Raw genomic sequence first — 288,358 nt, forward strand, 5'->3', positions numbered from 1 at the left:
CTTATTGATTTGCTCAACAGTATACGCATTGGTTCAACCGATGATGATCACATTGAGTTACTTAAATCACGGTCAGTAGAAAACCTAGCAATACCGGACGATGCAGTGTATTTATTTGCTGAAAATGCACCGAAAGATGAAGTCAATCAACAAAAGTTGGATCTTCTCCCATCTTTAGAAATAACAATAATAGCACATGACAAACTTCCTAACCATGTTTCTGAAGATAATATTGACAGAGCACTCAATTGTTCCACAAGCGAAGCTGGTGGGTTGTCAAGGTATTTGAAGGTGAAAAGTCATGCCAGAGTAATGTTAACAATTAACATTGATATAGAAGATCGTCTTATCAACGGTCAAATTGGAATGATTGTTGATTTCAAATACTCTACCGCCAATAACGTTGACATAATATTTGTTAAATTTGATGATCCTTTAGCAGGACTGAAAAAAAGACGCAAAAATGTTTTTGCTCTACAGAATGGTTTAGTACCCATTATTAGAACTGAAGCAAAAATTCCAATTAATAAAAACTTTTCAAGTTGTATACTCCGCTCACAATTTCCATTAACTTTGGCTTATAGCTGTACCATTCACAAAGTCCAGGGTTTGACTTTACCAAATATTGTATTCTCCTTCCAGTTGCATAAGCAAAGATCGTTCAATAAAGGCCAAGTATATGTTGCTCTCAGTCGCGTCCGCAAGCTGGACAATATTTTCCTAACCGGAACAATTTCACAAAATGCAATCAAGACTGATCTCACCACATTAGCAGAATATGAACGTCTTCGCACGGACGCCAACTTTTTTACAAAATGTGTCTTCACCAATAAATTATATAATATACAAATCTCCGTTCTTAATGTTAGATCATTGCGAAAACATTCTAAAGATATTGCCCAGGATCCCTGTCTTTCATCATCTGATGTCATTTGCTTGACAGAGACACAACTTACTTCTGATGACTCTCTTTGTCCAATCCAACAAACGTTTCCTCAATACTCTCTCACAGTTTGCAATTCTGAACACAAATGTTCCAGTCTAGCGATGCTTTTCAAGTCATATACGATCAAAATGACCTCTGAATTTAAGTTAGATGGTTTTCATTTTACAGAAATTAACAAACCCGCCTTGAATTTGTCACTGACAATACCTTTAGTGTATAAAAAAGTCTCCCAGCCTATCAATGGTTTTCTGAGAGCTATTACTTATTTGATTCAGTCTCGTAAACCAGATATAATCAGTGGAGACTTCAATATTAATATTCTTGAAGATGGAAACAGTTATTTCCTTGAACAGTTGGCCAATCTTGGATATACTCAACAAATAACAAATCCAACACACATTTGTGGGTCATTGCTTGACCATCTCTATATCAAAAAACAATTTCTTGATGAAAGAATGATTGATTTACATATTTATAGTCTGAACTTTTCTGATCATGATGCTATTGTTTTACAATTTTGATGAAAACTTTTTTTATAGCACACTGAGCAATGAATAATCCAGGACCATCAACGCCAAGTAAGTAAATTTATGCGCAACTTATCCTTATAAGTGAGTATGTTCAATTGATGCAAAAGAAAACGTTATCTTTGTCCTTTCGTTATTTTTATACTCAAAATAAATATTGTATTTCACAATGATAGTTGCTTCAAGTACACGTGTACACGTGTGCACATAAAAAAGAACATTTTGGATTCTGAAGAACAAATTCTCCACAAACAAAAACATTTTCACCAGCGTATTGCTGGACTAACACTTCTAGGGTGTCCACGTGTCCTTCGAATCAGTACTTGGAAAGAAATTATTTCTGAAAAATATAAAATTTGTTGTATAATATGTATTTAACTTATATTTCATGTTTTGGTTATTGTAGAGAAGTTTAAACAACATCAACCTTATGAAGGTTAGTTTGTTTGTTTTGTTTGTTTTTTGTGAAAGTAGCAGAATGCACAAAAAAAATTATGGACATGTAATAGCAAACTTCGTCATCAATTTGTACGCTTCATGTAATTTGTCTAAAAAGCTGCAAAATCCATTACATTATATCTGTTGGAATAATTATTTTTTAGACACATCCTTGAATGCATTTGTGGTGTCATTATCGCCGTTAAAAGAATAAAAAAAACATGTCCCATACTTTGACATGGAGCTGCAGTCTGATGCTGGTTCTGAGCGTGCTGTGTGTTTTACAAAAGCAAGATATGATTTATTCAAACGTTTAAACAAATCAGATAATGAAGGTGTTACCCTGAAACGATTCAAAAAGTCGAATAACGATATCCTGATAACAGACTACAGTCAAGTGAAAAAGATCGCAATGAACAGACAAAGACCTGAAGAATCAATACAGATATCTGAAATTGCAACATCATTAGCAGAATGTGCATTATTTCAACGTATTAACATAAAAGGAATAATAACAGCAATTTCTGAAGTTAAAACTAGTCAAAAAGATGATGGCAATGCTATACAATTCAAAACAGCTATCGTATCCGATAGCTCTGGACATGCTAATATTACAATATTCGGAGATTTAGTGAACCAGGTCTAAAATGATGAAGCTGCCTTGCTAACGCATATACAAATTTCCCGGTTTAAGCAGGACAGACTGCTTAAGACGACAGATTTAACGAAACTGAAAAAAGTGACAATTGAAGAAAATATCGACACTACAATAACTAATCCATGCCAGTCGTTCCAATGTAAATTTGTTACAATGAATATGTCATCCTTGGATACAAAAACAATCTGTCCGTCCTGTTCCACAGAAATACAATCATATGAAGAAATTGTGTTATGCAACAATTGTTCTAACATGTCCTCTATTGACGAATGTCAAAAAAAGAATTCTAATGTTTTAACAGTGTTGAAAAATACATCTACTGGCGCAAAATATAATGTTTCGATCCCATTGAATATGCTCAAGATAATAGATGTTCCTGTAAGTGACAAAGTTATGTTTGTTAAGAAGCTTCTGTCTGAAACCTTCACAATAACGTTGAATATGGACAACATGACACCACAGGACTTGGAACTGTTCACCGAAAACTTGGAAGCCAGTGATACAAAAGATGAATAGGTTGACTTCCCATCTTTAATCTTTATGTATATATTTTTGAATAGTTTATGAACTGTCTGAAGCTATCACTACTTTTGTTCATTTTGATCATTTAGTTCACAATTTTGTTATTTTTCACGATTAGATAGATATATTTTATCATACGTCCAACATCGTTATACTACTGAAAGTTTCACAAACTTCAAAATCCACGTTGCTTCGGTATTTTCACACAAGCTGGTCCAGAGTTGAAAAGTTATTTCTTATCCTTTCTAGCACGTAGCTAATTTTTGGCAGCTATTGTATATATAATTCCTGTGTTCGTTCAGCTTTTGTAAATAAGACGGCTGGCCTGTCACTCTTCTATTACATTATATGTTTGCATCACAACTGACTTTCTTTCCTCTGAGTCAATTCTTCATTTAAACGATAGCTATTACCCTATTTTCGTTTAAATTTGTTACACAAAAGATCACGTGACAAATCAATTTTGACCGCTAAGCAGCCATTTTTGTTTGAGTGGAAGAATACCAGCTCGTGTAACAGTCTTGTGCACGTGTAGTGTTTATTTGCTGACGAAAAACGTCAGCGAATCTGCCGTGTAGCAGTATCGCACCAAGAAATGACGTAATGTGGCTAAATCTACGGCAACGAATCAGCTAAATACACATTCCTTAACCAACTCTCCTTGCAAATTTGAACGTAGCCTATTTCATCGACCCCGAACCTGGTTGTATTCTCTTTCGTCGAATTTTCTGAGATCTCGCAAACCTTACAGCTGCTTAGCATGCGCTTTAGTAAGCCTTGGTCTGAATGACCCAGCGTTGGTTGTTGTTCCCTGTGTCAGCCCCGGTCCGCGCTACCCTTTACTACCAAAGTTGATAGACCATGAGACCGCAAAGAAATTGTCTATGGAAAGACTAGGCTAACTACGCTTGAGACTGGTGAAAATTGAGGGCTTTGACCAGCGTTTCCCGCTTCGCGTCAGGTTTGAGGCTTCTTCCACTACTCCGCCCCGACCGTTTTGAAAAGTAACTTCGTAATATCTCCCAGTCTAATGCCGAGCGGCTTCTTGTTTATATTCATGTGTAGCATTAAATTTTATGAAAAGATATTTATTTAATTTCATCTTTTAACTTTTATTTTATGACCAAGCTTCATTGGTAGAAGCTTTTTCACTTGATTATTGTGTTTTTCAATTGTGGCCGGCTTTCTATGAATTAAATTAATCGATGTAATATACTGTACGATCAAATGTTTGGTGAAAATAACAGGCGTGGCGCCACTAGAGGGGCTGTGGGGGGGACTTCAGCCACACCCCCCCCCCCCCACACACTTTTTTGCTAAGTAATAATATTTTTATTTCTGCCAATAAGTGTCTCTATCACTGCATGAAAATTGATGTTACCCTACCAGAGAACCTGCAGGCAGAACATGCGATCAAGATATTAAAAAATTTCTGGATTTGCGATAAAGACATCACCACTTCTCTTACAACAGCTTTGTTAATCCAGATGATGTAACTTGGCTGACTGTACACAGTTCAGGCCATTTTAATAGCACTTCTGGACTTTTGCCAGGGCCAACAAATATTGAGTATAAGTCTGACTTCATAATATAACTAGTATTTCGTATCTTAATTGACCATCTTTTATGACTGGATAAGTATGAAATGGTTGTTAATAACGACAGTGCAAAATATCCTACATTAGTGCCAATAGATTTGGCGCTTAATTCGAAGAAGTGATTTAACTGATCTCCAAAGATGTATTTGTATGATAATTCATTTTCAATTAATCTTTTGTGTAGCTGAGTCCATGTTTCTTCACATTGATTTTTGACGATGCGTTTTTTAAAATAATTAGCAGTGATATTAAAAGATGCGTTCGTTGTTTCTGCGTGAATGTTAATTTCGGTGTTTTTCTGAGAGTGTACCAAATTTTATTTTTGGAGTACCTTTTGTTTAAGACTGCTTTTCTAAATCACTTTTTATCATTGCTACTTCAAATTTTAATGCAAAATAGAAAAAAAAGATGAAATATTCCAAATCTTTTTGTCCGGTTTCTATTGGGTGAGTGAATCAGTCGCAATTTAAGTGTAAAGTTAGGAGTAATTTAGGATAAAAGCTTTTTTAGTTGTCTAGGGATGAAAAATTTCAAAGTGAATTACTTCCGATCTATAAGAGATACCGTTTTGAAATTTCACTCACTGATTATAATATCTCTAAACTTTGAGAAGATGTAAAAAAATGTTGAAATGAATAAAATAGGATGAATTATTCTAAAAATAGAGTGAAAAATTGATTGCAAAGTGGAATGTATTATAAACTCAGAGGAGGTGCTATTGACTAAAAAGATGAATTTATCGAATGATATTTGTCTAATCTTAAGAAATATAGCAAAAGGTTTTAATAAAGAGTGATAGAGGATGGATTATTCCACTTTTAAGTTGGCCACTACACAAATCGTGTGATGTTTTTCAATATTATTGATAGTTGAAAAATGGTTTTCTTCAGTGTTTTATAGAAATTTTCCGAGTCACATAGGTTTTAAAATAATCTCAACTTGCCAATTCAACTAAACTGAAGTGAAAATATCGCGAAAGGAGTGATTTTGGATGAAAAATTCCATTTTTTAGAGATTTTACATTACACTATTGATACTTTATTAAAGAGAACAAGATTAACTTTACGCTAATAATTTTATTTTTTTATTGTTACTGACAGTTAGTTCCACAACATAAAATTTAAATGTAATAGTCTAAGTCTTTCAGGATGAAATATTCCACACGTAAAAATCGTGATAAACTGAAATAATATTGTCAATATTTGCACTCAGTTAAGTTGAATTGGCAATGTTCTGTTCTTACACTATGTCTTTGTTATAAGGTGGCATTCGTTAATAATTATTTAAGTATCAATACCCTTCAATACCAATAAATAAGAGGAGTAATAAGGAGTATTACTGGATGAAAAATTCCAATTTCCTGAAATTTTTATTCCGTATATTCCTTCACCCCACTTGCGTTAAAGTCTTTTATGTGTTGAAGGTTTGGCCGTAACTACAAGAAGATTCAAACGGTTTGAAACCTTTGCATCGCACTGTTTTGATTCGACGGGCAAGTTTTTATTTGGACTTGTCTGGGCATGTTTTTGTTGTAGGGCATTCCCACGATTTAATGATTTGATTTGATTTGATAAGTTTGTGGATTTAAGCTGCTTTGGTAATGGTTTTTCATTGTCGTGGTGAGAATTGCACAAAGTCTTTCAGTACAAAATCCAACCAAAAGAAACATGAAAAGAACAAAGGTCATGGACCAACACTTGCATCTCAACCAAGTATTGTATGTATTGAAAATATTTATTATTGTCCAACGGATGTATGTTCCACCACATCAAAATACAAAGCCAACATTCTTAAACATCTAAAATTATGCGAAAAGGTGAACGACAAACGTAAAACCAATAAAACATGCTCATTTTGCGAAAAGGTATTTCTCAGAAATCGCAAGAGACACGTTCAGAATACGCATAGACAGAGGAGAAAATGATGATTTGATTACCGAAGATGAAACTAACGAGATAGGGATACCATCTATGACGTTCGATCGTGATGCAGAAATCAGTAATGAATCCGATATGGACCTTGGTGATGATCAAACAATGGTAGTATCTGCTGAAGAGGAGTCCTCCATGGCTATTATTGATACTAATGTTGATGTTAATGATCATGCTGACCCACTACCTGAGAATTCTCCACCTTTCAATGAAAAAGAAATTGAACTTAATGAAATCAAAAGCGAGAGAAAACATTCAAGATAGGAAAAAGCTACCAATAACTAGATTACACAATAAACGTTTCGGAAAATGTAGTGGAAAAAGAACAAAAATGAAGCCTTGAAATTCATTCACGAATATTTTAGTGATATGCTTGATGATGATGGATTCATTGGATGGTTAGCTAATGGTGTTGGATATAAGGTGTGTCGTTTAAAGCAACTACTAAAGGAATAGCAAGTTTATCAATGAGACCCTACCAGCAAATCTACGAGTTCTGGATCCAACAATCCATAAATTTGATTGTTGGATCCAGAAGTCATCCATTAACATAAAGCACATCAGTAAACAAAACTTTTACAAACAGTTTTCGAATATCGTTGATCTTAACTTTCAACTAACTAATTTTCGAGCCGCCCAAGAAGATTTACACCGAGTCAATCCGAAAACTTCACTCGTCTTTTAATGAGAAGTATACGCCAGTGTCATTGATATTGTTTTTTCAGGTAGAAGCCTTATTATTGCCTCAGAACAACAGAAAAGAAAAGTCAAGCTGTCGTTGCATCAATTGCTTCAACCCTCATCTCTTTCTCCAGTAAATAAATATATACAGGAAGTCTAAAGCCCTACCATCACACAGCTCCCTAACCGATTATATTAACTGCATAAAAACGGAGAGGAGTTTGCCAAAACCAATGACAATAAACTTTGTAAATTTTATTTTTATCAGCGGATTACGGAAAGTTACATTGGTAAACAAGGGACACCTGTCGAGTATACAAGGACAACTAAAGTGGGTGAGACGAAACCAGTTTGCTACATTGTCAACCTTATCAAAGATGGAAGTACCAATTACTTGAAACATCGGACATATGTTGACAACTGCTCGAATATTTTTCCATTAATGAGAGATGCCTACGATGGTAAATTTATAGAGCTGGATTTCTCGCAAAATCTCGATCTTCGTCCCAAATGTGAAGTTCAGTCAGCTCATTTTTCAAATAAACAGTACACCCTTCATTTTGCAATTGTCAAACCATTTGAAAAGAAATACCACTACCATCTAAGTGATGACACCAAACACGATGGCATTTTTGTTGATCATGTTCTGAGGGATCTTATTTCTCACTATGGTATAGAAAATGAAGATCTCTGGATACACAGTGATAATGCACCGTCTCAGTACAAAAAGAAACATTCCTTCGCCTTGCTGCAATCACTCTCCGATGAATTCAACTTACGAATCATACGTACCTATGGTGCTGCTGGGAATGGCAAAGGAGCCATCGATGCTATGTCTAGCTTTGGCGTGAAGAATGTTTTGAGGAAGGATATTGTCACGTATGATGTATTTCTTAATAACTCGAATGATATGGTTGAGTACCTCAAGTCAAAAAATCCTCAACATTATTACAACATTATGCCTGCTAAGAAAATAATTTACAAAGAGGTGGCAAGCCACCGCAATGATGAACTCAACCTGTTAGGTCTTTGGAAACAAGCTAGAGGTTGTACTCCTCTAGAGAATATGCCTCTAAAAGCACAATTCTCCCTTTTTACAAGGAATTAAAAAAAATATAAAAATAAAAATAAAAAGGACACAACACATTTGAAAAGATCAACAGAACTTTAACCAAGGGCAGGTAGGTTTCGACCCATATTTCTGAACCTAAGTACCCTGGATTTCTAGCTGGGTCACCTCGAAGAGGTCCGCGGACGGTCATCAGCAGAAACTAGACATCCCTATCTTCCTAAAATTAACTTTGACCCCTTTCTGTTCAACTGTGCTATTCTTTGTTTTTAACTCAGATAATAAGTGGAGTCATCACTCTCCAAAGACAAGACCTAGTATGATCAAACCCCCTTGCTAACTTAATTTTTATTTGATTTTGTTTTTAATATAAACAATTATGCATTTTTACTTATGTTTTCACTTGATATGTTTTTTTGTTTTATTTTGCCTCATCTTTCTAAAGTTTTGATTTTTGGGCTGTGTTCTATTTTTCAAAACGTAAAATTTCACGCTAGAGATAAGCTTTTGGCTTGACATTTTCAGGATATCTTCATTAAAATATTGTTATTCATTTAACAGATGGAATTTTGGTATAACCCACATCATACCATTTTATTATAAATTTCCAAATGAAATAATGACAAAAAAGTGAGATATTTGAACAGGATTCAAAAATACTAATACATTTTAAAATATTTAGTTTTAGCTAAAACGTATCTGTTAAATGAATATCCTTAGGATAGTATACAAACCTTGAAAATTTCATTTGGAATGGTGAAAGTGAAAATGCTGTATTGTATATCAAAGTTTATCCTTTTCGGACATTTTTTTGAATTTCACTTGATTTTGAGATAACAAGACAGCAAGCTGTGATGATGGAACTGGTCTAACGACCCTTGAAGTTAAAATTGTAGAGGTTACACCCTCTAAAGATCAAAACGCAATGCAAGATCTCCCCTTTTGCAAGGATAATCTGTAGATTCAAGGTAATTGAACCAAACAACCCTCTGTACACAATACAATACGTACAACTAACGGTCGGTACACAAAAACTGACAACATGAAAACAGAAGACAGACATAACGACAACAATACAACAAAGAATTTACTATAAAAATAAATAAATAAATATAAATATGAGTAGACAACCACCCGAGCGCTAGGACTTGTGAACCTGGCAGTAGCTTTCCACATGTGTTACGGGATTCCAACACTCAGCCTTACACGGGTAGTCGTCGCTTTGGACCGGCCATTTGCTTCGGACCAGCCGTAAGTCAGGACCAGCCTGAAGACAGTGGAGTAATGAACGTGGATGTAAAGTCACGGAAAAAAAGAAAGATAGAAATGAAAACCCCTTATATAGCTTCTTCGTAACATCAGGTATAGCAGGATCGTTAACCCTGTAGACTAAGTGAGCCAACTTAGCCTCCCTACAGAACTGGCGTTATAAGTGGGGTCCTTACACCCAAAGACAAGGTAATTGCCAAGCCCCCTTGCTAAGCTTCTTATAATTGCTTTCTAGGAAAGCGGCGAGTGAGCGAACTCGTAAATAACGGTAAACTGTATGTAAAACACACAGCAGGGGTAATTTTAAACCGCTAGGAAAAAGAGATCCCTCCCCCTTTTGATATAATGTACTCCCGTTTTAGTGCGAATTCACACTATTTTAACACATACACTGTGGAGTTATCTAGATCAGATGGCTTGACACTAATCACTGCCCTATCATCACATTTTAACCATGTATTAACACCCTGATCTCTTATGAAAGCCCAGTAGTGACCAGCCGCCAGTGTGCCTGAATGATTAATAGTGGCGGTTAATTTATATTGGTTTGTGAATGATATATCCTCCGCAAGATGGGAATAAACTTTTAGGGTGTCGTGACCTTGGGCGAGGCAAGAAACAAATTTATTATTTTTCACAGATCTTCCTTGGATACAGTTAAACCTTTTCAGTTGGATGATCAGTATATCTCCACACTGGGTGAAGACAGTTTCCCGGGTACTGTCTTGAAGGGAAGAGCACTGTGGGCACATCCATCTGTCATTTCCAGACATATATTCTGGTTGCAAAAAAGCTTTAACGGAGCCTGTTATGTTGTTTGAAACAGGGAGTGGCAGAATGGACATACTTTCCTCTCTACTGGAAGACAAGAGGCATGAATTACAAGATATTGTTGTAGTTACTTTGTTGGTAATAATATTGTTAGCGATAACTGATGGCCCTGTCAACTCGTTTAATACATGAGGTAGAATCTCAGGAACATCCTGCTGTGTGTTAATATTGAATGGGTTGTTCCTAGCATTGGACATCTTACGTTGTAACGCTCGGAGAAAGGCGGAAGGGTCTACAACTGATGTGGATTTAGACAACAGAGACATAGTCAGCAAGACGGACTTGGCCAGGGGGGAAACAAAAGAGGACTCCGATGCACTTTGTGAGCAAAGTGCAGGAGTTACAGATAATGCTTGCAGGATAGAATTAGCATAGCATGTATTCCCTTTATTAATCAGACCAGCATGAGTTGGTTTTGCTGGAGTGCTGTTGGTAGGCGGTTCTGGGTCCGGGCGTGAGTGGCTTTTATCCACAGTTGGCTTTCGTTGTTGATGCTGTTGTTGTTGCTGCGGGCTTGTAACCTTTGGCAATAGAGGGGTAGGCACAGATGTTGAGCCTGGCACAAGATTGCAGCTGCCTTGGTTCCACGTAATTGAGTTCCTGGCTAGCCAAATGCAGAAGGATGCTTTCATACAAATGTCGCCTAATTTCCGGACGGCTTGGAAAGCTTCTTTGTTTGAGAAACCCAATCTTTTTAAACAAATTGCAACTGACCGAGAGCAATATCCACGTGCACCCACTTCAATCGCGAACAGATTTACGTGCCATCCATTATGCTCGATGATATTTATCAAAGGGATGTATTTAGAGAGCTTTTTGGAGTGCCAGGTTTCCATGTTTGCCTCACAAGGGCATGTAAGTTCAATTAAAATAACACGTTTGCTGTTGTTGGAATACAGGACAAGATCTGGTCTAAGCGATGTTATGGCAATATGACCAGGAAAAATAAGTTCACCATTTAAATCTCAAAAGAAATAACCAGTCAGTGGCAAGATGCAAAAGGCCTACCGGTCTTGATTTTTTGCTAGATGAGTGACTACCTGCTTTAACAAATTTTACATTATTTAGGTGCTTTACAGGAGAGGAAATAGATTTGGAAAACGTGGTGATCAACTGTGAAAGTTCGCGCAAGACAGAGTCGTGACGAAACGTAAATCTACCCTGTGTTAAAGCCGTTTTGCAGGCCCCTAAAATGTGAGCTGTAGTGCAGACTTGTTTTCCACACAAGAAACAGAAGGATTCGGTACATATACGCCAACGCCTTAAATTACTCGGAGAAGGAAGAACATCATAGGTGGAGCTTAAACAGAACGACAACAGGTTTGGTGGCATGGCAAGCAAGGACTTCCAGGAGAGGTCGTTCTTAATGTAGTTGTCCCATCTGTTCCGACTTCCTTGTACCTGTAGTTGAAAAGCTCTGCTTATATCCTTTTCACCATCAATTTCTTTTGCAGTCACCGATACTAATTTCCTGTAAGAATGGGACTGTCTAAGAGAAGTTCCCTTAGGTTTAGGACAGAGACCTAAACCGCCCTTACCGAAATGGGGTGAACCCATAATTTCTTTAATCTTTAATTCTGCTTCAGCAATTCTGACTGAATTGGACACGCTCCATCTACCGGCCTTTAATGTTGGTACAGCTGCCGAAACCAATGGATCTTTAGAATCCCTTAGCAGCAAGTGTCCACTGATCTTAGCGGACTAGAGTATGGAAGTTAGGCTTTTTATCGGTAGAGAGCAAGGTGAGCTGGAAGCATAAAGACATAAATTAGTGGTAGAATGGTGAAGATTGAGCCATTTCCTTATAAATACTGACACCTTCCGTTCAAGGGTGCCGACACAAGACATTGAGACTTCGTATATCAGCAGTGGCCACTGAATGCGCGGGATTAATAGATGTTGTAAAATCCACAGCTTCTGAGGGCCTTTATAAAACGACTTGTCAATAATAGAGACCCCTGCAGATAACTTCTCATCAAGTTCGTCAATAGCCTTCCTATCGGAGATAGAACCACCCATAATACGGCCTAGAAATCGCACAGGCATGGAATGGATAGAAGGAATGTAGGAAGAGAAGTCTGTGGGGTCAGCAGGCTTTTGGAGAGCAAAAGGAGTTGAATTGAGGGACTTACCTTTTATGATCACGATGCTGCGTGATTTGTTGGCACGGAAATCCATGCCAGCCCATTTAAGTGCTGCAGTACACCTGGACAAAAGCGTTTGGGTACCAGACACTGATGAAGACATCAGGTTGATATCGTCCATAAAGGCTCTAATCAAGGGGAGTGACACTTTGCTTGATGTGATAAACCTGGGAGCGGAAGCCAGTAATGTATACTTAAGAATAATATTGATGCCTGCAAGAAAAAGGATGGATGGATAGTGTACAGCCTGCAAAAATTCCCCGAAATGTTTATGCCAATTACTTGGTGCAAGGGGAGAGAATGATTTGCTGTAGATGCCAATGTAATAATTTCTAATAAAAGAAATCCACTGTGGAGGAACACCATAGCGCTTAAGGGCAAAAAAGATAAGTCGATGAGGAATTGAAGGGTAAGCACTTGCTATATCTAGCCAGATGGTAGCTAGATCCGACTTAGAAGAGCGGGCATCTTTAAGTGCTGACCAAACCATCGACATGTGTTCCCAGCAGCCTGGAACCTTTTCTATACATCCCTTCTGAACGGATGTATTGATAAATTTGTTATTTGTTATCATATGAGTTTCTAAACGCCTTGATACAAGGCTGAAAAGAAGCTTACCTTCGACAATTAGAAGTGCAATTGGTCAAAAGTCTTTTATGTTTGACTCCATAGGAGTTTTGGTTTTTGGAATATAAATTTCACGAGCATTACGCCATTGAAAAGGGACGACACAATTTTTTATACACGATTTAAAAACATTGAACAAGAGGGTATTTATTTTGGGACACTTTTTATAAACTTTATAGGGAATAGCGTTTAAACCAGGAGATGACGCATTCCTTCTGGTTGCTAAAAGAGTTAAAAAGTCTTTGTATTTAAGAGAATGTGAGGGAAAAATTTTCGTAATAGAAGGGGCAGCAGGAAGACCTTCTAGATTACACAAGGGAACGTCATACAATTCATCCTTGACAACCAAAGATTTATAATTGTCTAATGTCTGTTGATCGACACGCAGTGTGGCTGCACACTTGGGGTCAAGCAAGGCTTTACCAGCTGCAAACGGGTTTGTCCTGAAAGCAGACTGTGTCTTCTTGAACCTAACCTTCTTCCTTAGACGTCTCTCTGCCCGACGTATTACCTTGATTTTTTCCCTTGTTTCGGCAAGCAGCTGCTGCAAAGCTAACTTTTGAGCAACCTCTACAGCAAATAAAACTTGAGTTTTTTCTTGTCTTCGTGTCTTCGTGTCTTCCATCAGTTTGACTTTAGTTGAAAGAGAGTCACATAGACTTAGACTGTTGGATAACTTGGTAGCAACAGCCCTGTCCAGGGTCGACCAAAGAGGATCGTTCATCTTGCCCCATTCTATTGGTGTCTAAATATGCAGGTCTTTCAGATATTTCCCATCAATGTGACAGGAGTAATTCGTGTGGTTCTTGTCCAGAAATACACTTGCTGTCTGAAACTTTTCAGCACCACGTTCAGAGAAAATATCATTGAGAACGACACTGCACTTTTTTAGGGGAGGAAAATGATCTGAGTGACAAGGATAAGCTGTCTCGCTTACCTCAAAATCAACATCTTTGTCACTGTAGTAGTTTTGAGGGTTTGGGTTATTGGAATTCAGTACTACAGTGAATTAATATGCACAGGACAAAAGACCACCCTGCGTTGCCTGGCGCACAGGGCAAGGCTATAATTTTCACAGCTTCGCCACGACAGTGAGGATTCGCTAGTGACTAATTAACCCATTAGCCATTTATCTATTGACACCTACCGTAGATTAGGGTCCGGAGTAGTAAAAATCGTATTCATAAAGAGTTGTCAAAAACGGTCAGGGTAGATACCAAGTCGTACAGAACTAGTCTTTCCCAGTGTCACAAGTCTTTCCCAGTGTCACTAGTCTTTCCTAGAGTCAACTAGTCTTTCCTAGCAGTCATGAAACCGTTACAGTGAACAGGTTATGATTTTGAGATAACAAGACAGCAAGCTGTGATGATGGAACTGGTCTAACGACCTTTGAAGTTAAAATTGTAGAGGTTACACCCTCTAAAGATCAAAACGCAATGCAAGATCTCCCTTTTTGCAAGGATAATCTGTAGATTCAAGGTAATTGAACCAAACAACCCTCTCTACACAATACAATACGTACAACTAACGGTCGGTACACAAAAACTGACAACATGAAAACAGAAGACAGACATAACGACAACAATACAACAAAGAATTTACTATAAAAATAAATAAATAAATATAAATATGAGTAGACAACCACCCGAGCGCTAGGACTTGTGAACCTGGCAGTAGCTTTCCACATGTGTTACGGGATTCCAACACTCAGCCTTACACGGGTAGTCGTCGCTTTGGACCGGCCATTTGCTTCGGACCAGCCGTAAGTCAGGACCAGCCTGAAGACAGTGGAGTAATGAACGTGGATGTAAAGTCACGGAAACAAGAAAGATAGAAATGAAAACCCCTTATATAGCTTCTTCGTAACATCAGGTATAGCAGGATCGTTAACCCGAACATGCTTAACTACAACCCCTGATTCTTGATGAACCCATCGAGCTCCCGTAGATGGGAAGTTTGATAACATCCACCGTTGTATTTGGGTGATTTCCCGTTGCGTAAAGCACAAGCGTTCCCATTCGCGCGCCATTGTGTTTTTCTGGATCATTATAGCTTTTGCAATGTGGGCTTCCAGCATTGGAGCCACAACGTCATCGGCCACCTTTTTCGCGTACGTTTGGACCACTTGTCTTAAGTTGTCGTAAAAATGTGTCTTAACCCGCGTGTCACGTAAAACCAGGCCATTGTCTAATTGTATAGTGCCTTGCTGTTTAAATTCTTGTTGAACCGCGCCACCAGCATGGAGTGAGGGAATTAAAAGGAATTCTCCCTGTCGTTTAACCTCGTGGATTCAGAGAGAGCGCATTTCCGTGGTGTCATGATAAGGGTTGGGCCACACTATAACCTGTTTTGGCTGAGACGCTGGGATACATACGCCGATGTCTAATTCAGGGTCGATTTCCGAGGAACATTTTGTGGTAGTGAGATGCTGCTCAATATACTTTGCACGTCCTATAATTTGCGCGAGATAACGTCGTACTTCTATAGCGGTATAGGTAACTGTAGTCCGGTCACCGAAATTACAACGAAACGAAGAAGCATTTGTTTTCCAATAACCTTACTGAGGTTCTTCGAGTCATCCGTTTTGGTTCCATTAATCACGAAAGAAATACACTTCTTCGGGCTAACCACATCTTTTCGTACGGATCGACTCTTCTTTGGAGAAGACAGGAAATTGTTATAGTTACAATCTAGTGTAACTGTTTCCTTAGAGCAATGATATATAAAGAAGGACGTTACGTTAGGCGCGTATCTGAAAACCTTCGCGGAGTACGTGGTGACGGGATCCGCGATTTTGTGCATATTGTGTCCGCAATCCTTAAGTGGTGGAAATTGGAAAATTCCTAGCGGCGTAGTTTTGGCACAGTCATATAAGGTTCCTAAATCCGGTCCTATTTGATTACTTACGACCTGGCTAATGCCTACAAGTAGCATTACCAGTAACCACATTAGAAAAGACGGCATTTGGAAGACCGACCACATCTACAGAGGTGCTTTAACATTGGCACGGGAGACAGAGTTGGTAGAGATTCCTTGGGCAAGAAAATGTTCCATCAGTAGGGGGTCTACGTTCCTTTCCGGCTCCCACGTGTTCTCGTCTTCGTCGAAATCCTTCCATTTGATCAAAAAGAACCGTTTCTTGTACTTGGTTTTCATCTGTCGTATGCACTCCACTAGATACATATCTGGCCCTAATCCTCCTTCAGTCTCGAGGGTAGTGTTGTTGGTTGCGGCGTTGTCATCCAACTCACTGTTCTTTCGAATTTCGCCGTTATCCAGCATAATATCTGGGTCCCTTGCAGGAACGTCAGTTTGGTCGGCTGGCATCACATCCTGGTCCACCAATTCACGCAGTTCTACTTCGGCATTAGCCTCATCCTCACTATCCGGTAAGAACTGTTCTTCCGTGGCTTCCTCAGTTTCCAGGGGTACTTCCGTAGTGTCCATCGGATCAATCTCAAAGTCAAGGGTTGCAGTGGGTCGCATGTCAGGAGTATAGTACTTCTTCATGCGAGAGACATGGACTGTCCCTTTTAACGTTTTCCCAACTGCGTTGGTGACTCGGAAAGAAACTGGGGTTACACGTTCTATAAGTCGAAACGGACCGTGCCATAAACAAATAAGCTTCTTCACCAAACCCGTTTTTACAGCAGGGTTATAGATCCAAACCTTTTGTCCCACCATAAAAGAATGATCATTAGCTGTTGTGTCATACTTTAATTTCATTTTTACCTGTGCTCGTTGTATATGTTGTTTCGCTAAATCGCGAGCCGTGCGGAGTAGCGAAATAAACCTCTGGCGATGAACATCAACCGAAATTGACAAATCTTTCTGCGGCAATAATGCCACGTTTGGAATTAATTGTGGCTCACGACCATATGTGAGAAAAAAGGGGCTTTCACCAGTCGTTTCGGACACGCTGCTATTATAAGCATAAATAGCCGCAGGGAGGTGTACATCCCAATCTTTTTGCATTGAGCTAACATACATAGACAATGTTTGGCTAATGATGCCGTTCACGCGCTCGACAAACCCATTACATTGAGGATGATAGCTCGATGTGCAGACCTTCGTTACATTAATGAGTCGGCAGACTTCCTGCATCAGTTTGGATGTAAAATTTGTGCCTCGATCAGACAAGAATCTTCGCGGGGGTCCGTGCCTGAAAATCACGTTATCGATAAACACTTGCGCTGTAACTGCCGTATCGATCGTTGCTACTGCTACAGCCTCAACATATTTTGTGAACAAATCACCCATCAGGATAATGTACCTATTTCCAAGAAGAGAAGGTGGGAAAGGTCCTAGGCAATCCGCTGCCACAACTTCCCACGGTCCAGAAACTGGTATAGGTAAAAGCGGTGCGTGAGTGGGATGAGTAGGATTCTTTCGTTGCGCACAAGCTACGCAAGACTTGACCCATCGCTCAGTGTCCGCGAACATACCACGCCAGAAGTAGAAACCACGTAACCGTTCATACGTTTTCTGTGTGCCCAAATGACCCGAACTTGGATGATCGTGACACCATGCAAGCAAGTCATGACGAAATGAAGTAGGCACTACGAGCTGGCCAACCTCTTCACCTCGACGTAAACCAATATGATATAAAATGCCTTCTGAATCCAGATAATATTGGGATTCTTTCTTACACCACTCGCATTCTGCATCAGCCGGTAGTTCTCCTGTGTCCAGATAGGTAGTGAGATCAATTAAGTCCGTTTCTTTTTTCTGTGCTTCCTTGACGTTCGGTAAAGAAAGTGCGGGTTTTACTGCGGCCACTGTGCCATAGACCCTGCGGGACAGTGCATCTGCATTACCATGATTCTTACCCGGTCTATAGTCAATGGAAAAGTCGTACGACTGCAAAAGCAATGCCCATCGTGCTAGCCTGCCTGTAGGCTCCTTAATTTCCATCAGCCATCGCAAGGATTGGTGATCCGTCACAATTTGGAATTTTGTTCCCAAAAGGTATGGTCGGCACTTAGTAATTGCTACCACGACTGCTAATGCTTCCCTTTCGGTGGTGCTATACCTACGTTCGGTGTCTGAAAAATCCCGTCCACCATATAGGATGACGCGTTCCGACCCTTCTTGTTCTTGTGACAACGTGAAACTGCATCCTTCGTTACTGGCATCACTCGGCGATGTTAAGGCGGGGTCTGCAAAATACACACTTTTTTTAAATTGATTTTTTGCTGACTTTGAAGCTTTGTTGTGTTGTTTCAACAAACCGCTGTACCCAACTCGAATTATATTTGGTCAGTAGAACTCTTCGATCTTCAAAAAATGTAGGTACATGAGAGTAATGTGGGATTCCTTTTGTGAAATACGAGAAAGTTTAAAGGGTACAAAATGAGGTATATTTTTGCTTGGGGCTGGCTGAATTTTTATGGACAGACAATGAAAATATGTTTTTGTATTGCCTATGGATATGTATTTACAACTTCTTTCGTGAGATATGTCCAGCATATAGAAGAAATTCCTAAATTTTAAAGTTTTTTCTTTCAAAATTTGGTTATTTTTAATGTTGTGACTGCTTTCGTGCTGATAAACGGTATATTATTTACTATTTTAGTTGCGACATATGTCATGTAAGAAATGTTAAAAGTAATGTTTTTGCTAAGTATTTCAACAACATACAGGGTGAGCAGTATATAGATTTTTTCCTTTAAGAAAATGTTTTGTAAAGCTCGGTTCCCACTGTGGTTTAAGTGTGTTTTAAGTATGTTTAAAATAAGATTTTTAAGTTAAAGCATAATGTGAACGTGTTCGTGTTTTAAAATTTTCGGCATAAAACCTGTTTAAACCACAGATAAAATAAAACCTTAGATCAAAAAATTTTGATATTGTGGTTTAAAGTTCAAAGGCGCCGACAAATGCCGAAGGAGTTTTCAACGATTTTAGGGCACATTTTGCGCATTTTCACGTTAAAGACAGAAAAGAGAATAAAAAATGGCAGAAAAAAAACTAAGTTTAGTACAGGAAGAGAATCTTAGCGAACTTATTCGCAAATATCCAGTGATTTTTTGATAAATCACAAAGGCTACAAAGAGAGAAATGCTACATGTTTTTGATTTTAAAACAGTGGGAATGCTCAGGTTTTATTTTAATTTTTAAAGCACACTTAAAACCTTTTAGGTTTTATATTTAAACCCAAGTTAAACCACAGTGGGAACCAAGCTTAAATGTGTTCCGCTCATTTTAGTGCGAAAATTTGTTATTTTTTTACAGTATGCTGCAGATATTTTATATCAAAGTACAATTCTTGTAGAACTGCAACAATTACCTTTCTGAAAATTTCTGCTTTTTAAAGGATGTATTTTTAACATGCTTGATGCTGGTTCAAATCCAGTTCCTTTACATAAAAGGATAGCTCAATGGTAGAGCAAAGCATTATTAATTATTATTTTTACTGTTATTTTATTATTAATAACAATTATTTATGCTTGGCGCAGGTTTAAATCCAGTTAGCTAATCTGTACGAAATAAAAGTAGCCTAATGATAAGTGCAATGCATGGTGTGCTTCTAAATTTTACTTTATAGTTAGTATATGAAAGAATTATGAAAGAATTTAGCACATTTTTTTACGGTGTAAGGATGAAGACCTATCAGGACAAAGCGCTTTTTTGATGTAAATTGCTAAATGTTTAGGCAACTTATTTTCAAGTTTTAGTTAATTTTTTTTTACCTAATGATCTCCTAGCTTTATTTTTAGGCTATTAGGCTAATCACGTTTTTATTAAATAAATAAATAAATTATTTGTTAACTTAAAGTTGTACTGCACTTTTAATTTTCTTATGTTGTTTTATTACCAAGATTTGAATTGTTTTTAGCAGCCATTTTCAAAGGTTGCACAGGGACGAAGTAGCTTTAATGTAGCCAATGCACATTTTGATTGAATGTATGTTGCGAAAAAATAAACGCAGACATAAAATCGCCGGACAACGAATAAGAATCGGCTATTCCACCCAATAAGGTTTCAGTAATATCAGGGGCAGCAAAAAATAAATAATTTGGTAAAGGCGGGAAAATAAACACGGCGGTGCACAAGCGTTTTGGTGGCGTTCACTATAAAATGTCTGTCGTTGATCCGCTCTGCTGTGGCTTTGTTAAAATAGGAGCGTATGTTATTTTGACAAAAGACACAAAAAAGGTATATAACGGACGTGTATTCAAACACAAGTTCAACGAACTAAAAGAAAAATATAGTGAATTGGTGAGCGGAGTGGACTACAACACATTTACACGCAACTTCCCTAAAATCGTTGAAAATGTACGAGGGTTAGTGAAACGTCATACTGCTTTAAGAGATAAGTTGCTAGAATGCTTCTCGCTTAAAGCTTGGCTGAATTTATCAGTGGAGAAGAGAAAGACACACAGCCTTCAGAACTGTCTTGGTTGTCAAGAAAGTATTAAACAGTTTTTGGCGTTATTTCCCGCGAAAAAAAACTCGTTTAAAATAAAAGCAGACAGGAGCGGCTTATTCAGGGAAAAGGAAATGAAGGTTTGGCTGTTATATTTTATTTTTTAAGTAGACGTTTCGTATATATAATCTATACAAATTTACAAAGTATTTAAATAAATATATGTGAATTATTTGCTTTACGCGTAGAATCGAATGACAGAAGCTGTAAACGGACTTAATGACGAATTTGCATCAAGATTCGAGAGTTCGTTTACATCCCAGTTTGAAACAATGTTGCTGGAGAAAAAGGAGAGCGATAAACGATGTCTTTTGCGCACAGCGAAAAAAGATATTGAGCATCAGTGGGCGGAAACATCTGTTGAACGGTATGAAGTTTGTTGTTAATTTAGACCAAAATCAATAAGTACATAACAGTCGGCATACTTAATCTAAAATATAAATTAAGCAACATTAAAAAGTTTGTTTTTTGCTTGTTCTTTAGTGCTTATGGAGTACCTATCTCGTTACGAAACAGAGATAAACTGCGGTTGCATTTAAGCTTTGAAAGCAAAATCGATGCTGTAAAACGGACAAATGACAATGTCGCAAAAATTACACAGGTAAAGAATGCTGTTTCAATTGTCGGAATGATATTGTTCAGGTAATGATAATACCAATATCAATAAATTTATTTAATTTTCAAGGGCCTGAAAAGACCTCATAGCCACACCGGACAGCTGGAAAACTTCGAGTGGAGCAAAAGCGAATGTTTGGAAGAAATCAACAATTATCCAGAAGGACATCAGATTAATTTTAGCGATTTAGCAAGACGACATAAATTAGTTAATAGTAATGGTCAGTCTCCCTTCGATTTTTTATTATTTTATAAAACTTGAGGTGGTCTTCCATGTTCTTATACAAAAACGTGGTTATCTATTTCCTTTTCAATAAATTGGTCTTGATAGCAGACATGAAAATTTGTGGTTTGTAACTCCACGTTTTTGAACGTCATGCTTGTAAGATCTTTTTATCAATTTAGTATCTATATTCAGGTATTCAACCACAAAACTGTGGGCAAGTTTTAAAAGAACTGCTAATTAACAATGGATGCAATTTGACCAGGTTTCGAAACTGTGTAACAGCAAACCAACTTAGCACTGAATTTACTAAAGTGAGAAGAAAAAAACGGAAGTTAGTATTATTATACATCGGAATCACACATTTTTAGAAACTGCTAAAATCAATAATTCTAGTTCTTGTGTAGTCTTTTTTTTAATCTAGCAGGTTTGCACAGCAACAATTTATTTAAAAGTGACACAATTTTTTTAGACTGGACATCCCTAACTTTAAGAACATGTCCTTTCCCGTGGAAACAACAAACAAAGAAGTTAATGAAAAACTAAAACATAAAAAAACCACAGGGGAATACTCACTTGGAGATCTGATTGTGCCACAGTCATTCACCAAAGCAATTTTAAAAGAAGACAAGATAATACATGAAACTGTTGAGGTCAGCGGACGGAAAATGCCTTTAACAGAAATAAGAAAGGACATGTTGGAAAAGCATTTGCCATTTATGCGACTAAGATCTGATAAGGATTATAAAAACATGACACAAGAAGAATTGATTCTTAACTTAAAAAGAATTAACGAGTTCAGTGAACAAATGCCTTCAGAAGAGTATGTACATACCTACCTTGAAGTGTCTTGAAAGGAGGCGTCATTTGATGTTTTGGCATGATGGGTCATCTATAGCTAGCCACAGCCATGTCCTCATGCTTGTTGCATGTATGTACGACCCTGCTTTATTTCTCACAGATGACGAGTATATGGAAAATACTAAAACAAAAATAAATGTGCAAGCTGTGATTGAAAAGCCGGAGTTTTACATTTTGGCCAGATGTCCTGCAACTGACCAGCAGCTTTTATATTCAAATGAACGCTGCAAAGATATCATAGAAATGAGGAAAAGTGTTGGACATGGTATAACTGATGTAATGAGATTTTTCAAGGGTGACAGTCCCGCAGCGGCATTTGAAGCTGGGCAGCAAAAAGGTGGCAATTTTTTTTGCCATTCATGCTCTGTACACGCTGATTGTGTTAGCAGTCTTGTACATACTTTTAAACAACAACATCTGTCCTTGCAAGATCGGGTCGGTCATGCTTTATCTTCTGTCGAATCATGTAATAAACTAAAAGTGGAGCAGTAAAGTTACACAATGGATTGAAGAAGCATGAGCTGATAAATGAACTTCATCAACGAAAAATAAAGTTCTCCTGTGATCTCCCTACAAAGGGGTTAAACAACTTGCTTCAAGAGGAAATGCATGGAATTCAAAGGTTGCCAGCCCTCATGTTTGGGAAGTCCCATAGATCTTTGAGTGAGCTCAACCTTGAGGGATACGAGATATTAAATAATGAACCTTTGCATGATGTGTCAAACTACATTAAAAATATCTACTGTGAGCTTCCACATCATGTAGGTGCAAAGAAGAAGACTTTATTAGAAATAATTGAGGCTTCGTTTAATAACAAGAAATCAAAAAATGCCTCTGATTACAGAAGAAGCCTGCTGATCGTAACAAATTGAGCATTAAAAAATTTAGAAGGTAAATATTTACTATATTTCTAAATTAGGGCTACAGTATTATTATCTGAAGATTTAGTTGCACCTGAATATGGGACCAAAATAAACATAACAAATATAACTTACACCAATGTATAAACTAGTCTTTTCTTGTTATTAGGCCACTTTGCATTGAAACTGCTGATCTCACTTTCAAAGATCCAGGAAATATTGTACTTGCCAGCAAATAGAAGAAGTATGCCAAGTATTCTGCATTTGATAATTGCAACACACCACCACGCCATGTTGATAAAACTCCATATCCGTGGTAAATTAACATCACTGACACAGAGGAAATTTTTTGGTGTGTATTACTATTCAATTATCAGACATTCTGGCACACAGCTACGTCTTGTTTCTGGTCTTACAGCCAACACTGAAAAAGAAGAGGCTAGTTTTAATCCCATCAAGACCGTAACTAAACTTACATCAAATAACCATCCAGAAAACATCATATGTAATGCCCTGATCAGAATGCAAGCCGCAATAAAATTAGGTGCAGGCCAAAATGCAGTGAGCAAAGATAAATCATTTGAGGAACTTTCCCAAAGAATACAGAGACATTCAACAGGTAGGTTCTATATTTTACCCAATGTGCTATCGATATTTTGCGTTTTGACTTTATACTTTGTTTTTTGATTTGATATATAAAAAAGATTATGTTATTTGTGCTCTGGTTACATAGAACAGAACGTCCTTTCAATCAACTAATCAACTGCCATGAAATGATGGTGAAATTAAAATTGACGTCGCCCTAATTTTTAGATTGCTATGGCTGAAGTATTTACATTAATGAAGAAAACAGCAATAGTTCTATCATTTAAAAAAAATATAAAATGCGTTTCTTTGCTTAATATTATTGTGTAGTATTTTTATAACAGGGACCGTGATACCATTCTTTTGGATAGAGAAATATCCAAATGATCATGAATGCTTTTTAAAAAGAATAGCTGACTTTCTATTGGATTCACATAAATGGTGGGAAGAAACCAGTGATGGAATTATATTTAAAAGTGTTGATTCTCTACCTGGTGACAGTTCCTTGATTCTTCATCATTATCAATCGTCAACACTAAAAGAGGAAGAACAATACCTTCAACGGTATTGACATTTAGCCCTTCCTTGCAGTACCTGCAAGCAATTTGAAATAATAAAACATTTTAAAACTTCAAGTGTCTTAATTTTACTATTTGGTGCTAAATTATATTATCAACAATTTTTATAATACTTTGACATTGTTTAACCTTTCAGAAAAATTTACAAAGTTTATTAACTGTCATTTTCCTTTGTATATATACCTATTTTGATTATTACAAATCTGATGTCAAAATATTTCGCTTACAATACTTTCTTTATTTGCGTACAAAAACTAGATGTAAGGTACATATATGAAAACTTTTTGAAAATAATGAATAAGAAATTACCATGAACGAAGAATCATGGTAATTTCTGCACACCCTTACCATTGTGCATATAATGGCTGAGAATGTATGTATATTTTATATGTGTAACTGTTATACCTTTGGATTGTGGGAAAAATGCTTAGTTAATAAGCATTGTGTACTTGCGTTGAAAGTAACTGGAAAAGATGACAAAAAGATGGTACTGAAAAGTTTAAAAAGATTTAAAGAAAAAATTTCGTAGAAAGTCCAATCACAACTCCAAAAGCTAACAAACACAATACTACCACTACTAGTACTGAAAACAACTTAACACCAACCTCCTTATTTCCGCCACAAGTTGCTTCAACACCACATGCTGTTTCTGCAACCAATTTAAATACTCCCCTGCATCAATTATCACCAATTTATAAGAATGCTACCAATATCTCATCACCTGAAACACAAAAAAAACAAGGAAACATTACAGGTTTTAAATTCCAACCACCTCTATGTCCCACCTCATCATCCACTTCTGAGCTGTCAAGAACTTCTCTCATGATGAAAGCTGTTATTGGGGACATTCCACTAATATACCAGTACAATAAAACCAGAAAGGAAATGAAGGCTAATCCATGTCAATTAGCAAAAGAAAAATACCTACAAATTATAGCAGAAGTTGAGGTGAAGTTAAAATTGGCAGAGGAAAATATAAAAAAGAAATTAAAGAACTTGGAGTTGAGCTGCATTGGCACAAACAGCACAGCATTGTCAATGATCCCAAAAAGTGAGAATGAGTTGGCAAAATACAAAATATTTTAACATTATTAAAATATTGTGCTGCTTTAAAAAAGGAACTTGATTTATAAAACAAATCATAACAGAGTCAATTTTTGCCCAGTAGAAATTTTTTTTTTAAGAATTGTTGCGTTGTTGCAAATTATATTATATTAAATTATATTATATATATGAGCATATAATCTTTAATTTACAGTGGAGAGACGTTTTGAACAAAATGTAGCGCAGTTACATACAGGAAAAATTTGAATAATTGACAGGCAGTAAAAAGTCACACCTTTCTATTCTTGCGGTCGGATTCGCGTCATAATACTGGTTGAACCAATCATGGGCCAGTATTCGCATTAAGCAGCCATTATGAAATGGTGTACAAATACCGTAATCGTAATGTTTTTGTGGCAAAACCTTTATAAATACAATACTGGATTTTTCCAGGAATTCTTTTTTTTTAGTCAAATCTTTAATACTAGTCGGTGGCCGTTGGAAAAATCCACGGGTTTGCCCGTCCTTTTTATACAGCATTGCACGCGTGTCGCTACTTGCGGTACCATGTTGCGTGACAGACAGGCGTATACGTGTATTATAATATAGATGTTTTAGATACTGCTTAATTTTTGCCATTTCGTGACATTTTAACGCCGTTTTGCTTGTAAATTCTGTTTACTTAAGATTTCTATTGTGAAGGTTTGACTGTGAAAAGCCCAATTTGTACCCCATCGGAGAGCAACGAAGGAGAACGTTCCGACCGCAAGAATATATTTAACTTTTGTCTGCAAACAAAAAAATAAAATATATATAATTATAGTTATAATTTGTTTACTTGTCCACTTGAAAGAGAAAAGTGGCGTAAAGGTTGAAATAATTTTTTTAGCATTAATAGATATAGCTAGAGACTCAAAATAATATTTTGAAAAGGCTGGTCAACAGCTTATACAAAATGGCCCATTTTACATTTCTTATATAATACCTAGCTAGCTACTATCCATTGAATTTTTACCTTAAATCCACATCTTCCTGGATAATCAAGGGGATAATCAAGACATTAAAATACCAGTCTTAGAATGCTGTCTTAGAACAAAAATCTTCACAATGAGGAAAAGCCAATATCAGCAAATAAAAATCATTTTGCTAGCTAGGTAGCTATATACTCAATAAAACTGTAATATTCCAAAAGTTTATTTATCAATAATATTAATAAAGAACTGACTTACCATTTATTTGTTTGTATAACTCTTTTCCCCTCTTTAAATCTTTAAATGTGAACCAACAATCAACAATGATGACTGTCAGGGCAAAGCTTTATATCAAATTCAAAAATGCCAGGAGGCCGCGCAACATGACTATTTTAGTTGAAAAACGCGGACCAGATAGCGCGTAACAACATTACTAGCCATAGTGTAAAATTGTAGCAGGCGAGTTCAAAATACCGTGGCATTCAGAATGCACCTTAACGTCGCCGAGCAGTAAATAAGACAAAAGATTTTGTGAAATCGGGGAATGCCAAAATAGGTGCACTGGTCAATTTTGTCTTCAGTTCATCAAAGCATTTTTGTTGTTGTTCTCCCCACATGGAATTTATATCCTGTTTTAGCAAATAATGTAGTGGTTTTGCCAGCTTTGAAAAATTGTCGACAAACTTCCTATAGTATAGGCATAAGCCCAAAAACGCGCGAACGCCCTTCGTTCTCTTAGGTACAGGATATGTGGCAACTGCTTTGATGTTTCTTGGATCCAGGCCAACGCCTTCGGCAGAAAGAGTATATCCTACATATTCGACGTGTGTAGAGGCAAACTTGCACTTTTTTAATTTCAACCGCAATTTCGCTCGTCGTAATGCATCAAACACTATCTGTAAATGACGTAGATGCTCATCAAAATTCCGCGAGAACATTACTATGTCGTCGATATAAACAAAACAAATCTTCCCGATAAGGTCGCGTAATACGTGTTGAACTAAACGTTGAAAAGAACCCGGCGCGTTCGTAAGACCAAATGGTAGCACGCAAAACTGGTATAAGCCGCGGTGAGTAGCAAAAGCCGTTTTTTCCTTTGAGCCTTCTTCTAGTTCAATTTGCCAATAGCCTTTAAATAAATCTAAAGTCGAGAATACTTTTGCACAGTGCAGAGAATCAATAACTTCATCGATCCTTGGCAGGGGGAACTATCTTTTACAGTCTTTTTATTTAACTTTCGGAAGTCAACACATAGCCTTACAGAGCCGTCCTTCTTCGGTACCATAATACACAAGCTACTCCATGGGGACACACTCTCCTCAATAATCCCATTGTACAACATGTCATCTAACTCGTGATCAAGAGTCTCTTTTTGTGACATAGTCAACCTACAAGGCCGTTGCCTCATAGGAGCCGAGTCTCCAACGTCAATATAATGCTGAACGCTTGTTGTGATACTCAAATCTGCCGTGGTCTGTCCGAACAGATCCCTATTCGCCTCTAAGAGCCGCTTTAACTGGAGAAGCTGATGCGGAGACCACTTGTCGCCTAGGACATGTTCATCAAATTGTATGTTGGTTTCTGTGCTAGGAAGGTTAGGGCTGCACACCCTGGGAAGAGACTCCGCTTGACCTATTACTGCTCGAGCTGGTAGAATCACTCTGTCTTTCGTGGGGTTTACCACGTGTAGATAGACTCCTTTCTGGCCTTTTTGCGACAATGTAGGTGTTGTCAAGAGCTGATTGTCCTCTATCGTCTCCGATGGACTAAAGATTACCTCCGAGAATGGTACCTCGCAGGAAATCTTCTGTACTGACTCTGACAATTGTTCCAAGATGATGTCCTGGGTACAAACTATAGAGACGGGCAACAGCACGTCGCAATACTCCGGTATATTTCTTTGCTTAACCGGTGCGCGTTGGTCAGCGTGGGAGATTTTTGTGGACTAGCTGATGACCTAGTCTGTAAAGGGGGCGCTTTACCGCCTCGGCCTGATGTCTTTTTAAAGGCTTCCTTCCCAAAAGGGGAATAAAGACTTTTTCTTCCTCCTTTGCCATTGCTACCTCCCATCGTCCCAGGTCAATCCTCGCCTCCATTTTCCTGAGCATATCCGTGCCCAGAATGACCCTAGTGCTAGGGTCTTCCACCAAGGTCACACTGTGGGTACAGGGTATTTCCCCCCAGGTTAAAGTCAACAAGTACATTGTCGTGAACCGATAGTGGAGATCCGTTAGCACTTATCAACGCGGATCCCACGTAACAAGTGACCTTCCATTGTGGAAAGCCATTGTTTCGATAAAAATCCAAGTATTTCAATTTCTTTTTTTGATTTTTCTATTCTATTAGACTCCTTTTAGTCAGAAACATTAATCTTTGTTTAACTAAAGTAGTACTAAGCCTAATGTGAAAACAATGTTTGATATTTCGTATTTCCCAAAATGTGATATTTGTTTGGATTGTGTTACCAGTTCTTTTCTTTTGCTAGTTTGTTAAGATGTTTGAAATAATTAATCCCCTGTTACTCTCGAGGATACGTGTAGGGTTTCTTGTTGCGCATGTGCAAGGTAAAGAAGTTTTTTATGTTTAGGTAACTGCGCAGCCATGCAGCCAGGTAATTTAAGTTTTCGATTATTGAAAAGTCAATTGTAAAATTTAGCCAGCTTTTCTATTAAGGTTCCCCTGCCTTACCAGCACTGACCTTGCCTTTGCCTACCCTTCCTATGCCTTTTGTGGTGCCTGCCTACTATGCCCTTGCCTGTGCCTCCCATGCCTTGCTGATTCCTCTTCCTGTCCTGTTTTCTTGCCTGCCTTTGCCGTGCCCTTTTCTTGCCGTGCTTAATGCCTGTGGTTTAGCAGTCTCTCTACACCACATTCTATATTGATTGTATTCATAAGTAATATAAAATAAGTAACTAACAAACTAAGATGTGTATACAGGTATTGTGAGGATAATTGACGGGGACGGTGTTCTGTATGTTCTCCGTTTTCGACGATATTAGTTTTGCTACACGAATATGTCTATTACTGAATCCTAAAAAACGCCATAGCAATCAATAGAATGGGTTGCCGAGGTACGTAAGAATATCTTTCACATTAACTTGGGCAGTATTTAAGTCACTGGTGCAACAGCCCAATGCCGGGACTTTAGGTCGGATTTTTGAGAACTTAAACAAACTTCCGGCGGAAAAAACGCTGTAACGTCGCTAAAATTTTGTATAATTTGAATAATATAAAGTACGTGCTCAGCAACTTGAGTTACATTTCCCTGAGAGTACGCGCGAATTGATATACAACAGTTCGAGATATCCGGAATACGAGTAAAGCAGTATATAGTATAAACTTTTGCAAATATCAATAGGTTCAATTTTTCTTGCAAACTAATTTTGTTAATTCGACAGGACTTCGCCTAAAAATTTTAAATGCAGGGGCATTAGAAAAAGAGAACAAAATGAAAGACATTTGGGTAACTTAACAGAGACCATTTATATGTCCTTGTTTTTTATGTAAAATCACAAAATAATTGTCAAACTTCACCTGTGAAGTTTGTTTGTTACAATAAAGTTTTCCATATACACGTAGTGTAAAAAAGCTTGTTCATAATAAATAAAGATAAATGTAATAAGGAAGCGTGTGAAAATAGTTTATAAAAAAAGTTTAGAAAAGTACGCAAACTAATGTTTAAAGTGGGTAAAATTAAATATGTAAAGTGTTACAAAGCATATTAATTGCTCGTAAATATTATTACACGCCTGAAATATCATGCCTGAGACATGGACTACAGTTGAACAGCAATACTGCAATGAAATCTGGCAATATGAGGACTTGTCAAAACCTCTTAGTACCAATCAGAAAAAAACAAACGAAACAAGTAAGGCTATGCAGTTACAAGTTCAAGGGTACCGGACCAGATGGGAGAATTACATTAAAAACGATCTCTCCTAGAAATCCTTGCAGGGCATGGCTCCATACTTGCTTGCTTTTTGTTTAGGCTCCACTTACGATGTTCTTCCATCACAAAGTAAATTGAAAAAGCAGCGTTTGTGCACTTAATCCGCATGTTTCTTATGCGGTAAGCAAGTGTGCACCGCAGCCCACATCTTAGGTGGCTGCAAAACTGCCCTTACACAGGATCGGTTTACATTTCGCCACGATTCTGTTGTGCGTCTACTTTTAGAGCTCCTTACTGAGTTTACTTCTATCTTTTCCCTAGTAAAGCAACTAAATAACATCAAATTTGTTAAAAGAGATATATATATACTTGTATGTTCTGGCGCAACCTATGTTAACGATATCCTCCAAGGGTATTTAGTGTTGATTCCCTGCCCCCTCGCCCTCGTTTGATGATTGTTTTAGTCTGTTAACAAGCATAAACGATATCCTCCAGGGTTTTCTGGTGTGTCACGTGTCAGCAGATCTGCGGGGTTGTGCTTAGTATTCATGTAGCGGAATTCTACTTCATCCTTTTCAGTATTTTCTTGTATGCGGTTTCGAACAAACACATCGCTGTTTTCCTTTTGTTGTAGGCACTTCAGCACGCACTGTGAATCTATTCAGACTATCTTCTCAGTGTTCTCTAACCTCAGTTCCTTTGATATGAATCGCAGGCATCTTACCCCAATCAGTGTTGACATCAGTTCCAGTCTGGGAATCGTCAATTGCTTCTTTGGTGCATTTCTTGCTTTGGAAAATATGAGGTTGACGTTCACTTTTCCATCAATAACTGTGTGTAAGTAGATCGCTGTGCATATACCTGATGCGTCACAGAATCCAATCAGCTGACTCTCTTCGCTTCCGACATACCGTGGCAGTTGAATGGTTGATAACGCCTGCAAGTGCTTTGTCAATTCTTTCCAGTTTTCTTGGTCCTTTGGCTCTAAAACATTGTCCCAACCAATATTTTTCTCCCATAGTTCTTGAAGAAATATCTTCATTTGATCGTACCAGGCGTCAGCATTCCCAAGGGATAGTATACCGACGCTATTGTAGCCAATACTTCGCGTTTTGTTGTTCCAGGTTTGTCTGGATTGATTCTTTTTGTTGAGATCGACAATTCATCAGTGTTTGTGTTCCAAACTAAGCCAAGAACCTTCGTTATCTTTGATTTGACTTGGTCCTCAGGATCAATTTTCTTGTTCACTTCGTCTGAGTTTGTCAACCATTCCCTCAAGTTCATCGATGCATCTTTAAATAAGGCCTTTGCATTTCGGTACCAGTCAATGGCTTCCTTTTCGTTGTCTGTGCCGAAAATCATATTGTCAACGTAAATACTGTCCTTTATTTCTTCTGCTACTGGCTCATCTGTGTTCGCGATATGATGTTGAATAGTAGCACCCAGTAGGAATAGACTCGAAATTATTCCGAAAGGCAATCTTACAAATCTCTGCGTCTCCAAGTTATCATTAGAAACCGGTTTCTTGACGTCCTTTAACCAAAGAAATCGATTTACATCACGATCATTTTCTTGAATTGCGATTTGTAGAAAATCTTTCTTGATATCTGCGATTATTCCAATCTTCTTTGTCCTAAACCGAAGTAGCAATCCACACAAATCTTCCATGATGACAGGTCCTCGGTGTAAGCACTTGTTCAAGCTCTTGTTGCCTTTCTTTATTTTTGCGGATGCATTGTAAACAATCCTCAACTTCGTTGTTGCACTTTTAGCTTTGATAACACTGTGATGTAGAATGTAATGCTTCTTTGTCTGGTTGTTCACCTCTGAAGGATCAACCCTTTCCAGTACACCCTTTTCAACTTGCGATCGAATCATCTCATCATAAAGGTGAAGTAATTTAGGATCTTTTTACAGATATTTCATCAGGGACTTCAATCTCCCAAGGGACAATTCGTAGTTCTCTGGGAGAACAGAATCTTCGTTTCTCTACGGCCAGCTTACAAAATATCTTTTTCCATCCCTCTTCACTGTATTCTTGAACATTTCCATCACAGCTTTGTCTGAATCCCGTTCTTCGTGTTGGTTAATGCCAATTGTTTCCATCTTCCACATATCTTCCAGGCTTGGTTCAAACAGTGATGGCACGTCTTCACTCAGCATTCTTCTGTTCGTTGACGATTGACTTTCTGTTGAGAGCGCAAACAGAGCGTTTACTTCTCGATGCCAATTTTCTCTTCCATTTTTCCCAGAGATGATCCACCCAACCTTCGACTTCAATTGGTATAGGTGATCTTGTATCTTCACCTTTTCGTGAATGATGTCGTCATAGTAATCATTCCCAATAAGAAGAACAAGGCTGTACGTCTCCATATTCGATGGTATGGTGTCTGCAAGTTCATATTGTTTTGCAATCTTTCTTTTATCATTCAAAGCCAAGGGCATTCTCTGTAGTGGTCCAATTATTTCTTTCGTCACAGTTGCTTTGATCTTCATGTCTGCTCCAAACTTTGTCTTCAGTGTCAGCTGTACTAATGGCAGACATTTCTGACTGCGCTCCGCATTCCCAAACGTGTTGACATAAAAATTCTGCATTTCTTTTGGCTCTAATCTTAATTGATTCGCAAGTTCTTCGGTGATGAGCTTCCATTGTCAAAGAATATTCGTGACTTCATTCTTGTGTTTTCTCCTTGAAGTGTAACAATCGCTGTCTTCATAATGACTGTTTCTCCCACTGCTACCATTCCGCTCTCTGTTTCCGGTTTCTTTTTGTGATCGTTTATTTGCTGGAATTTCGTAGGGCAAAGTGTACGAAGATGCTTGTCTTTTTCTCCACAGTGTACGCAAATCTTCCCAGTCAACTTGCAGTCCCTTATTTTGTGGTTTCTTTTCATGCACCTGAGGCATTGGTCTTTAATCTGTCGTTTTCTCGATTGAATGTCCGGATATCTTTTACATTCGTCGCTTCGATGTTAACCATTGCAGAATAAACATTGTCGGCCATATTTCATTTTGCGAGTTTCATTGGACAGTAGCGATTCTCCTGTAAAGTTTCCGCTGTAGCTTGGCGATGGCGACTTGTAGGCTTCTGATTGGACTCTTTTCAATCTTTGCGTGGATTGATTTCATATTGGTTGTCTGCTACTTCTTGTGCTGTGATGTATCTCTTTAAAACTTTCCTCAATGTTTCCACTGTCCATTCCTCTTCTTCTCCCCTTTTCTGTTCTAGCCGTGCAATCACCACCCTCGGTAGTTTCATACGAATTAGGGATATTGTTGATCTTGTGTTGGTATCTTCTCCTAACGAGTTTAGCGATCGTAAATGTTTTTCTATCTTGTCGTACGTTGCTCGTAATGAGGTCGTCTTGTTGGAGGCCGGCTGCGAATCCATTAGTTGCGTGTAGTGGTTATTGATTATCAACTGCTTGTTTCCAAATCGTTCGTGTAGGATACCAAGTGCCACCTCGTAATTCGCATTGGTCAGTTCCAGGCCGTCAATTACCCTTAACGCTTCGTTCTCCAGCTCTGCTCTCAAATAGTTGAACTTGTCGATGGGCTGGAGAGAGGGATTTTTATGAACTGTTGCTTCGAACACATCTCAGAAGCCCTGCCATTTCAATACTTGACCTCCAAATCTTTGAAGTTCCAGCTTGGGTAGACGAACCGTAGGTACCTTTGGTGTTGGATAAAAATCATGTTCTGGCAACGTCATTTTATATGATTGCTGGTTCTCCATATCTTTCAAATTAACTACGGCTTGTGCCTTCTCGGAATCCCTTTCCATTTCCAATTTCATCTGCAACATCCTTTCTTCACTTCGCAATTTTTCTTTCTCCATTTCCAACTTGTATATCCGTTCCCTTTCACGCTCATCAGCTTCCCATCTTTTCTCCTCAGCAACAACTTCGCACTCGAGTCTTTTCTCCTCTGCTTCACGTACCAGTCTTTTCGCCTCGGCTTCACGTTCCAGTCTTTTATACTCGGCTGCACGTTCCAGTCGTTTCTCCTCGGCTGCACGTTCCAGTCGTTTCTTCTCGGCATCACGCTGCAGTCGTTTCTCTTCAGCTTCACGTTCTAGTCTTTTCTCTTCAGCTTCACGTTCTAGTCTTTTCTCCTCTGCTTCACGCTTCAATCTTTTCTCCTCGGCTGCACGTTTCAGTCGTTTCTCCTCAGCTGCACGTTCCATTCGTTTCTCCTCAGCTGCACGTTCCAGTCGTTTCTCTGCGACTTCACGTTCCAGTCGTTTCTCTTCGGCTTCACGCTGCAGTCGTTTCTCTTCGGCTTCACGCTCCTTTTTACGCTCAAGCTGTCGTTGTTTCTTCACGCCGATGAGATGCTCCACGTCTTCCAAGATGTCTTCTGCTTCGAGCATCATATTCCGTTTTTTTACAGATTTTTCTTCTGTCTCCTCCACAGCCGTTTCGAAATTAGCAATGTCCTTCTCGAATTGAGCGTGTCTTTTTTCTAGATGCTTCTTCAATCTTTTAAGTTCATCAATGTCACATTCCTGTTCATCTTGAAGGTATTTTGTTATTTCGTTAATCTTTTCGCGTAATCTCTGTCTGGAATGTTTTATTCTTTTTCCTTCCATGTCTTCTGTTTACTATTTATTCGCACTTCTAGAATCTTCTTTGATCACAGTTCTTTGAGTTGATGATCGTTGTGAATGATTAATTGCACGTCGTGATTTGATCCCAAGTTTGAGATTCTCGTAAATAATTAATGAATTGTATCGTTCACGTTGTGTTGATGTAAATGTTTTTTGTTATGATTCTTCGTCCTTTCGAGTGTCTATGATAACGTAATTTCCAATTCGTGATTCGTATCTCGTTCCTTCCTATTCGTTCTCCTTTTCGTCTTTCTCTGCTAACTCTCTATCTTCTAACTACCCTCTGCTACCAAATGTTACGACAGATCAACGAGTTAGGCTTGATTTTATAACTTCTTATATTTCGTTCTTCATAATACAACCCTTTTAACTTAACTTGACAAATGCCGTTTTCTGTCTATATATATATTAAAAATAATGTTCTAGAATGTTATTTCCGAAGGTTCCTATTATAAACAAAACAAAGGTCTATTGTTCAGTAGAGTTCGAATATCATGCGCTAAATCATTCTTCGAATGTTCTAGTTAGTTTGTTACGTCTACTCAGCACTTTAAATGTTTTAAAATAATCTCGCAATCGCGACAGTTATGTGGAAAACGATCTTTCGTGGAGCACCCTTTTGACTCTGCCACAATGTCTAATTTCATTCTTCAGGCTGGTCCTGACCAAGGCTGGTCCTATGCATCAATCACCTCTGTAAGGCTGAGTGTTGGGATCCCGTAACACGTGTAAAGCTACAACCAGGTTCACAAGTGCTGGCGCATAGGTAGATTTAAGAATGTGACGTACCATTTCTACTTTCTTCAGTAACAGCAGTAGGTGCGCTTGGAGCTTCTGTCTCGTCAACTTCACTTAACATATTTTCTAAAGAAAGAAAATAACTGATTTAAAAACTGTGACAGACTAGCGATAAAAAAGCATATTTGACGAGTTGGAGGTTGTTTAATAAATATTTTAAAAAAATTAATAAAACTTTCTGTGCGGGAATTCTCTTCAGACAGAGCATTATCATTGATCCGTGCAGACAGTTTATATTTAATTAGTTTTGCAGCCAAATAGTACCATAAAATTCTGACGAGCAATTAAAAAAGATATTTATGTCCAAAGCCATGTTAACAACGTCATTCCCCTTATCGGTTCCATAACTATAAGGTGACGCAGCATTTGTGGACGTTAACGTTAAGAAGATAACCATCATACCATTCACATTTGTTGAGGGATTTTCAAGTTCTTGTGATTCTATGTCTGATGCTTCTGCGCCTAAAAAGTAAGGAATATTTAACTCTTTCATGTACATTGTACAAAGAGATCCTGCAGCTCTATCCTACAAAGATGATGCTTAAAACCGTGTTTCACTTCAAATAGAAGTGCAGCTATACTAATACGGATAACGTTTTTGACTGTGTTGTGTTTACTAATGACAAACACGATGCTACAGGTAGGGTAGGGTTTGTGATACCAGTACTGTGTAAGTAAAAAAAAAATGATGCTAAATCGAGCTAAGCAACTTGAGGGACAAAAAAACTCTCTCACCTTATCAACTTAAGGCCTGGTGTCTTTGGAGAGTGACGACTCCACTTATTACCCCAGTCAAAATGAAAGCGAAAAACAAAAAAAAATTACGCCAACAAGGGGGTTTGACTGTACCAGGTCCTATCTTAGGAGAGTGACGACTCCACTTATTACCCCAGTCAAAAAGAAAAAAACAAAGAACAAAAAAAAATTATGTCAGCAAGGGGGTTTGACTGCACTGGTCTTATCTTTGAAGAGTGACGACTCCACTTCTTACACCAGTCACACAAGATTGTACAAAGTAGGACAGATGAAAAGTTATGGATGAAAAAAATGTCTAGTTTCTGCTGAAGACTGTTCGCATACCTTTTTTGAGGTGACTCAGCTAGACATTTTCGGTACCTTGGTTAAGGAATATGAGTCGAAACCCTTGTACCCCTTACAGAAGTCCTGTCCTACTCTCTCTGTCTATTTGTTTGTTCAATTTTTGTGCCAATTATCTCCTTGGAAAAAGGAAGAATTGTGTTCCTTTATATGAGCATATTCTTTAGAGGAGCAAAACCTCTAGAATTTAAATTTTAAGACTTAACTGGTCGAGTTTATCATTGTGCGTGCACTTTGTAATTTTCGTTCTGAGTTGATAATAAAGTCTTTTTCTCTTAATAAACTTACCGAGATCTTTCATTCGTTTATTTTTAAAGTTTACTCCTTTATCCTTAGCCATTAGTAGAGTGACAACTTTTGTCAACTCGATGGTGGACACCTTCTGCCGATACCACGTCTTCTGAACATCTGCTGTGTGCCCAAGATGTTCAGTTACACATTCTAATTCATCAGGTGTCATGTCCAAAAGTTGCAGAACAGTAGCCATCTGTTTTCGAATTTTGGTGGAGGTTATAAGCTTTGGGTTTTTTAAGTGAGCCTTTGCTGCGATACTGTTGACCACATCCCACCCACGCACGTGATTTTCGGATTTTTTGAATACCCAAGGAAACAAGTATTGATTGGTATCACCTATTCCAACTTGCGAACGTGCCATTACCAATACATTAATGCATTCCTGAACCACTAGCGTAAATAATGTGAGTACTCTTTTCTTTCTCTTACCTTTTGTGTACACAACCTTCAATCTCTCGGCAAGTACTTTCTCTGTTGCATTTTCAAGATTGTCAATGTCTTCTTGACGCTTCCATTTATCTCTATTGATCCAGTGATCAAGTGTTAACTTCGTTGGCTTTCCTCCACGACGTGCGTTGAACGTTAGTATTTGAACAAGTACTAATTTTTGCAAATAACTGTACTCATTACGAGTAATGAGAAAGTTATTTACTTCTTGTTGTTGTGTAACGCTCTCCATTACTGTCTGCATTTCTGTAATTACAAAAGAGTCTTACTTTTTTTATGTCTTCTGTAAGGGGTAAGAGCTCTGGAGATTTGTCCTTTTTAGCGGAAAAGGTAGCTTGGGCATGGTTGGCATAAATATGCCATTCCTCGGAGTGCAACTCAAGAAAATCTCTAGCATCTTTGACCATCTCACTGTCTCGTGTTTTTATACCAACTGCCCTCTTTGCTGAAGCAAGAGCACTTAGCGATCGACCAACCCGCAAAAGTAGACTAGGGATCCCAACTACGTCGGTACCACCATGTTTGGCCATTTCTTTGACAGTTGTAATAATTTTATTCTAATATTGTGGGTCGATAAGGTTACTGACTGACAATGAATCAAGCTTGTGTTTTGCTCTAAAAGCTTGAACTAACCTTGCCACACTCCTTACTTTATTTGGATTTTCTGTAAACTTCTCTCTTCCTCCTTTTTCATACATGGTTCGTCGTTCTTGATTATATTTGTTATTTCGTCCTCTGCCATCCTGGAAATTACTTGGCCAGACAACTCTCGATATTTATCATCTGATGCCAATACACTAGCCAACACCATTCTAGACTCGCGCAATCAAAAACACTTCGCTTCACTGTTAGTATTTGTTTTACATTAAGCAGTGCGCTTTGAAATGCCACGTTGACTAAAAAAACCACGACAAATTACGCACATGGTGTATTTGTCAGCACCAGCCTTTCCTTTCCGAATAACTGTTAAATTAAAATTTCGGTCCTTTGATTTTATGACATTGCTGAGGTAATCTCCCTCTCTTCGCAGTTGCGCAAATGCCAAACTCTTTTGCTTATTTGATACTCTTTAAAATTTCTTTAACTTTTTCCTTATTTTTGTGTCTTCTCATTACATGCCGGAGAATTCGATAGTACCAAGACTTGCAAAAAATGCAACAATGTATTTTTCTGCCATCTTTAAGAGGCGAACGATCTAAGACGAAATTTTACCTTATATTTGGTTCTTTATATTAAAACTTTATTTTTAAACAGGAAATTTGTTCCAAGCTGACAATTGTTTATATAAATTTTCGTAAATTAGCTACTTATTTGTTACTTTATAATGTTTTTTACTTTTAATAGCAAGTTGTAGTGAAATTACCTTTTCTTAAATAGAAACTGATTTAGTAAATGAGCATTGCTTTTAGTTTAATTTCTATAACGCCAAACAGTGAATTTAAACGAGAGCACAGAAATTGGGTTATATGAAATATAAACTATTAAAATAAAATTTTGGTATATATTTTAATTTATCATTTTAGTCTAACTGCAAACAATTTCCGGAGAGCATCAAATAAAATACCTGAACAGTTTCGAAGGAAGGTTCAATACCACCATCTTCAACGTCTCCTGGACTTTTAACAAGTCTGTTTGATTCATTATCTGTCTCTTTCCTGTAAAGTGAAAGAAAAATGTTATCATACATTTTTTGTTACAGCACTAGCTGAAGAGATTATTTCGATTATAAGTAACATTGCACAAGAGAGAAAATGCTGAATGAATAACCACCTAAGAAGTGCAATCACTCCGATAGAACAATTAGAAACATATAAAAAAAGAACATTATATACTGAAGGTAACGAATGGAAAGACTAGACAAATTCTTCAGAAGTATCTGATAACACGTTAGTCTAAGATCAAATATACTAACATTATAAATAATTTATTTCAAACAAAATAAAATTTCAATTGATTTTAGGAGTACTGGAGTAACGGGAGTATCACATTCAACTTCACTATTCCATTGATATTCAGCGTTTAAACAAAAATACACATATTTGACACGGCAAATTGATGAGAAACCAAAAACAATTTAAAAAGAAAAGAACGATTACGTTACCTCTGCGCTGGCGTTATTCACAATGCATTCATCATCCATGCTTAACCTTTCGAAATTTCAAGATGAAACCGCTCTTTTAATATAAAATAGCAATCAAACAAATGGTGCCCCCAAATATACGTTTTCACAACAGTAACAAAAATTCCAAAAAAATCTTAGCAAACACAAATTTATAACAACTCAAAAAGATATGAGGAAATAAAGACTAAATAGCTTTACATCCACGCTATCCAATTTCTCTTTGCTGGCTGGATTTGCGTTTGGTATTTTGACATTCTAAGACAGATGCAATACTTTTAAAAGAAAATTCAATAGAACAAACTGGTGCCGCTAAACACACGTTTTTACAACGGTAACAAAAATATCTTAGCAACACTATTTTTAAGAACTCAATAAGATATCAGGAAAAAAGGACTAAATACTTTTACATCCAAGCTATCCGACTTCTCTTGGCTGGTGAGATTCGCGTTTTGTGTTTTGACATTTTAAGATGGATACAACACTTTGAAAAGAAAATTCCATGAAACAAAGTGGTGCCGCTAAACACACGTTTTTACAACAGTAACAAATATTTCCGAAAAGACTTAGCAACACGAACTAAAAAAGATTTCAGGAAGAAAGGACGAAATACCTTTACATCTATGCTATCCGCATTTCCTTGGCTCGTGAGATTTGCGTTTGATATTTTGACTTTCTAGAATAGATACATGTCTTTTATTAGAAAATTGAAAGAAACAAAATGGTGCCACTAAACACACCTTTTTACAACAGTAACAAAACTATCTTAGCAACACAATGTATAAGAACTTAAAAAAGTATCAGGTAAAAAGGACTAAATACCTTTACATCCATGCTATCCAATTTCTCTTTACTGGCTGGATTTGCGCTTGGTATTGTGACATTCTAAGACAGATGCAATACTTTTAAAAGAAAATTCAATGGAACAAACTGGTGCCGCTAAACACACGTTTTTACAACAGTAACAAAAATTTCCGAAAAGACTTAGTAACACAAATTTATAAGAACTAAAAAGATGTCAGGAAGAAAGAACTATTACCTTTACATCCATGCTATCTAATTTTCTTGGCTCGTGAGATTTGCGTTTCGTATTTTGACTTTCTGGAATAGACACATCTCTTTTATCAGAAAATTGAATTGAACAAACTGGTGCCGCCATACACACGTTTTTAGAACAGTAAAAAAAATTCCAAAAAAAGTCCTAGTAACTTAAACTTTTTAAGAACTCAAAAAGGTATCAGGAAAAAAGGACTAAATACCGTGGCATCCATGCTATCTGATTTTTCTTGGCTGGTGAGATTTGCGTTTGGTATTTTGACATTCTAGAATAGATACATGTCTTTTATTAGAAAATTGAAAGGAACAAACTGGTGCCGCTAAACACACGCTTTTACAACAGTAACAAAAGTATCTTACCAACACAATTTATAAGAACTCAAAAAGCTATTACGAAAAAAGTATTAAATACTTTTGCATTCATGCTATCCAATTTTTCTTTGCTGGTGAGATTTGCGTTTGGTATTTTGACTTTCTAGAATAGATACATCACGTTTAAAATAAAATAGAAATTACACAAGCTGGTGCCGCTAAACACACGTTTTTGCAACAGTAACAAAAATAAAGAGATGAAAGAAGAAATTGGTCAAATTTTGGTTAGCAATAGCTCGCCAATTTGTCTTTTGTTATCAGTGCTTGAATATTTGCCTTTCTAAGGTGGAAGGTAGAACATTTAAAATATACTTACCGCCGGTAAACACGCGTATTAGAACTTATATTTGCTGCCACTTTTCATGGATACTCCGAAAATAAACTCTTTGCTTAAATCTAACCAATGATTCAGAAAGAAAAAGATTTTTAATACCTTTGCGTCCGCGCCAGGATTATTAACTTTTCTTTTATCACCTGTGTTTGAAATTTCGAACTTCTATGATTAATTTAAGGACTTGGTTTAGGATTATAATTTTACTGCTTTTGGGTATCACATATCCTAAAGAAGTAAATTTCGAACTTAAACTCTGTTGATGAAATTTAGTGGAGATATAGAATATTATAAAAGAAAACAGCTGTCAGAATTAAAATATTGCTGACCTGAGAGCTAGTGCTTTTACCGCTTAGCATTATGAGTTGATAAGATTGGCTTTTATAATTTGATAATTTGATAATTTAAACTTTATAATATTACTATATGGCACAATGCTAAAAAAGAGACTTTTTCTCTGATCGCATTAAGCGGTAGGGGTATAATAATATTCCTTTATTGATTTTTATTGATTTACTTCTAAGAACGAAGGCATTTGCTATAGCTGCGTGGTACAGAAGGGAACAGAATTGTTAAGATTTCAAAAAATAATATGCCTTCAAAAGAACGGAATTACCTGAAGATTCACCACAAAGTCCACTTCAAGTCAGCGGGAACTAAAAATAGAAAGGAACAAATAGACGGATACGGCCTTAGAATTAACTTGATGAGATAAAATGGAATTTTTTGCAACATTTGGCATAAGTAGTCTATTCTGTAATAAGATTGGATAAGTTGTAAATGTACCTTCACTTTCAGAATGTTAATCTTTTACTGTCGCTACCTCTTGCTTTATTTCCTAAATTGTAAAAATTATGAACTGAAAAAAATAGTATGAAAACTATTTAAAACAGTTATATCCTATTGCAAACTGATATTATTGGAACATTGCTGCAATATAGTGAAACCATTTATATACCATATATTTCTTGTTGAGGAGGGAACATTCTAATGCATTTTCCTTTTGTGGGGTGGGTGGATAAATCTAAACCGGAATGTGCGGTAAATGATGGTTTTGTGTAATCTACGCTACTGTGCGCTTGCAAATATAAATAGGAGAAATGCACGCTTTGTTAATTTAATTATTTCGAAATGCTTACGCTTTTCGGTACAGCCTCCTTTGGCATTTCTTCGTCCGCCATCAACTCCGTAATCTGTTAAAGCATAGTTATTGATTTTGTGTAAATCTTAGCGTAAATGTTCTTATCAATTAGGTTTTAAAAAAAATGTTTAGACCACAAAACAAAGAAACATTAAAAAAATAAATAAATAAACACATAAAATTGTAGATTTTGTTACAGGACAGGAAAAGATTTTGTAATGCCGCAAAAATAAAGCAAAAGCAATAACTTTACCCGTTTAATCTTAATAAACCTGAATATTGTAGACTTGCTTGAAGAATTTGATATGATATAATAGAAAAAAACGTTTTTGTTACCTGTTTCTGATTTAGTCGAATTGGACTTCTAAAATCTTTATTCTAAAATACACTATGACACGTAAATGTTTCTGTGGTAGGAATTATTAGGACTTAATTATAAATGTCCCTACCTTCCTCCATTCTAAACCTCCAACACCATAATCATACCGAAGCTCTTCATAAGGCGAAATTTCTCTAATGGAGAACAGACACAAATGCGGTCTTCCATCCACCTCCACAACTTCCATTTTACAATTAGACTTATTAAATGGAGAGTCATTTACCAGTCTTGCTAAACAATCGCTATTTGTAGCATCAATGCTATAATGATCAATTGATTTTAATATTCAAGAATAATTAGTAGTGACGAGTGCAATAACAAATGTGCACTTACCTTAACATTTGTTTCTTATGCTTAAAAAAAGTATACGTAGGATCCATAATTATTCAAATGATGTTGGTTTAACATATCTTCTCCTAAGCTTGCGTCTAGCAATTCTCCTCTATATTCAAGAAGAAATATTTTTTTGGAATTTCTTTTAAAGCGATAACACCATATCCTAAGGCAATAATGAAGGTAACTAATTAAACAAAAAATGTACCATAACAAAGCAATATTTTGTTTTTGTAAATAACCAAAATACTAATAATAGAATACTAACCCTATAATAACTGTTTATGAGGGCAATACTGGAGAATATTGACCGACGTCAAAGTATTGCCCGAGCTTGTGAGGGCAATACGTGGCAGAGGTCAATATTCGAAGGTATTGCCCGAAATAAACAGTTATTATATGGATTATTATCCGCGTACTGCATTTTAAGACCAAAAATATAACATTATAAGCAGGATGTAGAAACTTTGTCTTTATAGAAACTGTTCCCATATGGAACGTACATTCGAACTAACTAATATGTTTTTTTAAAATCGAATATCGTGTAAACATCACAGGTTTTTATTGTAGCTGCAACATAGAATTCTTGAAAATATAAAAGTAAGTTTCACTTATTTTTCGCGTTTTGTTTACTTTTTTTCGTGTTTAAAGTTTAAATATGTTGGCATTAAATGTATTTACATTTAATGCCACCATATTTAAACGTAAAACACGGTTGCTGTGGTAGCGGGTAATACCGTGGAATATTGCCCGCTATGACGTAAGTTCTAACCAATCAAATCGCGCGATAATCAGAAATATTGATGCCGCCCTATTACCCGGGTAATAACATTCATTTAAATACATATTTGCTCAATAATACTAGAAGAATTGCAAAATTGCATGTTCTACATTGTTAAGCAGCTACATTGTACATAGTGTTTAAAAACAACAAAGACGCAAGGTGGTCTGTTTTAAGTTTTTAAAATTTTTAGAAGATAAGATTGCTAGAACTTACTTCCGTTTTCACGTGACTTTTGTGTGCTGCAGTTTTTCACATTCTGTTGAAAGAAAAACCCATATTATTCACTAGCATCATAGAGATTTGGGAAACACAAAGACAAACTTGGCTTGTGAAGAGCATGTGTAAAGTTGATTTATCTTCCGCCTTCATTACATCATAATATTCTTTCAATTACAGAAATCCTACCGTTACTAGAACACGCAAGAGAGGTATCCACGCTTGGCCGTTGTATGTCCACGCATCCACTTGCAACCTGACATAAAGGAGACCATGGTTTGTCAAACTAGCCTTACATTTTCTATGAATCTTAATCTGAAAGAAACTTATGAGTTTTTTTTCAAATTTGAAGAATTCAGTTTCCTGGTATTTTTTTTATTAATTGTAGTATTAAAACACAAGACAGGTTTTATAAGATAGAATAATCAACTCACAGAAGGGTTTCTTTCCAATTCTGAGATAACCTGAATGTAAAAAGTCGTTTACACATAATAAAGACAAGGAGATATAAAAATATATAGAAATGAATAGCATATATTTTGCATGAATGACAATCGGCATCCATACATAATTTTGCAGATAATTGGCATTTAATAATCTACTGTTAGAAGAGTACTTTTTCGAAATCCAATTTTGTAGTACCACTTCAGATATTACTTAAAATATAAACCTGAGTTTATCTACCTCTGTTATTGACGGTCTAAGGATTGAGTTTTGGTGCCAACACTTTTGTATTATGTTTCTAACGGCGGTTGTATCATCTTCGTAAAGGTCTTCTACGAGCTTCAGACTTGGTCGTATGCCTTATTCAATCGCGTCCTTGATCAAAGCATCTGAGCAAATTGGAACTGTGTTCTCCCAAGGTGTACCCAAGTTGCTGAGTATTTCATACAGAGTTATTCCAACACTGTATACATCTGTGGCTTGTGAAAAAGTGACTGTTTTAGCACTAACAATTTCAGGTGGAACGTACGCCAACGTCGTCCCTAAAACAAACTCCTTAAAATGTAAGATTTGTAAAAGTTTTTATACATACCATTCTTTAAATAACCAACTAACCGATAACTCTTTCAGCTCAGCTTAACTTTAGCGAGAATAAAAGACTTAAAAGTGTTTTTTTAGCTGGATGTGCTTATTTTTTTTATAAAATGGTAGCTGAAGTTGTTCTAATTGTTTTTGTAAGAACCTAGTTTATAAGAACGATTTTAAGACAGAGTTTTTTTTATTAAGAATACACTTTTTGAATTAATTTTCTTTGATTTGCTGCCGCTTTCTTAACTTTTTTTTAGGAAAATTGGATCTGATATTTAAAACCTTACTTAGAACTTGATAAAATTATATAGCAAACAAACAAACTGCTACAGCAAGTTTTAAATTCACCGAGGCTTATTAGTAACAGACGAAATTAGGAAGGCTCAAGCTGCAATAATAATGGTAACACAACTTCAACTTTAGTGATTCCGTGAATGATTTTTAAATCAAAAAATCAAAATTCCTTGAGAATTGAGAGCATATTAAGAACTATCCAGCCTGGATAGCTTTAAGAATTATAAGAAAAAAATAATGTCAGTCTACAATTATTAACAAACAATCTTTTTAGAACAGTTATGTTAATAATATTAATCATCATCCGCACATCAAACAAATCACAATATTTAACATGATGCAAAACTCTAATTACTGAGATACAATTATTTTAGAATAGTTCTTTATTCCTTTTTTTAGATTTACGTTTATGTTTTTACAACTTTAACATCATCTATTTCTTCCAAACTGGAAAATATTTGCCAATTGTAAATTTTACCACATATTTTCCTAATTTGATGGGGCACCGAATAAGAACATTTAAAGCTAAAATATAGTGTTAAAAAAAAGCATTTTCATTTTCTACTAAGATTTAAGTGTTCTTATAAAAAAAACATGTAATAGCTAGTAAAAAGGGAAGTAAAATTGTTTGGGAATATATACTCGTGGTAACCCCAGACTCAGATTATTTTCTGATATTCAGGCTGAGTATGTTATTATTGTGTTCTAAGTTTTTGCCAAAATCTTATTGGTTTATAAACAAGGTATTTTTAAAAAAGCTGTAAATACAGACTGACGATGAAGCAATTCAAAAACTCTATCCAATTAATTTTTTTTTTTACCAAATATGTATACTCTAAGAGAAAATGAAACCCACCTTTAAGAGAATTGTTCGTAATGTTGCTTGTGCATGTATCTTTGAATGCAGAGACTTCGTTAAAATCTGCAACTTTGACGACAATATCACTCAATTGACCATCAACAAGCATGTTTGTTGCCTTGATGTCTTTATGGATAATACCTTTTTGATGTAAATAAAGAATACCTTGACATGCTTGAGCAGCGTAATTGGTCCTCTCTCGTAGTACCATATATTCATGGTCATTAAAAACAGTAAGCAGCTCCTTCAAGTTGTGTACCACTTCATCTTGGCAAAGTACTTCACAGTATTCAAAAGCCAGTGTCGATGGTCTGACAGAGTAACTGCGAAATCTTACGACGTATGGGTGAAGTTGTCGCAAGGAACAAGCAGCCTTTAGTAACTGTTTCTTTGAAAGGATTTGTTTAAATTTCTTTACAGCAGCAATTTTGTCTCTTATTTTGTGTTTAAACACAATTGCAGAAGAACCTTCACCTATAATCATGTCCTCTGAAATATTCAGCGGGATGTTAGGTATCTCTAAATGTTTAACTTTTTCTTCCATTTGAGTAATACTCTTGGATGACGAGAACGAAAACCCAGCCATTTTATTTACTTTAAAGAAGATAATACATATGTTTTACCACGAAAGGCTTGTTGTCGAATGTCAAAAAACGTGGAAAAAATTTTGCTTATAATTTATCATTTCACAATATCATTTGTAGTTCGGCATGTTCTTCCTTTGAAACTTTGAATTTTTTTAATAATCGTAGCAGGTTATTTTATGACATCATCATAAGACGCCGACCTTCTTTGGCATATGACTCACACCTTTTATCAACATAGGTAAAGTTAATTTTTTTCTTTTAGGGGAGGGGGCGGGGATGGAAAGGTTTTGTATAAAACGGTTATGTGCTTCTCAAGTACAAGAAAATAGGAGAATTATCTCAGCCTCAAATACTTGTAAAATATTCTTACCATGGCTACAGCCGGAAAGCATTTAATTACCCTTAATATGCCTAAAGATAGTTAAAAAACAGTGGAAAGTAATTAAACAAATTGTAAACGATAGGTGAGCTGACAAGAAAATAAACATGCAGTATAAGAAATTAAACTTTTAATTAAAATTTGTGCATCACACAAATTTTCATATCTAAAACAAAAGATCGAGCCTACGTATATCCTTAGGATATTCCTAATTTTTAACCCATTTCTCAGCCTCGATATTCTTATATAAAGAACCGTGTAGTTCCTTTTTTTCAAACAAAGAAAGTTTTTAAACACGAGCAAACTTTTTTTGCTATTTTTAAAACGTGTCTCTATTCTAAATTGTAACAGACACACTTAAAAACAAAACATTTGATAATCATTCGAAATACACTTTCGAAATGAACTTTTAAAATTAGATATACTGTAATTCCCCTTTTTTAGCTCCCTCCCTTTACTTAGCCCGCCCTTCTAAGAAACCCCCGCCCCCAGCGATTCAAAAAGTTATTTAGCCCCCTCCCTTTATTTAACCCTTTATTTTAAAAAAATAAAAAAAATAAATAAAATAAAAATAAAAACAAAATAAAAAAGTAAAGGTAGTCAAAGAAATTCGATATTATTCGTTGATTTACAACGATATCCATATGCTGCAGCTTTAATTTTTTCTCCCAAAGTTTTTTTTGCAAAATATCTATGGTTTTTTTTTACAACGGGCTGTATGTTCCAGGCACTAAAAGTTCATAATTCTTCTGTTAGATGAAGATGATGATGAAACAGATGAAGTTAACATTATGTATTAATTTGAAAAATAGATATTGTGTTTAAAATTCTATTATTTATTTAGCCCCCTCCTTTTAATTAGCCCCCCACCCCTTCTATTAAGCCCCCCGTCTAAAACCTCCAGAATTTAATAAGCTCACTGGGGGCTAAAAATAGGAATTACGGTAAGCATGTTCAATTGCAAAAATAATCGAAATAAAAAGCTTGCTCGCTAATGTTGATTTGTACTGTCAATAAAAGTAAAAATTAAGAACATTCAGAACGTACTCAACCTGAATTTTTTATAGATTATAGGAACATAACGATGCAAAACTCTTATTACTAAGAAACAATTATTTTAGAACAGTTCTTTATTCTTTTTACCAGATTTGCGTTTATGTTTTTACAATAAGATAACTTTAACATCATCTATTTCTTCCAAACTGGAAAATGCTCATCATCATCGGTAAATCTTAACATATACTGCACTATTTTTCAGAATAACGGTAAGAAAAACATTTAAGGCTAAAAAGCATTAAAAATAAAAACAAATCCAGCCTCCGCTAAATTTTATGCTTTGTTATAATAAAAACCGTCCTTTTGTATCTTTTCCCTTTTATTTCATAGTGAAACAGGGCAACTTTTTCCACACAAATAATGAAATAATACACTGTCAAACAAAAGATAGTTCCAATCACATATTCCATATATGTTTCATTAAGCAGAAGAAAAAAATAATTATAATTACGGGCCAAGTTTGGAAGATAGTGTAGTGTGCGGAAACATGAAATAATTCCCAATTTTCACCCAAAACGGTATTTGGGTGTCACCAAGTCAACGTTTTGATCAGTCTTGTCTCCAGAACTGGGGACGAGAATGATCTTGATGTCACCGTCATGTTCTGGTGATAAAAACAAACCCATGTCCGCCAGTTAGTTTTAGAAGTCCGAATCATTTTTAACAAAGCCTTTTAGAACTTCTTGGTATTGACAAGCCTTAACCTTTTCTAACGTTTTGGACCCATTAAGCCTAAGTTCTTGTATACTAACGGGAAGCCATGGTGATTCACATTATGATTACTTTTTTCTCGATAACGATGAGTTAACCATAGTGTGCAATTATACGATTTTGTGCACGTGTACAAAAATATTCAATGGAATTTCAAACTTTTATGCTTCACATAATGTTGATAAAAAAATTATGGAGAACTTTCCTCGTATTGAAAGAGGACTTTTTAAATCAATATTTCCTCATGATGTTGCTGATGAATTTACAGGAAATAAAAACTGAGATAGAATATCATGTGTTATCAAGGAAGCCATTTTTAATCCCAAAAACACAAGATTCTGCTCTTTAATGGATATGCTTGCTCTTGCAATAGTTATTGGGAAAAATATTGAAACCGTATACCCTCATGATATAGATGATATCCATGGAAGTTATGATAATGGGTTGATTACCCCAAGAACAAGTACAGAATATACGAGCGAATGAATCACCATTAGTAGTCAAGAATGGGTGAGGTGAGAAAAATGCCATTTGGGTTATTTGAGCCAAACCCTTTTGTATATATCTCCTACCACCATGAAAAAAGACAAAACGTCAGCAACAATGAATTTAATTGACAAAGGTTTAAAGGCCCGTAATCACCCTGTAGGCAACTTTTTTTAGGAGTGCCTATTTTATTGTACAAAATGAAAGATATACATAAGAAAACATTATCCTGAAGATTTTATTGAAAACAGACAACCAGAACATGTTCAAATGTTTCATAGAAATAAACCCAAATTTCTCTTCGCCTACAGAACCGCCATTGCATTTCATTGCACGAATCATGCGATAATAAACGTACGGCAAAATCTATAACATGGTTGCTGGATTTATGACATTACAGAAAAAATAATGCATGAGGGAGTGTCTCCGTAGCTGTGTTTCCATCGTAATGCTTTTATAAATGTATCCACAAAGTTCCGAACATAATAAATCAGATAAATCAATCGAAGTTTCTGTGTTATTCTTTATTATTTAAACGTTCTAAATTACTGAAATCAGACTTCTTTGCAACACTGACCACCTCTTGTTGCTGTTTCCGAGGACAGCTTCGCCTCGCTAGCTGTCTTACCTTTTGATTATTTTCCTTTGTTCAAACAGTTAGTCGTTTTCTTATGGAGACAGTCAGATCCAGACAATTAGAATACATAAATTTTCAGAATTTCCCCTTTCATGCTCTAAATTTAATTATCTCCATAGTGCTTCAACTATCTTTAACTATCACAATGAGCATTCTCCCCCGTTGGGTATTTTGGCTTATAATATGCAGTAATCCTGGTCATGATAATAAAAAAAGAGAGAGCGTTATAAGCATTAATTATCATAATTAATAACTACGAGGCAATGCTGTGATTTCTTCTTTCTGTTTTGTCTTGTCTGGTCTCCAAAAACAATGACGAATAGAATAGAAGAAAATTAAATCTGAGTGGAGAAAGTGATACGGATGTTTTAACGCGCGGCCACTTTTTTAAACAGAATTAAAATTTCTTTCCACTTTTTGATGCCATGTTTTGCAAAGATAAAACAAGCCATAAAGAACAGCATTGTGATTCGCAGCCTACCATATTGCGATTTTATCGAACTCCATCTCAGAGCTCATTTAAAGTTAAGGCCGTTTGGTTACCTACGGTTTCACACGAACATTTTGTGACAGCCCGCTTATTAGACAAGAATAAGAGATCAACAAAATCGTTAAATATGGCGGCTGAAAAAAACAACAATAAAACTAAGATATTGAAGTACCATTATTTCCATTTCTAATACGTTTTACATCCTCAAATTTTCAGGAAAGCCATAACTCCGTCTGAACTTTGAAATAAATAAATAAAATGTATATGTTCATTTTTTTTCGATAAGGGTGATTACGTGCCTTTAAGAGGTAGCTAAGAAGTAATTTATTGCTTGTGTTTTTAAAAGAAAAAGTTCTGAACATTGCAAGTAAACATTCAGCTTTATTTCTTAGAAATAATTAATAATGCATTAGCTGCACATATTTTTATGTTGTACCCAAATATCTTCAAGATTTTACATATTCTTGCTGTAGTGCCAGTAACGACAGGTTCTTGGGTGAGAGATCTATATCATCGTTACGACGAGTAAAGACATATTTAAGAAGCTCGATGGCCCAGGTATGTTTCTACAATATAACATTGCGTAGTAAGGAGAATGCAACATTTTTAATCTTGTCGTGTATCTTAATTTATTGAGTTATCTGTTTTGATTGTGAAACACCACATTAAGTTCATTTAATTATAATTTTAAAACTTGTGTTCAGGGTCGATTTAATGGCTTGGTGTTGCTAAATATCCACAACAAGATGAAAATAAATTTAGATGACGTAATCGATATGCTGGCAATAAAATATCTAAAAAGACTTAAAATGTTATCCTGAACGATGATTAAAAGTGTAGCAGTCTTGATAAAAATATAAATCTTGTATATTATTATCTGTTGTTTAAATGTCGCCGTACATAAATTCCCTAAAAGTAATAACGCATGACATCAAATTTTTTTAAAAAAAAGAATTAAATTACTCAAGTTGTACAAAAAACATTCCAAAATAGTCAGCTAAAAAACTAAAAAACCCACCTTACACCTACTTAGCAAAGATGAGTCTGAGAGATGATTTTAAGCTATTTCAGCCGTTTAAGGGCGTTAAAGGCCGTTGGCTTCCAGGGCGCCGCACTGAATTCGTTTAAGGCTCACAACGCCCCTAAACCCCCAGTTGTCAGGCGGTGATGCCTATTCGAAGTTTTTTTACACAAGTCAAAAAAAGCCCTGTACGCTAGTCATGTCGCAAATAATGCACTAAGAATTTTCTATCACCCCACCAGGGGACATATTATGAAAAAAGAAGTCCATATTCGACGGCACTACCAGCGTTCAACAAAACTTACTGTGCCATGTTGATACTGCATTTCTAAATGATGTCATTAAAACTTAACATTATTGTTATACATTGGAAGGTATTGTGAATTTGATTCTTTTGAGGTTGAGATTGTGATTTTTGTTTGACCTTTTATATTTCCAAAATGCAGAGTTTGTTGTTATAGACAATTTAATTTGCTTTTATGTCTAATATTAATAATTAAATAGTTTTGTAAAAAAAGAACTTATGATATAATGACTATCTGAATATGTTTTTGAACAATTACGGTGTCTTTAAGTCAATTTTCCTATTAAAACTCTAAAGTTCTTCGACCTAAGCTAGATTGTTTTTTTCTTAAAAAAATTTCTTGTAGCTCAACCTTCTGAGTGGCCTGGTGATTAAACAATTATATTAAGTATGTGAAAGGATGGAGAGTGACATTAATGACGGAGATCTTACTTGAGCTGTTTCGTATCCTTTTAATCGGTCCCTATTTTTGGCAAGATTTAAAACCTAATGTTCCTACATAATTGGTTCTCATATATAAGATAATGTGTCTTGTACAACTACTGTTTTTTTGTGACAACCAGAAAATTATAGCTAAACAGCTTTGCCTTGATTAACATACCGTTATGTTTCGCAACCCAATGAAAAAAAATATAGTTGCTATCAGTTGTTGGATTTTTCGCAAATCTTATTAACAGTTTGTAGAAAAGAGGAAATGCAGTTAAAGTTAAGGTTACGTCGGCACTTTTGCAATGACGTCATTAGCAAATTATTATTCGACCAGAATAATCATGTCTACATTTTAGGTATCGCTCTTTTTCTTAAATTAATTTCGGGTCTGGTTAGTTCATTTATATTTGGTTCTAAGACAAGTTCTTAAGATTTTGTTCACGCATAAAGGTATTTGAAGTTTATATCTTCGAAATTTTTGAATAAAGTAACTGGAAAGAAGTTTACTCAAGTTTTGAAAGTAAATCGAAACACCGAAATCATAACATTTGCAAAACATATATTATTAAGAGACAAACAAAAAGATCTCTGTCTCTCCTATATATCTTAATGCACCAGCCAGGGTTAAACAAGACAAAAAAGTGTTAAACAAGACAAAACAGGATTAAACAAGAGAGAACAGGGTTAAACAATACAAAAGTTGAAGAGGCTTTTGAAACTTTTACTTTCAGATTCTTAGGTTATTATTGCAAGGAATTTTACAAAATAAACACCCTATAATGTATTTTTCAAACAATCTGACAGATGTATTTAGAAGTTTGAGTGTTCATATTGAATGACAACTAAATGCGTCACTGTTTCTAATAACAACTTGATTTTAATGAGACTTCCAATTAAAGCTAAGGGACGTTAACTTGAAGGCAGCATATTTTTTCATACTAATTTCAGTGTGATTCTGGCTAATAAAGCTTTTCAAAGTGTTTACCTTTGTACAACTTAAAAAACGGATCTTTTATGCGCTGGTTTCCTAGATTTATTGAGATTAGACACATTTTAAATGTTTGTCTAAATTTGACAGCTAAGACCATTTCAAAATACATGGAATGTAAACATATATGTTGTGTTTACAATTGTGACGTTTGTTTCGGTCTTGTTGCGTTAAATTAATTATATGAATACAAATGTGAATGACGATTCAGGTTTTTTAAAAACAAAACAGAATTTTGAAAATGAATTTCCAATGATTTAAAAAGTGTTTTTCCTCTATAAGAAGTTGAAAGAAGAGGACAATGAAGTCTGTCTATAAATCCGTCAATATTAATAATTAATTTTTCTTTTTCTTTCATTTAAACATATTTTCTGCTTCCATTTCCCTCTGCTCAACTACACTCACTGGTCACGTTAGTTAGCACAGAGACTGATACTAATCTGTTTTTTATGGTTTTTTATTGCTGTCATGGTTTCACATGTAGATACTGAATTGAAAAATGGGCAAAAAAATTAAGCAGATAATAAGAAATGCCAAATAAGAAACGGCAAAAACATTGGTTGCCTAGCAAACATGTAGTCACTTTTTAACCACCTTTCTTTATCGATAAGGTAAGTTAACAAAGGTTATGATAACGGATAATGTACCATGGTAATCTTAATCATAGCAGAGCTAAAAAATGCTGCAATCATGTGATCTCTGTTTACAATAATATACGGATACCGTAAATATGAAAATGGATTTGATTGGTTATCACATTCACAATAGGTTTTGTATTACGTTACTAGGGAATGTTTTTATAGCATTGCGAACAAAGAGATGGCTCTTTATGAAACCAATCATAGAACTCGTGACAATCAATAAAATTAGACGGGCTTGGTCATTGTTAGAAAAAAACTTTACCTTTCAGTGAGGAAAGCCATACAGATTTTTGAAATAAAAGACAAGTCATAAGGCAAGTTTACCAATTTATTATTTTTATTTTTATTTCTTTTTCTCTTCGTTTATTTGTTTTTTTGTCTTTAGTCGTGACTGTACTTAAGCCTGAATATAATTTTTGATACTTTCCAGTCTTACAAGTTTGTTCTTAAGTTTTAAAAACTTAAGAACATCTGATGTCTTAAATAATTTTTTGAGCTATGGATATCCAACAAGAAAGTTTAAGCGATTTTCCTGTGTTTTTAAAACTCCCAAAGCAATAGAAAAGTGAATTATTTTCATCTTTCGATTTATAGCATTGTTTTGCAGCGATGTCCAGTTTGTGTATTCTCAGGTTTTTGTAGAAGTATACAAGAATACGGTTAATGAAGCTAATTAAGCAGCAACAATGATCTTAAAATTGTTTCAAGAGTTCTGTAGACTATCATTATCTGGAACTTGTTAAGAAACAAAACATTGTTTGGCACAGGTAAAAGGTTTAAATAGTAAAAAAGTATATTATATTTCTTACGTATTTAAAGCTAGCAAAAAAAGTATTTTATAACAAAGAGAGCATCTCATCGTACTACACCGGTGAAACAAACTTTCAATTTTACTAAAATTGGATCATAGCTGGTTTTACTGCGAAACAAAAGTTCATTATTTTGATATGATTCAACATTTTGACGGATAACTTACTCTAACCGTCTCTTATCATATAAATTAAGCTTTTCTCGCAACTTGATTGGCTAATCTGCACGAAATATATGCTGTATTTTGTTTTTCAACCGAGAAAAGAGTGCAGTTTTTACTTATATAAAGTGCAAAAAGCTTATATTCTTCCTTTCATTGGCTGATTTAGCGTGCAAAAAGCTTATATGTTTTCCTTGATTGGTTGAAAATTCGTAGGAAAAGCCTATTATGTTCTTAAAAACGAAAACGGTCGGTGAATCGGTGAATTTATTTTCACAAATATTCATTTTATGTTTCGCAAATTTTGTTTTGTTTCAATAGTCATTAAATAGTCATTAATCATAGAGCACGCGCTCCCCACCGGTTATGAAAAAAAACAATTGAATTATATTCAACTATTATAGTCAACTTAAAAGAGTAATATTATAGCACGACGATGGAGTTCTGTGTTATTTGGCTTAAGAATAATAATTTATTCTTTTAAAAATTAATAGTTTTTATTTCCATTCAGCGTGACATGAACATAATTTGTTATAATGATCTAAAACGCGCGTGACTTCATAAATTCAAATAAATTCATGAACACAAATTAAATAAATTATCTTGCAGTGATTTTAGTGGCCCCCATAAAAATGCTTGTTAATATCGCGAACATAATTAAGCAGTGTGCAACCGACTATGTGAAATTAACATCATATAAGACCGAGTACATGATAAACAAGTTATCGCACATGCCCTCAAAAAGTATCAGCTGATATTTTTTTCATTTTTTAGTTCTCGTATATTTCACTCGCCTAAAGGCTCATGAAATATGTAACAAGAACATAAAAACACTCAAAAAATATTGCCGATACTTTTCTCGGCACTGTGCCGTAACTAGTACATATACCTTTTTGAACTAAACAATGAAGTATTAAAGCATGTCCATTATGCAGAATTGTAAAATAACGTTATGAAAAATATTCGCCCATACAAATTTCAAACTTAGTTCGTGAGAAGAGTACCAGGTACAAAGTACAATAACTGCGTTGTCATTATCTCGTGACAAATGTTACGTAAGAAAGCAAATCAACATTTATATATGTTTACATTCCAGACAACTTCTTTTATTTGTATTGAATTTTGTTCTATTTTGTTTATGCTTAGTCTGTTTGGTCTAAGTTGACGTTGAAAATAAAAGAAAAGTACAAACTTATTGTCATTGTTGTTGTCATGACGGGTTATAGAAACTGTAATTATAGGATATTGGAAAATGAAATGGCAAGTTTCAATAAAATAGCGAAAGTTCGGTCAAGTATAGATTTTGATAAGAGAAATCGATACAGAAAGTACAAGAACTGACTCATGCCATCTTATGAAAAGCTGTGTGCAATTAAACAAATAAACACTTAAATAGATATAAATTTCAAACAAAAAGTCGCCCTATTTATTGCTTAGCAAAAACGGAGTACCAAAAAACCTTTTTAACCCTCTCAGAGTGGTATGTATTGACTATTACTCAAAAATACCCCTTATATTTAAAAGAAATTCTTATCTTAAAAACATTAAACTCTTAACACAACTATATTTCGTCAAGGGGATTAATTTTGTTTTGTATTTATTAACCCGACTTCTCGATTTTTTCGGATTTTCTTCGAAAATTAAAAAAGAAAAAATATTTTAAATAACGAGTTTGCCTATCATTAAAAATTAAAGGAATTAAGTTTAAAGCAGGTACCACTGCATCCATTTTGTATCAAGTTTAGTCGCACTTGGAAAAGCCTATTAAAAGTTATGGAGGGGAGCAGAGTTAAAACACTGGTACTGTATTTTCACACACGTTCCAAAAAAAATTAGTTGATGACAAAAACGTTGTGTAAGATAGTGTGAAAAATTAAAAAATGATGAATCATTGTCATCTTATGACAATGATTATGACAAGATGTGTAACTAAATAAATAAACACTTGAACATATTTGCATTCCAAACTTCTCCTTTCTTAGCATATACGAAGAAAGAGCACGTACTTCTATTGAAAATTGAAAATTTGTATTATATCATTAACGTATATTATTTAATATTATTTTTTATCCCATGTATCAAAAAAATTAAAAAAGCTTGAAACCGTAAATGTTTAAATGGCTGGTGTCATTGTGATCAAAAAAACATTTGATCACAATGCGTATAATGAATATACGTCATTATATGGTCAAGTAGACGAAAGTGATAGCAATAAGTTGTCAGGGTAACCGAAAAAAACTAATAGTGATAGATTGTTTTTTTTTAATTACAGAGATTGGGGACTTGGATTCAATCGTGAAGAAGCCTAAATAATAGAAGCGAGCGTTCAATGAAAACAATAAGGTAAGTTTTCTGACAGATAAATACAAAATAGGTGTGTACTAAAAAAGATAAAAATTATTTACTAAAAACAAAACATATTCAATTACAGCCATTATGGGCTTTTACGTAAGTAAAGCGATATGAACTTTAAACATATCATGTGGTCAGGTAGACGAAAGTTATATTATATAAAACATAAATAGTTATTATATAAAACAAATAATTAAGCTAACGACCCATCCCAAGCACACTCGTCGGTATGATAATTGTTTATAGGAACATTCGTCTCAAAAGTTAATTTCACAGCACCTAACCTCTCCCATGTTCTGGTTTTATTTAACTTGCATGGGTGCGCACTCTTCTCGCAGTATTCTCTGTGACGATGAAGGTCGGACTGACTTGTAGCATGGTTCCAAATGGTCTGCCGTCTTTCGTTTGTAGATAGATAGTCAAGAAGAAACAAGTGAGGAACAGTTTAGGATTAGCAAAATTTTTGGGTTGTTTATAAAACTAAAAGTTAGACACAAAATACACGCTTCAGGAATATTTGTTTTGCTTTTCATAAACAAAAAAAGATAATATTTTAATAAGAAGGTTGTATTAAAACACTTTGAGATAAAGATTGTGTCAAAAATAAAGAACATGTTAAGGAAATTCTTAGTCAGAATTTCTTCATAGATAATAAAAACAAAATAACGTAGTATAGAACTAACAATAACTTTGAAAATGAGTTTCGCAACTGGCATTAAATTATGAAAATGGATTTTGCAATTTTTTCTGAAGAACACAACAAGACATTGAAGGCAGAAATAGTATAAAATAAAGTACATCCCTCACAAAAAAAAAGTGTAGGCGAACTGCCAATTAATTTGCTCCTGCTATGAATGTAGGAATTCTCATCTTTTTCTCGTGACGCATTCTTGTTAAGTCTAAGATTAGTTTAAAAACAGGATCGATATTTCACTGTTTTTTCCATGTACCAAATTGAAAGCAAAGTTTTGTTTTAAACTGATTCTCAAAATGTAGAAAAGAATTCTCGTCCCTAGGGTCTGTTGCCTATGTCATAGCCGCTAGCGCTTACTTAACGGTCTGGATATTAAACCAGAAAAACCCCCTAAGGACGAAGTTGGTAGAAAAGTAAAGTTAAATTAACTGGAATGTGGCGGGAAAACATCTTAGCTTACTTAACACATGACATAGATGCCTATTTTGTCGGATTTATTTCCACCCTTCAACTGTTGAATTAATCTTCATAAATCCTGGGACAAACGACAGGGCAAATTTCAAAACAGCGCATTTTACGTCCAACTTTGATTTGTTATCTAAAAAATGATATTGAAATACATCATGATAATTACACTCCAAGATCCATTTTCTTACTGTCATTTAGTTTCTTCTGATTAAGTAAGCCTGTAGAGCTTCCAGAAGTAATAAAAAAAAATGCAAACAATAATTTATACTAAGATTCTTATCTTTTTATATATTTAATGAAACTATATGACTATTGATAATCGTTAGGTAGATGAGAATTGCCCACCGCATTTAATTCGTGATTATGCGTGAATTTCTATGACTTCTTAAAATTGTCCAGATTCATCTACTCGCTAAGGAAGTGAAAACTTGCAGTCTTGCTTTATAGTACTAAAAAAAATATAAAAGTTCAGTTAGTAGAACAAAGTAATAAAAAAGTTCTGGAAACGAGGTTGGCAATTAATAAAAATAAAACATATACTAAACAGCTCGTTGTCAAGAACCTCTTCTTTTGAGTTTTCTTCCACCGTGAACACAAGAATATTTTAATTCGTAGTACTAAATCTCCGGTTTCATAATTTTCGTTAATCCTTTTTGTGGAGTTGTAATAACAGTTTGACTATCTCTAACCATAGCACTCTAACATAGACATCAACAAAATTATTTATTTGTATGTATCTAATTTTGTTTTCAATATCAACATAGCAACCACTTTTGTTTCTTTTCTTGTAAATACAATCCACAAAGTTTGTTGCTTTAGCAATCAATTGAGCAAAAATAAATATATATAATGAAAAAATAAGTTTTGAAACAACAATTGGAAAAAGGTATAAACATAACGGAATTGATGCTTGTTTGTTATTGTTTAGATGGAGTTTAAAACTCTAAATTTGGAAAATTAATAAACAAACGGAAAAGAATAGTAACACGACTATCTCATCATTGTGAGCGTAATATACAGGCAACCTGCAGGATCAATTGATAATTTTAAAACGTTAATTGAACCTATTATATTGATCAATAAAAACACCAGCAAAGCAGTATACCTCGTGGGGGATCTTAACCTCAATACACTTGATTACGAAACAAACAAAAACATCCAGTGTTTCTTTAACTTTATATTTCAAAGTGGGTATATTCCTCTCATAAATAAACCAACCCGGGTAACTAAACAAAACGCTACAGTAATTGATCACATCATAACAAATTCATTTTGCGACAAAGAACTACATTCGGGTATTATCAAAACAGACATCTCTGATCATTTTCCCATCTTTATCACGTCCAATACAAACTTTGATAAACAGTCAAACCATGTAAAAATAAAAAAGCGAAAAATAAATGAAAATACAATAACATTATTTAAGTATTTATTGGCTAAGGTAAAATGGGACGACGTGGTAAAAGGGAAGGATGCAAATGACGCATATGATAGCTTTCTGAAAATTTTTTTGGAAGCTTATGATGCGGCATTTCCAGAAGAAATTAAGTTTATTAAGACCAAAACATTCTTTAATCCCTGGATGACTAGGGGCCTCCAAAAATCTTCCCGAAGAAAACAAAAACTATATGAAAAGTATTTAAGAAAGAAAACCTACGGGAATGAAACACTGTACAAAAATTATAAAAACCTTTTTGAATTGATAAAAAAGCGTGCTAAGAATTTTTACTTCAATGAACAAATTAATAAATACAAACATAATGCAAGAAAAACATGGAATATCATCAAGGAAGTGATTGGTAAAATAAAAATTAGAAGTAATAATTTTCCTTTAAAACTTGTAAACGACGAAAATGAAATTGAAGAACCATCTTTGATAGCTGAAGAATTTAACAATTTTTTCACTAAAGTGGGGCCGACCCTGGCGTCGAAAATAGGTCACAGTACAAAATCCTTTAAATCGTATTTGTCATATTATGATAATGAAATAGAGAAAAAAGAGCTAAGTGAGGAGGAACTAGAAGCAGCATTTCATTCTTTGCAAATCAACAAAAGTCCTGGCTTTGATCAAATCAGCAGCAATGTCTTAAAGAACTGTTTCAATGAACTAAAATCTCCACTACTGCATATATTTAATTCATCTCTAATTACAGGCATTGTTCCTAAAAAGTTAAAAATAGCTAGAGTTGCCCCAGTCTTTAAAGCAGGAGAGGTTTGTAAAGTATCTAACTACAGACCAATTTCAATACTCCCTTGCTTCTCGAAGATTTTAGAGAGAATCATGTACAACAGGGTTTATTCTTTCTTGAACAATAACGATATTTTGTATAATAAGCAATTTGGATTTCAAGCAGGTCATTCAACTGATCACGCAATCATTCAGTTGAGTCAGGAAATATTTCAAGCCTTTGATGAGAATAAATTTACAATTGGGGTCTTTATTGATCTCAGTAAAGCATTCGATACAGTCAACCATGAGATTCTATTAGAAAAACTAAAAAATTATGGCATAAGAAATACATATCTCACATGGTTCAATAACTACCTCTTCGAAAGAAAACAATATATTTCTTATGACGAAGGAAATACTAACTACAGGATTATAACATGTGGAGTACCTCAAGGGTCAATTTTAGGGCCACTGTTGTTTCTTATTTATATCAATGATATATTTAGAGCATCTAGTGTCTTAAATTCAATTTTATTTGCTGATGATACAAATTTATTCTTTACTCATAAAGATATAAACGTACTTTTTGAAACCACTAACCTAGAATTGGCTAAATTGGCTGATTGGTTTAAAGCGAATAAATTATCCCTTAACACTTCAAAAACTAGATATACCTTTTTTCACAAACTTAGTAAAAAAGATAAAATACCTCTTAGGTTACCTGGATTAGTTATTGGTCATGTAAACATAAGAAGAGAATATTCAATGAAATTTCTTGGAGTTCTCCTAGACGAAAATTTAACTTGGAGAGAACATATTAAATTAGTGGAAAACAAAGTTTCCAAAAGCTTAGGAATCTCATATAAAGCCAGTTTCGCTTTGAATAAGAACTGCTTAAGAAGCATATATTTTTCCTTTATACACTGCTATTTAAACTATGCAAACATTGCATGGGGTAGCACTAATATAACAAAATTAAAAAAACTGCACATTCAGCAAAAACATGCCAGTAGGATTATATTACGACAGAACAAATGTTCCCATTCTAGACCATTGCTAAAAGAACTGGGTATTCTTAATGTATGTCAGCTAAACATTTTTCAAGTCCTTATTTTCATGTATAAGATTAAAAATTTAATAGCACCAAATATATTCATTACATTATTTAAGAAAGTTCAACAAAAATATCCAACTAGATTTTCAGGTAATAATTTCCTTCGGCCAAAAATCATATCTAATGTAACAAAATTTTCAATATCAAACCGAGGCCCAAAACTCTGGAGCATGCTTCTAAACGATGAGATAAAAAGCATTCCATCTACAAAACAATTTAAAATTGCACTAAGAAATCAGCTGTTACGAAGTAATAACGAACAAGTCTTCTTCTGAAACAACACTACGTGTGATAATTAAACGCTTTCTTTTATTTAACATAACATTTAATATTTTATTAAGTTTTTAATTATCAATTTTTATTTGACGCTCTTTTTAATGACGGCTATGTAAGGTGTGAGATGATAAGACTGCATAGTCTTCTACTTACTCCTGCCATTTTATTCTACGTACGTGATACAGTTATGTATATATATATGTATATATATATATATCCTAATGTAGAAATTTATGCCTGTACTTATGTGTATGTAGAACTTGTATCTGTTATTTTGAAATAGTTGTATGTAAATTTCTTTTGGCGAAAAAAAAAAAAAAAAAAAAAAATCTCCGTTTTTTCTCGTCAAGAAAATGAAAAAGCAGTTCCATCGTACATTTTCTTTTGCGAATATTTTACTAACCTCGCAAAAAAGAAATTAAGCCCTTGTTTAGTCAATAGAACAGTATTTAAGTGCACCTTTGAGGTAAAAACCGGCGTCACCTACCCGCAGTCTATATATTCCTGAAAAGAATCTTGGCATTGCTTTTACTCTAACCTACCGCTTTGACACATCTATGTTTACTGCCATGCTCAGTGATTAATGTCTACTATATAATGACAACATATGCTACAATCAATTACTTTTAGTCATGTTTTCACTTGTACACATAGACGAGTATAGTCCCATGACACCCATCGGACATACTTGACTGCCAAATGTGTGCGTAACATTACTACATCGTTTTCTTTTGCTACTTGCAAACGACATACGAGATCGTTCTCTACTAATACTAGCGAGATTTTATACAAATAAGCAATTGCTACCTTATTTATTAACTTACCAGAACTGTTCATTGCAGCACTTCTTTTATTTACAACTGGGTCAAAATGAGCTACTCCCATGGATTATTAACAGAACAAGGGCAGTAAGCATCAGTGACTGCTACCTGCTGGTATATTTTCCTGTTCACGGGCATACAAACACCTTTCGCCGTGTTTCTCGCCCCGAGACATTCACGTAAACAGACGCGTCGCTCGGATCATAGTTCAGTCCTGTAGGACGCAGTTAAAGTCTGTTGTGTTCTACTTAAAGAATAGCATGAGAAAGATTTTCTTGTAAAAGTTCTAAGCAACTTAGTAGTCATGTGATTAGATTTACGTCGTTTAGAGAAAAAAAACGCTTACGTAAACACGAAAAGAAATATGATTGGTTATTATAATTACAATACCTTTTATATTACACCATGACTATATAAATAATTTGTTTTATGTTGAACAAAAGAATAATTATATATGTAATCAATGTTGCATGACGATTACCAATAAGACAACATAATATATTTTAGGGTTGGTTTGTCATAAACTTTTAGATTTCAGCGAAGAAAGTTCAACAGCTTTTAACGTCAGCACATTTTTTAAAAAAAGATAAATATATACTTATATACAAATATTTATATATAAAATCTGTTTCACGGGTGAGTTTAGTCAGTTGTTTTCCATCTATTTTGATTAAATCTTATTGACTGATAATTTCGATGTTAAGTCTCCTTGTTTCTTCAAAGTTTCTTTTATTTTTCAGCCGAACAGCATTTAACGTTGAAAGAATATCAGGACAGGACATATAATTACATATATATAAAAGAAATCTGTTACACTGGTGAGTTTAGTCACTTCTTCATCTTTTTTAGTAATTTTTTTTTTGAAATATTATTGAAGTGATATTTTCGATTTTATACTGCTGTTGTCTGTTTTTCATGTTGTGTTTTTTTGGTTTCCTTATTTCCTTGTCTTTTTATTTTGCTTTCTTGCATTAAGTTTGTTCACTTGCATTTTTGTCATCTATAAAACAGATAGAATGTTGATGTAAAAATTGTCAGTCTGACTCAGGTTTTTCTTAACCTTTTATTTTAAAATTAATCACAGCGATCTAGTAGCAAATGTTCTTAATTTTTTTAATACAGAGACTCATATGTGAGTTTCCTATAAACATGTTTCATATAAAATAAATGCTAATTGAGTAAAATTAACCTCATCCGACAATATTTCTTCTTCTCATAGTCAGGGACAGCAATTAGAGGCCCTTGAACGAGGTTGACGGTGATGGCTACTAAAAATATAGCTTGCAAAAAAATTTAGAAATGTAACCTTAAATGAGCAATAAAAGTGGAGTTGATGACAAAAACTTTGGTGAAGTATAGAACTTGGCAAGAGAGTGTAAAAAAGTAAAAAATGATGACTCATGTTCTTCTCATGACAAGTTGTGTGTAATTAAATAAATAAATACTTGAAAATGTTTGCATTCCAAAATACACTTTTGTAACAAAAACTCTCCTTCGTTGACGTTTTTCGTACTAATACTTTTAGTACTAATATAAAGGAATTTAATACATATACTACAATGCTTTAAAAACGCTCGGCTGTGTATCTTTAGGGGCGTCCAATTTAGAACTGGAGATGAAGGTTTAAGAAAGAAACTTTTGATAAAATTTTACAATTTTAATTTATCTCTATCATTATATTAAAAGTTAGTGCAGCATTTATCATATCTTATTTCTTCCTTATGTTTAAAGTGGGCTTCTGAAAATATCATTATTAAACAGCCCCAAACTCGTCCCCAGTGCCTTTTGTGTCTTTTTTTTAATGAACAGACAAAAGTTGCTGGGACGAGTTTGAAACAGCTCTTAAAGAAAAAGGTGGTGGTCTTATTAGATGAGCGTTTATTAAAAGAAAATACTGAAAGGACAAAACAATAAATTGAGAAAGAGTTTAAATAAACGTTGCGAGCGTTTATCGAAAGCATTAAAGTAGGTTTCTCACAAAAAATTAAAAATAGGGGTGTACTAAAACGATAATTTTTTTAATAATATGGAGGAGTGTGTTTGTGCTAGAAAATATTACATATAAACAATTTCGTGGTCAGATAGACGAAAGTAAAAAGAAGATAATTTTAATTAAAACCATGGATTTTGTTGTTTACGAAAGTAGAGCGATATGAACTTTGGACATATCATCTGAGGTAGACGAAAGTGATAGCGATAGGAGAATGAGAGTAATTAAATAAAAATGGACGTGTATTGATTTATTGACGTCAAATGTTAAAATGGAAATAAATAAAAGACATTAAAATACAATCGTGCATTTCGGCCTTTATGTAAGTTAAGCCAGTTCGACTTCCTAACCTCCTGACTAGGAGCAACCTCGTCCCCAGGGCATCTTGTATCTTTCTGACATCACTTTTTATTGTTTACTGAAACCTTCTTCGGTGAAGAGACTATTTAAAGCTAGTCCACGGATTTGTTTGCCCTTTTTACACCGCATTGCGTGTGTCTTGCTACTTGCCGTACTATTTTGCGTAACAGACAGACGTAGACGGGTATTAATAATATAGATTAGTCGTGGATGAAGCTATATATTCCATAAATTTAAGTTTGTAATTATGTCTATGCAGAACGACCTTATTTGTAACTAGATATAATCATTAATAATATATAATTGCATGTTATTTTTGTATGTAAGAATATTTCTTTTACAAAAGCGACTATAAAAACATCCCCTAAAAACTTCCATTTACATTCTTGATTGGTTAGAACAAATCACGTTACAAAATTAAAGTCATTTCACTTGCTAGGAATTTCATTGTCTGCCAATTTAATCTTACTGGCGGGTTGTGTAACTACAATGAATGTAAATACTTTGTCACAAATTTATGTTGGGACATATTCACGTTGCCTATTTTGTTTAAATCTTTTTCATTGAATTAACAAACGTTTTATGATAAGAAACAACAAATTAAAAAAAATTTCTGCACGTGGTTTCTTCCACGGGTTTAAAAATTAGTACATTACTACGCTAGTTCTAGTCTGTCTGTAACAAGCAAAGTAGATGTGTTGTTTTTGATTAAAAAAATAGCCGTAGCAACATTTCACATTTGCCAATTTATATTGTTTAAATAACACTTGGGGCATGAAGAAAAAAATCCGGTAAATACGGACTTGCTATGGATTCCAATTGTTTTGTCAAATGAAGAAATTATCTACAATTAAATCCATGATAAAACGTCTGTTCCGCCTGTAAGTGCAGTTTTGCAGACTTGATTCATCCGTGCTTTGTCGGATTTCTTGTGTAAGACCTGGTTACCAACGACGAAGGGGTCAGGCAAAAGAGATTCATGTCTACGTAGTTCTTTTAACTAAGTCAGGAGTCGGTGAATTAGCTAGGATGGTCAGGTTGGCTATGAATAGGCTTGCTGATGGATAAAAAGTGTTCGACCAAGACGGAAATCTATCGACGTTTTGTCCGATGAACGTTCTAAACGAGCTAAGGACATCTCCGAACAAACTGGAAATGTGGCGGGCATTTTGTCTGACGAGTCTCCAAAAATTATTTCAAAGGGTGCCATCGCACGTGTTTTACGCGTGTGCCAAGGCATGTGCGTGCGATCGCACGCCTCTTCTGAAAAAGCCTGTTATTTTTAATTTACAATCAAATATTCTTGTCGTCAACTTGATTTGTGTGAGAAAAATCAATTTCAGGTATTTATTCACTTTCTTTGAAGCCAGTATACACCACCATTCGGACCTGGATATTCTCTACGTATCCTAGACACGACACAAGATGGTATCACCCGACGAACACCTTTTCCCAAGTGGTTATGAACAAACCAATAAAATTGGCGGTATGCCGCATATCGATAAGATCTAAAAATATCATCTTCAAAAAAGATTGGAAGCAAGAGTGCTAGCGACCTATTTGTTAGAAACTTCGTCCTTTTTTTAAGTCTACGGCTTTCCTAATTGTGAAGAGCGACTATCGCTGTCCACAAAGTGTTGTTTAAAATCACAACAGCGTTGAAATCTTCGTGCTCTGTTATACATTTCTTATCAAAAACACAACAGAAACCTTATGCCCAGGCGCTCATTTATAATACAACCAAAAGAAAAATGTGAGGTCAAATTTTATAGGTAGCGTAGCTGGAAGTAATTTATAGTGTCCACCTCGTTACAGCATAAACAGTCAACAGCTATAGGCATCCTTTCGCACTTTTGCACATAGGCACCACTCACTGATCTGGTGTGTCTGCTTCATTGTCATTATAAGACGGAATTTGTTGTTTGTTATTGAGTCGTTCTGGCTCAAACTGAAATTCAATTATGTTTACATTTCTGTTTGTGAACATGATTGATAATTGTAAAAAAGTTCTATTGGAAATATCATTAACATTTTTTCGTTATTTCTCTAACTGCATGCGCCAATCTCTACACGGGGTAAATCAATGAATACGTCATTGCATAAATTGCGCATATTAATGTTTTTACCCAGTCCTTTTCCGCTTTCGAAGTTCAGTAAAGATGAGGATTGAGAATTGAGGATTACGTAAGGGCGCGTAGCGCCCGCAAGGTAATCCCGATTTCATGAATGAAATCGAAGCACGAGCTAATACTGGATATCCCCCATCTCGCAATAAATCTAGAGGTCATAGCCGAAACACATCCGCTTTAACATGTTCCCGCGAGGGCGTTCCGAATGATTTTAAAATAAAACGTTTTGTAGCATAACCGTGAACATGTTGACAAATCCTGGGGAAAATGCTAACACACGGGACGCCTTGGTAGGGAAAATATAATGACAAAAGACATGTAGAGCCAAAAGTTTTATTTTAAAAGAAAAAAGAAGCAATACATATTAGTGGTCACGATAGCCGTAATTGCCACGATATCCTCCTCGACTGTATCCTAAACGAAAGAAAAATATGTGAAAATACGGGATGGGAGGGAGGGCAGTATTAGATCGTGCTTCGATTTCATTCATGAAATCGGAATTACCTTGCGGGCGCTACGCGCCCTTACGTAATCCTCAATTTCATTTCATGAAATCTCCGCCGAGCTAATACCGGATATCCCCCATCTCGCAATAAATCTAGAGGTCATAGCCTCAACCACCTCTCTTCAAAGCCCACCAGAGAGCAGTGCTTTCTGAAACGTATGACTGGGGTCCTCTACCTGCTTATGATAGAACCTTTGGAATGTGGATTCGCAAGACCAATGCGCCTGCTTGAGAATATCGGATAGAGAGATGCCGATTGCTTTTGCTTTTGAAGTCGCTGCGGATCTTGTGGAATGAGCCTTAAATTTGTCCACATCAATGTTCCCGAGCTGAAGCATTTGTCTTAGCCATCCCGAGACTGTTGAAGTGGAGACCCGTTTATGTGGCTTTATATAGCTTACAAGAAGTTGAGAATCGGTGACTTTCCACTTTTCTCTTCTACTTAAGTAGTCCTCCAGGGTGACACATACACACAGTTTTTCATCGTTCCTAAACCTGTAGAATTTCAGTGGCGGCCTTTTCTTCCCTGGGCGGCAAACCTTAGTTAGTTGCTTGAATTGGAACATATAAAAGTCTTCATGTTTTATGAGAGTATCAGTGCTCAAAAAATTTATTTCAGAAACCCTACTAGCAGCTGTTAAAGACAGTAGCATTGCCACTTTTAAACTTAACTGCTTGTCTGATAAACAGACGTTGTCTGGCATATTCCTTAAATATTTAAGAATCTGTTCAATATCCCAAATGAGAACAGATTTTGGGTGCGGAGTTCTTTTATTAGAGACACCTGCCATGAGAGATGACACTCTAGGGTGTTCGCCGATGGGTTTCCCATCAATAGGTTTATGAAAGGCTGATATTGCAGACCTATGTGACCCTATGGTGCTATACTGTAACCCTTCCTAAAAAAGATGTGCCAAAAAATCCAATATATATTCTATAGGACATCTAGTGGGACAAACTTGTTTTTCACCACACCAGCTATGCCATTTTCTCCAAGACGAGTTGTAATGGCTGACAGTTCCTGGCCTTCTGGCAGCCGTGATAAGAGTGGCAGCCCTTCCTGGATGGCACTCTCCCCTCGGGTTCTTTAACAGATCTATTCTCCCTGGAAGGATCAGAGGGTGCCTTACTGACATTTCTAGGACTGTTGGAAACCATGCTTGTGTTTGCCAAGCTGGAGTTATTAGGATCATGTCTACCTGTTCTACTTGAACTTTTTTGAGAACCCTGCCTATCAGAACAAAAGGGGGGAAAGCGTATGCGTAATGGTGTTTCCACTTGATCTGAAAAGCATCCCTCCCCTTGCTGAATGGGTCTAGTTTCCAGGACATGTAGCTCTGAAGTTGATGCGACACCCTTGAGGCGAATAAGTCTATGTCCGGTGTTCCCCATATCTGGCATACCTTTTGGAATACTGTTGGAAGCAGTTTCCATTCGCTGGAGTCTGAGAGATTGTGCCTGGATTCCCGGTCTGCCTCTACATTCAGGTAGCCTGGTATGTAACCTGCAGTAATCGTGATCTCTTTCTCCATTATATATTGCCAAATTTCTTTTGCTATTTTTACCAGAGTCTCGTTCTTGGTTCCCCCCATTTTTACTAAATATGATAGGGCTGTCATATTGTCCGTCTCTACATGGACTGCTACCCCTTTCTTTTCCATATATGTAAAGGTTCTTAAAGCAAGGTTGATAGCCTTCAACTCCAGTATGTTGATGTAAAGATCCCTTTCCTTTCGAGTCCATGGGCCACCCGTTTTTTGTCCCTGGCAAAATGCTCCCCACCCCATCTTGGAAGCATCTGAGCTTATTTTCTGAATTACTAGTGGGGTTGGTGTTAATAGGGATTTGCCATTGTACAATTCTAGATTGTTCAGCCACCAATGAAGCTCCCCCTTGGCTAGATCTGACAAAGTTATCTGAGCATCGAAGTTGTGTTTTGTCAACAACCCTTTTATCTGTTGTTGTTGAAGGAACCTGTATTGTAAGGGGGCTGGAAATACTGCTACTGCTGATGAGGAAAGTTTTCCTATGAGTTTGGACAGTTCTCTTATTATGACCCACTCCTGCTTTAACAATTTCTGGCATTGTACTTTCAATGTTGTAACTTTCGCCATTGGCAGTTGTCATTGTCAGAGAATTTATTGTCACCCCCAAAAAATTGAGGCATTGGGTTGGTTCGAAAACTGACTTGTTGCTGTTGATTAGAAACCCTAAATTCTGAATGAAAAATATCAGAGTATCCCTGATTGGGATCTTTAGGAGTTTTGTGAAAATCCACGGGGCTTTTGAGAGCCCGAAACATAGGCACAGAAACTCGTAGAGCTGTCCTTCCCAAAGAAACCGAACAAACTTCCTCGAATTTTTTGACAATGGGACTGCAAAATAAGCGTCTTTTAAGTCCAGTTTGCACATAAAATCCCCTGGACATAGCATTTCCTTTAAGAGATGTAATCCCTCCATTTTGAAATGAACATAAGGAATGTTTTGGTTCAGTTTCTTTAAGTTTATTACTGGCCGATGACCACCCTCTTTTTTGTCCACAAGAAAAATTGTACTGATAAATTCCCCCCGTACATGAGTTGCCCTTTTGATGGCACCTTTTCTCAGCATACTTTGGACCTCCTTGTTCACAAGGGATTTCTCCTCTTGACTGATATGAATAGGGGGTGGAACAATTCTCTGTTTTGGTGGGGAAAGAAAGGGTATCTCGTATCCCTGTACGATCTTTAACATTGTCTGATCGTTTGTCAGCTTTTTCCAATTCACCACAAAGTATTGAGTCCTTCCTGCAGGAGGCAGGTGGGGAATAGGTATTGGAAATAACCTTTTTATCAAAGGATGTACATTTGGGAAGTCCCTTATGTCCAAAATCTCTGATAAGCTGAGAAAAGGCACCTCTAATATTGAATTGAAACATACCTCTGCTTCCTCTGTTTCCTCTCCGGTTAGATCCACGGTTGTTGTAGTTTTTACCAGCTGCGGTGAAGAAACCTCGTCCCCTACCTCTGGTCTGAAATAGAGGGCCTCTTGAAAAGGGTCGGCTGGCAGAATGTGATCCTCTGCTACTATTCTTTTTGAATGAAGTAAATAGTTCTTTCGATTTGTTCTTTGACGAAAGAAATTTTGACACCATGTCTTCATATTTAGGACCAAACAAAGCTGGCTCAGTTTTCTCAGAGGGCACAAAACTTGATGACATTTCCTTTAACATACTCCCTACTTTCTTTTTATCTGGTATGAAAGACATCAGCACATTGAACCTTCTCAAATAGGAGCAAGAATTGTATGCCTGTCCTAGAAGTAGGATAGTTTGATCAAATAATTGAGACATCATGTTAATACTTTCAAGTTGATATTGGTCGACGTCTGGCGAGCTTGATAAGGAAGTCTTCTCCTCCTCCATGAGTGACCAAAGGCGACACAGTAGCCCCATAGTAAAGCTTATTCGCTGTTGAATGTTTGTGACCATGCGGTCTTGATTAAGCGTTATCTTCTTATCTTGCTCGAGAAGAAGTTCTTTTAAGTGCACATCAAGAAACTTTTTCGTTCTGAACATTTCCCGGTACTGAGTTGTCAAATAAAATCCCTTCCTCGAGGGCTACATTTGGTTGAAAAATATCCATGTATTTATTTGCATAGTCAGCTAAGTCTTGCTGAATTTGCCAACTATTTTGTGGCACAACATCAACTCAAATCTTGCCTTCTTGGAGGGTGGCTCACAGTTCTCCTCTGTGTCTGTTAACAGTTCGTGTACTGTCTCCTCTTGTGGAAGCTCGTTTGTAGGCACACTCTGTTGGGTGGCTTGTGTATTGACCGTATCGACTTGTGCATGCGATTCGGTCTCCGCCATTCTACGAGAAAGACGAGAAAACATGGCTTATTTAGTGTCTCCTCTTGTGGGAGCTCGTTCAATACATACTGTTTAGTGGTTTGTTTGTCTTGGTAGTATCACCATCTTTAGAAAGAAATTCATAAACACGAAAATAAACTCTTATCAAAACACTATCACACTGAAGGAGAAACACTTATTAACATTGTTTGTACTATTGTTTTAATAAATCGTTGGGTGATAAACCCAGATTCTTATTTTTAAAATACTCACTTATTTGTTTGCACGTCTTGACCTTTTTAGCGAGATCGGAATAAGAGGGGGAGGTGGTTGAGGCTATGACCTCTAGATTTATTGCGAGATGGGGGATATCCAGTATTAGCTCGGCGGAGATTTCATGAAATGAAATGGCATGGTCAAGTAAACAAATTCAGTTTAAACTTAAGCTGGATTTCCATCAGTGCGAGTTCTCTTATCGCTCTGGCTTTTTTGACCCATTGATTATTTTTCGCACTGGTAGAAATTCCAGAGCGACACTTTTTTTGCTCTTATCGCCCAATTTCAGTGCGATAGTTAGAGCGACAATTATCACAAAGTTTTAATATTTATCGCTCTGAGTTTTCGCCCGAAAGTGCAACTTCAACGAAATATCGAATGTCCTTTTAAAGAAATTGAATAGATCCTATTGAAGTGTAACTTCAGCACATGCTTACACGTGTTGAGCACAAGAAATAGTTTCATATGTGTTATGAAGCGAGCAGTGTTGTAAAACAAGTTTTTATTAAATGGGAAAAACAAATAGGTGCAACTGGAAGATGAGTACTTAGCAGAGGCTGTTCGAAATTTTATTATGTCTATACGACAAAAGTTGCAAAGGAGTATCGAGAAAAAAGATCGAGTGGCAAATGCTTGGAGGAAAGTTAAGGATGAATTAGGATGCGAAGAGGGTAAAGTTTATCCTTTTTCGTCGGTTCAATGCGCTATATTTTTGCGCTGTTAAACCTTGAGCGTATTCAGCTTCTTCTATTACTTAATTAGAAAAAATGTTTTTAAATTCAACTGTTTTAAGGTTAAGCTTTTCAAAGATGGGACAACTTAAAAAAAGATACAGCAAGAAAAGGAATAACCTAAGAAGGAAATTTGCATCGGGATCAGGTTTGGCTGACGTTGAATCGTGTGTCAAATTTTAAAGGAATACTCTTTTTTGTCTTGGCTTGATAAGTAATCAAATATAACGGCTCCGGAGGATGAGGAGGATATTGATTCTTATTCGGAGGCGGCGGTTGAAATTATTTAAATAACAAGAATGACCCTACAACAAAATCACCAAGTTTGGCCAAGATGACAACTATTGCCCTCATTGTGCAATTTCACTTCTTAAAGCAGTTGATTATGCACTACTTTCAATTCTCTTTCTCTATAAATTTGACGAACACGAGAAAATGGCGATTTTCTTCGTCTCTTTTTTTTACTATTAAGGCCACAGCTTCTTCTTTTTTCTGAACTGTCTGCCATCTTGAAATGCAGTGTGTTCACATAAGAAAATTTCGCACAAATAATAATTTGAATAATAATTTGAAACTCATTTACAGCGTAGAACTCCTGTCGCACTAAAATTTTGTGTAATTTTAGAGCTATAGGAAGATTCGCTCTAATGGAAACCCACCTTTATGAAAGACAATTTTGGTTGTATTTAAATACTTTTTTCTTTACTTTTCCATGTAACTAATATCAAGTTCTGATTTTTTACTGGGCAGTACCTTTATAACGCGTAAAAGCTTTTTTGAAAAATTTTGCGCAACTTCGGTTTAACCCTATTCGGTCCGGGGGGGGGGGGCGGATTCCGCCCTCCCCTGACGGTTTTTTTTTAATAACTCCTGATTGCTTTCTTATATGGCTATGATACTTACTGAGTTTCACCATTTATCTATTAGACACCTGCATGCTAAATTTTTAGGTCCCATACCTTTCAGAGGTTTTGATATTGGCCATTACTCGAAACTACCCCTAAAATCTCTATGAAATCCTTATAATGGGGAAAATATAATAACTCCTGTTAGGATTATCCTTAGAACTTGAAACTTGCAACACTACTTTGTTTCATCAAGAAGAATCATTTTGAATAATTTTGACACGTGAATATTCCGATTTCCCGATTTTGTCGGATTTTACCCGAAAATCGGAAAAAAACGGATTTTCGGGCAATTTTTGGCAATTTCTTATTTGATCCATTTTATTTAGCTTTCAGAAACTTGAAACACAATGTAAAAATTCGCTCTAGAACAAAAGTAATTATATTTTAAGCAGATAGTGGCATTTTTAACAACTTTCAAGCCTCTGATGACGTCACAGAAAATGTGCTGACGCAAGCAAAAATTTTTTGCCACTATTTTGTTCCTTTTATGACGTACTATAAGTGTGCCAAGTTTGATTCAATTTGAACAATCTTATGAAAAGTTATTAAGGGGGGCGGAATCCGCCCCCCCCCGGTCATAGTATGTTCGAAAAACCCCGGACCGAATAGGGTTAAATAAGTCTAGGTTTGAATTTATTTTCCTTTATGATCATTTTTATCATTTACCAGTCAGCTATTTCAGGTTAACTGTCTATAAGTTTTTTTTATCACAAATATTTATATGTGGTTTACTTGCGAAGGTTTATTTTAATCACATGCGTCATCTGTAAAGAGTACTCACCAGATCACAGACATTTATGTCAACATTCTTTGATCTCTTTAATAAAAGCCGTATTCTATTTGTCTGCTTGCGCGCGAGAAAAAAAGTCGTGTTGCGGAAACACAAAATGCGAACAGTATAATAACTATTAAATAGTATTATTGTAGTTTTATTTATTTTTCGAATTTTTATTAGACACCTTTTGAATTTTCATCAAATTTTGTGTTGGACGTGATAAAAAAGGGAAAGTGAACAGAGATGTCTGCTTTTTGTCGCAAACAGCGCTGGTTAATTAATCAAGTTTTGAATGTAGGTAATCCCCAGTTGCCTAGGGTGGAGCAGCTGATGCCAGTTGCGTCTAAAAGATTTCCCTTTTTAGCCTCACACTCAAAAGTGCAATGCAATGGCTTCGCTAATTTCATAACGGATTGACGGCAGTCTAAAAGGCTTTAACGTCGTGACGTAACGTCGATAAAGTTAACAAATTAGACATAACGGTTTTAGCGGCTTCAAAAGAAAATGAAAACAACCCATTCTTCTTATACGCTGTCACCATATTATGATAAAGGATTAAATAAGTAAATTAGTTCTCTCGAAGTGTGCTTATTACTACAAACTAGTCGTTATCCCGTGAAAAAATTCACAAGAATTCATCTGCCAGGAATAACAACGAAAATATTCCCGTCACCATTTGCTGCTACCATTTGACAGAGTGAGGATCATAATATAGACTAGTCGTTAACCCATAAAAAACACACGAGGTGTCCCGTCTTTAAATTACACGTTACTTTGTGTGCCCGTAACACGATATGTTTTTTGTGACATGCACGCAGAATATGGCTGTTGTTAATTACACTTGTTGGCATTCCGTGGAAAAATCCAAGAACCACCGGCGATTCAATATAACGCCAAATATATTAATCATGTATTTAAAGATGTTATCCACATAAGAAGATTAAATTGGCTGGGGCACTTGGAAAGAATGGAGGAGGATAATTGGGTAAGAAAGTGTAGAGATTTGATAGTTCCTGGGGCAAAGCCCAGAGGCAGACCGAGAAAGACTTGGCAGGAGGTTATAAGGACAGACTTGATAGAGAGGAAGTTGAGTTTAGATCTAACACAGTCTAGATCAGATTGGAAGAGGGTCATTAATATACCCCGTCCAACCCATGCTAGCATGGAAAACAGACGTTAAGCCGAGAATGATGATGATGATGATTATGATGCCATAATAATAGAATTTTATGACTAACTGTATCGAATGCTGTGCTGAGATCAATGAGGTTTGAAATATCTCTTGACTTAACTGAATGATTGCATGATCAGTTGACTGGCCTGCTTGATAGCCAAATGTCTTATTATACTCGTACTATGTCGAAATTTAAGTTTATGTATATTTTTAAAAGCCTTGGGCTGTTTTCCTTACTGATAGCGTTGCGTAAATAGACTGTGGTAACACATGGGTGTTAAAGCACAAGCTGGAGTGTTTCCATTCAGACTGAAGAAGTAAAGAGGGGTAGAGTGGAGCAAAATTCGAAAACGTACTTCAAATTCCAATCTTATCTTTTGTTTTTTCATACCAATCAAAAATCAGTTATACAAAACTTTAACCCGCAAAATTATATCTTAAAAACAAATTAGGACACTGTGAAGTCTTAAGTTGTAAAGAATTCGTTATATAGTCTCCCTTTCTCTAATATTATTGTAAGAGAAAGTAAAAAAATGTGATCTCACATTTCAGATCTCACAAACAAATAAAACAATACAGTAAAATTAAAAATAGCCATTTTGCAAATTGTTTATCGGTATACTACAACCTATATACTGAATAACTAAGTGAGTAGTATTAAAACTATGATTTTTTTCGTAGAAACAACGAACAAACGCACTAATAAACATTATATGTAGAAACAGAAAAAACGTTCTGTTAAGAGCATTTTTGAAGAAAGAACGTCAACGCGGGTGTGTTGTTGTTCTTTTAATTAATTTATCTAATGTTGCTACAGGACACAAAATAACAAATGCAATGTATCTCTATCGACTTTGTTGCGATAGGCGAATTTCTATGAACTTCTAGTAATTTTCTTGATAAGCAGTATGAAAAACTTTTATTGATATTTCTTGAATTGAAATTGAAATTATCTTATATATATTATAGTCATGGCAACAGCAGTACCTCCAACAGCATCTTCTCACCACGCATTGATCGCAAACAATGAATATCAAATTAAATTGGTCACGCTTCTCAATGAATGTTGTGACCACTTACGTGAAATTTTACATGATCCTGCCCGTGGCAACATGCCAAGGGATAAGAAACAATTATATTTGTCATTGAAAAAATATAAGAAACATTTAAACCATCTGAAAAGAGATCAGTTGGAAATCGTTTTTCCGCAAGATAAGGAAACAGATTCGGAATTGTTTGACATCACTATTTTATGTGACGTTCTAATTAATTGTTGTCACGGTATACAAGCACCAATTGGTGGGTGGAGGATAAGAAAACCGCAACCAAATGATTTCAGTGTCGGTGCTGACATCATTCGAATCAGAAATGAGCGCAATAATGTTATGCATGGAAGAGCAATGAGTTCAGCACAATATAATCAGCTATGGAATGCCATAGAAGGTATATTAAGAAGACTCGGATACGACATAACGAAAATTAAAGATTTGAAATCTGGTTGCTTGAATGACTTAGACTTATTTAAGATCGAAATTATGAAAGCAGATACTGAAATTTTAAATTTCAATGTTAACAAAAATAAAGACAGTATTCAGCAAAACGAAGATGGTATTAAACAAAATCAAGATGACATCAAAGCAAATGAAGACAATATTCTGCAAAACGAGGATGGTATTAAACAAAATCAAGATGACATCAAAGCAAATAAAGACAGTATTCAGCAAAACGAAGATGGTATTAAACAAAATCAAGGTGACATCAAAGCAAATAAAGACAATATTCTGCAAAACGAAGATGGTATAAAACAAAATCAAGATAACATCAAAGCAAATAAAGACAATATTCAACAAAACGAAGATGGTATTAAACAAAATCAAGGTGACATTAAAGCAATTAAAGACAGTATTCAGCAAAACGAAGATGGTATTACACAAAATCAAGATGACATCAAAGCAAATAAAGACAATATTCAGAAAAACAAAGGTGGTATTAAAGAGAATAAAGATAATTATAATCGATTAGCAGCTGAAGTGGAAATAGTAAAGCAAACTATCTCTTCATCATCATGTGATCAGAAGAGTTCTCAGTTGGAAGAAACTATAAAAGAACAACCAAGGTGTGTAATTCTTTTTCTATATTGTTCCATCATTAAATTGATTCTGTCAACTTAACATAAAAGGCAAATATGGTAAAGTAAATAAATTTTCATTCAATTAAATTCCACTTTATCTTGGTGTAACTAAATCACTTTTCTGTAATGATTTCAATGCATAAGAGAGTCATAAGCGATAAGAGTACAGCAGATTGAAATTATGACAGCACTGATTGAAATAAATACTAAAATGTAAAGTAAATAAAAACAAAGACAACATTAAGTAAAATCTAAATAACTTAAAGAATGGACTTATATATATTCAAGTTGATGTAAAAAAAACCCAAAACGGAGTTAGGAACATTCAAAACGATTATGAAAGATTGAAAGACGGAATGGGAACAGTAAAGTCCTTTGTTGTCATCGTGTCGTTCAAAAACTTGTCATTTAAAACGGCCTAGAAAGAAGATACCTTTCTTTCAAAAAATAAGATTTTATCGTTTTTTAGGACAATATTTCATACAGTTACTTATTATTCTAATTTATATTTTAATGTTTATTTCAGTTATATACTATTAAAAAATTTCCGGGGAGATTTTCTAATACAATTTGAAGATGGCTGCTCGCAGTGGTCTATGAAAAGTGTACAAGTCATCATTACTGAAAATTTTGCGATACAATCAATAGAACTTCATGTCGACAACGATTACATTGTGGAAAAAGAAGAAGGGAAACTAATCCTGATTATTTACAATCACATTGCCGAATCTATTAATGGGTTATCAGTTACGTTAGTTGACAGTGAAAGTAAAACTCAATTGATTCCAATTAAAGGTGAGTAAATTTAGATAATGTATTCTATCCAGAAAGACTTCACAGTGCTCTTTTTTACGGAAAAAATGAATAAGGAGTTGGAACAATAAAAACAAAACAGAACAAAAAAATGCATTACTAACTAATGTAGATGTGCATGAGGGCAGAGCAAAAGTAAAACAAGTTGGGAAAGCTATATTTACAAGTAGAACAAATTTAATCTTAAGGGTTTACTTAAAATATTATTCGAACCATAAAAAAACAATGTCAAGATTTTGTTAGAATAGCAATCATTTCAACGATGCAAGCCACTTACCTCGACAAAAGTTTTACTTTGGCTATGCGAACGCAGAAATATATAAAAATTATTGCAAAGATTCTTGAAAAATAACGTTTAGTATTCTACACAAAAAATTTAACGTCTCTAGCGCGTTGTTTTGTACAGCACTTTAGATTACAATTGTTTAAGTAGAAATGTTGCAAAGTAAAATAATTTTGTTAATTAGATATTGCACTGGTCCGAGCACATATGTGTACAACTAGCTATTTTGATGTTAGAACCCACAACAGTGGAAGAATATCTGAACAGATAAAATGCATTGTAGGAGCAGAAAGAGAAGAAACAAATATTGAATTTATATGTGGTGGTAGCCTGCAAACAATGGAACCTGAGGAGTACGAAGCATTTGAAAGAGATTACATCCAGCGTTATTTCACCGTCAATGGTAAATGCATGGAAGAACCACTCCAAATTCCACCCCCAATGCCAAACGTCACACATTCCTTATTCGCACAAAAGATAAAGGATGTTATAATCGAATTACAACATCATTTGTTTACAATATTTACTCATTATAGCACGAAGGAACATATTCAATTTCTAAAACTGGATAAAGAATTTTCTTTGAGTTTGGAAAGCACAATTACTGATAACAAAAGAATTCTACTTGTGTTGCCAAATTATATCGTCAACATTAGATATACAGAAACAACCGACGCAGTAATAATACAAGATGAAGTCAAAGCGGGCGAAGAAGACTTGAAGGAGCTATCTATCATCACTAAAAAATATCTTAAAAATGGTCACCTGACAATGGTAAATATTGTAGCTGCACCACATTTCGCAGATATCGAAAATATCCACCTTTGTGTTGACTGCAACTTACTCTCCAAAACAACTTTGGCTGAGGATAAAAATATGACGAAGTTCTTTTCAAATATTTTGCAAAGCTCACAAGTACAAAATAATGTTCAGGACAACAAGGAACGGTATATCAACATAGTTGGTAAAGTCATGTGTTTTATGGCTACAAGAAAAGCACTCTATTCTGTTCCTTCACTCAGTAACAACGTCCACGAACAAATAAGCTCGTTAATACTTTCTCCACAGCAACTCCGTCATTTATACAACAAGTCTTTAAAAAAAATTATAATCGGTCCTCTAGGCAGTGGTAAGACAGTGCTAGCTTTAGCACATTTGGAAATAGCTTACGAGCGCTCTGAGAATAGATCGATCATATACTATGTTATTTGGGACGGCAACACATTGCTGAAACGGGATATTGTCAATCATACTAAAAGATTTAATTACAAAGCCGCTGTCAAAGTTGTTGTAAAGGATACTGTCGAGTTAGCTAAGGATTTGAAAATGAATGAAGTGCCAACACCATACCAGCTATTAGAGTCATTGGTTAAGAAACATGTTGACCAAAACCTGCATCTAATAATTGATGAATTAAATGGAGAGTTCTTTAACAAGGAAGAATCATCTTTGCTTAAACACTATCTGGAAACTGAAGACAAATTAAATAACTCCTTCATCATTTTTTTCCCACAATCCATTGAGAAACATAGAACATTAATTTCACACCAAAGAGTCACAATACATGACAAGTACAAGTATGAAGAAACAGGAATGAAAGTATTAAAACTTAACAGAGCAATGAGAACAACCCGGATAATCTTTCAGTTTTTAAAGGCTTTTGAAAATGAAGTAGAACAAGACAAGGTAACAATGAAGCTTCCCGATCAGCAATCAAAAGGTGGAATGTCCACCCAAACAAATATCGAAAAAATACTGAATTTCTTTTACAAAATTTGGAAAAAACAACCACAACAGCGGCAAGAGCCACAACGGCGACAACAACAGCAGCAGCAGCAGCAGCAACCACCACCACCACCACCACCACCACCACCACCACCACCACCACCACAACAACAACAACAACAACAACAACAAGGACAAACTACCAGTAGCAATGTCACGCCGATAATAAAAGGAGAAGAAGAAGTATTTGAAACACCGGTTGATATTGATGTCGTTGCAGCTTCCATACAAGATGGGGATCTTTCGGGTAATGTTAGAATTGACACTTCATTGAAATTTAATACAGCTCATTCAATCGGTCATTATATTGAAGGAACAAAACCGTTATTGATACATCCGGCAAATACTCCAACAACAGACAAAGAGTTTATACCAATGTTAGCACTTGTTTTACAAGATGTATGTTTGCATCGTGCAACTAAACGTTTGTTCATCTATAACACAATACCTCAAAAAGCTATTTTTCATAGATTACTAAGACTATTAAAGATTGATTTTCTTCACTACGACAAGTACACTGACTGGAAAGTTTTAAATTGTGATGATATCATAGTTAAAAATCCCTTGCAGAGTCAAAATTATAACATGCTCACTACTATTGAGGGAATTCGTGGAGTTGAAGCAGCCGAATGCATCTGTATAATTGAAAGCAATGATTGCAAGTTAAAACATTTGACGTTAGAAGCAATGTCCAGAGCGACACAAAAACTGGTCCTTGTTTCAGCGTCCAACGTCTACCAATCGGATACAGTAAAATCATCAACTGGTCATATCATCAGTAGACTGTTAACTGAACATCTGGTTGAATACAATGTAGAAGTCTCAAACGATGAAGATACAGAAATACCGTTCACAAAGTCTATGGAAAGTAACAATAAAATAGTTTTTAACATAAAACCACAATATTGGAAATTCAAAGAAATGATAAAAGATTTGGAACATATTGGTTTTCAGGTAACGGATGAACGCCTAAATGCGCATGAGATCGTTAGGAAAAAGTAAGTAAAATTTTTAAACAATAGAGAACAAACTCTCTTTTGAATAGTTCTTAAAAAAATTTAAATTCAGTGATTCATATTAAAGAATTGGATGGTAAGGGTTGTGTTATATTAAAATAAAAAACCCCCACGAGATGACCAAAGTGTGATCATTCACAATCCTCTGTCCTTTCTTTTGTGAAATTTGTTCTAGAGAGGCAAAAAAAATCACGACATATGTGTCAGGGCCTATTCTGTACTTAATAAAACATTGTAAGAGCTTTCTGATGTTAAAAATGTTAACCTGCTGCTAAGCATGAAAATAAAAAAAATTTATTAGACAAAATTTTGATCATCTTATAATTAATTTTATTACGTAAAGTCATTAGTTTTGTTAAATAATATGATATAAATGCAATATTAATAATTTTAGCCTTTATCCACCTGGAAAAGTGAGCAATATAATTTGCTCATATTTGTCACTTCAATCATGCATATTGAGATGGCAAAAGGACGCTAATAAATACACCGTTAGTAGACAAGAAAGTAAAAATTCAACCTGGAATAACTTAGCAACTGACATTTCTTGCAATCAATACATCGTTGATGACATGGAAATTGGTGAATCGTGCAAGTTTTGTGTAGTTGCTAAAAATCATCTTGGTGTATCTGATGACAGCATTGTGTCTTATCGTCACGAGTAAGATTATATTCAAGTACTATTCAAAACATTTTATAGCCATGTGTTAAAAAGTATGTCAGGCTTGAGGAATATTAACATGTGCTCAATTTTTTTAGACTCTCAATCGTCAAGGGTGTCCAATTTGAAGGTAAGAGAAATAGTTATCGTTTTATCAGCATAATTTTAAGTAAGAAAATCACCACAACACTCTTTGTCACAAAATAGGCATAAAAAAATTAGCGTGACAAAATAGACAGAAATAAGTGTTGACTAATTGTGTGATTTAAAAAAATTAACATTTATTAAAAAATTTTCTTGTTTATGTTGTTATTTACCTGTTACAAAAAGAATGCGAAATATTTAAATATTTGCTTTCTTCGTTACCCATATTACAACAAACAAATTATTCTAATTATTTGTTAAACATTTAATTTATTACTGTACTTATACCATGGGACACGCAAAGTCAATTTAATGACACTATTGTCTGAAACGAATTTAGTCCTAGAACCTTTTAAGAATTTTTTTTCATCTAGTGTTGATTTTAAAACAGATCTTTACTAAAAACGTAAGAGGTTATTAGACGTTTTTGTTTTCCTTTTGTAAAATTTCGACAATGTTTTCTTTCTCGGTCATATGAAATTAATTAAGAGAAACTAAGTGTTATCAAGTAAAAATAAAGCTACTCTGCACATTGGTAATATATATCCTAAAAGGAGGCTTCGGAGTAACAAAACATCAAAGGCAAAAGTACTTCCGCTAAAATGTAGTGTGCTGATGTTGCTGTTGTGTCAATAAAAGTGATACAAAACTTCTCACTTGGTATTAATAAAGTTTTCAAGCTTTGTCAAAAGAAAACATTTTGTTCAAATATTGCCATTAATTTTATTACTATCTCGTGGTTGATCGATTTATTCAAATCATTTGTTTAGCATAGATTATTAATAATTTAAAAGTAATACATATTTTCTGCATTATTTCTGGTGTAGCCTAGTTAGCTAAGTTTTTTTCTCGGATATCTAATTCAGTTTTTCTCAAACGAAAGTTTAGACGCAAACAAATGTCAGAGCAAATCCCTAATATTTAAATTCAAACCACGCATTATTTATGGCTATATCGTACTTTGCTGAGTTAAAGAAGATAAACTGCTCAACAAGTGTATGCAAAGTGAGAACGTCCTTTTGAGACCTACATTTACCTGCAAAAGGGGGATTTTTACGAAGCGAATTGGGAATAGCAAATTCGGCGGCTAATTACCAGCGAAATATCTATTTGATTTTCACGGGAAACAAAAAAAATATGTGACCAATTTAACATTCTGAGTGTAAGCATTTTTTTCTGGTATTAAAAACCGGATAGTTATTTTAAATTCTAAATAAACAGTTTTCTTATTGGTTAAAAGATATTTTATAAAATATTTCTACCTTTCGGGGAAGCGAATTTTTCAAAGCAAAATAAAAACAAACAAAACTTTGCATGCTCAGATATATTTAGTTGGCGAACTCGTTTAGCAATACAAACAATGAGGCTGGGGAAAAGAAAACAAAATAAGAACATCGGCAAGACTAAAACACCAATTTTCTCTCTACTCCCGAGAGAAATACATTTGACAAAAAGAAATTTTAGCAGAATCAATCGCAAATGTTTTTATGAATCTTTGAAATGAATAACAAAAAAAAAACTACTTTTACCGGTACATGTTATAATAAGGAACATTTCAGGCTGTAACGAATATAAGCGTATATTTTGTAAATGTTCCTTCAAGCTTCAAGTTTACTCCAATACAACCACTAAAACTTGCTGACATACCAAATTTCACACCAAGTTTAAAAAAACTATACCCTTTTGCCTTTCCTTTTTGAACCCGTAGCTAGCTTTCGGTCATACTTAAATTTCGCATAATAATTTGAAAGTTGATCCCTTTGTTGTATGATGCGAATTCTCCCTGTAAGTCGATTGGTGCACTATTTACAGTAAAACTCTTATAACGACTACAGCCTCGTTTCTATGTTATATGGACTTTGCAGAGGGAAAAGCCTGTTATTCAAGTTAGTAATGAAAAGCCTTGTTTTCAAGTTACCCACATTTGAAAAATATTGCTAATAGTAACCACCCAGTGAGAAAAAACAAACAATCATAAGCAAATCAAATCATTTCGTCGTAAAATTTAGACTGATTTTTTCTTTCCTTGTTCTGATTAGAACGAACAAACTCCCCAAATTTATAGTGTAGCGTGTGAGTCTGAGTTAGTGTTAGGCAGTTGATTTTGATATTTAAAGCGCATATTTTGTAAATATACATCATAGATTCAATTTTACTCCAACACAAAATCTAAAGCTGGCTTAACATACCGAATTTTGCACCAAGTTCGGAAACACTATTTACATATACCTTTCGTTTTTAAACACGTGGCTATCGGCCATACTTAAATTTTGCTGAATACTTTTCAAGCAAGATGCCTCGTACCACTTTACTGTTCCATACAAAGTGGCTTTCCTGAAGTTGATCACTTTGTACAAAGTTGGTCAATGTTATATAGTGCGATTTCCCACTGTAACTCGCATGGCGTACTATTAACAGCAAAACTCTTATAACGACTACAGCCTCGTTTCTATGTGATTTGATTTTTGTAAAAATTACATTAGAAATTTGCAGAGGGAAAGCCTGTTTTTCAAGTTAGTTACAATATAGTAATGAATAACCTCGTTTTCAAGTTTCTGACATTTTTTAAAAATTATTGCTAATACAAACCATCCGGCGGGAAAAAAAAATCATAAGCAAATCAAAAGTGATTTCATCGTAAAATTTAGACTCGGTTGGTTTTTTGTTTTAACAATAATTTTTTCCTAAAGCTGTTGAGTTTGAATTTTTGCAATATCTAAGGCTCGTGCTCTTTTTTGTTCTTATAAAGAAACCCGCACAGTTTTTAACCGATCGCGTGTCAGAGAAACATATTTGAAATATTCGTGCAGACGAAATCGAATATATTGAGTACAGTAGTTCTATTTTTATCACTATATCATACTCAACCAAAACGAATATGTTTCATTCAGCAAATAATTTTGATAAAATCTGATCGTGTGAGGTAAGAGAAAATTTAATTTTGATAAAAGCAGTAGCTAGTTTTTATTATACATTATTTTTTTTCATGAAAAACCCGTTTACAATTAACGGAGTATTTACTAAGAGCTGTGTACCTAAGTCTCGTGTTCTTTAGAACTTGTTCTTATAAAAAAACGATCGCGTGTCAGAGAAACATCTTTGAAATATTCGTGCAGACGAAATCGAATATATTGAGTACAGTCGTTCTATTTTTATCACTATATCATACTCAAGCAAAATGAATATGTTTCATTCAGCAAATAATGTTGATAGAAACTGGTCGTTTGAGGTGAGAGAAAATTTAATTTTGATAAAAGCAGTAGCTGGTTCTTATTTACATTTTTTTCATAAGACACCCGTTTACAAGTAACGGATTATTTACTAAGAGCTGTGTAATTTAATTTTTTTTTTAGAATTTTAACTGAAAAAACTAACAAACTCTTTTTGCGTGCTTGGGATTATGCTCTGTCTTGTTCCTGCAATTTTCTCCATACAATCTGAAAAAGCGTTATTTGTTCAATATTAATATTTAGTGAAGTTTTTTCTTTGCTCGTAAGAAACAAAATGAAGTCATAGAATAAGCATACTAGCCAGCCTCGGTTTTAGGATTTATCGCCGTCTTCCCACATGCCATATAGATAAAAAATCCCTAGGGACAAGAGTGCTAGATTAGACAATACTAATATTTGGTAAAATTTTTCCTTTGTTTTAAAAAGCTAATTGAAGATTCATGAAATAAGCAGACTATCCAGCCTCGTTTCCAGATCTAGCCCAGATTTATCTTTTTGTTATTTTCCCGCATAAGAAATAGATAAAAAATAAATTCCTGGGGTGGAAAGTGCTAGACTAGGTTGGTTTCTTTTATAAAAACGCATTATGATATCGTAGTAATTGTAGGAATAGCTATATTTACTTCCGAGATTTTTATTAAAAATTTTAGGGTCTCGACTTTAACTGAAACATTTCCGTGGTTCATGCAAGTAGAATATTTTCTCCTGATGCAAATTATCCTATACATGATGACGTCAACATAATATTAACTTGAATAAAAATAAATTATTACTATACTTTTTGTTTCTGCGTTTTTACAATTCTTTTTTTTGTTTAATACATAAAAAATACATATAAAATGTTTTCCAATAAAAAAAGTATTTAATGATGTCATAAGTTTTTCGTTATCATGTTTCATTAATTTATAAATTTATAATTTTTTATTCATTTATTATTTTATTTTTAGATATCGTGAAAATTATTGAATCTAACGATATCGAGAAACTGAAAAAATTACTATCCATTCATCCAAACATCGTTCACATGAGAGGTGAAGATGATTACACACCATTGATGTGGACAGTATGGAACACCGACAATACATCAATGGTGGAAATACTCATCTCATATGGGAGTGATGTTTGGGCGGAAGATGGATTGAAAGAAAACAGTTATCATTTCGCTGCAATTAATGGTCGTCACATAATATTAGATATGTTATGTCGACATGATGTAACAAACATCAACCGTGTAGATGTTAACAACTGGACACCATTACATTATGCTGCAATTTATGGTTACATCTCATGTGTTGATGTTTTGTTACGTCATGACAATATTAATGTGATGATCGAAGATAAATATGGAAAAACAGCTTATGATTGTGCTGGATGTATGAATGGACAAAACCGGGAAATAATAAGACGAAAAATAAAAGAATACGAAGTAAGTTATTAAGTTTATTTAATAAATTAGAAAGAAGAATAAATTTGTATTTTATTTTAATTTGAAAATAATAAGGATTAAATAAATGTTTAAATAAATATTTAGGTATGGAATGTTTTTATTTTTTTAAATTTTGGTGCGAAGAAATTAAAAGTTAATAAATTAGAAAGAAGAATGATTTTTTATTTCTTTTAATTTGATAATAATGATGATAAATGAAAGTTAAAAAACGAATGAAATGATTCGCAATAATAAAAGGATGGATGATTTTTATTTGAGTGGAGTAAACTAATTAACAAATTGAAGGATATAATGAATCCAAATTTAAGAAACTTAAGAATAAAATGTTGAATGTCAAAAATATTTTTTTATAACAAATTGGATAAAATGAATAAAATACTTAAGAATAAAATGTTGAGGTTGTCAAGTAGATTTTTGTGACAGTCCAAAAGAGAAAGTATTTTTAATAAAAAATAGTGAATAATTATAGCTGTTAACAATTCTGACAGCATTAATTTTTATGTATGTAAAAATAATGAGAGGAGATACTGAAAGAGATAAGTATATATTATACCGAAATTAAAAATAATAAATTTTATAAGAGAAAAAGAAGAAGTAAAAATACAATTTCGTACCCAGACTGTTTTATATTTTACATCTTCTGAAATTGAATGTTATTATTGTTAGCATGAATTAAATATTATAGATGTGAAAATATTTAAAATAAAAGATATTTAAAACATTTAAAATAAGAATGCCATGATGTTAAACTTTTTTTTCGTAATCCAAAATTATTTTGTTCTTTGCATAGCGATTGTACAAATTTCGCGTTATAAAAGGATTTTATGAACAAATTGACAGATTGTCTCTCATTTAGAAGACATGGCCATGACGATGGCTGTTCTAATACTTAAGTAGCTATACTTTGAAATAACAAATCTTTTTATCTTTCAGGACAGGACGAAGTAGATATTTCAAATGATTTTGTTTTGAAAAACAACAATCAGTTTGTAAGGTGAGACGGTAATTTATACAATTGGATATATTTCTCTTTTGTTATTTCTATTTTTAACTTTCTCTCATGAAATTTATTTATTTTTTAGATGAGGAACGAGTCCATTTTTTAGTTTTATTTTATATTGTAATAAATTTATTTGTAGTAAAACGTACTGAAACATTTTTCTGTTCGATTTTTATCAAGCCTTGTTTCGTTTATATTTCATTCAGGAAGCGACACATGTCCAAGGTCACGTGTTTTTTTAACTGTCTGAAACTTGCCGCATGGTGCAATGTAGAGTGAATCTTATTTATTACAAACATCAACTGATATACTTTCTCAACCTCGTCCCCAAGTCTTGTTAGACCTTTTATATTTTGAAGGCCTGAACAAGGCCCTGGCCCTGGCTGGTCACGTGACGACAGAATACCCACGTATAGTGGGTATTTGGGTATTTGTCTCGCTCTTCCAAAATATACACAAGCAGTCGAGAAAAAAATAAAAGAACTGACACAATTATTTAGAATGGTTAAAATAATATTAATAAGAAAAAAATTATAGATATTTTTATATAAATATTTTTATATAAATATTTTTATATAAATATTTTTATATAAATATTTTTATATAAATATTTTTATATAAATATTTTTATATTGTAAAAAATATTTTTATTTATTTATAATAACATTATTTAATGTATAAAAGAACTGTTAATAAATATTGTATAATATATTAAACATTCACACTTGCGTACCTGTTTTTAATTTCCAGTACTTCTCCCCTTTTTTTAAAACTTCTTCCCATTTTAAAAAAGTTCATCTTATCCTGATTATACTGAAGAACAGCAATTTAACATTTATTAAGTAAAATTCGAAATAATCAAGCAAATATAAAGACACATTTTTTGTGTTTACATGATACTCGTCAAAAGCCTCCATTATGTGGTAATTTTTTTTGTAGGATGAAACCCAGTTTGACGTCATTTCCTAGATGGTAAAAGAAAGCCCATGAAAATGTTGCCACAGAACTCATAAAACATTCTTGTGAATAATTATAAAACTAATGTCTAAGTAAAATAGAAGTAGTGCCAGAAAGCACTCTTTCTTTTCAGTCTCCCAACAGGTCAGAATCAACGAGCTGCGTGAACCATCCCCGTCCCCAGAATTTGTTACCTGATAAGTCAAAGCCGCTAGCGCTCAGGCTACATCTCAAAAAGTCAAGAACCCCTGGAGACGAGGTTGTTGACAGAGTAGATACTTTTTCAAAACGAGTATAATAAAAGATGAACACTTTTCATCGGATGTTTTGATCAACGCTGTCAAAAAGCCTGTGGTAAATTTTAATCATAGTAAATGGAGTCCTGCGCAAATTTCAGCACAGATTCAGCGCAAATTTCAATACGCACTTGTCTTTTACGTTGCACCTAGGGCTTCCCTTATTATAATACAGGAATTTACGGACTTCTATTATGATCTATTATAATTTTGCTTGCCGGAACCTTAGCCCGTTTGCGTGAATTCCATCCTCGATCACAGGACATGTCGTGATGATCAACGCTTTCTGAATCAAAAACGCTTGCTGAGTTAAACTGTGTAAACAACAAAAACTCTGTCCATGTGGGCATTGCTATACATTTTCTACACTTTTGCGGACTTTTCCGAGAGGGAAGTAGCAAAATAAGTTATTTCTCATCTCCAGTACCTGTTACAATCTCATCTTCAAACAAAACAAAACAACCGTATGATATATATAAAACCGCTAATCCATGTGGGTATGGTGACATGATCCATCGATTTGAGAGATCCGTTCTAGAACTAAGTATGATTTCAAACTTCGTGTAAATTTGATTTATCAGCATTTTAAGTACAAATTGCGCGACCTCAATCAAAATTGGTTAGCTTTAATAAAGTTCAGAGAGTATGCTGATGCCGTTCATGAGTAAAATTCTGCAGGGGACTTGTTGACGGAACTATCTAACTACCCAAAAGACGTCAACAGGCTATATACAATGGCAATAAACAGGTCTATTCTTTTAAATTTTAAAGCGTTGTTGCACCAAACGGTTTAATTTGAGTTTGTATGGACCTACGGAGGGTAGGAGACGCGATTGTGCTCTTTTGAATACTTCCTGATTACTTCAAAGTTTACAACATTCACATTCTCCTAATGAACAGTTATTGTACATTTATGGTTATCCTGCATACCTCATTCGTCCACAAATATTATGACCCTTTAAGGGTGCGAATATACTACTAATCAAAGACCGTTAAATGAGGCCATGAGCAAAGTGAGAATATCTGTGCAATGTAGAAAATTTTGTACCATATTCGTTTAAAATCTTTGCAACGTTAGTGCAAAAATAACTTTTATATTCCATGCAAAGAACACGATTTCATGTAAAGTATTCACAAACTTTCTTTTGTGTAAATTCTTTGAAATATCACGATACAATGTAAGAACTACGTTTATATTTCACACACAGAACACAAGTTCGTGTAAAGTATTCACAAACTTTTTTTGTGTAAATTATTTGAAATATCACGATACAATGTAAGAACTACGCTTATATTTTACACACAGAACACGAGTTCGTGTAAAGTATTCACAAACTTTCTTTTGTGGGAATTTTTTGAAGTATAACGATACAATGTAAGAACTACGTTTATATTTTACACACAGAACACGAGTTCGTGTAAAGTATTCACAAACTTTCTTTTGTGGAAATTTTTTGAAATATAACGATACATTGTAAGAACTACGTTTATATTTTACACACAGAACACGAGTTCGTGTAAAGTATTCACGAACTTTTTTTGTGTAAATTATTTGAAATATCACGATACAATGTAAGAACTACGCTTATATTTTACACACAGAACACGAGTTCGTGTAAAGTATTCACAAACTTTCTTTTGTGGGAATTTTTTGAAATATAACGATACAATGTAAGAACTACGTTTATATTTTACACACAGAACACGAGTTCGTGTAAAGTATTCACAAACTTTCTTTTGTGGAAATTTTTTGAAATATAACGATACAATGTAAGAACTACGTTTATATTTTACACACAGAACACGAGTTCGTGTAAAGTATTCACAAACTTTCTTTTTTCTTTAACTTTTGTGATGATTCGTCACTTGATTCTTTATATTTCGACTTTTTCGCTTCGCTCTTTTTCTCTACCAAAAATAAGTAAAATACATTACAAAGTCAATCTTTAACAGAGAGTCTGTTTAGAATTTTGAGGTCGACAGAACAGGCCCTGTTTAAAATATCTCTGCCCTAGAACTGTCATTTCTAGAAGACAAGGAAGTAGCAAAAACATATCATAACTTATGTTTATTAATATCAAAAATAAATATGTGTTTCTAAATAACTATTTAGTGACAGTATACAAATGTCGTCCACAGAACATTGTTTTTTTTGTTTCAGTAGTATAGATAAATTGCAGCTGGTGCTGTCACCTAGCTTACTTTATATACACAACATCGGGTACTATAGAAATACAAACATCGTTCGAAGTTAACCTTTACCCAAAACGTCATTTGTTTAAGCGAATAAAGACAAAACGGTTTTGTGTGATGACACAATTACACAGTTCTTTGTGTGCTGTGAAATTCTATTTGTTGTGATTTTCAATTTGTTTCCACAAACCAGTTAGTACCTGATTTTAACATATTGCAGGATAAAGAAATTCACTTATGGAACTAAAAACCCCGCAAAATTTACTACGCTTAAGGCGGTATATAACTTTTGTAAATCTGTTGCAAAAGTTTATTCTCTTAAAATGGCATATACTCATAGCTTTGGTAAATCTGTTATTCTTTTAAAATGATATATACTCATAGCTTTGGTAAATCTGTTGCAAAAGTTTATTCTCTTAAAATGGTATATACTCACAGCTTTGGTAAATCTGTTATTCTTTTAAAATGGTATATACTGATAGCTTTGGTAAATCTGTTGCAAAAGTTTATTCTCTTAAAATGGTATATACTCATAGCTTTGGTAAATCTGTTATTCTTTTAAAATGGTATACACTCATAGCTTTGGTAAATCTGTTACAGAAGTTACCTAGCCTTAGGTGGAAATGCCCAAAGCTTTGGTTAAAGTTGGTCTAGATACATTTCGAAATATTATGTTAAAGAAAGAAAATAGATTTACTTGAGAAAGAAAAAAAACTCCTAAATGGCGACTTGGAAATAACTTTTTGTGTGAACCAGTACTTTCTAAGGTATTTTCCAGAATATAAAAAAACATTTTGAGGGGGTGTATACAAACTCACAAATTCTAGATGAATAAATTTGTAATACCTTCTTCAAACGTGTAGATTTTTGCGAGTAGGCTGTTTAGCTCTAAATAACAACAAAAACAACAACATATTACTTCCTACAAAAACAAATTAGCGATTTTCATCTCTGATATGATTACAATCTATCCTGCACATTAATACGCGCCATTTGAAATGGAAAGCATTTACTATGCACGTGTTAAGTACCCAGGATATATGAAACACGCATTACCCAAATTGATGTAAAATAAAACTATGTAAGATAAATTTGTTATCGAATAGTATTTCGACTTACCGACTCTCAAGGCTCAGAAGAACAAACAGAAAAACCACAACCTTCACAATCTCTGCAGTAATAAGGTCTAGTTCCGAATTTGTACCAAAAAGGTTTTTACTTTTCTTGTCTGTTGTATGAGAACAATTTCATTTTAAAGCACAGTTATTATTTACCCAGGATAGCCTTTTCAGTTTCTAATAATGCTAAATGTGCTATTTTGCTTTTAAAGCTCTAATTTGAGCTATGAAAAACATTTAAGCACAATAGCTGCTTGTTTAACCCTATTCGGTCCGGGTTTTTTTTAATAACTCTTTAATGTTATGTTGAATGGCTAGAATACTTATTGAGTTTCCATATTTATCTATTAGACACCTGCATGCAAATTTTGTCATGGTAATTTGATATTCTATCTGAATATCTTTATTTGAAAAGCATAGAACTATTATAAAATTTTGAATAACGTCATAATTATTACAAACTAGTCGATAAGGCCCGTGGAAAAATCCACTGAGGCAGGATAAAAATTTTGATGACGTCAGCAACCTACCATTAATAATTTAGAAGTTTTGTTTTCACGTTGCATCTATCGTGTAGAGATTAAAGCTCTGATCAAGAAAAGGTATATGATCATGTGCTTTTGATATGAGCAGTTAATGAGATATAAGGAGAGTTTTAAAAATTTAAATCAGCAATGGCCTCATCAAGATCGAAAAATTTTTTTTATAAATTTGTATACCTATTGCCTTCATCGTATAGATCTTGAAACGCTGATCAAAAAAATGTATAGGATTATGTACTTTTGACAAACGGTTGCAGAGATATCAAGGTTTAAAGGTTTTTTGATGACGTCATCAACCCGTCCGGATTCGGGGACCCAGGTTTGGAAAACTCACACAAATTGGTCCTAGGTTTTCTCTAGTTACCTACTCAGTGAAAACTCATTGACGTCACCACCTCGCTTCCAAGTTATTTGGCCTCTAAGTTTTAGGTGCACTGTAATGACTTCATTAATTTAATATAGGATATTGACGTTAAAGTAGTGTTATTGACGTCGCGCCGTAACGTCAGAAAATTTAACATATTAGACATAAGTTTTTCGGCAACATCAAAGGAAAATGAAGACATCCACTTTGCCTGTTACAAACAGAGACAGTCTCTGTATTATTATAAGAGACTAGCTACGCCTTTTCTTTTTTCCTTATATCAGAATATAAGATAAAGCTAGCTAGCTTTCATCAGTCAAAAATGTACAAAATAGTACATAAAGCTATACACCGTTTATTAGCTTGGTATTAAAGAGCATGTCATGAAAAAAACAAGCTGTTTATTGATTACGAGTCGATAAGGCCCGTGGAAAAATCCACTTAGGCAGAAGGACAATGGAAAAATAGGTTGTTTTAGATTTTTTGCTGACGTCAGCAGTGCAATTACGAAAATTTTTGGCGAAATTTAGTTTATTCGTTGCCTGTACTGTGCAGAGGTATAAACGCTGACTAAGAAAATGTATATGATCATGTCTTTTTGATAAGCGGTTAATGAGATATAACGGTTTTCAAATTTTGCTGACGTCAACAATGGCCAGTCAAACCCCCCAAAATTTTTTTTAAAAAAATTGTATACCTGCTGCTTTTATTATATACGTCTTGAAACGCTGATCAAGAAAATGTATAGGATCGCGTATTTTTGACAAACGGTTGCAGAGATATTAGGGTTTGAAGGTTTTTTGGCGACGTCATCAACCCGTCCATTCCGAAACGGATTCGGGGACCTAAAAACTTACCCAAAGTGGTCCCTAGTTACCTACGCAGGAGATGACGTCAGTTATTTCCACTCGTTTCCAAGTTATTTAGCCTTAATTTAAAAGTGCAATGCAGTGGCTTCACTAATCTTAATATACTTTCCTTTGGCGTCAATATTGCTATAACGTCAAAGTTTGCTAATTTACAGAACAAATTTATAGACGATGTCTTATAGACTTTATTAAAGAAATTTTATCCACTTTGCAAAAGTCACAGACAGACAGACAGACAGACAGACAGACAGACAGACAGACAGACAGACAGACAGACAGACAGACAGAACTGGCGTATTGTTATATAGATTATAAAATTCAGGAAAGGTGTTTTAGCCGTTTTATTTCAAGAGATACTTCCTCTTAATTTGCGAGCGTGGCAATCGACTAATTTGAAAAAATAATTTTTTATATGAAAAGTATATTAAAGTTGAGGACGGACTCGTTACATTTTCGGACTCAAAATAATAATAATAAAAGTAACAAAATGATAAGAATAAAATTAAGGAAAAAAGTAACGAAAAATTGCTCATTTTCTTTTAAAGCAGTACTTGTGCCGTGTAAAGCATTAGACACCAGCATGCAAAATGTTTAGGTCCCATATCTTTCAGAGGCTTTGATATTGGCTATTACTCGAAACTACCCCTAAAAGTCTCTTTGAAACCCTTTTAATGGGGAAAATATAATAACTCTTGTTAGGATTTTGTTTAGAACTTGAAACTTACAACACAACTCTGTTTTATCAAGAAGAAACATTTTGCATGTTTTAGTCACGTAGGTAATCCGATTTATCCATTTTTTCGGGTAAAATTTTAAATTTTTACCCGAAAATCGGAAAAATCGGATTGTCGGGCAACATTTGGCAATTTTTCATACGATCTATGTAAAAACCGGAAAATATGTTAGATAACTTTCATTTAGCTTTCAGAAACTTCAAACTGAATGTAAAAATTCGCTCTAGAACTAAAGTAATTGAATTTTAAGCAGATAGTGGTATTTTGAACAAATTTCAAGCTTTTGATTACGTCACAGAAAAAGTGCTAATGCAAGCAAAAATTTATTGCTGCCATTTTGTTCCTTTTGACATACTATAAGTGTGCCAATTTAGACAATCCTATGAAAGGTTATTGAGGGGGAGGGGAAGAGGGAATCCCACCCGGTCATAATATGTTCGAAAACCCCGGACCGAATAGGGTTAAGCTTCGTTTTCAATGGTGACTAATGCGAAATAACATAATTAATTTTTGAACATAATTTCTTAGTTCAAAGTGGAGACATGTTTAGTTTGTGTTATTTCAAACTCAAAACTTCAAGTTTCATGAAACAACGTGAACTTGACATCTAAATTTTTTGGTACTGTTCCTCTTTACTTCATGAAATAAAGAAACATCAAAGGAATACTGATATTTTATGCAAATATGAGTTGCAAAACATACAGTGTAAGAATTTTCGAGATAAATACGCTTTAGAAACACGTACTTAAGGTTTAAAAAAGAACATTTTATAATAAAAGTGAATTTGTTTTTTTCCTTGGTGGAACGTTTGCAGAAAGGATCGAATTACACTTTTATAGCCCCTGACATGACTCGATCATCGATTGAATCCACAATCTTCCGCACTGGAGGCGAATGCTCTACCACAAACCCACCATTTTATGGTGAACGCTCTGCCTCAAGGACACCAGTCGTTAAGGGTTAAGCATGTTTAATATTTTATTTATAACTTCGTTTACTTTTAATCCCCAAACATACTAAGGTATACCAGGTAACAATGCTTTTGAGATATCAAGATTTAATTTTTTTGAAAAAAGGTTCCATTTATTTTCTCATTTTTTATCTGTTGTAGGAGTTACAAGCTCTATAAGTTTTTCAAGAATACAAAAATAAAAAATATGACAAAAATGGTCATTTTGATTCTTTATTGATTCTTAGTACAAGTTTGATTGTATTTACTTCCAGCATACCACAATGACCGATTAAGCACCAAGTGTTTAATTAACCGCTCAATCTGAAGAAACACCGCTTTAACTTAGTGTCGAAAAGCACCTAATGCCCAAGTATGAATTCACTCTAATTGAGTGTCCATGGTCTTTGACTGTGGGGCTATTTAAGCTAGTGGGTAAGCTGTGAATTAATACAACAAGTAAATAGTCAAGTAATTCCAAGATGTTTCGAACACATTTCCAAAGAACGTGTAGTCTCAAAATGAGAATATTTATCAAATTCTGCATTACCTTGGTCATCAGCCTATGCTTCCTTGTCTTTATTTTCTTCTTTGACTTCTCCTTCCTCTTTTTTATTGCTTTTTCATTCCTTTTTCTCTCTTTCTCGATCTTTCTCTTTCTTCTTTTTCCTAAGGAAATGCATTGCTGACTTTAAAAAAAATGAATCAAGTTATATATGTTGAGAGGATTATCAATGGTAAAAAATACTGCATGCACAAACTAAACAATAATTTTAAACATCTGATCCGGCATTGTAAAAGCAGCATCAAATACTTCTACTTTTAAACAGACCAAAATGTAAGCACTCGTCAATGCTTTTGAAAACGTGCTACAAAATACCAGTGCTTTTTGTTTGTGAATGAGTAACTTTAGCTTATAACATAAAAAAAAATTATTCACCCCAATGCATTCTTTTAAGTTGGTATTGAGGAAAACTAAGTGACCAGCTTGCAAACAACTTTTCCTAGCTACTTTTTTTATTATATCTGACACATGTTGACACATGCTCAATCTGAAGAAACACCGCTTTAACTTAGTGTCGAAAAGCACCTAATGCCCAAGTATGAATTCACTCTAATTGAGTGTCCATGGTCTTTGACTGTGGGGCTATTTAAGCTAGTGGGTAAGCTGTGAATTAATACAACAAGTAAATAGTCAAGTAATTCCAAGATGTTTCGAACACATTTCCAAAGAACGTGTAGTCTCAAAATGAGAATATTTATCAAATTCTGCATTACCTTGGTCATCAGCCTATGCTTCCTTGTCTTTATTTTCTTCTTTGACTTCTCCTTCCTCTTTTTTATTGCTTTTTCATTCCTTTTTCTCTCTTTCTCGATCTTTCTCTTTCTTCTTTTTCCTAAGGAAATGCATTGCTGACTTTAAAAAAAATGAATCAAGTTATATATGTTGAGAGGATTATCAATGGTAAAAAATACTGCATGCACAAACTAAACAATAATTTTAAACATCTGATCCGGCATTGTAAAAGCAGCATCAAATACTTCTACTTTTAAACAGACCAAAATGTAAGCACTCGTCAATGCTTTTGAAAACGTGCTACAAAATACCAGTGCTTTTTGTTTGTGAATGAGTAACTTTAGCTTATAACATAAAAAAAAATTATTCACCCCAATGCATTCTTTTAAGTTGGTATTGAGGAAAACTAAGTGACCAGCTTGCAAACAACTTTTCCTAGCTACTTTTTTTATTATATCTGACACATGTTGACACATGCTCAATCTGAAGAAACACCGCTTTAACTTAGTGTCGAAAAGCACCTAATGCCCAAGTATGAATTCACTCTAATTGAGTGTCCATGGTCTTTGACTGTGGGGCTATTTAAGCTAGTGGGTAAGCTGTGAATTAATACAACAAGTAAATAGTCAAGTAATTCCAAGATGTTTCGAACACATTTCCAAAGAACGTGTAGTCTCAAAATGAGAATATTTATCAAATTCTGCATTACCTTGGTCATCAGCCTATGCTTCCTTGTCTTTATTTTCTTCTTTGACTTCTCCTTCCTCTTTTTTATTGCTTTTTCATTCCTTTTTCTCTCTTTCTCGATCTTTCTCTTTCTTCTTTTTCCTAAGGAAATGCATTGCTGACTTTAAAAAAAATGAATCAAGTTATATATGTTGAGAGGATTATCAATGGTAAAAAATACTGCATGCACAAACTAAACAATAATTTTAAACATCTGATCCGGCATTGTAAAAGCAGCATCAAATACTTCTACTTTTAAACAGACCAAAATGTAAGCACTCGTCAATGCTTTTGAAAACGTGCTACAAAATACCAGTGCTTTTTGTTTGTGAATGAGTAACTTTAGCTAATAACATAAAAAAAAATTATTCACCCCGATGCATTCTTTTAAGTTGGTATTGAGGAAAACTAAGTGACCAGCTTGCAAACAACTTTTCCTAGCTACTTTTTTTATTATATCTGACACATGTTTGTTACCATTATATTTCTATTATTCAAAAAAAAACGATGCACAAATAATTTTGAGTTTAATATTTTTGCAGAATATAGGTATTAAATGTTGCAAATGTATGGAATAAAAACATAAAAATAGAAAAATACGTTTTATAATGATATATAACTATAATATAAGTGAATAGTAAGTGAGAATATTCATAGCATATTATAAAAAGATTGTTACATCATTTTCCATTTCACCTAATAAATCCACACCAAATCCTCTTAAAGTAATAAATTCTAAGAAATTCAATAGCAGATGGCTACTACAAACAATATTCAGTTTGGATAGGTAACGTGACAATTTATTTTAGGGTAACTTTTTACTTGTGATTTTTTTGCATATCTCTGTAAATAGCTAGCTAGCAATAACTGTCCGCTGTAAAAGTCAGATTAAGGAAAATGTCAATATTTTAATTGTTAACTTTAGTGTCAACTACAAAATAATTTAGATATCCATTGTTAAAATTATATTTTTAGTATCTAGATCCAAATAAGTAGCCATTTAATTTTGACAGCCACGAAAACAACATTGACTTCAGGATTTGGATTATAAAAAAAAAAATCTTAAATAAAAACTTTGAGGTGATTATTTCAACAAACATTTGTTCTTTTTTAATCGAATCTGCTTCCAACATCTCGTAGCAAACGGCAGTAAACTCAACTTTAAATTGAGGAAATACAACAATTCTTTAACGTTTCAGTCTGTTTTTGCTTTGTTCAATTTTATTTTCAGTCAGGTGCGCTATTTTTGCCATGTTTTTATCCTCTTTAGAGCAGAAATCAGTCCTGGCAAAACATTTTTATTAATTTAATTAAAAAATACGAATAATATTTAATAAGGTTTAACAGGCGGATCCACAATAACTTGAAGCTGCTGCTGCAGAATCGCTATGTAACTTATTTATGTTACTTTATTCTCTTGAAATCATTAAAGCAACCATGTAGAATCAACATTTATCTACATTTAGGTAATGAAGTTTGACCAATTTAAATTTTTTTGTCCAATTGTAAAAGTCCACAAAAAACAAGAAGAGGAAGATCTTAATTATACAATTTGTATAACTTAGCCATTTCAGAATTCACAAAACTAAAAATAGATAAAGAAACAACCAAGGTAACAAAGAATCCAATACACAAGCACGCAAGAACTATCATATTTTCAAGATAGGAATTTCGCGAATTACATTTCTAGTCTATTTGGGAAAAATGGAACACATTAGTATCTGTGATATTGCCAACATACAGTATTTCTTTATTAGATAATGAAGAAATCGTAATCTAAACAAATTCTGACGACAACTTGTATTAAGTGACAAATAACAACAAGTCAGTGATCATATACATACTTGGAGGATGATCTATCAGGAGACTTGGAAGTTGATTTCCGGGATTTTCTTCTTGCGGGAAAACGAGATCTTGACTTTGATTTTTTTCTAAATGAATTTTATAAAAATGAAGTTCAAAAGAAGTTTAAAATCTCTTTTTCAAGCAGTTCTTTTTGTGAAGTAAATTTACAAAAAGTAAAGATTTGACATCTGTTATAGATGCAGTTCTCCATGCAGGGCTTCCCAATCAAAAACACTTCATTCGTGAGAAATAAAAGTGTTTTCATACCTGGATCGTCTTCTAGGAGACCGCGATGAAGATTTGGAAATAGACTTTCGTTTTTTGCGTCGATCTCTAAATAGCAGTTATTTATAAATTTATTTATTTTCATTATCAACAGAAATTAATGGGTAGAAGTAAACACTGTCCTTCATAAGTTAAATACCTTATTAAGGGCATTATACCTGACACCAGTAAATAAATTAACCAATGTTAGATATATTTTTGTTTGAACGATTTTAGGAAAACATTGGTGTAATAAAAATAAATACTGCATGTATCTATTTTTGTGAATGTGATGTGAAAGAAATATAAGCGGCTTCTATAACAAAAATCTAACTTATAACTTACCTGGAACGAGATCTTGATTTTCGACGTTTTGGAGACCTGAAATAACAAATACCCGAGTTACAATTTTGTCTCTTTTTATAAAATTATTTTGTAGATACACATTATTCATTGCAGATCTTTAACTTTGTGTACTAAACCTATTGATTCTAACCCCACCTTATAGAAGATGTTAATTAGCTGTTAACAACTAATTTGAATAGTATGGGGCAATTTATAGCTCGGTAATTTGCAAAAGTTTTGTTATATTAGATTATAATTGATCGAGGGAATTGATTAACACCAAAGCTGGAAGATATAAACAGGTTTTACTGAAGGTTTTGGAGGGTGTGGAAGTAAAGTGAACAAAAAATTGTTAAGGAAACTGATCAGCCACAAAATGTAAAAAGTATAAAATTCTTTGCTAAAAATTCTGTTCCACGTAGCTTCCATATTTTAAGTCTGTTTAAGGTAACTCAAAATGAAGTGAACAAAAAATTACTAAGCAAATTAATCAGCCACAACCATGAATATTGAAGAAACTGAAAAGTGTGAGTTTGCATTCATTATGGCACAGCGTGAATTTTTAGAGGAAGTATGAATTCATTCAAAACGTGCCGCAGTGTGTGGTGTGAAACAACCAAAAGTGTATAAAAACAAACAAAAAAGATCAAACCACTGGAAGTTAAAAAACTGTAATTTCAAGCACGGAAGATTTAAAAAAACGTAAATACCTTGAGCGAGATCTACTTCGACTTCGTCTACTGCTTCGTCTGGGAGATCTATAAAGAAGGGATATCATGAATCTGATGCTAAGATATTTCTTACTAGCAATTTTAGATTTGCAAATACCTGGTAACTATGTTAAATTTAATATAGTTAGTGCCATATTAATTCAATGCTAGAACCAATATTTTTAAATCAGATGAACTGATGTAATTGATGAATGACTTTAAAGTTGATTGATGTTTTGTGTCACTCAATCGCCACACTCTGAGCAATAAATATCATTCATAAAAACACCCTTTGCTAAGTCAGGATAAAGAAAATTAAACCAAAAATATAACACCAAGCATTATTATGTGAATAATTACAAAAAATTCTGGAAATATTATTAATGACCATGATCAGATTTGAATAATAGGAAAAATTTTGAATATATGACATTTTCCTTTTTTATTGTAAGCGTTGGCCCTATTGTGCTTGCAGGCTAACATTCCCCCAAACTCCTTTAAGTTAGGTTAATTAGACAGAGAATGGTATACAACCAGAGGAAAACATAATAGATGAATTATCATAATACCCAGCCTTTGTTTTTGTCCAAAGCCGCACTAAATGATAAAAACACAATGCAACAATTCACCAATGGTTGTAATTACGTCCATTGAAAAAAGTAAAATAACAATAAGTTGGTTTAAAAATACAGAAAATTACACCGAAATTAAATTTCCACAATGGAAAAGAACATTTGGTTGGGAAACTATATGGATATGCATTTTTATTTCACTTTTTACTTAAATCTTTTATTATATCTTTTATAAGAAGTCTAGAAGTCAGTTGAACAATTCAGATATTTAAGTGACTGGAAAAACAACAACAACAAAATTTAAATACCTTGAACGAGATGGACTGCGACTTCGTCTACTACTGCGTCTTGGTGATCTGTGAAATAATAAACAATATCCAAAATTAGATGCTTACACAACAAATGTAAAATTACATTTACCGATGTGTTGATTTTAACATTTTAGACATAAAATAAAAGTCCTTGTTCAATCAATCTGGCTTTTGGTACCTTCAATCATAAATAACAGCTAATATAAGCTGGTTTGTTGCACATGATACAACAATAAATAAGTTCTTAACAGTTACTGTCGCAGTTTCTATTAAGAGAACTATTTAGTCTAATGATTCTAATTACCACCCAAGTTTTTTATCCACAAAGGTAAATAAAAACTCATTTTCTATTAAGATTTTCACAAAAAACAATAGATTTAAAAGGTACTCGTACAACACAGGGACACGTAATAGAGGAGATATTATAATACCCTGTTTTTGTTTTGTCCAAAACTGCACTAAATGATAAGAAGAACAAGATACAAAAACTCACCTAATAAAATGTGGTTGTGTGAAGTGTTTCAAAAAAATATAATTATTAAGTATTATTAAATTTTGTTCATTGACAACACAGAAAGTTGCATTATCTTGGCAAAAAGTTAGGGTTAAAAAAAAATCTCCCTCTCTTTAGATTTTAGTTTGTTAATATATAAACAATAGTATATACTACCTTGAATAGCTTCTTCTTCGCCGCACTGGAGATCTAAAAATTAATAAAAACAAATTTTGAATGTTCAAACAACAGCAGGAGCACAAAAACTGAATAACAACTTGAAAACTGCATTAATAGGGATTTAGAACTTTTACACTGTATAACGTGCTTTTCTATTCAAAGTCATGTATTATATTATTTTTCATTCAGGTGATCATGTCTAGAAACATGAAAATGGTCACGTTTGTTTTAATTATAGATCAAAAATAAAATATTAGCTTGGAGTATGTAAGCAAAGGTAAGTAAAAAATAATTTAAAGGCACAACAGATCGGAACTAATTGAAAACATATATTTAAATATATATATAAACAAATAAAAAACATAGTGCCCAAGCTTCGTTAAAACACAGGGACTTAGGGCAACTTATTTTTAGGCAATTACATTCTACATTCCTGCAATCATACCATTTTATAGCTTCAAAAATTATTCGTGCTACAGGTAGAGATCTGTCACAAGAGGCAGAACATATGGCAATAAGACTGCATGGTCATATAGTCCATTTAATAAAGATCATAAAATTGTTGAAGTGGGGACTAATTTATGCAGAAATGAATTTTGGCCTAAGAATGTATCTCAATTTACTAAACTAATATACATCAATAGAAAAATGATAGACTTAATACCTAGTACGGGACCTTTTACGCTTTGGAGATCTAGACCTAAAAAATATCAAAACATTGGACACCATAAATTCTTAACAACTACAAGCGCTTAAAATAACGGACTGTTAACGCTCAATGACTGCCGAAATTTAACATTTGACTGTCAAGATACAAAAAAACGAACGGTAAAATTCACTGGCAGCTAATTGTGCCTTCCACGAGTAAAAAAAAGACGCTCCTAAAATTCACGCAACAAAAATAACACATAGTTCAACAAGAGTGTAGCTATATGGCAAAGCGTAAAGTGTATAACCGCTAAAACTCAAAGCGAATAAACAATTAACATTTACAACAAGCTTCAAAAAACAGTTTCATATATCACTTGTGGGTAAATTAAATTGTGAAAAACGCGTCAATATTTACTTAATTAATATGCTGTTTTCCTCGCCAATGGTTAAATTTCATATGTTTAAGTAGTTTCAAAATTTAATTAAAGATTTCCACATTGCTTCTCAGACTTTTTTTTGATTCCCAAAAATTGACTTGACCTGTCATTTTAAATTCTCAGCAGTCACGGTACTTTAAGCAATGAACTACATCATACAGTTAATTCAAAAAGTAGAGTGGAAAATAAAAAAAACTGTCATTACATTTATCCTAAAGCACTGGTATAAGAAAGAAAAGAAATTTACACAATTCCTGTTTTCACGGGGATATTTGTTTTATTCACATTTTCCAAATCTATTAAAAATTGTAGTTAAAACTGCTTGTTGATCTAATTTGTTCTATATATCTTCAAAATAAATAAATATAATCAAACAATATGAATAATGCAATAATGTGTAGAAACATTTTGAGATTGATCCTAAATACATCTGATCCAGACAGGTCAAGTACCTTGACTTGCGACGTCTAGAACGGGACCGAGATCTGGATCGTCGGGTTTGGGATCGACTGCGTCTTCTTGTAGGCGATCTATAATTACCAGTGGAGTCGTTTGGAATCGACTTAACATCAAATAAACTAAAATTATGAAAAAACTGTCCCCAAAAATCTTATTAAAAAAGAAAGAAAAAGTTGAGGAAGTGAGGTCAAGATGACAAAGTTCTTGTATCTTAAACAATATGGCAAAAATAATGAACTACAGAAATCACATTTATATGTAAAAATGTTTTTACTTATTTTATTTTACAACAAGATTCATATACAATCAATTCTATTTTTACAGTCTCTTTTAGAATGATAGTAATAGCAATCAATTATAAATTAATATAACACGTCATAACTTGTCTTAGTACTCATGTCAAATCTTTAGGATCGAATCTTCGTCATCAGTTCCCCATTTAAATTAACACAAATAAGAAAAAATACATTTGGGAAAAAAGTGATAGGAAAAGATTGAAAAATAACTTTAAACTATCATACCTTGATCTTGTTTCACCTAAAAAAAGTAGTAAATATTTCTCAGTTAAAACTTTCATTTTATCATTTATTTCGATTTTGTAAATAATAGTACGCACAATTGTTTAGGATTATAGCTGGCTAATTTTTATCATACCTAATTGGTACTGCAACAAAATGTAAACATGGAAATTCCTGTTTTCGTATTTTTGTGATATGTTAGAAATAAAATAAAATATGTATGTTATATATTTCCAACAAAATTACATCATCGATGGAGTGCTGTACGATTTCATGCCTGAACCTACATCTCAGTAATGGTCGATCTAACAGCAAATAATACATATTGTTGTACTCGAGTTGAGTAATTCAAAAAAAAAATGTTTTTACGGTACATATAATTAGAAAATACAAGGATTACAGATTATTTATAGCACAACTTGAGCCTTACATTCCTCATTAGGAACTAAAGTTCTTCTAAGGAAAGAAAATTATTGTTAATAAGAAACTACAAAAAACAACTTACGGTCGAAAGTGGGGCGTTTTACAACATCACGCATAGTTCTTAATGTAGATCTACCTGTTGCAATCCGTTCACTCTCGGGCTTCACAACGGGGCTCTTCGCATGAGTTACTCTAAAAATAAACCATTGCATGAATTTTTATTGCAAGAGGTTAAATTTTAGACTAGATAGATAAAGGTATAAAAACAATAATAATTATTATACTTAAGAGAACGATTTCCAAATAAAACTCCATTATACTGCAGAGCAGTAGGTACAGATTCAACCATGGAAAATGTAATGAAGGCATATCTAAGAAGAATTAATAACAATTTTTTACACAACTGTTACAGATTTCAATCAATACTTAAAAGCAGTTTTCTTTTCAGTCAGCCACTCAGTATAAAAGATGGGTTTTGTACCTTGAATTTTGCATAAGTTGAAGAAAAACTGGTACACAATTGGACTTAACAGAGTTCAGAATCCATACGAAATTAAAGTAGACGTAACACTAATTTCATGAAGTATATAATTTCAAACATAAGACTCAGAAATTTGTTAAAACAGGCCCCAAAATAGGGCCATAAAATCTTAAACACTAATCAAAATCGAACAAAATTTTCTGAAAATTCTTAAAACCATAATGTCTTTAACATAAGTAAAATTTTGGGAAAACTTGTTTATCTCACTTATTTAAGTATTCCTGATTTCTACAGAAAATGACTTCCTAAACAATTTGTTTGTCAGAAAATTAATATGCATTAAACAAATTTTTGGTTGACAGAAAGGCCAAAACAACATACAGTACTATCATAAGGTTTGTTAACATTGTGTTCGTTCGTGTGTCCCACGATCATTTTCGCGAGATCCATGATTTCTTGTTATTGTATAGCAATTATAATTTAATTGTTTCTTTCAAAAAAATATGTTATGAAAGTTAATTTGTTTATTTCAGCTTTTATCCCGTTCAACGAAGCATGTTGTTTGCTCTTGCTTGATATATTTCTACTATCCCGTTTTTATGATTGTTACACAATCTATGGCGATCTTCTCTCTTTCTGCGATCCCGTTTTTACTGCTTCTAAACGATGTGCAACGATCTTTTCGCTTTCTACAATGCTGTTTCCATGATATTTAAACGTTCTACAGTGACCTTTTTGCTTTGTGCTTTTTCATGAATTTTAAACAATCTACAGCAATATTTTTGCTTTCTACAATGCCGTTTTCCTGAAATTTAAATGATCTATAGCGATCTTTTACCATGCCGTTTTCACGATTTTTAAATGACCTGAGGCGATAGTCTGGCTTTTTACGATCTAAACGATCTACAACGATCTTTTCGCTTTCTACAATCCCGTTTTCATGATTTTTAAACAACTTTTTGTCGTCGCTCAATTGACGAAGGATCAAAATCTAATATAACTACATCTACCAACAAATAAAAAAAATGTTAAACATTTTTATCGCTGCTGGTTTTAAATTTAATTTAATTGTTAAGTAATTTATTCTTTGTTGTTGTAACAATACAATAAATCTATTGTGGACGCCACAATGTAAAGTTTAATCTTTAATCGTGTAAGCCACGATGTAACGTTCGTGGAGTCCATGATTAGTAAAAAAATATGCACCGTGGACTTTCGTGGTTCGTGTGCAGCGCGGTAAAAATACGAACCATGATGTTAACAAACTTTTTTACCGTACTGTAAGTTTTATGAAAAATTTAACTTCGAATCAACTTACTTTTGTTCTTCAGATTTACAAAGTCGCATATATTTAACTTCACCAACTCCAGAAAAAAAAGCCATTAACTGTTCAGAGGTGATCTAGAAAAAGAGATCAACAAGTGAACAAAAATAACATTCGCTTTATACCACAAATAAGGAATTTCCAGCGAAAACCAAATAGTTGATAATGAATCAAAGTTAGGAAAAGCGCTAAAAATCTTTCTTTACAAAGCCAATCAAAAGTGCTGCATGTATCAGCAAACATATATGAAATTAAAGCAACATTGCAGACATACCGAGTTGTGAATGTTTTCTACAAATATTGTCTTGTCTCCATCGGATCTGTGGTGTATGTTATCACCGGTGGTGGAGGCAAACCTGGTATATTTGTGGGTACCTAAATTATCCCAAAAAAAAACATTTGGGTTAACAAAACTGCAATATTAAGAATCAATACAAAATTTGTAAAAATCGAAGCATCTACAGCAGGCTTTTTAAAGACAAGTATACAATAGCATGCCCACACACCTACCCACAGACATATAAGTCAAGTAAGATGTGCTATCAATACCACATGTGCCAATTTAGTACCTAACCTATTTGATGCACATATGCCAAAATCTTCAAGAAGTCTGCCATTGTCTGTTTTGTTAAAGTTGTAAATAAATACCCTGTTTTTATCATAAAAAAAACATAAAAATGGTATTACATCTTCAACAGGGAAGGCTTGTGATAAGTACCCATTTGCTGTCATTTGGGCATATGCGTTTGTTGTGTTGAGTAAATGCTGACATTCTACCTCCTCTGGAATTTCCTCTAAAAAAACAAAAATTATTCATAAAACTAGCAGTGGTTAAATATAAGGCAGGGGGGGGGGGGGGGGGGTTATGGTGGGGAAGGTGGGATATCAATAAATTTAAATATTTTTTCAATACGTTTGATTTTAAACAAGTTAGACGTATTGATAGTTTTGAAACCAATTGTTTGTTTGACTTAGACTTTATATGATTCCCTCTGTTTTTGCTTTGTACGATTATATTTTGATGGTGTTAAAATGAGCTACGTTGATGATTTAACTTCCCAGGATCCTGTTTTGATATTTTTTTTAAACAAAGTTACTGTGATGTTTTTGCTTCCTATATGATGTGGTTTTGTTAGCTTTGTGATAAAGAATAAATATATTGAATATATCAATTATCAAATAATAATTAGTTTCTTCAAAAATTGTGTAATATACATGTGTTACACTAAAAGCGATTTGGAAAGGATTACGAAATGATTTTTAATTCAACGAAGCGATTTAAAACTTTTTGAAACTAATTGGAACAAATTTGAAACATTTTTTTTTTGTAAAAATTATTTTCCAATTTAATTTTTAAATCGTATAGAGATCATTTCAAATAAAATATTATACATATTGAAATGATCAGTTTAAAAATGATAGGGCAGACGATCCCTAACAATCTGAATATTATGTATAAAATATCTTTACCTTGATTTAAAGGCACGACAATAAGTGCCTTGTCAATGAAAACTGTGTTTGTCAAATGTTGAGCCACGCCACACTGTTCAGAGTGTTCATACTTAACATAACATAATTTAACGGCTACTGGTAGAGTGTCACTAAAATTCACAAAATGATTTGTGTAAAGGAAAATAAACCAGGCAATACAATTCCATATTTATAATTCATTAGTTGTATCTACGCCTTATTTAAATGCAATAAAATAATAGTTTTTAGAATTAATATAATGGAAAAAACTTTTATATAACATATACACCATTATGCTCAAAATGACAACAATGCAGGGAATTCCATGAAGAAAGCACCTACATATTAGAGAATTTGTGTGTGCGATTTTTTTGGACTTTTTAGAGCCCCTGGGTGGTGTAAGTGCAAAACATATTTCTTCTTAGGAAGTAACCTATAGCAAATATATACTGCAGGATTACATTGAAAGACTAAACGAAGAGAGAGGCTGCGTCAGATCATTTATTTTTTAAAAGGTTTTTGCACTGAAAGACTTATACTGAAAGACTATCCTTTTTTTAAAAAAAAAATGAGAATGAGTTTAAGATTTATTTTAGCAGCATGTGTTTACATTGTATGTATTAAAAATAAAACAGGTCCCTCAAGAGCTTGTGGCAAAAATTAAATCGCAAATGAGCCATGCCAAAACATTCTTTACATACAATTATTAACACTTCTCTTTCAAGAAAGGAAAAAAAAATTAAAAATTTTTAGCAAACATTTTTTATACATTTAAGAATATGAAAATAATATAAAAACTAAATTAATACATGAAAACAAAAATAATATTAAAATTTTACTCAAGAATAATATTGGAAAACACAAACCAAGCTTTAATGAATAATGCTCAATGTTTTAATCCTTCATTAAGAAGAAAATATAAACATAAATGTTCTAAAATATAGCTTTGCAGGTAAATTGTGCAATTTTTCAAGAACAATTGGTAATTTTTACATGTGCGATAGTCAAAACACCCAAATAGCATTTGAGAATGTGTGAGCATAAGTGCGTGCAATCATACACGTCTTATGGAAATCTCTGCAATATTTAGTAAATTAAATTTTAAAAATTTAAAAAGAATTGAAAGACGTTTCTTTTACCCTATTTTATCTGGAGGGGGGACAAGTGCACTGACTGTTTGAGACTATTTTCACGAAATCTAGTCGGAAAATAGTGATTTATTAGCTCAAAACTATTGTGGAATGTTTGTGGTGCTAACTTATTTTTAACTTTAAACATGAAGATTAAGTGTTGATAGATAGTTATTTGATAAACATTAAGCGCCTTTAAATCTTTCATAAAATGCCTTGAGTGAGTGCCATGATCCTGGTGGTAAATTATCCTAGTTGCTTGTTTTTGTTTGCTCAGAATTGGTTTTAATTTGGTCCTGTGTGTACTTGCCCATGCAATGTTTGCATAGTTTATGTACGAGTGAATTAGTGAGAAGTATATGTTTTTTAAACACATCTGGTTCAAAATAGATTTAGCTCTACAAAGAATACCAATATTTTTCGAGATTTTGTTTTCTACCAATTCAATATGTTTATTTCAAGTAATATTTTGATCTAGGATTACTCTAAGGAACTTACTTTCTGTTTCCCTTTCAATTTCTATATTGTTTATTGCTAATTTTGGTAGTTTTAAAGGATTGTGATCTCTTCTACTAAATTTGTGAAAAAAAGTATATTTCGTTTTTTTTATATTTAAAGACAATTTGTTTGCACGGAACCACTCATTTATATCGATAAGTTCCGTATTTACAGAATCGAACAAATCCTTTATGTTGCTATGAGAGTAAAATAAATTCGTGTCATCTGCAAACATTATTGGATCGAGCAATTTTGTAGCTCGTTTCAAATCGTTTACGTATATTAAAAATAAAAGTGGGCCTAATATCGAGCCTTGAGGTACTCCACAAAGTATGTGTTCATTGTCAGTTTTACCTTTTTCATAGCTTATAAACTGTTCTCTTTGAGAGAGATAACTACGAAACCAATTGAGTGATATGTTTCTGATACCACAAGATTCGAGTTTTTTTATTAGAATTTCGTGATCTACGGTGTCAAAGGCTTTTGATAAATCTATGAATACACCTATTGTATATTTATTTTCATTAAATGACCGGAGTATTTGGTCAACAATTGCATGTTCAGTAGCATGTGCATGTTAAAATCCAAACTGTTTTTCATATAGAATGTTATGCTCTAAAAGAAATTTATATAATCTATTGTACATGATACGTTCAAGTACGGATATTGGTCTAAAGTTTGTTGGTAACGAGTCGTCTCCAGTTTTAAAAATTGGAGATACTCGTGCTATTTTTAGTTGCTCGGGAAAAATACCTTCTCTTAGAGATATCGAAAAAATGTGTTTTAGTGGTTCAAATAGTTGATCTTGACAGTTCTTAACTACATTCGAACTGATATCGTCATATCCTGGACTTTTGTTAATTTTAAGAGAGAGGAAAGCATCAGTTATTTCTTTATCAGTCAATGTTTCTTGCTTCATGTTTTCTTGATTTCTGTTTATATACGCGTCAAATTTTCGCTGAGTGTTAGGAATTGCTGATGCAAGTTTAGGTCCGACATTAACGAAGAATTTATTGAAAATTTCAGCTATTGTTTTAGCGTCTGTTATTTCTTCACCATTTGAAATCAGTCTCTTTGGGAATGAACTTACTGTCTTTTTTTTCCCAATAACTTATTTAATAATTTGCCATGTTTTTTCAATGTCAAACTGATACTGTTTTAGTCGATTTGCATAGTGTTGTTTTTGTGATTTTAGTTTAATAGATTCAAATTAGGTTTTATATGCTTTATAATTATCCTCGTTCAACATAGTTCTCTTTTTAAGGAATTTATCGTATAATTTCTGTTTCCGCTTTGACGACTTTATGAGCCCTCTTGTCATCCACGGACTTAGTAAAGATTTAGATTTTGCTTTTATTTCTTTTATTGGAAATGTTTTATCATATATTGAGAGAAATAATTTAAGAAATTCGTTGTAGGCTATGTTTGCATCACTTATGTTTTTGATATAGGACCAATCTACGTTACTTAATTTTTCTTTGAAAATTGCAATTGTTTTGTCATTTATATTTCTTTTATATATTATTTGCGAGTCTGATTTACGGTTCACTTGCTGAGATCGCGTGATCACAAAAATTGGAAAATGGTCCGAGATATCAGTCTTTATGATACCTGCACTTGTTTTATCATCTAGATTTATATTAGACAACACGTGGTCAATTAAAGTGGCACTCCTTCTTGTTACTCTAGTTGGCTTGTTAACCAGAGGAAAAAAACTTCTTTCGAAAATAAAATGTATAAATTTTTTAACTTTTGCATTTGTTTCGTGATCTAAGAAGTTTAGGTTCAAGTCACCTACAATATAGGTTGGTTTATTATTCAGATTTAGCGAGGCGTTGCGTCTCAAAAATCAATACGACATTTTTGTCTAATGGGAACGGTTACTTGTAATTCGTTTTATGTTTTATACCGTGCGTGCGTGGTGAAACAACTTCCATTAGACGTTTTCTACCTAGTATGCGCACAATGATGAATTTTTCTATTATTAGCTTTATTATTCGTTATGTCGAAACATGTCGAAACGTTTATTTTACCTGTTTCCATTAAAAAATATTGTCTTAGGGCCTGATTATAAGATGCGAGTTGGCTCGGTGTTGGCCCGGTTGGCGGGTCAACCCGTTTAAAAAAATTACATATTATATGGGAAACGCCAAGCCTGGTGCCGGGTTGAAAAAGTGCGCATATTTTTTTAAAAATGGCGGATGCAAGATGTGAACAAACAAGCGAAATTAAATCAAAATTATCATTAAGTATTTTGGTCGCCAATAGTTTGTTATTCCAAATCCAAGGTGGTCTGTATTTGTCATTGCTTCGAAGATATCGCCTAATACGGAACAAATTGACATATTTTTTACAAAACGAAGGAAACTCTTAAAACGTTTGAAACACCAACAGGGAAATCCACGTAATATGCTCCACAAGTTCTAAAGTCCATTTAAACTTCTTGTCTGCTGCTTTGCTTGCCATTATTGTTTTTCCTCTGTTTTGGATCACAATACGCATGCTCTTCTTTTTCAACCCAGCCCTGGCTTGGCAAAGTGATATTATATGAGCCGATTCAACCCACCTAACCAACCTGTCCTAAGTGGGTTGACTCACCTCATATAATGTCAAATATTTTTTTTAGTGATCTGCCATTATGCCGAGCTGTTTAATTTTATCATGCGGAGTATGTGGCGAGCCAACACCGAGCCAACTCGCCTCATATAATCAGGCTCTTATAAGCTTTCCGATAAATGTTATGTCACTTTCACGATCGGCATGGAGTGATAGCTATTCGATGGCCAATCTATGCCGAAACAAAACATTGCAAATGGAAACAAAACCCCTATCCGATATGCTTTTTAAGACGCGGCGATAGCAAATCGTCTAATGGAAACAAGTCTTAACAAGAAGCCCTGGGGGCTCTAAGAATTTCCGCGCGCTACCAAAATATTTGATGAAAACCTGCTAATTCGTTGTGTTATTGCGCCAAACATTCAAAGGGGTTTGGTGCATGAACCTCTGAAGATAAAGCACACCAGTGACATTATATCTTACAACAAACGCAAACAAATCGAAACGTGTCATAATAAACTCACATTTTAAAAGAAATTGCTAACAAAAAATACAGCCTATCATTCATGGTTAAAAGTCTTGCGATTGAAACGTTTATGGTCTTAAACGGCATTAGTTGACAAAAAATCAAAATTTTGATGTGACCATCATTTTCAGCATACTTTTTTTATTAACTGTGTCAATTTTTGTCGAAAATAAAGCAGTTTTAATTTTTGGATAAATTTTGACCTGAAATGACATTTAGGTGACAAAAAATCAAAATTTTGTACCATCATCATTTTTAGCATACTTTTTTTGTTAACTGTGCCAGATTTAGCCGAAAATGAAGTGGTTTCAATTTTTGGACCATTTTTGGCCTAAAATGACATTTAAGGTGGCAAAAAACAAAAAAATTGATGTCACCATCATGTTCACCATACTTTTTTGTTAACTGTGCCAAAATTTGTCAAAAATAAAGTAGTTTTAATTTTTGGACCAATTTTAGCCTAAAATGACATTTAGGTAACAAGAAATCAAAATTTTGATGTCACCATCATGTTCAGCATACTTTATTTGTTTACTGTGCCAAATTTTGTTAAAAATAAAGTAGTTTTAATTTTTGGACCAATTTTGGCCTGAAATGACATGTAGGTAAAAAGAAATCAAAATTTTGATGTCACCATCATGTTCAGCATACTTTATTTGTTAACTGTTCCAAATTTTGTTGAAAATAAAGTAGTTCTAATTTTTGGACCAATTTTGGTCTAAAATGATATTTAGGTGACAAAAATCAAAATTATTATGTCACCATTATGTTCAGCATACTTTTTTTGTTAACTGTGCCTAATTTTGTCGAAAACAAATACCAATTTTGGCCTGAAGCGTCAATACTAGACTTCCCAGTAGTTAAGGAGCTTGGGTACGAAGTTTACATCTGTGACGGACCAACGTGAAATCCCAGGGTCGATTTTTTCTCAAAAAATGCTCCGAAAGAAAAAAACGACGGTTTTAAAGAATTCAATAAAAATCACGGAAACAAATAATTATACTCATTTGGAGAATACAACTTTTTTTAATAGGAACGTCTAAATTTTAGGTGAGGCTGGATGTGCTGATTTTTTTATGCAAATATTCTTACCTGCGTTTTCCCTAAAAAGTTTCGGAAATTAGATATTTCGACAAGAAAATAGGGAAATACTTTGCCATATTTACGGATGTTGGAGAATTTATAAATGGATGGTGAAATTTATACTGTTGTAAAATTGTAAAAAAAAACATGTTCATCAGTGAAGAGAGAAAAAACTGTCTTGAAATAATTATTTCTTAGTTAGACTATTATTTTGTTCTTTTAAACTATGAAGGAATTCGGGATGAGTACGTTCTTGCTCTTAAGTCTTGACTAAATCTCAGCCTTGATGTTCTTATAAAGAAAAAATATCTACTTTTTTCATAAATGGTTGTTACAGCATTAAAACAAGGGAGTACTACTATTTTTTCATCCATAGCAGGCGGATAACGAAAAAAATGAACATATCAAAGCAAAAAATAACAAAGTTCTTACCTTAACTGCTATCGACCGAAGCCAGTTAAAAAATGAACTCAAAGTTAAAATCCGTGCAGTAAAGGCTGATTACAGCTATCGAAATTTGTTATGGCTAATAAACAAAAGAGTTCATGTTACAGGTCAAAAGTTTAAGCTTGGCTGCTAATGCGAAATAATACAGAATATGATAATAGTTTTGCGCATGATTTATTAACTGTAGCTATGTTTATTTTATATAAGATTATAAGTTCCGAAAAATGTTGTTCAAAATTTATTATTTTATGGAGATTAGCAAAAAGTACTAATAAAATTACATTATTAAAAACTTTTTGTTGCAAAAATTTGACTGTTGCAGGATTATTGTCCATAACTAAAGAAGGTTTAATTGCTCATTAAAAAAAAATGAAAAGTTGCTCAACACTTCGCATTCAATAAAACAAAAGGCGAGAGACAGCAAATAGTCTAATTCTGAACTGAATAACAGAAACGAAAAATGCACTATTTTCAATTTAGAGATTATTGGGAATTGCACAACAAAAAACGAATAATATTTGACTGAATAAATCCTTCTTTCGTCATCTCCACGCACTGCCCGAAGCGGTCATTGAATTTTTTTTAGCTATAAGCAGTGGTTTTATTTGAATAGGGTGATAATTAAGCTCTTTCGAAAAATTACAATGTACTTTATGTTACACTATAACATATTTTATTTAAGAATACAATTCGCATTTTTCTCACGGGATATATTTTTAGAGATTATCTTGTTTTTTAGGCCGAACATCATTTTCTCACGGATAACTCATTCACAGAGCACCAATTCACTGAAGCTAAAAGATCACTTATTTGCAGATTACTTCACAGATCATTGATTCACTGAATCACTAAGTACTTTACAGAGCATTTAATTCTTTGAGCATGCTAAATTCAAAGATCACATATTCATAGAGCACTGATTCAAAGATAAATTATTCACTGAGTACTGATTCACTGAGCACTGATTCGCAGAGCACTGATTCGCAGAGCACTGATGCACTGAGCACTGATTCACAGAGCACTGAGGCACAGTTGTATGTAATAAGGCTATTGTCATATCTGTTTCGATTCCACAAAATACACAGGAGTAGTAAACGCCGCAGTAAACATGAAAACGAGGTTTATTATGAATGTTGTAAACCGAGTTGAAGTTTAAACCAAGATGACCAAAAGTCAAGTTGGTTCAAACCAAGTAGTCCTGCGCGTATTATAGTAAACCAAGTTAACTATTTCGAGTTATTATTTCTTTTTTTGAACTAAGTTGACCCCATGCATCAATTTAACTCGCTCCATTGTACTTAGTAAAGTTCCCGATCTATTAAATTCTGGATAATAAGGTAACAGACTAAATTGGGTTCATAATAGGGTTAAGTGTTTGATGAGACAAAAGGTAAAAAGATGTATTTTTCAAACTAAAACATATGTACAAGGATTTTACATTTCAAGTACAAAAAGTGTGTGTTGTGGCTGAAATTCTTCCAACAAACTCTTCCAATTTGGCGTAATTGGACCGTTCTTCAAGCAATCGTAAAACTTCACTTTGCCGTCTATGTTCAACAATGAAGTGTAGTGAGCTACGCTTCCTCTACGGTGTAGCGTAGTGCCCATCCATGTATACCTGAAATTCGAAATAAATAACTATAAACGTGACCATAATAAAACAATATATAGCATCCTTATACCTGAAATAGTTAACGACTTGTGCAAAACAAATATGGAGAGTCGATTAAATTTTGCAAACTTGTCAAATTTACTATCAATTTTAGTTACCTTTCTCCCTCTGTAAGGATGATTTCTCGCGGAATGTTCAATAATCCTGTCCCATCAAAGCTTTCCACAGATATCGGCAAAATAATTGGGAAACATCTAAATATTTTTGGATCATATAGGATCTTTCTCCATTGCAGCACGGGTTGCTTTTTCCTCTAAAAATAGACATTAATTTCACATGGTGAAATATGGACAATTTATAAAATAGGGATAATTCGAAAACACTTACGTCAAGCTATTTTTATCCCATTGGATGAATCTCCTTTTGGGTAATGGTTTTTCCAGTGGTCGCATACATGGCGCCTTAAATGATCCAACCACCATTCAATGACGGCAGTTGTGAATAAGGACGCACTCGCACCGTCACCAGTGTTCATTTGTGGAATAACAGAGGTTGCTTGACTAAGATTTTTTGACTGACAAAACTCACTACTGCAGTTGGACTGGATGTCATAATCCAAAAGAAACTTCCTTCCTCAATGTCAACGCTAACTTTTTCCACGTCTGGATTAAAAACTATTATTTTTTTTATTATCAGTGTCACTTCTATCGTTTTCTCCATCGTCTGCTTCATCGTTAGAAGAAACACTCTGAGGCATAGGTTAAACTTGTTCATTTCATTGTTTTGCTTCTGCCAGAAGCGTTTCAAGTTTCATTTTCTTTGGGGGACTACCTTCTGATGATTTCGGAGGATTTTCACCCAAAACAAACTCTGGTAAAAAGTCGATGTCACTATCTGTGGAGATGTCTGTTTCTTGTGCCTCTGAGTGCTTTCGCACTCTGAGAGCAGGCACTGGTCTTTTTACCAGTGTTGTTACTTTCCGTGGAGCAGGTACCGGTTTTTTCATCGGTGCTTTTTCTTTTCGTGGAACAGGTCTTGGCACAGGGACAGAAGGAACTGAAGAAGCGCTATATTCATTATCACAATCACCGTCATTATCAACATGTATTATTTCATTATCTGTCTTATCCAATTCATCTATTTCTTCTAAAAAGTCAGGGATATTCTCTCCCTGTAATACACTATCAACCGAATTGATTGGAAACCTTTCCATGGTGTCAGGGAGTTGCCCAAAAACCACTTCGAATGGACTTTTTTTTGTAACTCGCGAGGAGCGAATATTCAGTGAATCTAAGAAAAAGAACAACTATCAAGTCACAGTATAATGATATAAATGTCAAACCAAGTTTACAGGATGTCAAACCACTGAGTGCCAAACCAAGTTGGCAAACCAAGTTGACTAAGTGCCAAACCAAGTTCACTAAACGTCAAACCAAGTTGACTAAGTCCCAAACCAAGTCGGCTAAATGTCAAACCAAGTGGACTAAATGTCAAACCAAGCTGCCTAAATGTCAAACCATGTTGACTAAATGTCAAACCAAGTTGACTAAATGTCGAACCAAGCTGACTAAATGTCAAACCAAGTTGATTAAATGTCAAACCAAGCTGACTAAATGTTGAACCAAGCTGACTAAATGTTGAACCAAGCTGACTAAATGTCAAACCAAGTTGACTAAATGTCAAACCAAGCTGACTAAATGTCAAACCAAGTTGACTAAATGTCAAACCAAGTTGACTAAATGTCAAATCAAGCTCACTAAATTTCAAACCAAGTTGATTAAATGTCAAACCAAGTTGACCAACTGCTAAATAAATAACAGGAAAAAATTGCACTGAATTTGTGGTAGCCAAGACGCCCATTTGTTGCTTTGAAGGGCCCGTTGTTTGCATGATATCATATCCTCGCCACAGGCATTAGTTCTTCGTAGTCTGTTTTCCACGACTTTCGTCATAAACTTGAAGTTTGATGGTACATGAAAAAATAAAAGATATGAAGAAGAGCTTGAAAAGTTGTCTGTGAATCTTTTTATTTTTTTGAAAATAATAATTCGTTTCTAAGATATAGGTCTTGACAGTTTAGCTAATTATGCGGAATTATCACATCACAGATTGGATGTTAAAAAAATCTAAAATCTATAATTACAGTGATTGAGATTATTCTCTTGCTATTATAACGTATGTTATCGCTTCATATAACTTTATAATTTAAATTCGTGAATTAATAAATACTATCAAAAATTTTATCAATTTTGATTCGCTTTTCTCAACTCAGTATATTTCCCCAGTTGTTGTGAAAAAAAACATAAAAACATTTCAAAAAAATGTGAAGTGTTAAAAACACTAACACAAGCGGAAAACAAAAACAAAACAAAATCGTAAATTTTAACTGAAAATAAGGCTTAGATTCTTTAAGTTTATGTCTTAAAAAAATTTTTCAACTGACTACAGTACGGATAATTACCAGTATAGAAAAAATGTAGGCACGGTTCGTTAAATAGAATTCTATCGAAAACCAAGTGGTTGCTAAATTTAAAATTAGCTGTCTTGTCTTAATGTATTTTGACCAAGACTGTAGATCTTTTGCCTTTTTTAATATCATGGGGCGCCTTCAAGGGACTACTTGTTTTTTGAAAAACGCGGGACGGCCTCGGAGGAGTACTTGTTCGTTTGAAAACAAAAGTACGCCCTTGGTATGACGAAAGCAAGGGTAAGCGGACATGGAGGAGGTGGAGGGTTTGTCATAAATGGCGAATATTTGGACGAACAGTTTTTTGTATGCGTCCTATTGCCGGATTTTATACAGCGCAGTCTGGGTACTAGTAAAGAGTTTGTAGGGACACATTTTTGAAGTATTTTAAAGGTCTGGATGTCCCGCTGTAAAATATATTGAAAAAGGGGTTTTCGTGTGGCAAAAGTAGTTAGAAGTATTCAGACAAGCGTCAATACATACTATTATATACGGTCTATGATCTATTTCTCTTCAGCAAGTTTATATTTTACCATTAAATACAAATTTTAAGAGTTCTGCTGTAGTCACGAATTTGTTTAAAGTGTTCAAGTGGTGATTTTCATTAACAACATTATAGTTCTACCATAGTTAGAGATGAGATGTATCGAGCTATATTATACAATGATGGTCAAAAGGTTTTTCTTATTCCCCCTTTGTTTAAACAATTTTCGCTCAAACCAACAAATGGTGAGCCAATAACGTTTTATCGCCTGCCTAGAGACCCAACATTACAGATGAAGTATCGTACAATGCTAAAAACCGTTGGTATAAATTGAAAGAATGGTCACATGTGTTGCAAACAATAAAATGGCATAAGAAGAAATGCCACTGATCCTAATATTGTTGAAAGTAAATTTGAAAAGGCTACGGCAAGGTAAAAATCTATTAACCAACCATCATATCGAAAAAACCCGCTATATTTCAATTAAACTCAAATTAGAAATAGCAAGAAAAGAAAATTCAGCACATTCGTAAAGAAAGCAATCTACTGTTACAAATCCTTCCACGCCCATATCAACACGTAAAAAGCATTTTTAAACAAACAATTAATTTCTCAGCTTTCAACTTAACAATAAAATAACAGAACTGAAGAAACAGCTAAATTAGGCTAATAGTAAAGGGTTTACTGTTTTCAAAGCGAAAACTTTGAAGAACGCTAATCCCTACATTAAAATCACTGACTTAAGCAGGTTTTTATGAATTTCTTCTCTTATTAACATTTTACACACAGAGAATAAAGTACTAAAGACAAAATTGAATATGCTTAACAATCTATGTCTAAAGAAAAGTAAGGAAAATGATAAACTTAAAACATTCTATCGAATTAAAGATTCACCTTGTTAAAATCTAATTTTTAATACTTATGTGGACTTACTATAGAAAAATTTAAAGTCTTATTTAAATTTATTAAACCATATATGTCAATTATTGAATATCCCTATTGTGAAAAGGATGGAAGTAGATCATTTGACAAAGTTCAGAACCCTTTTCAGTTTCGACCATATGCAGACATTTACTTCCTCTCGATATAATGACACACATGCTTAACTGCAGCGACAGTACTGTGCATTCGTTGGATGGATATTTTTGTAGACACTCTTTTTAATAAACTTGACCTGAAGCCTGTAGATGGATTTCTTTTGAAAAAAAATGCTCCAGATTGTACTTAGTTTAAATAACAGCAATAAATTGTGATCTAAGCAGATTAATATTTTCCCATTATAAAAATAGAATCACTGCAAAGAATGAATGTATTATCATCCACATGGCTAGTGTTGTGTCATATATTAAATTTGCTATGCGACCAACAGGTTCTAAAACAAATTAACTAAAAAAATAAGTAACTACCTACTATATTTGCTTTCTCTATATATATTTATAAATATACACACGGGAATGAAACAAAGACAAATTTTTACATTCAATACTATAGCTTCATGATCTCGCAATCCTCAGTTAAATACAACGACATTTAAACCGTAAAAACAATATAAAGTTATCAAAGGATAAAGTTAACAAAACCTAAATCTACAACTCTTATTGAAACCTAGATCTCCATGCTTCTTGTATCATTTTTGTTCTAAACTTTTTATTCTTATTGTTGTTATTATTATGTTATTATAGGGATAAGAACCATTGTATAATGGAACCCGAATAAATGTCAAAAAAAAAAAAAAAAAAAAAAAAAAAAAAAAAAAAGGACAATATGATGGTATCTATGAAAAAGTGACGTCGTTTGTTACTGTATCGTTGTTGTTGATGATTTTGTTGTTGTGGATATTTATCTAGGCTTTCATGTTTTTTTGTGCAGCTGTAAGAAACTTTTACGTTGTTGCGGTTAAATATTTTGTGGAGCTTGTTTTGTTTCGGGAAAGGTTTGTCTATAAGAAGCAAGAATAACTTTCCGATTTTCGTAGATACGTTTACGTTATAAGATTAAACCATATTATATTTCTTCTTCTTTTCTTATTTTCTGCGAGATTTGAAACAGCTTTCTTTCGTTCTTGGTATTGCAGTTTAACATCGTGCCCGGATTCCTTTAACGCCTTCTCATAAATTACGGCGACTTCGTTAAATATTTGTTCATTTGAAGAATGTTCGGATAAACTCTGCTCAATAGTAATTGGGATTTGTTTGATGATATTACCCAGTAAACACGAGACGTCTTAAACACGTCTTTAAAACTTCTTTGAAAGACCAGATGAGACGTCTCTAAGACGTCTCTGAAAAAAGACGTCTTTTTGCGACGTGTTAAAGACGTTTTAAAGACGTCTTTGGGACGTCTCGTGTTTACTGGGTTACGCTAGATAATGAGACAATTTAAAAAAAGTATTGTTTGCTTTCCAGGTTCATCATACCCATCAAATCGATCTGGTCGACATGAAAAATATGCAAGTTGAATATCAAAGAAAAACGTATCGTTATGTACTGTCGATTCTCGCTTTCACTGGTTAGTACCACTGTCTTCAAAACATGCAAGCAAGGTTAGAATGGAGCTTGAGAAAATTTACAATTTACATGGGACCACTAGTATTTTACAAAGTGACCAGGGTAAAGAGTTTTATGGATCAGTTCAAAGGTATTGTCAGAGGAAAAAATTAAAAATGATTAAAAGCAGACCTTACCACCCTCAATCACAAGCCTATGAGACTCGGACATTCAATTGGAAGTCCGAGTTTATCTTACTGCACACGGAAAGGTAAGCACATTCGTTATTGTATCATTTTGTATTGTTATTCTGTAACAAAAACAATAGCAAATATATTTTATTTAAACTTTAGTTCGCAATTTCAACTTCGATGATTTGCCACCAGAAATTATAGAAACGATCTTGATGTTAGTATTGCAATGCAGCGATTACAATTGGCCCTCGCATATCGTTTCCACCTTGGAGGAAAGAATACGGAAGGAGAAACAACTCTTTTAATTCTATTGAAACACTGCGTGAGGTTCTAGCAGGTGTCTGTATAGAAACTTAATTTGAAATTTTGGCGGTTGTGTGACTAAATTATTCATGAATAACAATTCGCAACTATGATTGGTTATAAAAACAATTAGATAATTTAATGATGAATTTGATAATATTATCAAAACAAGAAGCCATATTGAAATCGGTAAAATTTCTTTTGTTTTTATGTTAACATAATTAGCGAGGAAGCACATGCTCGACATTTTTGTAAACAAAAAGAAAAAGTTTATATCTCGTTTTAAAACGACGTTCTGTTATACGAAGTTATTTCTTTAGTTAGAATAAACATTAATCCAGCACACATTTTTTTGGCACTCGTCCGGCGCATATCTATCTATATTGTTTTTCATGATCAAAGTGGTATACTCAAGCCTGCAAAAATAGGATAATATCATGGTTAAACGCTTATTTCCAAACGTATTGTTGAAGTTTTTAACAGCAATGTTTACCGACTTATATTAGGCACACTTTCCACACAATTATCACGTGCCTTCAGCGTGTTAAGCGGGTTTTCCACTAGGCGGATTATTCCGTGTGGAGCGGAGCGGCCATTGTTGTTCTTGTGCAAATTCCGCCAAAGGCGTTCCGCTACGCGCGGAATTAAAAGTTGAACCGGACTCGACTTTTCCGCCACTGTAAATTCCGCGAGCCAATCAAAATGCTTGATTTCGTGTGTTTTACATAAAATTTAAAATAGCTGAAAGCTGAAAGGAAATAGCGAAGCAGTAGCTGTGAATGCATCATTGTGAACCATTGTGGCAAGAAAAAGGGAAATAAGATGTCTTTCGCAGAATCTAGTCAGATTTTGATGTCATGCACGCCAGTAGAGAGTCAAGTTACAGAATGTGACAAAGAATTGTTTATAGAGGAAGTAAGTAGAGCTTAGCTAGCTAGCTAGATTATTTTTCTAAAGCTAAACTTGGTTATCTGTTTTTTTGTTTGCCATAGTCAAATAACTATTTCTAAAACATTTGTAGGTTCGGAAATTTCCATGTCTATGGAACATTTATTCTACTGATTACAAAGACAGAAACATCAAAAATAATGCATGGCAAGAATTGGCAAGAATATTTCAAAAAGATTGTAAGTAAACCCCTACTATCTCATAGCTACATATATATTTGCTGTTGTTTTTATTTTCAGAAAGAAAGTAAAATCACATAATTTTTGGAATCTGATATTAAATATATACTGTGTATATATATATGGCTTTTTATTATTTGTAGGCGAATTCCTTCAAAAACAACTAAAATATTAAAAAGACAACCTGAAAAAATGTCTCGACAGAAGAACAAGGATGACAAAATCAGGTGCAGCTGCTTCGTCGTTACCAAAATGTAACTATTTTGAACAGATGTCCTTTCTTTATGAAAGAGCACTTATGAACTTCCCAACTGAAAGCAATGTACGGATACAGAGTAAAGAAAATACAGAACAAACGTGTTGAAAGGAAAGCGTTGATCAACCCCCTGATGTAGATTTGTTCACACCACCACAATCTCCTATGATTTTGAACAAAATTACGGACAGTGGCAGCGCTACTGTTACGGCAAAGCGGGAGAAAAGAAAACGTAGTGAGAATGCAGAAGGAAATAGAATTTCGAAAGAGTTGGATGCAATAGAGAAAGAATTAAAAGCTGGTGATAAAGAGGAATGTGAAGATAGTCTTTTTTCCCGTAGCCTAGTGCCCACTTTAAGAAAATTATCTGCCAAGAAGAACAAAATGGCAAAAATTAAGATTTCGCAGCTGTTGTTTGAAATTGAGTTTGATGAGGCATGTGAATAAAACTAATTTTCTCTTTAACATTTTTTATATAACATAACATTTTTTACAGTATTTGTATGGATGTACATGTTCTATACATGTTGACATAAATTATTCAGTTTTTATTTTGTCCTGTACTATTGACAATATCCCACTGCCATTCTACTGCTCCTTCATTGTTGAAATAGCATTTAAATTCATCCCGAATTAAGGCTGCCTGTTTTGAATAATTGTTTGAACTACAATTTGTTAAGTCCTGAATACCACTGATACTTTCAGAGTCTTTTCTCCATTCACCTGAAATAATATTGTTTTGGCTTCCTCTATCAACATAGTTTTCTGGGCAGTAATTATAAGTATTATTTGCATTGGAAACAGTCATTAAGTAGTTGTGTAATGCCACCACTGCTTTAGTATTAATACAACTTTGTCGACTTTACTTATGATGGGTCGGCGAAGAATTCGAAAGCGGCTTGCAGCAATTCCAAATACATTTTCTACTACTCACCGCGCTCTTGAGAGCCTATAGTTGAATACTCGCTTTTCTTTTGCCAAGTTTTGAAGTGGGTACGGTTTCATCATGTGAGGTTTCAGCCCAAAAGCATCATCACCTATGAAAGTAAAAGGCAACACACGATTTGACTGTGGTAGTTTTGATGCTTTTGGAATTTTAAGTAGATTATTCTCAATGCTATAGCCAAGATTGCTGTTTCCATACACACTACCATCACTTTGTCTTCCTGTATCTCCAATATCTACCATTAGAAATTTATAAAGTGCACTGCACACTGCCATAAGCACAATACTGTGTTGCTTTTTATAATTAAAGAATGCTGAACCTGATCTTGCTGGGGGCTGCATCACAACATGCTTTCCAGCGATTGCCCCTAAGCAATTTGGAAAGTTCCATTTTTTATAAAATTCCTGAGCTACATGTTGCCATTCTTCTGGGGAGTTTGGAGGTTTAAGATCCCCCTTCTGCTTTCGTTCTTGGTAAATTTGGCGTATCCAGAATCTTTTTTTATATTTCCTATTATTTATTTCATTTTCTAATGCCAACAATTTCAATAGTTTAACTTTTTTAAGAAGAACTAATCGGCGACTGAACTTCATGGTGTTGTTTGCATAATGGCGCCGTGCTTAGTGGAAAAATAAAATGCGTTTTGCGAGACGGAAAATATCCTCTGCGCTGAACGCTCCGCACGGAATAATCCGCCTAGTGGAAAACCGGCTTTACAGTCAGATTTCAATAGAAAAAAGTTAGCCCCTATTAAAGGAGAATATGGAATTTGATCATTTTTTTGCGAAAAAGACTCGGTCGAGCACCTCACGCACTGATTCTTTTGAAATTAAAAACAATCTCCTTGCGTATTCTTTCCTCCAAGTTTCCACATATGCACACTTGCGAAACGTATGTTATTAATTAATTAGTAATTGTTTGTGATTCCGAAAAATTACGCAAATTTTTGCCAAGAGTTTACGTACCGTATAAAAAGACCCTTCCACAAAGAAAAGCTAGAATAGCATCAAATTCAATCCGGGTGGGCATGCAAAGGATTGTAAAAAGTGCCGGCTCATTCTCTGGAATGGTCATAGAGCTGAAGACCATCCTGAACCATCCGAAATGGAACACGGCATGGCTAAATTTACAACTGCCGGCCTATGGTTGTTGTATAATAGAAAACATTGTGTGGAAATCGAAGAAGTGATTTTTAGTCTTTTATTCATTCCAGCTTTTATTTTCGATAGTCTTCGTTTATGTTCTAATGTTTTTTGCCAAGTAAATTGCTTCCAATAAATCACACAGGTAGAAATTGTCGTATCTTTGTTCACATTTTTTATCTTTCCTTCATTCTATTTAGAAGTAGTGCTTTTTTACCTGAGTTTGATTTGTAGATATACCCGAGGTGACACGTTGCTTGCTGTAAAAAAGGTCACGTTGAAATCCTCGAACTGATTAGTCTGCACGCTACATGTTTATTTCTTATGTTATGTTATGTTATGCAAAAAAACACATTACCTACTGTTTGTATTATATTTCTGTTATGTTATGGTATGAAAACACTTCAGCTAGTACATTTTTTCACAAAAAGAAGGTCAGTGCATGTGATGTTACAACGCTTGCTAATAAAAATTAAAAGTAATCATTCTACTAACGTGTGACACGCTTTTCATTGCAAATAACAAAGCATCCAGAACACCGGTAAAATAACAAAAGATGACGTCATAAAAATTGCATATTGGTCAGTATGCGAAAAATCGAAAATTACAAAGTGGGGCAAGACATTATTACAAAGTGGGGCAAGACATTATTACAAAGTGGGGCAACGATGAATTACAAAGTGGAGCAGCTCCGAAATTACAATGTGGGGCAAGATAATTACAAAGTGGGGCATAACACAAGCCTCATACGGAACTTGCGGTGATGCTATTGAGGGAAACATTTTTAATAAAACGAAGAAAGGGTATGTTTCACTAGTATATATATATCACTTCTTCTTTACATGTGATGAGCCCCTTCTTAGACTTACTCACACCTAAAGCTGGCTAGCATATAACTATCTAAACTAAAATTAAACTATTAAATAAAGTTACCTACCTAGCTGCTATAAAACTACTGAGTGGACAGTCAATTTTTTGTTTTTGAGCTCTATTGTAGGCACGACACGAAGGACCCGGGTTGGTAAACATTGCTATGAAGTAGGTTACGAAATCGACTTTATAACCAAAGCATACACAAGTTCCGGTCAAGTTACAGAAACATAAAGTATTTCCATAGCAGTATACATTTTCACGTGATATATAAGAAATGTTGAATCTTAAAAAATAAGAGACCTTTACAAATACATTGTTATGACTATTTTATAAATGAGAAACTTTTCTCCATATTTGATTTCATAGTACTTTCCATCATGTTTACATTTGCTGCTTCTTCTGCTGCGAATTGCGTGAACTATTTTGGAATTGCGTGAAGTATTTTTGGAATTGCGTGAAGCATTTTTGGAATTGCGTGAACTATTTTTGGAATTGCGTGAAGTATTTTTGGAATTGCGTGAAGCATTTTTGGAATTGCGTGAACTATTTTTGGAATTGCGTGAAGAATTTTTGCGGAGAGTAGCGGAGCCTATTTCCTCATTATATAAGCCAAATATAAGGGAAAAGAAGTACGATGGAGAGTATATAGCATTTCTATGCGATTTCGTACATCCGAATTATAAAAATTCAAACAAAAAATCACAGTAATCCAGCAATTTAATGTGGTCATTCTTTAGTACAGTTTATAGTAAGCGAGACAACGTGTTTATCAAGGAGCAAAGCGATGGAGTGTTTGTTGTTTTTTAAAGATGGTGCCAAGCGGACGAACTGATATTTTCAAGAAAACGAAAGAGGGAAGTATGAATAGCTAGCTGGTATATCACTATATTTTACATGTAATGAACCTCTTCTCACCCACACCTAACTAGCAAATAACTACCAACATATGTGGCAAAATAAGCTGGTATAACACTACCAAATTGGCTAGCTAGCAGCATAAACTAGGTAGTTAACCAGCACAAAACTGTTTTTCTCACTAGCTACTTATCTGACATAAAACTGGCTACTTGGCCGGCATAAAATTAGCTATGTAGCTAGATTTAAATGATCCTTAAGACATATTTTCTAGTCATACACATACTGCACAATGAGTTAATTATGCTCTGATTAGGAAAGTACCATCAAATATCTACAATTATCCACAAAATATGTTGGTTCTAACAATTTTAGACAAAAAACTAAGAACCAAAATTTTAGCCAAATCAGCAAAAGAACATTGGTATAGACATGTATTCTTTTTAGCAGAAGAGCCTGGACTTTTTTTATAAATAAAAGAATAAATGCAACCTCCATAATGTGTTTTTTGCAACCTTGTCAATAGTATTTATTTAGAAAAATATAGTGAAAATGGAAGGTTATGTAGAGCTATCACTATTTTTCACTTTTAGGTCATTCACACCCCTAAAAAGCTCCCTAACTAAAGCATAAAACATAATTTAGTGGCTCAAATTTTCTAGCTAAATAAAGAGGGTGCCGATAAGCCGCAAACGCCCGCATATATACGGGCGAGTTCGGGCGACTTTTCGAATTAAATTGACGGTTGTCGGCCGAAACCGCCCGCACTTTCCCGAACACGCCCGGACTCGCCTGGAACATTCCCGAAATGCAACACCTTGTAACATAAACATGGCGGACGACAGTTAAAAGAATGCGTTTGAAGAGAAAGGAGTTAATAAAGTTTATATATAAGTTATTTATCAAGTAAATCTTATCACAAATCATAAAAAACAGTTCTTTTAAGAACTTCGCTATCACATAGTTAGTTCATTTTAATTTTTATACTTTTTTAAATAACTCTTCGAGAGTCATTTGTGGTGAATCTTTTTTTTTCGGGCATTGTTCGGGACTATGCGGGTTTTTAGATAGATAGATAGATGTGCATATTTTACATGGCTAGCCTCACAAATATCGAGGGATATACCCTGTCTATTATTTCCAGGAGGGGCCATGGCGTAGATGGAGAGTCCTAGAGTATTTAATGCTCATTTTGAGCTACGCAGAGATAATTAGAGCCCGCGCTCTACTAGACAACTCCCGGCAACATCCAACGGCCCACACAGTGTGCCATCTTCCCAATTTCCCTCACATGGCTTGGGTTAACCCGGGGCTATGGTAACATTCACTCGCCCATGTTGAATCGCCGTCAAGAGGAATCGAACCCCGGTCTCCCGCACAGAGTACAAGAGCTATAACCACTAATCTACGGCGCCACAAAAAGGTCAGGCAAATACCTGACCTTTTTTCAAAAAGCCGAACTAGCCCGAAAACGCCCGCACTTTTTACGGCGTATGCGGCTTATCGGCACCCTCGTGCTAAATATACCAAACTAGGTGCCATATTTTTTAGTAAAAAGACTGTGAGCATATATAAGATGCACATGTAAAGTTTTTCATATATATATAATCATGCCCTGTTGGTCTAATGGCTATGACACTCATGCAAATGAGAGATCCAGGTTCAAATTCTGGACAGGGCTAGGAAAAACATAATTATCTTGCACTTACAACAACCAGGTAAATGTTTCGCCTTTTTCGTGGACTTCTCTAATTATTTCTATATCTTGACTTTTTAATGTTGTTGTCATTGGAACCAAGTTAACTTTTAATCTCAGATTTATTAAAAATTGATAGTTTTTTTGGCGTTATGACCGATTGTTTAAATATTTGTATTGGCACATAATTCTGCTAACATGATTCACTGTATATATATTGACCGGATATAAATTTGAGAGCTTTGTTTGAGCTACTAAATTTGAAATATTTGCATCTCAATATTTTCTATACTCCTGGATTAATATGATACATATCTTAGATATATCGAGTATACGAATCTTTAAGTTGTAGGGGGATTCTCTATTAAGGTGCCTGCCCCTGCCTTGCCGTTCCCTTGCCTTGCCTAACCCTGCCTTGCTGATTCATCTTCCTGTTTCCTTGCCTGCCTTTGCCTACCCTTCCTATGCCTTTTCTGGTGCCTGGCTTCTATGCCCTTGCCTGTGCCTCTATGCCTTGCCTACCCCTGCCTTGCTGATTCCTCTTCCTGTTTCCTTGCCTGCCTTTGCCGTGCCCTTTCCTTGCCGTGCTTTGCCTTGGCAACCTCTCCGCAACACTTTCTATATTGACTGGAATTGCGTGAAGTATTTTTGGAATTGCGTGAAGTATTTTTGGAATTGCGTGAAGTATTTTTGGAATTGCGTGAAGTATTTTTGGAATTGCGTGAAGTATTTTTGGAATTGCGTGAAGTATTTTTGGAATTGCGTGAAGTATTTTTGGAATTGCGTGAAGTATTTTTGGAATTGCGTGAAGTATTTTTGGAATTGCGTGAACTATTTTTGGAATTGCGTGAAGAATTTTTAAAATAGAACAACGTGAGCCTTCTGGGCCATCGTATGTTTCGTTATAGACACCTTGTAAAAAGTGGGACAAAAATAAAGGTGTGTTGACTGTAAGGGCAAAAAAGCACACTAAACAATTTATATACCATATTATATTTTCATCATTAAAAAAATACCCGTAATATATATATATATATATATATATATACTAGTCGTTAACCTGTGGAAAAATACACGGGGTAAGCCACAAATCAAGGTGTGACCCGCCATTGAGTCACACAACCAGGTGGAGCGCTTTAGTACAGGTATGCAGTATGTCGTACATCAAGAGAAGCGCATACACTGTTACAGTGTTGCGACTGTAAGATATTTTTCAAAAAATTACTTTCCCACAATGATAGTTGAAATAGAAACAGAGTTTACAAGCCGCTGCAACTTTGCCGCAAAAACAATCGGTCATTATTATGTTGCGGCATAAGTCATTGAAAAAGTTACAAAAGTTAATCGTGACACCGGGTTTAGCACTTAGTACAGTTAAATTGTGATAACAGGCGATATGGATAATAAATTTTCGCAGACTCTGTTTAAATAAAAACACATTAACAGTTAAACAGAATTGAATGGGCATTTGGCATAGGACCCTTTTCTAAAAAACGTTTATCGCAACTTCGGGTTTAAATAAAAACACAAGAAACAGTTTGTCGTTATCCGTCCAGTTAAAAGTATCACTCGGCCATTTAATTTTGCAGAATAAAGTCATGACACTAATAAAAGGTGAAGCTACCTAACTGCATTAAGCATAAGAATTTTGTTTTAGCTAGGTAAAAACTGCATTTGGCTACTTTCACTTTTTAGTTAGAGGTAGCTAGGCAGCTAAAAAAGAAGCTAGCTAGGTAGACCCAACTTCAACATTAAAATAAATAGCAATATACCAAACTGAATAAAAACTTTAAAATAATAGATAGCTATAGCTAGCTGCCTTAAAGCAGGATGCTGCCTGACAATCTACGTTTTTAGATAGCTAAAAACTTAAAATTGATTTGCTTAAGGTTTATACATGGGTAGAAAACGTGATGAAATATTCACCTTAACATGTGACAACACAAAAAAAAAAATATTCCTATAGATACAAAGTATTTAGAGAGAAAAATATCGAAAGGAGACCTACAAACCTCACAACATCACCAAAAATGGCCTCCAAACATGTTTCCGTTGTTTATCCGGTTCTGGCGTGATTCCGAAATAGACGATATCGCAGTTGCCGTAAAATTTGAACTGCGCAAAGCATTCTGGGATCGTTCTGGGGATAAACATTATCTAGCGCTGTGAGAGTAGCCATTTTAATATTGATTTTCATATGAGCAGAGCTGTGTTACTGAGATTTCTATAAATACATCGATGGAATTGAATAAAAATGAAAGTACTTTCAACTTAGATGGTGATACAAATGTTGTCGATGTTTTACTACAAACGTTTGGTGTGAAAGGTTTGAAAGCTGGGCATGATGTAGCTTGTAACTTCGCTGCTTGGAAGTTGTCTGAATTAAAGTTGTTTTTGAAGATTAGTGGGAAGTTAAAGGGATTGACAAATGCCAAAAAACAGAAAGTTCTAGAAACAGTCATTTTAACTTGGAAAAAATTAAACTATATTCAGCTTTCATCAACAATGACGGTGAAGGAAAATCAAGATGACACTGATGCTGCTGCTCCTTCAGCAGCTATACTTTTGTCGCCTATACGAAAACCCATTCCTGGGGTAACAGCAAGCACACCTCGTGATCCTACGTTGAGATACCCAGACATAAAAGAAGGAATGTGCAAAGCCGATTTTGAAACATGGACGATGTCTCATCTACAAGAATTTTTAGGAGACAGAAACATCAACCGAACTGGAAATAAATGCAGATTAGTGGAAAATGCCTTCGCAGCTTATAAATTGAATCTTGCAGTATCAGCAACCAATATTCAGGAAGAGAAAGAACAAATTAAGAGGGACGTTTCTGCTAAGCTGCTATTAGAGAATGGTTTGATGAGACTGCCCGATCCCACTACATTGAAAAATGATTGGGTAGAAGCACCCATAAATCTGCCTGATACGTTAAATAACAATGTTACCGAGTATTTAGAAAAAAACAATGCTGGCAAAGCCTTCAAGGGAGGAAATTCGTTGTTACAGTCCGGTCATGTATCGAATGTCATGACACACATGATAAGTCCGAACATTCGTTATTGTTTTGTACGTGGTTCATGTCTTCCAGAACAGAAATTATCTAAAGATCCTTATTCTGTGTGGGTTTGCTTGCACAAAGATTTTGGTGATGTAATTACTGGTGATTGTAGTTGCACTGCCGGGTACGTTTATTTTAACAATTTTGTAACCTGTTATTGTAGAGCCAAAATACAATTTTTTTTTTGCAGGTATAGTTGAAAAAAAAATTCAAGCATATGAAATATTATCAATTTTTTTTAGAGTATCAGGTGTGTGCAAACATGTTGGTGGTTTACTTTGGTACATTGAGCGAGAAGTGAGACTGGGACATAATCAAACATGTACATCAAAGAAGCAGCAGTGGAGTGTTCCGTCCAAGAAGCAGCTAAAATTGCATGTCCCTGATATATTAAATAACATCACAATAAAAAAACCAAAAGCTGAAAAAATTTTAAGTCCCAATGAAAGCTATGGACAAAATAGATTTCATTATGATCCAAGACATGTGAACGATCGTAGTACAGATTTACTTTACGAGAAAGATATTAACGCATTAGCAGATGTTACGAATGGAAATTGTGGCATCGTACAGTTGATGCGTAAACGTTGTCACCATGATAATGCGGATGGAGAAATTATATCGAATGTTGTAGAAATTTCAGAAACAGAACATGTTGAAACACCTATGACGGTTCAACAAAATTTTGAAAAAGTTGGTACGACATCCTTTGAAAATTTTACTAGCCATTTGAAAATTAGTCCTGCACAGCAACTTCTTGTTCAAGAACTTACATCTAATCAAAGCAAGGATGTATCATGGTTTGAATACCGACGTGATCGTGTCACAGCATCAAAGTTTAAAGACTGTTGTATAAAAGTTGATAATAACTTTGATATTATAAACCCCAAGAAAACACGTACTTTGATATCTAAAGTTTGCGGTTACTATGATTCAAAATATCAATCGAAAGCATGTCGATGGGGCATAAATAATGAACCTGTCGCCAGAAAGATATACGAGAAGAACATGAAAAAATCTCATCGACACTTCAAAGTTATGGAACCTGGATTTTTTATTGATATGGCATATCCATTTATTGGTGCAAGCCCCGATGGATTAGTTAGTTGTAGTTGTCATGATCCTGGCTTATTAGAAATTAAGTGTCCTTGGACTCATCGTGGATTGAATATACCTGAGTATGCCTCGAAGAAGGATTCATGTTTGGAAATTGTTGGCGTAGATATTAAATTAAAACGTAAACATACATATTTTTATCAGATGCAGTGCCAAATGCATGCAACCGGAAGGAACTGGTGTGATTTTTTTCTTTGCACCACGAAAGACAGTTTTGTTGAAAGGATTATGTTTGACAAAGAGTTTTATGATATGGCTGTTCGAAAAGCCACAGTCGTGTATAAGGAGTTGATACTACCTGAAATATATACTAGAGACTTATGCTATACATTGCATGTGGAGAAAGAAGTGAAGGAGACTGTCGCAGATATTGTTGATCATGTTACTATTGCTTTATCTAATACCTCATGAAAAGAAACTTCTTGTACATCATTTTTTTGTTAATATTTTGAAGTAAAAAGCTCTGAACATATTATGACATTATTTCCTCAACCCCTTTTGATTCTTACTTAGTTTATGATTCCTATATTTACTCATATGGACCGAACTTTACCGTGAACGCCTTGCGTTAGCCTTTCTATATTCTTAACCTTCCAGTCGTTGATTCTCGCTGAGATCATATTACGCAACTTATTTCTCGTTATCGAACTGCGCGCTGTCATGATTGGTTCAAATATAAAAGCCTTGTCCTGATTGGCTGAATAAAAAATAATACGAGACATTATGTCTCGGCAGTTTGAGAAGTCGGCCTGAGTTGTTTTGATTTCCACGGCGCCGAGCCTTACCGTATTATCTGATTGGTCTAAAAGAAATGAATGTCGCGCTCTGATTGGTTTAAACTAAGACGAGAATTACGGGACTTTATAAAATATAAACAAGACAAGCGCAAGCTGAATCAAAGTTTTGCATATTTCGAGAATCGATTGAGATTTCCCAGGAAAAAAATAAGATTCTCAGACAAGTTTGAAAATTCTGTAACCACGAAAGTAGGACGTGAACAAATGTAGGACGTGAAAGATCACACAATGGAATATATTAACAATTTTTTTTCTTGAAAATACCTAAGGTTAAAACATTTACAATGGCACAAGAGGTGGAGCTAAGTTAGTGATGGCAGCACAAATGACAAAAATATCATCCAATAAATCTTTCATTGTAACTGGTATTGCACCTTGGAGTATACGAAAGTCTTTGATTCGAGCTATTGCCCTTTCCACGTGTATTCTAGCCTTAGCTATATTAGAGGTTCGATTGCAGTTTTTTCTGGTAAAACGAATTTTATCCTTCAAGAACCGAGGAATAATCAATTTTGATCCTCTTCCAACCAACAGATCACTTATATTAAAACCTTTATCTGCCATCAAGTTGTCACCGGGGTTAATTTTCTCAAGAATGCCACAAGTTTCTGTTATATACCGATCTGAAGCACACCCACCATAGCATTTTGAAATGAACGAAATTGTTCCACAAGGTGTGATCGACAACAGTTTTTTCCAAGTATTTTTAGATTTGTATGAAGAATACGTTTGAGCTTGCGCTTTGGCTAAACTAGGTTTTTCTAGTCCACCTTCCGTACAATCTATAATGCCGATGGTGTTTGGAAAATCCTTGAAGCACTTGGGGTAGCATCCATTATTTTCTTCTCTGGAAGGCCAATATATCAAACATTGAAGTTCTCTGGATAAAAATGGAATCCACGTACTAAGCACTTGAGACACAGTGCTTTGAGAAACATCAAAACGATAACTCAGGTCTCGTTCTACTAACCCCAGCCGAAGCCTTATGAGGGTCATAAATAGTTCACTTTTTGTGTTGAGTTTCCTTTTTGGTCCTGTCTTTTTTCTGTTCGAATTACTTTTTGAATAAGAGGTTTCTCCCTTGAAGTAACTGAGCTTCTCAGCTTTTGGTTTTATACGGTTGTATAACCATTCAAACACACCATAATTTTGCAGTCCGGTATACAGGCTTATCGCTTTATCGTCATTCTTGATTTCGTCTATTGAAAAAGGTTTTTTTACATGTAAACCTGATTTTAAATCATTGTTTTCATTTATCAATTCTTGAATTTTTATTTGTTGACGTATAATGGTAACAGTTTTGTTTCGCTTCGAAGTGCACGAATCACAATTTTCATAAATTTTACTACGAGAACATTGTTCATTATCTATGGCGTTGTCATAATCATGGCCGTTCAAAAAAGGTGTTTGTGATGGTACGTCGCATAAATTTACCACCCCGATTCAAAGCCTTCTCCCAGATTTTAGCATCTTTCTCAGTTTTAGGAGAATGCCATCGTAGAATGCCAACATGAGACATTATGATCAACCTGAAGAAGTGAAAATAAAAGAAGACAGATTAAAAATGAAGCATTTAAGCAAAATTCCTAGCATGGGTATTTGTATGACTTGAGTTATCAAGCATCCAAAGAGCTGAAATAGACTGATAAACCACAAATAGTTCAAACAAACATAGAAAACACTGTCATTGAATATTTGTAGAACTTGCTTTGCCAGCTAGCTAGCTAGTGTGGGAGAGTTATATATATTAAACTCACTTATCGGGACTGTTTCTTCCATTACTGCATCCATATACAGCACAGTAATCATTTTTACCCATAACGGTCCAAATTCAATAAAATATATCTTGCTAATAATGTAATAATGTACGAATAATGTAATCGATATCTTTCTTTACTCAAGGCAACGCTGTGAAAGACCGTAAAATCGCTTCGCTGTTTATTTTCATCCCCAGAACAATCCCAGAATGCTTTGCGCAGTTCAAATTTTACGGCAACTGCGATATCGTCTATTATTCCGAAATTAACCTGCGTTCAACCTAAAAACGGAGGTCCGTAAAAATCGGGCCCTGCGCTAATTTTCCGAAAAAAGCTGCGCGCAACCATTTTGAACACACAAAATACAGCTATTATAACAGGAATTACCGCAAGCAGCAAGGAAGAAAGGTTTATAACTAAGAGAAATAGTAAAACGAATTAAGGATGGGTGCGAAAGCTAATTCTAGTAACGTCTCTGTGAGCATATATAAATAAGTACGGAAAACATCTGAATGTGTAGATGTTCATTTTGGCAAAATTTCTGTTTACTAAAATATTTTCTCTTCGTCAGTTCTAGCCTTCTTGTAATCCATTATGCTTTGAAATGTATATTCTTTCGGCAAACGATGCCCGGCATCAATTATCTACTTGCACCAAAATTTACCAGCAAATTTATGTAAATCATTTTCTTTGCTTCGGGAAAACACATCATAACGGTAAGTCATGGGTCTGACTCTCGAGGAGATTTGAGAAAGGATATCCAACCTTAACTTGATTTTGTCATATCGTATCAATTGATTTGTTAAATAAAATATTTCGTCAAATATTATACGCTTTTCTTCTTTTATGTTTGTGCAAAGAAAATAGCCGAGTAGATGTATACCGAAGGTTTCGGAATCCGTTATTTTGCTATCAGGCAAAAGAAGAGAAAAAAGATTTTTCTCCAAGTCTTTTAACTTTCCTTGTTGTTGCCACTCTTCCATAACTTGATGCAATTTTTTTCCGTCCCTTGGAAAATCTCCATATGCAGGATCGTGAAATAAACATCGCAAACATTCTTCTACGTCAAATATTAACTCAGCTTGACGTTCGCAATCTAAAAGCGTCAAAATAAACTGTAAGTGAACAGAAAGTGAAGAAGAAGATAATTAAGATACCCTTTCTTTAGTTCACCGTTAATTTGAATCTAGTTGTTTCGTGTATAAACTGTAAATTGTCAAAATGCAAAAACAAAATTAAACACGAAAGGGTTTTCTTACCAAAATTGTGCATTTCATAATTATATGTGGACAATTCGTCTTCCGAGAGTGTAATATCTTCGAATAATGTACACAAATGCTTAAAAATAAAGTAAAAGAAAAATATGACAATAGTAATTAATTAAGCATCATTTTTGTTCTATACATTTTTTTTTATCTTTCATCCAAAAGTTTCCGTTTTTAAAGAAATAATTTTTTCGTTGTAAGAATAAGTATATATAGTAATATGTGGAAAAGAAATGCTAGATTTGTTACTTTTTTGATTTTTTAAAAATCTGCATATTTTTCGGAAAACTAATAATCAGCAGCTGATGATCAAGTTATTCGCTTCGTATTTACGCAGTTTTTTGTACCGAAAGTATCATTCCTTTGTTATTTAAAAAAAATTTTCTTCGGTTACAAACCAGCACACAATGAAGGTTTTGTCAGCAATATTTTATTTGAAAAAAAAAATATTACATACAGGAAGATTATATCTGCACAGGGCTACGCAAATTTTGATGTTGAAGTAAAGAAAGTAATATTTGTATAAAAGTAAATAACTTCAATGTAGATACAGTTGAACTCACGTAATTTGAACTCCTATAATTTAAATAATCATACAAATCGAACGAATTCTCCGGTCCCTTCCGAGTTTACTCTAAAATCCTTATAAGAAAGCTCCTATAGTTCGAACTCATGTAATTCTAAAAATCATGAATTGAACAGTTTTAGTCTTGTGAGCAAATTTTGATCATGTAATTCGAATTTTGAAAATTTTCGTCCATTCAAAGTTCTAAAACTCAAATTTTTTTAACAATCGAACTTTACAATGAAATTCAAACTTTTCAAATAATCTCGTGAAATTCAAGCTTTTAACAATGGAACGTTCCAATAAAATTCGAATTTTTCAACAATCGAACGTTTCATTGAAATAGAATGCTTTGAAAACTTTGAGTGTTTTTGTTTGTCTGTTGACATTTTACATCATTCCTAACAATGGCATCTAAGAGAAAACACAATGAGGTGACTTTGAAATGCTTTAAAGGATCTGGAAAAGGGGCACTTGATCAAAGATGTAGCCAAGGAATACAATATTGCCACTAGCACACTGGCAACCTGGAAGGAAAATAAGGAAAAACTAAACGAAGTTTTAGAAAATTGCTCTTTGAAACGCTAACGGAGATTTAAAACAGATAAATACGACAAATTAAATGACGCTCTGTTTAAGTGGTTTAAATCATTGCGCGGAAACAACATTCCAATCAATAGTTCAATCTATGCAGAAGAAGCACACGAATTTGCAAAAGCTTTTTAATATGAAGACTTCAAGGCATCAAAATGGGTGGTTAAGAGGCTGGAAAGAGATGTAAATTATGTTTTATGTACCTTTACTGTCTTCAATCACTCTCCCGAATGTATCCCGTCATGAAAAATAGTCAGAACAATGGGAATCTTTTAAAGATATGAAATTACATTCGAGTAGGTATCTGGCGAATCAGAGAAAGTCACCAAAGAGATGACAGCGCCACGGGAAGAAACAACCCTCCCAACTATTCTTGCCAGGTACGATTTAAAGGACATCTTCAACGCGGATGAATTTGGTCTGTTTTACCAAGCCCTGCCTTTCAAGTCTTCATATTTTCGTGGTAAACGTTGCGCAGGTGGAAAATATGACAAAGTTGGCCTAACTGGTATGGCTGCATTCAACGCTATTGGTGAAAAACACCCGATGTTCGTGTTAGGAAAGTCTGTAAAGCCGAGATGCTTCAAGAACGTGCACAAACAATCTTCCTTGTCGATACCGATCTCAAAATAAATCATGGATGGATGGAGTACTTTTTGAAGAGTGGATACGAGAGTTCGACCGTCGATTAGATTCGCAAGGAAAAAGATTATTTGGTTGTCGATAATTGTCCTGCTCACCCGGAAGTCATAGGATTAAAAGCAATCAATTTACAATTTTTGCCACGCAACACAAATTCTTGTACAAGGCCTATGGAACAAGGATTATCAGGTATGTTCGTGTTAGGAAATTCTGTAAAGCCAAGATGCTTCAAGAACGTGCACAAACAATCTTCCCTGTCGATACCGATCTCAAAATAAATCATGGATGGATGGAGTACTTTTTGAAGAGTGGATACGAGAGCTCGACCGTCGATTAGATTCGCAAGGAAAAAGATTATTTGGTTGTCGATAATTGTCCTGCTCACCCGGAAGTCATAGGATTAAAAGCAATCAATTTACAATTTTTGCCACGCAACACAAATTCTTGTACAAGGCCTATGGAACAAGGATTATCAGGTATGTTTTCGCATGTTTTTTTGTGTTTGTAGTTGATTTGACAATGCTTTTTTTAACATCCTTTTACATAGCAAGGGAAGCCGTTGCAATTTATAAAATGTTTTGATTAGTTTGCCAACGCTCCCTGAACGTGAAAATGAAATCGATAAATGTGCTGTCGCTGTAACTAAAAATGAAAAAGTTTTTGGCCATATAAAAAAGGAAGGACAGGTCGATGTGCCAAAACAATCTTTTACTTTTTGGGACCGAATCGCATAAACAGAAATAGTGAGTGAGTATAAAGAGGTCGAGATTGTCGATGTCGATGCGAGCTTTAACAATGATAAGGATGGCTGTCCTGACGAGTTTCGCCACCGTCGCAATACCAGATTGAAAAAGCAATAGAGGCTCTGCAGAAACTGACGTTGTTTGAGACTGATCCAACGTTGCTGTCGCAAATATCCGATAAGATCAACCGTAGAAAATTGATAGCAGACAGAAAAATCATGGATTTTTATGAGAAAAATTGTTAAGTAAAAATTTGTAAGACCTGTTTTACATGAACATAGCAACTTATTTCTCAATTAGCTACTATGCGCCGTTTTACTTCATAGGATGTTACAATATTGATAATTAATAGCGCTGTAAACCCGTTAACACTTTCCCACCAAAATTCGACCGAAAAATGTCAAACTCCTATAATTCGAAACTTATGTAATTTGAATAATTTTTAAATCCTCTTGGACTTTAAGCACATTGTGCAAAAACTAAAATACAGACGCTACAAAAACAAACCAAAAAAAGAAATTCGCAAAATTGTTGCACACAAAACACAAAGTTTTATTTTTCAAAATTATCACCCCCAAAGTAAATTTTTGAAGAACTAAACAACGACCTAACCTTGTTTTTGTTTTTCAATCGTTTTTTTAATTGTTACGTTCTAGCGTTTGGTAATAAGAAACATTTTCAAAAAGTAGCCAAACAACTTGTTTTATTTAATGTTATAAAAAATGGCAGTCTCACGCCTAAAGTTTGTACCAAAGCAGTGACTACTTTGTCTGTTATTAACATTATGCACACACAAAGTCGTTTACTTACCTCTACCTCCTTCATGTTTTCTTTTGCACACCCAAGTGTGGAAAGGCCAAACTTTATCTGGTCTACAACATTTGACATGACATAATAAGGAACAACATTTGAAAAATATTTGATTCCATTCATCATGACACACAAATTGTTAATTGCACCAACTGCGTCTGGTTTCAAAATTTTGCTTTTCAAAAGTAAACAACGTAACGTGTACAAATCAAAGATCTCGGAATCTGAAATTCCCTTTTTTGAAAAAATCAGTGTTTGCTTATATATTGGAAAATCAACCATCTCTCCGTTTCGATATAGTTCCAGTATTGTGTTATATAACTTTCCACCATCTTTAGGAAAGTTTCCGTTCGCAGGATGGTGAAGCAAAGATCGCAAATAATTTTTTACTTCAGAGAGCAATGCTCCACATAAAATTCTCCAATTAGTTTTGGTAGGTACTTTGCTTTCCTTCATATCTAGTAAAATGAAAAACTATTAGCTACAAAAACAGTTTAGGACAAAAAAAGACAAACAGGATGAGATAATTTAAGATAAAAAAGACACGTGGTTTCAGTAGGCTCCTAAAAAGGTCTGAGTGACTTTTGGACAACACTGAACGAAATATCACGGTCATATTAAATAGACATTTTCTAATTTCGAGACACTCGATGTTAAATACGTCATTCACAGTATCTCAAGCGTAAAGAAGTTGTCGGGTGCAAAACTATTAAGATAAATACAAGGAATTATGCTTACTGGCCATTCAATAACTCCTTTTCCTTGTGTTCTAAAAGAGGTATGAAAGAAAAATAATTTACAAAGAAAGCAATATAGTGTTAACTGTAAAGAACAAATTAATGTTAATAGTAATGAATACAAAAAATATAAAAATTCCAAACTACACATTGTGATTATCAGAAGTAAATAAGTTCCATTTAGGTGCATCTAAACCTTTTAGTTTTAAATTTCTGCAAAATTACAGCCATATTTAGGGTGACTGTTCAACTAGAGCCTTGTGAATTTACAATATGTTTATTTGTGTCAATTAGGAGCCTGCTGATGCATAACCATCTTAAAAAGCTTTAAACTGCTCACACAGAATTAAAACAAATAATAAAATATATAAAATTTACAATAACAGGCACACAGTATCCCTAAAATTTTGAATTTTTATCCCGGACGTGAAACGTAGTTCTACGTTAAAATTTACCTTTATTATTACGTAATTCGTTATAGTACCGTTTTTTAAATATGTTTCTAAAAAAATAATAATGTGTATTTGAATTTCACACCAGAGCTTTAAGATTTTAACCGCTCTAATTTACATAACGGCCTTAAAGATTGTGTAAGTAGGAGTGGGTTTTACAAATTGTACGTTACGCCACTTGGCAGAACGTCATAATACGCCGGAGAACAAAATGTGTGAATGGTAAATGTGTGCACTCTCTCCCACTCCCAAAACTTACTTCTTATTATTTTTTCTAAGCGATATCTAAATACCCGAGTGGCAAAGCCTGCAATGTTTTTCTTGTTTTTTGCTAAGCGGTCTGCGGATGTATCAGGGGACCTGATTAGTCACTTCTTGGTTTAATTAACGTCTAAATATTTATATTGAAGTGCAGAATGATAACACACTATTCAAATTTCAAATCAAGGGAATGGAGAAACGAGGTTTCATCTCTAACCTTTGGAAGTAACTCCATGTAAGAAAGTTTTACCACACAAAGATTCATTTAAATATTCAGATTTTTTTTTCTGAATACAAAAGTGAAACGCATCAAACAATTAAATATAATAACAAAAAGCAAAAACTCTATCTCCACTTAGTGACTTAAGTTAATTTTTTAATTGTCTATATCTATATGCAAAACAGATGAGAGGGTTTGGTAACATAAGAGCAATAATAAAAATACTAAAAATACTAAAAATCACAGCGCGTAAAAACCATCTTACCTAGGCGGGTTAACTCGTCTTGGCAAGTTCAACCGAGTTCTGGACATGTTAGTTCAACTCTATGGTAAAATAATCTCGGTTTAGTTTGGAAAAAGTTTTAAAAAGTAAGGGATATCTCACAGAATTTCTAAATGATGCTTTTTGGCCTTTTTTTGAGACACACAATAGTAATTTCCACCAGAATCTTGTTCCAAAATGCAGAGTGCTTTGCATAAACTATCCCAGTTAGCTCAGCAGGGATGAAAGAATTTTATGTCGCCAGTCAGAACTGAAATATATAGTGCTTGATTAAAAAACTCAAGGAAACTTACTCATTTTCTACTATGACGGGATAGCTGCCTAGTTGGGTGCTTCTAGTAAGCCTATTTTTTTTGCGCTCTGCCAAAACAACATAAATTTAGGATGGCCATGTTGTATCGCAGTGCGTAAGTAACTATATCATATAATCTAAAGTGGGATGTTTGGAAAGGTTAAACATTTAGGGTGCAAAATTCGATGACAATCCGCCGCGGGGCTGGCCTGAAGCAGCGGGGGTGGGGAAACTAAAAAAGCAAGAAAACTTTGCCCCTTCAGTTACATCAACCAACCATTAGATTTAAGTAAAAACATTGCATCAATAATACATCTACTTAAATTTTCTTTTATATAAACTTTCATCTTGCAGAATTTCATTGTTTCCAAGAAAAAGATTTTGCTTCCTGCAAGTCCACAGGGTAATAATAAGATTATATCCTTTTAAAAAATAACCGTTCTTGTAAACATTCTTTCGAGTATAGGTGTGGATAGCCAACTATATTATCTGTAACGATCATTCTCCCCCATGGAATTGTCACGATAAATTTCCAAATTTTCATTATCATTTTCAAGTGACTTAATTAATTATGTGTTCATTACCTCGTATTTATCAATCTCTCCATATTCTGTGTCCGTCGACAAAACGTCAGCACAATCAATTTTTTGATTTCCTAAAAAAATGTACTGAATGCACAAAACATCATATCATCAAAATTACATCATCAGGTCAATACTTTTTCTCAAACCCGTGTTAAAAGCTCACTGAAATCTGACATAAGGATATCTGTTTTTATTTTCCTCGTCTTAACCTGATTTATTCTTATTTCGTTAATAATAATACGATTTTGATTGGTTAAATACCTCTAGATTAATCGAAACGGTTGAGCCTGCATACAATTCTGAGATTGTTAACTCGAATCGAAAATAATTTCTGTTATTAACTTGGTAGAAAAAGGTTGATAAAGCATTTAGAGATAACAATGATTAATGTAAAACGTTAACTCTGTTGACGCGATTTTCTAACGTTCGCAAGAAAGAAAAAATTGTTATTATGTGTTACAACATAAATTATTTAGCTTATAATTGGAGGATCATATATATCATATCATGATTTTAAAACCTTTTGTACATAACTATGTATCACCATCATCAGTATTTTTGTTTGAGCATCCTGTTATTCTGCACATCACATTGTCAAAGTGATGATTATTACAACTTGTTGTTTATCCTGCCAAACTATTCTTCTCCAATGGTTTATTCGCCACAGATGATTAGAGTCAGATTGTTTATCTCCGTGTAAATATGACTTTTTTTTGACACGAATTGGGATTGCAAAAAAAGAGGGGAATACTCCATAAACTAATGATTTTGTGCTGTACTCACATTGTAGGACAAAAACATTTTCAGGAAAAGAATTTGATTTTAACCTTATTCGTGCTTATTTTCCAAAAAAAAATTTTTATGGAATTTTGACGAAACAACACTTTTTTATATCGAGTAAATATTCTTAAAAAAAATTTACTATAAATTGTTTTACATGTTTTTGAAAGCTTTATGTGACTTATTTCGTGACTTTGTGAATCTATATATGTGACTTATTTTGTGTTTTTATTGTTACTAAATTCACCGCATTCAAAATCGTTAACCAAATGCAAAGCTTGTGCTTTTGTTCTCTATTTCACCAAATTTGATGACGTGATCACCAAAAACGCTGATGTCAACAAATTTTTTTTACACATTGTTTATTTATAGCTAGACAACACTTGTGGTCAGTTTCAAGTCCAACGGACAACGATTGTAGAAATTACACAGGGGGTGTTCTTAATGTTTGAAGAAGCCGAAAGTAATTATATAAAAGATCATGGACAGCATGCCGCATTAATTAATAAAATTCACACAAGGCCTATATTATTAGTATAGACAGACTAATAGAATTAACAAGTGATTTAGGCAAACAGAGAGGTTTTGACTCAATAAAATGGAGCAAGTTGTATTAATTTTTCATGCCTTGTAATATTAAACGATTCAATTACCTGATGGAAAACACGGATTAACAAATATCTGAATTTTTTGTGTATTTAGAAAAGTCAATAGTGACATAAACAAATTTTCATCACTTTTCACATTTATTGATCACATGCGAAGCGGATTTTATATATATTAATATGTTTGAACACACAGAATTAGTCCACGTTCCATGTAGGAGGATAATACTATTTTAAAGAATTTTTTTTTTTAGGTGAAATAACAAGAATCCATTCATACTACTACACAATCGAAATAACTAGACTGTTAACAGTTACACTGTAATTGTCTCGTACCTATGTACACTTACAGCTGCACATATTTGTGCTGCGTCAGGCAACATAACCTTAAGTATATTTAAGACATTGAAATTGTTTTTTTAGTGAATACGACAGCATAAAGATTGACCAAGCAAGAAGGTATAAATGTAAACATTGGAATATAAAGTAGAACGGGGTATTAAGGGTAAATATTTTTATGTCTTACCTTGGTCAACATCTATTGTTAGCACAAACCATGGCAGCGTTTCTGCAATAAATGCGTGGACTGACCCTATTCGTGCAATATCAACTACGTTAGATAATGTTTGAGAATGTGAGTTGACAAACTGTTCTACTGAATACAACATCGTGGCTAAAAAGCATATAATTATTATTATTATTATTAAACAATATTTATACAGGATTTTTTACACTTCAGTAAAATGAACTACTGCTATCATCATGTGTCCTGTCAGTAAAAATATATAAAAGAAAGAAAAATATAAGCAAAAACTATTATCTACTAAATAACCACTCATGAGTTAGCTAAGAAATTAATATAAAACGCATGTACGTACCAAGAAAAGAGAAAAAGAGAAAAAAGAAAAATGTGAAACTAGAATGCGCAAAAGTTAGAAACAGAAGCTACCTAAATAATTACTAAAAACATATAAAACATATTTTAAAAGCGAATATTTACATAAAATGTTGATAAACTAATTTTTTGAACTGAAATAAGTTATCACAACAACGTATTTTTAATGGTAAGTCATTGTATAATGCTGCACCAAGATATTTGAAGGATCTTTTTCCGAACTCCAATTTTATACGTGGTAATTTCACTAACATATTTCGATTCCGTGTGTTAATTGAATGCTCGTTGATAACAAAATAATTATTGAAATTTTCGCAGATAGTGCTCGTTACCAAATAAAAAATCATGCCCATTATGAGACTGTGGATATAAAGTGTTCACATCTGGAACCTTTTTTGATCCAACAAATTATATATGATCGGCTATATGATTTGGCGAGCTAGTTTATTATACGTCTATTATAAGTCTTGTTTTACTTGGAAGAAAAAACAGAATTTGTCAAACATCGCAAATAACATGACCACAAACAATTTGAATAAAGATAATAAATTTAAGTGAAAACCTTCATCGGTATATGTTATCAGGGTAAAACAAGAGTAACCGTTTTGCCGTTGAGTAACCGTTTTCGTTGTGTCAATAAGTATACCTTTGCGTTCAATAGTATGGGGACTCAAACAGTTTTTAAACAACTAACCTAAGTTTTTATTTATCTCGCTACATTCTTCTAATTGAAGTTCTTGTGTCAACAATGTTTCCACACTGCGCTTTAACTTACTCACAAACACAACCGAATGATAGTAGCCATCCTCTATAAGGATTTTGACCTCTAACTGGCCGTTCAATGTTTCAATTTTAGTACACGAAGGACTTGTGTCTGCTGACACCTGAACAGTTTCTCCAAATATTTCCTTAAAAAACACATGTTTAGAGCTGATCATATCTTTGAAGGAAGTATTAAGTATTTGTATTTCGCGTTTGTTGAATGAACTACGATCGTTTTTTACCAAGGATAACATGATATGAAGTGAACCAGTATCTCAGAACGTAAACCCTAATGTAAGTTCTGTTAGGTTTATATCAGTAATGTTACTAAATTTTTCTTTCAACTCTGCAAACATTGCTTTCTCAAGTTCGGCTTTTTTCAACCCACATATACGTACATCAAACTTGAAGTCGTTGCTCAGTTGTGCTAACGATTTATTCACCACCTTCTCTATAGTCATCCTCATCCTTGAATTCAATCCTTTTAATTTAGCGTTCTTGAGAAAACTTCCTAAGTCGGATATTTCTACCACTGCTAACTTGCTGATGGATAATTGAATTGAAATTCTCAAGGTTGATTTATTCATCTTAGACAATATTTTATCCATCTTTTCTTTAATAGCGAAAACATCTTCTAAAATTCTAACTCTTTCTTTAAATTTTTCTAACAAAAATGTTATTGAATATTTTTCAATCAACCTGATATCTTCTCTTATTTCAAAAAACGCTTCATGGTTTATCCAGGTTTTCTCAAAGTTTCTCCAATTTCCATTTGTGTGCAAGTATTCATATAAAGCAGTTAAGGCCCTAATATTTTCCTGTATTTTAGGGCTGATAGCTGAGAATTGTGATGTGTGTGCTCCTATATTTCTGGTTTTCCTCCCAGTATTCAAGTTCTTTGTAAGAATGTGCGAAAGACAATTTGATAATGTCCTACAAAATCCACAGTTATTGCAGTCTTTTTTTTTTGCGTTCTCTAGCAGGATATTCTTACAATTTGACTCACAAAAGATACAAAAGTTGTGATTCTTCCATGAAGGGAGACCTTGAATCTCTGTTAAACAAGCAAAGGACATGGTAAAGTCAAATTTTGACACATCTAAATTTGGTTTGGGAGTTAAGTCTCTTTTTGATTGTATAAAGAGATTTTCCCTATACTTATCTTCTTTCTTCAGTATGTGCTTTCTTGGCAGATGTGGCAGGATCTTTAATAGAATGTCGCAATTTTCATCTAATACATCCCCAGTTGCTCTAAAATGCAATACCATCAAAAATCTTTTTAACAATTTGCTCATAACTTCTTCGTAAAAATGTTTTTCATAATAAGAAATCGAGCTTGTTCATCCTGAATCACGTAATTTGGTAGATCCATGTTATTTTCTAAATTTAAGATGGAAAGTACTATAGTAAAAATAAATGACTTACACATATTACACATAAAATATACATATCTTACATATAATAAATACACATAACTTTTAAACAGAATTGATAACTTTTAAACAGAGTTGAGCTAGTCGCTGCAATATACGAATAGTAATATAAACATTTAACTGAGTAAACCATTTTAAAAGAAATATTAAACCAATTCTAAAACCTTTAAGGAGCTTAAGAAAAGCTATAGAACGTGGCAATTTAACTTATAGCTTGTATGTTACTCACAAGTTTAATTCTCGCCAACTGTGAAACTGCTTCACATCATTTTTTTCCCACCAATTGTTCCATATTAACTGACCAAGTAAAGACGGTACTGTATAATAATGCTGCTTAAATAATGTCGTCTTGGTTCAAAAACAACTGAAAAAAGCGTTTTCAGAACGTTTGAATTATTTAACTATATTCAGTGACAAGAAGAGGCAACTGATTATGGCGAAACAACTCTTCAATTTACAGTAAGAATGTGCGATTTCTAATGGGTGGTCACATCTAACTAAAAATCCCTTTCACAGCTTTTATTACCCGTCTGCCGTTCGAGATCACCAAAATGAGTTTATGCTCCATCATTCTGTGATTTTACTGCATTATGCAATGAAAGCAATGATTTAAAATTAACATTGAAGGAGAGCTTACTGATTTACTGAAGTAAATCTCATTTCAATAGCATCATTACTTTACTGCCTTTAGAGCTATTCTAGCATGATTTTTTTTTAATTTTGTGTCTAATATTTTTTACTTTTAATACTGAATTTTTGCAACTATATTTTCCGAACGCGAAAGAGGTTAAGTAAAATATGTTTAAATAACCAAACATTCGAATTAATCAGCAGTGAACAGGAACGTTTTATAAAAACAAGTTACTAAGAAAATTTGTTTGACGTATGTATACAGTACACTCATATGTATGAGTAGTTACCGATGATGCAGTCGCAATAATTCCCCCTAGCACAAATAATTTATATCGTTCAAGAAAAAGGCTGAAGTCACTGATTATACAAATTATACAAACTTTAAACTAAAAGAATAAACAAGTATAAGTTTGAAATTTATTATCCCTAACTCTTAAGGTTGCTCAAAAGAAGAAGAGAAGAATCAAACCTTGAAACGCGTCAAGTAATAAAAGCAGCCAAGTTCAGCTCTAATGTGGTTGATCAACAATTTAAACACGATTCTAACCTTCAAAATCATATAGTACATGTTTAAAACAAGTTTTTCCAGTTAAAACATAATGAATAAACACTGTTTTGGAAACAAATAGTGTCTTCCAAACCAACAAGTTTATTGCGTATACCACAAATGTGAATTTTCATGATTTCTTTAATTCTTTAATAAATAGCCATACTTTTTTTATTGCCAAACGTTATAATATGCAGTTTTGTGTTTACTACACAACTATCACTTTCATAAGAAAACGTTTACGTGTGTCATTTCTCCTACTTACGTAACCATGAAAACAACACTCCTTCCCACATGTTTTTTTTGCTAGTTAGGATTATTAATAAAAAAGCTGATGACGATGGATGAAAGCACACATTGTTTTTAAATACACTTACTAACAAATATTTAAAGATTCGAAATTAACAGCATGTAAGTTCTAATGTTTATATAAAAGAGATGTGGTGGAAGACTTGTTGGAATAAAAAGACAAATAATTTTTTAATATAACAAACAATATAATCTATTTAATAACAGCCGCAAGAAGCGAACATACACGACATGCGATATAAAACGGACGGACGAACCAGTGGATTATCCACAAACCACCGACTAGTCTCATAATAATAACCACTCGGTATCTGTTCGTGCGTCAAAATGATACCGGAGTAGCGGCAGCGCGTTTGAAAGCGATGATTTAATTACCAAGAAACTGTAATAATTTAATACGGCATTACCGTGTCGTTTAGTCCTTACAAAAATTCAACATAATGTTCAACCCTGGTCAAAATGAGTGTAGCGGTACTTAGTTTAATGCTTTAATTTATACTCTTTTTGATCATTACACCTTTTTATTTATTTTCGTTTTTAATGTTATCATATGTTAAGATTAAGATTACATCACGTTTTTTAGCCATGTATTATATTAATACCAAAAGTTGTCTGTGGCTGAAAATACTGAACTGAAAATTTAACGATATTATGAAAGTTAAAGGCCATGGCAGTGCACTTTTGAGGCCGAATAACTTTGAAACGAGTGGAGATAACTGACGTTATCTCCTGCGGGAACGACCTGGAATTAAAATAAGACTAATTTTCTAAAGCTGGGTCAATCCATCCAGACGGATTAATGACGTCATCAAAAATTTTAATCTCAAAATTGGCTGCTTATGGTTTTGATAGAAAAAGTCTTTACCTTATGAAAAGTTATCTCTCTGGACGTTTTCAAAGAACCAAAATCTGCAGTTCTTTTAGTGAGTGGCTCTCAATTGTTTTCGGCGTTCCACAAGGTTCTATTCTCGGTCCACTTCTGTTTAATATATTTATAAATGACTTATTATTATTTATTGAAAAAACTGATATCTGCAACTTTGCGGATGATAATACAATCTACACTTGTGGATCTCAATTAAATGAAGTCATTGCTGACCTTCAGCATGACTTAAATAACGTATTAGCCTGGTTTGAAAACAACCAATTGGTTGCTAATCCAGCAAAGTTTCAGATGATGTTTTTAGGTTGTCCACACAGTGATACTTTGTCGCTAAGAATAAACAATTACTTCCTAGTCGCATCGAAATCTGTAAAATTATTAGGCATTACTATTGATAGATGTCTCACTTTTAATGAGCACATCTTTAATCTATGTAAAAAAGGAAATAGCAATGTCAGATGTCTTTACAGAATAAGACAATTCATTAGTTTTGAACAATCAAAGTTATTGCTTAATTCTTATATTTTATCAATATTTACCTATTGTCCCATTATATGGATGTATTGCAGTGCTGTGCAGTATAAATTAATCATTTCAACACACAAACGTGCATTGAGAGCTGTAACAAAAGACTATCATTCCAGTTATCAGGACTTGTTGATAAATTGTAACTGTGTGCAAATTCACGAACTGCATTTACGTATAATCTGCATAGAGATTTATAAAACATTAACAGACAAAAATCCGTCATTTATGCAGTCTATTTACGCTATAAGACGTATCAGTTACAATTTGCGCAACAAAAATAGTCTACTTTTACCATCCACAAGTTCAACACGCTTTGGTACTAGATCTTTTTTGTTTCGAAGTTGTTTGTTATGGAACTCTTTGCCTGACAGAGTGAAGAGTTCTCTCTCCATCAAGAGTTTTAAAAAGGAACTTATCTCACTTAATCTTTCAGATCTGCACATGTAGGCTACATGTGTCGGCTATTCTCGTCTCTTATTTTTAATGTTTGGTACATCTTTGTGTTTTTTGTTTATTTATTTTTTACTTTAGTTGGTGTAAATTAGTATTTACCATTTACTATGTAAAACCAACTTTAAATAAATGAAATAATAAAATAAAAAAATAAGTGCAAAGTCCTACGGCTCATCTCCACTTGGTGTACTATTAAGCGGTTAGGGTATTTACTGTTCATTTTTAGCATACAATACAGTAAGAAAATGAACCTAGACTTAAAGGCGCGTAATCACACTTATCGAAAATAATTAACATATACATTTTATTTATTTAATTCAAAGTTCAGACGGAGTTATGGCTTTCCTAAAAATTTGAAGATATAAAACCAACTAGAAATGGAAATAATGGTACTTTAATATCTTGAATTTATTGGGGTTTTTTCCAGCCGCCATATTTAACGATCTTGTTGATCTCTTATTCTTGTCTAATAAGCGGGCCGTCGCAAAATGTTCGTGTGAAAACAAACGGCCTTAACTTTAAATGAGCTAGGCATCGTTCACCATGCTGTTTTTTTGGCTTGTTGTTTCTTTGCAAAATATGGCATCAAATAGTGGAAAGTAATTTTGGTTCTCTTTAAAAAAGCGGCCGCGCGTAAAAAAATCCGTATCACTTTCTCCACTTAGATACAATTTTCTTCTATTCTATTCGTCATTGTTTTTGGAGACCAGAAGAAAACAGAAAGAAGAAATTACAGCATTGCCTTGTGGTTATTAATTATGATAATTAATGCTTATCACGCTCTTTCTTTATTTATTAGCATGGCCGGAATTACTGCATATTATAAGCCAAAAACCTAACGGGGGAGAATGCTCATTGTAATAGTTGAAGATAGTTGAAGCACTATGGAGATAATTAAATTTAGAGCATGAAAGGAGAAATTCTGAAAATTTATGTATTCTAATTGTCTAGATCTGATACTGTCCCCATAAGGAAACGACTAACTGTTTGAACAAAATCAAAAAGTAAGACAGCTAGCGAAGTGAAGTTGTCTTCAGAAACAACAACAAGAAGTGGCCAAGTTAAGAATAACACAGAAACTTCGATTGATTTATCTGATTTATCATGTTTTGAACTTTGTGGATGCATTTATAAAAGCATTACGATGGAAACACAGCTACGGATACTCTCCCTCATTCATTATTTTTTCTGTAATGGCATGAATCCAGCAACCGTGTGATTGATTTTGCCGTGCGGTTATTATCGCATAATGAAATGCAATGTCGGTTCTGTAGGCGAAGTGAAATTGGGGTGAGTTTGTTATTTCTATAAAACATTTGGACATGTTCTGGTTTTTAGTTTTCAATAAAATTTTCAGGATAATGTTTTCTTATGTATATCTTTCACTTTTTATAATAAAATAGGCACCTCTAAAAAAAGTTGCCTACAAGGAGATTACGCGCCTTTGAAAGAGTTTTTTCTTATTGACGATAAAATACAAAAAATCTGGCTTATCCGATGTGTAAAAGAAACAAACATCTTAGTTTTTTATAAAACATTTTTTTAATTCGTTACCAATTTAAATAGCCACCATAACTCCTCATATTCGCCCTCTACCAAATTATTCAATTTCAATGTTTTAAGCATATTACGACTTTTCGAAAATATGACGTTGCTCACATTTAGAAAAGTCAGAGTAGCCATGAAATGAAATTCAGTTTGGAACTTTCTAGAATCATACCTAGTTGCTGTTAGCTATCATTTTAAATCAACCAGATCGGATCCACATCTTTCTTGCCTGTTCAGAGTGGCGCAATATGTGGCGCATCATGTGAAAAATATAGCTTGAACAAAAAATATTTTTTTGTTTAACAGGTAAATATCACCATGTTCCCAGCAAGATCCGAAGGAAAAGCCAGTAATTATCACGTAACAGAAAAGTAATGAAATTGTTATGTCTTCGACATCCATTTCCTTTGCAGCCATTTGTCTAGTTCCATAGTATATTTTTCGCAGGTAAAAGACAAGAAACAGCTACAGAAAGTATTATATAACTGTTTAAAACCGGTATTCACTGGCTAATTAGCAATTGTATTTTTTTATATTAACAAAGAATTATATTTTTTGTAAAGTAAACGAGTTGCCTTCCCGCCTGAAACGCTGTAAATAATAAGAGTGTTTACAGACGAGTTTGATTAATTCAAAGCCATTCCAGTTTTCAAAAGCACTGTGCATAATTTCGACAAAGACATAATGGCAGACATACTACTAATTAAACAAAGTTGTTAAAAGTTTGTTTGGGGTACAGTTCTTTAAAACGCTTTACTCAAGACAGTCGATAGGTATATATTTAATGAAGTTACACAACCATGTTTTCTTCCAATATTTCTTTACCAGTTGGTCACCTGTTTTGCGTTTGGGGAATAATATTTGAAAGAGAATCGCGAATTTAATTAAAAAGTCGCTCGAAGTCGCTCTTACATGTACGACTTATCGGCACTAGCGCGAAAAGTATTCAAAAGATTAACTAACTAAGTGAGTGTCCAGGCTGGTGTTCACTAGAGTGAAATAAGCAATAGGAAATTAAAAAAACTTCGAAAATTGGAAGATGCTATAAACCCCTGCAAACCCGTTTTTCTAAACTAGAATCAAATTTGAAACAGTTGCTGCTATGGTGTAGAAAATCAAAATAGTACCAGTAAATGTTAGCTTTTTTCACCACTTTAGCTTTGAGGTCAATATAAACTTAAAATTTGTCCTAAACCCTTTGAAATCAATTTATGTTAACCCTATTTGGTTTGGGGGGATTCTCTATTGACGGATTTTCGGGCAATTTTTTGCAACTTTTCATGCGAACTATGTAAAAACTGGAATATACTGGAAATTTTATTTGGCTTTCAGAAAATTTACACAGAATGTAAGAATTCGCTCTAGAACTAAAGTAATTGAATTTTAAGCATATAGAGGTATTTTGAAAATATTTCAAGCTTTTGATGACGTCATCGACAAAGTGCTGATATAAGCAAGAATTTATTCCTGCCATTTTGTTCCTTTTGTGACGTACTATAAGTGTGGCAATTTTTTTTTTTTTTTTTGGGGGGGTCTAAAAAAATCGAGAAATCCGGATGTTTACGTTCCACAAGGACAACGACGTAAGTTTTAATTATTCGCACAACAGAACCTCACGTTACAAAGATTTATTCTCTTTTTAAGAATTGTAACAACACTAGAAGAGACTATACGTAATTACTAGTACCAAAATTTTCTTGTTTTATGCTTTGGTCTCATGTTGACTCCGTACAACTTCCGTCCATTTGTTGCTTGTACTGGCCGATAATTTCCGTACATTGGTAAATTTTCACAATCCAGAACTTTATTAATTGCTCGTAGCTAAAAATAAAGAAAGCGATCAAAATGTTATCTTTTTGCTTAATTTTGTACAGTTTTAAAAGGTTGAGAGTTTACACTTGCAAAAAAACATGAAGAAAGTTGCTTACATCTCGGAGGTTAATTGTATGCACACGACTGGTAAGTACAACCCAATCAACATTCTCAGTGCATGGTGGTGTGGTCAACGAGCCACGGTAGTTGACATATGGTGTACGTTTCAAGTTAGCACGGCATGGTATAAAATTAGCCAAAGGAAATGCCGGGACCTTTACACTGTTCCCTATGAGCAAAAGTTATGTATTCTAAATTGCTCTTTGTTTTTCCTATTCGGTATGGGAAAGGAGGCTCGAAAATGGCATATTATTGTCCAGAGCTTTCTCAAACGCTATTGTGACAGGTAATGGTAGTTTTCCCGATTTTAAAATTTCTAGTGAGGTTCCCCAAACAATGCTCACGTCAGCAATAAAGAAATATGTTAAATTATTTTTTTTTGTCTACTTTAACTGTACCTACTTATCTCTCAGGACTTTTGGACAACGGTCACTTTATGCACCGTCCATCCGCTCTTTCAAGGTCCAATAAAGTCCATGGCAAATAGGGTGGAAGTCAAATTATTTTAAAAATGCCAGTACCTTGTTGATTAAGTTCACCCGCATGACCACCTAACTGCGAAAAGATTGAACTCGACCTTCTCCATACCTGAAATAAATTAATGAAATATTCTATTATGTTTGAACAAATATTTTTCTCGTAATTGTCTTACTGTTACGCCTTACTGTTAGTTTCAAAAACACTCCTATGACAAGCAGCCCATCACTGTGTTGAGACACTTCTGCCAGCCTGTACTTTGCATTTCGATGAACAAGGTGCATCTAAAGAAAAAAAGTAACATTGTAGCTACATCGCTTAAACACACGTGTTGGTTGGTCTGTTTAAAATTAACGTACCTCGCCTTGAAAAAACTTTCTATTTAACGAATGCTCGGATCCTTTTTTTATAGGTGAGCCAAAGTGGATATGCGCTTGGATTGGCACAAATTTATTTCCACCTTTCTTTAAATAATAGAGAGTGCTTTCTGGAATATCAATAACAAGCGTGTGTCCATTGTTACTAAATGTATAAGTTTCTCCAGTTTTTGGTGGCTTGTTGTAGTTGTGAAATGAAATTATGTTCTTTCTACTTGTTCGAATTGTTCGTGAAAGGTCAATGTTTATCGGCGACTGAAGACTGCCAGCACATTGGGGATTAGTTTTATACCAGTCTTTTGGTCCTACGTATAATATTGAGGAAGTTGTAAATAGTTATAAAAAACATTAATGATCTGCCAGATACTGCGGTAATCTTACCATTGAGTTTCCCCCCTTTGTAATTCCAGTCAGCAGTGCAAACTTCATCGCCTATAACATTAGAAAAGAACTCACACATTTGTGGCGACTATACAAACATTAATACTTACAATATTAAATATAAGAAAAAATAATGGTAGATAAAAAGGGATGAGACTTTGAAAACTTACACTCTACATATGCAAGATATGCAAACATAAGGATGGTGAGGATTTGATACATTGCGCCTTTTTCTGTGTATCATACGCTGAAATTGCTAGAGGAAAATAACCATTAAGTAGCAAATCTGCTGGACAGGCGCAATAGCTTTTGTAAGGAAATCAAGTGGGAACACATACTTCATGCTTTGATAAAAATTACACAATCTTAAGCCGATTTAAATTATATGATATAAGAACATCTTAACAACGCTACCTTATGGCTTTTGGAAAAACCGCTAGCTATCTAATGACTTACAGCATGTTTAAGCTTGAAATCTACTTTGTGATATTATTTAATAGCCTTATACTAGTAACCATTATGCGTAAAACCAACTTCAAAAAAAGAAGAATTTAAGAACCAGCTTTAGCCAGAAAGCGTTACATTGCTGCTAGACAATATTTTCGATGCTAACTGCATGTTATTAAAACATTAGGCCCTTGGTGTTAGTTATAATTGATTTGACATTAAATTAATGTCTCTTTTTAATAATTCATTTGTCTGTTCTTGTAGCTCTCATTGCTTTTTTCCTACCGCATCACTAAAAGAAGTCATCCTTTTTTCGTTTTAAAGAGATTTAAGAGACGTTCCCGTGATACCAGAACGTCTTAAAGACGTCCTTATTTAGTCTTTTTCAAACGTTATACTGCCAAGGCAGGTCTGCTTCGAATAATTTTAGCCTATGCGTATTAGGATTTTAGTAATTTTAATTCTGTTGGAGGTGTGACAAACCAAAACAATGATGAAGTATTTAATAGAAACTTGATATTTCTATCATTTATATAAATAAACAGTTTAATAAGAATAAAATAATATCACATACAAGCTTTTATATAAGCAACAACAACGAAAATATTTATACATATTTATATATATTTTTATATATTTATATATATTTATATATATATTTATATATTTATATATATTTATATATATTTATATTTATTTATATATATTTATAAAAGTTAAAATATTTATAAATATATGTATTTGCTTAAACTATATAAATGTAAAAATAGGTAAGTTTCTTCACTTTTCTGTCGTTATGTGTAAGAAGTGACTTAAGATACCATAATCCTGGGACCCTGTAAAAATATTACAAAAATATCGCTCTTATTTATGGGATCATTGGGTAAATGGAATATTTTGATGCGTGTGGTGACACTTTTCATTATTGACCATAAACCAGACCTCTTAATCATAAAGTAATTTGCAAACTTTGGTTCCGGATGATAAGACATTACTATACAAAAGTCAGTTGATGTGCATTCCATTTGTAATTGAGTTTGAATGAAGTAACCAGAACCTTTTCAAATAATCTCTAAAGGACCTCCTGAATTGGTTGCTGTTGTTTTAACTTCCAACATTAAACCAGAACAAAGTTAGTCCATCAGGACTAGCACCATAAATTTTTCTGATAGATGATCCACTGGTAATTGTCTGAGTTACTTTGGTTGTTAAAAGTAGCTCATCTTCATAATGGTGACATCTAAGAAATTTTTTAAGTTTGTATATAATAGATCACTCTCTTGTAGATCTTTCTTTACCAATTTCCAATATGTGTCAAATTTTTTGTTACCGTATATTCCAAGTAATGCAGGCTAACGACTACCTGTTATTTTATTTTTTCTAAGAGACAGCCATTCATTTGTAACCATTGCCATAATTCGAACTTATAGTTGGATGAATTGGCTCTGTACTTGTGAGTTAGATCTTAATGTTATTTTTATTTTGTTTTAACTGTTGCTGAGTACTATGTAAAATGTCCTTATAATTTCTAGTTTTGAGAGATTTACTCGTACATTTTGTAAAAGTATTTTTTCTGTTATCAATTGCACAGTTAATACTTTCTTGAATATTTACAATTTTTGTAGTTGGAATTTGGACAACACTGCTATCATAAGTTTTAAGTGCAATAATGGTCAGCTAAACTTATTTCAGAAAGTCTAGTGTATTTAAATTATAGATGTTCTTTGAAAGATAAATTTATGAAAGATATAAGACTTCACAGCAATGTTGTTCAAATGGCTTCTCAATTTTTTACTTTATTCTGTTTTTTATTTAAATTACGTCAAGTTTAAAAGATGAATTTTCAGGATCAGCAGGAATCATTGCAGCATTGTTAATCTTATCTGACCGTGTTCTTGCTGATTTCAGTTTAATCACGTGAAGGCATCACAGGAGTTGATCCTTTTATTGTTTTTGGATGTCACTTTTGTAACTGCTAGGTACATGTTAATGACAGTATTTTTTCGTTACTTGTATAAAAATATTTTAGATAAAGCAACAAGCTAGTACGTAACAACGTAAACCGCAAACTCCAACTGGGCAGTCATAATGCCCAGTTGGAAGTAACTACTGGCATCTTAACCATGAGATTTTTTTATTAATGCTTGAAAAAAATATCTCTCTCTGAATGCTTAAGTGTTTTTACTGATACTATTTTTCGGCTGGTAAGCATTTTGTAATCATTTAGCTGTTGCCCTATACTATCGTTTGTTGAAAGCATAATCTGAAAATATTAAGGAAGTCACTTTGGGGTACAAACCTTCACTTGGGTCATATGGAGTTGTTTTTAAGGAATATTAAAAGGTATAAGACTGTTGGAAGACTAATCATTCCTTTCTGTCTTCTTTCTCAATATCTGAGCTAATGATGGATATAAACTAAACCTGTTAACCGTAACTCGTAGTTCATGGTCAGAGCCAGTTGTGGATAGAACACACTCGACAAGCCAAGTAAAACATTCTCCTTTCTTTTTAAGTGACATTCTTGTATTTATCGATACAGTAAAATAGATACAAACTATTTTATTGAGCCCTGAAAAAAAAATAATAATAACTTAAATATTTTAAAAAGGTAAAAAAGGTTTTGATAAAAACAATTAAAAGCATCATTAATAACTTCCTTCATTTAGTAGAGATACATTTAGTAGTATTAAATATACTATGTGTCAAAATATTTTAAAAATTTCTCAGAAGGTCTCGCATAAGTAATTCGTTAAAATTAATCCTTCATTAAGCATTCAGAGGAAGATATTTTTGTCAAGGCATTAATAAAATTCCTTAAAACATTTGGCACCATGGAAGAAGAAACTTTTCTTTGAAATTTCCAATTTTAGTCTAGGTAGACGTATGAGTGTGTTTTTATTAATAGTGTTGTTTGACATAGTATCAAAATAATTCTTCAAATGTTCACACACGTCTCCAGTAATACATTTGAACACATGTTGACAAATACTTTTTCGCATCACATAAGCAATCGGTGGAATGGTTTCGTAGCAGGTTTTCCACAAAAAATGATACAGACTGCCCTCTATGAAAGTAAGAAGGTGTGTTACTATGCTAGAGAAAATTTGCGTTTTTATTTTTGCATATTCCGTTTTCTTAGTTTTGTTTTTGGCATTTAATAAGTTAAAGATAAAAAAGGCAAAATAAAAGGACTGTAAACTTTTCTTAATATATAGTTAATCTAAAATATTTTTGGCTTCCTCGTTTCCAAACCTTATCATGGAGCATTTGAAAGAGCTCTGAGGAGGAAAGTAATCATGTTAGTACAGTAATTTTCCGTGGGTTGTTTTTTTCTGATTTTAATGAAGCTTTTTCAAGGAAACCATAGGAAACCAATTATACTTTATTGTTTTTTTTGTGAAGATATGTTAATAGAACATAAAATACAGAAAAGCGCAACGTTTTCGAGAAACAAATCTGCCAAGTTTCGTTTCGGTGACTTACCGTCGCTGATGGTGTTAGTTGATCCTCTACGACTAAGAAACTTTTGATTGACGTAATTAAGAGTGTCAGATTTGCTTGGTGTATGCTTTTGTTTGTTTGTTTATTTATTTTATTATTTACCTATTAAGTTAGTTATTTATGTTTATCGTTTCTTGCATTTGCTTGTTAGTGATCATTTTTTATGCTTATGTTCGCTTACAGAGAATAACAAGGGATTATTACATAGTAAATTGTAAATGGAGAATTTAAAGGCGATCTAGCCGCGAAATGTGTTCTTCATTTTTTTTGATTTCCACGAGAAACAAAAAACATATTCATCACTCATTTTTCCCTAAGAATAAACAATAAAGACTGCGTACTGATTTGTTAAAAGTTCACAGTAAAATATTCCGCCTTAATGTATATAATCTCCCTTAGAAGCAACATGATGTATACGAGTTTGAAATACGACACCATACCTTATTATTATCACTACTTTTTTTAGTAAAAGTACAAAACTGTGAAATGTCGGATTTCGTGCAAGGAATACTTAAACTTCAAACAGGGAGTGTAAACTTTGAGAGCAAATTGCAAGATCACCCACCATGCGTGCATGGAGAGAACTTAATATATATCGTGTCCGCCATTTTGATTAAAGAAGAGAAAATTTTGTTAGTAAGTGAAAACAGACCGGAGTGTTATGGGGCATGGTATTTACCGGCTGGCAAAGTGGAAAAAAACGAAACTTTAGAAAGCGCTTTCGAGAGGGAATTAGTCGAAGAAAGTTTTATTCAAGGTAAGGCTGACCACTTGCTTAGCATTGATCATGATTTATTTGGAAGATGGTTTCGATACAATTTCATTGGTCATTCAGTCGGTGGTCGACTAAAAACATTGGAAGACCAAGATAAGGAGTCGCTTGAAGCAAAATGGTTTCCTATCAGTGATGTCTTAAACGGTGCTCTAGATCTTCGGTGCAGTGATATTTTGCACGTGATAAAAGACGCAGTAAACTGGTTGTCGGCCGACAAATCAATTCAACACATTAAATCGTTGCCGATTCAAGCGCCTTATACGCATCATATACAACGACTTATTATTATTGACGCGCGGCAGAGGGATAACATTCGTCTGGCGTTAGTAAAGACGTTAAATATTCTTCCATGGGAGGGACTGACGCAAAGAGTTGAAGCTTCGCTGAATGGTGTGTTCACGTCGAAAACATTTCGTTTGAAAAGGCTAGGTATGTTGTCAATCGAACACCTTCCAAACAAGAATAAACCCTCTGATGGAGTGTGTTTCAATATATTGTTTAGGGTGGAGGAGGGAGAGGAAAAAGAATCGTTTGACTGGATTGTTTTAGACGAAAATTTAAAAATCATATTTGAACAGATATGTGCCAGTAATTCGTTTATAATTTTTTAAATGTTACAAATCGCATTTTAACTAAAAGTTTTTTTCACCAGTTTTAATATTTCTTAAATTTTATTTTTAGTGAGACTTTGAAAATACGTCAAAAGTCGTGTAGACGTTTTGTCAACACATTTTTTTTTTTAATTTTTATTGTAGAGAAGCTACCCTAAATTACAGTATTAGTCTATTTTACTCAACAGCGGTGTGCGAAAAAACTTTGATAACAATCATCTGATCTAACACATGAGATATGACATTATACATATATATAGAGAGATATGAGAACATGAGATTATCCGTTGGGTCAACCTCTTTTCCAAGGTTTTTTAGGTTTAAAAGTTTATAAAGCGCTGAAGACGAGGTTGCAGTTAGAAAATTACTAGTGTTAATTTGGCTTGTTATTTTTTTTATATTGTAGTTTATAAATTGTATATAACCGCAATGCAATTTGACTTAAATGTTACTGCTTGTGTCAGCATTTTTTTGTTGAGGTGAAGTAGCTAAATATGCTCATAGCTAATCTTGCGATTACATATTAAGCACCCTTAACGCAAAAATTAATTTTCCATTTTTTAAATCGCAAAAAAATTTTTTTTAAGCCACCTAATAGCAAAAGATAACTTCCGAAGGTGTGGCTAAACACATATCTGCGAACTTTTCGCGACAACTTGAAAAACATGCGTATCAGGTCAATGGAGACACCTGAAGTACAGCTACACTAAAGGACAGTCAACTTTTCTGAAATTTGAACGCACCATGTCATACAATCACAGTGACCAGCCTTTCCACCAACATTTTCACTTCGTGCAACCGCAATCCATGGTTAATATGGAGTTGTTAATTCTACTTTTAACTCTTCTTCTTCTTTTTATAGTTTTTTATTTATATCATGTTATGTGTGCGTTCTTTGTTATGCCATAGTTGTGTTCTTTGCTGTTGTGTAATCGCTGCTAAGTTTTCGCAATGTAATTTAAAGAGGGTTAATTCATTTACCTTGTTCCTGCAGACTTTCTTTGCAAAGGGGGATTATGCGATGCATATTGATCTTTGGCCGGTGTAACCTCCATACGTTTATCTATATGTGTCATTAAACTAGTTTTATCATTACAGCTTGCTGTTCTGTTATCTTAAAATAAAAACTCTGTAATCCTGTATGATGGTCTCATATCACATATCACAATAACTGCTCTGGTAACTTTTGCATGTTTTTAGCAGCCATCTTGGAAAAAATTTATGAGCTTCCACGGCTTTATAGTTTTCCATAGCCTCAGGCGTCTAATTTTCTAGAATACAATATAGGTAGGTCAAAAGAACTTTGAACAAACCAGATAATAAACTTCTAACTACAGCCTAACGACTTATACTTACGAGGTGTCGTTAACAAGTAGTGATTCAAACTTGGCCACTCCGTTGGATCGTTGATCCAATCATCAGCAGGGCGCTTATATCTCTGGTTACTTAAAACTGACATGTCTATATTATCCGGCTACTTAGGTAATCGCGTACAAAAATTGTGTAGAAATAGCCAAAGCTTTACTAAGAAATCGAAGTTTCTTTTATCCAAACTAAAAATAGAAAACATAGTATGTCGCTATTGAGCTGTGTAATCTTTACAACGGTTCATTTTTATCAGTTCAGTTGATAAATCGCATGGATACGTATGTTTTATTTGCGCATAAGTGAGACGTCCAATAATTGACAGGTCCTGTGCAATATTCTGTGATGATATTTGTGCAGGCAGTTGGTTGCATCAATTTAAAAAATGGAACAGAGATCTTAAAAATATAAGAAAGGAGTCTAGAAACAGTGTATTTTATATTCCACTGTAGTTTTGAAAGATTCCTGTTTGGGTTTTAACTTTCTGTTAACTTTGTTTTTTTTTGTACCGTCTCTGATGACAGAATTATCTATTGCCCTGGTTCCAAAGGTTTCTTAACTGGTGAAATAAGCATACCAAAAATTCCTTTGCGAACGTCTTTAACATAAGCGTAAGAACTTACACTGTAAATAACATAAGATATCACACACTTGTGTTTCACTTGTGTTTGCACAAGTTTAAATTGGGCCAGTAATAATCTTGCTTTCGCCTGACCTTGAAATTAGAAATGTCAGAATCAGCATGGCTATATCAGCCGTTTTGAATATAAATTGAGAAGAAAATATTAGAATTCCCGCTTTTGGGCGTAAAATCGGTCACCTGCAGCAAAACACAGAGTACACCACTAATATTTTATTTATAGGCGTAGGAAGGCAACGAGAAGATCTTGTAAAGATGTAACTAATTCATGACTAATTTTTGCCGGTGGTTAAATTTATCTTTCCACGTATTTACAGTTTTTTAGGTTTCAAAATCTTGTTTACGTCAGTCAATTGCTGGTTCTGACGTACATTAGATCCAGCCCTGTTACTTTGGTTTCGTTTCTACTTCAAAGAAACCTATCGAAATTTCTTTCACTATTCATAAAGAAAATGCTTGAATGAACATGTATGAAATGAAATTTTATTCAGCATAAATAATCATTTTGAGCATAATAAGAATTGTTTGCATAAACAAACCAGTTTTGAGCATTATTATTACTGAGAAAAAGACTGTCATTTATGTAACCACTCACGAACTTTAGTTAAGAAGATTTACAATTAATTTTGGTTTATTTTTAATTCCAATCTAGCATAAACACATCATTGTAACTTCACTGACTTATACCAAATGCTTCCAATGTATAGTTAATGAATGTAGTTGCTATTATAATGGATGAACCACTTCCAGAAACAACCAAAACGGATTTGACAGTTAATCGATATAATTTAAATGATGTTCCAGAAAGTACAAATTTTAATGTCGGGGATGAGGAGCATGTTGAACAGAAGGATGATAATGAGGATAGAAGCGATGTACTTGTCAATCCTACATTTGCTATTAAATTACATGGTGAAATAAGTAAGGATAAGATTTTCAATAAAGAAAATTTAGAAAATCCTGACACTTGTACAACTAGTGATAGTACTATTCACAATAACAGTGAAAATTTAAATATAAACCAATCTGAAAATATAAGTAATGATCTCCAAGGTACTCATTTTGATCATTTTAATGTGAACAATATTGGAGACAATGTAGATCCTGGACCAAGCGAAGATGTTTTGCAAGAGCAGAGAGAATTGAAACGTAGAACGTTTTCTACTTTAGTTACAATCAATGTCATTGCATTTCTCGCTTCTTTCTTTTACTGGATACAGAATGGTGTTTTTCCATACTTAACACGAAGTTTAGGTGTTAGTCCAGAGATGTTTGGCTATATAGAATCGACATTTGCTTTTTATCAGTTGATAGGCTCGCCTATATTTGGACGATGTGGGGATGTATTTGGGACTCGTATAGTAATGATGATATCTGAATTAGCCTCCACTATTAGTTATATAACATTAGCTGTTGCAAGTAATATTGGTATGTTGTTCTTATCACGTGTTCCAGCTTTAGCAATGCATAATTTACAAGGATCCTACATGATTATATCTGACATCACTTTGCCAGATGATCGTGCAAACATGCTGGGAAAACTGGGTGTGTCACATGGCTTAGGTAACCATTATTGTTATAATATTTGCTAGCGGAATTTTTATGCTAGTATATGTGTGTTTTTTCATTAAGCAAGTAACGTAGAACGTAAAAATTTTAATTTTTTAAATAAAATAAATACGAAAGGATTATCGTCACACTTTTTTTTTCCAGAGCTTTCTGTAGAACGTCTACTATTTTCAATGTAGACCCGTACAATTTTATTGTAACCAAAATTTATATAAAACGTTACAATCATGTAATACAATAAAATAAGTTCTTTCGACCAAATTTGGTGAAATCACGAAAAGATTCAATGATAAGAATCCACATACGCAGTATTCCCAGACAGATGATTATTGAAACTCATCGAAAATGTACAATGGAGATGATGATATGTTCTTGATAGGAACACGTTTGTCTTTATATATCATCAAACTCTCTTAACTTTAATCAGAAATTATTATGTGCAGATGTAATGACCGTAAAATCATCAAGGGAACGAGATGCTCCACAAAATAGTGAATGATTCTTAACTGCTGTAGGCTGAGCAGTCTTAACAGCTTTACCCATTAAGAAGGATACGCCCATATGTTCTGAAGCTCCGGATTTTAATTGTCGACAGATCAACCGTAATAAGGAGCATTGAAGCTACTGCTAGACAAATGGTAGAGAACATTTAGAAATTAAAGACTTAGGCCCTCTATCTTTGAACTTGAAAAAAGATGACATGGAGAACGGGCGAATTAACTTTAAGACTGTAACCAGACAGACTAATTCTTAATTAAGGATAGCTTTCCCAAAAAACGCTGTTTTATCTGACTGACATGGTAAATTTTTCGGAAAGTGTAGTTTATTTAAAAAAAATATTTGTGAATAAAATAACTAGAATATCCATTCGTAGATGTGTGTTTTTATAAAAACAAAGGTAATCTAACAAAGTAGAACAAACAATGGTGTAATAAAATAGAAAACACGACGGTGATTTCCGTGCATCTGAAAGCGTTATTTCGCCATACATCTTAAAGCAATAAAAATAACAAATCAATATCGCTTTTGTATGCTTGATACAAGATACATCTATGATATTATTGAAATAAAAACTACCTACACGTTACATTTTATTACATAAAAATTGAGTTACTCTCTCTAATCCGAATCTCTATTATCCGAATTTTTCTATAATCCGAACAAATTAAAAGTCACCGTCAATTTTTCTTAAGAAACTCTCATAATTTACTTTCTACTATCTCAATCTCTGTAATCCGAAAACCTCTATAATCCGAAATAATTTAAGGTTGTTTCGGCTGAATTCTCTCTATAATCCGAATTTTTAAGTTTAAATACACCATTAAAACTTTCGAATGTTTTTGTTTTTCGTAATTTACAGCATGTTTTGAAACTTTGGAGTTCATGTAATAACTGCTTTGAAAAATGTAAATAGGACCGTTGATTTAGACAATCTTAGTAACAAGAAGCAAACAAAGATTGAACACTTTTTCAAAAAAAAATAAGGTATCAAATTGTTCAGAAAACTTATTCCTTTTTATTTCTCACCTTAATTTTTTTAAAAATTTTAATTGGTATATTTTTTCAAAAAAGTTCGATTTCTCTCTCTTATCCGAATTTTCACCCTTAAAACCTGGAAATTCGAATTAGAGAGACTTTCTACTATCCGAATCTCTCTATAATCCGAATAAAAAGTTATCCCCCTTGAGATTCGGATTAGAGAGAGTCAACTGTATCAAAAGATCATAGATTTGCGTTTTATCTTGCCGAATAATTTTCTGCAGTTTATTGCTAACATTTATACACGCTAAAAATCGGATAACAAGCAATTCGTTAAAATAGATGCTGGCCCTCTCTTTCTTAATGTTTAGCATCAAATAAAAAACAAATTTAAACTACTTTGAATACATTTACAATACAACTTTGTCTTTATAGGAATGGTCACTGGATCCTTCGTTGGAGGAATTGTCACTCACATTTTCAGCGAACGTGCTGCAACCGTGGTATCCGCATGTGGTAATATTGTCTGCGTGGTAATTATTTTTGTTTTCATCCCGAAGGACACAAAAGCAATACGCCAGAAGTTAGACAATTTACAGCAAAAATTAAACAGAACATCCCTCGAACCGCCGCCATTCTCAATGTCATCATTCAGTATCACGCAAATATTTTCAATTCTAAAAATCAAAATCATACAGTATTTATTATTCTTAAAAATCATGTCAGCATTTCCATTTAGCTTGATCTATTCCATGTTTTCGATTGCAATAATGGATTATTTCAAACTTGGACCAAAATATAATGGCGCCATATTAGCGTACGTTGGAATACTTGGAATTTTCGTGCAAGGTGTTTTAATCGGGTTACTTACGAAGAAATTTCAAGATCCCGAATTAATTAAATACTCTATGTTTCTAATCGCAGCTTCATGCATGTTTCTCATAGTCGCTGATAACATTTTCTTTTTTTGTTTTCTTCTGTTCCCTTTATCAATTGGAGCGATAACTTCACATATTGTTTTACTAGCAGCCATAACAAAGGTTGTTCCAATCACTGACACAGGATCTGCTCTTGGATTAACTTTAGCTTTACACGCCGTAGTACGTTCTATTGCACCCACATTGGGTGGCTTGTTGTTTACAGCAATTGGGTGGCCGATATTTGGTGCAGTTGGCTACGTGATGCATTTGTTTCTGTCTGGATTTGTTGTGCTAAACGGACGAAAAGATTACTGAAGCGTTGACGGCTTACTTGACGTGGCTTTTTTTCTGCTAAAATATATTATAAAAATAAAATTTTACAATTCATATTACCACTTTATAAATTTTAGCTATATTTTTATTATTAACTTTTTTTTCCCGATTTTCACGAGAACTTCTTTTTTTGCGAATGATCTTTGTACAGGCCACTACATTAATGCAAATGCTCAAATAAACGCCGGTCTCGAATAAATGCCACGCTCTGTTAAACGTCCCCTGAATTTCTGATAAATAAATGTTTCGGGGTTTGTTAGAACATATACAGTAATCCATAATCACGAACGTTGAAACATTTAAATATATTAAGTGTCAGGGGTAACAACACTTCATATAGGAAGGAATTTAAGAATTGTAAAAAACTTGGATTTGTTTAAGAACTGAGTGACAAGAGCTAATTACTTTATTCCATAAGATAATTTACGTTGTCAGCACGCTGGTAAAAACTCTATAAAGCTCTATAGAACAGAAAATACGTAATTATTACTAATATAACGGACATCCAGTAACGCTCATTTTTGCCGTTTGTATAAAACATGAAATTATATATGCCGGCTAAAATATTTTAATTGATCTGATCTAATATTAAACGACTTTTAAATGCAGCGAACAAAGAAATTGTAGAACATATATATATATATAAACAAATTATTAAGAGAAACAAAGCTAAAAAGATTGATTTTGCAGCGATTGTCTCAAGTGCTTCAAGTAAAGAATCTGATCCTTAAGAGAGAGAATTAGATAAAATTGTAATTGAAAGCAAATCAGAGGACATCACAACATGCGCGAGTTGAGGTTTGCTAAAATTTCAGAAGTAGGCTGCAAAAAAGAAATATCTCTATAGATTTTCCACTATTACATATGAAAAATTAAACTGAGCGTTGCAAAAACTCTATGTTGAAGTATAGACAGAGAAAAAAGGCATGCACTCCAAGTACACCAGCAGACATAGAGCAGCTTTCAGTCGTACGATACTTTTACCACTATAATCGAGAAGTCTTTAGGCTAGGCGGCTAATTGCCATTTATTCTGAGATCAGAGAACGCCAACAACTCTGCACATTTTCTCCATCCTTCCACATTATCTTCTGCACAATGGAGCGACGAAAAAGAAAGTTTTGTCGTCAGATGCTTCTAGTGTGAACCGCGGCAGGTATTTTTCACAGCAGCGTCTCATTGAGCTGTTTAACATACAAATAGTGATTAACACTAGATAGACGCCTACTGGGAGTCGACCCTTCTGCTCTCTAAATCAAAATGCGCAAAATCTGGAAGTGAACAGAACAGAAACTGTTTTGTTAATAATTTTCATATTATTGCGCACATTTCAATAGGGAAAGTAAACACACTTTGCGCAAGTCTCACGAAGATCATATTCAGCATAATTGAATTGGTGTGTGTATAAATTTTTAATTCAATCCGACGTGCGAAAAAAAGCTGTTTTGGTGGTATTAATGTTACGCTCAAAATCTTCTTGATTTTCCACTTGTACTAAAAACCTCGGTTTTAAGCAGCTCATAAGGTTTTCTGTGTCCGTCCGTTCCGTTCCGCGAAAAAAAGCCTATGTACAAGTCGTATGTACATCGAAAATCAAACGTGATTTTTGTAAGAAGAATTTAATGGAATGTCTGAAGGTAATGCTTTATCCTCTAAGTAAAGAACTAAAACTTAAGAACAAAATTTATTAATTTTTAGTAAAGATAAAGTTTAAGAATTTAGTAATATAAAAACTATTTATTATAGCTATTTAATCTTATTTACATCTTTTTATGTTTATTCGCAGTTGCTCCGCAACATAAAAAATGGAAAGCAATTGACATTAATTAAAATAAAAAGTCCAACCATATCAAATATATAAGAATTAATTTGCTAGCACAATGATTCGAAGTTCTACATTCAACTGGTTTCACATAAGATGACTAAAATGTGTATTATAAGTTAATCACAAAATAATTCACAACACACACCTTAACAATTCCTTATACAACTACCAGAGAAGACAACTTTTGACCAGCATTTCCAGACTATAATCTACGACATAACATGACAAATATTATGTGTATAGGAACCAATCAATATTCGCCACACATACTTCACTTTATAATGTTTTGGACAGACGTATCGACTTAAAAGGTTCTGTTTTGAGCTAAATCTGGTAACTCTGAGATAATTAAACAATTAAACATTTTCAAGATGTACACAAATTAACTGAAAGTTTACCACCCTTATTAAGCACTCCATCGGGTCACAGAGTTATTTATGCCTTAACATGTGGATTAATCCAGACAACAGACTTCATGAGGGTTGCCTAAGAGAGAGCTTAGTAATACATTTATCAGCATCTTTTAGCTTATTTAGAATCTTTCAACTATTCTACCTATGAGTCAAAATAAAATGCTTTTTATTGACATTTGTTTATATTTTTGTTTTAGAGCTTTCCTAAATCTTTATTGCACGACGATTTTGTTTGGTGTAAATTGCCGAACCTCTAAAAAAATTCGGCGAACGAGTTTAAATTATGTTAACACGTGAAATTAATCACAAAATGATTTCTTTATCCTGTTTACGTGAAGTAGCAATTAAAAACATTTTGAAAGTAAAAATTCAGCTTCGCAAAATTTTATATTTTAATAAATCCACCACCTGCTCAATAGGCGCGCCACACTACAATGGCCTAAATGGCCGTTTTTATCTTTGGATCAACATTTTTGATATTTTATTATTAACAGTTTTCTGGTAAACAATTTTGGCCAAATTTTAACCAAAAGATGTTTGTTTCGCATGATTTTTTCAGATGGACACGCATGCGCAACTGTTGCATATGTTTATGTTGCATATGCTTATTATCCATTTTGGAATACTTTTCTTTACATTGGATATTGAAGTGGCGATATATATTGGATAATTTATTTCCAACAAAATACAAATTTATTTATGAGCTATTATGAGAACTTACCGAGATAAAAAAAGCGAAGAAAAACTTTTGTGACCTACTGCAGGAATATTTTTATTTGTGTGAGAAGCACCTTCAATTTTTAATCTGTTTTCCTCTAGCACAATACTGTCTATGTCTCGTTTACTTGTCTCATTTATCTGCAGCAATAGCACTGTGGTATGACCGTGCACATGAATTATACGGGCGCTATTTTCTTATTGAAGACAAAACAAATCTTATTATTTATTCATCATTTTTTGACAAACTTTTTCCACCTGTTAGTTCCTGTAAAAAAAGAAGTCTTGTGCGAAAACAAGATTTTATTGAAGAAAGAAAAAAAAGAAATTGGTTTGGGATTTTTTTTAAATAAAACCGATATTATTATTTGAATATATAATATTTATAAATTGAAAGTACCAGGTCAGTGGCACAAGATTTTTCGTTTGAAGGTAAATTTTGTCTATTTGTTTGGTTTATATAAATGCTTGTTTGTTTGTTTTACTCATTTTGTCCGATTTTTCTTATTTTTTATAACAAAAGTATAGCTGGAATAATTTTTGCGTCACACCCCGATTTTCTATATTTACCAGGTCCAGTATTTTTTTAGTGATACTGAGCTGTGCTTTAAGAGTTTGAAGTCAATATCTTGTAACCACAAAACAAATGTTTGCAAAATTTTGCATCTCAAATGGGATCACTTTAGAATGATTCCTTATGATTCAGAGTTTTCCTGTTTAAAAAGATAAATAACCAATCACAACTGAGATGAGAAGATATTTGCGAACAACTAACGCATATAAAACATACTTCTTCAATGTCAGAAATATTCTCGACCGTGATCTCTCAGAATCTCATCCGCGAAAATCAAAGTCAGCAAAAAAATCGAGAAAATTGATATCGGCTGCAGAAAAAGTGATTTTTGTTGCATGTAGTTCTGGTCAGTACAAATTAAAACAACTTGTGTTGTTGAATTTTATAATTGAATTTTAATTCAAAAAATTACAAGTCACACAAATTATAGTACCCAAATAAAATGAAAGCTCGACAAAACAGGATATAGATGTCACAGTTACAAAAAAGTATGAAGCTATCCATGTTTGCTACATTTTAACTTTCTGACTACAAAGTTGTATTGTTGAAATTTACAATGAGATTTTAATTCGAAAAATTACAAGTCACACAAATAGTCACCCAATTTTTTTAGACACGAATTGAAAAACAACTTTGCCCATACTGATAGTACCCAAACAAAGTGATTGCACGATAAAACAGGATATAGATATCACTGTGACAAAAAATGAGAATCCAATGTTAGCGACATTTCAACTTACAAAACCTTCTGACAGCAAAGGTTTTTGCTTTTAACGCAAAACTGTTTAGCTAAGTTTTCATGCAGCATTAAACAATAAAAACCCCTGACGCTAATTAAAGAAGTGTGGCATAGTTCACTCTTAAGCAAAAGGGTACAGGGAACCCAGGGCAATCCTCTCTGAATAACCAGTGTTAGTATAAACGTTGCGTATGTTCTAATATACTAACGTTTTAGATATATATTTTAATAAAAATTAACATTAAGTTTTTGAATCATTAATTTCAGTGTCTCTCTTTGAAACATTTATCATAAAAGTATGGATATTAGCTACGCAAAGAAAGGCGTATTGTTTCGCTATCCCACCCTTTTAATTTTATTATCGTAAAAGGGCAAGCCTAAATTAAGATCCAAACCCTCGTTCAGCCAATTCTTGTAACATTGAATATCTTATATTGAAAAGAAACGCTTTCTATCTAATAGGGAGGTTATAGTACCTTGCTGTGGAATCGCAGGGTAAAAACGTTCAGCTGCAGGACCAGCCACACAACTATCATGTCTTCTATAGAAAACGTTAATAAATAAGCAAAAGATGGACGATGTTGCATGCTACAATGGCTTCAAACACACGTGGTAAGGTTGGTAAAACATTTTCTCTCAGCTTTGTGTAGCGATGGTGGCAATGTAGGTCCTGAAGATGTGCAAACGCGTATTATCGTAGTGAATTTTTTTCCATGATTTTAGCTAACATTGCATGGTTTTAACATAGGATATTGTGACTTGTTATTTAAAAGCGTCTTCGTAACTTTGTGCTTATCAATTTATTCTCAATACAAAAGTCGAAGAATGTGTAAAGTCCTTTCATTGCGGCACGAAGTCACGAAAACACTAGTTTTCATTAGTAAAAGTTGAAGAGGTTATTCTAAAGTCAAATCCACTAACAGCAGACAATTATCTGTCAAAACACCACATGTCTGAAACAACTAAAGCTATCATCAGAAGGACGCTTATTTCATTTCTGAAATATGTTTGATAAAATTTGTTAACCACACGATGATCGTTGGGTCAGTGGAAACAAACAATACACCCAGTAAAATTGGTGCATTTTAATTGGCTGCCTAAATGATTCATGTGCCAAATTTGGTGCGAAAAGTGACGAAGCAAATAATACATAAGTAAATATATGTGACAAATATTATACATCAGTAACAGGGAACAAAACTAATTGATTTGATTAAGATTTCACATAAATTGGACGCCATCACCTTAAAAATTTCTACTGGTCTTACTGGCTTAAATTATTGTATTTTTTGGGGCGAGTTTTGCGACTATAGCACCGCAATCATTCTAAGAAATTAAAATGTTAAACAACACCGATGTTGAATTAATAAAACGTATTCTTACATGTGCAAATAGCCTTTTCATGTTTACGTTGCCTATGTGAACCAGGGTTTAAAACGAGCTGTGATACGATGCACGTGTTAGCGTTAATAGTGTTAAAAAGATTTTGGAACCAGCTTGTTTATGTCTGGGTTTTTTTTCACCATGTATTGATGAATGAATTATTAATATATTTCATAACAAAATGACAAGAGAAAATTAAAAACAACTTTATTAAAAGTATAACGAAACACGAATAACTTTAATTGGGGTACATGTGACGAACTAAATGTTTTAACGCATGGTTTAGGAAAAAACTACATTTCACAAAAATGCATTTTCACTGTTATTATTTTTATTATATTTCGAAACAGGAATATAGAATGTTTGAAAGAAAGCTGATGATCACGCTACTTCTCTGCAAAAACTGTATCCCAACTAGTCGATTTTTTTCATTTATAGAGTATTGAAGCTGAGAACGGCTTTTGAAGTTGCCCAGTCTTAATTAGTAGCCAAAATAAGACGGGGGGATGAATACATCAAATATGCGTACCTAGTCACATTCTTTAGTTTGTTCGTAATAAGGAAGTTAATATAACCCATTGTGGCGTACAACATCGAAAAAAAACAATAAGAATATTTTATGTTGAAACTTATTTAAAAATAACACTGAATAAGCACAGCCTAAAATTGCATCACTCCACCTAAATTATAAGTTTTAACATAAAATCTCATTTTGTAAAAACTGAAATTCAATTTTATGTTAAATTTCATTTTAATTTTTAAAAAACATTTTTTCCTATGGGGAAATAACAACAATAATAACAAAATCAGTATCTATTGTTACAAGCAATAAAAATACGATTGAAGTTGTGCAGTTTTGAAATATACATTTAGTTGTTTTTGATTTCCATCATTTCCCCCCAGGAGATACATTTCAGTCATTTCAATGCGATTTAAAGACACGCTTGAAGTATCACTTACTGATTAAAAAGACATTTATGCTGATGTATTGTTAAAAGCAAGCTATGGAAATTGATTGAAGAATAATTTGGTTTGTCACTTTAAGAAAGTTTTTGTTATGAGACTAGTGTGTAGCGATTTTAAGTAACATTTTTTTTTATATAAAGTGAGTGGAGACTTTGTGTTGGTTAAATAATCGCTACACAACGCTTCATATTGTTCGTCGTTGTTATATATATTTATATTTATATTCTCTATTTATTTATAATCAAAACAGTATTTTTTGAAACATTTCTTTACAAAGTTATTAAAAAAGTCCTCTGCAAGGTAAGAAAACCGTTAATTCATCGGTAGAGTCTGACTTCTCAAGATAATATATCTAGTCTTGAAATTCGTTTCATGTCTTGTATTATATACAACACCATTGAGTGTTAATTTCTTTTTTCATTCACAAGAGTTAGCATGGATTTTAAACTTTTAACACGGTCGAAAAATACAATTCTGAAACTATCTTTATTTATTGGCCCAATATTACATTATTTTGTGCTGCTAAAGCGATGTTAACATATCCACATATTTTTTTGAGATGCATGATAAGGTGGTTTTAAGGAGATATTAATCTACTTCCGTCTTTGTGTACTCGTACAACTATAATACATTACCGCATATTAGTGATTCATTATTTCAAATTGGATGCGAAATTCGCAAAAGGTGTGATGTCAATATTTTTTATAGATAAAACGACATCTTTTTTTCACTGTTCTCACTTAAATTAGTTATTCTTCCCCTTCTTTTAAATTTTGCGTACTACATTCAGAAATATTTTTTTAGACATAAAGCTGCATGAAGCCTGCAACTTGTGTTAAATATTTGACAAATACAACCAAATAAAAATTAGTTGTGTTCGTAAAACTTCTCTACATATTTCTTAATATAGAAGTTCTCATTTCGTGATTAAATCTACCATTCTCTACTGAATCTTGTAACGTTATTCTCAAACCCAGAACACAGGTTGTGTATATCTCCTTCAATTGTAGCAGTAATTATGAGCGGTAAATTATCGCACCTGTAAAGAAATTTAGATGCTCTGTATCCTGATAGAAAAAGATTTTCATAATAGTCTGTTACGCAAATGGTACCGCAAGTAGCGGGACCTACGCAATGTGGTATAAAAAGAACGGGCGAATTCGTGGATTTTTCCACCGATCACCGACTAGTAGTATTAAAATATGATACGGCTACTCCTTCTAAAGCTTCATGTCGTAAATCAAAATTATTTGACGCGAAAATTTTCACTCGTTGCAAATAAAAGTATCCACGACTTTTTTGTGTTTCTTGCATTTGATAAATATTTTTATCAGTATGTCCATTTTCAAAGAGTTCGTTGAAAATAATACTTATGGGACAAATTCCTTCTGATTTACCGAAATTGAGGTGTACTTGTGTTCGCTTAGAACGCCAATTTCTAAAATAATAAAATATTTATAATTATTCGATGTATTTTCACAGACAATTTGATTAGAACACCTTCTCCACTGTGTTATACTCTACTTAGACTTTTTCGCTAAGAAGTTAGAGCACTCAAGTTTCAGAAATTATGAATTTGGAACAGAAAAAGGAAATTTTAACTTCTTCAGAAAGTAAAGAATTCCTGGATATTACATGCTTATCACGTGTAAAACTTCTCCCTGACAAATTGTCATTTTAACTGTAAACTGCTCTTTGGAAAGTTTTGATAAAACAGTTTCTGTATGAGATAGAAAACTGTTTCTTCTGCTTACATTTTCAAACAAAATTACAACATTCGAATTAATCTTAGTTCACCAGAATTTTTTTTTTCGTTTCATTGAAATTAGTTTTTAAATACTATTTCCAAAATGATTTTTTAATTCACTAGGGCATTAAGTAATTAGGAAACTCGGGTAATTATTCTATAAAAACTAATCCACGGTCACATAAGTTATTTCAATTTTTTTAACTTTTTACTTCCACTGTAGAATTTCACTTGTATTGATCTTTGCTCACATAAAAATCTTTTTAAATCTAAATTTAAACTAGAATTATGTAGATCTTATCTTCGCTTTTAGACATACCTTTAACTAAAAGGAGTATTAACTGGAAGATTTGTATCAAATAATTGTCGCTGTGTGTGAAAACATGGTAAAAAATACATTGATTTGCAGTGAAAATAAATGTTTCGCGAACCAAGACAAAGCCTTCAGAGATGAAGAAGCGAGTATCAAACAAATACGCAACACTTTCGGAGCAGAAGAAGAATGTTACACAAATACTCACATCAGAAATGATAGTTGCGTGAGCGAGAATCGACTCAAAAACTTAGAAGGAGTGAGAGAACTACTCGCCTATAAACGACAACGACTCCTTTCGATGGATTCGTTTGAATCAAACGTTTCGATTAGCTCAAAATCGAAACGACTCGTAACGAAAGACGGTTTTGTCGATATAAAATACGTAAATATTCCTGGATTAAACTCGCGATATTTAAAGGACATCTTTCATACACTGATGGATTTAAAATGGCGTTACATCAGCCTCATGTTTACACTCAGTTTTCTTATTTCTTGGGTAATTTTTGGAACAGTTTGGTATATAATATTTTACATTCATGACAATCAGACTTGTATTGACAATGTTGACTCATGGGTCAGTGCGTTTTTATTTTCCATAGAAACACAAACCACAATCGGTTACGGTGGCCGTGCAGTTACACCGAACTGTCCCGAAGGTGTTCTACTTCTGGTCATTCAGACTATCATCGGCATGTTTATTAACTGTGCTATGCTTGGACTTTTATTCGCAAAATTATCACGACCCAAAAATCGCGGCAAGACGACAATGTTTTCAAAACGTGCCGTCATAACCCTTCGCGACGGTAATTTATGTATGATGTTCCGCTACGTGGATTTGCGACACCGCCGTCTTCTGGATACAAATATGCGTGCTGTTATTATCCGACCCAAACTCACAGAAGAAGGTGAGTTTATACCTATCGATATGGCCGACCTGAAATTGACGATCGATCTTCAACAATTCGAATATACGATGAGATTATTTCCGCTATTCCCTATCACTGTCATCCATGTGATTGATGAAAACAGCCCGTTTTACAGCATGTCTAAAGTTCAACTTGATCAATCTGAGTTTGAGGTTATTCCGATTCTAGAAGGAACCGTTCCAACAACGGGTAACTCTACTCAAGCTCTTACTTCCTACCGGCCAACGGAAATCTTATGGGGACACCGGTTTAAACCTGTATTTACTGGAATTCACATTGGACAGAATATAAACCGGATTGATTTAAGCACATTACATGATACATATAAAGAGTTGAACACGCCGGATTGTTCTGCGGAAATCTTTGAGAAAACCAGGTATTTGGACGATTGTTCAAGCGTATCTGAGTCGCATGGTTACCAGAGCGGTCCCTCATCAACTCTGTCAGTAAACGAACGAGTTTTAAGACGTTTTTCAAGTAACCCAATGGATGTATGCATAGACATGCCAACAGAAATTATTCAAGAGTTTCCTGTTTTGAAGGAGACAACGACTTAAAAATATTTCACGTGTTTTATATGTTGTGAAAACGAAGACAAACAGTTACCAATGCTACAAAAATTAAAATGTCTGACCTAATGATATTTAGCTTTCACAATAATTTCTAAAACTTGGTCACTTGGAATCGTAGGTATTCATTAAAAAATTTTTGTTCAGTTTTTGAATTTATAAGAAATGTCTATTTTAAATTTTTGTCATTTTATTGTATAAAAGGGATGCTCAACATTATGTTTTAAACTTGATAACAAATAAAGCAGTTCAATCTAAACGTGTACTAGCCTCGTTTTGACTAAGTTAACACAATTGAAAATATTTAGAACTTTCTGTTGAGTTTCAGTCCAGAAATGCAAAAACCGTATAGTTCTTTATTCGCAACATACTCACTTTTTTTGTGGTGTTTTTACTATTTTATTCTGTGTATTGAAATAAACATTTTATCAACCAAGTTGTGTGTTTCTTTATCTTCAACAAAATATTTACTTAAATATTTCATTTGTAGATAATTCATATGAGTAGCCCATTAAACTTCAAATCTAAGAATTAGGGATACGGATTAATTAATAGTAGAATGATATATCCCTAAGCGAACAGCTCATGTGATGTTTGAATATTTTACACCGTGAAACATTGATTTTATTTAGTTTTTGGAAACAAAAGGTATTTGTTGTCTACAATCTTCACTGAAAAATAAATATATTTGGCTGAATGTTTTCAATGAAAAATATCTATCCTGAACTCGGTTATTCCAGGTATACTTCATGCGAGGTAATAAATTTGTACCATAGTTGTTTCTTTCTTGTGTATACATCTTTGCATATTTTTTGAAACCAGTAAATTTATATTCTGGGCAGCCATATTAGATATACGAGATAAATACCCTTAAACAATTTCAACAAATGTTTGTGCTCACAGACTGTAATTGTTGTTGCAAAAGAATGTAGGAGCAGGAGCGCATGTGTATGTACTGTATGGATTGATCATTACCGCAATAACTGCTAAGCGAGAAATAACAAAAAAGTTTGCACCATATTCAAGACGTGACCTAAGATCAAGAAAATATAACCTGAAGTAAACCATGGATTATTATTCTGGTTTGTTTCATTTCCCAGTTGCAAATAAAACGTTTGTTAAAAGTGCAAGCGTTATTGTTCCATTCTGCCTTCCATTTTACTTCCTATTCCTTGTCTGAAGATAATAGGATAAATTTCTTACTTAGTTTTTCGTTGCACATATCAGGCTGCAAAAGTTTTCGTTTGAAAAGTCAACTTTTAAAACCAGAAAAAAGCGCGAAAATAGAGAAAGTAAAAGAATAGACAAAATTTAGTTGCTTTATTGAATCATGTTAATAGAATGTTAAGTGAGCATAAAAAATAAACGTTGGTGATTTAACGAGCCCGTGTCTTTTAAATGTGGCCGCTTTTTTATAAACAACACAAAATTTTGATTAAAACGTGATGTTGATTAAGTTATGCATTTCACAGACTTGTTTACTAGTTTACTAGTTGGTAAATTAACTTGGAAGACCAAATTCACGAGACTGATTGATCAGTTCAACAGGTGCGCCAATTAAAATTAAACTTTGACTACAGTTCTAACATGGTTTTTAGGAGAAGAAATTAGGCTCTTGTTTTCACTGTGGTGAATCTCGGGCATTCCAAATGCAGAATGATGCTTTCATGGTGATGACGCCAAACCTGCGGCTGATTTCGTTGTGATCTATCATATTAAGGAGTTACCATTACAGATGTACCTTAATAAGGAAAAGTTTGCGCAAGAAAAAATGGCGGAACTAAAAATTTCGAATTAGTGATACAATCATGAGATTGCAATGATTGAAAAAAAATTTTCATGCAAATAATTGAGGGGTTTTCCCTATAACAAAACAATGGCAGAAAAAACTCGCCTTTTTATTGAAATCAACAAAATTAGATTGCAAATTTTATTTTATCATTTCTTGTAATTGCAGACAAAAAGATTGCGAACTGCGTACTTTTTCTAGAAATTGCGGAAGAAAGGAAATTGCGTACTTTTTCTAGAGATTGCGAATGTTGACCAAAATCCGCATTTTTGTCTTCTATCTTTCCTTAAGGTAGTTCTTATTTCTGCTTCTGCCGTTTATACTGCCTTTCCACTTTCGACAAACCAGCTTTTAAAACAGGTGCACTATTGGAGACAAAAGGGTCCTTGCAATGTTCACTTATTTTTTTTAAAAATTTTGTAATTGCAGAGTCTTAATTGGCTTGGACAACGAGAAAACGAACTGGGGATGAATAAATTGATGGAATATATAGAGAAAAATCGGTTAGAGAAGACGAGTGGATACAGAAAACAGATCTACCTCTTACAAAAATTATGCTCCTTGACTTACGAATACATAAACTTATGTTTGCCCATTTTGAAGAAGTAACGCACCTGGTAAGGAGACCTTCAACTCCGGAGAAAGAATATGGTATTTCCATATTCATAAAAGCTCTAACTAAAGGCATGGGCACGTTTTCAGATGTAACAAATTCCTGCGCGCGCTGCAAGAGTGTATTTAAGGATGGACTTTAATAGCAGTAAGGAACAATATAATGCGGAGTGTGCGTGCAAAAATTACCGCAGATGTGCATGTTGCTCGGTGCAGACAAAAAACGATTTGCTATAGAAAGAAACATAGTACGACTTAACTCTGAGAAACTCAATGCCTTTCTCGCGCAAATAAAAAGGAATTTGTGAGGAATTGCAGCATTTGCTAGTTTTATCCTATTTGCACGGGTCCTCTTTGAGCACAGGTCATACCATAGACGTGTTTACCCAACACCCAGGAACCTTATTTATAAAGAAGGTTCCTGGGTATAAATACAACCTTTTTGAATCGACGTATTTATGAATTTTTTATTATGAATTATAAAAGCCTCTAATCGCCGTGAAACAAGGCTAAATAAAATCTTCTCTTCGACATGTAGTTGTGAAATAGCTCAAAAGTCTTTAATATTACACTCGACAGGAGTTTTTGATTTGGGAATATATAAACTTCCCCAGCGCAACGCAATTGAATAGGGGTGACGCAATTTTTGAAAAAACACGTAATAACATTAAACAGCACGTTATTTATCTTAAGACATTTATTATAAACTTTATAAGATATTGCGTTTATGCTTATAGAAGAAGCTTTTCGCCGAGTGACAAGAGTCTTCAGAAATCATGATATTTGAAAAGTGATGTTATAAATGACTTTAAAAAAGTATGGATCAGTTCACATTTTGTGCGACAGTATCGAAGTTTAGTCACATTTATATTTAAATAACTGTTTCTAATGTCGTCACATTAGGAAGGATAAATAATTTCTTATAATGGCAGTGAATAATTTCTAACAGAAAAAAATCATTTACAAAGTACTCTTCTTCTTTTAATTTGACGTAAGTACTACTTTGATACTCCTGCATGTTTTTAGAACAGCGTAATTTAGTTGTTTTGCCAAATCTATTTATTAAACATACATCCTTTATTCCGTTACCAGCCACATCTATACATTTGTATTGCACCTTCACATAGTACTTACGATCACCAATTTTAATGTTGTTATAAAAATCAGTCAAATCAGAATATCGATATTTAATGTACACGCGATTTTTTACCTGGACAATATTATTTTCGTTTCCAAAACGTTCAATGTTTCTCCCTTGAAAACATTTCAAGTAATTACAAAATTGCTCTCTTTTTGAAATTTGTTGAAAGTTCGCAACTTTGGAACTTCGTTTCAATGTTTCAATAACACTATCCCAATATGTTAATGGCAAATTCACTTTGCCTTTTAAACTTTGCGAAACACCAGATATAATCGCTAATTCCTGTGAGGTCCACTCTTTAGATCTTTTTTTGTATGAAATGTTAAATAGATCAACAATGAAATCTAAAGCATTGCCTTGACTACCAAATATTTCTGCACATAAGATAACTTAATCTTTTTCCCTTTCATTTTCAAGCTCGCAATCTTCAATTTGCTTCCCCAATGCTCCATTCTTTTCACACCCTTTAAGTTTTTTAGAAAAACTTTCAGTTAATTCATCTGGAGTAAGACATGTTAATGTTTAAAATTTTTGTTCAATATTTCTTAACTTTTGATGACATTTTCATATTATTCCTTGCATTCATTCAGTTTGTTCTCAGTCACTTCAGCTTTGAAGTTATTTGAATTAAGCACATGCTAGTTCTGTTGCTTTTGCAGAACAAACTTAACTGTGTCCATACCTCATCCGTCTGTAACAGGAAAAGTAAAATATATCTCCTAGAATTTTCTTCTATGTTATCAAATTGTTATTAAACTTGTCAAACAATTTTTTTTACCTTTTTTATTATCTTGAAATAAGCCACGCGATAAAATTTTATTATTGCTTTGCTCTGGAGAGATTCAAATTTATTCCAAAATCATCCCTTGGGATCAAAAATGACGTCACATTTGTTAAAAAGTTTCTTATTTTAACGTTAGATAAAAACATCTGTTTTCGTGGCTACATTTTTATCTGCAAAATTTTTAAATTTAATTTTGTATGTGAACTTTAACTTACAACAGTGCTACATTTTGTTTTAACAAAATATTTATTCTAGCTGAAAAAAATGAAAAAAACGCCAGCCTCAAGGAAGGTTTATCAATACTTTCCATGTACATGTATTCACCAATGTTGATCTTCATAATTTGTCATCTCATTTACTGTTTTCAGCATAAAATGGATTAAAAAAATAGCACTTGCACCATGGAGATTAAGGTTGTTTTTGATCATCACCACCATCCTCTGTTCTATTTATGCCCTATCTGCTTGCATTACACTATATTTTCATATTCTTAACACATGAATATGTTAACCCAATCATACCGCAACATCATAAAATATTCCATACATACCAGAATATACCAACATAATACAGTAAAGATTAAAGTGAATTGCAGCTCCACAAAAGGGTGGTTAAAAATAAAAAACAAGTAAAACTTCCAAAACAGAAGTATAATTGATAATACCATGAGTCAAAATAACCAAAAAAATAATTCCAGGATAACACTGTCAACTGGCAAGAACATATTAAAAATGACCGTCGACATATATAAATAGCTAATACATGAAAATCATACCATCACACTTAATAAGAAAGACTGTTAAATTTACAATTTACTACTAGCACAATTTACTTGAACGACAAAAACAAACAAGCATGGACCTGACAATTTAGTTGCATAATTGCTTCTACAAACTGCCCTTTGTAACAAACCTTATCTATTTAAGAATCCATATATAATATATAGAATATGAAGCCTGTATCAAATAGTATGGTTGATATAGCTCATTTAACACGGCTTCGATGGAGGCTCAAACTAACCTTATTAGCAAAGTGACAGCCGGGTTGTTTTAAATATCTTTTTTTGTACTCACTGTTATAACCTGAAATTTTGTGACTTTTCCTAACTTTGCAATTCTAAAATTAGTTTTTGAATTTTCCAGCGGTTAGCCAGTCGTGAATAGGGGGTAAAATATCTGAAGTAAATATTCATATATGCAAAAATTAAAGTTTTTTTTATAAAATTAATGTTTTTTATAATTACGTTATTTTTGTACATATTACAGGTACTTTCACTATTTAAATCATAGCGTACTTTAACTGCGACATTTTTCATTATTACCTAAAAAATTCAATTATATTTTGTCTTTCCTTACGTCACAACAGGGGGCAATTACGTAATTACACCAAAATTAAAAGTCAATCCTATCCCCATGATGATGAATTACCAGTGTGACAAGTAATCTATAAAAATGTGACCGCAAGCACTTTCGCATGTTTAATTAAACAATTTCATATAATTCATAGCGATATAGAAATTTACAAAAACATTGTGATTACACTGAAAACAAAGCTACAAGCATAGTACAAAAAAAATTACCTACTTAAAAGAGTTACAATATAAATGTAATACTAATTTTAATAGACAGATCAATACTTTAAATTTAATTCTACTGCATCCTGTGCTATTTAGCCAGAAACAAATTAAGAATCGAAACTTTAGACTTTCAAGTCAATACGATTACTAAATACATTTTTATAATCACGTGGTACCCGCACTGAGCAATAGCGAGTTTATTCTATACAAAGCTTTGTCAAATCCTTTCCCATATTTAAAAACATTATTACTTACAAGAAATAATACAACGATATATATAAAAGTATTACGTAATAAAAAAACAGCAAAAATATCATGTTAATATACAGAAACAACACATAACAAAAGTTTTTTTTTTAAATTGTTACTCATCATGTCACAATAGTTAAAAATATTAGTACATAATTTCTAATAAAAACCAATCATTTACGATGTATTTATGATATACTAAACTATCATACACCGAACTGCCATGATCACCCTCGTCATCAGGACTTAATTTTACTTTTTCACGAGTTCTACTAATTAAGTATGCCTCTTTCATTTTTTTATCTCTGACATATATCGTCGAATGGTGATTCTTTATTAAAATTTTGTGATTAGTGGTTTTTATTTCTTTACACTGGCCAGCCACATCAGAATATTTACATCTAACATAAACGCAATTATTTCTCTCAAAATAGTTCTTTGTTCCAAACATGGAACGAGCACTGCATTGCGGACTTTTTAAAAGATCACATAACTCCGATATTGTTGACATTTTTTGAAAATTAAAAACTTTAGAATTTTGTGTTAAGGTATCCATAAAGATATCCCAGTATGTTACAGGCAACGCTAATCCACTTTTTACAGTTTCTGAAGCACCAGAAAGACTTGAAAGTTCCCTTGAAGAACACTCATCAAGATACTGTTTGTGAGAAATTTGAAAAAGTTTTAATGCACTTTCAATTTCCTGTTCCCGTGTCAGATGGAATGTCTCAGTAACCATGCTAACTTTTTGCACTAGATTTAACTGCCCATTTACAACTTCACTTTGGACATTTATTTGGTTACTTTTTTTATTTGTTGTATCTGGAAAAAGTCCGGTTAATTCATCTGGAGTAAGACAAGTTAATGTTTGAAATTTCTGTTCAATGTTTTTTAACTTTGAGATGATATTTTTATATTGTTCTTTGTATTCATTCAATTTTCTGTTAGTCACCTCAACTTCTTCTCTCACAGAAGTGATGTTATTTTCTAATGCTTCAATCTTTGTGAGCAATTTGTGATCACTTTCAGCAGCTTCTAATCTAATCATTTTGTTTTCATTTTGTAATTGTTCAATCATTTTATTCTTCAAATGAGAATCTTGTAACAAGAACAACATGTGTTGTTGGTTGCACTCGATCAAATGTTGATTCAAATCTTTACGTAAGACCTGAAACAGATAAACATATACAGAATTAAAGTAAGCAAAAAAAAAACGCTATAACCTAAAAGCCAATTCTTATGTTATGAGCAAATTAGTGTGATGCCACCACGAAGCTCAAAAAGTTGAGAGTCTTTTTTAAAGAAAATCAGACACAGCAAGGAAGAGATGTCTTTTGTCCATTTAAAATAATTTGTGCTAAATATGGTTGGTAGATAAAAAAATTTATGATCTCTAAAAAAGGACTCAATTTGGTCAAGAATTAGCTAGGCCAACATGTTTGCACTTTTTCTAATAATACTTTTTTGGTTTGCTGCATTATTATTGCAAAGCGAAATTGTGGCACACGTTTGTTACGCACAGTATACCAAGAGAAATATCGAGATTCTCACAAATTTCAACAGAATTTAAATCATATAAAGTCAGTATAAGGAAATATAACACTTATTTTTCACAAAAGGTTATTTTTTTGTGTACTAGAACAAATAAGTTTGGACCGAGAAGCTGTAATAAAAGTTAGCTAAAAATGCCAATAAGTTGGGTTTGTATTCGCTCTTTCGTCCCCCTCCCTTATTTTCCAATTTTCCGTTTGCCTGAAGAGAAAAACTTTAAAAGTAAAATAAAGCAGTGAAAAAAACGACCATCGGCTAACTTGAAGTATATTTTACAGACCTAACGTAAATAGATATCTAAGGTAATTAAAAACACATATCTTATTTATTTTTGTGTATTTTATCTCAAAGAATTTTATATTGGTCTCATTCTGTGGGAACAAATGATTACGCACAATAATGTAGTGGAAGTGATTTTGTGATGGCAAAACAAAACAAAAATAGTTTCAAACTTTTACTTTGTTTAACTATTTTCGCATGTTTCTTAAATTTTTTTAACACTGGAACATCTTAATAAGTTTTACACCATGTGGGCTTTGGTTCAGTAATGGTGACGACCGTTAAGGTAATTTTTGTTTTGGGAGATAAAGGTTGGACATAAAACCTCTAATGTTCTCTTTAGCCTGTTAATCGCGCATAGAAAAACTTTATATTAAGGCCCTTTAAGGCTTCGTCATTTTCTTTACGCGTCTAACCCTATGTTTTTGCGTTGTGTTTCATGAACTTTACAATAATGTAGTATAGTTAATTTATGAATAGTACAGGCGCATATGTGTGATTTTTTTTCCGTTTTTACATAAGTTACAAGTTATCTTCTAACAACTGCACTTTTGTGAACTCAACAGAACTACTCTCGAAAGGCCTTTTGGGATGTGAAACCACATAAAAAACTTTTCCCAAATTTCATGTTTTTCAAAACTTTTGTATTCAGTTTAGCTAAATTAGCATGTGTGAGTTTTTTAATATTTTAATCTCAGGAAATCCTCCACCAAGCATTCCCGCCTCTTGTTCTTGATGAACAAATTTTGCTTGCAACTTGCAAGAATGCTTCGCAACCTTTTTTTAATTTCCAGTGATACTTACTGAGTTTTCAGATTAATCTATTAGGCACCTGATGCCAAATATATAGGTTCCACATCGCGGAGAGCTTTTGATATTGGCTATCACTCGAAACTACCTCTTAAAATCTCTATGAAATTCTTTAATCGGGAAAATAGAATAATTTTCGTTACGATTATCCTTAGGACTTCAAACTTTTTTTCGTAAGAGGAATATTTTTTAGAATTTCGGTCACGTTGTGAATGTGAATACCCGATTTTTTTAAATGTTGCCCGAAAACCGGGAAAGAACAGATTCTCAGTCAATTTTCGGAATTTATTCATACGCACTATGGAATTTAAGTAAATGTCCACTTTTAACATTTAATATTTGTTAATGATGAAGCTGTTATAACTAATTTCCTTTATTCTGTTCTTGCTAAGCTTTTTGAAAGGTCGTTAATTTTGGATGATGTAGGGGTGGTTGATTCACGCCCTCTGTAATTTTACAGTTAAATTTCGCTGGATATAAAACTTATCAAAGTATTGTCCAAACCTATAATTAACACTTGGTCTGAAAAAACATTAATGAAAGCATTTTTCCCAATACCGTCTTAAAATATATCGAAATGCGACAAAATTACCTCAAATTTAAGATTCATAAAAGATTTATACTTTTGCATGGAATATAGTCACAATAAAAATGGCAAACACAACGTAATATCTCCTAAAGGCTATTTGACATTTATAGCTCAATAACATATAGAAAGTTATGAAAAAAAACATTAAACAAGGCGGGTGATTTCGGAACAAATGTTTTCCTCATATAGATGCCTCTCTTTTGAAACACTTTCTCAAGGCGTTTAATTGAAGCATTACGGTATATTGTGTTCGGTAAAATATACATTAAAAACGTAAATATATACATATCTACAAAGTAGATATTATGTGTTCTATCTAGGATATATTTACAGGTGTAAATATAAAAAATACAACTTTTTCATTTTGTAGGCAATTTAATGACGTGTGATAATAGTAAAAATAATTTTTAACTCAAATTTACCAAACTAACTTAAAATGATGATATAGCAAGTTTCAATTCTTTATTTCATTTTTATTTTTTGCAGAAAGTATGGTTTCGAACAAGAAGTAATTTTACAGCCCCCTTCACTGGGCACTTTAACAGCTATTTTTTCACTTTAAGAAAATTTTCCAAGAAACAGAATGTTCAAGAACAGAAAAAAAATTCTACTTGTAATTTCCATTTCATAATAGGGTGATTCAGTACGAATTAACATAATTATTTTGTTTTACCAGTTACAAAGGAGGGTACTCTAAAATTATAGCCTAAGGACTGAGTAGATTGTAAAAATCCTGAACTCTTCTCTATCGAGAAAATAATATGTAACTAATGCAATTTCTAGAAAATTACAGCTCGATAAAAGTTGCGAAAAATAACAAAATTTCAGGATTTCTACAAACTCAAGCATGAAGAGGGTTAATATAATAATTTGTTTTAACTGACAAATGATTGCATTAGTTAATTATACTTAAACAATAAAAAACAATTAACACGACCTTACACATTGTGTCAGTTACTTGCTTAATGGTGAAAGCGTGTTACATTTTAGTAAGTCAGCGCAACAAAGAAAAAAGAAAGTAAAAAAGAAAAAGCTCCTGGAACATCACATAAAGTATTACTAACAAGACCCCTAAAGTTTAAAAAATGACCACAATAGCAACAGTTTAAAATTATTTCTAAAACTTTGAAAATTAAAAATTCAAAAAAGTTCAACAAAAATTAACATAACTGTAAACAACACGCAAAGGAGTTAATAATAGGAAAAGGGTAATATAAATGGTTGCATTAGTCAATTATACTTAACTGAAAAACCAATTACCATGACCTTACACGTTTGTGTTGGTGCTTTTCAGTAGTAAACACAAATACATGGTATCTTGTTCAGATGAAAATTCTGAAGATTACCTTATGCTCAATTTAAAATCAGTCAGCAATAACAAATAGTATAATTCGTTACCTTTACAGAGCAGCCAATTGAATGGAATGAACAATCAATGAGTTGGTATAAACAATCTTTTAAAAGATGATTTTCAATCTGAAAGCAAGTAAAATAAACCTATAATAACATTTACTTTCAGGATAAAAGAATTTCTTGCAGCATTAGCTAACTTAGGGACAAATCAACAAACCTTGCACTTTGGAACCAATTCTGAACACAGATGATTTGAACATGTAACAGGATAATATTCACAAACTTCAAAATGATTCTAAAATGTTAGATTACAGAGACAGTTATCATTGGATAGAAGGTAGTAAAACAATAAGAACATTGTTCAGAAATACCTTAAAATAGAACAATGTAAACATAAGAATTTTATAACCACTAACTTGAAGTTCATTTGGAAGAAATGATTCAGTACAATAATCACATTGTATTACTCTATATTCACAAATTGATTTGTGTTTATGTAATGCTTGTCTTTGCATTTCTTCATTACATCCATCAAACGGACATTCTACCATTTGATATTTGCAAGTAGACTGATGATCCTAATGATAAAAACTTATCATGTAAATAATTTAAAATTTATTTCTCTTTGCTTTGACTTCACTCCAAAAGAATTACAAATAAAAGTCGCGTGTGATACTTAAAGCCGAATTGATGATCCTAATGATAAATAAAGGTTGTGTTGTTCAATCAACCACTTTTCTAATAAACACAATGGTAAACCAATAAAAAACGCGCACCTCCATCATCTGCAATTCTCCATTCCATTCACAACCAAGTTGATTATTTGTACATTTCACTTTTATTGCAGCTATGATTCTATCAAGCATTGAGTTGTGAAATACCTGATGAAAAAAGAATATTTAAAAACAAATATGAAACCCAAATTTTTTACCAGATATTGAGAGGTCCTTGAACATAATTTCTGTCAAAAATAATTTCTATATTATACTTTTATTTGAAGAAATTACCATTTAATGTAAAATTATTGTTTTTTGTGTCTTCGTTGTTTTCACACAATAATACTGATAAGAAAACAAAGTTATTAAATTAGTGTACTTTCTTTCTATATAGTATTGCCTGACAAAAATCAGATTTAGAAAAATTTAGTGTCTGGTGTTTTATTATTAAAATTTTTCTTACCTATCGGCATTTTTTCAATTTTAGGATTTCGATTTTTTTGCATGTTCTGTCACAAATTTTAGAGTTCTTTTTTTTTAATTTTTTAATAATTAAATCCTTAAACAAGGTCCCAACAAGTTTTAAAAGTAGGGGTGTAGAAAAGACTTTATGCGAAAAAATTATTCTGATTCTAGATTTTCTCCACTTTTCGGCAGCTCTTTGACAAACAGAACTTCGAAGTTTCACACTTTTTGTGTTGGGGACTCCTAAAGTCGTTTACAACACAAGCATTATTTAGTTTTAATTAAACCACTCACTTGATCCTTATTGACATTTTGTCGACACGATGGACAAACCAACTCAATGTTTCTGTAACAACAAATAAGGTAAAGATCATTGAACTTTTACTATCTACCAATGTTTTTCATTTTTAAAGTGCAACAGTGTTTAAAAAGGTTATTCTTTCCACCTTTGTCTGCATGATTCGGTCAATGCATGAAAACATGCTTTACACATTCCATGTCCACAGTTCATCTGAATAGCATCACGCATCAACTTCAAACAGATAATACAATATGCATCTTTAAATACATCACCAGCAACCTCCACATCATAACCTTCCATTATTTCTTCTTGTTTTACTGCACTGTCCATACTTATTTTCAATTATTCGATTTTACGCTATATTTTATATTATAACTGTAAGAAAGAAATATAGTACAGGATTTGCAAACAATTTCTACGTCTTACGATTGTGTTGCGTTTGCATATTTTTCCACACTTTCAATATTTTCTTAAGCCTCACAAATGTAAAAAGGATTTGTTTCTGTAAAAAAAGGAGCCTTACTTTGTGTTTAGTCATGTTAATTAGATTTCAAAGTTCTTAAAATATGCACGGATTGGTTACTTGTTTATCCTTGACTTATAAAAAACATTTTTGATGATTTCGGAAAGGATGATATAAAAATTTAAATACCTAAAATTGGGCGAAAAACAAAATAAAATAGAAAAACGAACAAACATTTTGACACAAACATTCACGCTAAACATAAAATGAATATAATCCTAAAAACAATAAGAATTCAGAAAAAAAGACTGTGAAAACAAACACATACATACTCTTTATTCTTCTTAAAATATTTTAAAATTACAACTAGTTTCGGTTTGATGTGTACAAATTTCATCAAAAATCCTATTTAAAAAATATCTGCATTTCTTTGTTAGTTCTCAAAGCTGGATACATTACTTTAAAACTTGGATTACAAATTAATAGTTGGAAGAAAAGTTTGAAAATACTCAAAAATTACATTGTAAAAAACATAAACAATTTTCTTTTGCAATTTTCTCAACCACTAGAGAAAATTATAACATTTTTAAAAAATATGGAAATCGAAAACCTAACATACACCAGAAGACTTGTTTTTACAAAATAATTTCAAATTTTCACATAACTTTTTAGTCCTTAAGGTTCTGTTTTAATATAATTTTTTAGACGAAGCAATCACATTCTGAAAACAGATGTGTAACTAAAAAATTAACAGTTTTGACCTTACAAATCAAAAAAACAAGAGAAGGGGAAAAATTTGTCTACAAAAAAGTCCATGTGTGATTGTGTCTTTCTTTTCGATGATCGAAAACACACACAAAAAAGCGGATCATTATAGATCTGTTTAATCTAATGTGCAAGACATCAGATTTTACCAACAATGACGATACAAACAAAAGTGACAATTTAGAAAAAAGTATTAAACGTGGTCATTCACTCTTATAGAAATCTTATATACACAGTAAAATATTTCCACTTCGTAAAAATATAAATATGAAATAAACGATAACACTAAATAAATACCCATGGTAATAACTTTTTCAGAGATAAAAAGAACAAAAATTTATTTCATAACTTAAATTTGCTTTCACTTATCTATCAGAAGACAACGGAATCTATGATAAATAAAAATAACAAATTCTAAAACGTGTGAACTTGCTTGAACAAGAAAGAACTTCTATGAATATAGATCCAGTGAAGATACTTTGTTCTACAGAAGACCAAAATAAATACGCGTCACGAACAACCAACTGTTTAATCTATAATTCGTACAAAGCTTGCTGTGTTGGAATCTCATTGTTATCAGTAATTGTTACAAAGGGGGTAAAGAAAAGATCAGTAACATTTTTAAATCCAACAACATATTGCCAGACATGAATTTCATCTCCAGCATGTATGCGGACACGAACTGATTCTTTCACTCGTTTCATTCCATGCCAACTATTTTTATTGAGAAAATTTGTGATGAATTCGTCATCTTTAAAATCATCTAAAAATTGAATTCGCACTGCTTTCGAACAAAGATCAAATCCAAAATCATCCAATCCTAACATTTCATAATGAAATCCATCCTTGCGATCTAGCATACTTGACCATAATCTGGATGAATTTGTTTCATTCTTCTCTGAATGGATACATTTCCAGAATGCAACAGATGCACCAAAAGCAACAGCCAATCCACCAGGAATAAAACACATCACATTGTGATGAACCGGATAACTATCTTCTTTCTTCCCATCAAATCCTTTATATCTACAATATTCAACTTCGGCACCAGACTGCTTTAAACAATAACTCTTATCTCTACCACCCCAATGATACAATGCATCTCTGATATCTTCGGGAATGGCAATGTCGTAAGCTTTATCATCGTTATTCATATTAGACGTGACGTGACAAATTTCAGTTTCAAAGGAAATGATAACAAATTGATCACCTGCACACAAATACACATCACCACCTTTGCAGTTAGGATGAAGAGAATAAGAAGTTGAACCTTTGTCCAAATTCATGTTGGTAACACGACGATACTTATCACCTTGAATAAGGTAAAATTTTCCACCAGTTGATAAATAGTGCTCTCCCTTACAACGATCATGCAATTTGTAGGTGACAAGATCGGTTCCTTGATTGAAGTTCGATGAGCGAAGATAGTAACCAATATCTGGTCGGATGATATAAAATTTACCTTCTGTTCCACAAATATCAGCTCCTTTTGATTTGTGTTTAGGTATAATATTGGGACAGGTCTCCTATGATAAGTTAGCAGTAACACATAAAACAAACACACTAGTATGGTTAAAGATCAAAGAGGTAATGGTCCTTACAATTTTAATGTTTGCGATAGCCTGAGCTCGAGCTTGAAAGTTACAATTTGCAGCTTTGTGTATCTAGGTAAGAAACATCAAAACACATTTACTTCAGATAAAACATTCCCGCAGTAAAAGATAAAGAATTCACCATACTACAAGAAATAAAGATATCCATTATTATAAACAGTCAATCAAATAACAGAAGCAAAGATACCAAGTAAATATATAAAGTTGATAGCAGTTTATTAAGTTTAAAATGATTGTAAAACATTTTCTGAATTAATAGTCATATGTAAAATGTACAGAAAAGAAAAGCAAAATTTGGATTATTTTTTTGAATATACAAGTTTCCAAAACGCCTGAATGCGTTTTCACAGATTAAAGTCAAATTTAAAGGCATGAAATATCTTGCATTAAAAAAACACATTAAATAATTGGATCTCATTCCTTCCCCATTATTTTCTTGCAATGCACTTCAAATACATCATTTATAAAAGTGAATTATTGGCTGTGCATGTTAGTGCCCATTTTATACTCATCATCACGAACGAATTTAAATTTCCAACAAAAATAGTTACTAGGAATCTCCAGCATCAAAATCACAGGATAAAAACATGAACAAAAGTAATAAACACAACCTTGTACCTCCATATCTCCCAATTCACCAATCCAATCACATCCCATCTTTGAGTTTTCACATTTTACTTGCAACGCCAAAATGATACGATCAAACATTGGTACTTGAAACACCTGGAAACAACAAAATTTTATTTCACATGTTGAAGGAAGTCAAAGTACTCAATGATTACCTCCAATATATAACTTGATAATACAGTCTCTAGACATCTTAAAGAGATCCTTTATTGCAATACCCAATAAATTTGTTCATTTTTTTAAAACGAAGAAAAGCCTACTTTTGATACTTCTCTATATATACCTGAAGATTAAAACGACATAACTAAAATACCACCGTGACACAACGTTGATGTTAATAAAACTTGCAAGAAAATAAATATACTGTAAAAATATGAAAACCTTGTCCGGGATATTTAACCCAACAGAATTAAGAAGCCAGTAGGGAGCATGTTGGTGTATCTAAAACCTACGACAATTTCGAAGTTACACGGTATTCATAGTTCACATAAATTAACTAAATTTACGTAAACCTGAATTTACGGTTCACCTAAATTCAGGTGTTTACAGTTCACATAAACTCAATTAAAATTGAAAATTAGTTTTGACTAGAGAAAAACGCAGAATTTAGGCTGCAAGAATTTTAGTAATGAGATATACAGCAAGTACTAATATGATTTTTTTAGTTGGTAAGGAGCTTGAAAAGAAAAAAGAACTTGTACGTATTTTTTACAAACTTTAATTATTTGCAAATATGGAAAAAATCCTTTTTTCTTGAATAAAAAAATATTCAGCATTCTTTCACAAATTAGTTTTGCATAAAAGAATCCCTGTCATAAAAGGAGAGAAATCCGGCGAACAATATCACGAAGAAGAGACTTAAACTCTCCTTTCGGATAATGAAATCTGGTTTTCTTAGCCTGAGAGGTTCCAGATCCTTGAATACCAAGTTGCACACCTAGGTTGCACACCAGGTTGATCTTGCCTGTGTAGATGCCAGAATATAAAGTTTTATTTTATTTAGTCTCTTCTATTCAGTCAAACATTGAGTCTCGCGTGGCTCAAAGTCTTTGACAAGACAGTTTTACTTTATACGGTCTTTTCTTTATTAATTTTCATTTTCTTTGAGCTAAGTTTATTAAAATTTTAATTAAATTGTAATTATTTGTAATAAATAAATAATTTCTTACTAAAAGGATCCCTTTAAGTGTATCTAACAAAAATTATACACTCAATAGAATAGTGTTTTTTGTTTCTGAAATACTACAAAAATGTACATTTATCTCTAGTTGAGATAAGGTATTTAAGCAGTCGAATAAGGTATTTGATTGCTGTGAAATTGTTGCATGAATATTTATTGTGAATGTGTAAAAGCATGTCTAATATAGGCAAACCTCTAAAACAATTCAAAATGCTTGAAAGCAACCCTTAATTACGTTAATGATATCCATTGCAAAAGTATATTGAAATAAATGTAAGAAAGTGTTTAATGAGATTATATATATAGTAAGATTTGATCATATTGTTTCTTATTATTTGACTCTCTCAAACGTAAGTTAAACTTTTTACTTTGCACTTAGGCAATTCATCATGCAAAAATACAATTTCGTATGATCCTCGGACACACTTTTCTCTCTATATCTGGAGTTTTTTTCAATTCTTTTTTGTAAAGTCCATCACTAACACATCAATCCAAAATTAAAGTTAAGAAGGCATCAAAATTTATTTTTCTCATTGGAATAAAATTTATTATTAAAAAGATGTAGGAAAATTAAAATGGGAATGACGTTCAAAAATATTTTGTCTCAGAAATTAACTTGCCTTGTTTTCAATAATTTCCTTTCGACAAGATGGACAAACCAAAGAAACTTTTCTAAATGCAAATGCAAATTAAGGAAATACTAAACCTATGAAATTAACTTTAAAAATAAATTAAGAAGAATTGCAGAATATAAATGTACGAATACCTCTCTTTAGCAGAATATAAATGTACGAATACCTCTCTTTAGCAGAATATAAATGTACAAATACCTCTCTTTAGCAGAATATAAATGTACGAATACCTCTCTTTAGCAGAATATAAATGTACGAATACCTCTCTTTAGCATATTTAACCAACTTATGAAAACAAGCGTCACACATTCCATGGCCACAATTCATCTGTATTGCATTTCTCATCAACTTCAAACAAATAACACAATACATATCATGTGAAGTATCGCTGACTGCTTCAACATCGTAACCTTCTTCCGCCATGTTTTACTTACTTCAACTAAAAAAAATGGTGCAAGTGGATTTTTGTTGATTTGGTAATTTAATTAATTTTTAATTTATGAACTCAAAATTAGTTTTTAACTCTGTTAACTTCATTATTTTCTAATAGAGCAGGTCTAGTTCACATAATTATTTTAACCGCAATATGAAAAAAATAAAAAATCTAAAACGCTTCTAGTCAGTTCATTCCTTTGTGATAAAATTCAAATTATTTTAAGTAAAAACCTGCAACATTAAATATAATATTCTGCTTTACATGTTATACAGAAATTATCAGAAAAACTTGTTAACAATAAAATGTAAAATACAGAATAAAAAGTTAAAGTTTCTTGGCAAAATACTTAGCTTTCTATGAAATTTTCTTTTAAACTAAAAAAATATTATGTAACCAAAAGTTTCTTAAGCCATACGAAATAAATAAAACAATGAAAGTCGATCAACCTTTATCTATTCCATAAAATAATGTTTTTTTTTGCATTGCTTCTCAGTCTATACTATTACAGTGAAATCTGTCAAAGACGGTCTCTCAGAGGATAGGTAAACATAGCAGTCTCTTACAAAGAACCTTGTATATAAAAACTGCAGCCCCACTCTAAATTTTACATTTTTGACTGCTCTAAGCAGTGAACTTGCATAATATCAAAATAATGTCTATGTATTCCGCATAACAAAGCTTTGAAGACATAATGATAAAACTGTATGTGTGCGCCTAGACAAGAATTATCATATCAAAAAGGCTGATTGGTTTAAAATTAAGCGATACAAGAATGATTGGTTTAGAAAACAATAAAAGGAATTAATTGAAATTTGCAAAAAATATATGCATTAAATATTTTAATCCATAGTCCTGCATTATTAACTTGTAATATTTATAACACAAGTTTAAACAGTTTATATTGTGCATGATAGATAGTTTACAAGGAACATTTTCAAGTGACAATAACAGATGTTACCACCCAAAATCCTGGTTGGCAGAAATTAATAATCTCCTGATCTGTGGTGGAAATCAGTATTTATATATTTTAGTCAGCAAACTATCAAGGTTATGAAAAAAAGTTAGAGAAAGAAAATAATGAAACTATCGGAGGGGGAGTTATTAGCGTTTTAATGGAAAAATGTAGATTTATTACTATCTAGAAGAAAAATAAAATTTAATAGACGATTTATCTTGTTTTTATACCTCATCATATATATTTTTTAAAAAGTGGACTTTTAAGTTGTAATGGATGTGGATGTGTTGAATGATAACTGAACCATTACAGTACCCGTACCAGTGTAAAATGCTTGCAGTAAAACGTCAGGCATTTACAGTTGGTGGTGGAATTTTTTCATTGTTTTGAATAAATATTTGCAAAATCATTCAAATGAAGTTATTTTTTTAATTTCTGCCCAATTCTCACACAGCAGAATTTTGTATCACAAATGCACAAGGGTATGCAACAGACATGTTGACTGTATTGTAACTTTGATGCTCTAAAAAAAGTAAAACCATAACCAAAAAATAAACAATTAAAAATATTTAATGTGTTATACCCCTGATTTTTTTGTATCTTTTATTCACTATTCATAATAATTTTTGTAGATATTACGTTTCTTTTATTCAAAGCCCAGACCCTAATTGAATCTGCACAGCTCAAGATGAGGATTAACCAGGACTTTCCATCGAAGCCATGGTCCCTCCTGGGAATAATAGACAGGGTATATCCTTCGATAATTTGTGAGGATAGTCATGTAAAATGCTCACACAGTTCTTCTTTAATTTTCTAATAAACTGTGGTTATAAAATTAATATACTATCCGCCACCTCACGAAAGTACAAGCAAACATTGGATACACTTTGTTTAATGACAGGAGACTAGATCAAGAAAAAGTCTAATATACCTTTTATTTTCTATGTGTAATATTATGTGTTCAGTATTATTATGTCTTCAGTATTAAAAGATCCCTAATCTTTTTTTACGTTAAGTGAGGCCATTACTAAAAGTGCAATAACAACAGCAGGTCCAAAAATTCAACAAGAAATGCATTTTCTTATTTTCCATATATATTAAGAATATGCTTTATAAGTACAATTCTTGTAAACTTAGAAGTCTCTATTATCTATCTTCACTCTTTTGCAACCATCTATTGGATAGAAAATATGCCCATTAACAGTGCTAATGATGATATACACCACAATATATAATTTAAGCTAACTAATTAACTTGTTTTTTATGTACCGCTTACAGATAGTTAACATAAAAACAAAAAGTTTAGGTTGCCTGATTAAATCATGTTCTTGTTAAAAATAACTTATTGTAATATAGAATAAGTTTAAAAATATAGTAAGTTCCAAAAATAAAAATAAAATAAAATATCGAATCAGTATAAACACATTAGTAAAAATAAGTTTTTATCTCATTATAGTGTACAACTTGAAAAAATAAATATAATTAATTTGAAAATTTACATACACACATATAAACACATCAAAATTATCCAGACATAAAATCTTTTGTTGAAATACCAATACTTGGCTTATTGAACAATAACTGTATAATTACATTAATTAATTTACTATTTCATGCATTGTGAAGATAAATTAAACTAATTTGCATTGCCACAAACAACCGTTACATTCATAAGAAGTAACAACATGTGTACCATTCAAAGTAAAACAAATACAACCCAAATCATTGTATCCACAACATGGAGTACCGATGAACATGCTCTAAAACAACAAAAACATTCCTTTCTCTCAACATTCTATTTTTTATTTTAGTTCACAAATATTGTTATTCCGAATTTGCACAAACTATATCCATTTTGTAACCAAATGTTCTTTTTCCCTACTTTAACAAAAAATAATAAGTTTTCTAGTTCTACACTTACCTTCTCCGTGACGCATGGATAATTTGCTAAACAAAGTTGATTTTCATGAGCAAATGCAACTAATTCTTTCTTCTTACTTACATCCAGAGGCGAATTTTTTGCATGGAATACTTTCTTTCTCCACAGACCTACAAAACGCAGACAATGCAAAATTCATCACTGATATTAAAGAATTATGACAAGGTTCTAATAACATCCAGAGTTGCCAAGCAGCACAATGCAACCTGGTTTCCACTAGGTGATAAATTCAAATAAAATTTATTTATTATTGCCAATTAGATGTTTTTGATATTAATGCTAGTACGTTATAGTATCAGTGTGTATCAAGGGTTGAAATTTGAAAGATATGTTGTCCAAAGGTTCAGTAAACACAGAATTATGAAAGTGCAGATACAAATTTGAAAAGAAACATAAATTGTATAAAAATAATACCTAGCAATTCGTATGAAATTGTACAAGTATTTGTTGACCAAATCATGGATTCATTATTGTCAACTACGTTTCCAGTTGGTACATCAACTACAAATAGCATTCATTATCTTACAGTAAGGTGTGACTGAAGTGGAGACAGAAAAAAAACTCCAGATGAAAAATTCATATTTGCACGATTCCAATATTAGCTATTTTCACTTCTATGTATTCCTTGTGTCGTAACAAGTGAAGTGTAGTAAGAACTTCTAAATAGATTTAATCTGGTTAAATATTTTTTTAATCACATACGCTGAAGTCAAATACACTATGAAAGAATTAATTCCTAGGCAATACATTTTAGGTAAAAAACAAAAAAAACCTGAAAGAAAAGAAAAAAATGGAGACAGAAATTAACAGAAATTAACATACAGTAAAAAATTTCTTTCGTAACCGATTGAGCTCTAATAATGCTGTTTGAAATGCACCAATCAATGGACACAACAGGGTTAATACAGTCCTTCTAAAGAAAGATGCAAGTTTCAAAATTGCACAAAATTATTTTCATAAATGATGAAACACTGCGTAAAGTAAAACATAATCTTAAATAACTTCAAACCTTTAAAATAATATTCATCTCTAAATCTTTATTTTTGTCATCAAAATTGTAACAAACAATTTTTCCATCAGCCATACCACAAACAAGTAACTTCCCATCTGTTAGAAGTTATAAAATTGCACATTATAATTTAGCAGAAAAGGTCTCATATATATCAGCTGACAATATATAGAGTACTTTTTTCAAACAGTTTTTTTTTGCGAACAACTTGAATCCAAATCGTCCTGACTGAAGATAACCCAACAAAAAGTGTTTACAAGAAAAGACATTCGTAACCTCTATTACTAACATTTGAAATAATTTAAAGGTAAAAACTAATTAACTAATAAACAACATTTTAACTTTTCTTCACATCTGGTAAGCATTTCTACAATTTACTCCAGATAGATATACATTGATTTCATCGATTTTCTGTTACATATGGGGGTAGAATACAAGTAATAAACAACTGCTTTTCAAACAGTTGAAGAAAATTGGGCAAAAGTCCACAAAACGTCCAAAACATTAACCTAAATGTTTTACATCACAAATCTTAACCCTTGACACAAACGGGAATTCATCTTAAATTTCGGACTTTCTAAGTTTTATGTCAAATTTTGACAGGCGTGTAATATGTAAATAATGACCACTAAAGAAGTCAAATTTCACACCTGGGGAGGACTGGAGACATGATATTGATGTTTGTGTGTCTTTAAATTTTTCAACAAATGTGCCGTTAGTGGCATCAATAAGATGAATACTGAAAAATAGAAAAAAGTTAAAACCAAAAATATACAAGAAACATGGCAGTATATGTTTAAAGCATCATCTCAAGCAGCTTATAAATAATGTGAGATTTGTGAAAATAAAATGAGTTCCTTGTAAATTACAATGGCTACCAAGAAAAATCCACTTGCAAAAATTATGAACATGAAGATAAACATGAACAAGTTTTTAACTGAACAAAAAACGCTGTAATTTTACCTTCCATCTTGGCAGCCAACAAAAATAAATTCATCCAATGAGTGAAAAGAAATGCAGGAGCCATTACCCTACAAAACATATAAAGTATTCTTAGGTATCTGTTACCAGGAGATCATATTGGCAAAAGGATATAATGAATTAATAAAAGATAGACTAAAACCAGTTGTTTCTTTACTCAATATATACAGTATATACCAAATAAAAGGGTTCACCTTAACTTGATGCATCCAAACAACAACTTTTGTTTCAATATTTATCATACAAACACAACCGTCTGCAGATAGAGATATCATCATTTCGTTATAAGAGGGATGCTTACATATACCCATTACAACATCTGCATGACACTATGTACGAGGATAAGGTGTTATTGAAAAAGACCAAAATATTGCAGAGCATCTTTTTATATCATTTAACTTATTGTTGGCGACTATCTACATTAAGAGAATAAATTGATGTGATAAAAAAGATGGTAGAGAAAAAAATGCTGAATCAACATTTGAAATTCATCTTTAAATTGCTAAAGTTAGCCTCTTCTCAAGGATATAACTTACTTAAAAAACTCAAATAGTCATTTTGCCAATCAGTTTCAGGACTTCTTGCAGGAAACTGTAACCACAACCTACCTCGGACAGAGTGACCAATTCTTTCTCAGCAAGAGAAAATATCTTGACAGGATTAATGCTTGTCTTGATCAAACTATTTGAAGATGTACCAATATACATCACGTCGTCATATATACATATATCTCTGCACCCGTTGTTTTTTTTAAGTATCTAAACATAAAATTGAATTTGCATTACTAGTTTTTCTATTCACAGTGTAACATATAAACTGACACAAGATATTCACAACAACAACATGCACTGCTTGTTTCTGCTATTAAGGAGCTTTGAATGTGTATTATTAGCATAAGATTCTAATGTTGCATGGAATTTAAGGTAAAAGTTTATAAATAATTCAAACTTTGTCATATTAAGGAATCAAGAAAGAATGACTTGTGCACAATCTAACTTCAATTATTGAATATATATATGCTCACTTTATCTTCCTTGAATATACATTTCATTTGTTCATCCCAAACAAGTACCACATCTTCCCTGCTACTTCCAGTAAGTAAGTAACCATGTTTTGTGAAACACATGGCAGTAATTGGTCCATAATGGGCATTATGAATTGCATGATCAATTTTGTTTCTTCGCCAAACATACAACCCTCCGTTTGAGTGACCAGTTATAAGATCACCATTTTTATTGAAAACTGCACATAATATATTCTTAGAAATTTCCAGAGCCTGAATAAAAGTAAGAACATTCTTAAAATTCAACAGCAAGGCAGCAGAAATTCACTGACAATAGAAATGCATTTTTTAATTTAATTTGTGGGTAATTATAAAACTATATGAAAGTAACAAATCAGAGTGTCCACTCAGAACTTGAAGTCGATTTTCCTAACATTCTTGACATTTTTTAGCTAAAATTTCAGACGTTTTTCTAATTTTCTTCCCTACTTTATTTCTATAGTTATGGCTGGTAAAAATAGCTTACTTTTCAAAAAAAAAAAAAAAAAAAAAATGAAATATGCACGAAAAAAAAAACTAACAAAGGATGAAATATATTAAAATGCAAAAATGCAAAGTTTATATGTGTTATGGGAGCTAGTAAAAAGTTAAAATTTCTGACCTTTCCCTGACATTTCATGAAAAGACTAAGTTTTCTTGACATACTCCTGATATTTTGCCTATATTATCAAAACCCCTCCTGACAATTGTTGACATTCCATCCAAAGTGGATACAAATACTGAACACAAACTTGCAAAATTCTGTTAACATAAGATAACTTATACCCCAAATTCAGCAGCATCTCCGCTAATGTTGTCTTCTTTAATGTTACAAAACAGAAGACTTCCATTTCGTCCATACGTCACAAAAACACTCCCATTTATAGGAGAACACAGTACATCTTCCAAGCGAACATCTTTGAGCAATGGATCATCCTGTACACACAAAATAATGCTGAATAAATGAAAACTTAAGTCGCTATAGTTGTTGATGTACTACTTGAGAAAACATAAGGAAACATACTTAGAAAATATATATAACATTATGACAGTTTACAAAGGGATGTAATGGAATAAACGGAATGTCTTTTCACTACTTTTAAATGATTTACAAGCATGCAAAAAGGTCCACAATTTCGTAGTCCTTGTCCAATCATGTGAATCACATTAGCACGATAAAACTTATATAACACATATTAAAATAAGAAAGGCAAAATTACACCTCATGATCATTGTACAAGAAATTAAAAAACAGGAACAAAAAGTAGTAGTAATTAAAGCTGATAAAGAATTAATAACAGATACTATAAGAAGATTTATTTTAAACATGAGACAACCATCAACAAAAAAACTATACATTGGACAATAATTTTATTCTTTCTTTTTAGTTTATTGTGACATCATAGCACATTCAGTGAATTTTAAATAGCCACAAATAACTACACAAAAAACTCTATATGAAATGTTAAAAAGCACTAGAAATATTTATATAAAAATGACACCAGCTCTCCTTTAAAGGTAAAAAATTAAAACTTGATATTACTTACACCTCGGAACAAAAGTAAAGAAAAAAGTATTTAAATACAACCAAAATTGTCTTTCATTAGTTTAAACTGGATTTGTTTACCTGGCCATGCCATTCTCAATCGCCATCTTTACTGAACTTCGAACGCGGAAAAGGACTGGGTAAAGACATTTACATGTGCAATTTATGCATTGACGTATTTTTTGGGTTACTCCTGTGTAGAGATTGGCACGTGCAGAAAGAGAAATGAAGAAGAAAAAAAGTTAATGTTATACCCAACAGAATTTTTATACTTTTATCAACCATGTTCACAAACAGAAGTGTAAACCTAATTGGATTTCAGTTTGAGCCAGAACGACCCAATAACAAAACACAAATTCTCTCTTATAATGACGATGAAGCAACGCACCAGAATCACCCACTGCCTCTCGCACACAGATAGATGTAAGTGAGTGGTGCTTATGTGAAAAGTGCGAGAGGATGCCTTCAGCTGTTGAGTGTTTGTGCTGTAACGAGGTGGACAGTATAAAATACTTCCAGCTACAGCTATATAATTTGACCTTACATTTTTCTACTGGTTGTATTATAAATGAGCGCCTGGGTACAGGGTTTCTATTGTACTTTAGATAAGAAATGTACAACAGAGCACAAAGATTCCAATGCGGTTGTGATTTTAAAGAACAGCGTTAGTTGCTCTTCACGATCAGGAAAGCCGTGGAATTAAAAAAAAGGACGAAGTTTCTAACAAGTAAGTCGCTAGCACTCTTGAAAGTACTGTTGCCATAGTACTTCCAATCTTATTTTAGGATGATATTTTTTGATCTGTTGGTTTGCTCATAACCACTTGGGAAAAGGCATTCGTCGGGTGATACCATCTTGTGTCGCGTCTATGATACGTATAGAATATCCAAGCCCAAATGGGGTGTATACTGGCTTCAAAGAAGGTGAAGAAATACCTGAAATTGATTTTTCTTGGACAAATAAAGTTGGCAACAAGAATGCTTGATTGTAAATTAAAAACAACCTCGCACTCAATACTTTTTTATATTAAAAAATAAACAGAGAGCTGTACTGGAAACGAGGCTGCACATTTTTCAAAATATCTGCAGTTGATAAAATATACATACTGTGATGCTTTGAATAAACGCCCGAGGTGTTTATTAAATTTTTCGAGGGGAGCGTTTAATAGAAAGGGTAGATCTATTTTTTTTTCTAGATCTACTTTCATTTACAAAAAAGTATATCTGCGTAGATATGCTTTTATGTAAATAATCTTACCTGCGTCTCGTCTCAGTCCTGGCACAAAAAATAAAACAGCTTTAAAATAATCTACTTTAATTTGTGTAGAGACAGACATTCTGTTTGTGTGGACAGGGACATAGTAGTTCTATCTCTAAAAGTGAGTTGCATGCTTTGAAATTAAATATTCATAAATTGCTATAAGGGGTTAAAATATTAAAAAAAAAATTAATCTGGTAATATTGTTCAGAGTAAAACAATCATTTTCTGTTTACAATGTTTTGAGTTGCCGAGAACCCAACCCTTATGTCACAACAAAAATATTATTTTAGCCTCCCTTTCATGTAGAATCGCTTCAGTATAAACATGCTTTCCAAAACGTGCACTATAAAAAATTTGTAAACATAAAGCAGTCATAGCAACATACAAAAGATATTTATTTATTTATTTATTTATTTATTTATTTATTTATTTATTATATTTTTGAATATCTAGACATATATCAGAAAACAAGAAAAACAAAATGTATTTTCTTTGTGGTTGTATGAAGATCTCTTAACTTATGACAATAACTTTGACCGGTTGTTATTAATATTTTAATAAAAACTTTGATAAATAGTTAAAATGAAAAAATGTTTTACTAACCTCTTTCAGTTGATACTTCACAACACCTTTTACATAATCGTATACACAAATTGAAAAACCAGAATCTGTTGTTTGCACAGCTACAAGTGTTGTATCCTTTGTTTGAAAGAAAATAAAATTATTTTTACATTTAGTTTAAAACTAATTCGAAACAAATGATTGCATTAAAAGAATAGGATTTCCAAGAAAATTAAAAGAAATATTTGGGTTGCTATGATTAACACCCCCCAAATAAAAAATTAAACATAAGAACAAAACAAGCAACTAAAAATAAAGAGTTTCGTGTTGCTATCACTTTTTACAGCACTACAAAAAATCCCATGCTCCGTACACCAGCGACTGAGACATATCTGGCAGGCTGATGTTTGCACAAATTCTTATATAAACAAATATTGTCAGCAAGAATATTATTTCTGGTTTATTCTCGTATTACAAAGTCATCATAACAACAATAAAGAAAACAATAATAATGCACAAATAATTGAAACCTCTTGACAAAAGTCCATTGAAACAATTTTTAAAACTTTATCAGATATGATAAATATTGATGACGTTGTAGATAAATCAATGACATTCCATATATAAATGATGCACTAAAATAAAGTGTAAACTATTCAATTTAACACTACTGCTTCAATTATATAGTAGGATTCAATCCACGTAACTTATTTCAGCCAGTCTGAGAGACAGAAAGAGTTCAGATGAGCTAAGAAGCAGGCTAAGTCTCTGTAGAATTAAAGATGTTATCCAGATAAGAAGATTGAATTGGCTGGGGCACTTGGAAAGAATGGAGGAGGATAATTGGGTAAGAAAGCCTAGAGACTTGATAGTTCCTGGGGCAAAGCCCAGAGACAGACCGAGAAAGACTTGGCAGGAGGTTATAAGGACAGACTTGATACAGAGGAAGTTGAGTTTAGATCTAACACAGTCTAGATCAGATTGGAAGAGGGTCATTAATATACCCCGTCCAACCCATGCTAGCATGGAAAACGGACATTAAGCCGAGAATGATGATGATGATGATTAAGAATATTATTACTGTGTAAATTTTGAAATACATTAACTAACTAGTCTAATAAATTAACTAACTAGTCTCATCCATGTATTAATTTAGGCTGGACGTAACACTGAAATGTATATGTTAAATAAAATATCAATTAAAAATGTGTATTTTTTTCACTTTTTGGACACAAATATTATTTGTTTATTAATCTAAAGCTTGCAGTAAAAAAATAGATACAAAGCATTGTAAATCTTGCAGGGTAAAAAACATAGCAATTAAAACTGTAAATCAACTTCTAAAGAAACATTGATGAAACAAAATAATTACTGCACTAAGAAATTAATAATGGCAACACTCCTAGAAAACAAATTTTAAAACATAAAAACTTCCCCAATCATCTTCTTCGCTACTCATTTTGACAAAAAACTTTATGGTAAATTTATAAGAGCATGTGGTTAACTTTTGAGATAAGTTTCTTTGCTCTGTTATTATCTTGCTCCCATGACAATATGTGCTTTAGATTATTAACGAGTTCTTAGAATATATTAAAAAACCTCACTTACTACCACGAGAGACAATAAATAATGTATTAATCATGACAACCACAAGAAATTGGTTTCTAATTAAAACATTCTAATTTAACTAATGAACTATCAACAATAAAAAAACCTCATGTAAACCTACCTTTGCATCTTTTCTTTCCTGTGCACTTGCTACTGTGGTTTTGTCTGCATGCACACATAAACTAAAAACAAACACATAGAAAACAAATACATAATATGGTTTCATAAAACTGATTTTGTAGCAAATTTGTTATCCATTTTGCAATGCAATTTTTACCTGGTTATATTCTCTGTATGCTTTCTGTAGAACCTTTGTTTTTGTTTTTCTGTATCCATAGCAACAACAACACGTCCAGTGTAAAATATAATCTCTTTCGTTGATATAGCATTTAATTTTTTTCCATAACCATATCTGAAACAATTTATAGATGTTTTGAATTTAATAGCATGCATGCATTCATAAAAAAGATACACGTCTTCATAAAAAACACAACATTAGAAATAACCTTTATAATAATCATATTTTTACACCCAAACCCGAAGTTCCAACAGTATTCACACAATTTCCCAGCTGTACAGTTCATTTTTTTTTTAAAGTAAAACATACACTCACATCCATTCTAGTTGTAATTTTTGTTCTGGAGCAGATTCATTAACTGAGGTTTTTGCATATGATGGATACACAAAAAAACTTTTTCCATTGATATCTATTGTGCCTAATAAAAAAACATAACACTTGAGATTGTAGTTCTTATAAGAGCCTCACAAGGCGTGATGATAAATTGCAGGACAGTACTATCCACTGTTTCAATAGCTTGCTGGTTATTTATTACTACTAGATGGTGTTTCGGTTATTATTGTCCATCTCACTTTAAAGTTTACTTTATCATATAACTTGTCATTGTTTTTACAGAACTTATCAACAAAGAAATCTACTGGCTATCGTTTTCTATAATTGCTTACCTTTCTCTTCATGAGAAGTAGGGGATGGCGACAAAGAGACAAGTTTCACTTTTTCAACCATCTCAACTATGTCATCTTCACCTTTTTCTTCTTTCTCTATTGTGCTTACAATGCCATTCTTATGGCCTTCGTTATCTTCAATTAAAGAGATAAAACCTGACTCTACCTTGTTGCTTGGGAGTACAGAAGAATCATCTTTTTCATGAGTTATCAAACTTTTTTTTCCATTTTCAATTCTTGACGGTATATCGGGCACAATTCTGAAAGGACTAAGTTTCTTTTTTATTGGAATTTCTTCACCAACTTCAATGTCTGTTGTTGTATAAACTTCAGAATCCATATCAGTAGCAGTCAAGCATTCTGAGTCCGTGTTAGGTTCATGTTTGACTACATTAAAACATGACTCAGCTAAAATGAATTATAAAATTAAAATTAGATATATTTGGAAACTAAAAACCAAATAACAAAGAATCCTCCACAAACTATATTAAGACAAAGCAACAAATTTTGAAGTCCTATACTAGGTTTAAGCACTTTGAACCTAGGCAGACTAAGGAGTTAGGATCTAGCTTTTTCGGTTAGATCTAAACTCTTAAAATATGTCAACTTTTGCTAGCATCACCATGACCATTTTTTTTCATACTTTAGGGGACTTATAGGCCCTAATAAAGATTATTTAATGGATTTATCACTACTGCAATTTAAACAGTGACTGCATATCAACGATGTATCTGAAAAATTCTTTAGGTTGATGCTTTTTGCCAACTTTGTAAGATGGCTAAAAAAGTGTCATTGTCAATACAGTTATTTATATCAGTACCAATAGGAATGAGGAAGTATATTAAATTGAATCACAATACCAGATTTCTTAAACTTCCTTGGTTTTCTTTTTCTTTTTCCTTTGATACTCTTTACTGGTTTTGATTGGCCCCATGTTTTACGGCCATATCTGAATCCATACCCACTATTTCCACTAGAGTCCAGTTCCTTTTTCCACCATTTCTCCATCTTTGAAACAGATCGATGATTTTGTTTTATAATCAATTTATTTGTATCTGTTGTTAGTTCATTCTGTAATAACTTTGTTTCATTCCATTGTCGACGACTAGGAGTTCTTTTTTGTGGTGAAGAAACATTTCTAGCTTGCGCAACGGGCCTTTCTTTTCTGTTTCGTACATTTGTAGATTCCCGCTCATCAGTAACAGGTAGAATTGGAGAATTGTCGTTATTAGAATCTATAGAGTAAGTTCTATTTCGAATTTCTACAGCTGTTTCTAATACTGACTTTACATTATTTGGAGAGGCTTCTCTTGGTGGAGATGGGGTCAATACGGGAGATTTTTTCGAATGAATCTAAAATTAATTAAAACATCAAATTCTGATCTAATAAAGATCTAATAAAGAAGCGTTTCAATAATGGCACAACTGGTCCTATTCTCTAAATTGGTACATATAAAAAAATCTGAATAAGAAGTCAGTTTTTTTCAAACATGTATTTATATTAGTTTTAACCTTTTTCAATGTATCTTACATGAAGTCTGAGTCTGGTGAGGCATAAAACATAAAAAACAAGCAACAGGTGCATGGACCTGATTGACAAATAATTATAAATAACAGTAGACAAAAATTATAAACCTTTTAAAATATACTCAAATTCACTCTGAAATTCAAAGTATTGTGACATTAAATTTCACATTGAAATAAGACATGACAACTTAAACAGAATAAATGGTGGTTTGTATTAAAAAATTTTTGCTAACCAATCCTTTCATAAGTTAAGCTCAATAACACCTTAATACACTCCGTCTCCCCCACCTCTAAAACTAAAAGTAGAAGTAAAAGAAACCTGTGTTTCGAAATCACTCAAATGCAAATCCAATCCACCAAGCTTTTCTAACTCCTTAGCATTTCCTGTAGGAACATGAATGTCTATTTTTTGCTGATTATTCATATTAGTATAGGATTGATGTGGATTCCACATTGTACCAATGTCTCCAGATACTAAAGCTCTTGGACTTGTATTGATTGGAGGTAGGTAAGTTGGTTGACAGTCAGAAATTGTTTTTAAAAACAAATGATAGCTAAAATAGAGAATTTAATTAAAGTACCTTTAGTAAACAATTATAAAATATCCTCACAATAGTTGCTAAAATTTTAAACAATTGTGAAAAAACTAAATAAGCAATTTTCCACAATAAACTTACACAGGTAAACCATGACTAAACAATTTTTGGGTAGGTTTTTCTGAGTAGCTAAACAATGTTTGGGACAATGTGCAAAGAATCATTTCTTACAAAAAAAGAATGTATATAAAGTCAATGGCAAAAATTAGAGGTATTCTGATTAGTCTCTTCTTAATACATAATGATGTTAGGGAAGTATAGTTAGCTGGGGTAAAAAATACAAGGAGCACATATTGTTATTAATGAGTAAGAAATTTTTATTATTGAAAGTGCATTCCAGTTAGTATGGGTGGACACAGTTAAAACATTTTGCGGAGTAAACTATGTGAACAAATTACATAATAGAATGTAGACAGGGAGTTTTGTATTAAATTGCGCTGATGCCTACATTACAGCTTCCTAATAATATCTTTTTTCAAAACTCACTATGGACTTTCTAAAAAACCAAAGCAAATATAATCTCCATTCAAAAACTTGTTTCAAAACAATTCTGAAAAAATGCATGTTAAAAGTAAACAAAGAAATCGACTAAGAATAGTAAGTTGCAGTAACTTTCTTTCTAACATTCTGATGCACACTGCTCAGATCACCACTTTTTTAAAACAAATTATGAACAAAATTTTAAATGTACTTGCATTCTTTTAAAGTTGAAATTCAATTTTAAGTGTAAAAGACAGATTACTGCGAAAAACATTATATCCTCAAGAAACAAATAAAAAACATACTCAACAAGTCCCCGATTCTCGGTATCACATGCTCGAATTACTTTTGTAATTACATTGATGTCAATACCAGTCAACTCTCTGTAACAGATATCCAGTACCTAAAGAAGAGAAAATAATCTTGTTGACGTTTTATATTAATTCCAAATAATGCAAGAATGCAACTTGATGTAACAGAGCATAAAGTTACTAAAAACAAATCATACAAATTCCATTGGAATTAATACTCTAGCTGCCACTTGCCAAGTCTTATCAAACATGACCTCTATCAGTCAGTACAAACTGAGAAAGGCCATGCCATATTATCAGACTGTAATGTTTCCTAAGTTAACTCCACTGCACAATCAAAATCTATGGAACAGGCTATTAAAAGTAATTTCTAATTCAATTGTCATTCCAAGCTTGTAACAAGTAATAAAAATCTAAAGTTTGTACCTGTTTGTGTAATAATTTACCATTGTTATATTTATCCAAAGATTGACATATACACTGAATATTCTCTGTGTTTAGACACATTTGATTTGACCTTGCAAAATGTCGAAGTTCAAATTCCAGCTCTGCTTGCAACGATGGTTGTATATGTGGCTTTGAAAACCTTTCGTACGGTTCATACAAAGTATTTCTATAATACTCTTCGAAATGTTGTTGGTATACTTTTGACTTTTCTGCCGTACCAAATTTGTCTTGGTCTGCGAAGCAATCTATAAAGGTAGCAAATAACTGTATAGTCATACAAAACGAACATCCATACTCTGTATCCGAAATCTAGGCATTGCATTAGATTTACAAAAGTTCATTCCTTGACAAAAGTGAGACTGTACTGCCCATACATACAAAAAAATATACAAAGGACATATTTTTGAGTAAGCATAATTTGTCACGCAGTTATAATCTATGAAATTAATTGTAGCACTCATCTACAGATCCGTGTTTTTTAATTTTGAAGTAATGGCTTGCTAAAGGATATCTTGCTAAATGATATACATGTTTTATGTCCTGTGACAAGATTTAGTGTTCAGGTATTTTCTTCGATTTTTGCAGAATAGCCTGTTAAATTTTCCTGCACAACTATATAGTATAAGGAATTTTTTTTTATTTTGATTATAACAAAATCTTTTTTTGCACAGATGATACAAATACTGCCAAGCAAATATCCATATGCTTGTAGGTGCTGCATTACAAATGATGCGGGATATTTGTCTTTAATTCTAACGCTCACTGTATGTCTGTGAGTAAAATTGGTAGGTGTGAGTAGTAACAGACAGGTTCACATGGATTTTTCCACACTCTAACAGCTATAGTATCTCTTAAGAAAGATTGTCTCACCCATGATGTATTTCCACATGTTAACATAAGCAACACCACCAGAGGAGACTTGATATTGTTTTATCAATGCTTCTGTTAAACGGGGATCTACATGTATGTTATGTACAGCAAGAACTTCATGTAGTTCAACACCAGATAAAATTCCATTCTCATATGGGTCAAGTCTTCTCATTGAACTAAATGCTGATAGTAGCTGATGGCGTGAGGCTGATGAAATGTTTTTCTTAACTTGATTGGTGAACGGATCTGAAGCATGCCAAGAATCACATGCTTGTGTCTTGTCTGTTAAAACAAAAGACGTGTGGAAATAATACGTCAATACAATTATTTATAGCTTTTGTAAAAACCAATTGACCATTTAAATTAGTTGCCTACAAAGTAAAACTTACCACATTATTTCCTAATTTGTTTATTTTCTAATTCGAAACCCTAAATACAGACTCCTTAAAGCTTATCTCCTCTTAACACATTAATTTCATATGAAAGAGCTTTAAAAGTTGTCCAACTGCATTGACTGGGATATACTTAATTACTTCTCTCATCAACTCTGACTGAAAGTAAACAGGCAATAATCATACTTACATGTAGGTTCAGGAGAGAGAACTGAGCGATATGTTTGTGCTATAGCACGTTGTTTATTCTTTTGAGCTTCGTGTCGTGCTGATGCATTAATATTTATTTGAATGTTCGAAGAGGTATCATATCTGAGAAGAAGAAAATTAAGCTCTTTAGATCACTATAATTTCTTCAAAAAATCACTGTAAACATTCTAAATTTAATATTCAAAAACCTGTATTGTGCATTTTCTTGTGTGTAGTCTCTGACATGTGTTGTTGTACCATAGCTATGTGCCGATGGATAACCATGCGTGTTGTTGTTGTGTGTGTTGTTATTGTGTACTGGAACTGTTACTATCTTCCCTCCAATTATTTTTGTTTTGTAGTGAGTAGATGGATACATTGCCACAAGTAAAACAAATAAGGAAAATGATAGGTGACTGCATGTTATTTTTTAATACTTCATATTTCTAAGAAAATGAAGAATTAGATTAAAGAATGATCTTTTTCTTAAATGAATCCATGCGTATTAATGAGTGTTAGAATTGAAAGTGCTTTCATAATTTACAAAAATCAACACACGCAATTTTGTTTTTAAATATCCTTAAAAGTAATTACTTGCTAACCGTAACCCGAAGCATAAAAAAGTCAAGGTCAGCAGAAAAACATTTTATCCACTAAAAGCAATGAAATTATTTCCAAAAAAAAAAAATTCACTGCAGCTGACTTTTTCAGAAATCTTTAAATTTGGTAACAAATAGCTTTTACAAATGTGGAAAAAGTTGTATGACTGTTCTCTACGTTCCCTACAAAATGTCTGTGTATTTATTTCATATGAATTGAAACATAAAATACAATATAAGTTGGATTTAGAAACACGAAAAGGAAAAACATTTAAAATTTATGAGGATAAATTTTAAAAAGGGGCAGTCCTTAGTAAACCAGTCCATGTATTGGCAAGCAAAAATATAATACTTTTATATGTTGCGGAGGATAAAAAGTTGTTTATCAAGTCCTTTGGAATTTTTTAAAAATCTTTCTTCGTTGTTCTCAGATTTGAAATATTTAAATTTTGAATGTACAACAGTGGCTCGTTAGAGATAATTGAGAACTTCTGTTACTTAGGTGATATGTTGGGCAGTGAAGGGGGTGTTGAAAGAAGTGTTACTTGCAGGATAGTTTCTGCTTGGAAACATTTCAGAGAGTTACTTCCCTTGTTCACTAGCAGAGTCTTGTCAATCAAGGTAAAAGGTAGGTTGTATGAGGCCTGTGTAAGAAGTGTTGTTGTACGGTAGTGAAACATGGGCAGTGCAGCAGGAATATCTTGACCGTTTAGAAAGGAATGATATAAGAATGGTTAGTTGGATGTGTAACACCAGTCTGAGAGACAGAATGAGTTCAGATAAGCTAAGAAGCAGGCTAAGATTCCGAAGAATTAAAGATCTTATCCAGATAAGAAGATTGAGTTGGCTGGGGCACTTGGAAAGAATGGAGGAGGATAATTGGGTAAGAAAGTGTAGATACTTCATAGTTCCTGGGGCAAAGTCCAGAGGCAGACCGAGAAAGACTTGGCAGGAGGTTATAAGGACAGACTTGATACAGAGAAAGTGGAATTTAGATCGAACACAGTCTAGATCAGATTGGAAGAGGGTCATTAATATACCCAGTCCAACCCATGCTAGCATGGAAAATGGACGTTAAGCCGAGAATGATGATGATGATGATGAATAACTTCAAGATTTAAATATTTCAAATCTGAACTTTTCTAAAAGATGCTGACGTTACATTTCTATCTTTAATTAAAGATGAGATTATTTAAGCTACAAAATTTTACATGTGTCAAGATAATCATAAAGAGCATCAGGAGCATAAGTCTACACTTCTATGAAAGTTTTGATATTTTGAAATTTTGCAAGTATTTAAATTATCAATTTATGGTACTACCTTATTACGCCATCAATATTGATGTCATAAGGTCAGATTGAAATCTTTAAAGCTAAATATCTTAAAAACCAAAAATAAATTTGGAAAAAATTCCAATTAATGTATACTCTTTAACATACAAAAATATCATTTTCAATGCAGGAATCCTTTTATAGACAGCATTACCTATAAAAGCGATACCAGATTTTAACAATTTATGTTAAAATCAAAATATTTTTGCTATATCGATTGAAGAAAGTAAGAATAAAATTTTAAGATATATTGATTCACTAAGCTTTTGGTCTTAGTATCAACGAAATAACATAATAAACAAAAAATACATAAAGTTACAAAAAACCCACTAACTACTATTAATTTATTTAGATATAAAAAACATAAAAAAAATATAAATAACTATTATACTATAGTAAATCTTAAGACATCATACGTTCGTAACATGGTTTACAAATAATAATTGCAAAGTGGTTTTTAAATCTTTGTATTATACGTGCAATAGATTTTAGAAAACCCTATTCCTTAATTTCGATGCTTACTTAAAAAAATAAAGTTCTGTGTTAAATCAATGTAATTTAGTAATTCATTTAAATCAATTTATATTTTTAGTTTGTGAACTCAATACTATCGTCACTGATTTCATTTGAATAATCACAACTCTCATAATCTACACATGGATCACATAGCCCAAATTTCTCACAAAATTTTACTGTTTGTTGACGAGACTTCAAATTTGATTTGCTGTCTAGTTTAATAACAGCTAAATTTTCTCTAAATTTACTGCAAAAATTGCTTGCTTCAGTCATCATGTAAAAATTTTGTTCCTTCTCGAAATTTTCAAACGTGTCAACCTTCCCTGACTTCTTCATGTAATGATCAGTTGCTTTTAAGACTGACAACCATTGTAGATCATACTTTAAAACTACCTCTGAACTTGGCGAATCAAAGTTTAGTATTTGCATAAAATCATTAGATGGTAAACATTTTCCAAGTGCTAAAAACTTTGTGCTCTCTTTTGAATCATGCTGCACCAATGCTGCAAATTTGACATGATGGTGGGCAGCAAACCAGTATGTTGGTTTTAACAAACGAAGTAACTCTTCTGCTGGATCATTGTCAATTAAATACTTCTGAATCGGTTCCTCTCGTAGCCATGGTTTTTGCTCGTAAATTTGCTCAATATCACCATACTTTTGTATATTAGAAGGCCAATCATGACTTAAAAATATATCAATGGGACTACCTTCCAAGTGTTTAAGTTTTGCAGTAGTAATTTGTTTTATATGATAAAATGACCTCTTTGTACTTTCATTAAATGGCGGTTTTTCAAAGTAGCCTTTGTGGAAGTCATTTGTGTTAAATATTCCTGACATACCAGCTATACGAATACCACCAACATTGATCACTCCAGCATATCCTAAGTAGTAAATATTTTCAGCTACCCAACCCCCATAAGGAAGTTCCCATAGATGATTGGCAGCTTCATGATTTCCACCAATGAATATCGTCAGCAACGGAGCTTTTTTACGACCAGCATAGTAATCGTGAAAGTCTTTCATCTGACGATACTTCTTTGGAACAGCCATACTCATCAAATCGTCATGATTACGAGTTGCTTGAAAATCGCCACAACATATCAAAAAGTCAATTTTAATACTTTCTTTTTTTTCAACATGATCAATCAAACTATATATCAAATCAAGATCACCGTGCGTACAACCTTGGACAGCAAATTTCATCTCTTTATTTTTGTATCTAAAAAATAATCCATGCATACATTTATACTGAAAGTTAATGTTTTGCTTTATGGGTAAATACCATTGACAAAAATTGACATAAATTAGAGTATGATGCTAACTCATAAAAAAAAGAAATTACTAAATTCACAAGACTTTCGAAGAATAGAAAAAAATAAATAAACGGGGCAATAAAAAGGGCATTTTCAGAAATATCCATAAATATGAGCTCATGAAAACAAGTTCATTACATTAAAATAAATGTTTCCTCCATTTGGATACGTTTGCAAGTTATCAAAACTGTTTTTTACATCTTTATTATATATTTAAAAGGATTAACTTTCAAATTTTGCATTTGGTAGCTGCTGTTATAGACAAAAAAAACAATTTTTAGCGATGCATAAAATAAGAACAAAATATTTAATTGGCATATTCTAACAAAAATAACTGCAGGCTGATATTAAAATAAAAATATTAGAAGAAAAAAGAGCTACAATATAAAAAAGAAAAAATTTATTGAAATTAAAAAAGAAGAAAACATGGCTATTATTATTATTCTAATTAGGATTAAATTTAAAACTTGAAAAGGCATTTACAACTTTGGGACTAGTCCTTGGTATGGAGCTGATTCCATAATCAATTTTTGTAATTCACGAAAATTTGGATGTTTAGCATCTTGCAACAACAGAAATAATAACGATTCACTGGTTGTAATGAAGCCACCACTTTGACGTATCCTTTCAAAAGCAATCATTCGATCAGTCATACTTCTGGAAGATGTACTATCAGCAACAATATGCACATCATAACCCATCTCTAAGAAATCCAATGCTGTTTGTTGAACACAAACGTGAGCTTCTAAACCAAACAAAACAACTGACTTAAGATCTGGCCGTTTATCTTTCAAATGATTGATGACCTCTGGTGTTGCCATTGAAAAAAGTGTTTTCTCAAACACGGTTGCATTTGTAACATCAAGTTCAGGAACAATATGACCAAGACCTTTAGGATATTGTTCTGTAGCAACCAGAGGAATTTTGAGTGTGTTTGCAGCTGTAATCAAACGTTCTGCAACAACACAAATTTCAGGAAAATACGCAATGGAAGGTCGAAACTTTTCTTGAATATCACAAAGCAAAAATGCTGTTGCATCTGTACACATTTTACCAATTCTACGGACAGCCATTTTTATCTAATACATATAAGAACAAAAATAATTAAACAGTGAAAATATAAGACACTTTGAACCAGCAACAAAGTATTCTTATTACTTTCTAGGAACTGTTTTTAAAATATTGCAGCGTTCGAATTAACGGTCCGCGAATTGCGATTAACAAGTCATTTTTTTTCTTCACAAATCAAATTTGCCTGACAAACAAGAAATTCGCAGATTGAAACTCAGTATTTAAAAATGTGTATTGCGCATAAATTTTATTTTCGGTGTTTTAAAGTTTCTTTATTATTGCAAAAAGTAAAAAATAAGCCTGTGAATAAAAAAATGTGTATGCAAGAATATAAATCAATTAAATCATGGAAAAAAGAAAGAAAAGCTTCTTCGTTTTACAAGCTGCTTTTTAAGTTTCACTTTTGCTCAAAAAACGTGGCTGTGAAAACAATTTTAACGAAGTTTAAACTTGTATAACTAAGAAAGAAGAAGAAATTGCTCGTAAATATTTTGTTACTATTTAGGGTCATTTCCTGAGACGAAGTTCTCATATCGCCATATTTAATTACAAAACTATTATAAAAATTTCTTGCAAAGCTTTTGCTGTATTTTGTTATAAATCCTACAAAAAACCATATCACAAAACATTAAATGTGATTGTCCAGGGGAATTTGATTAGCGTTAATAGCCAACATTAGCGCTATTTTCCATTGATAATTAATAATAATAATTAATCTCATGTTAACGCTATACGCTTTAATTATTGTTATTTCTTTTGTTCTTTGTAGAGATTTAACGTTAAAATTTAATGCTAAGTTGTTTGTTATCAATTTACCCTGGACAGTCACAAATGTCATTAACATCTGGCATTTAATGTTCCCTAATTTAATATAAGCTGAAATATTGTTTCTCCCATAAATTTATGGGAGAAACAATATTATAGATAGAAAGTTTAATTAAGGTCTTCCCTGACAACTTTTTCTACATGGTTGTAATTCCCAACTGTATGGTGTACATTACTGGGCTAATGGATAATTGAAAACACTTCCTTAAAGTGTACTGCGATCGCACGCCTACTGCAAGCTAAAAAAAAAAAAACATAAATGCTGAAAAAATTATTGTAATTTTCGTGGATTACTTTCAATTATCAATTCGAACACTGTATTATCTTTCAGGTGACTCTATGTTAATGTAACTTTACATGTACATGATAGTTATCACCTTTCCACAAGCTTTCCGTTTTGTCAGAACTTTTGTTGTCTGTTAACCTACTGTTAAATACATATATATTATATTTCTTCATGTTCATTTAGGTGATTAGTTATCTGGCTACATCTATTTGTTTACTCTGAACAGAGAATGTTTCACCCAATCAGACCTCCGATCATGACAGGCAAATACAATCAATGTACATCATATTGAACAAGAACTAATTTGCGCATCACTGACATACTTCTTGAGTCACTACTATGCAGTATGTCTCACATAGCATGTCCCACACATGAACTCTACTTACCTTTTTCTCTAGAACTTTCATACACATATACAAAGCCACAGAAATTGGTAGCAACTATATAAAATTTTTAAAAATATATAACAGATTTTTATGATGAGAGTAAGACCCAAGACACCCTTTCATGACACATCCTGCAGTAACTTAATAGTACCTATGTTGAGAAACACTAGGATATAAAATCAGGGGAAAGCGTGATTTAGCAGTTTCCTAGTCTTTAAAATGCGAAAAATTAGTGTTTTTTTTACTTGGCACCAGATGGTTTACCAAAAATGCTATTTAGGAAGTTTTACATTACCTATACAATATATTTTAAAAGCAAATCCACAAAGATGAGTGTTAGTTATTTAATACAGAATTGATAAGGTCCTCCTTTAAACTTTAAACGCGATTGTTGCAGTACGCAGTTATCTTTTTAAACCTTGTTGTTTACAAATTTTATAGACTTCTGAACATTGTCACATGCAGGTTATTGTTATTGGAACAATAAGTTTCTTTGCTCTTTTTTATTTTTTTGCAATGTAATTTATTTTCTCTGAAACACAAAGTTCTATTACGAAACGCAGAAGCTTACATTCAGACTGTACTGTAACTTGCTCTTCTAATGTCACCCATACCGCCCCTGTGCATTTCATGTAAGTAAAGGAATTTTGCACTTATACTCTTTACCTCCGGGAAGTTTAATTTTTTAAGATTATATATTCACTACCTTCGCATTACTGATGAGTGTGATTTATCATGTACGTACCTAAATGCTAAATGATAAATATTTGAGATAAATCTGTAACATTGTGTGTAACTGAAAAAATGTAAATTTGATTGCGATCTCAGTTACTTAATGTGTAATACAGAAAAAATGTTAGGGGAAAGTTTCACCCTTACCCTTTAGTTGCAGAGGGATTAAAAGCCCCCTATTTTTAAAACAACACCTTTTTTATCAGGTACTCCACCCTTTCTTAATTTTAAAGTAACTACCCTTATATAAACATTTAGTTAAAGTTATATTTAAAGACATTAGAGAGAACTTTTTTCTTACCTACCAAACCTTAGCAATGTTAAATTGACAGTGAGAAAAAGTTCTAGCAAATTAAATTGTGCTCTTGCTTATTCCTAAATATACCTGGTATTTTTAGAACTTTCAGCAATGTCTCTAATGCATAGACAAGTCTCTCTAATATTCTAACCTTGTCAATTTTGAAAATTTCCACAAGCTTAGTTTACTGAGTTTACTGAATCTTTTCACAATTGCCAACTTCAAATGATTTTTTCTAACAGGCTTGGACAGGCATAAACAATAACTTAGATATATTAATAAATGTACGATGAAACATGCTTCTTCAATTAAATGATCTGTCTTACTTGAAGTAGGCAACCTAAGAAGCAATAATTTATTCCGAAATATAGAGTAATATACAACAACCCCTATTCGCTAAATCCCACACTTTTTACTTAGAAATTTTCAACTTTCTTATTTTCTCAATATTTCAGAAAGTCCACATTTTCTTGCGTTTTATCCGTCGAAATCCACCATTTTATATAGTTTATTTTTCTGATTAAACCCAATTTAGGGTCATCTCCCGTATGGAAAAAGGTCCCTTAAACATGTGTTGCCACAAATCCCATTTATCAAAACTCATAGCAAAAAAAGAAGAGTAAATTATATAACTATATATGTTTAATTTTGTGAATAATTAATAAATGTCTATACCTTTTGCCACAAGAATATACAAGTAGCGCTAAAAAACATTATTTATTCAGCCTTTTAAACAGCTACGAAACAACAATCTGCGTGTGGATACTCTTCCAAAACAAGTTTTGATACAAGATGAACACTTTTTACCAGATGTTTAGATCACACTGGCAAAAAACCTATGGCAATTTTTAATCTTAGTCAACCAAGTTCTTGCTTTTGACCGAAGTCCTGCTCAAATTTCTTCTCTATTATGTTAGTAATGCAGGAATTTATGGGCTTCTATTTTGCACAATGCGCTATTTTCTGCTTGCTGTACAGTGCCTAAACCTCTTCATGTTCCCGTAAATTTTAACCTGGATAGCAAGGTAAAGTCAATGTTTTTTTCTATTTTTATTTTTATATTAGTTAACTAGTCGAAATGGCATGTTGAAAAAATCACTTAATTAGGGTAAGAATAGAAAAGAGAACTGTCACTCAAATTTCAATGACTTTAACAAAATCTTACAAAATAAAATAAAATTAGTAACCATTGTCTCTAATATGTTTTAACGATGATCAAAAAAATGTATAGGATCATGTACTTTTGATGAACATATGAAGAGATATTGAAGTTTAAAGGTTTTCTGATGACGTCATCAACCCATCAGTTCCAAAATGGGTGGGTTGACACAGCTTTAGGAAAATTGGTCCTAATCTGGAAAGACGTCAGTTACTTTCCACTGGTTTGCAAGTTATTTAGCGTTAAACTTAAATGTGCAGGCAATGGCTTCACTAATCTTTCCTTTGAAGTTACTATTGTTTTAACATTAAAGTTTGGCAAATTACAGAGCAATTTCATAGGTGATGTTTTAGATTTAGTTAAAGAAAATTGTAAAAAATATAATCGACTTCGCAAAAGTCACAGACAGACAGACAGAGAGACAGAAACTTAGAGACAATAAGGCTGATAGAAAAACCCACTTAGGCAGAGAAAAATAGAAAACAGCCGTACTTAAATTTTGATGACGACAGCAGTGTCCGATTAAAATAATGCATAAAAACATGTATATACATTCAACGAACAGATGCATAAGCAGATATATATATACGTTTAAAAAAGTCTCCCCAAAGTACAAAAAAATTGCCTTTAACGTATAGATCTTTGCCTTCAACGTATAGATCTTGAAACGCTGATCAAGAAAATGTATAAGAGGGTGAGCTTTTGGCAAATGGTTACCGAGATATTGAGGTTGAAAGGTTTTTTGATGACGTCATCTATCCTCTATATTTTAAAGCGGGTTCGGGACACAGGTTTAAAAAACTTACCTAAATTAATCCCAGGGTGTCCCTAGTTATGCACGCAGTGAAAAGTGCCTGACGTCATCACTTCATTTTCAAGTTATTTGGTACCAAGTTTAAAGTGCATTGTAATGGTTTCATTAATTTAAATTAAGATATTGACGTTAAATTAGTGCTATTGACATTGACATTCATTTTCGGCTACTTCAAAGGAAAATGAACACATTCACTTTGCCTGTTACAGAGAGACAGACGTACACTCCCTGTATTATTATATAGATTTATACTTGTTTTTTTGCGTTGCATACATGTTTTATCATTCCTAGGGTTTCCTGGGACATAAATGCATATATTCATGCACCAGGCCAAGTTTCGTCTGCATTACAACTTTTAATAGTATAGGTGTTTTAGCCTGTGCCTGTCCTTTGTGATGATGATCAATGCGAGTGTCAAAGTGTAAACAATACAAATTCTGATGATGCGAGCATTGCTATATGTTTTTCTACATTTTCGCAGACTTTGTTACTGAAAACCTACAAAGTTATTTCTGGGAGATACTAGCAGTACAAGAAATTACATGTCCGTCTCTTAATTACAGTTTAACACAAACAGGCTATATATATACCCTTCACCTCATGCCTTATATAAATAATATTCAGTCTGTCTCTATATGCAATTTTTGACACTTTAATAACTCATCTTCAGTACCTGTTACAAGCTCATCTCCATTCTTGTACAAGCATTAAAACAAACACACACACACAACAACAACAACAACAATTACATGGTATAATAAAACAGCTTTGTTTTTATATATGTGACTGTCCAGAGGAATTTGATAACAAACAATTAGTGTTAAATTTTAACGTTATATCGCTATGAAGAACAAAAGAAATAAAGCTAATTAATGCTAGAAAAAGTCCACTTTAACGTTATAGAGCTAATGTTGGCTAATAAGGTTAATAGCACTAAATAAATGTTACAAGCGTTAATATAATTTAACATTGTCTACAGATTCTCAAGCTTTTTTAAATAATAAGGCCAAGTCATGACTTAATATAAGGATGGATCTTTGTTGCGCATTCTTTTTGCGGCTGTAGAAAAGTGGGGGACGTCTGAATCGTGAACCCCAATGATGATCGAGCGTCTACTGGTATAGTGACTCCCTCAATCTTAACTTCCTTTTCTACATGTTCGAAATAGTATGCATGACTATAATTTCATTAACTAACTAAATAACTGCATTTTCATAAATTTATTGTTTATTTTTCAGATCATAACAAGCAAATATGAAAAATATGCTTCGTTTTCAAATTTATAAAAAAAATCTTTATCCATGTGACTTAAATAAAACATCAAAATTCATTCGGAAATTTCAGCTATATTATAAAATTTATACAAAAAAAAAAATATATATATATATACCGCACGTGGGTTTTGTTTATAAAATTGTTTGGATAACACTTTTGGTATAAAAAAATCCATTAAATTCTGACCTGCTATGGTTTCCAATTGTTTTGTCAAATAAAGAAATTATCTGCAATTAAATCCATGATAAAATGTCTGTTCCGCCTGTAAGTGCAGTTTTGCAGACTTGCTTCATCCGTGCTCTGTCAGCGTTCACCTCCACATTAGTTAAGAACCGCATGGCTGGATTTCTTGTGTAAGACCTGGTTACCAAAGACGAAGGGGCCAGGCAAAAGAGATTTATGTCTACGTAGTTCTTAACTAAATCAGCAGTTGGTGAATTAGGATTAAAAGGACCAGGACTATTCAATAAGATCTAAAAGTGTGCCATCAAGACAAAAATCTATCTAACATTTTGCCCAACGGAAGGTCGAAATGAGCTACAGGCAGTAAGTCGTGCAGGAAAGGTCTCAGCTCTGTTCGTATTATTTGACATGCGGTGAAAAACAAATTTTGCTGACACACGAAAATTTAAAATGGAATATTCAAGCTTTTTAACGTTAATAGCGCTATTTTAACGCTAATTATTATTATCGTCTTAACGTTATTATCATTACAAAAACAATTTTTAATAGCGCTATTGACATTATAGCGTCAATTGTTAGCACTAAAGCGTTAACATTAGCGCTTTAAACACTAATTAACGCTAAGTGGTTGTTATCACATTCCCTTGGACAGTCACATATAGTAGTAGAATTTATTTTTACCAACAATATACAGTGAATCTCGTGTATATATTCAGCGATTCGGTTTGGTTCCTATTTTAGGTGAAGAGAGTGCAGAGCTAGGCACATTTTGGAGTTTTAAGAACAATGTTAGGAAGTTTGAGCAAAGATATTTTTTTGGAGCAAAATCTAGATAGCTAAGCATCATTTCCAGACAGTTTTTTATTGTGGTTACCTTTCATTAGCTAATTATTCTTCCGTTCACATTTTTTAGCACTCTTCCCACTACAAATTAGGTTTGTTTTCACCCTGCAAAATTTTAAAAATGGCGGATGTAGCATAAATGTGATTCGTCAACTAAGCAAAATGTCAATCATCACTACGGCAACAAAGCTGAACCGAATCGCCGAATAGGCCTATAAAATTCTGGGCCACGTCAGGGAAAACAACAAATTAGGATATCATAAACTAATTAGGCTATTAGCTAAATTAGGAGAACTTTGCTATGCTAACCTAATTAGGCTATGAAAATTTTTCAAAAGCAAAAAATCACTGTTAACGCGCTATCCACATCTTTATTTCCCACTCTTTGTGCGTGTGTAATATATAAATAAAATACTTTGAGTTCGATTACTTTTTTAATTGGGAGGTAGATAAGCTTTTAACCACATTGTTCTAAGGATTTCCAGTAAATCAATGCTCTAAAGCTACCTGGATACTAAACCATAAAAGACTGGAACTCTCAAACTTATGATACAAGAGATTATTATTATTTAAGTTACTCTTACGATTCAGGAAAACTCTAACAGAATTGGGTATAATCAGTTGAAGCAGTTTTTTTTGCACCATTTAGGACCCAGCTAACGATTTGGTCAGATCGCCAGCCACCTGTTCTACGGTGTGTGTGGCTGCTGTGGAACGGGCCAGTGTTTCCAAGAATTCTAATTCTTACCACCATTGAAGTAAAATTGTTAGCTCGCGCTCGGCCATCAAACGGAAAATGCGATACCTATTGAATAAACCCAACCGTCCCGAGGGGTATAATTTGCCATCTTTCATTTTGTTTGTTTATACATGAATCGCGTGTTATTAAATTAAAAGTGTTGCTAGACAGATTGAGGCTGCAAATTCTTGTTAGAAGCGCAGCGAAACCTACGTTCGTTTATAGCTTGAAGCAATGTCCCGACATTCAAGCAAACATTCTATCAACGCTAACAGGAAATCATCAGTAAGAAGAAACGAAGAAGATGATGATGCTTATCTCGAAGAATGCGAAGGAATTTATTTATCAGTTATGCAGAATTTAGAAGAAGAAATATCGTCTCCAGAGGAACTAATTTTGCGTAAGTCAATATAATATATCTAATTTTGGGGCTGAGCTAATTTAAAGTATATAGCCAATAGATATCAATTATAATAATATAGATAGATAGACGGAAAGATGTGCATATGTGACCTACAGAGTGTGGTTTCTATACGGAGTAATACTCTGTATAGCCAGTTCGGAAAATCCTACATTTGCGGTATACTCCATTTGCGGTATAAAAATAATCTGAAAATTTTGTCCCGCAATTGCGGGATATATGGGATTCGAATATCCCGCAATTGCGATATATATATCACTTGTTTTATTTTAAAAATGAAAACATGAAGCGTAGCCTTAGAAATCCGAACAAAGATTTTTCAAAAAAATGTAAGTGCATTCTGCACAATGATACTGACATCAATGGCAATGGTTGCTACGATATTAGTTCTTCAAAAAGGTACAAAGCGAGCGTAATTAATGATTTCAAAGAAAAGAAGATATTTCCATTACGAGCTAAATATCTTTGTACAACTTATTATAAGCGATACAGAAACGTAGATGAAACGATCGACATGCAAACCACCCAAAAAGAAATAGCTAGTACATCCGTAACTGCAAATGTTCAGGAAACTGTACCAACACTAGAAACACCTAAACTTGCCAAAGAAAATTCAATCGCATACTTATTGCATAACCTCATTGATAAGTTAGAAAACGAATCCGTAACAATATCAAAAAAATACAAAGATGTCAATTTCCTGATCCAACAAGATGTAGACCGATACATTAAAGAGCGGAATCGTTTGTTAGTTTTGTTTTTATGTGGAGTAACTGGCTTAGATATGTCCAACACGTCCACAGAGAAAAAGATGTCATTTATCAATACTGTTGAAATGTGTTATTATTTAAGAAATTTTCAACTTGTTCTTTCCTTTTCCTTTCTTGGGAACTTTATTCAGTCATCAATTTCAGGTTCTAAAGTTGTTTCGGTGATGAACGGAAAAACCTCTCCTGGCGGTTGTTATACCACCTTTAAAAACTGGCTATCTGAAAAAGGAGCGAAACCGCTAACTTGCGTTGATTGACCAGTGGATTTATTTTTTGATAACATTGGCAAGTATATCGTAAAGAACTATCGGATTAGCATACTGAAAACGAAAAGTGCTGATATCATAACGACAGGGATCCAAATAGCACTGACGACGGAAGATCAAAACATACAGAAACGAATTGATTATCAGGCCCATACACTTATAATGCTGCCACCGGTCGCAGCCAGTATGTTCGTAACCAATCCACGATGAGTCATATCGCTTGTCCCTGTCACTATGGTATTCGATACCGCAAAGTTGACATACATATTTGAATCTTTTTTTTCTCGCCTTTGATGGCGAGTTTTCAGTCAAAAGTTCTATCGACGGCAATGGAGCAACAGCAGCCTGTGCACCTGAAATCGCTGCTCGGTCATTCAAAAGAACGGGCAGAGTTGCAAATTTTTTGACACAGCAATTGTCTTTGCCATAATCCTTGAAGACTTTTAGAAACACTTCGTCCCCAGTTGTCATTTTTAAGTCCTGCATTTTCCGTAGCAGCCCATTTGTGTTGTTGTAACTCGATTTTGCCCTAAAGGCGGAGTTTTTCTGATATTGGGTGCATTTGAAATATTTGTATGAGTGTTTGTGGAGCGCTGCTGAGTTAAAAAAGTGAATGGTTGAATGGGCGAGGATGCATTAAAAAATGACGAATTATTAAAATTTGAAATTTCTAACGGGCCGCAATTTCTAATATTGCTTGTAATATCCTTTAACACCGGGAGACTTTCAGATGATTCGTTGGATAAATCCAAAGTTGGTTGAAAGGGATCCATTTTGTTGAGTTGATAAGCTATGAAAAAAGCAATTAATTAGCAGTTTTTAAACAGGTTATTCCACTTGTGAACAGTAATGCAAATAAAAGAGACTTACTATCGCAGTCGATCAAGTGTTATTTACCTCTCTAATGACTTCTTAAAGAACACTGAAACAATTTTTCTTAAATTTGTTATTTATACATTAGGATTCGAATTTAGAACAGCTGCATTAAAAATCGAACGTCCAAGATTTCTAAGATCATAAGTTTAAGATTTAAAAAATTATAATAACACCTGCTGGGGAATTGTAAACTTAAGTTTAACTTAAGACAAAAGTTTCTTTAAAAAATGTATATACTGAAATTGCAGGATATGTACCGCAATTGCAGTATGCCGCAAATTCATATCCTGCAATTGCAGTATACAAACTTTATTCCCACAACGTTCATGCATAGTCCCTTATACTGCAATTGCAGTATACAAACGCGTAATACGTTTTTTTTCCCGCAGGCAAGAATAAAGGTCATAGCCTGACGCTCCCGATGACATATTTCACTGGATGCGATTTTTAGCCATCCGATGCGAAAACGAAAAAAACCTTGTTGATGCAAGCCTTCTTGGGCAAGAGCAAAAAATTTTATACCGCAATTGGAGTATACTGCAAATGTAGGATTTTCCTAACTGATAGCTGCTATACAGAGTTTGGTTTAGCTATACGGAGTCTGCCAACAAATGTTATTAAAGTGGAAATATTGCAATATATGACTGTTTAAAACTATTTCCGAAAAAAAAATAAAAAATAATCACCATAAAGAACAAGTTAAAAAGACAAGCACGTCATTTTCCTACTTTTTATCCATCGTAAACATACCAGGTATATTGTAGTTATACGGAGTGTGGGAACATTAGTTTGATTGCAATAAAAGGATTATGGAATACAGATTATGAGATACCGAGAGTATGTTATGCAGAATTCGCTATGGGGAGTATGCAGAATTTGCTATAAGGAGTATGCCATACGGAGTATCCTATACGAACTATGTCATACAGAGTATTCTATACGGAGTATGCCATACGGACTGTGACATGCTTCATATACGAAGTATGCTATATACATGATTACTATACTGAGTGTGACAGGCTTAGTATATGGAATGTGAGATGTAGTATACAGAGGGTGACATGCTTAGTATACGGAGTATGACATGCTTAATATACGAAGTATGCTACACGGAGTGCGACAGGCTTAGTATACAGAGTGTGCCATGCTAAGTATGCAGAGTGTGAAATGTTTGGTAGGAACAGAATTCGATGTATTGTTAATGAGTTAAGGTTTACAATGGCTGGTATAAAAGTACACAATTTTAAAGTAACATAAGAAAAAGTCATTGATTGTATGGTTAGTTTTATTGCATATAGAAACATACAAAACAAAGTTATAAAGCTTAAAATGAATATAATGGAAGCCATAAAAATAAACTTCATACAAAATGCAAATAGTAAACTACATCATACAGTTGGACTGCCAGTAACTCGAACACTGGTTAATTGCTATGGTTCTGAAGCAACAACACGAAAGCAAACAACAACAATGACAGATAATGTTAGAAGTATATTTCTCTTGTTTCATGTCATAACTACACTTGTGTTTGGGGAAAGGGGGGGGATGTCAGGTTTGGTATCAGGGGGGCCCAAACCAGATGCGTGTGTTTCCATCCTTACCCTTAGTAAGGCGTTTATTGTGGAAACGTCTGCGTATCTCGTGGAAACACTAACTCAGCAACTCGCTTGGAAATTGCCTATATCTGAGCGACTCACTTGAAAATTGCCTACACCTCAGCAACTCGCTTGGAAATTGCCTACATCTGAGCGACTCACTTGGAAATCGCCTACACCTCAGCAACTCGCTTGGAAATTACCTACCTCTCCGCGACTCACTTGGAAATCGCCTACACCTCAGCAACTCGCTTGGAAATTGCCTACATCTCCGCGACTCACTTGGAAATCGGCTACACCTCAGCAACTCGCTTGGAAATTGCCTACTACCTGCTATGGCGTATCTCGTGGAAACGCACCTCATTTGTTAGGGAAACAAACGCATCTTCATCCCATTTGGCTGACGAAGGAAGCCCGACATCCCCACCAGCGCTGGTCAACAGTGCTTCTACCTCTGGACAAAAAACTTGGCAATCGCAAGTAGCCAAATTTGGATCACCAAGAAAACCTTGAGGCAAGAGCACTAGTGTAAGCGAGCGCGCGTCTTTGATGCCAATTGATCCCTCCATCTTGCGTTGTAGATCGTTGCGTGTTGTAGTTCGTAGTATCGTTGCGTGTTATAGTTCGTTGTAGAAGACCCTCTGGGGCTACATCAATTGGTATCGTATGCACTCGTCATGTGTCGGATGATAGTCCGGTTATCGAGTTAACATAAGGGTCGTGGTTGATTGTAGAATTAGTTAATATGGTGACAGTTGTGGACATTGATGCCAGTACATGAAGTGATTGATGTACATAAAAGAAAAAGAAAAAATATATAATAACAGGGTGGGTGGGTGGGCAAACCAAACTATTAGCAAAATGTGATGATGGAAACTAGTTGACTTTAGCTGCTCCCATTTTATAGGTAGGCAAGGCAATCTTAGGGGCCTGGATCTACAACAGTATTGGTTAGTTACCTTGAGGGCCCCTAGTGTTCATGCCTTGTGACCACCCTTTTCACTAGTCTACCATTCTAGATTTGGAATAACATTGAGTTTCTAAAGTATATCCTTCAATGATGCTAGTAGCCATCTTTGTTGACACTTGAATACTGAATGCAATCAAAGCCAAGCCTCTCAACAAGGTATAAGTACTTACTTCAGGAACCGCAATTAACATGTGGTGAACTGTTGGTCCACCACCATTTAACTCGAACTTTTATTAGATGGAACTGTTATCTACGGTAATTGGTACTCTGCATGCTTGTCGCATATTTTAGATGTTTTTCTTCTTACACAAATTATTTGCTTGTTTTAGGCACAATTTCCTAAACTAGAATAGCTCAGATTAAATTTTTAATAAGAATGCTTAGTTTAGACTTCAACGCTCATGCTGCATTCGCTAATTTCTAGCCAAACCAGTCTCGGCATTATACTCTCAAAGCTGTCTGCGCCGCTTGCGGCTTTGAGATATTTAAATATTTCTGTCTATAGGGAGTAAACATGTCGCTATATGAAGTTATACTCCGTATACGCTTGCCTATACGGAGCCGTACTCCATATAGCTGCACACGCCGAATGAAACACATGTTTTGCATGGCTAGCTAGCCTCACAAATATCGAGTCTAGATCAGATTGGAAGAGGGTCATTAATATACCCCATCCAACCCATGCTAGCATGGAAAACGGACGTTAACCCGAGAATGATGATGATGATGATGACAGAGCTAAATGTTATATTTTGCACATAAAGTATGCGTAACTCTTAAAAATCATGCAAACAATTTTCTTAAAAATTACAATTAGCCTCCGGGAAATGGAAGCAAATGATATGAAAACATTGTTTTAATGTCCAGGTGTTCGACCTAAGCACGTAGAACGGCGATAAAAATCCTTTTTTTGATTGCATTTTAAAAATTTAAGAACAAAGAATGGCGATAAAAAAGCTTTGTTAGATCGAATTTTAAAAATTTAAGAACAAAAAACGCCGATAGAAAAGCTTTTTTAGATTGCATTTTAAAAGTTGAAGAACGGAAAGTGGGGATAGAAATGCTTGTGTTTTGTTCTATTAAGAACGTCAAAAAGTTAGTTTTTTAGATTTTTTCTTTTTTCGGCATTAAAATTTGATTTGTTTTCGAAATCTTATCGTGAAGGGAAAAGTCCTGAACATAGGGTTTTTCTGTGTGTGTTGTTAAACGTTGCTTTTTGTAAGAAGAACTTTTAAAAGTTTTGCATGTTAAAAATTATGCTTCAATGAAAAAGGAATATTACTAAAAGTTTATCGCAGCATTAGTTTTTTTAAATATTAAGACGATTGGATATGCATTTTTTTTAAAAAAGCTTGTGTTTTTTTGCAATAGTGTTACTTTAATTTAATGGCCTTTGTGTTTAATTTTCTCTCGCAGAGTAAAATGTTTATAAGACAGCAAAATAATTATAGATTTTCAACCGCATGTTCCGAAATTTAAACACGTAGCAATGCGCAAGTTATCGAAACGGGTATTGTAAGCAGGTAGCAATTACTTTTATGTAAACATGATTTTACAAAAACACAACCTTAACTTGCGTACATGTAAAGTTACATTCAAGTGGTACTGTATCTAAGAGTGCTAGGACCGCTAGCTACCATTATTAAAATAGTTGACACAAAGGTACATGTGTATTACAGTCCAAACCTGGTCTGCAGCTATCTCACAGAGCACTTCTTCCACATGTTAGACAAGAAAATTCCTCAATCTAAAATATTTTTGGCATATTTTTGTACATAATACTGGCAAAATAACTATGAAAATAAGGTTTTCTTATGTTAAGTTTGGTCTTTGCAAGCCCTTTGTCACAGCAAATAATATGCCAATTCCCCAGAATTTGGAGACTATCGTGTTATTGTCTGTACAACAGGTTTTCCATATTCTTACCAGACACCGTTTCATCAGAATATGAATACGTGTTCCATATTTTAAAGCTTATAAACTTAGTTTAAAGTACTTAAGTTATTGATCTATCAGTGCCTTATACTGATGAATAAATAGATCACTCTACACGTAACTTGTTGTTGCCATTCGTTGGCCCAGCTTATGCATTGAATTTATGATTTGTAATTGAATGTGTACCCATTCCCTGGTTGTGAGTTTTATGGCGCCGTAGATTAGTGGTTATAGCTCTCGTACTCTGTGCGGGAGGCCGGGGTTCGATTCCTCTTGACGGCGATTCAACATGGGCGAGTGAATGTTACCATAGCCCCGGGTTTACCCAAGCCATGTGAGGGAAATTGGGAAGATGGCAAACTGTGTGGGCCGTTGGATGTTGCCGGGAGTTGTCTAGTAGAGCGCGGGCCCTAATTAGGTCTGCGTTGCTCAAAATGAGCGTTAACTACTCTAGGACTCTCCATCTAAGCCATGGCCCCTCCTGGAAATAATAGACAGGGTTTATCCCTCGATATTTGTGAGGCTAGCCATGTAAAATATGCACATCTGTGACATATGGATATTCTCTGTTCCTCAAGGTAGGTTAACCATATCAATAAAATTAGTGTTGAAAAAAACATCTTGTTTACATCACTAAGGGATGATCTACAAATTCTGTGCCAGCTTGACTTGTCAAAAATCATCTTGGAAGTTTAATGATTGTCTGTTTGCACCGGACAATATCATTTCCTTTAATAATCCGTTAAAACTAATTTAAATTCGGCTCAAATTGTCTAACTTTTTTTTCTTCTCAGTTCGAACCTTGAAAATTGGCTAAAAAGAGCCTAAAATTGGACTCAATTCTTTTTTAATGTTGATTTTTCTTTCAACGTTCTCTCAATTGGAACGAAAATGTTGTAACTGAAACAAAACATTTATTATTTCAAACTCAATTTTTACCCTATTTATTCGTCCTGAATCTATAAAAATTGCAATGCTAAAACAGTTTTTGTAAATTTGTAGATTTGATTTTACTAATGTATAGTTCAGGGGTGCCTTTTTGTAATGTTTAGCTACAAAACAGTTTGCATTTCTTCCTCTTACATGTTTACAATTTCTAGTCTATCTACAGAATAAAATTGATTGATACATGTATAAGAATGCCATTGACCTTGTTGCTGGTTAGAGTCAGATCTCTTTAATTATTTTCTTTTATTTAAAATTAGTTTTAGTGCCCAAACCAGTATACTGGCGTCTAAAACCCTCTGGATACGCCACTGGGTTCAGTCTGGTGACTGTGATACTAAATCTAATGTGAAGTCTGCTTGACCAAAAGTTCTGATCAATAAGAAAAAAAACATTTCATTGTGTAATTGATCAAGAATTTGATTAAAAATGGCTACTATAGTACAATAAGTTGCAATTCAGGCCCCAATATTCTAGGCGGCCATATGAAGATGGGAATCATAAACAGTTTTATCCCTGACTGTTTTGTTAGCTATAAGCAGTCACAGTCATACCCAACTTGCCATTGATCAGTTGGTTTTGTGAGTGGGTCCTTAAGGTGGCTGGTTGGTAGCAAGTTAACGTGAAATAAACATGAGTTTTGTATGAAATTCACATTGTATAGCTATGGTAACAACATCTTAATAACATCTGAAGTGTTTAAAGCCATGCTTAACATCAACAGAAATTATCAAGGTTAAATGAAACACTCTATCATACTGCCTAAACATAACTTACATACATGTGAGTTTTACCACATCAAGTAACAATCTGATGTGGATATAAAAAACTGTGGCATACATTAACCTTTCCATTGTTACCATTATAATGCAAGTCAATGTAATAGGATAACTGAAAAATACAAAAATTCAGTGCTGTCTTTTTACCTCATGACAGTTTGTTTATTTTTATAATTTATTTATCTTAGTGCTTCAGCATGCAGGATACAATCCTTCCAAAAAGACATTAGAAAAGTATTGGGGTCCAAGTATTGGTAAGTCATTTAATTCCATTTTTCTTAACGAGTGTAACGCCAGTCTGGGAGACAGAAAGAGTTCAGATGAGCTAAGAAGCAGGCTAAGTATCCGTAGAATTAAAGATGTTATCCAGATAAGAAGATTGAATTGGATGGAGCACTTGGAAAGAATGGAGGAGGATAATTGAATAAGAAAGTGTAGAGACTTGATGGTTCCTGGGGCAAAGCCCAGAGGCAGACCGAGAAAGACTTGTCAGGAGTTTTTATAAGGACAGAATTGATACAGATGAAGTCGAGTTTAGATCTAACACAGTCTAGATCAGATTGGAAGAGGGTCATTAATATACCCCGTCCAAACCTTGCTAGAATGGAAAACGGACGTTAAGCCGAGAATGATGATGATGATGATGTGCAAATTTGTCTGAGGAACAAAGCTTTGTGGTTTTCCACACTGTTTTGACAAGCATCTAACATAATGACAATTTCGCCACTATCACAAATAAAGTATGATTATTATGTCCTTTTTTATTCGGAAAAAATGTAATAGTTTGTTGCTCCAGATAGCATTTATGACCTATAGATGAAATTTTTAGTGGTATTATTTTGTTATTGAATGCCTCTCTTCCTTTTCATAATCTTTATTTTTTTTAGATTCGTATGATTTCAATCAGTTTTGCTCAATTGTGAAGCAAGAGAAAAAGCCAACAAAGAAGGATCTCTTAAAAGCTTTTCAAAAGATAGATCGTAATGGAGATGGCTATATAACACATGACGAGTTATTCCAAGTGCTAACCAAGGTAGTAACTTCTTACCTTTTACATTTCTAAAAATACAATAACATACTGTTTGTGAGTGGTATGCCAGTTTGAAACATATTAGTAATGTTTTTATTGTTGAAAGGAAGGATAAAAACACTAATAATTTTGTTTGCTTTTGTTTCCTTTGGAAGAAGCACTAATAAAAAAAACGAGTTTACACCAGTATTTACACTACGCAAACATACGATTAATTCCATATTTCACAGAACATGAATATTTGTGTGTGCTTAAACAGTGTTATAGCTTTTCTGTGTCATCTTATTCACTTTTTTTCATGTTTATTCCTATGTTCACACTAAATAACACAATTTTATCTCACATGAGTTTCCATCTAGCGTGGTGAAAGAATGACAAAATCAGAAGTTAAAATGATGATTGAAGATGCCGATTTTAATGGTGATGGAAAGTTAGATTATGAAGAAGTAATAAAATTTTATTTTTAACACAAAAATTATTACATATAGCTCCTTAGCTGTAACTAAAAAAAAATCAGTCATCTCTCTAAATATAAGTTGTTTTATTTGCTGCAGTTCTGTGACATGATGGATGCTACATCAAAACAATGTCGCCAGTTTTATGCTACTGATGTAAAACCCGATCAAAAACAAAGCTTTGATAAAAAGGCAAGCTTAAATGATGTTGTTCCTCCGCAGAGGGGGAAACCACATCGAAATTTATCTAATGTTAAGGAAGAAAAAAGAAGTAGCGTGATGCAGGATGAAAGAGGGAGTGAAAAGAAAACATCTCGATCTTCCATAACATCAAAACTTTCAGCAAAAGAACAAAAAAAGAATGATGAAGCTAAGGATGAAATAAAGAGAAATGTTGCTCAGAAATTAAAACATGAACCTCAAGATCTCAATGTATGTTGCTGTTTTGTTATTTTGTATACCACTTAATGAATGTGTTTAGCCTTAATATACCTAAAAATGTTTGGACTTTTACCAGCATTTATCACAAATAAAGCTAAATATTGTATTTGTTGTTTTCAGAAATATGATTTTATATCCATTGTATAGCAAGAGGTTCAAATTGTTTGTTCTTTATAGAGATGGCAGTTTCATTCCACAAAAGGATGTTTTTACAAAGAAGACAATGGCAAGATAGAAAGTCACCACTATCAAATGAAAATCACTCAACCGACAACTGTGTGGATTACCATTAAACCCGCTCCTCCCAAATATGGTAATGTTGTTTTAAAAAATCTTTACTTCGCAAAGTTTAGCACATTTTTGGGCAATGATTATCTTTTTTTAAATTTCGAAATGACCAATTTAATCCATGTGAAATTGCTGTATGATAATATTATCGGTTGTAATTTGGTTCCCAGGTGTTTATTAAGGATTTGCTAAGGCGATATGTAATAATGAACAGACACAGAGTATCATGCTTTGTAGCATTAATCTGAGTTTAGAAGAAATTGACCTTTTTACTTTTTATGGACAAAGTAGGAACTGTTTCATGAACTTTAAGGCGTTATAACATAATTTCTGATCATAGAGACGATAAATAAAATATTATACTACAACACATCAATATGGTCATATACTGATCCCAATAACGTGGTCAAATATATTTGTACCAGAAAAATGTTTTCGTATACACCAATTTTTGATTCAGTATAAGTAACATTTTTGAAATTCAATATCGCCATAGGTAAGTTCAATGATGAGATCTTGGACAGTGATATGATGCTTTTTCTTGTGGATGAATCACACGGGAACAAACTTGTTGCCTTCACCAATTCATTAATCAATGGAGTAAGTTCCTTTTTTTCACCTCTTTTGCAGTAAGTCATTTCAACGTTTACGCCAAATCATTTTTATGTCACTAAACACTTCTTAGGCTTTCCTCCCTTTTTACCTTTCACTCGTTATATATTTTTTCATTGAGAAGTTGTCAGATCAAAACAGCGTAAACACTTTGTTATGTGATCAGTTTGACATGCATGAAACTTTTGATTCATTTTATGTCTTTACAGAAATATTGCCTCCAAGCCGATGTCAACATTGGAGTATACAACTTGTTGTCATTCTCATCTGGAAATAAACTTTACGCAGAAGAGTCAGACAGTGGACAAGTTAGTTTAGTGAAAGGACGTGGTGAAGATGCGAAGCTGACAAAACCATGCAGGTAATTACAATTTCGTCTTGGTTATAAACAATTCCCTTAGGATAAATAATTTGTCAAATAACATAATCAGAAGAATAAGAATAGTCTCGATAGCCTGCCATTTCGGACCTCAGCTAGAGTCACGTGGTTTTTAATGGGGTAGCATAAGTGTATCAAAGTAAGAAAAAAACCGATTTTGCTTTACCTGCTTAGATATTATTTGATAAGTATTTTTAGGAAGTCAATTTTACTCCTAGTCACCAATTAAAAATGTTTAAAGCAGTCAAGAAGTCTGAATTTGATATTTTACCTAACATGTCAATCAATGAACTGGCTAACTAGCTCTGCAAGTCTGTACTTGTGGAATAAAAACACAAGTTGATGATACGACTTGATTATATGAACCAATATTAATTGATTTGTTGAAAAAATAATTAGTCACATCTGGTGGTGGTTATACAAGGCAGACAAAGTAGACAAATGGAATTAGCAAGAGTACAATTTAATTTACTAGAACATTTTCTTACTATCAATTTGTTGTAACTATTTAACATTGGTTTTTGTATGTTCCGTATATTTTTAAAAGCGCTTTCTTATGTCTTGGAATATGAGTTTAAAGTAATAGTGTGTTTTCGTTATATATACCTTACAAGGGCTTGACCTCGAAGTAATAGGGGTGAAGGAGGGGAGTGGTGGGGGCGGCGTACTCTTTAAAATAGGAGGAGGGGTTACTAATAATAGGGGAAGTGTGTTTTAAAAATAGGGGGCTTTTGTTTTGCCCCATGGTATTTGATGATTTTGTGTTAAATCAGGTGCTCATCGTAATAACCAAAAGTGCAGATCACCCAAAAGATATACACAACTCAAAGCGAGGAGCATAGAACTTTGTCTCCTTATGTCATTTAACTTTTTGTCATTTAGGGATACGTTGATGGAAATTTTTTATCGTTGTGATCTTGATGGAAATGGATACTTAAGCCAAGAAGAATTTAATGAATTTCAAATGAGGGCGAGCGGAGAAGGTTGCGATGATGAAGCTTGGGATGTTGTCAAAGGTAGTGTATTTCAGTTGGTTTTGTTATATAGAATCTGCTTCTGGTGTATTTGTTGTGTTAACGAATAAAAAAAATATTTTGATATCAATCACAACTAATTTTCAGTATCTGTATATTTTTACTGTTCATGTTTTTATTTGTATCTGTGTGTGAATTTAAAATAATTTCTGGATGAAGAAACATTGCATAGCCAAAAAAAGGTGTCTGTTCTCCACTACAGAATAAGTTTAAAACGATGTAAAAATTGTAAGGCATTATACTGAAATAGAAAAGTTGCTTGAATCAATCTCGTAGGATATCCTGCACATAACAACAGATTTTAAGACCAGTTATTAACAATGTGCTTTCTTTGTTTTTTTCAGTAAGTTATTGTAGCCAATGTAACCATACCCTTTAACAGTTCCTTTGTTTTATAGAAACAATTGAAGTTACTCCACAGTTTGAGATCACACCAAATGGATTTATGAATTTGAATCTTATGGAAGCACGTGATCCAGACGGGGGCCAAGACGAACTGTGGATTACTATCGAAAGTATGGGTTACACTAGAAAATTGCAGTTGACAAAGGTATGGATTACAAATTCTACAACTTATTTGGCTTTGAAAGTTCCTTTAACACAAGTACTGGTTAGACTAGGACATATTCATAAACAAACGGTCGGAAATTTTTGTACCGAAGTAAGGAGTTACACTAGGAAATCACCATTAACAGAGTTAGAGTTAGGCATTACGCTCACATTTAACGAGTTACAGTTACCGTAAACGGGACATGCTGGGAATTGGCCATTAACTAAAATACGGATTACACTTGAAGTTTACCTTTAACACACGGGTTATGGTGGAAAAATTGACATTAACAAAAGACTCTCAATATGCTCAATTTCTATAACATTAAAAAATGGTAGCGTTTTTTGAATTTTCATTGGTTGTTAAAAACTTATCCTTCTGCATGAAAGTTAACCTGTACTTTCAAAACGTTTCTTAGTGCGCATGCACAGAAACTAATCACTAGGACTTGTATGAAATACGATGTAATCACCACACCTCTTGGCAAAACATTTTAATTAAACTATCCAAATTTTATTTCCCAACCGGTTTTTAGGCTTGCCCGTTTCAAGTGGAAGTATACACAAAGCGTGGAAAAAATGATATCACTTTACTTGGCGTTAGTGACGGTGGTGCACCATTGCAAAATGCTTTGATGGAATCAATAAAAGCTGTCTCAACTGTGACGCAGATAAGAAGCAAGAGAGATTTATTGTTGCACATTGCGCAATTTGAAAATCGTATTTCTGTGGCTGTTGACAACCAGGTATGTTTTTATAGTTCGGTTGACAACTAGGTGCATTTTAAAAGTTAGATTAATAGCCAGATACGTTTCAAAATTTGATAGTGAAGTGTTAAAACTCGCTGATCAAAATGTAACTCCTTAAAATTTAATTGACAACTGGCTATAGTCTTACAAACTGATACTTTTTTGTAGTTTTATTGACAACCTGGTATTCTAATAATTATCAATTATTCGTTTGATGGCGTAAAATAAAATTTAGGTTGATAATGTTATTATTAGTATCCATTTTGTTGTTGTTTTGTTTTGCTGTGGTTTTGTAACTTTGTCTCAATTTTTTGTAATATTTTAATTTTCTTTCAGTCTCACAGCATTGTTGGTATACAAGTGGATTGCAAAGGTAGTGAGAATTTAATAAGTAATCAGGGAAGTTTGGAAAATGTTGAAGATATTGATCCCAAAAGCATGACGGTAAGCTTACTACGAAATGTTTCATGAAATTACATGTGTAAAAAATCGTATTTTCGAAGTTTCACCGCCGTTTGTTGTGCCATCTCATTTTCCGATGTAAGTTGCACGCTTACTGCTCTATGAAGCTTTAAATCTATCTAAGTGGAAACCTATCCATGATGCTGTTTTACCCATGATGCTGTTCTACCCATGATGCTGTTCTACCCATGATGCTGTTCTACCCATGATGCTGTTCTACCCATGATGTAGTATATTATTTTTTGTTTTTAGATTATACATCATCTCACGCCAGAACGAAAAAATGAAGCGATGTCACTGAAGTACCAAGAAAGTGTAATACGATAATCCGAACGTGCTGGATGAATATATCTGTCATTATGTACGAAGTTGTAACTTCATGAAGTCTCCGCCTAAATGTAGATTGTTTTAAAAATTCTGCTCCGTTGTAACACTATTTTTGAACCAATTTTTCGCACTGGTTATGAAATATATAAAGTATAAGTTTATTAGCCTGACGCTCAATGCAAGTTATTAGTGTAAGAACGTCAATGTGTTCCTCTCACATATTGTAGTGAACAAACATGATGCGACATTGATACATAAAGTGTGCATGCGATACGATGTTATATATGCCTATTTCTTAGTGTAGGGCATATACGAAACTGCATATATTGGCTGAATGTATGCATGTCTCATCGTAAACATATTAAATAGGTTTACTCCAGTCTATGTGTTTTAGGAATACCCGTTACTTCATTTATTAATCTCTCCGTAACTCGACGTTTTACCATAGCGCTGATGATGTCACTTTAATTTTTCAGCGAGATTCTTGTTTCAATTCTTCCTACTTCGTATTTTGATGGGGTATTATATGAAGTGCTAGCACTGTGTACATGTACGTTATTCTAATTTTTTATTTATTTAATTATTTCTGAAATATTACTCAGTTTTTTGAAGCAACACGAAGTATATAGTTTTTTTTGGTTCGTAACATTCCCAGCGAGCCGCCATGTCGCATTTTAATATGAATTCACTATAGCCATGCGCTAAAACCCTTTACATATTTCGACCCCCTTCCACCACTCTTATATTCTATCTTCTTCTCGGTCATATCGAAGACTTGTTTTTCCAATGAACCTAAGATGCATAACAATTCGTTTATCTCATTCTCGTCCCCAGAGCTCTTTGAGATAAATCCTCGAAAGTACTTTCAAGTTTATCTCAAATATGTAGCTCTGAGGTCCAGTATGCGTTTATCAAAGCCCTGAGAACAAGGGTGCACATTATATAAGGTATGTATTGTTTGAACTCCGTGTACACTCTCCCTAAATTTTACCGCTCTGTCAAAAGTCTGTTTCGAGGAATGATAACGCTTGTGTCATATCACTAGAAAGAGTTAAAATAGTGTTTATCACAAAATGTTCGCAAATAGATTATAGATTCGGAAAAGCTTTACGCGCCCTGACACGTAACAAAGGATTTTGTCGGTAAACTTTTTGTGTTGTCGCAAAATTTGCTTATTTTTCAGGGAGTCTATAGGCTCGCTATGCACTTTTTTTGCCATAAAGCTATAGAGGGGGACAAAATTGACGAATAATTGGACGAACCCACAATTTTATTGGCTTATAAGTATTATCAGCTAAATGTTGGATGTGGTTAAACTCAATTAATCGCGAGAATATATAAAAACCAGATAAAAAACTTCATCGGATAAATAATTTTTTCCATACATATTAGTTCCATACATATTAGGAATACTTTCATAAAAAACGGATTAAAAGCAAAAAAATCCGATAATGAAAACCAGATAAAAAAGTCGAATCGTGATTAAAATTAAAAATTGAAACTTTACTAATTTGTTTTCGCATCAATTATGTTAATTTCAAATTCTTCAAATTTTTGCAGCTTTTAAATACAGTAAAACAATATATCAGCAAAGATATGTTTTGATTGACGTCTCAAAATTTTACTTGCCATAATTCTTAACACTACCAATTTGATCTGCAACAACAATATTCTGCTGTATTCATTATTTCCAAATGACCACTTTTTCCTGCCCAGATGATTACGTTATTTACTCACCCAGTTCGTTTTATTAAAAAATTGTTTTATGGTAAAAATTAGCGCATAGGTAGACATATTACCGGAAATTTGATTTCATTATAATATGATGTGATATGAAGTCAGACACATTTCTTGCCCACTCGGCGCGGAATTTAAATTATGCATGCCATTATGATTAATTATGGGGAAAAATTCAGTCAATAACATTTTAAAATTCCGTTTTCACATTTGAAGATTTAAAGTCTACGTTGTTAAGTCTTTTACGCTAGGAGGCCCGATCGGAAAATCGGAATATGTATGCAGGGAAAATTACGCAGAGTCACAAACAAAACTTGTCCGGGAAGTTTACTGTTTGCTTGTCTATTTCTATTGTTGTTTGCCCACACAGTTTTTGTGACAATCCTGAGCCGCTCTAACGGGCGACCTAGTGGCACTACCAAATATATGAAAATAGCAAAACTCCCTGTAAATTAGGTTGGAAAATCCTTGATGCTTATATCAGGTTTAAAATGTGGAACCAGAGATTTCGATCGAAACTCTGGAAAAAAGGTCGTATTTACTGATATGGTAGCCTGGTACAGAATACATGTATACGTATCCGATATATGTTAGACATGACTGCAATATATAAATATATACACTGTTGATGTATAAAGTTCTTGTGAAAATATAATATTATATATAACCTTTTATGTACATCATTGAAGGTATGTTATTAAAAATTCGCTGATGTACAAAAGCGAAACTTGAAAATAAATAACAAATACTTTCAAAAAACACCATCTACATATATATATCGTAACTCGAAAATTCTCATTATTAAATCCTGCCCCATGGTCCTTTTAGCAACGTAATTTTAAGTTGTTTTTTATTTACCTAGTTAGGTTACCAGAACTGGTGAATTGTTTTGTCGGGAAATAACGCAGTTCGGTAGCAACAATGATTTTAAAATAAGTTGAACATAAATTGTGACGTCATAATGGCAAAAACCCGAAGTAAAAAACGGTGTGAGATAGTCTGTAAAAAAAGTGTGAAAAATGCGAAGTTCTATCAAAAGTACACACAAAAAAATCTCACGAAGTTAACAAAATTTAGTACGTTTTTATAAAATTTAAAAAAAAAATTAAATTCAGTCGTATTTAGAATCGCTTTTTCATTGTACTTTCATTCGTCTAAATCCACGACAAGTTCTCCATCTGTATCATACAATGGCGAACTAACAGGAGTCTCCTCTGCCGAGTCTATAACGTTATCACTATCAGAAGATCTCAACGAGGCTTGTGCCAAATCTAAATCATTTTTCAAAGGAGTGCGACTTGCGTAGTTCTCGGGATGCGATGCTTCGTATTCACTTTCTGATCGAAAGTCCTTCGGAAAGAATACGTTCGCCGTGTTGGCACGGATAACTGGTGTGACTTGACTCACCAGCTCCGACATTGATCTTCGATGTTCGTGTAGAAAAGGGGACCCAGGAGCTGCTCTCCCCTCATAATTTTGGTAGCTCATCGGACTGTGTGTAAGGAGAGGCCCCTCTGAGTGAGGTCTGGGTATCAAGAGATTTTTGCGACTGGCCTCCTCAGTCGCAAATTTATATACAGAATTGGAAGAGTGTTGTGCTTTTGGAGCATGGGATTTAGTCTGCAAGTTTTTGTCTGTGTGACGTAATGGTTTAATTGTTGTCACATCTAAGACTCGTGCTAACATTTTCTCACCGAAACGAAAATGTAATCTTTTGTGTGGCACTTTTTCCAAGATCTTCATTTTGTAGTAGTAACGCATTGCTCGCGCCATTTTTTCGTAGGTCATGCATGTACGGTTCTTTGATTGTCCCCATAAGTCAGCTATCACAGCTGTCTTGATTAACCGAAATTCACCCCGTTCTCGATTAGTCCATTCAATGCATTTGTTGGGTTTATTCTTTTCTTGGTCTAACATACTACGTAAAAATTGCCATAAATGTAAGCAGTTGTTATCTAAAGAAACAAACCAAGAGATAACATTAAAATAATTTTACATCTTCAGGATTGAAAACCTCCTACGAAGTCTGCAACGACTGATGGTATCAGATGTAATTTATTGAAATAAATAAATGAAAACAAAAGGTTATAATTCAAAACAACGACTTACTTTTTGTTCTCTTTTTTTCCTTCGCAATGGCTTGCCCCAAGTGTTCATTCGCCACCATAGTTAAACTCAGTAGGCCTCCCAGACCAGATTTGTTATCACTTGATTGAGTACTATCGACAGTCGAGACTTGTACCAATGAAGGCGGGGAAGTTGAAAAAGAATGCTCTTGTTTCATTTGGTCTTGATCACCCAATTCCTTTTTTACTCCATCTACTCCAGCTTCGTATCCGCTATGGATAGTCCTTATATCAGTGGACATATTATGATCACGTGATTGTTTCTCTCTTGATTCAGCCATCATTTTTTCGACGTGCGCATCGAAGGCTTTAAGGGCTGCTTTAGATGCTTCGTCGTATACATGAAGTCTGTGCCCGTTGACGTACTTGTTATGATGATTAGACACATGTCCACTTTGCTCTGAGTATGGCCGAGTTTCACAAGGCGGCGAGGTACTCTCACTTACCGAACAATATGCATGTTTTATGTGGAGGCTAGATTTTTTATTCGGACGAGTTAGGCTAATATTGGAAGGATCACTCGAATAACCACTTTCAGTCGAGTACACTCGATGTATTGTTGACGGACGAATAACAGAAAAAGCACTGGGTCGAGTTTCACTTGTTTCGTGTAACGTGTTACGTGTAGCGTATTCTTCTTCATATTTTGAGCGTACTAAATCATACCGTGATTCCGTTTCAGATGTAGATATAGATTCCTGTTTATAACGACGGTAATACGGATGAATGCCGTCTTCATATTTACGCTGCGACGTGCAATGCGTCCAACGACGTTCTGGTGAATGACGACTTTCTCTGTCATAAGGCGACTTTTTGCTCATTCGACCTTCGTCAATAGTTTTATTGTAAATTAAATCATAGTAAGTGTAACCACTCATATCCTTATGTGGAATATCAGCTCTTATTGGTGTATATTTAATACGAGGCTTTGTATGAGAACGAGACTTACAATGTTCATCTTTTGTTAAACAAGGGCATCCTTCTGTGCATTTGATTGGATAAGAACTTGCGCCACGTTCTAACTCATACCGCCCTTCTACAATCTGTTCTTCCCGCCTTGGAGGCGTAAAACTTAATCGCAAATCACTTTCATAATTTGGTACAGATTCGATTCGTTTTCTGCTCGATGCATGCAATTCATATGGGCGATGAATTTTTGGAGATACAGATCTCACTCTTGCTTGATGCTCATATTGATCATTCTCAGCCCTGCATCTACGCTCTTCATGATGTGCACTATGTACAGGTACTAATGAATGCATTTCTTCTCGTCGTATTTTCTCGAAGGATGTGTTGTAATAAGAGCTTGGATAGCCGCGATCGATGTAATTAAACGGAGGCCTTATAACAGCCTGACCACGTGTTTCGAGCATCGTTTTATAATTTTTATCTTCTATTCTCGGTTGAACTAATTCTTCTTCGGTTTCCGGTAATTTGCACAAATATGGCTGGAATAGTTTCTTGTTATTGTTGTTGTTATTTTCGCATTTTGTTTCAAATGTTGTCAATTGTATTGGCTACAAATAAAGACAAACAAGGAATAAAAAAATAGAAGTGTTAAAACAGTATTAATAAGAAAATATAACAATGCTTTGTTGTGATATTGTTTATAAGTTTCTCTTTTTTATAAAGAGACATAATGTGTAATAAAAAGTAATGATATCCAAAACACGTGCTAAAAATAATTTACCAATCTTTACAAATTTTATCCGAATAAAACTTGGACTCAGTCCACTTTAATGTTTAAACAATACAAATGGACAATTATAATGGAGAGTTAAAGTTGTTTTTAAAATTATACTCAGACTTCGTATCGCATTTTGTAGTATAGGAAATATAAGAAAGTTGAAGAAAGAAAAACAACTTTCGAGACAACTAAAAATTACAAAAATATAACTAAAATAATGTTGAAAATTATCTTACTAGAAATAATGTCAACCAATCATGTTTGACTACCATTTTTCTTTTTAAAACTAAACTTCACTAGCTTCGTGCACTGCAACAAGCGTTCCTGCTTCCAACTCACTCAACTAGCTTCGTGTACTGCACAACAAGCGTTCCTGCTTCCAATTCACTAACTAACTCTGTCTACTGCACGACAATTTTCGTGCTACTAGCTTCCGTGTTAGTTCATTAATATTCACAAGAAATTGAGATATAAATACAAAGTGGATGTATTATTAATGAAATGGAATTTCGGCGGCACGATAATATTTCCTCTCTTCATCCTATATACTTAACCTTTGTTGTTAAAAATATATTTAGCTTGTCAAACTCTTCCCCAGCCTATTTAAACTAATATTTTAATATACAAAAATTATATTTAACGATCAAACTTTGTCCCAGTTCTTTATTCACTAGCAATAACTATACTTAGTTTATACACTTCGTTACCATGCTTTATTAGTTTATTTTTACTGATATATATATTTTTAGCTTTTAAACTTCGACCCCAGTACGTTTTCATTGTTATACTGCAAGGTTTTGATGTTAAACATTTTTTAGCATAATTTTACGTTTGTTTTGGATAAATTAGAGAAAAAATCAACTTTTTAACTGTAACTATATCACAATACGTTTGATGTTTAACTTGTCGTAATTCACCACGTCATTTTGGCTCCGTCTTGATTTTTTAGGACTGTATTGAGCGAATCCTGTGATGCATTCAAGTTCAAAAAACATTCCAACAAATACAGCTGCTAATTTTTTAAATTGTACATTTTTAATGCTTTTTTTTATTCATCATACTTTAAAATATTTTCATCTTTCTGCAGATTGTTGATTGCGGAAGTTTTGGGACGTGTTGGGTGATGAACATGAGTGTATATAAATATAATCTCCTAAAATGAATATTATATTGTATATACTACTGCATATACATGTAATTAATTAAAAAATTAATTAAAAAAATAACTTGTACTGACTTAAAACTTCTTTTGAAGAAGGTAGGATGACTCTTTTTAACTTTAAACCCTAACCTGACCTTTGGGCGGAGGGGTAGTGAGAAGAGGGAGGGGGAGGGGGTAACCAACACCTAGCTGATCCAGACCTTTTAGTATACCTATCTTTGAAATCAGGTTTGAATTATTAACATTGTATTTTTATAATAGTGGAAAGGTATATGGCAGAATATTTTCTTTAAAGTTTTTTAAAAATGTATATATCACGAATATGTTCCATACTTCCTCTTTGAACATTGAATTACGTTTCAAAACAGAATATCGCAAAAATTATGTTTTATTGATGATTAACAACGATGTTATAAAAGATTAAACATTCTGAATTTTTTTCCTTGTAGAGAAAGATATGTGTTTTTTTTTTCACTCTCATCACCTTACCCAAATTCGTTTTCAAGGAATTTTTAGGTTTTTACTATCCAAAATAAAAATAAGACCTAACAGGCTTTGGGAACTCTAGGAGGGTGTGTGTTTAGAATTTAAAGAAAAATAGGAGACTATGTCTATTGTGTCGTAAAGAATCGAATTATTATCAATTCTTAACTACTAGTTTGAAGCAGAGAAAAAAAAGAAGCAAATATTCAAAGAAACGAAGTCGTTAGTCAGAATTTTAATTTTCGCCAATTTTCTACTCCATAGATGGAAAAAAATGGGAAAAACTCAGTCTTTGATTGTAAGAATTAATTATTCTCAATACTGATGCAACATTGTCATGACTAAAAATAGATTTGCAGCCACCTACTTATTAAATAATTTAATGTCGAAACAGTATCACTTAATTTTCTTTCACGCGATGGAAATTTTGTCAAAATTACTGACTCGTAGGAATCGGGTAAAGAAAAGCGGCGGTGAGAAGTTGTAGGGGGTAAGTGGACATTACATCTCCACCCTCTCCCTCCCCAATATTTCTTTTTGAAAACTAACTAACTAGAAAACTTAAAAACTAGCTAGACGCATCAATTTTATTAAAATTTTGATGCTAATTTTTAGAAACTACCGCTCGCACACAACGATACTTTACCCGGCACTAAGAATCATATTTTTCAGCGTCGTGATTTTTAGCTGAATAAAATAATTGAGTAAAAATGGTTTAATAATTTGATAGCATTCACAACATGATTAATAAAAGAGGAAAAACCTGATATCCAAAGTTACTTCCACCTGTCAATCATTTCAAGAAATGTCGCAAAAAAACGAGTCTCAGAATAATTCCTAAAATATTCTTAAAACGTCGCTAGCCTTGATGTGAAATTGAAGTGATTCTTATAAAAAAAAATTCTTACTAAAAAAGCGTGCAGTGCATTGTATTATAATACTTATTAAACTTCTCTACTACGTGTAAACCAGGTATTGTAAATTAAACTAAATTTTTCTCCTTTGTGTGGTCCAGTCTTCTACTAAAATATTTTCTTCTTCGTGTAATCTAGGTATTTTAATTTGCATTGAACTCCTCGTGCTTATTCATTTCCTCATTGAATAAAAACAAAAAATAAAACTGTATGTATATGATGACAAATTCAAGTCTGATATGTCGAAAAAAAGAGAAAGAAGTAATCTTTATAAATATAAACAGTTAACATTTCATCTTATATTTCTTGAAAGGTTATCACGAACGCTCCACTGAATCACATTGAATTATCCTACTTCCTCGTTTATTGTTATTGTGTTTTGTGTCTCATTCTATTCTATTTCTCATTCCTTAAACCAAATCTTATCCAAATCAAAAAAAAAAAAATATTAGTAACTCACCGGTACGATACATGCAGTTCCAGCCATCTAATTTTCTAAAAAACAAAATTCAATATTTTGTTAATACCTGAAGAAGAACAAAAGTTTATATGCTCAGTGAGGATGCTCCCTATTAATCATAAATATAAAATGTTTTCCTCTTATTGCAGAATCAAATATTTACACTCTGAAAGCTACAACGACGGTTGTAAACATTACACAGTCAATAGCAACACTTATCCTAGTCATAATATATTTCTATGTTCGAGACATAATGCCATTAAGTTGTCGTAGGTACTTCACGAAGGATAATTTGATGTAGCATGCTGTGCATTGTTGTCAAAAATCTCTTTCTTTTGTGTTTGATGATAAGATAAGGTTTAAAAACATCACAAGTATAAAGAAATAAAAACTATAAAAAAAACAAAAAGTGTAAAAAAAGAACGGGAAGTTTTAGAGCAATATATTCACGTGTTTTTTTTTAAATAAGTTTTTTAAAACTTCAATCGATACTTTATGATCATTAGGAGTGATACTATTATCCATCTTGTGCGATACAATAAAGAAGCATATGAAAATTTAGATAAGGTATTTCGTCTGGTCTGTGTTTTAAACGCATCAAAATTTCCTTACTCTGCCAACCCATTTTCCAGCTGTAACATCTTTCGTCATCCAAATACAATTTCATTTTATCTGCAACATGTTTAAAGCTGCACGTCTTGTTAAAGTTAATTACAAGTCTGCAAATTACACGCATGTCATGCAACATCACAATGAATAAGCAGATACTATGGCAGTTGTAAATTCATTAAAAGACAGACCATATCGTCTATTGAATGTTATGAAATTGTTAAAACACTATTATGGCGATGATTGTCAATTTCCTGATTAGAATATTTGGTTGCTAACTAATCCTTATTCTCTCATCATCATTGGTTGAACACATTCGCAATATATCATGCATTCGGAAGTTTAATGAACGAACTAAAATGACTAAGTTTTAATCTCGGCTAAACCTAAAGAGAAATAACGGTTTTCCGACATCTTCCGAGAATGACTTCCAAGTAACGAGTACTGTACGACGACTGCCGAATGTTTGATTTTCAATATTTTTTCGCCGAAAGAACAGATCAACTTTTACACTTAAATTTCACAACGAGTCTCAAATATTGCATTTAAAAAAGAAAGATAATTTATTAAATTTAAGATTAAAAGACTTAAAGATAAAAAAAAAGATTCGAAAACATCATTTGAGCTTACCAAACGTCAGTTTTCCACACCACAATAAATCAAAGATCTTAATTCATAATAATAACAATAAAAATAAACGCACTTGAAATAAAACTACTTCCCTCTTGATCGACATCGTCAAATGTTATATAAACAAAACCGGATTGTAGTTATGAACCGGAAAACCAAACGTTTCAACACTTTACTATTAAAAAAACATAGCGCGCCCTTTGTTATGTGACATTGTTATCTCACTCATGTTATGCCTCTTGAAACAGGAACTGGTTTTTAAAAATGACATCAAAATCGGAAACCACATGAGTGTTGCCATGACAACTTGATATTATGTGTTCAGTAGCGAAAGATTTGGTCCAGTCATCCAGAAAAGAGAATAGGAATGTGGTCAAACGAACGCCACGTTTACTTCTTGTGGATAGAATGTGACACAAATGGCTGCATGATGTGTATAAGAAAGAAAACGTTCCATTTATGTCAACGCGACAGACTAACTACGTGTCATATTTTTTTCCACCTGCCAAAAATGGTAATTAACTTCAACTATTTACATTGAAGTGTTGGACAGAAAAGTCAATTTATTGTTAATTATAAAAATTAATTTGAAATTTGTTGGCAAAAGGTTAGACATTTTCCCAGTGCAAGCACACATTAAGAGAATGAATAACTGTCAATGATTGGCCGTGTACAACGTGACCTTGCCTAAAACTAATTTCTAATTTGCGAAGCAAAAACACATTCTAATGGGTAAAACGAAAAAATATAGATAAAAATGACTTTCAAAGCAGAATTTATGGTTCTAACTCAAAGTGGAGACAACGTCTGCTAAAGAAGGCGCTCGTCACAACTTTCTAAAATTTCTTAGGACGCCTCCATTATGTCCTTCGTTGTTACATTTGTAATAAGAATTAACTTGTCAAAATGTTGTCATTGTGAAGAACCAATTTTTTCTCTCACATCGATGTCATCGCATCAAGTAGGGACCCACCACACTGTAAAAGAAATGTTTTTCTTCACTGAAGTGTGCAACAAATAAATTAAACACAACTTGAATGTGTCAACATTGTCTAGCCTTGTGCCAACTCTGTATGGGAGTGTAAAGTTTGTGTTGTTGATACAATACACATTAAATGTTAAATAAAAACGTATAAAATGAAAACCAGATATTAAGCAACTTTTCTTTTAACTCAAAAATTCATGAAATTAGACAGAGACTCTTAAAAAGAGACCCTTTGGAGACAATAAAAATAGGTTTTTGTTAGTGTATTTGTTTTTCCATTCTTTTGCAGATCTCGATGGCCCAAAGAAATAAGGTAAGCTACACAACGGTATTCGAGTTTTATTTACTGCTGACTCCCTAAATTAGTTGTCAATTACTTTATAAGGATGTCCTCTCTAAATAATGATGTCCTGTTCTGTATGATCCCTGTTGTCAGTTTTATTTTTGAATAATTGCGAGGGATATCCAACCAAAGTTTAGATTTGTGAAAATATTTCAGATTTGTAGAAAGCTATTATCATCGCCATGTTGTTTCAAACGACAAATATTTATTTATCAACTTGACATGTTTTGTGCCTGTGAACACATTAAATAAGTAAATAAATAAATAAATAAAAAATTTCTATAAATAGCCACGTTATTCTTTTTATTGGTATAGAGGGTTGATGCACTCTAACTTGAACTGCTGTGATGCAGAATAGACAAAGTTTGCAGAATGGTTTTCATACCAAATTATTACTTAAGGGTTTGCGCAAGTCACTATAAAAATAATAGTGTACCACATAAACTGAAAAATAGTAATGTAGAAATATGCAACGGCTTTCGTCGGAAAACAGCTGTTGGAATTTTTTTTTACGCGCCAAATTATAAACATTGAATGTACAACCATAGCTCGAAAATTTTATTTTTCTTAAAGAACCTTCTTGCTTAAAGCAACAAACAAAACTTACCCAAGAAATAAAAGAATTTCTTAAAATCTGCAAAATGCGGTTAAGAGAAATTTTTCACCATTAAATTTCCACTTTTAACTCAGATTGTAATGAGGAAGGACTTTGTTTTTCCTCAAAGGATGTTGGCACGCAGTTAATATGTGAAAATAAAAGAAAGATTAACTCTTAAATTAGTTTCATCCTTGTAATTGCTTTTACTTTAATAGACAAATGGACGAATTTTAAAATGTCTCCATGGCACAAACCACTAACCGTGACTTTTTACTTTGTCCGAATAATGGGAAGTACTGTTTCGACTTGCTTATTCAGAATAATAGGAAGCATTGTGTCAACATATTTGATCGGATTAGAAAGACAATATTAAGTTTGCATAAGCATTTAATTCTAAAAATGCCGTATAAGTTTTGTGGTTCGTCTTAATAATTTCCGGGTATAAACTGCATGTCACGATTTTGAGGAAAGAAAGACTTATTGTTGCCAAAAGAACAACAAATTTTTTATATAAGTGTTTAGTCATCAAGTGAAGGGAAAGTCAACAATGATGAAACATAAATACAAGAGATAAAAACATCATTGCTAAACTCGTCTCTAGGGCTTATAAGGTTTTATATAGGTGATAAGGTATGAAGTCCTTGCACGAAGTTGGTTTGTTAAGTAAGATATTTTTCAGCAGTAAACGGAGTACACGCTTTTTTTATACGAATATCAAAATTATACCCAGGCTGGTCCTTATTTTTATTTCTTTATTGTTTTTAACATGAATTCTCAGCCTGATGTTCTTATAACTTATATTCTTAATAAAAGGCGTGTTGGGGAATATAAAGAAAGAAATATAAAGAAAACAAATTAGTTTTGTGTCACTTTATTTGAATCGCTCTTCACGAGGGCTTCGATCACGAAATTTTGGTGGATATTATCACAGTTCTTATAATTTCATATGACATCATGTCCAAATACTTATATTTGATTAAATTTTTTAGCAAAAAAACGAATGTAAACAAAAAACTAGAGTAGTGAAGCGCCTGCAGCAACATTTTCATCTGTGGGGAAGAACCTTGCAAAAAACTCATGGGGAAGAGTAAATAACAGACTTCACTTTGGAGCCATGCAAATGCTTTGATAAGTCTTTCAAATAAACATCAGTATTTCCTAATCCTTTGTTTACGCGCCACCCTTCAGCGTAAATATAAATATTTTACTGCATATATATCAAAGCTCACTAAATAAACATCCACAAGGGAGTGTGTCAATGTAAATTTTCGTTTTTTAAATATTTAAAACAAATATTGGATGTGGTATTTAAGTTCTATAAATGGACTTCAAAAGTTTTATTTGGAGAAAGAAAAATAAACAACACTTTCTGTTGACATTTTTATAGCTGAAAATATTTCCTGTAACGGTTACTTCCGGATGACCTTCCGCACATCCGGATGACTCACTACCGTTCAGGGTTTTTTGCATAAAATCAAATAAATAAACAAATCATGCTTTTTTCTTAATAGCTCGAAACACGCACATAAAACAGACGCGTTTTGTTTTCATACACGTAGGTGCGTCTCAAAAGGACTGTATTATACATAAATGAAAACAGAATTGGTTGCCATAACAACAGTAAACTGCTGCAATCAGCAGTTTTTTCTAAATCGGAAAATTACCCTCGCTTGTTTCAGGTTTAGTACTTTGAAGTATTGTTTAGGTATGAAATCAAATATGACTTTATTAATATAATAAGTTACTAAGCGAAGAAAAATTGATAAAAAATGATGATGTCAGCCATTTGATAATATTCAATCTTCCTAAAGGAAATGCCGACGCCACCGATTTTAAAGACAAATTTTATGGTAGAAACGGGCGTTATACATTTATGGTAGAATCGCGCGTTATACCTTCCTTTGTTGCCGTTGTGGGTGCGTTAAAATAAAAATAAAAAACGATGTAAAAATTTGTATTCACGCCAATAAACACTAACAAAATATTTGGTTTATCTCCTAAATTGTCAAAAAAATAAAAATAAAAAAAATTGTAATTTCATTAAAAAAGTAAACAGAGTTTTCTAATTTTTCTGTTTTAGAATCTGTCATAACTTTTAAAAATGCAAAACTAGATGTCGCCTGATGACGTTATACACTGAAATAATTTAACCACATTTCAGCCATAGTAAAAATACAATTTTCAAACCCCACAAATGGCGTTACAAATTCCTCAAATGACCTTACAAACTTTTCAAATGGCGTTCCAAATCTCTCAAATGGCGTTACAAATCTCTCAAATGGCGTTACAAATCCCTCGAACGGCGTTACAAATCTCTCAAATGGCGTAAAAATCTCTCAAATGGCGTTACAAATCTCTCGAACGGCGTTACAAATCTCTCAAATGGCGTAAAAATCTCTCAAATGGCGTTACAAGAACAATTATCATTGTTGCTTGTAAATTAAGAAGCAAAAATGATTTAAAATTAATTCTTGTATCGCTAAGTTTAAAATACATTTTTTTCAGCGGAAGTAAAATCTTTTATTAAAACAGAAAGCAGCTTATATGAACGTCTTTTATTTCACGCTGCGCAAAATTAAAACTGTTCCTATCAAAACAGTTGGCATTAGAAAGTTGTACCATGTAATCGCTTTAAAGATTATTGCGCACAAGTACATAGAAACTAAGACACCTATCATTTAACACTAAGGAGTTAGCTAAGTGCGTGTATTTGAGAGAAATAGGCGTTGGAAACAATAATCGCAGCAAGCCATTGCGATACTTTACTATCATTTGACTGGATTTAACCTTCGTGTAACTTTAATCATCCCATTGGATTTTATTTGCACGTGACATGTCTGATTACAATGCGTGGTTTTCATCCTCTTCCTTATTTTTTTACAAACTTTATAATTAATCATCTTTATTAAAAACCATACTTCATGCACTCTCCATCGCTGATACTTTTATTGTTCTTAATTGACTATTCCGATAATTAATTCAATCGTGGCAATTCCTTAATCTAAATTTGTCCAAATTTCGCGACATGTTGTTGTATTTTCGAATATTTTAACGCAAGCGCAAAATTTTTCAAACCTATATGTGATTAGTGTGATTTCAGCATTATCTAATAAATTTAAGAATGTGTGGAGAAGAGCATGATATGATTAACGAGGACATGAGCTTCTAATTGTTGTAATCAAACATCATTTCCGTTTTGAGACAATATAAATTACAAGGGGGTATTAAATCGACTCAGATAAATTAAATATACCGCGAGTTTTATTTTACACAACAATCAAATACCCCCTGGTGGATATTTATAAAGTACTCTTTAGCAAACAAATTTATCCTAGATTCATTTCCGCGACCACTGCAACGTTTTTAAATATATAGTTAGCATGTCCACTTAAGTTACTCACAAATGACACTCGCACGCTTACGAATTAGGCCCGTATACCTTTACATGTAATCGCGTAAGAAAAACACAAGAATGGAAAAAATTCTGTTAAAACAACGATGCTTGAAGATTTTGGGTCAATTTTAAAATTTTCCTCGTTAATATAAAGAAATGGTAGCTACGTTTTCGATAATGATGCATGGACGCATGGTATAGAAGTGCTACGGGAGTATAACGAGTCCAATACAGATCATTATTATAGACCTGTTTATCTGCAAAGAATACGCAATAAATTTGTAAAAAGTTTGGAAATATTTTTAATCGCTAAGTATGAAGATTATAATAAACATTTAGTCCTGCAAAATATAACAAAACAAACAAACAAACCTTCGAACAAATTTACAAACATCTCACCTCTGAAAAGCGATCACCACGTTTCAAACACACGACTGTACAACCATTTAATAAAAACTACTTCGTTGTTTTAGCCAAGTTTATTTACCAACATAACAATTGTGATTTGTAGAAAAAATAAAATTGTTCTTCCTTGTTGATTTTAAAACATATTCTGTTAAGCGGAAGAGAATTCCGTCATGTTAGCTGATTCACACTTGGTTAATAAAAGGCTGCAATAATTAAATTTCTTGAAAGTTTATTTACAATACCACACACCCTCCACCACAGATGCTTTATTTAGTTCAATTGCGTGACCTCTTAGAATATTATGGAGAAATTTTCGAGGTATTTCAGATATTTCGAGTAAATTTTACGTTATATTTAAGTAATTTCGAATCTTTCTTCACGGCTATTAATTTGTTCAGTGTTCCCTTTTTTTATTTGTTACGCTACGACATTTGTTATGCTCTCGAAGACATATCATTAGGTAACGCATTTTCTAAAACAAAAGAATTTAATTACTTTTACGCTATTTCTAGGATATCTGACCACGGTAATTATCCGATGAAAGGGTTCCTTTTTTAGACATCAGTTAATAAATACATCGTTTATTAATCTTGTTAAGTTTTAAAATAAATAAATAAATAAATAAAGTTAGTTTCCAAGCCTCTCATATATTGGGTGGGATTTAAAAATATTTAAGCTATTTGTTTTGGTTTTTGTTTTGTTGTTAGTTTTGAATTTTTTGAAACTTACTTTTACTGGAGAATAAAAATAAATTGATATAAATGTAACATATTTAAATAAAAACCCAACTTATATCAAATTTTGGTATTTATAATTGCATTAACAAAGAAATATCGAAGGTTTGCCAGCGCGGAACTGATTGCTGCAGAAGTAAGTGATAAAAACAACAACGCGATAATAATATTTTGTAAACTTTTAATATGCAAATAAAAATAGCGGAAATAATTGAAATTGTGATTATTAGAAAATAACTCATTTCCGCACTATTTTCGAACGAAGTAGTAATGTTTATTCTCGTATGTAATACCATCATACGAAACAAACAAACAAACAAACAAACAAACAAACAAACAAACAAACAAACAAACAAACAAACAAACAAACAAACAAACAAACAAACAAACAAACAAACAAACAAACAAACAAACAAACAAACAAACAAACAAACAAACAAACAAACAAACTTCCACGTAAAAATCCAAACAACAGCAACGACGACTACGACAATGATGACGACGATACAGAAACAAGGACGACGGAAACAACGACAGCACCAACGACTACGACAACGATGACGTCGACAAAAAAGAGGACGACGAAAACAAGAGCAACACCAAACGACTACTACTACGATAGTTAGTTTCAAAACCATATTGATTTTAGCTGGCGTAAGCATGCCTCGTTTTCCAACGCTGTCTACTAGTTCTACATATCTGCAAAAACAAAGCTTTCGTAGCCTGTGGATGTTATGTAAGGTAGCTCTGCTTAACCATTTCGAGAAGTAACCAAAAATTCGACCTAATATGCTCGGATTTGCAGTTATTTGTTAATTTCATACTTTTATTTTGTTGACATGGTGGTATTGTGTAGATGTCAAAATTATTAAGTGTTTAGAGGGTGTTCTTATGATTGATAAGAATTTGGTATTTAATTCTGTTCCTCAACCTGTGCTTCACAGAAACAAAATGTCTTACAAGTACAGGAAACAAGATAGACAAAACAAACAAAACAAACAAACAAACAAGTAAATAAATAAACGAATATTTTTTCATGGTGACAGATATTTGTTGTTTCAAAAATAATTCCTAATATAGCAATCCTTTTCTTTAGATGCAGCGTGAAGAATAAACGCTTAACAACTTGTACATATACCTTAATCACAATGTAACTAAAAACTATTGTTGGAAGCAACTTTGCTCTTTCTCAAACTTCTACAGAACAATTTACTCACAAGACAAATTAAGCTGGCTCGCATATATAATATCTCTTTTCCTTTGCTTGGTATTCTAGTTTGTTCGGTATTTTAATTTGTTCGGTATTTTTGTCCGTTCAGTATTTTTTGTTTGTTTGGTATTTTTGTTTGTTCGGTATTTTTGTTTGTTCGGTATTTTTCGTCACAGATAGATTTACTATAGCAATTTTTTGTCTTGCCATAGACAGAGAACGTTTGGAGACAATACATGTAAACACCAAAACTTTGATCGAGGTGGCGACCGGTTGTCCTTATTTTTTTTCTGAAGGAATCTAGGTCAATATTGTTCCTTATTACGTTGTTTAAAAAGTAAGAAATCTGTCTAATAGAGTTTTTTAACTTACTTATTCAATTTTGAGCCAGCAACTAAAATGGAATAACTATTTCTACATTTGATTTACCGTATCCCAACATTGACTTGTTCTGCCAAACATCAGTCTAAATGTTTTTACAAACATGCCCGTATTGTCTTAAAAAATACTCTACGCAAGAGGATAAACAAAGAGTTACAAATTGTGGTGACATCAACACAAAAAAGTTGACCACCTTACCGTTTGTCCGTTGTGAATGTCGTGTGTCCTGTCAGCGTCAAATGACTTGACCTGTATGTTACTAAAAGGCGGAAAAATACACAGTCTCACGAATAATTTTGAACAAAAAACTGAATGAAAATAAATCAAGCGAATAATTGCTTCATTAGATACTGCAAACAATCTTTTAATTAATTCACGATTATTAATTAGTTATGTTGATCACGTGATTAGAAGGGCGTGTCATGGTAACTAATGTTTATATCCTGTTGTCATGGTAACTATGGTATGCATTTTTTTGGTTTTATAGAAAGAAGCTGGTTGTAGATAGATACGTGAGTATAATTAGCAAACAAATCTAGGTATTATTATTTGAATTATTGTTGAATGTTCATCATTCTTTGAACGTGACAATTTAGTTGGAATCTAGACGTATTTTGTTGCAAAAATATGACGATTTCAAGGCTATTTGGATATTGAAGACTAAAATTTGATTTGTAAATATACTAAAATTTTGCGATGTTAAGTTTGCGAAAACTAACCAAATAACTTGGTTGTAGCCACTAGCTGTGTTCTATTACAGAAAGAAAAGATGTACAAAGAGTGACATGCTCTATTGAAATTAACGTGTTCCTTTCTACCTCTCTCCCAACCAAAATTACCAAAAAACGGAATTCAGATGAACGATACAAACGGCCAGTTAGTTTGTCCAAGAAGATAAACGGCCCGCTTAAATACAACAGCCCGTCAAAAGACATGCCAGAAAAACGATACTATTTCATACATACATACATTACTCATAGTTTGATGTGTGAATGGTACGATTTCCTTTTAAATATTTAACACTAAAAATAATTATAATGGAAATCAAGTTTCTTCCTTCTTTTATTCTTAATTTCGTCGTGTTAATTAAACACATCAACTCATGCTGCTAATTGCGTTTAATTACGGAGTGATCGTCGTAAGGAAACAATAATGACCTGAGCTGAACAACTTTTTAGAAAAGTCATTTTTAAATGAACATAAAAATACTAGTTATTAAGTATTAATGATGGCGGGGGAAGGTTCTATTGTTAGATAAATTGTTTTGAAAGAATGTTTGGTTGTGTCAAGTTAATTTGTAATGACAGGGAGATTAACTTCACGGAATTTCGTTTTAATTGTGTCCTAGACACATGTTTTACGACGGCTTATAATGATGTAAATATTTGCAACGCGAAGTAAAATTTACCCTACACGTTAGCCAATAAAACTCGTCATTAAAACGTCAGTTTATGAAAACAGAGAAATGTGAAAAAAATCGTTAAATACCGTTAATTCTCGATGACAACGCCCGTGGCGTTTACTTCAAAAATCGCTTCTCTGTGACAATTAATATTAGTTGTGCTCACTAATGTATTCCATGAGACGCATTGAGGCGTTTAGTGATAAAGAAGTTCATATCAAAATTTTATCTAGAAGAAGGGGGAAAGGGGGGGGGGGGGATTAACCTAATCTATATATCGATATATATACATCGAGATCGAGGGGTAAAATCGAGAGTTTTTGGTTCGTATAATACTTGCGTATTGATATGTTCGTACAATCTAGTGTTAAAACAAAATACAAACTTGTTTCAAACACAATTTTAAAATCTTTCAGAAGAGTAATCAAGAAAATAAGGAAACAAAAACCTTGGCGGAAGTTCGGTGGCAGTTCAGGAAGTGAAAATTAACCAAATTTACAGCTGATCATAAAATCTACTTTTGGCAAATAAATTAATAATAAACGACCACGTGATTATATAACTACCAATTAAAAACAATGTGAATTCCCACATGTAAACCCACATCAGAGACATTTTATAATAACCATGTTATCAAAATATAATTATAAATTTCATAAGCCAATATCAACGCGTTTTTGACAAAAATCGTTAAAAAATAGCTAAACACAACTCCATTACGTTTAAAAATATTTGTTATTTCTTTCAAAATATTTTATGTATACGTCCAACCTGATCTAAAAAACACTTTTAACAACAGCTCAAATAAAATTAAAGAAAAATAGACCTTTCCGAATTTCTTAATTATGCAAAACTAAATTAAAGTGGTCAATACTAAAAATGATTCTATCCCTAAGTTCCTTACCAACAGGTAAAATAAATTACCTAATTTCGTAAATATTTCTGTTCCTTAAGTGTCTCAATTGCAAGCTGAGAGTTACGGTCAAACCCTTTATATAGCCGAGCTTTCTAAGAATAGCCTCGTTTTCAAAATAATTATTTTCTTCAAATCTAAATAAAATCCACCCATAATATTATATTGCTCTAAAAACTTCAGTTTTGTCATGATAATTCGATATTCCATTTGATATTCCATCTGAATATCCTTTGAAGAGCATAAAATCATTTTAAAATTTTGGATGACGTCATAATTATTTTAATTTATGAAATTTATAAAAAAGGTATATTACGACACTAATAAATAAAACCAAAAAATACACAAAGGAAATGTAACATTGCAGCGATTCGTGTGGTGAATGATCGAGTATAAGCAACACAAAGTTTGGGTTAGGGTTCAATGTTACTTACGTTTCATGTTCAATTCGCGTGTTTGATCTTTCCATTATGTTGATGCGCTAACCACAATCAAGAAAAGGTATAGTTAAAATCACGTTTTATGTATGTAATTCACATAACTCGTGGAACAATGGAAGTCTTAAAAACCACTACTGCTTTAGAATCTGTAGTTTCGTTTTAATCTTTTCGTTTCAGGCGGCCTGTTGCTTACTGGTAGCTTCTTTCTTACCGAATTTAATTTTCGCTTATAAAGAGAAAATGAAATAAAAAGGTGTAATACTAACCCGTGTGCCCCAACCCAGCCAAATTATTTACCCACCCATCACCCACTTAGCCAAATTAATTATCCACTAACCCCCACCCAGCCAAAATATTTACCTATCCACCCCAATCTACTCCAAAAAATATGGATAAGAAGCATTGATAAGAATTACAGATGATTCAAAAGAATTTAAAGATGTTTTTCTTTTGAGTCATGGAAACACTAAAGATTCCGGAAAGAACTACCAGAAAAAAGTTTGAAAACAAGTAAAGTTGTACTGGATCAGCAAAATGAGTTAATAAATTTTTGATTGTTGAATCCGGTGGTCCTATTACATCGCAAACAATAGTTAATTAGCCGAGAAACTTTAAGCAAATTACAAACCGAAAAGCAAGTCTAAAAATAAAAGAAACATTACCAACCGACGAGCTCACGTCCTCACTTGGAGGAAACTTTGTTGCATCTCAAGAGAAGATAAACTGAGAAACTGATATCTTTCATTATACTTAAAAACACATACATAGCTTTTGGTTGTATGGACAGGCAAATAAATGACATAGTATCATTTTGCTGTGGTGGTGCACATTCATGACTCTTAGGAGTAGATACAACATCCTATCTTTATGATATGTGATTGTCTGACACTTGTTATAGCAATTAAAGAATCAATAATACGAAAACAGGTAAACAATTATGTTCCATATATCCAAAGCTAAAGATTTACTCAACAATTTCTTCCTGCCAATCCGTTAATCTCCGAACATATATTGATCGGCGTGGATCCAGAATCTGCAATATTTTCTGGTTTTAAAAGTGCAAGAAAAGCTTTGTGTTCGCCATCTCTCTGAAAGAGACAAAACTAAATAAGCATTTAACAAAATAAGGCCAGTTATCATCGAACAAAACGCACGCATTCATTGAAACTATCAAAGATATATATGGCTATCATGAAAGAGATGCTCATGTGTATGGTTTAGCTAAGCCAAAGGACCAAAGGACTAAAGCGCATTCAAAGAGATGCTACTATCTTAGGAAAATCGCTGAAAATATTGACGTTTTATTGTCGTTAATTGGAGAAGTCTTAGGGCTTTAAAAGTGTTGTTTCTTAAGTCTAGTCAATATATTTGACGTTATACGTAAAGATATAAAGCTCTAGACAAAAGTATGGACAGCCCTTGCATGCAAGATCAGTGTTCCTAAACTGAGAGCGTTGTATATTATAACTCATTTAGGGGGCGTTCTCTGGATAATATCACAACTTTATTGCGCGTAAATATAACAGCCTTGAGAGTTAATTTAGATTATCAGCCCTGTGTTTTTGTTGCGTTCAAAAAATGCGGCCTGCTAGTGGATTTACAGCCCGCTTCCTAGGTTGCAATGCTGTTATCAGCTCGCAAACTACAATAGAATGTCTTCTATTTTATTCGATCGAACATTCGAATTTTTTGTTTCTCGGAGACCAAAAATCTGGCGAGAAACAAAATCAATTCTCGTGCCCAGAGGTCTTTGAGATATCTCAAAGAGCTCTGTGGTCGAGAATGCACCAGATCGGGACAAGAAAAAAGAATTTGATTTTGGAGTGTTGAATTCTAGCCAAAATTCTGATTTGGATGAACATGAGCTAGATAAGCTAGTGATCGATTCCAAAACCACAAAACACCCAAAGAAGCACTGCCTGGGGATTTAACAGGTTTGGAAGATGGATGGAAAAAAGAGATATGAAAATAAACTTTAAAGAAGTAACTGCTGAAGCATTAAACAAAAGATTACGAAAGTTTTTTGCTGAAGTAACAACCGATTCCAACAAAATGTTTTTGTTTTGATTTTTAATAATAATTGCACTTTTTAATAATTAAAATAACTCCTTTTTTTGTTTATTTGGTTTTTAGTTTTCTCAAACTTGGTTTTCTTAAAAAAAGTATTCAAAAATAATTACTGTTACAGTTACTTTCGGAAATTTAAAAAAACAAACAAAAAATGCTTTAAAGATATTGAAATAAGTTATAATTTTTCGGTCAATATTATTTTTGTACTTCCCCCCTTAGAGTGAAATTTTCAGCCCTCCACTCTCATTTACACACTCTGCTTCGCATCGGGTGTAAATATACTGTCGGGCTGGAAATTTCACTCCACGGGCAGTAAATAAAAATATTGCCCTCAAAATGAACGCTATTGTTATATTAGTTTCTAAACGTATACAGGTTCTTCTGTGGCTTTTCTGGTTTCACGAAATTATTTTTAACTAGCCGATAAGGCCCGTGGAAATATTCACTGAAGAGGCAGAATAAAAATGAAAAAGAAGAGTCATTTGAATTTTGATGATGTCAGCAACCGATCCATAACAAAAAATAATTGAGAACCTTGTTTTCACGTTGTCTCCATTATGTAGAGCTTAAAGCGCTGATCAAAAAAATGTATATGATTATGCGCTTTCGATGAACGGTTAATGAGATATACGGGTTTAAAAATTTTGCTGACGTCAGCACAGACCTGTCAAAACACAAAATATTTTTTCAAAAATTTGTGTACCCGTTGCCTTTATCGTATAGATCTTAAAACGCTGATCAAGAAAATGTATAGGATCATGTACTTGTGACAAACGGTTGCAGAGATATTAGGGTTTGAAGGTTTTCTGATGACGTCATCAACTCGTCCACTCCGAAACAAATTTGGGGACCCAGGTTTGGAAAAGTTACCCAAATTGGTCCTGGTGGTCCCTAGCTACCCACCCGGTGAAAAATCTTTGACGTCACCACCTCGTTTCCAAGTTATTTGGCCTCAAAGTTTTAAGTGCACTGTAACGGCTTCATTAATTTAATATAGGATATTGACGTTAAAGTAGTGTTATTGACGTCACACCGTAACGTCATAAAATTTAATATCTGAGACATACTTTTTTCGGCAACTTCAAATGAAATTTCGGCAACTTTAAAGAAAAATGACGATATCCACTAGAATGGCAAAGTCGATATAAATATATCGCATTTGTTATTTGTAGCTTTAGGATTTCGTACGTGTCAGGACTTGCTCTTGGCCGACAAATAAAATATAGCTATTAAATAGGAAATAGCCGGGGACCCGGCGTCGAAAAACCAGATTAAGCCATATGGAACTGTGTGACCCCAGCGTTTAATAAAGCTGTAGTAAACTGTTTCACACTTCCAGGTGGAGAGCTTTAATAAATTTCATAAGCATTGAAACTTCTTAAATCCATTTTTATATATATAGAACAATCGAAAATATAGTGCTTCAAGTGTAATATATTTTTAAAAATAGCGTGCTTGCAGCTTTAGCTGAAAACAACAACACATAAGTTATTAAAAAAGCATGGGAAGGGCTGTTATGGGCGTGCTATGCAGTTTTTTTGTTAGTCGGGAGAAATCACAACCGCATTTAATTAAGAAGGCTTATTTTAATCGTAGTCTTTTTCTGGTGTAATAAAAGCAAAAAAATTTTTTTAGGGCTTTCCACCTTAAAAAGAACGGTCGAACCCGTGGATTTTTCCACTGGCTACCGACTAGTTATTTACATTACCTTCATTTACGAAAAAATACCGAGAAAGACAAACATCTATCTATCTCAATGTGGCATGAAAACTGGTCAGTATTAATAAAAAAGTATAATTTCTTACGTAAACATAAAGAAACACAATAAAGAAAACTTACATCTTCGATTTTGAATACTTCCAAAACTTTTAAATTTTACATACAGACAAGAATCCCCTTCATAAGCATTACACATAAGTAACCGACGAACCGACGGCAGATGACATCATCAAAAAACATTTAAACCCCAATATCTCGTAATTATTCGTCAAAAGCATATGATCCTATACAGTTTCTTTATTAGTGTTTCAAGATCTACACAGAGACAAATTTCTAAAAAAATATTTCTGTAAATTTGCTATATTTTTTTCCATTGCTTTTCTACCAAGTTGAATTTTTCCACAGACTTTTAATTGCATCTGTGTGTCTGTCTGTAACGGGCAAAGTAGATGTGTTTTTGTGGATGTGTTGTAGACCTTTTTAACGTTACGCACTATTTAATGTAAAGACTGACGCCATTTGGTTTAATTAGATTGGTGCAGCTATTGCATTTCCCTTTTAAGTGTATGAGGTAAGCAAATTTCAAAAAAAATTATAGACGAGACATTTCTGACGTCAGCAAACACTGATATTTCTTTAACCGTTATGAAAAGCACATGATTAAAGACATAATTTTGATCAGAGTTCTTCACAATAGATGCAACGGGTTAACAAATTTCTAAATAATAAAAAAAGAATCATTATATACAGTGCCAACTTTGGAGTTCCTAAAACCTGCCTCCATACTTTTTAACGCGATTAACGATTAGCTTTTAATTAATTATCTTGGTAAAGTTTAGAAGCATTGAAACCTCTAATAAACATTTTTTGCATATATAAAACAATTGAAAATGATTTTGATTGACTCTTACATATTATTATCTGGGTGCCACTAGGGAAAAAAGTTCCTTATTAAGTTTATTTTTTAAGTTTTTTATTCAGATCTCAAAATTGTTCTTGTTCAAACAGCGTCGGTGGTGTAAAGGTTAGCATTGTTGCCTTCCAAGCAATAGATCCGGGTTCGATTCCCGGCTGACGCATCTGTTTTTGTTTATGTAAGTGGTTTTACAAAACAGAGCACAAAATTAATGTTGTTTTAAAGAATTTTCGTTAATTAGATCCCCTTTAATGTTGCGTCGTTTATCAAGAAAGTGTGGTTAAATATTTCTTGAACAAACTACATCAACTTAAAGTGAGAAAATGTAACGGGAATAATAAAAATGGTAATCGAAAATCGAACCTTGGTAAACTATGGATACGAAAAACGTGATGGTATAACGCATGCGTGGTGTGTGGTGCATAAATATATGTATGTGTGTGCAGCTAATTATTGTTGTTTTCTTCACTCATCTGTATACAAACAAATTGTGCAGGTAATTCGTGGGTAGTATCTGGGAAATAAATGGCTCTTAAAAGCATTGACACGGTCTTATAACTTGTCTCCTTAAAGCAGAATAAATTTAAAACTTCGAAAGAAATCCTTTTTCTGAAAACGACTTTAAAAACATTTTTTATTATTCAAGAAAAAACACCATGCTAGAAAAGAATTCTAATTGTTATAGGAAACAAAAATAAACTTTTAATTGTCAATAACTGAAAAAAAACATTTGAGAAATACATTTTAAAAACGTCTTTCTTATTACAGCGGCGCCAAAGTACGCTCATTTTGCTATTGCACGTTTAAGGACACTGCTTAACCGAACGTAACTTCAAATACTTCTTCGTAATAGCGTACTTTTTAACACTTCATTGACAATTAAATATTTGTTATTATTTCCGATTAAACATAACAGCACGAGGCCTTAACATAGTAACGTTTTTATTATACATTTTTGAAACGTTTTATATAGAACATGAATACAGCGTCGGTGGTGTAAAGGTTAGCATTGTTGCCTTCCAAGCAATAGATCCGGGTTCGATTCCCGGCTGACGCATAAGATTTTGCTTTTGTTCTTGTGATGGAAAAAGGGAAGACGTACGTGTGTATAAAAATAACATTAACTTTGACACATCCACAAGTCTAACAGAAAACAAAATGTCTAACACCTTAATATAACACTGTAAAGAAAGAAAATGTGTTCATGGGAGATACTTTGGCATAAAGTAGAGAAAAGTTACTTTTGGCAAGAACATTCAGAATAATACCTAATTAACATATTTATTAACTTACTTTATTAACTAAATACAAGAACGTACGTTTTGTAAAGTCAAAGAAATGTGAATAATTAGTCCCTCATCACACCTTCTTAGATGGTACACATTCGTCAAGCAGTCTTTGCAGAAGTATATTGTTGGAATGCTCAACAAATGTGCGAGAATTAAAGAATGACGTCCCATATTTGATGGCATAATCTTTCAGATTTGTTTGATTTATAATTCATGTGGTTGATCTCACCTAGGAGAATAGATCTCACTAATTTCATAGGATATACCCTACCAATTTTTTCCGGGATGGACTAAAAATACGGCTTTAAAGTGTTTAAACCTGCCATTTAAGACACAAAACCGTGTTTTGAAGTTTCTGCCGAACCACACATCCGCCTTATTTGGGGATCGAACCCCTGACCTTTTGGACATGATTTTAGCGAACTAGGAACTGCGCTACGGAACTATAAACAATCTCCGGCGTCTCTGTTTCACTTCAGACTCTTATTCGAGTTATTTTAAAGCCGAGCAAATGGTAAAAACAATAAAAGTGTGACATGAATAATAAAGCTTTTTTTAAGTGATCATCAAAATTTTAACTTTGTCGGAAAAGTTGAGATACTGTCGTTACTTAAGTAATGCATTTCCATAAAATATGAAGTAAGAAAGATTTCTTTTTATCTCAGGAATCGCTGAGATTCATTATTTCTTAGAAAGATTAAGAGAAAGAAAAACGCGAAATGTTTGCAATTCGATGGAAGTGATTTTAACAAGTACAGGTACGTATGGGACAGTGATCCAAAGAACACTTTACATTTATCAAGAAAAAAGCATTTAATAGTAAATTTTGTGAGCTTTACATGTTTTTTAAAAAGCAGTCATGTAACATTACTAAACGACCATTATATTTCGCGCGTAAGAAACGTAGCTACTTAAAATCTGCTATAAAACTTTGTCACTTTCCTAAGGATGAAATAATTTCACTTTAGCCTATAGTATTCTTACTTTTTTGCATATTCTGCAGAAATTTATGTTATTTTGTTTTAATACGAACAACCATTTTTATCTATTTTACGGTACATAACAAATATTTGCGACCTAAGTTCTAAATTCTGCAAAATAACAACAATTGATCTTGTGGAAGTTTTGCATTGGAAGATTTAGATGACATCAAAGGGTAGTGTAAAAGCAAAGAGAAAAAATATAATATAAATAAATAACAATAATAAATATAACAACTGCAAAAGTTCGAAATTTGGAAACAAGATCAAAGAATTTTTGGTAAGCCTCAAAAACTCTAAAAGGCCGTAGCATATTGTAAAGTGAAACTAGCGCAGTATAAAAGAAGTTGCATGATTCATCATAACTGTTGTTTATCCTCTGTATATCCAATGTTGTTGTTGAAGAGAAGCAAAGGAACTATTCTTTTACCAGGTATTAGTAACAATTTCTCGAGTTTGTGTGGTTTTGCTGGTAATCCTAAAGCAAGCAATTCTGTAAATTTAAACTCTGTATTTACAGAAACCTTATTTGTATAACAAACTATTGTTTTCTTCACTCATCTGCCTACGCGCCTTTTAAAGCAAGGACACGTCCCTCTATCTGGTCCTCCGTAAAGTAGACTAAATTTAAAACGTTAAAAGAAATCACAAATGACTTTAACAAACGTTTTTTTATTATTCAAGAAAAAAAACTAGAAAAGACATTCTAATTGTTATCGGAAACAAAAACAAACTTTTAATTGTCAATAACTGAAAAAGCATTTCAATTTTTTTATAAAAAACGTCTTTATTATTATTACAGCTGGCCCAAGGTACGCCTATTTTACTACTGCACATTTAAGGACGCTGCTTAACCAGAACTAACTTTAAGTTTTTTTTTCGTAATGGCGCATTTTTTAACAAGTAAATAATATCTCAGTCATTGACAATTAAAAATTTGTTATTATTTCCGATTAAACATAACAGCACGAGGCCTTAACATATTAACGTTTTTATTATACATTTTAGAAATGTTTTATATAGAACATACACACAGCGTCGGTGGTGTAAAGGTTAGCATTGTTGCCTTCCAAGCAATAGATCCGGGTTCGATTCCCGGCTGACGCATCCGTTTTTTTCTATGTAAATTAAGAAATCACAAAATTAATGTGATTTTAAAATTCCACACAAGGTTTTATTAGGTAATCTGCTTTATCAACTGCGTGTAATTGAAACTTTTTGTAGGTGGGAAATTTAGAAAGGTCTATGATTCTATAGTTGGACTCAAAAATCCTGAACATGTCTGGAGATGTCTAATTCTAAAATATCAGTGTCGCACGGTAACGTTAAAATGTTTTTGTAAAAGGTGTCCTGAGCAATTCTGTAAATTCAAAGTCTGTATTTGCAGAAAGCCGTAAGTGTACAACAAACTATTATTGTTTCTGTATTCTTCTACGAACGCGTAAAATGTGCTGGTGATTATTCGGCTGTATAAAAGCTATAAATAAAAAAAACCTTATATAAGAGTTGATAATTACTGACAGCAACTAGACAATTATTTGCTTTATTTTCAGAACCTTATTTTAATAATGAGGCGTAATACAGTAGACTTCCGGTAAATCGAACACCGGTTAACTCGAACTGTTATTAGCTCGATCTGTTTTCTACGGTCCCTCGTACATTTCCTTATGCTTCCTTATAAACTCTACTCGTTAACTCGAACCTGGATAACTCGAACATTCGTTTTCTCGAAACATTTTTTTGGTCCCCCTTAAGTTAATTTCTTTGGATAACTCGAACTTTTTAGTGTCTAATTATAAAATGAATGTTCGAAAAATGAATATGGGCATGTAATGTAGCCAGAAATTTTGAAAAAGTTGTTCTTAATTGGTTCTCTTTACAAAGGAGCCAAAATGTTCTTTTTGATGGCAATATGTTAAAGGGAAGCTCTTCAAATTGCTGAAAGTTTTGATCTTACAAATATCTTACAAAACAAATAAAGAAAGAATCACTGCGAATGATATCGCCTCTGTTGATAATTCTGTCATCAACACAGAGCCAATAATGACTGATGACGAAAACTTATCAGACGTCTTTGATAAGAACATCATGCAGAAGAAGACACAGATGATAATGCTTCAAATGAGCCAATTCGCCCGCAATCTATGATGTGCGTCAAGCTCTGGAGTTACCGGGAGTATATATTGTTTAGTGAAAACGGAGCCTGTCTTCGCAAATACATCAACCTAATAAGTCGAGTTGTTGGACAAGAACTATTAAAAAGGTTAAGTCAAACCGACATACCAAATTTCTTTCAGTTCAAATCGCCTTAACTCGAACTAACATTTTTGTCCCAGCTCAAATTAACGGGAGCTTTGCTTTAGTCGAACATTTGTTAGGCTAAATTGTTCGAGTTATCGGAAGTTATCTGTATCCCTGAATGGAATAGCTTTTCAATGTATGAATGCAAACCTTCAACTGGTCTTATAAAGTAGAATAAAATTGTAAAATCTCAATTGTCAAGCATGTTGAAAAAAATCAACAATTAAATATTCGTTATTGTTTCCGATTAAACATAACAGCACGAGGCCTTAACATATTAACGTTTTTATTATGCATTTTAGAAATGTTTTATATAGAACATAAACACAGCGTCGGTGGTGTAAAGGTTAGCATTGTTGCCTTCCAAGCAATAGATCCGGGTTCGATTCCCGGCTGACGCATCTGATTTTGGTTTCGTTTTAGGGATGGCGAAAGAATACACACATTCTCTAAAATTTCTTTAAATTTCTCTACTGATTTTTTTTAAAAGTTTGGGGAAATAACGCGTAAATTAAACACGAAATTTATGCCACACTAAAGGTAGTGAAACGGAGATAAATTTTCATGATCTTAAGTGATTTGCGTTCGAAAAATTACATATTCATTTGATGAAAATTTAGAGTTATTCAGGATATCCATTGCTACTACGTTTTAACGATAAAATTCCAGGACCGGAAATCTCGTCTGTCTGTTTGTGCGCTAGAAACACGTTGTGTTGCATACACACATAATTGCGCACAGCTATTTTAAAGTTTTATTTTATTTTGTCTTTTGCGCGGTTTCACAAAAGTTTAATTTAAAAAGTATCTTACACAAAATTCATGGATTACTGGATTATACTGTTATTATTCCTTCGATGCAGTTTCCTTGTTATAAATAATTACATGGTCAAAGTTGCGGAAAATTAACATTGTGTTGTGTATTTTATTAAAGACGTTTTGTCTGTGTGTCCGCGAAGGAAGCGTACTGTTACGGAAACACGAAATGCTATATATAAAGGACGGGCGACCCCGTGGATTCTTACACGGGTTAACAGCTAGTCTCTATAATAATAGCCGTATTTTGTCTGTTCAAAAGGGTTACCGATATTTCTTTGATCTTTCCGCGATTTTTTAAAACCAGGGGGTCATTTAATCGCAAATCTGATTATTAATTGAAATAAATTTTAAAATTAATTTATTTCTGTAATTAGTTTAATTACTTTAATTTATTACCATCAGTATCAAAAATAAATTTAATGATAAAAATGAATGCATTATTTTAATACGACATATTTAATAATAATTACCCCCGTGACCTCAATCGCCGTTTTCGCTCAGGAGCCACGACAACAAATGGGACAATTTACTGATAGTTTTACTGACTTTGTTTTGACCGCTCGCACATAATACACTAATCAAAACGCTTGATTCTTTGAAAAACCAACCCAAGACTTTCGTGGCCTGGGCAAACGAAGAAACACGAGGACCGAAACATGATGGTCATTTTAGTTTTTAAAGTAATGGTGGTCAGTGCTGTTTGTGTAAGTCTGTTTCACTTTTTTCTTTTCTATAATTTATTTTATTTTCGTAACATTGGTTTTTTGTATGTTCTAAAATGTTAAGATAAATATATTGTCACGTTTTTTAGCTACGTACAGATCTTAAACGCCCCAGTTTTAGGATTTTTGGCTAGGAACGAATATTTTGAAGGCTAGCTAGCTAATAGCCTTACTTTTTACTAATTTTGTTTGGTATAAGAGGTTTTTCTCCAATCCAACATTTATTTTTATGTCGAGGATGTAGCCATTTAGCTATCTCATATATTTACCTAAAAAGTGAGAGTATAAAAATTCAGTTTGGCTATCAATATCGCAATATTCTCAGCAATAAATCTTATGCTAAATGCAGTTTATCTAGGTAGCTACATAATTATTTTCCTTAAAAAATGTTTTGCAAATAAAATGGCTGAGCAATTGCTTTAACTGGAAGGGTAACGACAGGCTGTTTCCTGTGTTGTCATTTAAACCGAAGTTGTGATAAAGTTTTTTTGGAGAAGGTACTGTTCACATCTGTTTAACTGTACTAAGCGGTCAGCTCAGTGTTAACAATAGCTTGTTTTTTGGAAAAGGCTGTTACGCCTATGCGGGTCAGCCCACTGTGACAATTAATTTTTAAACTTTCTTGGGAATCACGCCTGTACGAATGTTCAACAATGTTTACCTGAACTAACCGCTTAGCTCTGTCCAAGAAACGAAGGACTGTTTCTTGTGTTTTCATTTAAATAGATTCTGCAAGAAAGTTTTTATCAAAAGGGTATTATCCCTATACACCTGTGCAACACCGTTTAACTATACTAAGCGCTCAGTCCGGTGTCACGATTAATTTTTTAACTTTTACAAAAACTTATTCCGTAAAATAAAATAATATTGACCGATTGTTTTTGCTATGACAGAGTCACAACGGTTGTAAACTGTGTTTTTATTTCAGCTTTTGTTGCGGGAAAGTTATTTTTTGAAAAATATGTTACAGTCGCAACACTTTAATGGTGTGTGCGCTTCACGTGATTTACGACATACTGCATACCTGTACTAAAGCGTTCCACCTGACTGTGTCGCACAGTTTGCAATTCTTTTTAAGCGCTCCTTAGGGCGTTCACCAACAGTTACTTGTGGCTCATCCCGGCTAGTCTTTTTAATAATAACCGTATTCCGTCAATTTGTCTCTGCGTGGAACATGGCGTCCTAAGTAGCGAGAACCGCGGAAAATCCCCGCGGTCCTGCAGCTTTATTTTGAATCCCGGCAGACGCCGCTCTTTTTACCGACCTTGGACCGCTCACGCGCAATACACCAATCACGGGTGAATTTTCACTAATGACCAATCCAAGTGCTTTGCGGCCTCAACATACCGACGGAGGGAACATGCTACCCTTACGAAGGCCATTTTTGGTTTGGAAGTGTTGGTGTAAAGTTTGGTAGATCTGCTTTCAATCCTTTTTTCTTCTGAATACTTTCTATCTATAGGATTATTTAGTTTTTGTATGTTTTCACCTGTAAAGGTGAATATTTTATCAAGTTTTCTAGCCATGTATAAATCTTAAACAAACCAATTTAAAGTTTTGTGCTAACTATCTATAAACATAGATATTGAGGAAGAATCCTGCTTTTAACGCAGCTAGCTATAACTATCTTTATTTATTACGATTCTTTTAAAGTTTTTATTCTGTTTGCTACATTGTTATTTATTTTTATGTTGAAGATGGGTCTACCTAGCTAGCTCTTTTTAGCTACCTCTGGATAGAAAGTGAAAGTAGCCAAATGCAGTTGGCTGCAATCCGATTCTTATGCCATATTGAAAAATATGACACCAGAAACACCATAAAGTTGTGTGCACTACAATTAATATACTACATACTATATAACTGTACTAAATCACTTTACCTGAATGTGTGACACTTTTTTTAACTCTTATTAATCGCTCCATCGGGCGTTCAATGCTGTGTAACACCAGGGGCGTAGCCAGAAAAAAATTAACCTTAGTTGAACCATTGACCCGCAGGGTCAACATCGCACTTCAGGTGCGATAATAACCAACTGGGGGTTTGGGGGGCGTTGTGAGCCCTCTAACGGGTTCAAGGCGGAGCCCTGGAAGCCAACGCCTTTTTACGCCCTTTAAACGCTGAAATGCCATAAAACCGACTCTGTGACATACGCGATAGACGTCTAGTATTGATCGAATTGATCGAAAAAGGGGAATAAATGACAACATAAAATACATTAAAATCTTTATCATCAAGGGTGTAATCAAACCAGCAATAAGACAACACAACACCATCATAATGTTTTTTTATAGATTGAAAGTTATTAAAGCAATAATTAGAATGTTCATTCTTCTTTCTTCATATTTAGCACCAAAATAAAGTTTTCTGCAGATTGGAGGTCATTAAAAAATAACCAAATCAAAATCTTCTTTCTTCATAAATATAATAAAAAATTCAAAAATATAATGAAATGGAACCATGGACAAAATGCCTTCATACAAATCATTGAAAACCCCAGTGTTAATAATACGTTCCACACATCGTGTTACAAATATTAAAATTATGGGCATAGTTGGGATTATTAGTTAAGTAAGGAACATTCTTGCGTAAAAATTTTAAACTACTTTTGGAGTATTTGTAAAAATATGTTACGTTTGATTCGATTCATCATGTTTCAGAAATAATGTACAAAGCATGAATTACAGACAACTAAATTTAAGCAATGAGAAGAAGAAGGATATGTATAAAGCTAATATGTTTTGCTTTAAAATATTAGCATGACAATTATTAATTTAACAGATACATTGCCAGCATCGTCATAACATTGACCTTATCAATTCTGTATATATATCATGAGAAAGTTCATAAGGTTTTTAAAATGACCGTTGAAAAAGACAAACCTGAGAGCCTTCACTACAATGAATAAACCTTAAGACGTCCTCTCGCAAGTTACAATGGGAAGAATAATCGTGATCACTGAGGTGTGGAGCTTGTCGTAGTGACTGCCTACATTATATTTCCCAATACCGTTAATAAAACCTGAAGGGAATGAATCTACCAAGGTTCTGCAGATTAAACTTGTTTAGGTTTAATAGGTTTAGATTTAGAAATACCTTTGACGAAAAAGATTTTAAGTTAAAAGTTTGCTTTTTACAAATGGAAGAAGACTCGTCATTAGTGCTAGAAGTACCACATTGATTAACTAACGTTTGGGTTAATGCAAAAGGAACAACTTCGAGATGATACACACGTTTCCTTTTTCTTTTCTTTTGCTTTGTTGTCATAACATATGAACAACCTAGCTTAAAATACTGAGCAGAACGCTGTAACGTAACTTTACTCAAACTTAAAGACAGTAAAGGGATTAGGTTTAAATTGCCCAGAATGTTTGTCTTTATCGGAAAATAAAATAGATACTGGTTGTAAATTTTTATTTGAAGGTAGATGAGGAAAAATCTTCTGATTTAAAACCGTCTTGAATCATAGCTGACAACAATCAGGATAAAAAGTTAAAATATTTCTCTTAAATAAACTGTTATAAAGGCTTATAAGAATAGCTTTATTCTGTATAGCTACAAGATCTGCTGTCTACACAGAGTCACAGAAGAGGATAAATAGCTAGCTAACTGAAAACGTGAAAGTGCTTTCTACACAAGAAAACAAATCTGAAGATTTACATACACATACAAAAATTGGATGGTTCGAGTATAGAGAATTCTATACAAGTTATAAAGCTTTATACGGATCAAGGTTTGACAGCAACATCATGCTTTCTTCACATTCACAACTTCGCTAGCCTTGTTTTTTGTTTTTTTTTAATTTCTTGCGTATGTTCCATAGCCATATATGGAGCAAATTTTTAGCCTCTCTGCGAAATTTACTAGGCAATAGGATGCGTCCAAAATCACCATAAATGGAAGACACAAGACCGTACATAGGCATAATTTTCGCAGGTAATCCTGCGAAAAAGACTATCTGCGAAACAAAGTAAAAATTCAACACCTCAGCCTGCAAAACAAAGTGGATACTGTTATATCTTGCGAAAACTACGTGCAAAGCACGAAGCTTGTGTGCGCCGCCCGGAAAAAGATCTGTGCCGGATGCACCATTGGTGCGCCCATCCATGTTTTGGCGGTGGCGGTGGAAAAAACGACGTGTTAAAATGAGAAAAGTAGGTCAGTCGATCGCAGAGCCTGGTAACACAGTTGGTTGGGGCTTACTGGGCATTTTAATTTCGGGTCCCCCAACAGATTGTTTTCTGTTTTTCTATTTACACCGAAGCTGTTATATATATTTTTGTGTATTACGCCTGTGCGAATGTGCACCATGGTTTACCTGGACTTACTGTTCATCCCCGTGTTAACAATTGTGTTTTTATTTAAACATAGCCTGCAAGAAAGTTTTTTTCAAAAGGGTATTATCCCTGCACGCCTGTGCAACATTCTTTAACTGTACTAAGCTGTCAGCCCATTGTCATGATTAGATTTTTAACTTTCAGAAAAACTTATTCCGCAAAATAAAATGTTATTGATTAAATGTTTTTGCCATGACCGGTTAACAACGGTTTGTAAACTCTATTTTTATTTCAGCTATTGTTGCGGGAAAGTTATTTTTTGAAAAATATGTTACCGTCGCAACACTATAATGGTGTATGGGCTTTACTTGATTATAACATTCTGTATACCTGTACTAAAGCACTCCACCTGATTGTGTGGAGCAGTTTACGGCTGTTATTAAGCGCTCCAGAGAGTGTTCATCGCCGGCTCACACCTTGACTAGTGGCTTACCCTGGCGTTTCGACGCCGGGTTTACCCCGCTAGTCAGTTCCGTCTGTCTGTCTGCGACTTTTGCAAAGAGGATTATATTCTTTACTATTTTCGTTGATAAAGTCTGTAAAACATCCCTCATAAAATTGTTCTGTAAATTACCAAACTTTGACGTTAAAATAAAGCAACCTATTTTTCCATTGTTCTTCTGCCTTAGTGGAATTTTCCACTGGTTTTATCGATTAATCTTATATATTAATTCCCTTGCGTGAGTAAAACTGTGAGTCCACGACACGGAAATCACGGGTCACTTTCTTATGACGTGGCTGTACGCTAAAATTTAACTAAAAAAATTAGGGATGTACTTCATAGAAATCGCACATAAGGTGTAAATATATAACCCGCTGCTAATAACGATATAAATATATATACCCTTATGCCAAAAAACTCTTTGTTAGCATATATATATAGGTATCGCTACATATGAAACGGTATTAGATATTCACAAAGCATACGGACTGTTAAATGAAGTTCCTAGCATAAAACGGAAATTGTGTTTACGAAAAAGATGGCTGTTCTTTTTGAGTATTCTCTACTCTTTCATTCAAAATAAATCTTTAAAAAAACATTTGAAGAAGAGCATGGTTTTATAAATTAATCATAGCAAGGTTCTGTAAGGTTTTTTCATGTTTTATTTTCAGTTTTGTTTATATTATTGTTGCCAGACATGTTTTATAGCTAGCATCATAAAAAGCCAACCACCAACAACAACTAGCTAGCTAGCTAGGAATATATATATATATATATATATGTAGCCATGTTCTTTATACCTAGCTAAGTCTCCAGTTTATATTTAAGTGACTAGCTATTAGCTGCTGTAGCTAGCTAATGCTAGCTTTACACTAAAAAGATTCCCAGTATATATATTACCACAAAACACATCAAACGTTATTAACCCTGAAAATTTTAAACATTTTCCTGGGTTTTTTTTGGTTTGCGAAGTTCTTTTCCTCCAAATATTCTGAAAATAAAGTTCAGAAATTACTTATTTTTAAAATGTAAATTTGATTTGTTTCAAATTGTGGGCAAAAACCTTAATCAGCATGCTAAAAGAACTTACTTTTCTTAATTTAGAATTACTAAACACAACCATTTTCTTACATTTAGTGTAAACTTTTGTGCGTATGGCTTATATTTAATACACCAAAAGAGCTACTTTGTTGATTTCAATTTTATACTCTTTGTAGGCTATTTTTTCTTCTTTTTGACATTTCTGTTTTACCACTCAATTTTTACATTTTATAAGTTATTTGAAACAGAATGGTATGAAATAGACCAAAATACCTGATCTTAGTTGTTTTTTATTTACAGGCTGTGTCTGTGAAACTTTAAGGGGAACATTTGGTGGAAGACAATGGCATGACATATACTGATAGAACTGATTTTTGTTGTGTTAGATGTTATATCTGAACCTTTTTGACATTTTATGTTAATTTTGCGAGGAAGGACCATATATATATACACAGAAGAAGAATTCAATTTTACACCTTCCAAGCTTTGTTTTTCTATATTTTGTATAAATTCTTACTGGTGAGGACTCCGTGCAATATATCGAAATGACTGATCCTTCTCGATTTAAATTTGATGTGTTCTAAATCGTATATAGTTTTGGAAATTTTGTGTAAGATTTAATGGGTAAGGGCTAGATGCAATATGTCAAAAAAACTTTTTTTGTTGAATCAGAAGCACTCCCTACAACCATTCTTTTTTTTACACTTTGTGAAGCTTTTGTGAGGAAAGAGTGTATGCAATATTATCGAAATAACTGATTTTTGTTGCAAACTGTTTTTCTTTGGCATTTTGGATTAAAATTTTGTTTTAGAGGGCATATGCAGTAGATATATGTACTGAAATAGTTAAATTTTGCAAACTTTGATTTTGTCGTTACCTCTCATTTTTTACATTTTGATTAAACTTTTGTGGGAGACCGTCGATATGCGAAGGACCAAAATAAGAGATTTTAGTATTACTTAGAATTTGTATTTTGTGTTGCAAAATTGGTGCAAAAATTGACATAAAATGAACTTATATACAGATTGATTGCTGTTGTTTAACATGACTCATTATGACTTATATATATATTTTATGAAAATTTGTGACAGAATACTATGTGAGATTTGAAATTTTGTTTACTTTATTGATGGTAAAACAGCATGCAAATTGCTAAAAGGACTTTATTAATTTTAGATTTAAACACCGTTATTTTGTTGGCATTTTGTCTAAAGTTTGGTGAGGAAGGACTGTATGCAATATATCAAATAATGTTTTATTGCATTATAATTTGTCCTTGCAAATCCCTTTTTTTACACCTTAGATAAAAAATTCTGTCAGAGGCACAATTTATTGTTTATTTTTCACATTGTGTGTCAACCTTTGGCAGGGTTTGCAATAAACTAACTGATTTTAACATATACAATGAGAGAGATTTGTGTTTGACATTGATCAGCTTTTTTGTATATATGTGGCGTTTTGAGTGATTTAAATTTTATGGGTGAGATGTATGTTGAAATGCTTTTGGAAACTTCTTTCCGAATAATTTTCGCATTTGTCAGATGGTCAGAGCAAGTAATTTTAGTAGATTTAGATTTTAAATGTCACATAAATACTGCAGTTGTTGAAAACCTTTAATTTTTTTGGTCATCTCTTATAATATTATAATAATACGGAGAGTGTGTCCGTCTGTCTGTGACAGGCAAAGTTGATGTGGTCATTTTCCCTTGATGTTGCCGAAATTTCCTTTGAAGTCACCGAAAAAATTATGTCCATTTTGCTGGCGGGTTTACTTTGTTTACATCACGTGATCAAAATGGAGCAACTTGATTTGCTGAAATAAATTTAACGGCTTTCTTTACAAAAATGGTGTCCCTTGACACCGAAAAAAAACAACAACAGAAGAACGGTCCCTCTGTCTTGAAAAAAGTAATTCAGAGAAAGAAGAGTCCAAGAAGTGAAGTAAGAAGTGGTAGTTAGAGCTAGAAGTAAAGTAGTAAAGTTAGAATTAGAAAATAAAAGTTGGAGTTTGAAGTGGATTTAAAATCAATAATAGTAAGAACTTTGATGTATTCAGACGTTTAGTTTTTATGTCACTGGAACAAGCAGACTCGCATTTTCCAAGAAAAGCCTCAAATTCTTGAAGTTTTATATTTTACCGCTTTTTTTAAAAAAAAACCTAGCCACCATATTTGTTTATGTTTTTGTTGCATAATTAATGATCCCCTGGCGTGTAACTAATGTGTTTGTCCTAAAATTCAAAATGCTGCATAAAGCTGTTAGCTAACTAACAAACGGAAAACTTTGGTTTGTTGAACTTACTTTACTGCTTATTGTAATGTTATTATTTTTACATTACTATTGTTTCTCTTTATGTGTGTTTTACTAAGCATAAATAGCTAGCTTTAGTTATAGCTAAGTGTTCCCAGTTTAGATATATTTAACTGGGGGTCTTAGCTACTGTTAGCTAGCTAATTTAGCCTCTCCAAGTCCTGCTCTCTTATCCCATGGCTAGCTCTAACCTATGAATTATGTTGTTATTCCTTTTTTTTAATATGTATAGCGAGCTAACTTAGTTTACCTATCTTAAACTTCTCTTCTTTTATGAGCAAAATCTTTCAAAGACTTAAACTTTGGACAGGATAGTAGGATGTATTTTTCTAAGAGTATAATTATTTTCATATTTCCTGTAAACTTTACAAGGGGACCCAAGCAATTTTTTTCAGAATTTAAAGCATGTGTGTTAAGTTATTTTTTATTGTTTTGTTTCTGACATCCTGTTAAACTTTTGTCAGCCTACATGTAAAATTCCAGGTTATTTTTACAGGGGGTTGTAGACATTTGATTGGCAATTTTACGTGGGGTTATGACTTTATTTTAATTTATGAGAGGATGGTATGGTTGTTTGTGTTTTTGTTTATGTTGCAAACTGCTGCTTTTTAAAATTTTGTGTAAACTTTTGTGGGAAAAAGACCACATGCAATATACTGAAAGAACAAATTCACGTTTTTGTTAACGTTTTTGTTAAGAATTTTAAAATTGTAATAATAACTGTGTTTGGTGATAATGAAAACTTTTTTGTTTTTAATATTATATGAAATGCCTGATTTTTCTATGATTTGATGTGTTTCATAACCTTTTTGTGGAAGATTTATGGGCAATGGCAATATAGGACATGCAAAAAATAGACTGATTTTTGTTGATTTGGATGTGCTCCTTAAAAACAAATCTGTTTTACATTTTGTATAAACTTTTGTGAGGACAGACCGTATATACACTCTGTTTTCCAAAAACAATATCTTTGTTGATTCAAATTTACTCCTTATTCATTTTTGACATTCACGTTTAAAATATTTGGTAAAGGTCACTACAGATCATCGTACTCAGGAAAAAATTTTTGTATTCTTAACCTGTTCATTTTTACAATTTGTGTATATTTTTTGGGAACAGGATAGTATGTAATCGAAGAAATGATTTTCCAGATATAAATTTTATGTTTTTTGACACTTTGATTGAATTATTAAAGGTTTTTCACAAAGTGGAGATGTGTTATTTCTGACTTTATTATTTGTTGGTGTTGTACATGATTCTATACATTATTTTGATTATTATTTCAAGCTCTATACATAATGATCTTTGTTGATTCAAGTTTATTCTTTGCTCATTGATTTTTTGACATTTAGGTTTAAAATTGTTGGTAAAGGGCAGTATGTTTTAACTTTTTTGAGGGAGTACAACACCGAAAAAACTTGTGTTTTTTTTTATATTTTGTATAAATTCTTACCGGGCAGGACAACAAACCGAAATGACTGATCCCTCTCTATTTATAAATTTGATGCATTCCAAATCGCAGTTTTTTGAAATTTTGAGTAATATTTAATGAGTACAAGATACAAATACTGATTTTTGTTGAATCAGAAGTATTTCCTAGAACCATTCTTTTTTTTCACTTTTGTGGAGAAAAAGTGTATGCAATATCATCAGAATAACTGATTTTGTTGCAAACTGTTTTTCTTTTTCACATTTTGGATTGAAATATTGTTATAAAGGGCATATATCAATAGACATATATATACCAAAATAATTAAATTCTGCAAACTTTGATTTTGTCGTTCACCTCTCATCTTTTATATTTTGATTAAACTTTTGAGGAAAATCATAGGAATTATTTAGAATATGTATTTTGTGTTGGAAATTTAGTGCAAAAATTGACGTAAAATGAACTGTTAAATTGATTGTTGTTGTTTTAACATGAATTATGACTCAAACTTTGTTTTTGCATTTCTAATTTGACTAATTAGCCTAAAAATTTGCCAATTGGTTTTACACTCTGTTCTTTTTTATATATATTTTATGTGAACATAGAAGTACACAAGTAAAGTTAGAAGCCACAAGAAGTTAATTCGAAAGTGAAGAGTGGAGCTAGAAGTAGTAAAGAAAAGTTAGAAGTAGAAAATGAAAGCTTGGGTTTAAAGTAGATTTGGATTCACAAATAGTAAGAACTTTTTAGATATTTTTAGACGTTATGTTTTTATGTCGCTAGAGTTACGTGTCAGGCAGACTCGCATTTGCCAGGAAAAAGTCACTTAAGAGCTTCAAATTCTTTATATTTTACCGCGTTTTTTTTTACACTTTTTTGCATAATTAATGTTATCAAACAAATGTGCTAGCGAAACTTTTGGTTTGTTGAACTTTTTATATTGCTATTGTTTCTCTTTATATGTGTTTTACTAAGCATAAATAGCTAGCTGGCGTCTTCCCAGTTTAACTATATTTAACTGGGTATCTGTCTTATCTAATGTTACCTTCAAGCTCCATATCTAAACCTAGCTAGCTAACTGATGATTAATGTTGTTATTCCTCTTTTAGCTATTTATATCCACCTTAGTAGTCAAACTTAGGGATCTTATTTGAGCTCGAATTATGATGTAACAAGCCCCAAAATCTTTTAAAGACTTATTGAACTTTTAGGGTAGTGTGAGGAAAAATTTTACTTTAAGAGGAATGATTTTGTAAAACTAAAGTGTGTGCGTTAATTAGAGTAAGTTTTATTGTTTTGTTGTTGACATCCTGTTAAACTTCTGTAAGCTCGCATGTAAATTACAAGGTTATATATTTTTACAAGGGTAGTGGTTGATATTTTTACAAAGTTTGTTGACATTTTTTGGGAAATTTACCTGGGTTTTTTACATTTGTGGTTAAAATTTCTCAGCAGAGAATAGTATGGTTGCCGATTATATTGTTTGTGTTGCAAACTGCTGTTTTTTAAATGTTGTGTAAAAGTGAATTTAGACGATAATAATACGCTAGGTGTGTCTGTCTGTGTGTCTGTGACAGGCAAAGTGGATGTCTTCATTTTCCTTTGATGTTTCCGAAAAATGCATGTCTAATATGTTAAATTTTCTGACGTTACGACGCGACGAAAATAACACTACTTTTACGTCAATATCCTATATTAAATTAATGAAGCCATTACAGTGCACCTAAAACTTTGAGGCCAAATAACTTGGAAACGAGGTGGTGACGTCAATGATTTTTCACCGCGTGGGTAACTAGGGACCAACTAGGACCAATTTGGGTAATTTTCCCAAACCTGGGTCCCCGAATCCGTTTCGGAATGGACGGGTTGATGACGTCATCGAAAAACCTTCAAATCCTAATATCTCTGCAACCGTTTGTCAAAAATACGCGATCCTATACATTTTCTTGATAAGCGTTTCAAGACCTACACAATGAAGGCGGCAGGTATACAAATTTCTAAAAAAAAAATTTGGGGGGTTTGACTGGCCATTGCTGACATCAGCAAAATGTTAAAACCCTTATGTCTCATTAACTGCTTATCAAAAAGATATGATCATATACATTTTCTTGGTCAGCATTTTAACATCTGCATAGTACAGGCAACGAATAAACTAAATTTCGCCAAATATTTTTGTAATTGCACTCCTGACGTCGGCAAAAAATCTAAAACAACCTACTTTTCCATTGTCCTTCTGCCTAAGTGGATTTTTCCACGGGCCTTATCGACTAGTCTCTTATAATAATACGCTAAGTGTGCCTGTCTGTCACTTTTGCAAAGTAGATAAAATTTCTTTGATAAAGTCTATAAAACATTGCCTATAAATTTGTTCTGTAAATTAGCAAACTTTGACGTTAAAGCAATATTGACGTCAAAGGAAAGTATATTAAGATTAGTGAATCCATTGCATTGCACTTTTAAATCTAAGGCTAAATAACTTGGAAACGGGTGGAAATAACTGACGTCATCTCCTGCGTGGGTAACTAGGGACCACTTGGGACCAATTTGGGTAAGTTTCCCAAACCTGGGTCCCCGAATCCGTTTCGGAATGGACGGGTTATTGACGTCATCAAAAAACCTTCAAACCCTAATATCTCTGCAACCGTTTATCAAAAGTACATGATCCTATACATTTTCTTGATCAGAGTTTCACGATCTATGCCATGAAGGCAACTGGTATAAGAATTTCCAAAAAAAAATTTTTAGGTTTTGACGGGCCATCTCATTAACTGCTCATCAAAAGCACATGATCATATACGTTTTGTTGATTAGCGCTTTAACCTCTACACAATAGAGGCAACGTGAAAACAAGCGTCTGAATTATTTTTTGTGGATGGGTTGATGACGTCATCAAAATTCAAATAAGGCTTCTTTTTCATTTTTATACTGCCTCAGTGGATTTTTCCACGGGCCTTATCGACTAGTTTATATAATAATGCAGATGTAAGATGCGCACTGCTGTATTGTTTGTTTTTTGATGGACATATATCTGCTACATAAATTAAATGGAATACAGTGGATTCTTCCACGGGAAACAGCTAGTTGATGTTAAAGTAGTATTATTTTCGTCGCGCCGTAACGTCAGAAAACTTAACATATTAGACATGCATTTTTCGGCAACATCGAAGGAAAATGAACACATCCACTTTGCCTGTCACAGACATACAGACACACTTAGCGTATTACTATATAGACTAGTCGATAAGGCCCGTGGAAAAATCCACTTAGGCAGAAGGACAATGGAAAAGTAGGTTGTTTTAGATTTTTTGCCGACGTCAGGAGTGCAATTACAAAAATATTTGGCGAAATTTAGTTTATTCGTTGCCTGTACTATGCAGATGTTAAAATGCTGACCAAGAAAATGTATATGATCATATCTTTTTGATAAGCAGTTAATGAGACATAAGGGTTTTAACATTTTGCTGATGTCAGCAATGGCCAGTCAAACCCCCCAAATTTTTTTTTTAGAAATTTGTATACCTGCCGCCTTCATTGTGTAGGTCTTGAAACGCTTATCAAGAAAATGTATAGGATCGCGTATTTTTGACAAACGGTTGCAGAGATATTAGGATTTGAAGGTTTTTCGATGACGTCATCAACCCGTCCATTCCGAAACGGATTCGGGGACCCAGGTTTGGGAAAATTACCCAAATTGGTCCTAGTTGGTCCCTAGTTACCCACGCGGTGAAAAATCATTGACGTCACCACCTCGTTTCCAAGTTATTTGGCCTCAAAGTTTTAGGTGCACTGTAATGGCTTCATTAATTTAATATAGGATATTGACGTAAAAGTAGTGTTATTTTCGTCGCGTCGTAACGTCAGAAAATTTAACATATTAGACATGCATTTTTCGGAAACATCAAAGGAAAATGAAGACATCCACTTTGCCTGTCACAGACACACAGACAGACACACCTAGCGTATTATTATCGTCTAAATTCACTTTTACACAACATTTAAAAAACAGCAGTTTGCAACACAAACAATATAATCGGCAACCATACTATTCTCTGCTGAGAAATTTTAACCACAAATGTAAAAAACCCAGGTAAATTTCCCAAAAAATGTCAACAAACTTTGTAAAAATATCAACCACTACCCTTGTAAAAATATATAACCTTGTAATTTACATGCGAGCTTACAGAAGTTTAACAGGATGTCAACAACAAAACAATAAAACTTACTCTAATTAACGCACACACTTTAGTTTTACAAAATCATTCCTCTTAAAGTAAAATTTTTCCTCACACTACCCTAAAAGTTCAATAAGTCTTTAAAAGATTTTGGGGCTTGTTACATCATAATTCGAGCTCAAATAAGATCCCTAAGTTTGACTACTAAGGTGGATATAAATAGCTAAAAGAGGAATAACAACATTAATCATCAGTTAGCTAGCTAGGTTTAGATATGGAGCTTGAAGGTAACATTAGATAAGACAGATACCCAGTTAAATATAGTTAAACTGGGAAGACGCCAGCTAGCTATTTATGCTTAGTAAAACACATATAAAGAGAAACAATAGCAATATAAAAAGTTCAACAAACCAAAAGTTTCGCTAGCACATTTGTTTGATAACATTAATTATGCAAAAAAGTGTAAAAAAAAACGCGGTAAAATATAAAGAATTTGAAGCTCTTAAGTGACTTTTTCCTGGCAAATGCGAGTCTGCCTGACACGTAACTCTAGCGACATAAAAACATAACGTCTAAAAATATCTAAAAAGTTCTTACTATTTGTGAATCCAAATCTACTTTAAACCCAAGCTTTCATTTTCTACTTCTAACTTTTCTTTACTACTTCTAGCTCCACTCTTCACTTTCGAATTAACTTCTTGTGGCTTCTAACTTTACTTGTGTACTTCTATGTTCACATAAAATATATATAAAAAAGAACAGAGTGTAAAACCAATTGGCAAATTTTTAGGCTAATTAGTCAAATTAGAAATGCAAAAACAAAGTTTGAGTCATAATTCATGTTAAAACAACAACAATCAATTTAACAGTTCATTTTACGTCAATTTTTGCACTAAATTTCCAACACAAAATACATATTCTAAATAATTCCTATGATTTTCCTCAAAAGTTTAATCAAAATATAAAAGATGAGAGGTGAACGACAAAATCAAAGTTTGCAGAATTTAATTATTTTGGTATATATATGTCTATTGATATATGCCCTTTATAACAATATTTCAATCCAAAATGTGAAAAAGAAAAACAGTTTGCAACAAAATCAGTTATTCTGATGATATTGCATACACTTTTTCTCCACAAAAGTGAAAAAAAAGAATGGTTCTAGGAAATACTTCTGATTCAACAAAAATCAGTATTTGTATCTTGTACTCATTAAATATTACTCAAAATTTCAAAAAACTGCGATTTGGAATGCATCAAATTTATAAATAGAGAGGGATCAGTCATTTCGGTTTGTTGTCCTGCCCGGTAAGAATTTATACAAAATATAAAAAAAAACACAAGTTTTTTCGGTGTTGTACTCCCTCAAAAAAGTTAAAACATACTGCCCTTTACCAACAATTTTAAACCTAAATGTCAAAAAATCAATGAGCAAAGAATAAACTTGAATCAACAAAGATCATTATGTATAGAGCTTGAAATAATAATCAAAATAATGTATAGAATCATGTACAACACCAACAAATAATAAAGTCAGAAATAACACATCTCCACTTTGTGAAAAACCTTTAATAATTCAATCAAAGTGTCAAAAAACATAAAATTTATATCTGGAAAATCATTTCTTCGATTACATACTATCCTGTTCCCAAAAAATATACACAAATTGTAAAAATGAACAGGTTAAGAATACAAAAATTTTTTCCTGAGTACGATGATCTGTAGTGACCTTTACCAAATATTTTAAACGTGAATGTCAAAAATGAATAAGGAGTAAATTTGAATCAACAAAGATATTGTTTTTGGAAAACAGAGTGTATATACGGTCTGTCCTCACAAAAGTTTATACAAAATGTAAAACAGATTTGTTTTTAAGGAGCACATCCAAATCAACAAAAATCAGTCTATTTTTTGCATGTCCTATATTGCCATTGCCCATAAATCTTCCACAAAAAGGTTATGAAACACATCAAATCATAGAAAAATCAGGCATTTCATATAATATTAAAAACAAAAAAGTTTTCATTATCACCAAACACAGTTATTATTACAATTTTAAAATTCTTAACAAAAACGTTAACAAAAACGTGAATTTGTTCTTTCAGTATATTGCATGTGGTCTTTTTCCCACAAAAGTTTACACAAAATTTTAAAAAGCAGCAGTTTGCAACATAAACAAAAACACAAACAACCATACCATCCTCTCATAAATTAAAATAAAGTCATAACCCCACGTAAAATTGCCAATCAAATGTCTACAACCCCCTGTAAAAATAACCTGGAATTTTACATGTAGGCTGACAAAAGTTTAACAGGATGTCAGAAACAAAACAATAAAAAATAACTTAACACACATGCTTTAAATTCTGAAAAAAATTGCTTGGGTCCCCTTGTAAAGTTTACAGGAAATATGAAAATAATTATACTCTTAGAAAAATACATCCTACTATCCTGTCCAAAGTTTAAGTCTTTGAAAGATTTTGCTCATAAAAGAAGAGAAGTTTAAGATAGGTAAACTAAGTTAGCTCGCTATACATATTAAAAAAAAGGAATAACAACATAATTCATAGGTTAGAGCTAGCCATGGTATAAGAGAGCAGGACTTGGAGAGGCTAAATTAGCTAGCTAACAGTAGCTAAGACCCCCAGTTAAATATATCTAAACTGGGAACACTTAGCTATAACTAAAGCTAGCTATTTATGCTTAGTAAAACACACATAAAGAGAAACAATAGTAATGTAAAAATAATAACATTACAATAAGCAGTAAAGTAAGTTCAACAAACCAAAGTTTTCCGTTTGTTAGTTAGCTAACAGCTTTATGCAGCATTTTGAATTTTAGGACAAACACATTAGTTACACGCCAGGGGATCATTAATTATGCAACAAAAACATAAACAAATATGGTGGCTAGGTTTTTTTTTAAAAAAAGCGGTAAAATATAAAACTTCAAGAATTTGAGGCTTTTCTTGGAAAATGCGAGTCTGCTTGTTCCAGTGACATAAAAACTAAACGTCTGAATACATCAAAGTTCTTACTATTATTGATTTTAAATCCACTTCAAACTCCAACTTTTATTTTCTAATTCTAACTTTACTACTTTACTTCTAGCTCTAACTACCACTTCTTACTTCACTTCTTGGACTCTTCTTTCTCTGAATTACTTTTTTCAAGACAGAGGGACCGTTCTTCTGTTGTTGTTTTTTTTCGGTGTCAAGGGACACCATTTTTGTAAAGAAAGCCGTTAAATTTATTTCAGCAAATCAAGTTGCTCCATTTTGATCACGTGATGTAAACAAAGTAAACCCGCCAGCAAAATGGACATAATTTTTTCGGTGACTTCAAAGG

At 33.3% G+C, this 288,358-nt stretch overlaps 21 protein-coding genes, 2 long non-coding RNA genes and 4 other non-coding genes across 44 annotated transcripts; 11 read left to right on the forward strand and 16 right to left on the reverse strand.

Annotated features, from left to right (window-relative positions):
• Positions 1–23,185: 23,185 nt before the first annotated feature.
• On the reverse strand, positions 23,186–29,388 carry LOC130628382 (uncharacterized). Its single transcript, XR_008981834.1, has 4 exons — positions 26,663–29,388; positions 24,995–25,110; positions 24,303–24,346; positions 23,186–23,650 (listed from the first exon to the last, which is right to left on the reverse strand). It is a non-coding gene; the product is annotated as an uncharacterized LOC130628382 (long non-coding RNA).
• Positions 29,389–31,331: 1,943 nt separating this feature from the next.
• Positions 31,332–32,171, reverse strand: LOC130627896 (uncharacterized). The gene has a single exon (XM_057441413.1). It carries the CDS (start codon positions 32,169–32,171, stop codon positions 31,332–31,334), a length of 840 nt encoding a protein of 279 aa, XP_057297396.1.
• Positions 32,172–33,396: 1,225 nt separating this feature from the next.
• Positions 33,397–37,784, reverse strand: LOC130627929 (calponin homology domain-containing protein DDB_G0272472-like). Its single transcript, XM_057441415.1, has 5 exons — positions 37,087–37,784; positions 36,103–36,162; positions 35,688–35,766; positions 33,916–34,855; positions 33,397–33,849 (listed from the first exon to the last, which is right to left on the reverse strand). The coding sequence occupies exons 1-5, from the start codon at positions 37,781–37,783 to the stop codon at positions 33,397–33,399; spliced, it is 2,229 nt and encodes a 742-aa protein (XP_057297398.1). The 5' UTR covers position 37,784.
• A 4,945-nt stretch (positions 37,785–42,729) lies between these two features.
• Positions 42,730–43,402, reverse strand: LOC130626511 (histone-lysine N-methyltransferase set-1-like). The gene is made up of 2 exons (XM_057441327.1): positions 43,271–43,402; positions 42,730–43,197 (listed from the first exon to the last, which is right to left on the reverse strand). Exons 1-2 carry the CDS (start codon positions 43,315–43,317, stop codon positions 42,981–42,983), a joined length of 264 nt encoding a protein of 87 aa, XP_057297310.1. The 5' UTR covers positions 43,318–43,402; the 3' UTR covers positions 42,730–42,980.
• A 2,601-nt stretch (positions 43,403–46,003) lies between these two features.
• LOC130628047 (cyclin-dependent kinase 1-like) lies at positions 46,004–48,075 on the reverse strand. Its single transcript, XM_057441422.1, has 2 exons — positions 46,431–48,075; positions 46,004–46,121 (listed from the first exon to the last, which is right to left on the reverse strand). Exons 1-2 carry the CDS (start codon positions 47,039–47,041, stop codon positions 46,004–46,006), a joined length of 729 nt encoding a protein of 242 aa, XP_057297405.1. The 5' UTR covers positions 47,042–48,075.
• Positions 48,076–54,940: 6,865 nt separating this feature from the next.
• Positions 54,941–88,964, forward strand: LOC130628393 (uncharacterized). Of its 4 annotated transcripts, none has more exons than XM_057441444.1 (11): positions 54,941–57,497; positions 63,790–63,867; positions 76,408–76,499; positions 76,696–77,842; positions 78,384–78,652; positions 79,138–81,736; positions 82,149–82,415; positions 82,514–82,545; positions 86,737–87,215; positions 88,170–88,230; positions 88,319–88,964. In XM_057441444.1, the coding sequence occupies exons 4-10, from the start codon at positions 76,698–76,700 to the stop codon at positions 88,182–88,184; spliced, it is 4,806 nt and encodes a 1,601-aa protein (XP_057297427.1). In that variant the 5' UTR covers positions 54,941–57,497; positions 63,790–63,867; positions 76,408–76,499; positions 76,696–76,697; the 3' UTR covers positions 88,185–88,230; positions 88,319–88,964. The 4 variants fall into 4 exon arrangements, with proteins under 4 accessions (XP_057297427.1, XP_057297425.1, XP_057297426.1 ...); XM_057441443.1 differs by lacking the exon at positions 54,941–57,497 and adding an exon at positions 63,290–63,685; XM_057441442.1 differs by lacking the exon at positions 76,408–76,499.
• LOC130628441 (uncharacterized) lies at positions 56,347–63,286 on the reverse strand. 3 transcript variants are annotated; one of them, XR_008981837.1, is made up of 4 exons: positions 63,053–63,286; positions 59,014–59,117; positions 58,661–58,798; positions 56,347–57,986 (listed from the first exon to the last, which is right to left on the reverse strand). It is a non-coding gene; the product is annotated as an uncharacterized LOC130628441 (long non-coding RNA). The 3 variants fall into 3 exon arrangements; XR_008981836.1 differs by lacking the exon at positions 56,347–57,986 and adding an exon at positions 58,002–58,405; XR_008981835.1 differs by lacking the exon at positions 56,347–57,986 and having other exon boundaries at positions 58,635–58,798; positions 63,053–63,270.
• A 3,564-nt stretch (positions 88,965–92,528) lies between the features above and the next one.
• Positions 92,529–131,658, reverse strand: LOC130628521 (splicing regulatory glutamine/lysine-rich protein 1-like). Of its 4 annotated transcripts, none has more exons than XM_057441467.1 (17): positions 131,458–131,658; positions 108,765–108,895; positions 107,982–108,088; positions 107,569–107,669; positions 107,289–107,371; positions 105,774–105,860; positions 105,572–105,681; positions 105,070–105,085; positions 104,542–104,667; positions 103,666–103,701; positions 102,999–103,031; positions 102,326–102,373; positions 101,446–101,493; positions 100,736–100,771; positions 100,394–100,459; positions 100,126–100,212; positions 98,261–98,383 (listed from the first exon to the last, which is right to left on the reverse strand). In XM_057441467.1, exons 5-17 carry the CDS (start codon positions 107,351–107,353, stop codon positions 98,338–98,340), a joined length of 804 nt encoding a protein of 267 aa, XP_057297450.1. In that variant the 5' UTR covers positions 107,354–107,371; positions 107,569–107,669; positions 107,982–108,088; positions 108,765–108,895; positions 131,458–131,658; the 3' UTR covers positions 98,261–98,337. The 4 variants fall into 4 exon arrangements, 3 of the variants coding, with proteins under 3 accessions (XP_057297450.1, XP_057297460.1, XP_057297441.1); XM_057441477.1 differs by lacking the exon at positions 131,458–131,658 and adding an exon at positions 114,990–115,097 and having other exon boundaries at positions 104,542–104,619; XM_057441458.1 differs by lacking the exon at positions 131,458–131,658 and adding an exon at positions 114,990–115,097.
• On the forward strand, positions 123,287–123,961 carry LOC130628552 (uncharacterized). Its single transcript, XM_057441498.1, has 3 exons — positions 123,287–123,465; positions 123,572–123,677; positions 123,821–123,961. Exons 1-3 carry the CDS (start codon positions 123,373–123,375, stop codon positions 123,850–123,852), a joined length of 231 nt encoding a protein of 76 aa, XP_057297481.1. The 5' UTR covers positions 123,287–123,372; the 3' UTR covers positions 123,853–123,961.
• LOC130628462 (uncharacterized) lies at positions 131,585–134,100 on the forward strand. Its single transcript, XM_057441446.1, has 2 exons — positions 131,585–132,636; positions 132,755–134,100. The coding sequence occupies exons 1-2, from the start codon at positions 131,684–131,686 to the stop codon at positions 134,037–134,039; spliced, it is 2,238 nt and encodes a 745-aa protein (XP_057297429.1). The 5' UTR covers positions 131,585–131,683; the 3' UTR covers positions 134,040–134,100.
• Positions 134,101–134,161: 61 nt separating this feature from the next.
• Positions 134,162–135,944, reverse strand: LOC130628122 (uncharacterized). The gene is made up of 4 exons (XM_057441427.1): positions 135,860–135,944; positions 134,709–135,792; positions 134,484–134,518; positions 134,162–134,325 (listed from the first exon to the last, which is right to left on the reverse strand). The coding sequence occupies exons 1-4, from the start codon at positions 135,942–135,944 to the stop codon at positions 134,162–134,164; spliced, it is 1,368 nt and encodes a 455-aa protein (XP_057297410.1).
• Positions 135,945–136,559: 615 nt separating this feature from the next.
• LOC130628478 (uncharacterized) lies at positions 136,560–149,512 on the reverse strand. Of its 4 annotated transcripts, XM_057441450.1 has the most exons (8): positions 149,208–149,512; positions 145,542–148,052; positions 143,631–143,701; positions 142,737–142,795; positions 141,540–141,570; positions 140,802–141,259; positions 137,442–137,520; positions 136,560–137,278 (listed from the first exon to the last, which is right to left on the reverse strand). In XM_057441450.1, exons 5-8 carry the CDS (start codon positions 141,544–141,546, stop codon positions 136,827–136,829), a joined length of 996 nt encoding a protein of 331 aa, XP_057297433.1. In that variant the 5' UTR covers positions 141,547–141,570; positions 142,737–142,795; positions 143,631–143,701; positions 145,542–148,052; positions 149,208–149,512; the 3' UTR covers positions 136,560–136,826. The 4 variants fall into 4 exon arrangements, with proteins under 4 accessions (XP_057297433.1, XP_057297432.1, XP_057297431.1 ...); XM_057441449.1 differs by lacking the exon at positions 142,737–142,795 and having other exon boundaries at positions 136,578–137,278; XM_057441448.1 differs by lacking the exons at positions 136,560–137,278; positions 137,442–137,520; positions 140,802–141,259; ... (1 more) ...; positions 142,737–142,795; positions 143,631–143,701 and having other exon boundaries at positions 145,522–148,052.
• A 5,002-nt stretch (positions 149,513–154,514) lies between these two features.
• LOC130628561 (carbonic anhydrase 6-like) lies at positions 154,515–160,211 on the reverse strand. Of its 2 annotated transcripts, XM_057441509.1 has the most exons (8): positions 160,106–160,211; positions 156,344–156,429; positions 156,174–156,224; positions 155,775–156,097; positions 155,604–155,699; positions 155,460–155,526; positions 154,935–155,107; positions 154,515–154,827 (listed from the first exon to the last, which is right to left on the reverse strand). In XM_057441509.1, exons 2-8 carry the CDS (start codon positions 156,393–156,395, stop codon positions 154,687–154,689), a joined length of 903 nt encoding a protein of 300 aa, XP_057297492.1. In that variant the 5' UTR covers positions 156,396–156,429; positions 160,106–160,211; the 3' UTR covers positions 154,515–154,686. The 2 variants fall into 2 exon arrangements, with proteins under 2 accessions (XP_057297492.1, XP_057297500.1); XM_057441517.1 differs by lacking the exon at positions 160,106–160,211 and having other exon boundaries at positions 156,344–157,172.
• Positions 160,212–160,350: 139 nt separating this feature from the next.
• LOC130628574 (8-oxo-dGDP phosphatase NUDT18-like) lies at positions 160,351–161,965 on the forward strand. The gene has a single exon (XM_057441530.1). It carries the CDS (start codon positions 160,610–160,612, stop codon positions 161,507–161,509), a length of 900 nt encoding a protein of 299 aa, XP_057297513.1. The 5' UTR covers positions 160,351–160,609; the 3' UTR covers positions 161,510–161,965.
• A 5,034-nt stretch (positions 161,966–166,999) lies between these two features.
• LOC130628138 (solute carrier family 22 member 18-like) lies at positions 167,000–167,797 on the forward strand. The gene has a single exon (XM_057441429.1). It carries the CDS (start codon positions 167,000–167,002, stop codon positions 167,795–167,797), a length of 798 nt encoding a protein of 265 aa, XP_057297412.1.
• An 8,694-nt stretch (positions 167,798–176,491) lies between these two features.
• Positions 176,492–178,424, forward strand: LOC130628579 (G protein-activated inward rectifier potassium channel 4-like). The gene has a single exon (XM_057441544.1). The coding sequence runs from the start codon at positions 176,562–176,564 to the stop codon at positions 177,975–177,977; it is 1,416 nt and encodes a 471-aa protein (XP_057297527.1). The 5' UTR covers positions 176,492–176,561; the 3' UTR covers positions 177,978–178,424.
• A 4,526-nt stretch (positions 178,425–182,950) lies between these two features.
• Positions 182,951–190,825, reverse strand: LOC130628600 (TNF receptor-associated factor 6-like). Its single transcript, XM_057441578.1, has 7 exons — positions 190,350–190,825; positions 190,198–190,249; positions 189,499–189,603; positions 189,139–189,300; positions 188,940–189,017; positions 188,768–188,845; positions 182,951–185,308 (listed from the first exon to the last, which is right to left on the reverse strand). Exons 1-7 carry the CDS (start codon positions 190,532–190,534, stop codon positions 184,286–184,288), a joined length of 1,683 nt encoding a protein of 560 aa, XP_057297561.1. The 5' UTR covers positions 190,535–190,825; the 3' UTR covers positions 182,951–184,285.
• A 155-nt stretch (positions 190,826–190,980) lies between these two features.
• Positions 190,981–196,057, reverse strand: LOC130628608 (uncharacterized). Of its 2 annotated transcripts, none has more exons than XM_057441590.1 (5): positions 195,747–196,057; positions 195,473–195,524; positions 193,664–193,768; positions 193,034–193,096; positions 190,981–192,958 (listed from the first exon to the last, which is right to left on the reverse strand). In XM_057441590.1, the coding sequence occupies exons 1-5, from the start codon at positions 195,905–195,907 to the stop codon at positions 191,966–191,968; spliced, it is 1,374 nt and encodes a 457-aa protein (XP_057297573.1). In that variant the 5' UTR covers positions 195,908–196,057; the 3' UTR covers positions 190,981–191,965. The 2 variants fall into 2 exon arrangements, with proteins under 2 accessions (XP_057297573.1, XP_057297580.1); XM_057441597.1 differs by having other exon boundaries at positions 195,619–195,889.
• A 299-nt stretch (positions 196,058–196,356) lies between these two features.
• Positions 196,357–213,048, reverse strand: LOC130628585 (echinoderm microtubule-associated protein-like 4). 2 transcript variants are annotated; one of them, XM_057441557.1, is made up of 24 exons: positions 212,806–213,048; positions 212,598–212,719; positions 212,016–212,297; positions 211,125–211,390; positions 210,693–210,790; positions 209,631–209,865; positions 208,645–209,137; positions 207,785–208,192; positions 207,435–207,537; positions 207,099–207,233; positions 206,943–207,003; positions 205,744–205,848; positions 205,256–205,351; positions 202,633–202,782; positions 201,829–202,080; positions 201,413–201,562; positions 200,999–201,133; positions 200,787–200,854; positions 200,474–200,562; positions 199,824–199,921; positions 199,637–199,727; positions 199,229–199,315; positions 198,797–198,924; positions 196,357–198,635 (listed from the first exon to the last, which is right to left on the reverse strand). In XM_057441557.1, the coding sequence occupies exons 1-24, from the start codon at positions 212,973–212,975 to the stop codon at positions 198,507–198,509; spliced, it is 3,951 nt and encodes a 1,316-aa protein (XP_057297540.1). In that variant the 5' UTR covers positions 212,976–213,048; the 3' UTR covers positions 196,357–198,506. The 2 variants fall into 2 exon arrangements, with proteins under 2 accessions (XP_057297540.1, XP_057297548.1); XM_057441565.1 differs by lacking the exon at positions 205,744–205,848.
• A 271-nt stretch (positions 213,049–213,319) lies between these two features.
• LOC130628623 (lariat debranching enzyme-like) lies at positions 213,320–216,573 on the reverse strand. Its single transcript, XM_057441608.1, has one exon. The coding sequence runs from the start codon at positions 216,283–216,285 to the stop codon at positions 215,116–215,118; it is 1,170 nt and encodes a 389-aa protein (XP_057297591.1). The 5' UTR covers positions 216,286–216,573; the 3' UTR covers positions 213,320–215,115.
• A 128-nt stretch (positions 216,574–216,701) lies between these two features.
• On the reverse strand, positions 216,702–217,571 carry LOC130628633 (isochorismatase domain-containing protein 2-like). Its single transcript, XM_057441617.1, has one exon. It carries the CDS (start codon positions 217,430–217,432, stop codon positions 216,839–216,841), a length of 594 nt encoding a protein of 197 aa, XP_057297600.1. The 5' UTR covers positions 217,433–217,571; the 3' UTR covers positions 216,702–216,838.
• Positions 217,572–225,139: 7,568 nt separating this feature from the next.
• Positions 225,140–240,474, forward strand: LOC130628668 (EF-hand calcium-binding domain-containing protein 7-like). The gene is made up of 13 exons (XM_057441655.1): positions 225,140–225,370; positions 233,716–233,781; positions 234,415–234,560; positions 234,917–235,003; positions 235,112–235,444; positions 235,631–235,766; positions 236,238–236,341; positions 236,563–236,714; positions 237,615–237,748; positions 238,165–238,316; positions 238,852–239,061; positions 239,401–239,508; positions 239,779–240,474. Exons 1-13 carry the CDS (start codon positions 225,205–225,207, stop codon positions 239,851–239,853), a joined length of 1,869 nt encoding a protein of 622 aa, XP_057297638.1. The 5' UTR covers positions 225,140–225,204; the 3' UTR covers positions 239,854–240,474.
• Positions 240,475–242,163: 1,689 nt separating this feature from the next.
• Positions 242,164–255,772, reverse strand: LOC130628643 (uncharacterized). 4 transcript variants are annotated; one of them, XM_057441636.1, is made up of 4 exons: positions 255,381–255,772; positions 248,423–248,457; positions 243,700–245,233; positions 242,164–243,545 (listed from the first exon to the last, which is right to left on the reverse strand). In XM_057441636.1, exons 2-4 carry the CDS (start codon positions 248,447–248,449, stop codon positions 242,737–242,739), a joined length of 2,370 nt encoding a protein of 789 aa, XP_057297619.1. In that variant the 5' UTR covers positions 248,450–248,457; positions 255,381–255,772; the 3' UTR covers positions 242,164–242,736. The 4 variants fall into 4 exon arrangements, with proteins under 4 accessions (XP_057297619.1, XP_057297626.1, XP_057297630.1 ...); XM_057441643.1 differs by lacking the exon at positions 255,381–255,772 and adding an exon at positions 251,597–251,688; XM_057441647.1 differs by lacking the exon at positions 255,381–255,772 and adding an exon at positions 249,662–250,417.
• Positions 255,773–265,265: 9,493 nt separating this feature from the next.
• Trnag-ucc (transfer RNA glycine (anticodon UCC)) lies at positions 265,266–265,337 on the forward strand. Its single transcript has one exon. It is a non-coding gene; the product is annotated as a tRNA-Gly (tRNA).
• An 822-nt stretch (positions 265,338–266,159) lies between these two features.
• Positions 266,160–266,231, forward strand: Trnag-ucc (transfer RNA glycine (anticodon UCC)). The gene has a single exon. It is a non-coding gene; the product is annotated as a tRNA-Gly (tRNA).
• A 2,247-nt stretch (positions 266,232–268,478) lies between these two features.
• On the forward strand, positions 268,479–268,550 carry Trnag-ucc (transfer RNA glycine (anticodon UCC)). The gene has a single exon. It is a non-coding gene; the product is annotated as a tRNA-Gly (tRNA).
• A 1,523-nt stretch (positions 268,551–270,073) lies between these two features.
• On the forward strand, positions 270,074–270,145 carry Trnag-ucc (transfer RNA glycine (anticodon UCC)). Its single transcript has one exon. It is a non-coding gene; the product is annotated as a tRNA-Gly (tRNA).
• Positions 270,146–288,358: the final 18,213 nt, after the last annotated feature.

This window comes from Hydractinia symbiolongicarpus, chromosome 2 (genome assembly GCF_029227915.1).
Source record: "Hydractinia symbiolongicarpus strain clone_291-10 chromosome 2, HSymV2.1, whole genome shotgun sequence".
In the NCBI taxonomy this organism is placed as follows: Eukaryota; Metazoa; Cnidaria; class Hydrozoa; order Anthoathecata; family Hydractiniidae; genus Hydractinia; species Hydractinia symbiolongicarpus.

What these genes read in the sequence shown, in the direction of transcription:
- LOC130627896 (XM_057441413.1), bottom strand. Translation starts at nt 32,171, where the DNA reads ATGATTCGATCGCAAGTTGAAAAGGGTGTACTGGAAAGGGTTGATCCT.
- LOC130627929 (XM_057441415.1), bottom strand. Translation starts at nt 37,783, where the DNA reads ATGCAGACAGTAATGGAGAGCGTTACACAACAACAAGAAGTAAATAAC. An exon ending in TAAACGAATGAAAGATCTCG is followed by an intron (nt 36,163 to 37,086) that starts GTAAGTTTATTA and finishes CTTACTTTTTAG; the next exon opens with GCGCAGAAGCATCAGACATA. An exon ending in TCCCTCAACAAATGTGAATG is followed by an intron (nt 35,767 to 36,102) that starts GTATGATGGTTA and finishes TTCTTTCTTTAG; the next exon opens with AAAATATGTTAAGTGAAGTT.
- LOC130626511 (XM_057441327.1), bottom strand. Translation starts at nt 43,317, where the DNA reads ATGGATCCTACGTATACTTTTTTTAAGCATAAGAAACAAATGTTAAG. An exon ending in CATAAGAAACAAATGTTAAG is followed by an intron (nt 43,198 to 43,270) that starts GTAAGTGCACAT and finishes TGATCATTATAG; the next exon opens with CATTGATGCTACAAATAGCG.
- LOC130628047 (XM_057441422.1), bottom strand. Translation starts at nt 47,041, where the DNA reads ATGGCTGGGTTTTCGTTCTCGTCATCCAAGAGTATTACTCAAATGGAA. An exon ending in GGGTTTCATTTTCTCTTAGA is followed by an intron (nt 46,122 to 46,430) that starts GTATACATATTT and finishes ACTATATTTTAG; the next exon opens with CTTTAAATGTTCTTATTCGG.
- LOC130628393 (XM_057441444.1), top strand. Translation starts at nt 76,698, where the DNA reads ATGGCAACAGCAGTACCTCCAACAGCATCTTCTCACCACGCATTGATC. An exon ending in ACTATAAAAGAACAACCAAG is followed by an intron (nt 77,843 to 78,383) that starts GTGTGTAATTCT and finishes TGTTTATTTCAG; the next exon opens with TTATATACTATTAAAAAATT. An exon ending in TCAATTGATTCCAATTAAAG is followed by an intron (nt 78,653 to 79,137) that starts GTGAGTAAATTT and finishes TTTGTTAATTAG; the next exon opens with ATATTGCACTGGTCCGAGCA.
- LOC130628521 (XM_057441467.1), bottom strand. Translation starts at nt 107,353, where the DNA reads ATGGCTTTTTTTTCTGGAGTTGGTGAAGTTAAATATATGCGACTTTGT. An exon ending in TTTGGAAATCGTTCTCTTAA is followed by an intron (nt 105,682 to 105,773) that starts GTATAATAATTA and finishes GTTTATTTTTAG; the next exon opens with AGTAACTCATGCGAAGAGCC. An exon ending in CGAAGTAGATCTCGCTCAAG is followed by an intron (nt 100,772 to 101,445) that starts GTATTTACGTTT and finishes TTGTTATTTCAG; the next exon opens with GTCTCCAAAACGTCGAAAAT.
- LOC130628552 (XM_057441498.1), top strand. Translation starts at nt 123,373, where the DNA reads ATGTCTTTCGCAGAATCTAGTCAGATTTTGATGTCATGCACGCCAGTA. An exon ending in AAGAATTGTTTATAGAGGAA is followed by an intron (nt 123,466 to 123,571) that starts GTAAGTAGAGCT and finishes AAACATTTGTAG; the next exon opens with GTTCGGAAATTTCCATGTCT. An exon ending in AAGAATATTTCAAAAAGATT is followed by an intron (nt 123,678 to 123,820) that starts GTAAGTAAACCC and finishes TATTATTTGTAG; the next exon opens with GCGAATTCCTTCAAAAACAA.
- LOC130628462 (XM_057441446.1), top strand. Translation starts at nt 131,684, where the DNA reads ATGGAATTGAATAAAAATGAAAGTACTTTCAACTTAGATGGTGATACA. An exon ending in GATTGTAGTTGCACTGCCGG is followed by an intron (nt 132,637 to 132,754) that starts GTACGTTTATTT and finishes AATTTTTTTTAG; the next exon opens with AGTATCAGGTGTGTGCAAAC.
- LOC130628122 (XM_057441427.1), bottom strand. Translation starts at nt 135,944, where the DNA reads ATGTCTCATGTTGGCATTCTACGATGGCATTCTCCTAAAACTGAGAAA. An exon ending in GAAGGCTTTGAATCGGGGTG is followed by an intron (nt 135,793 to 135,859) that starts GTAAATTTATGC and finishes ACAACGCCATAG; the next exon opens with ATAATGAACAATGTTCTCGT. An exon ending in TTTATATTTTATAAAGTCCC is followed by an intron (nt 134,326 to 134,483) that starts GTAATTCTCGTC and finishes TTTTTTATTCAG; the next exon opens with CCAATCAGGACAAGGCTTTT.
- LOC130628478 (XM_057441448.1), bottom strand. Translation starts at nt 147,967, where the DNA reads ATGAGCAAATTGTTAAAAAGATTTTTGATGGTATTGCATTTTAGAGCA.
- LOC130628561 (XM_057441509.1), bottom strand. Translation starts at nt 156,395, where the DNA reads ATGTATCAAATCCTCACCATCCTTATGTTTGCATATCTTGCATATGTA. An exon ending in GAAAGTTTTTTCAAGGCGAG is followed by an intron (nt 155,700 to 155,774) that starts GTACGTTAATTT and finishes TTTTTTCTTTAG; the next exon opens with ATGCACCTTGTTCATCGAAA. An exon ending in GGGTGAACTTAATCAACAAG is followed by an intron (nt 155,108 to 155,459) that starts GTACTGGCATTT and finishes TTTTGCTCATAG; the next exon opens with GGAACAGTGTAAAGGTCCCG.
- LOC130628574 (XM_057441530.1), top strand. Translation starts at nt 160,610, where the DNA reads ATGTCGGATTTCGTGCAAGGAATACTTAAACTTCAAACAGGGAGTGTA.
- LOC130628138 (XM_057441429.1), top strand. Translation starts at nt 167,000, where the DNA reads ATGGTCACTGGATCCTTCGTTGGAGGAATTGTCACTCACATTTTCAGC.
- LOC130628579 (XM_057441544.1), top strand. Translation starts at nt 176,562, where the DNA reads ATGGTAAAAAATACATTGATTTGCAGTGAAAATAAATGTTTCGCGAAC.
- LOC130628600 (XM_057441578.1), bottom strand. Translation starts at nt 190,534, where the DNA reads ATGGACAGTGCAGTAAAACAAGAAGAAATAATGGAAGGTTATGATGTG. An exon ending in ACCGAATCATGCAGACAAAG is followed by an intron (nt 190,250 to 190,349) that starts GTGGAAAGAATA and finishes TTGTTGTTACAG; the next exon opens with AAACATTGAGTTGGTTTGTC. An exon ending in TTCTTCCAAATGAACTTCAA is followed by an intron (nt 189,018 to 189,138) that starts GTTAGTGGTTAT and finishes CTAACATTTTAG; the next exon opens with AATCATTTTGAAGTTTGTGA.
- LOC130628608 (XM_057441590.1), bottom strand. Translation starts at nt 195,907, where the DNA reads ATGGCGGAAGAAGGTTACGATGTTGAAGCAGTCAGCGATACTTCACAT. An exon ending in AGGAAATTATTGAAAACAAG is followed by an intron (nt 193,769 to 195,472) that starts GCAAGTTAATTT and finishes TGTTGTTTCCAG; the next exon opens with GTGTTTCAAGTACCAATGTT. An exon ending in CTATCGCAAACATTAAAATT is followed by an intron (nt 192,959 to 193,033) that starts GTAAGGACCATT and finishes AACTTATCATAG; the next exon opens with GAGACCTGTCCCAATATTAT.
- LOC130628585 (XM_057441557.1), bottom strand. Translation starts at nt 212,975, where the DNA reads ATGTATCCATCTACTCACTACAAAACAAAAATAATTGGAGGGAAGATA. An exon ending in TACTTCTCATGAAGAGAAAG is followed by an intron (nt 207,538 to 207,784) that starts GTAAGCAATTAT and finishes TTTTTTTATTAG; the next exon opens with GCACAATAGATATCAATGGA. An exon ending in CATACAGAGAATATAACCAG is followed by an intron (nt 207,004 to 207,098) that starts GTAAAAATTGCA and finishes GTTTGTTTTTAG; the next exon opens with TTTATGTGTGCATGCAGACA.
- LOC130628623 (XM_057441608.1), bottom strand. Translation starts at nt 216,285, where the DNA reads ATGCATGGATTATTTTTTAGATACAAAAATAAAGAGATGAAATTTGCT.
- LOC130628633 (XM_057441617.1), bottom strand. Translation starts at nt 217,432, where the DNA reads ATGGCTGTCCGTAGAATTGGTAAAATGTGTACAGATGCAACAGCATTT.
- LOC130628668 (XM_057441655.1), top strand. Translation starts at nt 225,205, where the DNA reads ATGTCCCGACATTCAAGCAAACATTCTATCAACGCTAACAGGAAATCA. An exon ending in TCCAGAGGAACTAATTTTGC is followed by an intron (nt 225,371 to 233,715) that starts GTAAGTCAATAT and finishes TATTTATCTTAG; the next exon opens with TGCTTCAGCATGCAGGATAC. An exon ending in TTGATCCCAAAAGCATGACG is followed by an intron (nt 239,509 to 239,778) that starts GTAAGCTTACTA and finishes TTTTGTTTTTAG; the next exon opens with ATTATACATCATCTCACGCC.
- LOC130628643 (XM_057441628.1), bottom strand. Translation starts at nt 245,675, where the DNA reads ATGGTAGTCAAACATGATTGGTTGACATTATTTCTA. An exon ending in ATTGGTTGACATTATTTCTA is followed by an intron (nt 245,234 to 245,639) that starts GTAAGATAATTT and finishes CTTTATTTGTAG; the next exon opens with CCAATACAATTGACAACATT. An exon ending in GGAAAAAAAGAGAACAAAAA is followed by an intron (nt 243,546 to 243,699) that starts GTAAGTCGTTGT and finishes TTGTTTCTTTAG; the next exon opens with ATAACAACTGCTTACATTTA.